Source organism: Peromyscus eremicus, chromosome 6 (assembly GCF_949786415.1).
Source record: "Peromyscus eremicus chromosome 6, PerEre_H2_v1, whole genome shotgun sequence".
Taxonomy (NCBI): domain Eukaryota; kingdom Metazoa; phylum Chordata; class Mammalia; order Rodentia; family Cricetidae; genus Peromyscus; species Peromyscus eremicus.
The window spans coordinates 71,487,897-71,776,254 of record NC_081421.1 but is presented as its reverse complement, the minus strand read 5'-3'; the positions used below and the strand labels follow the sequence as shown (position 1 = coordinate 71,776,254).

The 288,358-nt window shown below is 46.2% G+C and overlaps 5 protein-coding genes across 6 annotated transcripts in view; 1 reads left to right on the top strand and 4 right to left on the bottom strand.

The window, feature by feature from the left end:
• Phgdh (phosphoglycerate dehydrogenase) overlaps window positions 1-13,169 on the top strand; it is a 29,274-nt gene extending 16,105 nt beyond the window's left edge. Inside the window, exons 6-12 of the mRNA XM_059265947.1 lie at window positions 4,835-4,967; window positions 5,410-5,558; window positions 6,401-6,553; window positions 9,691-9,823; window positions 10,761-10,891; window positions 11,819-12,056; window positions 12,871-13,169. Coding sequence (XP_059121930.1) covers window positions 4,835-4,967; window positions 5,410-5,558; window positions 6,401-6,553; window positions 9,691-9,823; window positions 10,761-10,891; window positions 11,819-12,056; window positions 12,871-13,025 — 1,092 coding nt within the window. The 3' untranslated portion in view covers window positions 13,026-13,169. The remainder of the gene's footprint in view (window positions 1-4,834; window positions 4,968-5,409; window positions 5,559-6,400; window positions 6,554-9,690; window positions 9,824-10,760; window positions 10,892-11,818; window positions 12,057-12,870) is intronic.
• Window positions 13,170-20,133: 6,964 nt separating this feature from the next.
• On the bottom strand, window positions 20,134-41,325 carry Hmgcs2 (3-hydroxy-3-methylglutaryl-CoA synthase 2). Its single transcript, XM_059265946.1, has 9 exons — window positions 41,157-41,325; window positions 30,575-31,029; window positions 25,326-25,451; window positions 24,678-24,842; window positions 24,220-24,385; window positions 23,569-23,739; window positions 21,412-21,518; window positions 20,874-20,999; window positions 20,134-20,288 (listed from the first exon to the last, which is right to left on the bottom strand). Exons 1-9 carry the CDS (start codon window positions 41,258-41,260, stop codon window positions 20,182-20,184), a joined length of 1,527 nt encoding a protein of 508 aa, XP_059121929.1. The 5' UTR covers window positions 41,261-41,325; the 3' UTR covers window positions 20,134-20,181.
• A 35,954-nt stretch (window positions 41,326-77,279) lies between these two features.
• On the bottom strand, window positions 77,280-92,413 carry Reg4 (regenerating family member 4). The gene is made up of 5 exons (XM_059264903.1): window positions 92,253-92,413; window positions 85,028-85,122; window positions 83,613-83,750; window positions 81,470-81,575; window positions 77,280-77,647 (listed from the first exon to the last, which is right to left on the bottom strand). Exons 1-5 carry the CDS (start codon window positions 92,317-92,319, stop codon window positions 77,580-77,582), a joined length of 474 nt encoding a protein of 157 aa, XP_059120886.1. The 5' UTR covers window positions 92,320-92,413; the 3' UTR covers window positions 77,280-77,579.
• A 66,612-nt stretch (window positions 92,414-159,025) lies between these two features.
• Window positions 159,026-162,550, bottom strand: Adam30 (ADAM metallopeptidase domain 30). 2 transcript variants are annotated; one of them, XM_059264902.1, is made up of 2 exons: window positions 161,236-162,550; window positions 159,026-161,121 (listed from the first exon to the last, which is right to left on the bottom strand). In XM_059264902.1, the coding sequence occupies exons 1-2, from the start codon at window positions 162,296-162,298 to the stop codon at window positions 160,085-160,087; spliced, it is 2,100 nt and encodes a 699-aa protein (XP_059120885.1). In that variant the 5' UTR covers window positions 162,299-162,550; the 3' UTR covers window positions 159,026-160,084. The 2 variants fall into 2 exon arrangements, with proteins under 2 accessions (XP_059120885.1, XP_059120884.1); XM_059264901.1 differs by having other exon boundaries at window positions 159,026-162,103; window positions 162,294-162,550.
• Window positions 162,551-171,161: 8,611 nt separating this feature from the next.
• Notch2 (notch receptor 2) lies at window positions 171,162-273,672 on the bottom strand. The gene is made up of 34 exons (XM_059266602.1): window positions 273,618-273,672; window positions 272,827-272,908; window positions 250,549-250,808; window positions 248,472-248,807; window positions 238,429-238,551; window positions 223,030-223,263; window positions 221,716-221,871; window positions 220,914-221,102; window positions 219,632-219,745; window positions 218,783-218,896; window positions 216,674-216,907; window positions 213,694-213,804; window positions 209,394-209,586; window positions 207,839-207,984; window positions 205,703-205,816; window positions 204,224-204,343; window positions 203,654-203,806; window positions 200,036-200,264; window positions 199,092-199,293; window positions 197,130-197,283; window positions 196,571-196,755; window positions 195,066-195,198; window positions 189,404-189,640; window positions 186,834-186,946; window positions 185,686-186,191; window positions 183,932-184,279; window positions 182,962-183,104; window positions 182,636-182,846; window positions 181,736-181,832; window positions 179,816-179,981; window positions 178,320-178,621; window positions 177,005-177,152; window positions 176,283-176,380; window positions 171,162-175,505 (listed from the first exon to the last, which is right to left on the bottom strand). Exons 1-34 carry the CDS (start codon window positions 273,670-273,672, stop codon window positions 174,120-174,122), a joined length of 7,392 nt encoding a protein of 2,463 aa, XP_059122585.1. The 3' UTR covers window positions 171,162-174,119.
• Window positions 273,673-288,358: the final 14,686 nt, after the last annotated feature.

The window sequence follows — 288,358 nt, the reverse complement described above, 5'->3', positions numbered from 1 at the left end:
GACAGAGTCTTGATGAATTACACAGAGTAGCCTTGAACTTACAACCCTTTCCCCTTGGCTCTGAAGTGCTGGGGTCACATGTGCCAGGATGCCCAGATTAAAGTACTGTTTTAATTATGTAATAAATGAATGTGCTCATACAGAGAACGGTCTCCTGCATGAACCTCCCCTTAGTAGCACTAGTTTGGCATATGTCACCCCAGATCACATTCTCTGTGTGTTCTGTGTACTATGCCCAGAGAAGGTTGCCGGCCTGTGTAGAACACAACATTGCATATGGTGTTAAGGTGAAAACACAACTAGACCTACTATGTTTTTAAACCTGGGTGTAGAATGCTGTGGTATGGATTATTGGCTGTTCCACCAGTGATGCACACTGAAGTTTCAGCGAAGTCCTCTTCCGTAATCCCCAGGGGGATAAGCCGAATGCCCAACTTGCCCTACTCCCCCCACCCCACCCCACACCCCGCCCACAATATTAGAGCAATTAGTCTAGGGTTGAAGGAGGGACCCTGTCAGGCTGGCAGGAAGTTGTTCATGATGGCCCAGAGCTCTGCCTTATCCACCATTCTCACCGATAGCCCAGACCATGCATCATTTGTGGATGCCAGAAAGCAAGGAGAGGTAGTTAGTTAGAGGAATGGATTCCAGGGCAAAGGGGGTTGACATTACAGGTCAGGCTGCAGCCTGCTGGTGACCTGACTCATCGGGCCTTACACTCTGTTGATACCTTGAGCGTTTCTTCGATGTGTTGCTAGATAAGAGCCTTAGTTATTAACTCAACCTGTGTGGTGGAGCATGATTGTGATTGGAGAGACTGCGGGAAGAGCCAGAGTTCAAGGCCAGCCTGGGCTGCGCACTGTGATCCTGCCTCAGGTATCCAGAAGAAATAAGTCCTAGAAAACAATCAAAGGCTGGAACGGTTGGGCATCCTACCAGGAAGTTAGCTAGAGTGTCTCTCAATGTCTGTAGGAGGGTCTAAACAGTAACTAGACAATTTGGACTTTTGAGACATTTATAAAAAAAAAAAAACTTTGCAAAAAAAAAAAAAAACAGTGGCTGACAGTGTTGTGTCCTGTGGAAAAGGCAATATGACTTTAGTATTAAAGAGGAATGGATTCCAGGGCAAAGGGGGTTGACATTACAGGTCAGGCTGCAGCCTGCTGGTGACCTGACTCATCGGGCCTTACCCTCTGTTGATACCTTGAACGTTTCTGCGATGTGTTGCTAGATAAGAGCCATAGTTATTGACTCAACTTGTTTATGCTGGCGTCTCTTAGGATGTGTAACCAGGCCCAGGCCAGCTCAGAGCTGAGCCCTGTCCTTCCTTACCAGTGTCCCCGAGGGACACCACCAGCCTCTCTTAGCAGTGTCTTTGTGACCAGTGTTGTGATGAATCTGACCTCAGCACCCGAGGCCCCGGCGGCCATTGGTATTTCCTGGCCAGCTTCTGTTTCCTAGGGTCGACTGCGTCAGCTGCCCTGCTCTCAGAAACAGAGGCCCAGCAAGGTCAGCTACAGGCTGTAGACAGTAAGACCAGGAAGTGAGATTCCACTCAGGTGTCCTGGCTTCCAGGGTCCCCACTGTTTCCTCTCGTGGCCCACATTAAGTCCCTAAGCGGCCACTGCTCAGCCACACAAACGGCAGGTGTTTTCTAGGGCAGGCATCTCTTACCACAGGAAAAAAAAAAATCATTGCTACTTTATTCCAGATTTTTATTTTTACTTTTTTTTTTTTATTATTGTGTGTGCCTGTGAGTGTGCGTGTGTCATGGTGTGTGGAAGTTAGAGGACAACCTATGGGAGGAGTTGGTTCTGTCCCTCCACCATGTGGGTGCTAGGCATCAAACTCAGGCGTTCTGCCTTGGTGGCAAGCATCCTTAGCCACCAGACCATCTCACCGCCTCTGGCACCTTGAACCCTTAACTGCCCTAGAACAGTGACCTTCATACCTCCTACAGCCTCAGCAGCCTCATGGGACCAAGGCAGGAGAGAGGAGGTGGTGGAGGAGAGCTGGGGGGGGGGGGGGGGGTGGACTTCGGGTTGTCGCCTAAGCAGCTTTGAGGTAATAGTTTTTGTAAAGTTTGTGTATAAAATCCACTGCAGTGGCAGAAAGATTTCGGATGCCCAGTCAAAACACGCTGTGAGGGAGAGGAGGCTCTGTTCCGGCCAGCTCTGCCTTGGGGCCCCTTTAACTTCCAAGCCTCGGTTCTCCATCCTCTGTTGAAGCAGCAGAGCCCTGGAGCTGGACGATGAGCCCCTCCCGGCTCTGCCTTCTGTAACACCAGCAAGGTGATGCAGGGACCATTGAGGAAACACCATGGCATAACTACTTTCCTACTTCTCTGATGAAACGCCGTGACCAAAGCAACTTGTGGAGGAAAAGAGTGTATTTCATGCACCAGCTTGTAGTCCGTTATCCAGGGAAGTCGGGCCAGGAACCTGGAAGCAGGAGCCTGAGGCAGGAACTGATGTGGAGGCAACAGAGGAGTGCTACCATCTGGCTTGCTCAGCCTACAACGTTCTTATACCACCCAGGACCGTCTGCCCCGGGGTGGCACTGCCCACCGTGAGCTAGCTGCTCCCACATCAGTCATTCATCAAGACAGTATCCCACAGTCTTGCCTAAGAGCAGTCTTAGGGAGGCATTTTCTCAATTAAGATTCCCTCTTTCGCCGGGCGGTGGTGGCGCACGCCTTTCATCCCAGCACTCGGGAGGCAGAGCCAGGCGGATCTCTGTGAGTTCGAGGCCAGCCTGGGCTACCAAGTGAGTTCCAGGAAAGGCGCAAAACTACACAGGGAAACCCTGTCTCGAAAAACCCCCCCCAAAAAAAGGATTCCCTCTTTCCAGATGTGTCTAGGTGTGTATCCAGTTGACAAAAACCAACCGCATGCTCCCCGGCTTCTGTACAGTAGGCTATCTGAGCCTTCTCAGGACGTGTGGGAGCCAGGCAGGCATATGGCGTATGGGCCTGATGTTACTCCGTCCGCTTTGGCCGGCATTATTGTCTCCTAGTGGGAGACCTCTAGCTCAGCTCGGCTCTTTTATGCCCTAGTTATCACCAGTGAGAAAGACAAAGCAGGGCTTCTCCCAGCTAGGTTCATTCCTGGCAGGCGCCTGCAGATAAGTGAGATGCTATCTCTCCATGAGGAAGCAGCTGAGCCCCTGTTCTCTGGCCTCTGAGGACAACACTCGCTCTCTCCTTTCCCAGCCCGCCACCGTCAGACCCAGGCACCTGCTGGCGTAACAGGGATGGTGGGCCTGGCGGTCAGCCCTGAGCCCTGCCTTGGTCCCCAAGAGCAGAACAGACGACCGTAGGGTGCTGTGAGCTCGCTCAGTCATGCGTGGCTTTGCGATCTCTGGTGTTCTTTTTCACTCCTCACTGCACATGAGAAGAAAAATACATCTGGATTAGAGATGAACGGGGCCATTGTTCTAGCCATCTCTGGCGCCAGCAGACAAAGATGAATTGTGAGGATGGAGCCAGGGACTCATCTCTCCCCCCTGAGCATTTCCTTCTCTGTCCAGAAATGAGTGGGCTCCATCAGAGGGTAATAAAAATATTTGAATAGGGCCCTCGAAATCCATAAGCCCTTGGTGCTCTGTGCTGTGGTCCTCATAGGGCCACAAAAGCAGTGTCTTTCCTGTGGCCTTCACTGGTGCCTGCGACGGGGGAGGGGAGCTCCTTGGCTTTGCTCATAAACAAGGGCTAATGATGCAAAATGTGGCCCCGAAGTGTTAACTTATTCAGAACCATTCGGGATTTTTCTTTTTCCTCCCCAGAAGCTCTTAAGTAGGAAAAAGAAGTCTTTGTGTTATCGTACGGCAGGATCTATAGTCTCCTAATTTCAAGTGATTCCCACACCTCGTAGCAGAGGACTTGAAAAGCACAGGAAGGGGAGGAAGGATTCCTCTCCGCAGAGGCAGCAACCACTCAAGGATGAGGCCTCATTTCTTCCCTGTTTTCACTCATGCCTGGGTCTGCCGTGAACATACGCCTGAAGGGTTCAGGGGGGTTCTCTGAAAATATTTTTACCATAGCAGTGTTAGAGCAGTGGGTGGCTGAAGTCATCTCTCCAACGGCTCTTTCTTATACTGGGGTCCTCACCCACCTAGAGGAGCCTGACATACGCTGGCAGCAGAGTTGTGGTAAGAGCTGAGCTCAGGAGAGAAGCCTGGGAAGGCCTCCTGGTAGATCAGGCAGAGAATGCTTAGATCTTGGTTAGTGTAAACACACACACACACACACACACACACACACACACACGCACGCACGCACGCACGCACGCGCGCACACACATATGCGCATGCACATGCACACACCCATACCTGCTTCCTAAATCTACCTGGCTGCTTGGGCACGGCCCTTGCGGGGACTTGGAAGAAGCTGAGCCAGTGCTCTCTGGCCTCTGTGGACAATGCTTGCTCACTCCTTTCCCAGCCCGCCGCCCTCAACCCCAGGCACCTGTTAGCGTAGCGGGGATGGTGGGCCTGGCAGTCAGCCCTGAGCCCTTCCTCACCAGCACTCCTGTCTCAGGGTTTCTGAGTTCCTCTTTGTCCAGACACACATAGGCAGCTCCTGCATCTGCTCAAGGTTGGATCTTGGTGACAGGCAGTGCTCTGGCTGTGCTCCCTCCTAGTTCTGCAAGCCTCCTTCCATTGACGTACAGCAGGCAGGAGAGTGGCCCTGAGCGCACTGTGTTGTCCTGAGAATTACACTACAGGATTCAGTTCGGCTTCGCGTGGTGCCAGCTCCTAGCAAATGCCGCAGTTACGGATAATAACAACACTGAGAGGGTAAAGATACCTCTTCCTTTCTCTCGCTCCTGACCAGACTGTCGGCTATGACCCCATCATTTCTCCGGAAGTCGCGGCCTCTTTCGGGGTTCAGCAGCTGCCCCTGGAGGAGATCTGGCCTCTCTGTGATTTCATCACTGTCCACACTCCACTCCTGCCCTCCACCACAGGTAGGCTCTCAACGTGGGTTTTCTGCAGATACCGTTGAGCAAGTGTAGAAAGGGGCCTGCCCAGGACCTGCTAAGCACAGTGACACTTTGTCACAAGTCCTTGCCTCAGAAGGAGGAGAGCTGAGCTAGCTGAAAAACCATGGGTATGTGAAGGAACTGGACACATAGGCTACTAGCCTCCCATGTGGAGGCTTCACGGGTCAAACAGCAGGGGCTTTTTGATTCTTGGACCCATGCAAAGCACCTTCATCTCCAGAACTTCCTGAGTCTAACCCACATCTGGTACAGGGTGTATGATCTCAGAGCATCTAGGAAGACAGAGGTGAGGTCAAGGTACCTGTCCGGCAGAAGGAGGCTTCTGGGGAGAGGTGGATTGAGGGAACCGGTGCCAAGAGAGGGGATCAGGAACGTCACAGTTGGCAATGTCTCCTCTTTCCTCCAGGCTTGCTGAACGACAGCACCTTTGCCCAGTGCAAGAAGGGTGTGCGAGTAGTGAACTGTGCTCGAGGGGGGATTGTGGATGAAGGCGCCCTGCTCCGTGCCCTGCAGTCCGGTCAGTGTGCCGGTGCCGCCCTGGATGTGTTTACAGAGGTAAGCGCTTGCAGCCTGCGTGTCAGGTCGGAGGGGAAAGGTGAGGAGCCGCGAGGCCGCAGGCAAGAAAATGTAGCATCTTGCAGGACGGTAGCTCACTGTGGCCGGGAGGAAGCTGTGCTGCCAGGAAACACACCTGTGGTTTGGAGGAGGCCTTTCCACTGTGCTGTCTGTCTTCTGCAAAGCCTGGGTCTTAAACAGGACCCATTCCTGGTCAGGCTGTTGCTGTCCTGGTTACTTGGGGGAAGACAGAAGCAAATTGATGAGGCTCGGGTTCTAGACGTGGAAACAGGAAGTTAGTGTGTCATTCCCGATACTTAAGTCAGCCCTGTGGCCAAGGAGATGGCCTGCTCAGTACCCAATAGCATTCCTCTTTGCCTCTTCCCTTCCTAGGGAGGGCCAGAAACCCAGGGATGATGGTAGTCCCCAGTGTGGACTGCTTTCCAAGCGTGTGCAAAGGCTCAGCCTCGGCACAGAGTGCAGAGTGTGCACCAATCCCGTGGGCCCCTCTCCTCACAGATGCTATCACCGCATTGGGGCTCCTCAGTGTGACCCGGGGGGAAAGAGCATGGACTTTGGCATAAATGCAGGTTCTAGCTGTGAGGCCGTGGCGGGTCACCAGCCCTCTCTGAGCCCCATAGGGCTCGTCTGTTTCCAGCCCAGGGTGCGTGGTGTATCACAAGCTTCCCTGTGTATGACCGTCTTCCTAATAATGCACTTCTTTTGCTGTTAGGAGGCTGGGATTCAGAGGGTTGCAATTCTCAAAATTCAGTGTGAACAACAGCAGAGGGTATATATATAGCCAGTCCACGGCCAACTTAAAGCTATCTCTCTCTGGGCAGGAGCCACCACGGGACCGGGCCTTAGTGGACCACGAGAATGTCATCAGCTGTCCCCACCTGGGGGCCAGCACCAAGGAGGCCCAGAGCCGCTGTGGGGAGGAAATCGCAGTCCAGTTTGTAGACATGGTGAAGGGGAAGTCTCTATCAGGGGTCGTAAGTATCTCTCCATGGAACTGGGGCCTGGAGTCCGGGAAGAGAGCACAGATAGCCACAGCAGCTTCGGGGTAGACAGACTCAGCCCTGGGAACCGGGTCCGAGGCTGAGCTTGTGTTGGCTCTCCGAGTGGATGGGCAGGAGCAGCCCTACTTCAGTCTTGAGAGCCAAGGCCTTGGAGCCGGGAGTCGGGTTCTGAGCCGTTATATTGTAGCCTCGCGGCAGAGATTGTGAGCCTTCCCAGGCTCAGCCACCAGTAAAAGGCTCCTTTGTTGTCCACATGCCTTGGGAATGAGGGTGTGTTGCTAGGGTGAGGGAGCAGGGCCCCGTGTGTGTGAGATGGGGGGTATGCTCAACACTCTGCAGCATTTCCTTGGTCAGAGCTCACGCTGCCATAACAACCCAGTCTTCATACTTCCTAAAACGTTCGCTTAGTCTGCTGAACACCAGATCCCCACTACCGCCACCCCCCAAGGAGGTGGGGGTGGGGTGGGGTGTTAAGGGACACTAAACTAGGAAAGCACAGCTCTTCCTGGGCCTTTCTCCCTCCTTCACCAAGGCCTTCTGGGCCTTGCAGCTCTACCACGTTTTTTTTTTTTTTTTTTTTTTTTTGCTAACCACGTTGTTTTAGGGGTTTTGTTTGTTTGAGGGTTTTTTTTTTTTTTTTTTTTTTTTTTTTTTTTACTATGTAGCCCTAACTGGCCTTGAACTCAGAGATCCCTCTACCTCCTGAGTGCCGGGATTAAAGGTATGCCCTGCCACACTCACTTAACCACATTCTTATAAACTCTAATGGGTTTGTTATCTTGTTGATGCTGAATTCTAAGTTCTCTGAGGGCCAAGAAGGCTGACTTAAGTTTCTCTGCAGCTTATGTGAACGCCCCAGGCATTTAATTAATACCCTGCAAAAATCAGTGGGTAAGACTGGGTGTGTGAGAGGGGGCTTATGCCTTCCTGGCTGACTCACAGCCTGGAGATAGTCACTGGTTGGGCAGAACCATGGTAGAAAAGACCGTTTCACTTAGCCCTCCTTTCTGTAGTTAGACAGCTCAGTTCTGTTTCTTGAGATAGTGAGGATGCCATTTGGTCTGTGATGATCAGGGGGGTTTCTTGAGGGCCAGTTGTGGTGTGAGAGCCTTCAGAGCCTGTGGTGACCAGGTGACACTGGCCTGCCTGCCCTCTCTTTCCTCTGCACACCATTATTGGCTCCTTGAGGCCACAGCACATTTTCCTACCCATCAGGCTCCGCAGTGAGTTTCTGAGCAGGTGACTTTGATTAGGGTCCTAGCTGACTAAATGGAAGACTGAACACAACAGACCATCTCTCCCAACTCAGCTGATGCCCTGCTAATGAATTCTCCCCCCTCTCCCCCAATAAAACTCCACTCTCTGAGCTTTTTCAGGGGCAGGCTTCTGTCCTCTCTGTGGGAACCCTTTGAGGTGGTGGTGAGATCCTATGACTTTTTCTAACAAAGACTTCTTCACACAAGCTCACACCAAGACAGCGTTGATGTCTTATGTAAGATAGGAAATCTCTTTGTCTCACACAAATGTTAGCAAACTATCTACCCCAGCTACCGATAGTCTTTGGAAGGAGATGCTTGTATCCCAAGAGGAAATCCCTCCCTGGCTCTTCCTGCGTCTTCTCTAGTTCTCTGTCCATAGCACAGATGAACACTGGGGGCCAGGCTGCTTTCCAGAGGCACCTGACATTACCCTGGCATCTTGCTATTTATTTTTCAAGACGGATCACTGCACACCCTTTTATTTCACAAACCTACAGTCAGCAGGCATATGCCTGGGCTGGACTGTGTGGGCTCCACACAGTGGACAAAAGTGAGGTGCTTTGGGGTTTCTTAGCTGAACATTTCTGCGTCTGCGGCCTCCTCATCCTCTGCTTTTCCTCCCTGTGTCCTGCGGCAACTTCTCAGTGTAACACCAAAATCTCTCCTAGTGATAACTACGAAAACAAGAACCAGAAGTATTACATTTTTTTTTTTCTCATCTCATAGCTGCTTATTTGATTTTTTTTTTTTTCTTCATCAAAGTTTCTGTTTGTTTGCCAGTGGGGTTGGCGGATTTGGCTTGTGTTTAGAGACAGGGTTTTCTTCTGTAGCTACAGCTGGCCTGGAACTCGGGAAGCCGCTTACCTCAGCCTCCCTGGTGCTAGGATTACAGGCATGAGCACCGTGCCCAAATTTAAAATCCAGATTCCTAATTAAATCCTTCTTAGATGGATTCTTTCTAAGTAGCCTCAAAGAAATTGTTGGTGCCTGACTGGGAGCCAGAGCAGCCGGAACCACAAAAAGGAGCAGGAATTTTACCTCAGAACAAGGAAGCTCTGTTATTAGGTCCCTGGGAGGAGAAGGGAGGTCCAAGCCCCGAGACCCTGTACTTGGGCCTTTCCAATTGGGTCTGGCTGCTCAATTTCCCAGCATGCCTCAGCACACTTGGCATAGTTGGATGTTTGAAACATAATATAGGATCATTAGACCTGCCTGAGTCTGGTTTTATAGAAAAGTCATGGGAACTGAGCATAGGTGTTCAGTGACAAATGTGAATGGTCACTTAAAATAATCAAAATAGAGAATAAAATGAGCCAGGTATGCTGGCTCGCTCCTATAATCCTAGTACTCAGGAGTTCTGCCAGGCTGGACCATAGAGCGAAGCCCTGTCTCAAAACAACACACACAAAAAGGGCAAATTAGATCACCGTCCCTGAGAACTACAATTCTGCTTCTGCACCATCTGTGACTCCCGTGTTTTATTGAGCTGTCCGGATCCTTTTCCATCACACAGGAAGCCAGGCTCCCACAGAGGGTACCAGTACCAGTACTGCTCAATGATAGACAGAAGCCAGGCTTCCGGCCCCTGTTCCGGCCATATAGTGCAGTCGAAGCTTTCTGTGGCTCCTCGGGCTCTGTGGCTCGACTCACCTATAGGGATAAGTCACTGTTTCCTGGTCGGTGATTGGTGGACATTGTCACCCATCACCTGAGTCCCCCCCCACCCCACCCCCCACCCCCCACCCCGCCAAGTTGACTCTTGGCCACGTGGCATTGATTCGGTTGCTCATCCGAGCAGGTGTGCCCTCATTGACTTCTTCCCCGCTTCACCCTGCTCCCCTCTTTCTGCAGGTAAATGCCCAGGCCCTTACCAGTGCCTTCTCTCCACACACCAAGCCTTGGATTGGTCTGGCAGAAGCACTGGGCACACTGATGCATGCCTGGGCCGGCTCCCCTAAAGGGACCGTCCAGGTGGTGACACAAGGTGAGTCCGGGTCTGGCTGGGCCCGCAGCGTGAGCTAGGGACACTCGCTGAGAGACAAGGAAAAGGGAGTGTGGACTCCTCTCTGCTGGGTGTGCCCAGTGCTCACTGCAGACCTAGTAGCAGACTCAGGGGACTTGGGCCCTGCTCTGGGGACAGCTCACCTACTGTGGAGGTGGACAGAAGATGTGTGTAAATGGGATATAAGCTCCCTGGGGAAATGTACTTAATTTTCTCAGGTCGTGTTTATGCAGTGTTTTTAGGATAGACATGTTTCCCGTGCAAGAAAGACCAGAGAGTTTCATGTAAAAGAGACGGGAATCCATGGAGAATCTAAACTAGCCAGCAAAACTATGTGGGTCTGGTTTTACCTGTGGCTGTGTGCAGCTCGGAGATGGAGTCGGGTGGCTCCCTTCATCCTGTACAGGGCTCCCCCTTTTTCCTCCCCCCATTGCCTACTTGGCACCTGACACTTGGGGAGAGATAGTAGGTTGGGCAGCACAGGACAGGCAGATCCAGAGGGCGCCGTGCCCACTGCCCTGGGTACCCAAGCCCTGAGAAAGCATGGCGGAGAATTGGTCATGTGGTTCCTTCAGTGGCTCCTCTCTACGTCTGAGCTTGCAAGGGTCTGGAGTTCCAGCCGCTTGAGGGAGCTCACAGTTTGCCAAGTATCTTCTGGGAAGACAATACAGGCCAAGGATAGTTGAGCTGGTCTCAGTTTGGGAGGGCACTTTCTCAAATTGGTTAAAACATCCTAGGTTTTTAGGCTCGGACCCCAGCTGGCTTATCAGCACTCTGAAGGAATTACAACTGCAGCCTGAAGTTGGGGTTCCTAGGGCGACAAGAGCCTTGTAGGCGAGAGCTAAGTGCCAGTGGTCCCCTGCCCCTCCTGTGATACCTCGTGAACAACCATCTTTAGGGTAACTCTCTGCGTCCCCAGGAACATCTCTGAAGAATGCTGGGACCTGCCTGAGCCCCGCAGTCATCGTCGGCCTTCTGAGGGAAGCGTCAAAGCAGGCAGACGTGAACTTGGTGAACGCTCAGCTGCTGGTGAAAGAGGCTGGCCTCAATGTGCGCACCCTCTTTACTCGGGGCTCTGCTCTGCCACCCCTGTTTTTGTTTGTCTGAGGCAGTCTCATATAACCCGGGTTGTCCTTGATCTCCTGATCCTGCCGCTCCCACCTCGCAGATGTGAGGATTACAGGCATGTGCCGCTGTGCCTAGCTCCACCCCACATTTTAGACCTAGCTCCACCCCACATTTTAGAGGCCTGTTCACAGTTTCACCCACTGGGTTTGCTTCTTGCCATCCACCCTGTCTATCCGTGAGAGCTAGCCTTCATTCCTTCATCTGTGAAGGGAAAGACCATACATATGTTGGAGGGTGATGGAGTGAGCTCATACTCACAAAACCACTGTATGGATAGATGCAGAAATGCTCTGAATGGGGGTGTAAGGCACCTCCATTTCACAACTGAGGCAAAAAAGCTGAGCTAGGCTACATCTGAGAGATGAGGAGCTGAGAGAGGCTTGTAAACCCTGAGAACATGTTCCTCCGCCACCCCCGGCTTCCCTCCAGTGGCTTGCTCCCTCATTCCCCTTTTGGATCAGAGAATATGTCTTAGCCAGTTGAAGCTGGCTGAGGCCATAAGAACAGAGTTCTCCCAGCACTACCCCACTTCCCTCTTTTCCTGCATCCTGCCCAGGCCATTGACTAAGAAGCTGGAGCAGAAAGGGTCAGGCTGGTCAGCTACCCAGTGCTTGGACCAGTGATTCCCACTTCCCACCCTTCCTGGCCAGCCAGGCAGACCCCTGGTCCTCCCTTTATGGGGCATATTGACTGTTCTGAGAAGCTAAAGTCTGGAGACATAAGGTTCATGTCATTTGTCCCCAGCCCCAGACTACTGACCTGGTGGTCAGGCTACAGTCCCTGTACATGTGTGATTAGGCTGTGGGAGAGGGTAGAGAGTTCAACTGTACCTCTGTCTCCCCTCTGCAGGTCACCACCTCCCACAGGCCTGTGGTCCCAGGGGAGCAGGGCAGTGGAGAATGCCTCCTGACTGTGGCCCTGGCAGGTGCCCCCTACCAAGCTGTGGGCTTGGTCCAGGGCACCACACCGATGTTACAGGTGCTCAATGGAGCCGTCTTCAGGCCAGAGGTGCCACTACGCCGGGGCCAGCCCCTACTCATGTTCCGGGCTCAGCCCTCCAACCCTGTAATGCTGCCCACTATGATTGGTAAGGAGACTTTTGGAGGGAGGCTGGCCAGGCTGCTGAGGCAGAGATGGGGGTCTTCCCTGGGATTGGGCCTTGGGGAGATGTTTCCTTTGGGCCTTTCTCTGTGCCTCAGGGCATGTCTATATGTACCTCACAGAGGGTCTTGCAGAACCATTTCCACAATCATAGGAAGAAACAGCTCAGACAGGGGGAGTCAGTGGCTTATCCGAGGTCACAGAGCAGTATGGGCAGAGGTGGGCAGAGTGCCAGTTACCCCCGGCCACAGCCCAGGTCCACCATGTTCCCACACACTGTCTATATATTCATGGACTGTTCCTTCTACGGGCCCTGGTGACCAGCTTAGTGTACCACAGCACAGTGTGTCAGAGCATCCCTCCTGTGGTGCAGCCCCGGTCTCCTGGGACCTGGGCTGCTGAGGGTTCTGGGTCTCGTCCAGGTTTGGCAGAGGGTGTGTCCCCAGACCCTGGGAGGCTTTATTTCACCATTTTGCCAGCTGCCCAGAGGGAGGTTCTCTGCTTATCTTGTTATCATCCTCTCTTGCTATTGGCCTAGACACTGTCTGGGTATGAGTGTCCCCCCCCCCCCAACTCCCGCCACCTGATGCTCAGGCTGAGAAGAGGCCGAGGCCAAGGAAAGTCACCTGCCCTGCCATGTCAGCTCCTTACTGTGGAGACCAGCCCCGCCCCTCCTTCCGCCCTGCGGCTTTGGTCACAGGACGCCTGACTTCTCTCTGCTCTGGACTCTTGCTTTCTCGCCCTTCCCCCATGTGCCATGCTAACCCTGTGCTTTTCTCCCCGCCCCGCCCCCTCCCCAGGCCTCCTGGCAGAGGCCGGTGTGCAGTTGCTTTCTTACCAAACCTCCAAGGTGTCTGACGGAGAGACCTGGCACGTCATGGGCCTCTCGTCCCTGCTGCCCAGCCTGGACGCATGGAAGCAGCACGTGTCTGAGGTCTTCCAGTTCTGCTTCTGACCCTGGGGCTCAGCGGCGTCAGCCCCCGGGGCTCTTCTGAAGAAACCCGCTCGCTGTGATCTATAGGGAGAGGAGATCCACATTCCTGGGGCAGAACCTGGGTACCTGCCCGAAATAACATCTTAGTAAAGAGTCTTAACTCTACATGGTGTCTGTGCAGTCATTATCCAGAAGCGTCAGCAGAGGGCGCCCACGGGCTGCCTCTGGAAGTTTCGGTTGCTGACCAGTAGGGTGTGCGGAGGAAGGCTGGCCTGTGCAAACGACCTGAGCTTGAGTGTCCTAAAGACAGCCCCCCTCCCTGCCTTTCAAAGATTATCCAGAGGCATTTTCACAGGACCATAGCTAGGAGTGTTCCAGAACCCTTTCATGTTAGGAGTGCTCAGTAAGGAGTACAGTGCAGCAGAGTGTAGGCCAGGCCCTGGCTGGTGCTTGGCTTTCAGAGACTTCAAAATGGACCGTCCCGTACCAGAAGTCTTCTGGGTGTGGCCACACACACGCAGGTCACACGCCGCAGGAGTGCAGATTCTCCTGGGTCTGAGGAGGAAGCGATTTGAGCAGAGGATGTCTCGGGAGTTACTTTGGACTGATTTTGTGAGCCGAAGGAATGTGTTTACTTAGCAGCTGCGCACAGCAAGCTTGGTGTGAGTTGGACCGTGTTTTACATGATTTTCACGGAAGGTGGCAGAATGAACTCCACTCTAACGACTGTGTCTATTGAGAGCTTCTGGCCCCGTTAGTGGGGAAGGATTTGTTTCCAGGCTGCCTGCTGCCTGGCACAGAGGCTAAGTCCCAGCCTCGGCTTCCTGAAAGTCTAGAACTCCAGGAGCCAAGGCCTGCTCCCCTCTCAGGACAGCAGATCCTGGCCTTCCTGTTGCAGACCTTGAAAGGGATGGGCCCAGACCAGAGCAGAGGGTCTGACCTGGAACACAGTGGTGATGACCTTGAGCTCTGCTGGTTCATCTGTGTGAAGGACATGATGCTTTGTAGCACAGCAGTGAGAGCTCAGTGAATAAATAAAGACAAGGGTGATGTGTGGGCACACGGGCTTCACTCGGCACACTCCAGTGATGTCCAACTTGCTGGGGATCCTGATATCACACCACCCATTTTCTTATTGAAGGAAATAGCTGTGCTGGCCTAAAATGCTGACTCCTGGACTCAGTTTGAACGAAGAGTATCCCAGAGGGGTCACACCCATAGCTGGAAAGCAGGCAGAGGTGGGTGAAATTAAGCATGCAGGAGGAAATGGGTTCCGGTTCCAGACAAAGCGCAGTGCATGCTAGGATGCTTGGGCCCTGACTTGGAAATACCTTCAAGAGGGTCATATGGGAGAGTATGGGAGCATTTCTTTGCAGCATGTGACTCCCCACAAATTGAAAAAGAAGGATTGATTTCCCCACCCCCACCCCCAGGTTGCTGGATATCAAACCTAAGGCATCATTCACTCATTCTAAGCAATGCCTCTCCAGCTAGCTGCACTCTGGATCTAGAATTAACTTTAAGATTGAGTGGTGCCTTGCTTTCAGAGAATTCAAAGTGGACCATCCTGCTCCAGAAGTCTTGGGGGTGTGGCTAAACATATAGGTTATGTGCTACAGGGAGTAGGGATTCTCCTGGGTCTAAGGAGGAAGTAGTTGGAGCAGAGGATGTTGGTGCCTGGAAAGTCCCTTTGGACATGTTTTGTGAGCTTAAGAAGAGCGTTTGCCCAATCAGTGCCACTCTCTGTGATATTCTACCTGTGGCATCCATTCCCTGTAACTTTAGAGTGGAGTTTCACTCGTGAATATATTGACTGGGAGTTAGAGCAAGCGTTGGCCTTAAACGCAAGAGTCTTGGAGTGTCAGTTTGAATGAAGAGTATCCCAGAAGAGTCAAAGGAAGACCTCTTCGGGCCCTATAAAGGCTGATGAGAAAAAGAGCGAGGGACCTGTGTGTGTGTGTGTGGTGGCGGTGGTGGTGGTGTGGTGGTGGTGGTGGTGTGGTGGTAGGCTTTGGGGGTATGGGTGGATAGTGATGACCAGTGTGCTCTGCTTGTAACCTGAAGTTGGGCCTTCAGCCGCTGTGTGGTGACAGCAGTCATTCACTTGGCCAGCACCTTGACACAATTTTAAATTACATTTTATTGGGGGGTAGAGCATGCATGCCACAGTGCCCGTGTGGCTTCTTGAGGACAGGTGTCTAAACTTGGTTTCTTGTGGTATAGGCTGTGACTCCCAGTTTGGTAACAAGAGGACCCTGGTAGGAGCTGGTTCTCGGCTACTGTGAGTCCCAGGATTGTCAGCAGGTGCCTTAAATCTTACTAAGCCATCTTCCCAGCCCTACACTGTCACTTTGAGATCAGTCCTAGTTGTACCCATACGACCCCTGGTAGAGGTAGGCCGGGGGCCAGCGATGGGACAAAGGGAAGAGAGTCCTGGTCGCCAAGACCCTGCGGAGAGCTCTTTATGGGTTCTGTGTCCCTGTCTTGAACCAGGTGACCATTGGCTTCTCTTCCCTGCAGACAGATGTCACTGCAGTGATCTAAAAGGGAGCGTGGTCCTGCAGGAGCTTCTGGCTGAGGGCCCCATGCTGCGTGCTGAGTTGGGGCTGAGCTGGAGTAGGCTGGTGCTGGATTAACTGCCTAGCCTGGGCCTTGCCCAGGTTTACTGGTGGCAGAGTGACATGGTTGTCACCTCGTTTCTTTTGTGTCCCCGAGGCTCCCCAGCCTGCTGGCTCCCCTCTACAGAACCTCTCTTCAAAACTTTTTCTAAAATAAAATGAAGGACTACAACCCCTTGTCCTTCCTACCCCTCCCTTCCCCCACTTTCCTCCCCTCTTGTACTCCGTGCTCACATCCCTAAACCATTGCTGCTTCATGAGGACCCTGGAAAAGCTACATTCTCTTTACCCAAGGCAGAGAGTATCCCATCTCTGCCTCATCCTTTTGTTTTGATAAGATCTCCCCACACAACCCAAGGTGGCCTTGAACTCACCCTTCCTCAGCCTCCCAAGTGCTGAGACTTCAGATGTACATGACCATGCCCGACCAACGTTATGGGTTTTGTTTTTATGTTTGGTCTAGGTAACACTGGCCACATGTGCCAAGGGGGGTTGATTTATCAAGCACCTGCTGGGCCTGCCTGGATATGGTGTCTGTAGGATAGAGAAGTCAGCAGGGGGAACCTCCAGATCACTTTATTTTCCTTGTATTTGCCATAGTACTTGGCAGAATTGGACAGAATTATGGAGAATTAGACTGAATGGAAGGGTTGTGGTAATGAGATGAGTGCCCCGCACTCTGAGTAGGTCTTGACTTCTAGAAAATACACATCATTTCTTCTCTCATTTTAATTGCCATATATTATTTTAGAACAAGATACAAAATTTAGAAATTCTCAGGAAACTTTAAGAAATGAGCATAAAACATAACAGCAGAGAAGTCCGAGAATAAGCTGTAACAAATGGTGGGTCGGTCTGGATGTGGGAGAAGACGTCTGATCTGCTTCCACTGGGGGTCAGCGACCCTCCTTTCTTCCATCTCCCTCTTCACAGGGGAGCCCTGGTCCACAGCAGCATGAGCCTGTGGCAGGGCTACTCACGAAGGACCCACCGAGGGTGGCGGCCCTTCACCTCGGAGCAGATCCTATGGGGCTACTTTGTCTATTCATTATTTACAGCTGTGGCTGGAATTTTAAGCAGACACTGGGCAGCAGCTCTGCTCAGGTTCCTTCCCCAGGAACTGGTGCATGGATCTGTAGAGGAGAAACAGATTCGGTCACTCCTCACCCTGGCTTCCTAGCCCCCAGGTCTTGCCCCTTGCCAGAGACATAGCTATGCATATAAGCCCCTGTTCTCTGAGATCCTGGTACCCTTGCTGCCTTCCCAGCTCTGAGCCACCATGCCTAGTGACTAGTTGAGCCTATTAACTAGTTCTGCAGGAGCCAAGACTGGGGGACAGGCAGGTCCCTGTCACATGCTCTGCTGCTGATAAGAGATCAGGGGGTTTGGCTGGAACAGTGGCCCCAAGGACTGCTATATCAACCTAAACTCTCCATGTCAGCCCAGCCTTGGTGCTCTTGATTTGGTGTGAACAGCTCAGGAGTCCTGTTCCTTTTTTGTGGCTTGACACTGTCCAGGCTCTTAGGAAGGAAAGGGCTGGAGCTGGGAATCGTCTTTCAGAAAATCTACTTCTCTCTTGTCTTTTTTTTTTTTTTTCCTTTTGGTTTTGATTTGTTAAGACAAAGGTCTCACTCTGTACTCCTGGCTTGCCTGGAACTCACTATGTAACCCAGGCTGGCCTCAAATGTGATTCTCCTGCCTCAGCGTCCTAAGCGCTGTGATTACAGGTGTGAGCCATTATGCCCAGCCCATTATTTCTCTGCATCTCGTGACTCAACTGGCTGTATGGATTTAGCAGCCCTGTCTTTGCCAGTTGCCTACCCCTCAGAACCATATTTCAAGCAAGTTTCCTGCTAGGGCTGAAGTCTTGTGTGCTGCAGGCCGCAGGAATATATTATAAAAACTCAGCTGGTTATGGCAAAGTCACTACCTGGAGGAATCAGGGAATTCCTCCAGAGGAAGCCAAATCCCAAGGAGTTTTTGGTGTTACTTGCCTTGTTATATATCAGCTGTATTCTGTTATGAAAGTCATGTGTGCCTTCATAGTTTTCCCAATTGACTTTTCCCCAAGAAGGGCTAACAGTGTGGACTGATTACTCTCTGGACATACACATTCCAGGTATTTGGAGAACAGCCTCAGGAAAGGCTTTCTCTGGAATCAGATATCTCCCTTGGCCGCTTTCAAGGACTAGCAGTAATAACAGTCCACATGCAAGTCTCCTGATTTAAGGTAAATTCCACAAGGAGACACCACCCAGGTCAGGTGGATGTTAAGTAATAGCTTTACACAATTCAGCTCGGACCCTCCTTTCTTACAGCCTTACTAACTTTATAGACTGCTAACTCCTTACCTAACCACTTCTAGGAATATTTAGATAACCTTCTGTGCTGACAGCTATGCTCAGCCCAAACCCCAGTTCAAGCCTCCCTGTAATTATCATCATTGGCAGCATCCGGCCAGGTCCATCCCCAGATGGAGGAAAGTACCTTATCAGAGATACCTTCGTACTTTCTAAGAACAGACATAAGCATCCAGGCTACCCATTTGAGAAGGCCTGGCCGATATGCCAATTAAGCTTTACTTCCTCCTTTTCCAAACCTTACCTCTGGTTCCAGATCTCCCTTTAACTATCACCAAAGGCATCTAGCTGTACACAGGTTGCCTAGCAACCAAGCACACTTCCCCCCACCCTGCAGAAAAACGGCAGATAGCTTGGACAGATAGGAGCCACAGGAAAAAAGAAGACAGTTTTATTTTCTCCCATTGACCTAGCAACTTATAGATTCTTAACATTTTCTACTAATCATGTTTGAGACTATAGTTGAGCACATAAGATTCCCTCTTCTTAGATATTACCCGAATTTAGCCTTTAGTTAATTCATTTCCCCATTGGTCACTTCCCTTTGGGGTTGCAAATGATAATTAACGGTTATTGGCTCCCTATGTGATTCTTATCACCCCTCCGTTTGACCCTGGAAGCCTGGATTTATATACCAGGACTTCCAGGGCATGGAGGGACGGAGAAGAGAAAAGAGAATGGAAGAACTAGACAGGTAAGAACTTGAGAGGAACAAACTGAGATGGGGAAGAATTAGATTGAAGGGCTAGAGGAGAGTACTAGAGGAATGAGATGGAAGATGAGGAAGAGCCAGATGAGGAAGTACTAGATGGGGAAGAACAAGTTGAGGAAGAACGAGATGAGGAGAGAAAAGGAGATGGGAGAAAAGATGATATGGGAAGGAACAAGATGGATGAGAACCTAGAAGGGGCAGAACTAGATGAAGGAATTAAGATAGAACCTAGAGGGGACCGCAGACAAGTGTAGAGAGAAATCAGGCTAAAAATGAGCTAAATATGAGAGCAGAATATAAGCTTGTAACTGACACAGAATAATAAAGTATATGGACTAAGGAGTTTCATGCGCATAGATTCATTTCTTCTCATCAAAGATTAATTACCAGCTGGTTGTAGATTCTTCCCGGACCCTGGGAGGGGACTATCGAGGGACTGGACCCCCATAGTCCCCGATACTTGTGAGCCTGTTTACTGACCTGGAACATCTCACGCCCATCCTGCATCCTTGGCCCATCAACTGCTTTGCCTCACCCCTGACTCCAGCATTTGAGCAGCCTCACAGAGAGGGCCAAGTCGTTGTGACTGTTCCATTGGTTGGGGGCTGTGGTTAGTGCCCTGACCTGTGCTCTGCCTGTGCCTCTCCTGTGTTGGTGGACATCTTTTCCTCTTCCGTTCCTTGCCCTTCCTCGGTTACACCTTTTTCTCCTTCCTCATTCATTTACTAAACTAGCACAGGAAATCCATTGAGATTTGGGGGCCGTAAGAGAAATTGGTCTTGCACTTGCCTACTGCTTGTCTGTTGGGCCGACACCACAGCAGACATCTACACTCGTGAATCACCACCACAAGCTTGCAGTTCCTAACCCTCGATTTTCCTTAAAGAAATGCCATAAGGAATCCTTCCATTTTTCCTCTCCCCCAGTCCTCTTCTCCACTCTCTTCTCTCCCTGCACTCATCCTCGATGATTCCCCAAGCTTCGCTGTTTCTCCCCAGGAGGAATCTTGCAACCTGAGAATTGTCACATTGCCGCTGCCCACCGCCTCCCCCCCCCCCCCCCCGCCCCCGGCCCCGGCTCCCGCCCTGGCAAGCTCCTTCCAGCCAAGGAAGTCAGACCACCCAGCTCCCTTAGGAACTGCCTCCCAGTCCGGCTACTGATCTGTGTCACCCATCTCATTGTGCAGGAACAATGTGCTGCAGAGTTCCTGCTGCTGTCTGCTCCCTCCTGCGGGCTCTGATTTAGTTTCTCTCAAGCTTCTAGGAGACTTAAATACTCAAAGAGGTCTGACTTCCACAGTGCAGATTTCCAAGACGGAGGCCCCTCCCACCCATGTTCTGGAGCTCACAGCTTGTAACCGCCACCCCCCCCCCTCCCCGCCACCGTCCCCAAAGCTATGGCCTTCTCTGATGCGAGTCCAGGCTCAGAACTGCATCTGTTACCCAGAGGCCTTTGCGCGGCCAGCCCTGCACACTCACTGGCCTCCTTTAGACGGGGCGCCGGGCATACTTGCGGCGATGCATCTCATCCACTCGTTCCAGGTACCAAGTACCTGGGAAGAGGTTGCCTGTGTCACCAGGTGGTGAGTAGTTCACTGTGGGTCAAAGAAAAAGACACAGCTCTTGTAAAGAGTGCCATAGGATGGGCTGGAGAGATGGCGCAGAGGTTAAGAGCACTGGCAGTTCTTCCAGAGGTCCTGAGTTCAATTCCCAGTAACCACAAGGTTCAGTCCGACCGTCCGTCCCCCCCCCCCACAACCATCTACAATGAGATCTGGCGCCCTCTTCTGGCAGAACATTGTATACATAAATCAATCTTTAAAAAGAGTGATACAGGTGTGCAGGGAAGAGCACAGTAACAGGAATGCCCACAGACTCCAGTGAAGCACTCCTTTAATACACTACATAGAAGACAGGACCATATAGAAGAAGGACCAGAGAAGCTGCCATCTTGGGTCTGGTACTTGAGGTCTGCATGGCCATGAAAGAGGGTCTGTGAAAATGGCTAGGTTGCTCAAGATCTTGCCTCATAAGCACTACTCTCAATCATATCTCAGAAAAAAAAAAAATGTGACCCTGGCCCATTACATCCTGGATGTCTGATGAACCCCCGGTTCCCAGGTACTGACATGGAATCTGGGGTGAATTGCTTTCTTCTCTCTTCCTGCCCCCTGTCTTACCCTTGTGGTAGAATTGTTCCCTTTGGTTCATTATGTCTGTGAATTCCTCAGGGGACATGCGCCTCCGGGAGTCTAGACGTTTGGGCAGATCTGACACACTAGATACCAGGTTCTCCAGAGCAGAACCTGGGAAGCAAAAGCAAGATTGTTAAAGCTTTCTGTTGTCATTGTCACCAGTGCTAACAGGCAGCCGGGGTCTGTGACATGGAGCGTAGATGTCTGATCTTGACCATAGTAGTCATACCACCCTCAACAGATACTGGATGTCTCGGGTCCATCAACTTCTCTTTAGGCAGCCAAGCCAAATCGCCATTACCTCTTTAATGTCTAACATTACCTGTCTAACAGGTTTGTTTGCATCTACTTTTGCGACAGTCCAGGAAGTGCTCCCGTGTATAACCTTACGCAGGAGTTTTCTTTGCTCTTAATCACAACTTAACTCTGTCAAGACAGCAACCTCAGCCACGGTGAACCACAAGGTGGCTTTGTTCACCAGGTGGCACTGTTTCAGGAGTACCTGCTACAAGATGAGACTCACCTGGAGAAGCATCCTTGGACACTCGAAATGAGAAGAAACTCGCTGCTAAGCCTGAGCCGTAGGAGAAGGCACCAATCCTGGAGCCAGCCAATTCTTGGGCAGAGTGGCTGCAAGTGGAAAAAAAAAAAAATCCACATTCGCATTGTATTTTGCATTTCATATAAAGCTTCTATGTGTCAGTCTAGTCTCACCCCGGCCCACCTTATGCAACTAGAAATGTGCTCCATGCACTCTGCACAAAGAGGGGCCTGTGGTGGAATCCTAGAGATATGGAACCAAAAGAAGCTTTGCCAAAAGGAGAGCAGCCACAGCCTGAAACGTGAAGGAAGAAATGTGAGGGCAGATGCTTCTAGGGGTAGCCTGATTAGACCGGTGGACTCACCCTCAGGGCTCCCAGCTTAACTGCAACGGTCCAGCGTGTGTGTGTGTGTGTGTGTGTGTGTGTGTGTGTGTGTGTGTGTGTGTGTGTTGTACTTATGTACCTACTCTCTGGGCTCACAAGTTAACTGCAATGGTTTGGCTTTATGTGTATGTGTGTGTGTGTGTGTGTGTGTGTGTGTGTGTGTGTGTGTGTGTATGTCGTACCTATATAGCCCAGGCTGGCCTTGAACTCTACAGTCCCTCTACCTAGGTCTCCATAGTTCTGGGATTATAGGCATTTGCCAGCACACATTCCTATGACTCAGCTTTCTGAGCATCCCCCATGAGTAATTTGATCGAGTTCACCTCTAAGTATCTTTTCTATATAATATGCAGCATTTCTTTATAAACACCACAAAACAGAAAAATCAGTAAAAGTAATAGCATTTGAGCACTTTCTGAGCATTGTAAATATTATCCTTAAAATTGTGGAAAACACTCCATAGTCGATTATCCTTTTTACTGTGGCCAGTTGTTAATCTCTGTATTGATCACTGTTCACTGTAAAAAGAAGCCTCTCTGATCGAGGTGAGAGCTGTACTAATCCCTGAGTATAAGCATAGGTATTTAGAAGGCAGTCTGATACTGTGTCTATTTAGCAAAGTAACATTATGTTCTCCTCCAGGGCCTATGACCTACCCAGCTGTGGGTTCCTGCACAGGTTTACAATACCAGGCATTAGTTCCCTCCTATGGAGCTGACCTTAAATCCAATTAGAAAGTTGTTGGTTACTCCAATAACACTGTGTCACTATTGCGCCGATGGGACTACATCTACATCACACACACACACACACACACACACACACACACACCCCTAAGGCATCATTACAGAAGAGGAAGAAGAAAGATTCTAAGATCCAGAAGTCAGGTTGGACTGCTGCAAAATAGTGTCTCCTGGACATGTCAGGCCTTTGCGCTCCTGAACTCCCAGCAACTCTGGTTGCCTACATAAGCTCAAGCCATCAAGACTCCTGTGTGGGTAGAGAAAGGGCTTATGAGGAGCCGTTGGCAGTTGATGGCTGCTAAGGGAAGGGAGTCAGTTTTCTTCAGGGCTGTGGCCTGTGGTAAATTGCTTATGTTCCGGTGGACGTCCCTGTACCCTTGTGATATAGGAGGCACTAGCTGGACTCAGTGGGTTATATAAAAATAAAATAAAAAAAGAGGTAGCTAGATGGTGGTTCAAGAGGACTTGCAGTGGGTGATGGAGGGTGGGTATAATCTAAACGCATTTTATACTATATGAAATTACCGAAGAATAGAAACAGTGTAGAAAGCAGGCATTGTTATATAGATATTTTACAGATGAGGGAAGTAAGGCTCAGACAGATTTGGGGAGTTATTTTTCAAGGAAAGTGGTAAATAGGCTTGAACCCAGTTGTGGGATCTAAAGCAAGGCTCCAATCCACCATCCTATGTTAGTATAGAGATTTTTAAATAGATGAGATAAAAATATGCCCACAAATTCTATTTTCTTACTGCCTGGGTAGTTCTTACACATTCCCCAGTATACATCTTTACACTGGAGAAGCTCAACACAGCTAGCAAACCAACCCCCCACCACCACCACCACCTTCTGGAACAAGGTGTAACCTTTCTACCCATCCTTTCTTTCTCCCTTTATTGCAAAAGTTTACCTCTCAACAAACCGAAAGTTTAAATGAGAAAAGGAGCAAATGTTGGTAGGCCCCTCAGCTCATGAATGGGAAGCAGCAGGTGGGTGAGAGGCAGTACTCACTGGGACAGAAGTGAGGCCAGGCACCCATAGAGGGACGAGGTGTACATGTTCCCATTGTTGGTGGAGAGGTAAAGGGAGGCCTTGGTCTTCTTGTTGAACATGTCCAGAGAGGCCTTCAAAAGAGCCTTATCTAAATCCTTGTTGGTGTAGGTTTCTTCCAGCTTTAGACTCCTGTGAGGCAGAGCAAGATGTTCACATGAGAGGTGTCAAGAGAAGAAGGCGGGAACGTGGCAGGAGAGAAAACTCAGGGTGCATGGCTTCATTGCAATACTTAAACGTCGGAAGAGCTCAAAGGAACATTCCCGTCATCTGAGGGAGGTAGCATTTACACACACTGTGTTATGTCATCTATCCACACTTCCGTAGTCCATTAGAAAACTAGAAATCAAATCATACCACATACCCTGCTTAGCTTTCATTCTTAATCTTTACCTCCCTTTCCTCACCTAATACACGGAAAGCCCATGCAGACCTGCCCCTTACCTCCCCTCTATTGAAAGAAGAGCTTAGCATCCTTTCTGCTGTGCTGGGGGTGGGGCTGGGGGGTTGCCATCTGCTTCCCATAGGAGGGAAATCTACATCTGAGGTGTGAGGGAGCCTCCTCCTCGCTCACCCTCTGCAAGCCCAAGCCTCCACTTAAAGAAGACCCACCTGAAGGCCTCCAGCCCCTTGTATAAATTGTTCTGTGTGTCACTGCTGGATGACAGGAAGTCACTGAGCATCAACCGAGCCAGGGATTTCTGGACCATCTTGCAAAAGGGTGTGTGGAAGATCATATATTGCACATCATCGAGGGTGAAAGGCTGGTTGTTTCCAGCTAGAAAAGAAAGTGTGAAGGTGAGAGGTGGTGTGACAAGGAGCTACTGAGATCCACTCTCCCAGATGGAATGATGCCAAGCGTCTCAGCTGCCCGGAAAGATAAGCTTCCGGGAGAGATAGTTCCTACTCCAGCACACTCACGTAAGGCCCTCTCATTCACTCCACTACACATTCTTTCACTAGTTCCACGGCATTACTAAGTATTCCCTACAGGGGAAAATCAAGGAAGACTCTTGGCCACGTGAGCAGAGCGCCCGCTTTCTGCCCCCATCCCTACTCCAGCCCCATACCTTGCTTCCACTGATTCTGGATTTTCTTGCGGTAGGCTGCGTAGCACCGATCCAAGGCTCGAAAGTAACACTGGATGGAGAGCTTCCCATCCACCAGCGGGTACTCAGAGGCCAAGTTGGGTTTGTAGAAGTCATATGCGTTCTCCATGTGGGTTCCCCTCAGCCCTGGAAAGGCACAGAAGGTGTCAGGGACTGCCTCACGCGGGCCACCTCAAGCACACAGGATGGGAGGGACTGTGTGAAAAGAGACTGGCTTTGTTCTGCCGACATGCCCAAGGCAGCGCCTATTCAACACTCGCATAGTCAAAGGGAGTTTTAGAGAAAGGATTTCTCTCTCCACACCTTTGTGGGCTCCTTGAAAACGAGACTAGAAGGCAGCGTTCTCCAAGCCTCGCTTCGTGTCTGGGTCTCTTCTTTCACCGTGGTTCCCTCATCTGCCAGACTCACTCCATGCACTGTTATCCTAGTGCACAATGAAACCATGATGTCTGGCTTTTCTCTTCCCCCTAAGCAGCTACCCTTGGGGCCGGATTTTCAGAAGTGAGCACCACCGTGCCCCAGCCCTGAGTCGCGTGTATGACAGTTTAAGATTAGGACCTATGATGTGACTCTACCGCATGCAGCCTCTTGGGACCGTCTGTTACAAACCTTGCTCCAGGACTAGAGGGGCCTTGGGCCCAATCAGCATTGCCACAGCCCCAGCGCCACCCGTGGGCCGGGCGTTACCACTTGGGTAGACGGCAATATCACCACAGACCACCAGGGCATAGCGACCTGCAAAGACAGACGGTTATGACATCACTGTCAAACCTAGAGTAGTAGAGATAGGGTCTGCTGTGTGTCGAGCACAAGTTTATGTCCTGGAAATAGATGGAACCGGACCAAAAATAGAACACAAAATAAAATAGCACACATAAACGCTAGTGAAACCCGTGATCCATTTATATTTGAAATATAAATTCAATGCTCAGTGTTCAGCTATGGAATGCTCACTCACTCAGAATCATGTGTATAAATTACATTTAAAATTTTTTTATGTAATTTTTTTCATTGGTTTTTCAAGACAGGGTTTCTCTGTGTAACAGTCCTGGATCTCGCTCTGTAGACCAGGCTGGCTTCGAATTCACAAAGATCTGCCTGCCTCTGCCTCCCAAGTGCTAGGATTAAAGGTGTGCGCCACCACCACCCGGCCTTTTATGTAACTTTTTAAGTGAATATATGTTTGCATGAATCCAAGACAGTGCAACACTTATGAAAGGCAGAGAACAACTTGTGGGAGTCATGTCTCTACTACCCGGGTTCTGATGAAGGACCTCAGGCCATTGGGCTTGGTGGCAAGCACCTTTACCCACTGAGCCATATTGCTGACCCCCAGGATTATTTATTTTTTCAAAATTTTCTTTGTTTCCACTTTTAGGGTTTAAGCATTAATTTTTTAGATTTGTTTATTTCAAGTCTGTGTGTATAAGTGTTTTGCCTGCATGCATGTGTCTGAACCATGTGTGTGCCTGGTCCCCACAGAGGTCAGAAGATGAGGTTGGATACTCTGGAACTGGAATTAGAGGTGGTTGTGAGCCATCGTGTGGGTATCGGGAACTGAACCCAGGTCCTCGGCAGGAACAAGTGCTTGTAATTGCTGAACCAGTCTCCATACCTGTTTTCAGTGTTTTTATGGTCTCATTACATAGCCCAGGTTGGCCTCCAATTCAAGATCCTCCTGCATCAGCTAGTGGCTGATGACAAGCTTGTGCCACCATGGCTGGCCAGAATACCATTTCTAAATTCACCTAAAACTTGGTTAATTGGTACTTGTGGAGACAGTTTAGGCTTGTACCAATCAACTTACAGCACCTACATGTTCATATGCCTGCTAGCCCATAGAAGGACAAGACATTGGGGGTAGGTAGCTATACCAACATTCAAGGCTGAAGATGCTGCCTCCAGAGAAATTTACCTGGAGCATTCAGCTACTGCAGTGGTTTGTAACCTGTGGGTCTTGCCCCCTTTGTGAATGAATGATTCTTTCACAGGGGTTGCCCAAGACCTTTGGAAAACACAGATATTTACATGACTGTTATTTCATAACAGCAAAATTACAGTTGTGAAATAGCAATGAAAATAATTTTAAGGTTGAGGGTCACCACAGCATGAGGAACTGTATTAAAGGGTCGCAGCGTTAGGGAGGTTGAGAACCACCGACCTAGTGGCTATAGATGTTGAAATTCAAACCCCGTTCTGACTGAATCCTAAGCCATGGGTACATAGAGTGGATAGCGGTAAGACCCTTGTGTTCCGGCAGCGCTGCAGATTGAACTGAGTCCTTGGGCATGCTAGGCAAGCACTCTCCCACTGAGTCATACCCTAGTGATCGCCTCCTTACAGAAGGAAGGAATCGAGGCTTAAAGTGCTTAAAACATTAAATGGTAAGATAAAGCTTTGAGGATCAAGACTCTAACTCACATTCACGAAGTCCAAGGCCCTCCTCTTAGTAATTATAAAAACCCCAAGAAAAAAGGAGTGGGGTCCCCCTCAGGCTGTACATGTGTGTGATTGGAGAATAAAATAACATTTTTGTATATATCTATTTTTTCACTCTCAATATGAAAATTTCAGAAACTATAGAAAAGTACTTAGAAGTCACTTAGGAAAAGACCTTTAAATTTAGCTGTAAAAAAACAAACCTCCAGGTAGAGACAAAACCAAAAGATAAACTGAAGAGTATTTACAATACTTATAACCAACAAAAAGCTATTTTCCTTCATTATAAAAGTTTCATTAAAAAAATGACAAGCTGTGTCAGAGAAAAATGACCTAAAATATTCACATAACCTGGAAGAAAATCTTTACCAGCTATGCTTCAGGCAGTAGGTCAATATCAAGAATTGAAGAAATTAAATACCAAGGAAATCAAATCCCCAGTCAACAAACGAGCGAATGAACTCAATAGACACTTTTCAAAAACATAAAAAAGAAGCATGGGTGGCCAATAATTAGTTTAGAAGTGTCCACTATTCCTAGCCATCAGGTAAGTGTGAGATAAAATGACATTGAGATGCCACCTTAGCACCCCAGTCATTATGGCCGTCATCAATAAATCTATCAACAAACACTGGAGAGGTTGTGGAGAGAGAGAGGAATACTTATTCAGTGTTGGTGGGGATTCAAATTAATACAGCTGCCATGGAAATAAGTTTGGAGATTTCTCAAAAAGTGAAGATAGAACTCCCATAGGACCTAGCTATTCCACTCCCCGACATAGACCCAGAGATCTCTGTACCCTCCCACAGAGACATTTGCGCCCATGGTTATTGCTGCTTTATTCACTATAGCAAAGAATTGGAATCAATAGCTGAGTGGACAATGAAATTTTTTATACATAAAATATTATTCAGCTTTGAAGAAAAGCAAAATCACAAAATTTGCAAGAAAATGGATGGACTTAAAATATGTAATATTAAGTGAGGTCACACACTCAGAAAGATAGAAAACAAAACTATGTTTTCCCTCAGATGTGGAATGTAGTCAGTATTTGTCTATATGCAAACAAATGTGCATGTAGGTAATAACAATGTGCAGAAAATAGAAGAAGGAAGGCTAAGTGTGAAGGGACGGGGAAGACTGAACGCAGGTCATGGCCGTGAGTTATAAAGCTAATTCTGCTTTTAGTTCGAACTCTGTCATGGAGTTTCTGGTTTGGGTGGTGGATAAGTGCATAAAATACATTCAACAGTGAAAGCATAAAATCTACAATGTCTGTTCTGAGTGGCTATTCTAACTACAGAAAAGTTCACTGAGTTGAACAGCCTTTGCGTCTGGTTAATTTCAGTGTGTGCCTTTTTAATTCCAACTTTTTTATGATCAAGTTTTTCAAAAATCTATTTTCCTTCATTTATAAAAGTCAAGTGAAAAAGAAACAAGAGGACGACTTGTTAGAGTCCTCTCCTTCCACCTCGTGAGGTCTGGGGACCCAACTCAGATCACCAGGCTTGGCAGCAAGCACCTTTGTCTAATGAGTCGTCTTTCCAGCTCCCCCTTTTTATGTCATTTAGTCTCTTTTCTTTTTGTTCTTCCTTTGTTTGTTTTGGGTTTTTTGTTTGTTTGTTTTTTGTTTTTTGAGACAGTTTCTGTGTGAAGCAGTCCTGGCTGTCCTAGAACTCTCTGTAGACCAGGCTGGCCTTGAACTCACAGATCTGCCTGCCTCTGCCTCCTAAGTGCTGGGATTAAAGGCATGAGCCACCACTGCCCGGCTTCTTTTTGTTTTTGTGCATGTGTGTACCCACCCAGCTTTGACTTGGGATCTGGGATCCGAACTCCAGGCCTCACGCCTGCACTGGAAGCACTTTAACCATTGAGTCCTCTCTGCAGCCCTGGCCTCTTTACTTAAGGGAAAGAATGTTGGATTATATATTCCCAGGATCACGGCAACATTAGAACCTTCAAATAATTTTGTAATTAGCATTCACTACAGTTTTCAATGCTTTTTAGCCTAGTTTCAAACTCAGTAAATGCAGAGACAGCCAAGGTCCCTCACATTCCCATTCATTACTGTATTCAGTCCTTTCATCAGCTCCAAAAGGTAGAAAGGTAAACAAGAACTTGGAAGCTCCAAGAAGTTAATATGTTGGTTTGAATCAAAATGGCCTCCATAGGCTCATGTGCCTGAATGCTTAGTCACCAGGGAGTGGCACTATTTGAAAGGATTAGGAGGTGTGGCCTTTTTGGAGGAGGTGTGTCTTTGGGGTGGGCTTTGAGGTTTCAAAAACTCAAGCCAGGCCCAATGTCTCTTTCTTCCTGCTGCCTACAGATCTGGATGTAGAACTCTCAGCTACTTCTCTAGCACCATGTCTGTCTGCATGCTGCCATGCTTCCTGACATAATGGCAATGAGCCAAAACCTCTGAAACTGTAAGCCAGGATCAGTTAAATGTTTTTTTTTAATAAGAGTTGCTGTGGTCCCTCGGTGCAGTGGGAAGGGGCTTGGACCTGCCTAGGCTCAGTGTGCTGGGCTCTGCTGACTCCCCATGGGAGGCCTCGATTTGGGGGATGTGGGGATGCGGGGTGGCTTGAGAAGGAGGGCTGGGGGAGTGAGTGGAGTGAGTAGAAAATTTCTTAATAAAGAAAAATGAAAGAAAAAAAAGAGTTGCTGTGGTCGTGGTGTCTCTTCACAGCAATAGAACACTAAGTGACTAAGTGACTTTAGATATGTAACTCTCATCTTAGACTCTTTCTCTTGGACTTTTCCTTGCCCTCTTGACAAGCAGTATCCCACCAATGTATCTCTGGGGAAGGATGTAAGTAAGCTACAAAGCAATGTGAATATGTTAAACAAAAGCTCACATTTTGTAAGCAGGCTCCGGAGAAGGAGAAAGATACTCTGTTCACCGTCCCTCCTGTGCATCTCTCAGCCCATTTTGACCAGTGTCCACCCCTTACCATAGAAACTGTGTACAGATATCTTTGTTTCGGAGACTTAGGAGGCAATAAAGAGAACTAAGCATGGAGAAATGTGTTGGATTTTGGTTTGAAGTTTGGCCTCTGCAGTCCATGTGGCATTTAATCTTACTTGTCACCTCGATGAGATTTATAACAACCATGAAAACCTCTGGGCATGTCGTGAAGGATCTTCTTGTTTAGGTTAACTGAAATAGAAGAACCACTCTAAACGCGTTGATATTGCACAGAATAAATGAAAGGCTGTATGAACACATCACGTGATCAGCTGCACAAAGCTGTCCCCATCTACCCGGCTATTTTCACTGCTTTTATTGGGTGAGAGCTGTATGAATAAATTGCCTTTCCCTTCCCAGTGTAAAGCCCTCCAGAGAACTGAGAAGCAGAACGTAGGATTCAGCCTCTACTCTAAGAATCATACTTCTGTAATGTCCTAGAAACACATACCATCCCAGTAGCTGGACTCCATCCAGTTGGCAGCATTGAAGAGGGAGGCAGTGCCACCGTAGCAGGCGTTGGTGGTGTCGATGCCCTCGATATCAGTGTTGCCTGAATCCTGGAAGAGTTCCATGAGCACTGTTTTGACAGCCTTGGACTTGTCAATGATGGTCTCGGTGCCCACTTCCAGGCGGCCCACAGCATCCCATGGCAGCTTTGTGCGCTCCATCAGCCTCTGCACCACGGTCAGACACAGGGAGTTGATGTCTTCCTGGACCGAACAGAAGCCCATGCGGGTCTGGCCCAAGCCCACCGTATACTTCCCTGCTTCCACGTTGTTGAACTTCTCCAGGTCCGTTTGGTCCACATACTGGGCTGGAAAATAGACCTCCAGGGCAAGGATGCCCACATCTTTTGGCCAAGTGTCTGTTTTGGCCAGGGGAGCAGGGGGGATTGTAAAAAACCTGTGGTTAAAAATATCAGTTGTAAGTCCACTAATGGTCTTTAGGAAGTTGCCTCAAAAAACAATAATGTGGTAATCATCTCATTCATGCTTTGGTATGTTTTGAAGCTGTGTTATCAAGTGAGTGAAAATGTAGTAGTTTTATCTGTTGAATTGACCCTCTTATCCTTTTGCTGGTCTTAAAAGACTACTTTTCCTAATAGCATAGCCACACTAATACTGTGATCACTCTTTGAATGGTAGTCTGTCCAGACCCTCAAGTATAACGTTAAGTGTTGATGATCAAGTTGTTAGGATCTGGAATTGCCTAGGAGACAAGCCTCCAGACACATCTGTGAGGGATCTTTGAGATTAGGTTAGCTTTTGGGCATGCCTGTGAGGGATTATCTTGATTGGTTTAATTGAGATGGGAAGGCCCACCCTAGAGGAGTGGGCCACTTTCCCCTGGCCTTGGTCCTTTGTTATATAAAGAGAAGGAAGCCAGCTGGGCATAACTGCTCAGTGTCCTCTGACTCCTGACTGTCTCAAGCTCCTGTCACTGTGACCTCCCCACCATGGTAAACTGAACCCTAGAACTGGGAACCAAAATAAATGCTTCATCCCTTACGTTGCTTGTGTTAGGCTATCTTGTCACAGCAAAAGGGAAAGTAACTAATACCAAAGCCTTTACATCTTTTCCCCATTTATTATTTTAACTTCTGAGAGCTTGTTTTGTTTTGTTTACATGTGTATCTTTTGTTGTTGTTTTGGATTTTGGTTTTGTGAGTCAAGATCTCCCGCTTTACCCCAGGCAGGCTAGCTTTGAATTTTGGATTCTCTTGACTCCACCCCCTAAGTACTAAGATTGCAGGGGTGGTGGTTTGAATTAGAATGGCCTCCATAGGCTTATATATTTGCATGCTTGGTCATTAGGGAATGGCACTACTTGAGAGGGATTGGGAGGTGTGGCCTTGTTGGAGGAAGTGTGTAACTTGGGATAGGCTTTGAGGTTTCAAAAGCCCAAGCCAGTCCCAGAGTTTCTTTCTCTTCCTAATACCTGTGGATTCAGATATAGAATGCCCAGCTACTTCACCAGCACCACGTCTGCCTGTGTGCTGACATGCTCCCTGCCATGATAATTAAATGCTTTCTTTTATAAGAGTTGCTGTGACCATGGTGTCTCTTTACAGCAGTAGAACACTGGCTGAGATAGCAGATGTATACTATCACATCTGGAAACAATTATTTTTTATAAATTCATATAGGAGAGTTTTTGAATTTTTTTTAATAAGCCTGACAATAGTGGTGTTTTAGTTGGAGTATTTAGTCCATTTATATTTATTATAATTACTAATATAGCTGGGATGAAGTCTATCATCTATTTGATTTTATTTGCTTGTATATTCTCTCATCCTCTATTTCCTATTTCTTAAATTATTTTAATCAAGTAAATATTTACCAGTTAAAATGTATTTATTAGGCCCTATCCCTTTTCCCCCTCTGCTTTTTAGTGATGGCCCTAGAGGTTACAGTAGGCACAGCTTAAAACAAGCTAAATAAATTACTATTTCTACTAAGAAGGTGTTGTCAGGAAGATGGCCAATGAGCTGTATCTGATGTCCTTCCCTCTGTATAAGGAAAACTACACTATTTTCATCAGCATGTTTGCATGGGGTGCTGGAATAAAGTGATATGTGGAAAAAATATTGCAGAACCATGGAAATGCACGATGACCTTAGAAAGAAGGGACTAGCATCTACCCTCCTCTCTCTCAAGACCAACTCTTAACTAAGAGGAGCTTTGCTTATTAGAGAAAAGGTAACCAGTAGTCCTCTCTCACACCATGCTTGGTGTTGGAGAGTCCACAGCCTTTGCAGTTCCAGAGCCAGGTGTGGGTGACCTGTTTACTACACCACCAAATTACTCTAAAGAAGAGCCTAACCCAATGTTATACCCTTCCCATTTGACTCCTGCTCCACAGGGCCATCTTGGGATTCTGCCCACCTTAGGGTTTATGATGCAACCAGATAACTGCTTCTATCAGCTTAGCCAGTCCACTTCTATGAAACATACAGGTGTCTCTGCCTACCTTCCTACGCCCCTGGAGAGCTCCTGGGCAGCCTATTTTGAACAACTTGGTCTACAAAGGCCCGTTTTCTACTGCCCAAGAAACACGTGGAAAGCAGATAACAAGCAGTCATGCCTGTATGGCTCACCCACAAAGGCTTCTGTTCCTGAGTAGCTTAGTCCACAGAAGCCATACCCGAGACTCTAAGCGGCCCTGGACATCCTTCTGCAGCCCTCAAGAGTTAGTTGATATACCTACCTCAGAAGGTCACCCCACTGAGTCTCTGAGAGGCAGATTAGCAGCCTGTTCTGAGCCCACAATGTCATCCATGATTTTCTATCACTTGTAGATAGCGCATCTATGCTTGCTCATAGCTCAGCCCCATGAAAGCTTCAGACACTGATATCACCCTGCTCTACTGATGAGAATGCTGTGCCATTCCTACCTAGACCCATGGGGTGACCCTGTTCCCATATCATCTGTAGAAATTGGTAAGCACTCCCCACCCTCACAGTAGTACCCAGAACTACTAGCAATCTTGCCTTACCTAAAAAAGATGCATGAAAATTTGTGTGCAATCCCACAAACCCTGTAGCCTATGTCACTAAGACATACATCACCAACATCGACAATAGCTGGAAAGTCTATAGAAGGTCTACACTAAAGTACCAACCCAACACAGTCTATCCAATCAGTACTGTGTGGCACACCATCAGGAGAAAGACTTTGACTGTGAAAGCCAGTCTATAAACTTGAGAGAGAGAAACTGACCTCTTTGGAATGCACAAATGTCAATGTAGGGTCACTAAACATGTGAAAAACAAGGTAATATGGCACCTCCAAAGGAACATTCTAGCAACAGATAACACACACACACACACACACACACACACACACACACACACACACACGCACACCAAAGGAAAGGGAATCAGTGAATTGCCTGAAACAGAATTCAAGATAATAACTTTTAAGAAAAGTGTTTGAAGTTATAAAAGAATGCAAGCAGACAATTCAGTTAAACTAGGAAATAATAGATGATATGAATGAAACTGAGCAAAGAGGTAGAGATCCTAAAAGAAATAAACAAAATTCTTGGAGCTGAAGAACATAATAACTGTCAGAAAATACAATTCAGTAGGCAGAAGAGATAGCTTCTGAGCATAAAGAAGACGTACTTTTTAAAATAATCCAATGTAAAAAAATAAAGAAGAACTGAAAATGCGTGAAGGAAGCCTATGGGGCTCAAGCAAAGCCCAACTGAGTTATTTGCATTGTGAGTGTTTCAGAAGAACAGAAGAGGAAGGACACAGAAAACACAACAGAACAGCCGCCCAAAACTTTAAAATCCTTGGGAACAATATGGATATCTACGTCCAGGAAGCTCAACAAATTCTAACAGATTCAACCAACAAAGACCCTCTCTGGACACATTACAGCATGTCGAAAGTACAAGACAGGCTGGAAAGATGGCTCAGCAAGGAGGGATACTTGCTGTCAACCCAGTGACCTGAATTCAATATCTAGGATCTACATAGTGGAAGGAGAGAAACAAATTCTTCAGACTGTCCTCTCACCTCCACCTGCAGACTGTAACACAGACACATCCATATACATACACATATACATAGTAAATAAATAAATGGAAAAGTATGAGATAGAAATTCAAAAACAACAAAAGAAATAAGTTAAGTTATATATAAGGAAATGTTCATTAGACAAACAGCAGATTTCTCAGCAGAAACCATGCAGGACAGTAGAGAATGGGGTGATATATTCAAAGTTCTGAAAGAAAAGAATTGTCAACCAAGAATGTTATAACCAGCAAAGCTATCCTTCAGAGATGAAGAAGAAATAAAGTCTTTCCAAGATAAGAAAAAGCAGGGAATTCATCACTAACAAATTACTTCTAAAAGGATGCTTATGGAATTTTACCCTGGGGTGACAGAAGATAACTGCACTCTGAAAACATCTGGAAGCACAGAACTCAATAGGAGAGCATATGCACAAAGAGGAAAAGGAGAAAACGTTCAGAACAGAAAGCCATCAAACCACAGCAGTGAATAAGAAAACAAAGGAGCGCAGTTCACAAAGATGACCAGGAAAACATGTAACAGAAAGACATTCAATCCCCCAGATAAAAGATACCAATTGGCTGAATGGACTACAACCAAGTCCCATTGATACACTCTCTACAATAAACTGAAGACACACATAAACCAATAGTGACAGGATGGAAAAATGTACAGAAGCAGGACTTAAAAACATGCATCTACTAGAAGGAAATGTAGGGGGCATGTTGATGTTGGCAAAGACTCATCTTGTTTTTATATGATTTGTTGGAGACATGATGTCACTATGTAGCTTGGACTGGAACCACTAGGTTGCTTAGGCCAACTTCAAATTCATGATCCTCCACCTCTGCTTCCCTGTGCTTATGTTTACTTATTTATTGATTTACGTGTGTTTGGGCAAGAGTGCGACAGCATACGTGTGGACAACAAAGGGTAACTGTGGTACCAGTCCTCTCCTTCCACAACGCAAATTTTGGGACGTGAACTCAGGTCATCAGACTTACCAGCTTTACCTGCCAAACCATTAGCCCTTCAAATACTTTTTAAGAACTCCTCCCCGCAAGCAAGGCAAATATGATTATTTAAAACAGAAAATGCTTCTGAACAGGAGTGATGTAAGAATAAAGAGACAACCTCCTGTGGGGGAAAATACTTGCAATCTGTTTATTTGAAGGGTGCAGCTCTCAGAATATATCAGGGGCTGAAACAACTCGACAATAAAAATTCGAATATTTCTGTTTTTAAATAGGCCAACGCCTGAATAAACCTTTTTCAAGAGAGGATGTACAAATAGAGAGCAGGTACAAACACACTAAACGTCACACGTCAGCAAGGAGATGCAGAGCAAAGACCCAAGACGGAGCTTCACCACAGTTAGGATGGCTTTGTAAGTAAATAAATGCCAAATGCAGTGAGGCTGCAGAGAAAGGAAACTTCCAAGACGGCTCAGCGGGGAAAGGTGCTTTTCCCCTGAGGACACACCTGTGCTCAACCTCAGTAACCCACGTGGCAGAGGCAAAGACTCTTGTGAGTTGTTCTCTGATCTCCACATGTGCATGGTGGCACCCACACCTTCACACATGTGCTCACACTCACACACCATTTTTTTTTTTTTTTTTTTAAAGAAAAAGCTTTTGGGCTGGAGAGATGGCTCAGAGGTTAAGAGCACTGACTGCTCTTCCAGAGGTCCCGAGTTCAATTCCCAGCAACCACATGGTGGCTCACAACCATCTGTAATGAGATCCGGTGCCCTCTTCTGGCCTGCAGACATACATGCAGACAGAACATTGTATACCTAATAAATAAATAAATCTTTAAAAAAGAAAAACCTTCATACAGAGATGATGGGAGTGTGAATTGATACGACCACATGAAAACCATCCAGTTGTACCACCAAAACCCAGACCAGAACTACCATATGGTCCATGAATCTCAATACTGGGTGCACACCCAAAGGAACTGAACTGAACAGACAGCTTGCATGTTCACACATAATAGACACTTGCACACTTACTCCAGCGCTCCATCCAATAACCACACTAGAGACTCCTTTGTGCTGCCCACTGACAGATGAATGTGTAGACAGCTGTGACATATGTGCATGCTGGAATACTATTTAGCCTTGAAGATTAAATTCTGTCACTGCAACAACATGGATGGGACACACGTTAGGCACAGAAAGTCAAAGATTGTGTGTCCTTGCTCACAGGTGGCAGCTAAGACATTGATCTCAAAGCAGTAGAGACTGGAATAGTGGTACAAGAGCCTTGGACAGGGTAAGGGAAAAGACAGATGGAGAGGGCATGCCTGCTGTGTATAGAGGTACAGCTGCATGGGAGAAATAAGTTTTGATTTTTGTTTTATTTTATTCCGTGGTGCTGGGATGTAAATGCAGGACATTGGAGCAAACACACTGAATCACATTCTCAGCCAGAAGTAACTTTATTTTTTTATATATGATTTATTTATTTTTATTTTATTTCATATGCATTGGTGTTTTGCCTGCATGTATGTCTATATGAGGGTGTCAGATTCTCCAGAACTGAACTGGAGTTACAGACAGTTGTAAGCTGCCATGTGGGTGCTGGGAATTGAACCCAAGTCCTCTGGAGGAACAGCCAATGCTCTTAACCACTGAACCATCATCTCTCCAGCCCCAGAAGTAACTTTCAATGCCATATGATACTGCAGGATCATTATGATTGACAACAATTAATTGAGTATTGTGGTGATATTGTGTTCCCCAATATATTGTATACCCTAATAAACTTATCTGGGGTTAGAGAACAGAACACCCATGAGATATAGAGGCCAGAAAATGGCACACACACCTTTAATCGTAGCATTCCAAAGGCAGAGATCCATCTGGATCTCTGTGAGTTCAAAGCCACACTGGAAACAGCCAGGCGTGGTGACTCATGCCTTTAACCCCAGGAAGTGATGGCAGGAAGCAGAAAGGTATATAAGGCGTGAGGACCAGGAACTAGAGTCTGTTAAGCTTTTAGGCTTTTGAGCAGCACTTCAGCTGAGATCCATTCAGATGAGGACACAGAGGCTTCTAGTTTGAGGAAACAGGCTGAGAAGCTGGCGGGGTGAGCTTAGCTGTGGCCTGTTCTGTTTCTCTGATCTTCTAGCGTTCACCCCAATATCTGGCTCCTGGGTTTGTTTTTATTAATAAGGCCTTTTAAGATTCATGCTCAGAGTATCTCAAAGCAGCAAGTCGGGAAGATTTTTGAATGCTCACAACACAAGGAGATGGTGAAAGTCTGTAAAGATAAATAAGCCAATTGTCCTGATGTGGTCATTGGATGAGTATGAGTGTGTGTGTGTGTGTGTGTGTGTGTGTGTGTGTGTGTGTGTGTGCACTTAAATGTCACACCGATCCCATAAGTATGGCCAGTTATTGTGTGTCTATTAGAAATTGAGTACACCTCACTACCTCCAGAACGGTGCAAACCCTCTCTGTAGGTCAGCTCTCCCACTGTCTGCATCTCTTTGAGCTATTATCATCCTGAGGTTTATCTCCACAGATGCTGTAAGGCCTCCGAGGGAATGATCTAGAACCCTCCACTCCTCTTTACAGTGCGCCTCTGGCTAGCTTCCTCTCTCCTCTCTTTTTACTACACAGGAACAAACAGATCCTTTTCCCACTTGCTGCTGTGTTGGTTTTGTTTTGAGACAAAGTCTATGTGGCCAAAGTTGGCCTTGAATTCATGATCTTCCTGCTTCCGCCTCCGAAGTGCTGAGATTGCCAATGTGTGCCAATCCGCCCAGGTCACTTTCCTACTTCTAAAGGAAGTTTTTCACTATCTTCCATTCTGTCTGGGACTTTTCGATATTTATCAGACACTCCCCATGCAGAGCTGACTCACCACAGAGTAAGACAGACAGACACCCTTTGTGTCCACACAGTGGCAGGCATTTTATGGCTCCTTGTGTAGTGGAGCAGGCCAACCCGTGGGAGCACAGAGGACCAAAAGCGCAATTCTAAATGGAGACCAGAGAGAATGGTGGTCAGGAGAAGGTCTTTCTTTCCTGTGTTCCTCCACTTCCGACTCCCAACTCCTCTGGTGAAAGTGTGCAGTTTCCCCTCCCAGCTGCAAGCCTTCCTCCTACAGGGGCCCAGGATCTAAAGCCAGTGCCCTTTTTTGCTATAAACACTAGTGAAGTAATTCCCCAGCGTTTCTTGCTTTAGAAATACTGTCTACTTGTTGCCTTGGGCTTACAAAGCTTTCTCTGTACCACGGAGGCTCTGGCTCATATTGAGTGCTTCTCCCTACCTGCACCTCTGGGGTCCCCAAATTCTTCCACCAGAAGAGTCACCTTCAAGAAGCCCCGTGAGACAAAAGAGCATCCTATGGTCACAAGACACCAAAGCAGAGGGAGTCTCATCGGCCTCTAACAGGAGAGGGTGGGGGCTAACTTATTTATGTGGTGTCCTCCAAATAACTGGAGTTTGAACTTTCAAATATTTATGGGGAGCGTCCCCAGGACCAAGAGCTAATGGTTAGCTAGTGTTTGGAGCTGCCAGCGTGGCTGTGTTCCTGGCAGGTTCATCTCTCTCTGTTTCATCTGGGCTGACTGCCTCCCTCGTTTCTCATATAGAAAGACAAGATCCAGAGACAAGTTCAGAGAGTCAGGAACTCTCCTTATTTCTTGGTAGAGATTTTTTTGGACGTGGATTTCAGAGCCTTGGAGATAAAAGTAGCCACAAAGGCTTCCAGAAGCACCTAGGCACTTGGTGAAGGGTCCCCTTCTCACCCTGTGCTTCCCCCAAGGGATGATCACTGCATTATATAAAGTAGCTTGTTCTTGCTGCCTAGCTTAAGAATCTGCACCAAGCGCTAATTCACTCCAGCCTGCCTGCTTCCCGGTGGGCACACCGCTAACAATCCCATGCTGGGCACCATGTGGAGAAGGGTACTGTTGTGTGAAGGAGTTGCACAGAGAAGAGGGCAGGGCTTTCAAAATCCCTAATTGGTGTGAGGAAGGAGATGAGCAGGCCTATAGTCCAGCTGCCAAGACTGGAGGGGGATGAGGCTCATGGAAGGCATGTGGGCAAAATCGTGCAGTGCAAGGGAAGCAGGGAGTCTCTGGGTAGGGAAAATAAGGAGAGCTTCATGGGGGAGGCTAAATTTGAGGTCAGCCTTGTTTTCTTGGTTTACATTTTTTTAAATGTTGTGGGGGGCACATGTGCCACGCACATGTGTGACAGCCAGAAGACAGATTCTAGGAGTCTGCTCTCTCCTGCTACCCTGCACATTCTGGGGACTGAACTTAAGGCCTCAGATTTGGCACCAAGAACCTTTACCTGATGAGCCAGCTCACCAGGCCCTAAGGTCAACCTTGACTGACAGACAGTGGTTTTCTGACAGTGAAGGACTGAAGAGGGCGAAGGGGCCGTGGCCACAGTGGGGGTGTGTAAGCAGGCTAGAGAACCTTCACAGACGATGGTGTGCAGGGGAGCAGGAAGATTATAGGTGAGAAACACTGAGAGCCAGGTGTTTTAATATCAGGTCGGGGGAGTGGATGCTGGGGTGCTGGTTATTCTGGGGTGGATTTAAAGCTGATGCAGGTTGGATTAGAGGGGCAGACTCCTATAGCAAAGGTGACTTATAAAGAACATCAGTAGTTCAGGCAGAGAGCACTGGGGTTAACCAGGAGGGCACCAGAAGAGAATTATGAATAAGGATTCTAGAGCATGAACCAAAGAAGCCACAGAATGCTGATAAGGATAGAGGCTTGGGTAGTGGCCCACTGTTGCTTAGGGAAAGTTTGTGCCAGGCTATAATCCCAGCGCTCTGGAGGCACAGGCAAGTGTATCTTTATGAGTTCAAGGCCAGCTTGGTCTACATCATGAATTCTAGGTCAACCAAGGCTACATAGAGAGAACTTGTCTCAATAAAAGGAGTTGGGACAGGGGGACGACCTGGGAATGGTCACCCCTGTCCAGCCCTGAAATTAGTAAACCATGTCCACCACTTCCTCACAAATGCACAAACAAGCTAGAATCTGAGCTGGAATATTCGATTGAAATGCAGCGGTTTTGCCAGGGGTGGGAGAGAGGAGGTGATGGTAGGGTCATGAAGAAAAGAAAGGTTAAGGGCACTGCCCCTTCCCCTCCACACTTCTATATTTCATCTCTTAAGCTGAAGCATGGAGGAACACAGCTTCCTCTTTTTGGTCCATTCTAGGTCTTGCTGCACTGAACCAAAGTGAGCTGTTGAACGAACGTGGCAGCTGCAGGATCCTAAGTTCTGCTGCCTCCTGTAGCTGGGAGGGAAAAGGATGCTGTTTTTCCTAAACAGCATGCATCAGAGACTAAGCTTAGGCATTTCCAGCTCAACAGCTGACAGGCGCTTTCTCAAAAGGAGGCAACAGAGCCCCTTTGAAGCTAACTTGTGTGTTTATGGCTAAGTGCGAGCCTCAGCCTCGCCAGCTTTGGCCTGGGATTCTAGTGAGAGTGACGCCCCCGCCCCCCATAGCCCCTCAGAGCAGGTGACTCACCTCTGCTGGGCTGCTGAGAGCGGGTGAGCAGGTGTGAGCGAAGCTTCCTGGAGCGCTCTCTTTACTTGCAGGACCCTCCTTGCTGGAGCCAAAAGCCGCTGCATCTCTAGGGTATCAGCAGAAAGCCAGCAGCAGTCCACGGGCCCTGGGAGAGATGCCCAGCGGCTGTGGGTCGGGCTTTATAAGTCTCTAGGACTCCAGCCTCAGGAAGCCCCGCCTCAGCTTATCGAGGCCTCTGCCTGCTTCGGAAAAACTGGGCCAAAGGTCTCAGAACTCGAGCAAGCCGAAGAAAAACATCATCTCCGACATGTACATAGCTGCCCTGCTCCTGGCTGCTATCTGGCTGGCTGGCTGACTCCGAGACATCCTTCGTCAGCCTCGTATTTGCCCAGCCATGGAAGTGGGGAAGCTTTTATGCTCCTGACACCTCCAACAGTCACCCCAGCTGGTCTCTCCAGCCCCTGACTCTCCTGCTGAGTGACTCACCGCTGGTTCCTACCCCTCTCTGTGCTGTGGGATGTTGTTATTCTTTTAATACCAGCCCTTCCAGCAGCTGAGAGTAGGTGTTGCCTCACATGTGAGGGGTCTGTGGAGTCAGCTCGTTTCCTCTTATCTTTGTGGCCCACCATTATGCTCAACACAGCTCTACCCGGCTTCCAAGAGAGATGCAGCTGGCACTGCTGGAGAGCTTCCGGGTCCCTGGAGGGGAGACTGTCTTGAAGTTCAGGTTCTCTAAAAAGGAGAGGTGTAAGCAGGAGCCTGGAGACAGCCAGAGAGGAATAACTTCTCCTCAGATATCTGTCTACTGAAATGCAGCGTGGGGTCCCACCGTGACCTTTAACCTGGGTACTCTGCCTGTGCATGCAGAACCACTTCCGTGGGCATGCACCTGTGGCTGCCAGAGGCTGACGTCAATGTCTTCCTCCACCGCTCTCAGCCTTAGTTTTTGTGTGTGTCTTAGAGATGGAGTGTGTCTCTCTCTCTGAGCCTGCAGCTTGCCTATTGGGCTAGACTGGCCGGCCAAAGAGCCCCTGGAATCTGCCTGTCTCTGCCCCTCCAGAACTGGGGTTACACATGTGCTTTTCTGAAGGTGTGGGGTTCCAAACCCGAGTCCCCACCCTTTCACTTTACCCACTGAGCCACCTCCCCAGCTCCGCTGCCACTTCTGAAAACAAAAGTCCCTGCCACCCGATGTTCTAGGTGAGCCTCTGGCTCACCCTTCTCATGGCACCAGGCTCCCAGCTCTCACAGTGATCTTGTGTTCACTCAGCAGCTGATGCACTTAACCCCGACATCTAATGCAACTCTGGGAAGGAGTCACAAGAATTAGGGTGGTTCTTGGTTCGTCTATTTCCCTGAAGCCAGAAGCTCTAGCTAGCTCCCAAACCCGAGCTTCCTAGGTCTCCTATCAGCTTTATGTTCTTGTCTCCATACTGTTGAATCCAAATAGACTGCTGCTCAGGCCACGCCAACCTGCACCAGCCTCTTTGTGGCAAGAGCCCTACCAAGAGCCTGTCTATATGAATCTCTAGGCCCTTAACACGCTCTCCCTGGGGTCTAGATTGTAGGAGAATTTGACAAGGGCTGTTCTTACTTCCACAAAGAAGTTTAGAGAACTCAGGTTGCCAGACTCCAGGACGTCAGTGGCAGCATACCCCGCCCCACCATAATACCTGCACCTCAACTGGACGTGCTCCTCTTCCTTACTTCCTCCGAAGAATCCTCAGAGTCAAACATTCCTCCTCCCTCCCCCACATTCATCTTGGCTTATGTCTATTCTAACTCAGTCTCCACCTAGACTCAAGCTCTTCCATGAGCCTTCTGCAGAGTTCTGTCATCAAGAGACTTCTCTATTGCCAGCTCTTCTCTGAACTGTCCTTGTTTGTTGTCTGCAAACTGGGAATTCCAATGGATGAGTCAGCTGGCATTCCCGTGGCCCTTTCAAATGGTGGTTTTGATCTTTTCCTTCCCCATGCTCCACTCCTCTGGCCACCCACACCCAGGGCTCTTAAGTACTTGGAACAAGGCATGTACCATCTTGGTTCTTCACTGATACCTCGAGTATTGAGTATTTGCATTCTCCATCCTTTCAAAGCCTCCTACTGTCAAGCCACATGTGGTGGTGCATTTCAGTCACCCCAGCCCTCAGGGTGAAGGCAGGAGGATCAGGAGTCCATGATTACCCTGAGGTAAGTACCCAGCCCAGACTACATGAGACCCTGATTCAAAACAAACCCAAACCTGTTGTCTTAAAGTCCAGGCCATCAGTCTGGGCCACCCAATGCCCACCATTTCTTTCAGTCCTGTGAAAGTCTTGCTCCACTTCCCCTCAAATGTATCCAAACACATGGGCCAACGCTTCCTCTCTACACTCAGCACCTTCAACATTTTTAGAAACATCAGTCCTCATCCTGGCTTCCTACGGAAGCTTTATTCGTGTTCTTGCCTTCCTCAGGTTTCAGCCTCCCAGCTCAGTCATAATCTTGACCTTGTTCAGACCCCTGTAACTTGGACACAACAACAGTACCAACCTCAGATACTTGTTAAAATTAACTGAGATAACCCTCGCAAATGCTTGTAATAAGAAGCCGGCAAACAGACTACTTTGGACATGCTTAAAAGAGGGAGGGAAATAAAGCTGATTAACCTGCTGGAATTCTTAGTGCTTGTTGAGGCAGGGCAAAAAGACACGGAGAGTCATGGGAAGGTGGGAAGGGAAGAGCCCCTCACCCTTGAGTCTGGTTAAAGCCTGTCCCAGCTCAGCATCAAGATTCCAACACATCACCGTTTGCTGTGAGGGCTGTCCACATGGAGACACCATCCCCATTCCTTCTAGACATGTTATGTCAAGAGAAGGGCCTCGTTTCTTTTCCAAGACATTGGGTGGGAATCTCCAACAAGACTATTATAAACTCTGTTGTGCAGTGAAGGTGCCTTCCTGCATCCCTTAGTGCTAGAGAGTCGCCTGCTCAATTGAAGTCCTGTCAGCTGTCTCTCGGACCTGCGATCTCATTTTGTTTCCTTAGCAACCTCACCAAACTGAACTACATGGCTATTTTAAAGATGCGATGCTACGCTCTCTTAGAGAAACCCGTACCCATGGGCCCCGCTGTGTTTCATTTTCTCCCCAAACATCTTCTTTCCCTTGACTCTTCTGCTTAAAATCCATGTCAAAAAAAACTTCCTTTTTTTTTCTATCTGTGTATATGTGTGTGTGGTAGGGTCCATGTGGAGGCCACACGTCAAAGTAGGGCCCTTTCTCTCTCCCATCACTCTATCTTATATTTTCTCACTGGAGTTGGAGCTTGCTGATTCAGCTTCACAGAGTAGCTAGCAAGCCTCAGGGATGCTCCTGCCTCCTCATCCTCAGCACTGGGATTACAGGGACATCACCACACCCAGCTATTTATGTGGGTGCCGGGGATGGGAACTCCGGTCTGTACTTTACCGACTGAGTCATCTCCCCAACCACGTACCCCAGCTGTCTTTTAATAAACCCTGTTTCTGTTACATACTTACTTGCCCAGAAAGTCTTTCTTGTGTTGAAGCCAATGTTTGCCTGAGTCTAGGTAGGTCCCCCAAAAAACTAAAAGGACTCTTTAGGTTGCTGAAGGCAATAATCTGTCTTTATTGCAGGAACGCTTATGAGAGTTCCTTATTTATTATATTCACAGGGATGAGAATTCCAGGCTAGAATGTGTCCACATAGGCTGGTTGATGATTGAAACTTCAGTGATGTGGAAGGGTTGAATGTTGCAGTGCCAGAGCCACGTAACAGTTTATCCTGGGTGATCTCTAGCACCCTAATAAGCCATTCTTTGCCCCGCTGTGTCAGATCTAACACCCTGCTACCAGCCAGACCTAATATGTGACAGGTAAGAAGCCTTTGGAATGTACTAACTTACAAAGGGTTGAGTGTTGAAGACAGCATCCAAGGTCAATAGCAGAGCTTCCCCACCTCACTGTAACTTGTCTCTCTGATGTTTCTACCAATGTATTTTAAAAATACCTTGATTTATAACTTTCTTTGTTCTGTTACCGTAAAACTCCATGAAACTGCTTCCATGTTGGACAATATATTTGGGTCTCAATATATGTCTTCAGGTCAGGGTCATTCAAATTTTGTTCCAGAACAAACCATGTCTTTTATTCTTTTGAAAGGAGAGCTGTTTCTTTTGACAACACAAAGTCACATTTCTATTAGATTGGATGTTTATGGTCTCTAGTTTTATCAAATTAGTGCATTACATATTTGTAGTCCTATGTGTTTGTACAAAAGCCCAAGGTTTCTATTCAGCTTCATCCATCTTAGTGACATCTGGGGTATGTGAGTGTGGAGGCCCGCAAAGGTTTCCTAGTGAGATCTGAGCTTGCTTTAGCCAGCAGAGCTGCATTAGAGGATTGCTTAACCATGTGCATGGTTTCTAGGTGATTGGAAGAGTCTACCCTTGGCTGAGCTAGGGGGAGATCTTTTGCTCCACCCCTTGGCATTTCTATAAATAGCCCTTTAGAAGAGACAGAAGGGGCCAGTGGATTAGGATCCAGGCCCTCCCAAGGCTATCCTGTGTTTCTATCTCTTTCTCTCCCCTCTCTCCTTCTATCTAAATCTCTTATCCCTCTCTCCTCAAGAGTACCCTGGGGTAAAATGTGGGAGCCGGTCTTCCAGCTGGGTTCCCACATGTGAGGACTGCCCAGATTCCTCCAAATTTAGAGGTCAGAGTATGAGAAGCAGCCAGAGGATGGACGTGGAACTGTGGAACTGTCTGGTGTGGTAGTGCCATGAGAAGGAGGGAGAATGGCCTTGCCGTTTGTCCCCCAGCAGTCTGGGACACTGAAGGCTCAGGACCTGCCACTGGATTTGATTATAAGGAAGTCACTAGTGACCTTGATAGGAGAGATTTCAATGGCAATGGAGCACTGGGGACAGATGACCAAAGAGATTGTAACACAATGAATTTGCTACAGAGGAGGACATGGATTAGGTGGCAAAGAATAGAACAGAAGTTTGTAAAGAGTTTTAGGAGATGGAGCTGTACAGGAACAGTACGATAAGAACAACCAGTAGGGAAGGAAACTGGGCACGAGGAAGAGGGCAGCGCTGTGGCACGGCCCTTGTGTGTAAAGAGGCAACACAATCACTGCACAAGTGGTGACTGGCCATGAGCCCAAAGCAGGCCCTGTTCCTGTCTAGCGACAAAAGGGTGGGGCAGGGGCGGAGGGGGGAGGGCAGCAGCCCTTTTGGATAGTTACTGTGTTCTCAGGGAAACAAGAGTCCAAGTGTTCAGCTGAGAATGAGGATGTGAGAACTTAAATAAAACTTTGTCAGATCTCAGATCTCTCTTCTCTTCTCTTCTCTCTCTCTCTCTCTCCCTCTCTCTCCCTCTCTCTCAAATCAGGCCACACCTCCTCCGCAGCACAGCTCTACCTCCTGCAAATATAACAGGAATTTGTAAGCAAATGTTCTTCCTTATTCCTCCCCTTCAACAAACAGCTCTAATGCCTACCTGGAACTGGGTTTGAGCTGTGGCCAGGCTCCCCACCTCCTAGGAAAACATGAAAGGACTTTCTGGTGTTCAGAGTGCTCTCTCGCTCTCTCGCTCTCTCGCTCTCTCCCCTTGTCTTTGTCTCTCTCTGTGTCTGTCTTTCTTTGTCTCCCTCCCCCTCCCTCCCTACCTTCCTCCCTCCCTCTCCCTGTTCCTCTCCTCCCCTTTATTCCTTCTTTTCTTGATGCTGGAGAGATGCTCAGTGCTCAAGAGAATGTATTGCTCTTACAGAGGACCCAGGTTTAGTTCCCAGCATCAACATGGTGGCTCACAGCCACCCATAATTCCAGTTCCAGGGGAATCTGATGTCCTCTTCTGACCACTGTGGGCACAAGGAAGTCATCTGGTGTGCATACATACATGCAGGCACAACACTCTAACACAAAATAAATTTTTTTAAATCATAAAAGGAAAAGAAATTGAATAAAACTATTATCACATTGGAACACAACTTTTGCAGCCACCTACATTTGCATTCCTGGACCCTAGTCACTCATATTTAGCTTTAGAATAGAGGTGACAGTGTTTTGTTTGTTTTGCATTGACAAATAAATGAAATTGAGATTTTGGAGGTGATACAGACACTTCCTGTGATGAGCTCTGAATGCAGGAATCCAGCTCTCCACATAACAGAAATGCATGAAGCTATTGCCTCTGAACTAAAACATTTCCTCCTGGAAGGATGTGGGAGGATTGAAGACTCAGGAAGCTGATGAAACTTACAAGGCTCAGAAAGCTCAGAAGTTTACAAGACTCATAAGACTTTAAGAGTGGGAGAAACCTGCTGCAAAGAGGAAGTGCCTTTGCACATTGTAGAGTGAGTGCCAGGTGATGTCAGCGAAATCCGGGTCCACTGTTGGTGTTCTTAGTCTTATCAATAAAACAATTTAAGAACAGACTCAAATGAAAGCTTGAGGACTGTGCTAGGTAGTTTTATGTCAACTTGATACAAGCTAGAATCATTTTGGATGAGGGAACCTCAACTGAGAAAAGGTTCCCACTAGATTGGCCTGTTCTTGCATGATGATTGATATGGAAGGGCCCACCTCACTGTGGACAGTGCCATGCCCAGCCAGGTGGTCCAGACTGCGATAAGAAAACAGACTGGGTAAGCTATAAAGAGCAAGCTAATACACAGCATTTCTCCATGGCTTCTACTCCACTTCCTGCTTCCAGGTTCTTCCTTGAGTTCCTGCCATGACTTCTCAAAACGATGGACTGTAATCTTCAAGATGAAATAAATCCTTTCGTTCACAAGTTGCTTCTGCTCATGGTGTTTCAGCACAGCAGTCAAAACCCTAACACAAGATAAATTAAGGATTTAAATGAAAAGCACACAGGTCAGGCAAGCTGTAAATCTCAGCAGCTACCCATAGAAGGAGAATGGAGAGAGAAGGAGAAGGGGCATGCCACCTGAGCTAAGGCCACATTGAGGTCACCCACATGGTTTCAAGGGATGTTAAAGAAAGAACGACAGCTGAGGTACAAGGGAAAACATGCTTAGAGAAAAGATAGAAAGAAAAGGAGAAGGTTCATTTTCCTGAGTAATTCAGAAAAGCAGGTGATATTACAAAAGAGTATGGCTGTACTCTGTTAGGAACTGCACTACAGGGTAGGAGTTCTGAGAAGGAAGAGTACAGCATCTCATTAAAGGGATAATTATTCCACCTATCTCTTCAACATAGTTTGAGGTGGACCCACTTCTTTCCTAGGGGTGGTCCCCTTCCTGAGAGGTGCTTCCTCAGCCAGGATCAACTCACCCAGGCCAGAGAGGCTCTTCTCTTGACCAAAGGGTTTTCCCTTAATGGGCCTTTATTGCTATTCAAGCATAAGAATGCAGCTTTGGTTATCATCACTCATGCTGGAGTGGGCCTTTCAGTGAGGCAGCTGCCTCTGAGTTACTCCTGTGCCTGCAGATAACGTCAATAAACCTATTGGTTCCCCAAGCTAGACTTGAGTGGAATTTCTTTGATTTGTCAATGGTGTCCTGTCTGGGGTGACCACAATTCCTCACATCAAGTTCTATGAGACATATGCATCAATGTCATGTGATTCCACCTATTAGATGGGTCCTTTGAAATTATTAAAATGTACAGAAGTGTATTAAGAAAAGTAAAAATGGGGGAAAAAACACAGCAAGACTCCACCAAATGGTAATTTTCTACAATGAAAGAAACCTTGTTGAATTTAGTGATTGTATGCAAGTACAATCGAGTAACTGGTTTGTCTATCGATTGCCCCAACTGTTGAAAGGGACTGGATCCCAATCATGACCTAAAAAGACTCCATCTTCTCAATACTAAAGGAACCCACTTTTTCGGTGTGTGGGAATGTGTGGGATGTGCACGTGTGGTATGTGTGTGGTATATATGCGTGTGTGTGTGTGTGTGTGTGTGTGTGTGTGTGTGTGTGCCTGTGGGTACACATGTGGAAGCCAGAGGGAGATGTTGAGTGTCTTACTCTGTCACTCCCCCACAGTATTCCCTTGAGGCAGAGTCTCTCATTGATCCTGGATCTGAGCTGGCAGCCAGTGAGCTCCAGCGACCCTCCTAATCTCTGCTCTCCAACAATGCTGGGGTTATAGGTATACATTTTTTACAAGGGTGCTGGAGATTTGAACTTGGGTCCTCATGCTTGTACAGGAAGAGCTCTTACCCAGAGAGCCATCTCCTCAGTCCTGAGTCCACATTTCATGCTTTTTTTTTTTTATTTACAATAGTAGTAATGCTAACTATTCAAATCAATGATTTCCCTGGGTGTTCCCAGAGGCACACAGTCTTGACCATCCTACACTCTCCCTGTCCCACTCCCTCTCCTCCACTCCCTGTGTGCTCCCTCTTCTACGTTATATCTTTTAAAAGACTCTGTTAATACTTCTTAAAGCAGACCAGGCGTTTTCACTTCTTTGGGATTTGGATCCTTCAGAGTTTGCAAAAAGTAGAACCCATGAAGGAACTCTGTTAAGTGTTAGACAAACATTAAAAGGGAAATTGATTATCGAAGATGAAGTCTTGCACAAACTGTTTGTGTTTCAGGCAATTCTGCCACCTGGGTTGGTTCATGAGCAAGTTGTGAATAAGAACCTCAGGGTTCTCGACGATCCCCTTTAGCCCATGTGAGGCCAGCGTTTCTTCTTCAGCAGAAAGCCACAATCCTTATAAATACCATGAAACACATTTACCCAGAGGCCAGGACTGGGGAGTCAAAGCAATATTTTCCCATGCAGGCGGTGCTTTCCACTGAACCAAAGGGCAAAGGCTTTCGGAATTACAAGAACCAGAAACCAGAAAGTGTGTGTGTGTGTGTGTGTGTGTGTGTGTGTGTGTGTGTGTGTGTGTGTTGGGGGGTATTTCTAAGACAAGTCTAGACCTCAGTAAGTCTTTATACTTTGAGGAATGAACGCTGTTTCATCCTCTTGCTGATACAGTCCATGCAAGTCTGTGCTCCGTCAAGTCAGGTGCCAGCTGTCCATACAACCAACAAATCAGAGGCTGACCCGGATTATTAGCCCCATTTGGAAGATGCAGACATTGAGACTTGACGGATGAAATGGCCTGGTTTGTGGGTGTGTGAATAGGGGCTGTGGCTGGGAGTGGGTAAAACCACGCCTCTGGAGCTTGTGAAGGCTTTTCATCTCCCTGGCGTGGATCCTGCTGTGGGAGGCGAAGGCCGGCAATGTTTCTGATTTTGTTGTTTCCTCCTATCTCCTGGGAGCCAGGCCTTGTCTTTTGTGATCGCCTGCAATGAAAGGCAGACCTTTGATTCCAAAGCCTCCAGAGTGGTGAGGGAAGGCCCTGGGGAGTGTGTTTAGATTCCTATCTTACTAGGTCAGAGTGCCAAAGGAAAGTAGGGGAAAGGGCAGGGAGTCTGAGAAAGTGCTCAGAAGAAAAACAGTCCCCCTCCTGGCGATTGTGGAGGGCATTTCCACTTGAGAACAGAAGGAACAGGGTGCTGGGGAGTCACACGTGGGAAGGGCTCAATATTTGTTTGGGGGACCTGATTAGAAGTGGCACAATTGCCCAGGATTTTCAGGAAACAAACCGGTGCCATGCACAATCCTTTCTCTGGCGTCTACTGTCAAGCCTCCGTCACAAATCTTTAAACGGGTTGAAAGGAAACAATTCTGCCCTCACGGTCATTTTATGTTATTAGCAAACAATATGTCACGACATATTCAACTGCATGAATAATTGGTCTTGCTTCTCTACCTATGAGTTCTTGGGATTTTATTGATAGATAATGATCAGGTATTTGTCCTGCTTGTTATAATGACTTCTATTTGCATTATATTTGATCATGTCGAGACTTTTCTGCGTGGCTATACAGAACACGGCCATGGGCTGTTGAATGCTCCCTCCCACATGGACCTGGAAGGCACCCGAGAAAAGGGGGAAGCGTGAACTTGAAGAGCATGCATTTGAAAAATCCAAGAGAAATCCTTGAGAGGTCTGAAGGCTATGGGAAGGGTGGGGCACATGAGTGGAGGTGGGGCTGGAGTTTGTGGCGGTGGGGGAGGGAGCCCACAGCTGGGGGCAACAAAGGAAGATGTGTCAAAGCTCTGCCATGGTGCCCGGATGGTGAGAAGAATTCCAGATGGACTAACGGTGGCCTGACAGTGCCCCTCGAAGACTTCCATTTCTAGCCCGGCGGTGGTGGCGCACGCCTTTAATCCCAGCACTCTGGAGGCAGAGGCAGGCGGATCTTTGTGAGTTCGAGGCCAGCCTGGGCTACGGAGTGAGTTCCAGGAAAGGCTCCAAAGCTACACAGAGAAACCCTGTTTCAATAAACAACCCCCCCCCCACCAAAAAAAAAAAAAAAGAAAGAAAAGAAAAGAAAAGACTTCCATTTCTACTCCCCAAGGCTGGTCTAGCAGTATTTTCTCCTAGTGCTATGCTTTCCAGGAGCATTGTGGGAACCCTCACTCAGAGGCAGCCTCTGAAGTCAACAAGCAGAGACGGCAGATGGACTTGTACAGGATCTATGGCCCTCCACAGTGTGTTTATCCTTGACTCTCACATTAAAGATGCCCTGAAGGGCACAGACCAAGCTGGAGAGCAATGCTTCCCCCACGGAGCACCAGAGGGAGCAGGCAGGAGCCCTGGAAAACCAAGCTCATCTAATGTAATAGCAACATGCCTATCAGCTGTAAGAGGCAGATGGTGCCGGCAAGCATTTAGAATGATCACAATATGTGCACTTAAGACAAAAAGAGCTTTCACTGAAAAGAAATCCTAAGCACATAGACATAGCCTTGATAAAAATACATTATATGAGGAACATTACAATATAAACACAAAATGATTTGTAGGAATATTTGATTGGGGAATTCCGACAGGCTAATAGGCAAGATGTCATGGCACAAGCCTGTAATCCCAGCCCATGAGAGGTGGAGACAGAGGATCACAAATTAAGGACAGCATTGGCTACACCTTGCCTTAACCTCATCCCTCCCCAACCCCCAAAATCAATAGTAAAAAGGCCAGAAAGGGGGAAATACCTTTCTAAAATGCCTGAAATATGTTTCTAAGATGCTAGAAGAATAAATGTGTAAATATCAATAGTAACTGAATAATGGGTAGCCCCATATGAGGAATGTTGCAAGAATTAATGTCATATTTTTGAGGAAATCAGTCCTTTAATAATAATTCCAGCTACTCCAAGTAGGGGAAGCTGGGAGAGGGGATACCACAGCAACCCAAAGAACGTGGGAAATTCCTTACATTTGTAGTCGTTAGAGGATAGAGGGTCATTGAGCTTAGCGGTTTAGTGAAGGAACTAGATCGGCTACAAAGTATGGCTTAGCCCCTCTGCTGGGACAGCCTCTGTGAGTTAGTTTTCCAGCCTTCTACTTACATACAAAAAGAAATGACTTCACAGAACAGGGGTTAGAGGGCCGTGGGGCCCAAGAGATGTACGGGTATCCACTTCCATTCTGACTACTTCTTCCTGAAACTAGATCATCATGGGTTTTAAGGTCAAGCCTCTCTCCCTCTCCATCCTGTGTCAACTGGTCAGTTGATAATCCTGGAGTCAGGGGCTGGTATCTGTATTCATGCATCAAGAGGATATTATTCATGTGAGTCTGCATGGCATGCTGGACAGGTCTAGGTGAATCAAGCTAACTGTTGAACTAGAAAGAGGCTGTCTTTAAGAAAGAATTTGAGCTTCCTCGGAGGTCACAGGGGTAGGCAGAGTCAGCTGAAGGGTGATTCGCCAAGAGCTGCCCTCTGGAACAGGACCGAGAGTTGAACTAATTAATGTCTGGTGTAAGTGTGGGTGTCTGCTTACAGTCCCACAACTGCGCTCCCAGTTAGCCTGGAAAGATGACCTGAGAACAGATAGGTTAGTGGAAGTGGAGGTTGGTAAGGAGGTCTAAGCGGGGTCTACCACAGAGGTTGAAGGAGTTCAGGGTTTAGGATTTTTAAAGGGACCAACTTCCAGGAGGATGGACACAGGATGAAAGTAAAGAACATTCGGGTGAAACCAGGGATTCTAAAAGATGTCACCTGGATCTCCTTTAACTCTCCTTTGGCTTGAACCATGTCACCTGGATCTCCTTTTGCCATCTTTTAGCTTCCGGGTTTTTGGTTTTCCAAGCTGCTGATGGGGTAGGAGCCTGGGAAGGAGGGGGCAGAACCCCAGGAGCAGCGTAGAGCTCAGTAAAAAAAGAGAGGCCACCAGAATCCCAACAGTGCTGCAGCACTCTGGAGGGGCAGCCAGAACCCAGCAATAGGACAAAGCTAGAGGGATTACCAAAACCCCAGGAATAGGGCACAGTCCAAGGGACCACCAGGGTCCTGGCAGTAGGACAAAACCAAGTCAGGAGCTGGAGGTGCAAATGGCTAGACACGCAGAGCCCCTGAGTTGGTTTAGATGAGAATGACTACCATGGGCTCATATATTTGAATGTTTGGTTCTCAGTACATTCCAGTATGTTTAGGAAGAGAATAATAAACTAGAGAATCCAGTTCTCCAATTCCTAGACTGTTTAGGAAGAATCTGGAAGTGCAGCCTCATTGGAGGAAGCGTGTCAATGGGGGTAGGCTTTGAGGTTTCAAAAGCCCACTCCATACCCAGCCTCATTCTCTGTCTGCCTCCATCTTGCCAATAAGGCATAAGTCCTCAACTACTGCTCCAGCACTATGCCTGCCTACCTGAGGCCTCGCTCCCTACCATGGACTAGCCCTCTGAAACTGTAAGCCAGCCCCCGATTCAATTCTTTCTTCTATAAGCTGCCGTGGTCATGGTGTCTCTTCACAGCAGTAGAACGGTGACTAAGATGGACCTCCACACAAAGATCCATGTCCATTTACCTCCCAAGTTCACACCAAGTGTTTTAAATGATGAAGATTCTTTCCAGGTTCCAGTTGAGAGATATATGGAGGCAGATTTCAGGCCACCAGTCCTTTAATAACACTAGCTGTATATAGTGGGGGAAATCTGGGAAAGTAAATATAAGAGCAACCAAAAATACGCCCCCTTTTGGCTAAAGATGCTATATCTAGGGGCTGGCAAGATGGCCCAGGACGTAAAAGTGTTTAAGGCCAAGCCTGACCACATGAATTCAATTCCAGGAAAGAGAGAACCTTCTCCTTCAAGTGGTCCTCTGACTTTCACCCTAGAGCTGAGGCCTGCAAGTGTACACACACATACACACACACACACACACACACACACACACACACACACACACACACTAAACAAACTAAACAAATAAATATTTAAAAAAATTTAAGCTGCTCATTAGTGTGAAAAAATTCATCAAAGAACAAAAAATGGGAGCTAGGCAGAGCATGAAGCTAGAACACTCACAGACAGACACCTCACGTTTCCAGAGACTAAGACATGAAGGAAGTAGAAATGGGGTGGGATTGTACCACACCTTGGCAACACTAGGCTCAGCCAGACACTGAAGTAACAAGGCTGAGGCAGGAGAGTGGGAAGTTCCAAGCCTTTCTGTGCTACATAGAAAGCTCAAAACCAGCTTGGGCAACTCAGTGAGATCCTGTCTCCAAGAGAAAGGGGCAGAGCTGAGAAAACAGCTCATTGGTTGAACACTTGCTTAGCATGCACAGGGTCCCCAGTTCAGCTCCAGAATACTCCCCCATGCACTCAGACACAAGCAGAGAACAACAAATGCGTTCTCAGGCTCTCAAAGATCTGTAAAGGAGACAGAATTGGAGAAGAAACGAAGTGCGTTCGGGAGCGTGGAGTACACACAAGGCAGAGAAACACACAGGTGATCAAACACTTCAGAAAATGTTTTGTTGACTCAGCGAACTCTCCAGAAACAGCTCAATTTATAAAAGTCAGCAGCATTTCTCTACATAAGCATTACCCGAGGAGAAAATTGGAACAATAGCAACAGAATAATATGTGGACATTAGTTGGATCAAGACAACATAAGACTTCTGTAGAAAAAGTTCTTAAACTTGAATGCAGCTTTCTCTCTTTTTGAAATCAGGCTGTGTTTAGCTACAGTGACACAGATCTAGAGGAAATGTCAACATGCAAGCCTTTGGACAGAGTGTGCAGGCTTTGCTCACATGTACATTCTGGTCAGCGCTGGTCCAGGACTTTGGACTCCCAGTCCTGTGAAAATTCTAGTATCTGCAAACTATTAGTAAATACCTGGCTTAATGAAAACTCCGGCCAGCAAATGCGACTTTGTTCTCAAAGAGAGTTCTCCTTGATTGTGCTTTTCTTAAGGATGAAATTCATCTCAGAAAAATGGAAATAAAGGGCCTATGAGATGAGGCTCAGTCAGTGAAGGTGCCTGCCACGGAGCTTGATGACCTGAGTTCCAGGTCATGACCCACACAGTGGAAGAAGAGAACTTGTCCTCTGACCACCAAACATGTGCAAACACACACACACACACACACACACACACACACAGAGAAAATACAAATTACAAATTTAAAAAGAAAATGCAAGTAAACAGAAAACATCATGATTCAGTCACAATCGTAAGATTAATGCCTTCCTGTGTACCTGTATAGATAGTTTCTTTTCTTTATTTAAATTTTTTTTCATTTTACATACAAACCACTGTTCTCCCTCCCTCCCCCCATCTCACCCCCCCCCCATTCACTCCTCATAGAGGGTAAGGCCTCCCTTGGATAGTCAACACAGGCTGGCATACCAAATTGGGGTTGGACCTAGCCCCTCACCCCTGCATCATGGCTGAGTAAGGCATCCCACCACAGGGAATGGGCTCTAAAAAGCCAGTTCATGTACCCAGGATAAGTCCTGGTCATAGATGTTTTAAAGCTGAAAAGACATAACACCAAAGCATGATGCTAAAAACCTACAGCAGATAGAAAATGTGTGACTTTGCACCAGGCAGGGTTCTCCTATCCCATCTAATAGCAACATTTTCTTCACTTGGTGTACCAAACAACTCACAGTGTCCTTTCTCTTATCTATGCAAGGTCATCCTTGCTCCAGAGCTCTCCTCACCCTTCTGGATCCCTTCCAGAAGATTCATCACAGCCCCTACTTCTCTTTCCCTGGACTTCTAGAACTGACCGACTCAAGGCAGAACCATCTTCCCCATTGACCCCCAGCCACCTCCATCTATTTCCACATTCACACAGTGGCTCTTCAAACAGTGCCAGCTCCACTCACCACCTGTCCCGCTGCACAGCTAGGGTGAGGACGGTTGCAGACACCCCTGCCTCCTTCACTATTGAAAACTTCCATTCATTGCCTGTACAGTCAACAGAAACCGTGGGAATGCCTGTTGTACAGATGTCAGTACGTCGAGCTACTTGATTCTGCAAAAACCATCTGCCAGTTTTCTTCAGGCAGTGACCTTAGATGGGAGAAAGAAAGACGACAGAGAATGGAAGAGAAGAAAAGGAGAAAGGAAGGGAAGAAGGGAAGGGGGGAAGGGGGGAAGGGGGGAAGAAAAGGACAGGAGAAATTATGGATTTTGGATTCCTGCTATTTTCTTTTTATGTCATCTCAGCTAATTTCCTTTAACTCCCTACTCTATAAAATCGGGTTAAATGAGATAAACTTGTTTGCTTGTTTAGGAACAGGGACTCCCTATGTCGCCTCTACTGGTTTCAATCCCCCTATCTCAGCTTTCCAAGATGATGGGTGGGAGACATCATTCTGGACACTTCTGGAGAATTCATCCCCGCCCCCACTCCTCTCTCCCTTGACTTCTAGAACAGATCACTGTAGGCAGAACCATCTTCTCCAGTGGCCCCTAGTACAACTGGCTTAGACAAGATCATTTCAAAGTCATTAGTACTTGAAAAGTATTCAATGATTAGTAGCTATAATGATTAATTTTAGATATAAGTTTGGCCAGGCCACCTGACACCCAGATATTTAATAAGACATTGTTCTGGGTATTTCTGTAAGGGTATTTCCAGCTAAGTTTAACATTTAAATCAATAGACTTAGTGATGTAGTTGACCTTGCTAATGAGGGTAGACCTCATCTAATTAGTTAAAAGCCCAAATAGAACAGAAATAATGAGCTTCCCATGAATAAGCGCAATGGGATGCCTCCTGCTTGACAAACGCTTGGACCACCAGCCTCTTCCTGCCTCATACTGAACCCTCAGCTCTTCCTGGTTGTCCAGCCTGCCAGCCCTGGACAAGAACACCACCATCAGTCTCCTGGTTCTCAGGCCTTTGGGTTTGGACAAGAGCTTTGCTCTGGCTTCCCTGGATCTCCAGCTTCTGGCTTCCCTGGATCTCCAGCTTCCCACCCACAGATTTGGGAACTTATCAGTGTCCACAATCATGGGAGCTAATATCTTATGCAAAATCACAAACATGCACACACATGCCCAATTCTTTGTTTTTCTAGAAAGCCCAAAACTAGTGCAGTTATAATAATTTAATTGTAGTTTGTATTCCTTTTCAAAACGATATTCCAAAAATAATAATATTCAAGATACCTTTACTCTTTTGTTTAATTCAGTTCTGTGGGAAATTATTTTGTTTGCAAAACAAGGAACTGACATGAATTCTGAGACACTTTCTGAGGTCATGACTTCTGGAACTTTCTTTACTGCAGGAGGTAGCTATAGAAAAAGTAGCCTTTTTTTCCTTTAAGGTCAAGGTTTTACACCAGTTTTTAAATTTTTATTATTATTGCTTTCCTATCTGATAAGTTAAACGGTGACCAGAAAGGTAGGGGAACATTGGAGGTGTAGAAAGCAGGCAAAGGTTCAGTAGGTTGTAGGAAGATGCCTGCAGGACCCCAATAGCTAGTGGCTAAGTGAAGGACTCTTTCCATAAAAATCAGCAGAAGACGCTCCTTCTAACAGGAGGCAACCTCCAGCCGTGGCCAAGAGCATCTATCTCTAGTTCTGTTTACTGCTTCACAAAAGTGTTTGTAATGGTTTGCACACAGCAGGAGGTGGAACCAGGTGGAACCTTATACATCACCCAGTCTGCAGCTTCTTGAGACATGGTGGCAACATAGTTTTTTGATCCCTGATCCCCATACAAAAACGGTTAAAGGAAAATCAAAAGCTCATGAACACCAGCAATAAAATGAAGTGATGGCTTATCCCTTTGATCCGCCAAATTCAAGGGCTGAGATAAAACAGAACATTCGTGTTGGACTCTGAGAGTAAGAAGAACAGGATGGTTTGTAGGAAGCTCTGGGCATAGGAGAACCCCTAAATCGTCTGCCAGAACCTGGGGGGAGGAGCTGGCAGGCTGCCACAGGGACAGCCCCTAAACCCGAGAGCCCTGTTGACCACTAGTGCTTGTAAGCTTGTGAGCTCCACGCCCTAGGGCTGGAACGGCACAATCACTCAGGTACTGTTTATACTTTAACAATCTGATTGGTTTCATGGTCTCAACACCATCGTCATAATCAGCTGCAGGTATCAACAGGAACATAAAGTTGGGAGCCAGCTGTGGGAAGAGCCAGGGCCCCTTTCCAGGCCTGGCTGAACACTGAGTACAAACTGCTGAGAGAAAAAGCAAAACTATGCAGAATAAGAACAAAGGAGACAACAGGAGGAGACGGCTGGGAACTCTTCCTTTCTTGGGGAGTGAAACAGAGCTAGGGAATTACGGAGGACACCAGCGTGGTTCTGAACACGGAGGAAACAGAGGAAGGTGTTCTGGAAAGCTAACGCGGCCACTTCAGCCACATCACCTCTGCCACTTCAACCACATCACCTTCTGACAGCCAGGAAAGCCATTTCACTGAAATGAGCAGCAGGGAAGCATTGAGTGAAATCCTGCGGATGCTGTTGTAAGAAGTCATACACCACCACACTGGTCAGAATCACTAAAAACAGAAGCAAAGCCAAGGCGGGCCTGTCCTGGGTCATCTGTTCTGGTTGGAGGCCACACTCCTGACTACCTACAATGAGTTAAACTAGCCAGCTATGACGCTCATGCACGGTGGCTTCTTCCTCCCACTCGCTCAACAACTGTCTGTTCACTCCAAACTTCTTCCCAGTTGCCATAGATTTACAACTAGGGGCATGTGCCAGACCACCCCATCATAACCCTCAATTATCTATTCTCAATCCCTTCACGGCTCAAATGAGAGCCGATAAATCATTCACAGAGGATGTTTCCGTGGTTAATTTCAGCTTCATAGTTTTCTGGTACTTTTCCACAACAGATGTTTTATCCATTTCCATTTCTGGATTCATTTGAACAATAGCTAACATGGGTTTTTAAATCCTTAGGCGGGATATGGGGAGGAGATCGGTGGCCAGAGAAGCTTTAATGGCTTGTTTCCTTGGTAACGGATCAAACTCTGCACTGGCTAGAAAGAAGGGCTGTGTATCACTTAGGACGGGGAGGAAGCGGGGACCCTTTGGGGGCTGTGGTGGTAAGACAGTGGCGGGCTGTTGTTTGGCCGCTCATCCCAGAATGAAGGAGGCAGACAGCAAAGAAGGAGCAAATAGAGAGACTGGATTCACCACTCCGGAAAACAACTCAAACAGGAAAATGGAGGCACCCAGGGGTGACAACTCCAGCAAAAAACAGTGGGCCCAAATTTCTTTAGAAATATATTTTTAAAAATGAAAACACAATGACATCATTCCCTCTCTTACTTTTCTCTGACCCTTCCCACACACACCTCATTTGCTCTCTCAAATTATTTGTCTGCTTGAGGAGGTCAGAAGGGGGAGTCAGATCCCTTGGAACTGGAATTATGGATGGCTGTGAGCTACCATGTGGGTGCTGGGAATCAAACCCAGGTCCTCTGCAAGAGCAACAAGGGCTCGTAACTGCTGAGCCGTCTCTGCAGCCTGACATCGACTTCTGTCCTTGCTGTTAGATATGTATATATCCCTAACTGTGTAAATAGAGCCTGCTCAGTCCGTGTAATGTTACTTGTATGTAGGTGATTTCAGGGCTGAACACTTGGTATTGGATAACCAACTTTCTGCCTTAGGTGGGAGCAGCGTATCTCAGAAGCTGAGGCAGGACCGAGTTCCCCTTCCTATGGCAGGATCTCTTTCAGGTCCTATTGGTAGAGGAAGTCTTCTCTCTCTGAGAAAAGCCTAATAAGTTGGATGATGGAGAAGATGAGCACAGGGTTTATACTATAAAGTTCTTCTCAACCTTTCTAATACTTCCACCCTTGGATACAGTTCCTGATGTTGTGGTGACTCCCAACCATAAAATTATTTTCATTGCCGCTTCATAACTGTAATGTTGCTACAGTTGTGAATTGTAATGTAAATGTCTGTGTTTTCTGATGGTCTTAGGCGACCCCTGTGGAAGGGCCGTTGCACTCCCTGAAAGTGGGTTCACAGCCTACAAGGTTGAGAACCACTGGCTTATAGAGACGGCAGACTCTGGTTGTGTGTATGCAAATAAAGTGAAGAATAAGGACCAATCAGGAGAGAGCCCGGGAAGGGAAAGCAAAAGCCCACCAGACCCAGAGCAAGTTCTCTGGCTGCTCTCTCTCCTCCCTCGATGTTGAGGCACAAGCAAGGAAAAGGGACCAGAAAAAGTAAGACCACCACTCCATCCTTCACCTCGGACCCCACCCTGCAGCTTTTGAGTCTGTTCCTGCTCCAGTTGTCAGAGGTTTTCTCATTCGTTCCTAGCTGGATACTCGGACTGGGCCCTCTTGCTGCTGCTGCTGCTGCTGACCCCATTAGTCTTTGAGGGTGGGGTGCCTCCTGCTTCTACCATCAACACAGTTCAAGAACTTTCATTTTTAGAGCACATACTGGATAACTGAGTTAAGGCTTTTTCAATTCTATTATTATTACTATTAGTGTGTGTGTGTGTGTGTGTGTGTGTGTGTGTGTGTGTAGATTCACTATAAGGAATCAGAATTAGCTTACATGATTGCAGAGGCTGACAAGTTCTCAAGTTTACAAGAAAGAAGCTTTGATTGTCTTTTTGAGTCACACATCCCATTCCCTTGGTAAGTGAATGGGACCTTGGAACCTTTCATAAAAAAGGAAAATGGAAGAGAAAAGCTGTGCAAGACATCGCTGGAGGTCTTTCTCTAGATCCACTGTCATCCTGACCAGGCAACTCAAGCTTCTGCTAAGTGAAATCTAATGAGTAACTGAAACCACTAAAAACAAAAGAGCAGGCCCCCATGGTTGGCTCACACACGGCTTCTGTTCTATCCCGAGCTATCCCTGCACTGGGCTTAGCGTTCACCTTATCGAAACTTCTCATAACTCACCTTGCTACTTAAAGATTCGTGTGGCAACAGAGGGCACTGTACAACACACACCAAACAGAAGTCCTGTTAAGAAACTGCCCGATACCCATCATCAGGGAATTGTACACCATTGCAACACGGGATATTACACAGCATGAGAACGCATAACCCATGAATACGTAACAGTGTGGATGACCTCCCAAACAAGACTGAGCAAAACTGCCATCCAGAAATAAATACCCATGGGCTAAGGAGACGGCTCAGTGGGTAAGTGTCTCCCATGCTAGCATGAGTTCACACCTGTGTTCACACCTGTGTAAAAAGCTAGGCGTGGTGGCAGGTACCTACCAGCACTGGGGTGGGACTGAGGGGTGGGCAGAGGCAGGTGGACTCTGAGGGCTTGGTGGCCAGCCAGTCCAGCTGCAACTGCAACCTCCTGGTTCAGTCAGACCCTCTCTTAAAACAATAGGGTGATGAGAGATAGAGTGGGGTACCAGACGTCAGCCTCTGACCCGACATGCACACTCACAGCTGCACACAGACACTTTATACCACGCACACAAGAAAATTTGTAAGTACATGCGTGATTCCCTTATGTGAAAACAAAATAGACGAAACTAATGCACACAGTTCTACCTCGGGGTACCAGTTACCCTTGAAAGAGGGATCACAACAGGAAGGGGCACAAAGGCAGCTTCTAAAATGCTGCTCCATGGACACATTCTGGTTGTGAGAATTCACCAAGGTGTAGATCTGGGATGTATGTGTGTCTTCGTTTGTATCCTACACAGCTCATTAAAAAGTTAAAGAAACATTATTAGATGGTCCTGCCCTTCCCAAATGTCCTCCATGGGCAATTACCCTCTCATCTCTCATTACATGTGTGTGGGGGTGGGAGTACTTTGCCTGCATGTGTGTTTGTGCATCACATGCTTGCAGCGCCCTCCAAGGCCAGAAAAGAAGGTCAGATCCCTTGGGACTGGAGTTACAGACCTTCATGAACCAGCGTGTGGGTGCTGGGAGTTGAACTTGGGACCTCTGGAAGAGCAGTCAGTGCTCTTAACCACTGAGCCATCTCTCCAGCCCCAGGCCTCCTCATTTTTTTCATGCCTGCTGTTAGTGTATAAACACCTCAGCTCCTTACTCCTCCTGTGGTACTGGAAGGGTCCTGTATTGTGTATATTATGAGAGCCGGGGGCGAGGGGGGAGATTAAATTCAAATTGCCCACAGTTTGCAACTTACTACTACCATTTCATTTCCCAGTTCCTCTCCCTCACTCTGCAGATGTTTCTGAGGAATACTTCTCAAACAGAACTGCCCCATATGAAACTTGGTTTCCTAGTCTGACCTAGAGAAAATGCAAACCATTGTGGTCTTCTGACTTCCTCAGAATCCTGCATTGAAGCCATGTGTACACACATCACACACATGTTTTAGTGTGTGGAGGACACACCTCAATGGCAATCCCCAGTGAGTCATGCCCTTCACAGAGTCCCAGTGTGGATGGAACTTATGGCTTTGTTCTAGCCAGAAGACGCAGCAAGAGAAATGAGTAGTCACTTCTGTGATGGTTTTTGTGATTGCAGACTATAGCGAGTGTCTCCTGTTGGATGGGAAGAAGCAAACTACCCAACTTGAGGTGCCTGTGAAAGTCGCACAGCAGGTGACCTCTAGGAACCAGGTTAGGTCTCTGGAAACAGCCAGGGACCTCCGTCCTGCAACCATAAGGAAATGAATTCTGGCAGCAACTTGGGTGAGCTTGGAAACTGGTGAGAACCTGGCCCTGCTGATACTGCATGGCAGCCTATGAGAGACCCCAGCTGAGCTATGTGCCTCTTGACCCACAGAAAGTTTGAGATCACAAACGTGTGCCACTTGTATCAAGCGGGTTTGTGATCATTGTTTTGTAAATGTAGCAATAGAAAATAAATACACCCTTTGTGGAGTCTTTTTGTGTGGGGCACAGGTATGTGTATGTTCACATGCATGAACCAGAGAACCACCTCAGCTGCCGTTTCTCAGGTGATTTCTACTGTTTTGTTTTCAAGATAGTGTTTCTCTGTGTGTAGCCCTGGCTGTCCTGAAACTCCATCTGTAGACCAGGCTGGCCTCGAACTCACAGAGATTGGACTGCCTCTGTCTCCTGAGGGCTGGGATTAAAGGTGTGCATCACCACCGCCTGGCTCTACTTTTTTTTAAAATCAAGCCACCACCACTACCTCGCTCATGGAACTTGCCAAAGCAGGCTAAGTAAGCCCCAGGGAGCTTTCCATCTCCACTTGCCCAGCACTGGAATTGCAAGCAGGCTACTGTACCCAGCTTTTTAAATGTGGATTCTGAGAATCAAATTTGAGTCCTAGACAAGCACTTTACTGAGCCGTCTCCCCAGCCCCTCTATGGAGTGTCTATGGGGTTTTATCTTTTTTTGTTTGTTTGTTTGTTTTTAATTTTGGGGGATTTATTATTTTATGTGCATGGGAATATTGCCTACATGTCTGTGCACCGTGTGTATGCAGTGCCTGTAAAGGCCAGAAGAGGGCATCAGATCCCCCGGCCCTGGAATTACAGATAATTGTGAGCTGCTGCATGTATGTTGGAAATTGAACCCAGGTTCTCTGAAAGAGCAGCCAGTGCTCTTAACCACTGAGTCATCTCTCCAGCCCCCTGTGAAATGTTTTGACCAGAGGTCTGGACCAGAGGCTGGCAGGGGTCTGACCTCAAGGTGACTCCAGCCTCAGTTTGCTCTCAATTTTTGTCATCTGAGAATGGTAGTATCAGCACCCTTTCTTGTTTATTCAGTTGTTTTCACTAAATGTGACAATTATGATGGATTATCAAGTGTCCAGGGAGCACAGGTTTTCCCATTAACGTTTCTCTACAAATGCTTTCTGGGAAGATTGATCCGGCAGAACCTGGCTTCTCCAGTGTCAGGACTAGGTCAAGGTCCTCTCAGCATGTTGTCCAGGCTCATTCCAAAAGTCTGTTCAGTCCTAACTCAGCATGTAAAGATTTTTCTTTCCGAATCTGTTACTTGGAAATTCTGCCAATCCTTCCAGATGCTGCGAGTAGAAGCTGCCCTCCAGCCCCCACTGTGAGAATATAGCAGCATCATTCAGCTTTTCTGCATGTTCCCAGTGACTGTTTCCCAGGCTTCCTGCAGCTGCAGACGGTCTGGAAGGGAACCCCGCCAGCCTTGTCTTCTGATATTAACCTAGCAGTGCAGCCCACGGGCCAACCAACATTCAAGGGTTTACTTCCTGGAGGGATGGTGGGGCCAGCTCTTCTGGCCACTTGGTGGCTGGCACCTTGGCTGAGTGGAACTTTCCCTGACAACCAGCAGTCAGTTGTTCATAGTTCCCAGCATGCACCACAAGCACACTTTTGGTAAGCCGGGCCAGTACCATGACCACTCAGGTCCCACAATAAGGATTCATGTTTAAAGACACTCAGATGAAAGTTGGGGCCTTAATAACTTACTCTAATTTTTTCTTTCTTTCTTTCTTTTTTGAGACCAGGTGTCAGTGTGTAGGCCTTGACTGGTCTGGCATGCCCTGTGTAGCCCAGGCTGGTCTCAGACTCACAGATCCAATTGCCTTTGCCTCCCGAGTGCTAGGATCAAAGGCATGCACCACCATGGCCAGCCAAACATGTTTCTTAGGTTTTATTATTTAATATTAAGTCATGAGGGTGGACTGAATGCAGATCATGGACACTCAATTTATGAAAAAAGATATAAAGCTGGGTTGTTTTTTGTTTTTTGGGTTTTTTTTTTTTCTAGTTTTAACATTGTTATGAACTTGATAAAATTTTTTTTTTGAGAGTGGTGGGTAAGTACATAAAAATATATTCAGTAGTGAAAGTATAAAATCCAATGCCAAGTTCCACAGCTTCAGAATGGCTATTCTAACAGCATAGAAGTTCACTAGACTTTGGGTCTAGTTAATTTTGATACATGGTGTTTGTTTTTTACTTATAAGTTTCTGATAAAATATGTTTTAATAAATATATATGAAGTTGTCAAAGAATACTACTTCAGAGTGGTCTTCCAGAACACTCCTTTCAGCTCAGTCTATCACAGGGCACAGCTATTCCTCAAGTCAGCAGTGACTCTGAACCTCCTGTGTGTCTCTAATCTCACTGTGGCTCAGCGTTCGGAGCGTGGATGGCATGGACGGCATGGTCAGGACGCCTTTGTCCACCTCCAGGGAAAGGAATGACTGGTCAAGGCTGCCGGGGCGCAGGAGGGTGGGAGGTTGGGGGGAGTGTGAGCTGTTCTTCAATGCTTTGGCTCATCACTCCCACGGGCCCCAACCATGCTCAGCCAGGGTTCCCGGAAGCACAGCGGCTGCCAGCAGAGCTGCTTCCCGGGCTTTGCACAATCAGCCCCAAGCTGGGTTCGCCCACCTTACATTCTCTGGGACGTAGCCCGTGTCACTGCTCTGAAGTTTCGGACACAGATGACCTACCTCTGTCCTGTGACAGCTTTGGTAACTGAGACCCTCAGGAATTTTAATCAAGCTGCAAAGCTTTCTGATAAATCCTGGAGTATTACCCAGTGACAATATAATGACAACAGCCATTGAGATTTGTTCTCTGTTGGCCAGGCATCTAGGGACACGAGCTGCTGTTCTCCCAATTTAAATACCTGTTGACAATTTCATGAAATCTATTCAATGACCTCTCTCTCTCTCTCTCTCTCTCTCTCTCTCTCTCTCTCTCTCTCTCTCCCCCCCTCTCTAATTTGTTTGTTTATTTCTGTTTTGCCCATGAGAAAACAGCCTCAGAGAGATCTGGCAAGCTGTTTGATGCCATACCACATTAGTTAGCAGATCTGGGCTTGGAGACATGTTTGACAACAAAATTCATGTTTGTTTTTTCCTTGTCTACCAGCATTGTTGAGAACAGAAAAGGAGGCTACCTCAGCATTGCACAAACGGTATGCAACACAGTGGAAGCTGTCGGGCAAGGCAATTGCTCTTCACAAAAAGGCTGCACCAGAAGCTAGCAAGCACTCCAGAGCTGGGAGTTCTCTTAGTTTTTATTCTAGGTGACTGACTGTCTTACCCTTCTTTCCCGGCTCTGACCTCACAGTCTTTCAAGACCGGCTAGTTCTGAAAGAACTAGGAAATGAAAGACAGGGGGATGGGGCGGGCCACTCCAGACTAGCAAGTTTTGCAACCAGGCTTTTGTGTAAACAAAAGATTTACCAGATGAGGAAGATTAAAGTCCGGAGGAGATTTATGGAATATTGGCCCTTGCCAGGCTAACTACCTTTGACAGAAAAAAAAAAAAAAAAAATTTTTTTTCTCTAAATGTGAAGAGAACATATAGATTGCTTTATAAACCTAATCACCCTCCACTGCTGTGTTGGACTTTTTGTGACAGTGACCTGAACAGGACAAGTGGATGGTGGAGAAGCCTCCTTCCACTCTGAGTGACTCTGCTCCTACTTTTAAGTTTCTGTTCATCGAGGCAGGGAGGGCGTGGCCGAGAAGAGCAATCAGGCAGCAGTTCAAGGCCCGTGCTGGCCCCCTCTCTCCTTCCTCTGTTTCCATTAGGGGCCTCCAGCCTGTGGGATGGTGCCACCCACATTCACTCAGGGCACGTCTTCCCCTGACTCCTCTCTGGACTCACCCTCACAGACTTACCCAGAGGTGTGCACGGCTAAACCTTCTAGGCATCTCCTCACCCAGCCAGGCTGAGAAACACCTATCACCGTTGGTTCCTGAGTAATGCCTTGACATCCTCAAACTTCGCTTCGCTTTTGTGACAGAATCCAGTGGTTTGCTGGCTTCGATTGTGAGGACCAGGGAGCCAGCGCAGGCCAGCTTCCTAGGCGTCCTGGTGTGGAGCAGAGCTGAGTGTGGCTGCAGGCCTCTCAGAGGATGAAGGCTGCACGGTGGGGTGGATGGAGAAGAGTTAATGGTACTTGAGCCAGAGTCCCCATTTTGAACTCCCGAAGAATCTGGACCACAGCCAGACATCCCAGGATTCCTGCAAGCCAGCCTTAGCTTCATCAAACCCACACTCTCTGTTAGGTCAAATTTCCGTGAGTTTGATTCCTCTTTCTTATTTAAATGAGTTTATTTCTATTTATTACATCATTTTTCGTGGCTTACACATAAAGGATATAGTCCCGATTTGGTGTTTGCACTAACTTCACATAAGGTGAGTTTCTTACACAACTGGGGAACCACAAGAATCTCCCCTATTTAAAAACAGTTTAAATGTAACAATTTAAAGCTAAAATATAAGTTCCATTGGTCTTTTTAGAAGCAAGAAATACATTTTAAAATGTTTAATTATAAGCCAGGTATGGTGGTGCATGTCAGTCATCCTAGTGCTTAGGAATCTGAAGCTGGGGGACAACTGTGAGTTCAAGGCCAAAATAGTATGCTTAGTGATATCCTGTCTCAAAAAAAAGTAAAGTTTAAAAAGCATAGGATTCTGCACATGCGCAGCTGGGGGCCTGGCGACTTGTGTCTTACGTCATCAGCGAACATCGAACGTCGCGTGGTCACGCAATCCCCGCGTTAAAAAGCCGGACCCGGACCCCCACTCCTTTCTTTCTGTTTCCTCTCTGCTCTCTGCTCTACTCCCCACTTCCCTCCCCCACCAGGCCTGGCTCCTCCCTCCTATCCCCTATTTCTTTCTAATAAAGCTCTTTATAACTCTGGTAGTCGTTGCCGTGGTCCGTGACTTTTCCACCAACCAACCAGCGCCGTTTACCATCAGCATAAATGTTAGTTTTAAAAAATACAAAGAAAGCAACTTTTGAAAGATGACCTCAGTCCTAGCACTGCAAAGATAAAATTGTTAATAACGGTGAACATAGGTTTCTTTGTGTTTTTGTGGTTGTTGTTTTGTTTTTGACAAAGTCTCATTATGTTGCCAAGGCTGCCCTTGAATTGTGGTTTCCCTCCTATCTTGAAAACGATGAGATTATAGGGCGCGCATCACCACACCTGGCTTTGAGAACAGGATTGTAACTATCTGTCTTCACACATGCAGATGGTGGGAGACAGAAATAATCTCACAGCCAAGGGATTGGAATAGCTAGAGCATTTCAAAAATAAGAGCTCTAAGTTTGATTTTTTTTTTAATAGAAAATAAGCACAGATAGCTAAAGGAATCCCATCTTTAAGTAAATGTTTTCTGCAACAGAAAATACTCAAATCTAAAGGAGCATTCACAAACAACCTCGGGCCAGCAAGATGGCTCAGCAAGTGAAGGTGTGTGTGGCCAAGATCCAAGTCACACATCTGGGATGCACAAGATGCAAGAAGAGAACTGATTCCACAGTTGTCCTCTGGCCTCCACACATGTGTTGTGACAATATACCCCCCCCCCCACACACACACAAATAAATACATTTAATTTTAAAATTTAAAAATCAAAACTAATCTTAAGAACAGTAGCCAGGAGGAGCTAGGAGATGGCTCGGCGGTTCCCAGCTTGCTGCTCTGCTCCTCCAGAGTTCAGCTCCCACCACTCTTGTTGGGCGGCTCACAATCCAACTGTGCCTCCAGCTCCAGGGCATCTAACACCCTCTGCTGGCCTCTGAGGGCATCTACATGCACATGCTCAAACAACCGCACAGACACCCACAAACAAACAAACAAACAAACAATAAATGTTTCATAAAAAGAACCCCGGCCACCTGCACTATGTGGCAGGTTACATGCTGCGGTAGCAGGGTGTTCTATTACTGCCTTCCTACAAAATGAGGAAATGTGAACAGTCGTGTTTGATTCCACTTCCTCTCTCTTTGTATTTCTAATGTCATTAGAAATTTTTATGCTGTTGAGACTTGAAAGAGTCTCATGTCATTCTCTGATCCCGATGCCCAGTAATTCTGCTCTGGCTTTACAGCCAATGGCCACTAATAGTTTAATTTGAACGACTGCCACTATTAGTATTTTCAGTCATACTGCCTCCCCTAAGCCCTCTATTTTGTCTCCCCACACCCTCATCTGCCATGTGGTGGAGATGCCCGCCCCTCTACCCGCCCCTCAACGCCTGTGGCAGGTGGGAGAGCTTGTCCTGAGGTCACGAGAGCGGGAGAGCTGGCCCTGCCCTCACCAGCTGTAGCACACAGGAAAGTGGGCCCTGAAGCTCGCCTGTAGGGCACACTAGAGCTGACTCTGTTGGTGGGGGCACAGGTGAGCCAGCCCTGAGGGTGTGAGAGCAGGAGAGCTGACCCTGCCCCCCCCATATGCCATGTGGGCATGGATGAGAAAAAGATGCCCCCCTCTCTCTCGTCACCTGCAGCAGGAGGGAGAAGTGGCCTGGGGTGGGGCACGAGAGCAGGACTGCTGGTCCTGCCCCTCACCAACTGCAGCACTCAGGAGAGCGGGCCCTGTACCTTGCCTGGGTAAAACAGTAGAGCTGGCCCTGGTGGCGTGGGTGGAGGTGAGCTAGCCCCGAGGGCCTGAGAGCAGGAGACCTGGCCCTGCTCCTTGCTGTCTGCTGCACTGGGTGAGCTAGCCAGGGCAGTGGTGGAGAGCTCGCTCTGGTGGTGATGATAAGGGACAGCTGGTGGACTGACCAGCGCAACCATCGCCCAAGTTCAGAACAAAGGCTATGAGTTAGCCCACCCCAACACCCACCTCATCTATGAACTGCTGAAGCATGGGAAGGGGCCGGACCTGCCGATCCAAAGCAGCAGGATCTCCATGACACAGGACAACAACGGGATATCTGTCCGAGAGGAGTCCCAGGGAGGGCCCAGTATCGATGGTGCAGTAGAAGCCAGAGGCCTGGATTCGGACCAATGACTCATTGCAGTAAACATTTGCAAGTAAAGATTTATAGACTGAAGGATATACTGTGTGACTCACTGCGACACACTACAGCTTCCACAACGAGATTTTATTGATCGGGTTTTTTATTGTTGTTTTGTTTTTTTGTTTTTAGTTTGTTTGCGTCTGTTTTTGTTTTCCTTTTAAATTTTATTTTATTTTGGAGCGGGGAGGGAAGGGAGGTCGCAAGGGCAGAGGGCGGATACAAAGGGACAGGGAGAAGAATGGGAACAGGATACATGATGTGAAATCCACAAAGAATCAATAAAAAGTAAAAAAAAAAAAAAAAAAAAAAAAAAGGTACCACCACATCCAGCTATTTTTTTTATATTAATACATTTTTTAACTTCTGTGACATCTACTCATTAGTGTTTGAGGATTTCACTTTAATTACTAACGTACATCTTAATGAAAACTTACGCTATGTCTATATCATACCTTTCTGGGTTACCATATTCTAGACCTGTTTATTGTCTAATTCTAAACTCTGGATTTTTTCTCAGCAGGACAGTGTAAGTGAGAGCATAGTAACTATCAAATTAGACCTCTCCATGGATGGGAAGAAGGTTGGGAACTGTAAACATGAAAGTTCTGCAGGGCTAGCTCTCTGGTGGTAAAGAGAGAGACTAGCCAGAGGCATTTGGGGAGTCCAAAGCTGCCATGGCTACCTCTCAGGGACAGAAAAAGGCAGGGGAGAGCCTTGCCAGAGAGCAGGTAGCTCTGGGGAGAGAGATGTGAAAGGTAGAACAGCCTGGGAGCTGGAGTGGTGCTTTGCTATGCTTTGTTACAGGTACGTGCTAATCGGGAGCCAGGTGTCCTTTTTGCCAGAGATAGAGGAAGATAAGGGAAGCTGCTCTTCCTGGCAGGCAGAAACCTGCCTCACAGGTTCCTGAGGAACGCTGAGTGTAAATTTAATCTGTCAGCAATCCTTCTGTTTCAGTGGCACTTAGGTGTTGGAGACTTAACAGATAGGGAGATGGCGTGATTGATAATGCGCTTGCCACTCAAACATTAGGACCTGAGCTCAGATCCCAGGCATGGCGGAGTGTGACAGTAATCCCAGCACTGGGGAGACAGAAGCAGGAGAATGCTAAGGCTCGTTGGCCAGCCTCTCCACAAACTAGCAAGCTGCAGGCTCAGTGGACACCCTGCATTAAAAAATAAGGTGGTGAGTGACTGGAGAATATATCTGACACTGACCTCTGACCTCCACATATGCACACACTTACAAAATAAATAAAAACAAAGTCATAGAATAACTGAAATTGGACACAGACGAGTCCGTCCATAGGATATTTGCTACTTTGCGGTGATTTGTTCTAGAACCTACAGAGGCTCTAACGCCAATCTGCCCACAAGTTTAGGCTTCCACCTGCAGATGCCTTTTTGTCTGAACTTTGTCCCTAAACTGCCTTTCTAGCTGCCTTCATGGGGCCCTCTGGCTACAGGGCAGATATTGATCTTGGTCATAAACTCTACTTTCAAGGCCTGCTTATACACCTATACTGTCCATCCCCGGACTGCAGCAGACTGGATCTGCCCCCCAAGAGGATACCCTGACTGGATCTGCCCCCCCAAGAGGATACCCTGACCCATCGTTACTGTGCATATTCTTTTACTTTTGTGTTCACCGTTACTGTCTGTAGAAGTCAGGGTGACCTCAGAAACTGACCCTGACTTAGGGAACCATGTGTTGGACAAAAGAGTGAGTTGTTCATTCCAGGCTTATCAGCGTTCCCCCACGGGCAAAGGTCAGCAGACCTACTTGGTCTGGCTCGGCCTTAGTTGAAAGGCATGAATTTGAGGCTAAAGTCCTAATTGCCTTTCATAGAAGCACGTTACTTGTCCATGTTAAACTAGACCTTGAAGTATTAGTTCAAGGCTCTCAACACATAGAGAAAATGAAGCCTGGAAGACAAACAGACATTGAGATAACACATATTTAAAATGGTAATGAGGCTTGGGCAGAGGCCACATGCTCTAGAAGCTAGGAAAAAAGGGCTAGTAGGCACAGAACAGGCCTCTGGGGGAAGGGTAGTCACCTCACTGGAACTCGTCTACAACAAGCAAGAGTTCTAGGGGGTGATGGAGAGAATGCTCAGCAGTTTAGAGCACATACTGCTCTTGCAGAGGACCCAAGTCGGCCTCCCAACACCTAAGTCAGGCTGCTTACAACTAACTACCTTCTACACTAGCTCCAGAGGATCTGACGCCCTCTGCTGGATTCTGCCGGAATTTGCAGCTACGTGTGCACAGACACATGCATACACAGCATTAAAAATAAGAAATAAATCTTAAAAATGTTTTCCTAGAAATATATGTTAGAAGCCATGATGAGTTTGAGGACAGGGGAGGTGACTGGTCTACTCACTTTATTTTGTGGAGGTCTGAAACACTGAAAGGGTTAAGTGCTCTCATAATTTATCTAAAAAAAAAAAGATGTGTAATTATAAAAAAAAAGAGTAGACGGTGATGGATAGGGTGGGAATGGGAAAACCTTCTGGCATAGTTAAAGCCGAGGGGTACTGAACACAAATGTAATCAGTTTGACGTTCACATGTTTCCCCGTTCTTCAGCATATCTTTTAGATTTTTCAACAGTCTATTTTAAAAGCAAAGTATTAAATTTAATGGCAACAGCTCAGGCAGTAAAATGCCTACCGTGCAAATGTAAGGAGCTAAATTTGATCCTCAGCATCCACGTGAAGAAAAGGTGGGATGGCATAAACCTGTGAGAGGGCACAGAGAGATGGGTCCCTGGGACATGGTGGCCTGTCAACTGAGCCTAATCAGCGAGCTCCAGGTTTCAGTGAGAGGGCCTGTCATAAAAACTGAGGCCTGGCATAGTGACACATCCTTTCAGTCCTAGAACTTGGGAGACAAAGACAGGTAAATCTCTATGAGCTTAGGTCCAGCCTGGTCTACATAGTGAGTTCCAGGCCAGCCAAGGCTACACAGTGAGACATTGTCTCAAAAAAAACCAAAACAACAAAAACAGTAATAACAACAGTATAAGGTGGACCTCTGGCCCCCACATCTGTGTATGCATATGTATGTATTGTGTGAACCTGCATAAATGTACCCACATACACACGAGCGTACACACCTACACACATACACACAAAAATATTAAAATTCGAAGCCAAATTAATCAATGTTTCTCTTAGATGGGTTATGCTTTCTGAATCCTAAGAAATCTAACCTGAGATCACTGATATTCATTCACTTTTAACATGGATACACATGACTTCTGGGAGAGTCCTCAAGCTTATCTCAGTCTCCTTTGTACATTTGAGCTCAGTGACTACAAACGCCTCTCACACAGGAAGTAGACACTGATGTTTCTGAATGAACATTCAGCGTGCACCTGTTAGGACGTGAATCCCATCCACAAGCAGTCACATAGCTGAAGCCTTAGTCCCTAGTGCAGCTGCGCTCTGAAAGGGGGCCTTTGGGCTGTGGGCCATGAGGGCTCTGACTTCATGAATGAACCAATCCACTTATGGGTTTATAGTGCGTTAGTTTCCTGTTTTGTTTTTAAGTCACTATAACAAATACCCGAAAGAAATCACCTTAAAAGGTTCCCATCTGTTGCCTCACATGTGTGGTTGTCTGGCTCTCTGCTTCTGAGCTGAGATGGGGCAGAGTATCACGGTGGAAAGTGACGGAGGAACAGATTGCTCACTTCATGGTGGTGGGAAGCAGAGGGTGGGGACAAGGGACAAGACACTCCAAAGCATTCCTCCGGGGACTGACTTCCAGCTAATCCTCACTTCCTCATATTGCTGTCAAATATCAAGGGATTACCCTTCAGGATCCAATTACCTCTCAGTTATTAAGTCTGCCAGCTGGGAGCCAGGATTCTAGCACATGAGTCTTTGATGAGACGTTTCATATCAAAACCACAGAACAGAACATCTGGGTCTCAAGCCCTTTCCAGCCAGCATGTGGCAGCTTCACTTTGCCACATGCTCTGGACATGATGTCCTGCCTTGTGACAGGCCCACAGCAATGGGGCCAAGTGACCATAGACCGAAACCATGGTCCAATTAAATCTTTCTGTATTTTAAGTTGATTTTCTTAGGGATTTCCATCACTGCAATGAAACGCTAGTGTACAGTATCTCCTTCATTGTCTTGTGTCTGGATTTTCTCCTACAAGCCAGGCAGGCTCATGCACAGAGCTCTCTACAGATCAAGACTTCTCTGCTTCTCTGTTCCCATGCTCCGTAGAGTCTGTGAGATTACAATTTGCCATGGTATTTGAGCGGCTAATTGTGACAGCTCGTGGGACTTCCATAGATGATGATGGCATTTGTTAAGAATTGGCCAGCCCCCACTCCAAATACTTCACATCCCTTAACTTAATCCTCGAATCCCTGAGAAAAGATGACAGCTCACTTGGAGCAATCAGTCAGCTCCAGGGCCATGTGAGTCCATAGTCATTGTTCTCGCTGTGATAAACTGCCGCAGCTATGGCTGAACTTGTAGACCAAGGGCACATCACACGAAATAATACCGCATTGAATGCTTTCTTTCTTGCATCGAGTGCTTCTCTAGAATCAGCTCAGACTCCTGACTCTAAGGCCTTATAATTGGGGCCTTAGGACAGAATTATTCCAAGGAAGCCTCTTGGCCACCTGGGTTAGGGAGCAATCTGCCCCTCTCGGCGCATGTAAGGCTACAGGGCAGGGCCCTGTAGTTCGTGGACGGCAGAAGAGCACATAGATAAAGGGACAAACTAACATCCAGCCCACTTTGTTTCCAGGAGCCTTGAGGCTGTGTCTCCCACGATACAGGAGCAGCCTTGCTTCAGTTTCGATGAAGGCACCGTATATGGTAGCAAAGGTCCTCTCCGAGCCTCGCTCCCATCTCTAGGAGAATTACACGCAGTATGACTTAGCCAAGCCAATCATCACATTCTGTCCCCTTGGCCCTAGTGGCTGGCTGGAGCCCTGAGTACATAGCTCACACCAGGATATTTTGGGCCAGTCAGGCTTCATTTGGAAGCTTTTGTGTGTGGTCTGTGGACCTTTTTCTGGGTTGGTGAAAGCCGGAGTCGTTACATCTATCTTATTAGATGAAGCTGAATAATGAGGCTAATTCCCAGCAAAACAGCCATAAAATGAAGAGAGAAAACCCCATCCCAGGATTATCTTTAGCCCTTGGTCCAGTTATACGTCAATCTAACTTTTTTTTATGAATTGTTACATGTCATAAATCAATAAATTCTCATTTTTATTTGGGAAAGTCTGGTTATCAGTTGTAATGGATAAGAAATACACGATGCCCTGCACCGGGAGGCATCCCCCTGCCTCTGCTCCTGATCAGTTTTACCCTTCCCCCACAGCCTTTGTTCCCTCTGCTGATTTCATTTGTTTTATTTTTCTGTCTTCTTCCACCCACCCCCCCACCTGCCCCGGGCCTTGCTGAAAGACACAATCCATGATGGCAAAGATGATCATCCACTTTGCTCATCAATGGCCTCCCAGACTCCAAGCATTGGCTCTTGGCACCCAGCATGGACTCCGGGAGATTTGTGAAACGCCACGCCCAGGTGAATTCCTAAGGATTACTGAAACTTTGTAGGCATAAGGGAAGGTCAACACAGCTCTATAGTTAACTGTGGGCCAGCCTCCCTTCTAACAAGACCAAGACGGGGGAGCCATTTGTCTATGTGGAAGGGCGCCCACCATGTGCTCGTGAGGGTGTGCCGGTTCCCAGTGTTGCAGCAGTTTCAGGGAGGGCGCTTTGTCATTCCCAAAGACTGTCCCCAAATGGCAGTGATCCCCACACAGAACTACTTCAAACTCATTTTAGAGCTTTCCGAGTGTTTATGAAATATACTTTTATCAGTTACTGTCTGGATTTTTATTTTCTCTCTCCTTTGCAGTCGTGGGGACGTCAATGAATGAGGAGGGAAGGTGGCCCCGGGTTCTTTTCCTTCTCCTGCATCTTATTCCATAAACAACATGGGCTTCTCTCTCCCGAGGGGATCTTCTCCCTGTGACTTATGTTCCAATCAATTCTCACTGCAGCGCTGCAGGGTCTGGTGCTTGGGTTCTACGTGGCTCCCATCGGCTGCACCCTCAATCTATTGATCGTCTCTACCCAGGAATCTGATGCTTTTACTTTCTGGACAATGATCTGTCCAGATCCCTCTTTAGAGTGGGTGGCTGCCATTTTAGTGAAAAATGACCCTTCTGTACCTGCCTGTCACCTCCTCTGAAATCTCACTGTTACAATTTATTTGGGGGTTGACAGGCCCCTTTAGAGTAATGCTTTCCTCTCCGACATCAAAACAAAGGGTTCCATTCCTTACCCCTTTCCTCGCTAACCATTCCTTCAGTGTTCCTTCAGCCAGCCCTGGGATGGCTCTGGGGGCAAAGGGGCATTCCTAGAACAGGGCGGCACACTGTGTTCACTGCTTGGCCATATCACAAAAATAAAGTATGTGGCCTGGCCGTGCAGTCAGGTTAGGTGGACACTTTCCTTCTAATGGACATGGTCAGGCGCACCACACTTCTCAGCAGCCAGCAAGTCCTATGTTCTTCTCCTACTGCCATGCAGACTCATGACCTAGGGTGTGGGGTGCATCTGTTTGATGGTTCGACTACCTCATTAGTGGAACATACAAGCTCTAAGGAATCTCAAACTCTGAGCACAGAGAAGTGAGCCAGGCCACAGAGCTTCATAGTGGCAGAGAAGAGGTGAGTCCCAGGGCCTCCGGGTCAGTCCACTGCACCATTTGTGACTGTCACCTCCCACCCTAGGTCCAGAAGAACTCAGAATTAAGCACCACTCCGCTCAATCAACTTTGCTCTGAGCCTGGCAGGTAACACCATTTACCTCTCTGCTCAAACCAAGTGCTGCTGGAGACCTAGGGGGCAGGGACGAGGACGCGGGAGATGGACAAACATTCAGGAGTGTTTCTGGGTCTTACTTCACCTTTCCATTGCCACCAGTGCCACCCTGGCCCTCAGCAGGCTCCTACACACACATACCACGATCTAATGAAAGAATGTATGGTCCACAGCAGGGAAGTAGGGGCCGTGTATGGGCAACAGACGGAGGTGGGAGGTTGCAGGGGCTGAGGGGACAGAAGCTCACTCTTGGCTATTTGTTTCTTGGCTCCAAAACTTTACTGGTATGACAAAGACCCAGTGGTCAGGAAGCACATTTCTACTTGTTTGAGACAGCCCAAGGGAAGAGGAATATTAGAAAGGAACACTGAGAGCAGAAGCCACTGTCCCACCATGCTAAGATCTCTGAGACCGGAAGCCACTGTCCCACCGTGCTAAGCCCTCTGAGCCTGACAGTCAGTGCACTGGAGCCTCATCAGTGTTCGCTGCTGCATTTACTCTCAGGGATAATGATTATATCAGCCACCAGGTGAGAGGGAGGAAAAAGGAGCTTCGCCAGGCTGGCAGACGCTTGATTCCTGCTCTATGGCTTGTACTTGCATAGGAAGTGTTGCCACTTGTCACATCGGTTTTTGTCCCAGTTTGAAAATTCTGTAAGAAAATAAACAGACACTTAAACCAAGCTAGTTCAGTGCTGAATTTACCAGAATTATCTGTGTTTTTCTTGGAGTCCCAGACAAGGGCTGGCCATGGTTATTTCAGGAGCCAACGTGGGTGGGATATGGTATTGTTTAGTCCAAACGTCCAGCAATTGCTAGCTGCCCAGCTGTCTGGATGTTGCTCTGTGGGTATTTTGTAGATATTCTTGATACTCAGATCAAAAGGTGTTGAACAAAATGGGCCAGATGAAGGGCTTCCTGGAGCAGAAGATTTTTCCCTTTAATTGCTTTGGACTCAGTCTTCCATATCAACTCTTGCAGTAATTCAGTAATTTCCAGCTTGCCCCCCGACCCAACAAATCTCCACTTCCCATTACTGGTTCTCTGGGGATCTCTGACTATTGCAAACACCCACTTTCTCAAATCACGGCAGATGGTACAAGCTCTGCTTCAGCACTCAGGAGGAAGCAGCATCTGACACAGACCCAGGGGAGGCTCCATTTGTGTGTGGTGCTTGGTTTATTTGTTGTTGTTTATTAAGATTTATTTTTTAGTTTTATTTATACGTGTGTGTGTGTGTGTGCGTGTGCGTGTGTGTGTGTGTGCGCGCACATGTGTGTGGGTGACACAAAAGGGCATCAGGTCCCCTGGAGCTAGAGTTACAAGAGGTTGTGAACTGCCCAACGTGAGTGCTGGAAACCGAACTCCCACTCTCTGTAAGAGCAGCAGTTGCTCATAACTGTTGAACTCACTAGTTTTATGTCAACATGACCCATGCTAGAGTCATCAGAGAAGAGGGAGCCTCAATTGAGAAAATGTCTCCATGAGATCAGGCTGTAGGCAAGCCTACAGGACATTCTCTTAATTAGGGATTCATGGGGAAGGGCCCAGCCCATTGTAGGTGGGGCCCATCCCTGGGCTGGTAGTCCTGGCTTCTGAAGAGGACAGGGTGAGCAAGTTAGGATGAGTAAGCCAGTAAACAGCACCCCTCCATGGCCTCTGCATCAATTTCTACCTCCAGGTTTTTGCCCTGCTTGAGTTCCTGTCCTGACTTCCTTTGATGATGAAGCAGGATATGGAAGCATAAGCTGAATAAACCCTTCCTTCCCCAACTTGCTATTGGTCATGGTGTTTCACCATAGCAGTAGAAACCCTAACTAAGACAACTGCTGAGCCACCCCTTCAGCTCAATCTTTGTGTTTGACATGGTTGCATCAAGGACCTGGGGGTGGCTTTCCTAGCCTCCACAGGCAAGCTCTGAGATGCTCCAAGTTTCTGAGAAGCTCCTTCAAAGACCTGCAAGCCATTTTAACCAACAACGTCATGTCCCAACAATGGGTTACTCACTTAGAAAGGACTGAGCCAGAAACCGGGGAACTTTGGGGGACTGAAATATGTATTTGTAGAAGATGTCCAACTATTTCTGTCCTCAAAATGGAATTCCTCAGTCCTTGTCATCCTGGAGAGGTTGTGGCAGAATGCTGAGTTTCCCCCTAGCTAGTGTCTCCCTGGGTTTTAGCCTGCACGTCTGAGCCTGACACCTGCTCTTATTCCCCATACTCCAGAGACACAAAGGATAGTCGTGAATATGTCCTAATTCAAGGGGCCTATAGTTGGAGCACCAGAACATGATGAAATGGGGACCATAGGCTTGTTGAGTAATTCCTAGCATGGAACCAAGAGCGTGTGCACAAGCCTGCTAGCCTGAAACCTGCCCTGCAGAACTCAGGTTGGCCGCTGGACACGTGCTGTGTAGGGTCCTTTGGTACATCCACTGAGCCCAGAGAAGAGTTGGAAGAACAGCTTCAGGTGACCACGAGTGGCTTACCCATGGGTGGCCACCTAGACTGGTACCCATTCTAATCTCCTCCTGCCTGCCTCCCTCCCACAACATCAAAGGGGGAAGTACTGGGAATGGGGGGGGGGGTGCAGTGTGGGCACACCAAACCCAGGCAGTGAGCTCAGCCTATATATGAAGGCACTGTGTAAACATTAAGGTGACAAGGATTCTGCCTTCTCCCTCCCATAAGGAGACATCTGAGGCACAGAGAAGGAAGAAGTCTGTACCAGGACAGGCAGTTCTGTAAGATGGAGATGCCGTATTTCTACAAGGTCATGCAGAACACAGAGCTCCTGCCCTTGACCCCAAGCTAGACTGAACATAGCTTGTCTTTTTTCCTTCTTTCTTTTTCCTTGCAGCACTGAAGATTGAACCCAGGCCCTCAAAGACACTCGACAATTGCTCTACTGATGAGCTGTAGCCTCCACTCACTTCTTGCTTTTTTTCCCCTAGCATAACGCAGGGTCTCACTACATTGCCTGGGCTAGCCTTGAACTCACTCGGTAGTCCATTCTGGCCTTGAACTTGATGAGGCTCCTGCCTCAACCTTCCAAGGACTGGGATTACAGGCCTGTGCTAGTTTGCAGTCCCCAATGAAATAGTGGGTCACAAAACAGATGATGATACCGAGTGGAGAGCCCCCAAGGAAATGACAAAGGCACACGAGGGACAAAATACCCAGCAGTCCTTCCTAAATAGCAAGGAAACGGGAACCGGTCCTGTCACAGAGAGCAGAGTTCATGCACGACTATGCATAGACAAAAATTCATTCTACGGATACAAGATAGCACTGGGGTACCGGCGGGGGTGTCTCATGAAGATTCTCCCTTTAAGCTCTACCTTTCTTCAGCTTTTCACTAGCCCTGTACCTTCCCCTGGGTTTTTAATTAACTACCTAATTGGATGTTCTCCCCCCCCCCCCCACACACACACACACACACACGTGTGTGGCCGACCTGTGAGCTTCCAGGGAATCTCCGCCTCCCATCTTCCTGTGGAAGTGCCGAGGTCACACACACACACTACCTTGTCCAGCCTTATGTGAGTTCTGGAGATTCAGTCTCAGGGCTTCGCGCCTGCGCAGCAAGCGTACTGCCCCTGAGCCACCTCCCCGACCCCCTGCTTTGGGTTTCCTTGTGTCTGAAGCCTGTGTTCTGATTGCCGGGAGCCGAAGTGGAGCGAAGGGGAAGGGTGGGATAAAAAGACTCAGCCTCCCACTTCTCACAGTTGTGCCACAGGCTCCTTCAGGGTGGGATTCTGCTGACAGGACAGGCCGTGAGGACTTCGTCCAGCGAGAAGCCCAGAACCATGGGGATGCTAGGGGCCTAGGGAAACATCTGGTCAACCGCTTCCCCAAAGCTGGTCTGGCTAAAAGGCAGATATGGAGGGCCTCATGCCATAGGTCCGAGGGTCCCTGGAAGGTGTTCTGTTGGGATGTTCTTCAGTTATCTTTGTGACTTTGAGTCTCTTTTCTAACATAGTTTCTACTACAATGTAAACAAAATGTCCACCTTTTCCCTGGTTGACTCTGGTGGTGGTCTTCTCACTTCCTGAGGCAGCTCACTGTGGGTTTGCACAGTGCTAACTGTTCACAGCCGCCTTGTTTTAGTAGCTCCAACCTATGGCTTTGCCTATACTCTGGCCAACTTGCCTTTCAGAGCAGCAGTGTGGACTCTGCTGGCCTGAGAGATTCCCCTCTCCAGCTGTTTGCCTCTGATGCCTCTGTCACAGTCTGGCGCCTCATGCCCCCTTCCAATGCTGTTAAAAAGTTCCTTCCACTGATGTGGAAAAGACTGCTGAGTGGGTGCAGATGGGTGAAGGTTCACAGACTGTGTGTCAAGGCCACCGTCCTGTAAGCAGTGTTGCTGAGTGAAAGCAGGGTTGGGAAGGAGGACAAGGATGCCCCTTTTGCTCTTAATAGGTTAAAGAACAGATCTGCAGCTTGGAGGGAGGGAAGGGGTACAGGGAACTTACTATTCTTGGGGTTGAGCTCAGCACAGTGCCTGGCTTCACTCTTCGTCGTGGGATTCCAGGCATCGTACAGCTGTGTAGACCCATCAATCCATTGCCATAGCTGATTCTGCAATGACAGAAAACGGAGGGAATGTGCAGCTCAGCCAGACCACCCTCCCACAGCCACACCAGGCCCTCAGTCCAGTGAGATGGGCTTTCATGGGGCAAAGCATATAATGTCTGAAGAATCAAAATTAGGAAAGTCACCCCACTCAGTGACAGAGGGAAACATCACTAATGTTTTAGCATATTTACTTCTGATGGAACCACAATTATCAATGTACTAAAAATACTGTACTCTTTAGAATATATATGTTCAAGTCTTTTGTGTTTATTTCATATTTCCTTATTTATTATTTTATTTTATATTTATTATTTATTATTTTATATTTCATATTTCCTTATTTAACACAAAGATGTACCATAGTCTACCTTAACAATCTCCTATTGACTACTGAGTATATTGTTCCCAGTTTCCAATTACTATGAAAGACACTGCTGTGACTAATTTTGTGAAAATCATTCTGTATTCTCAAAATTATCTCCTTTAATATATTCCAGAATTAGAATTATGGGTCAAACAATGTGACTGTTTTGAGGTTATCAATATCCATTAACAAAGTACTTTCCAAAAACTGCCCACTTGTACAAATTTACATGCTCACTGACTAGGTACAAGGACCATTTTTTCAAGATATTATTCATGATACAAGGAAAAATGTTGATAATCTAAGTCAAATGATATCATTTTAGTTTGCATTTCCTTGATTATTAGCGATAGAGTACAGTTTTAGAACATCCGTTTGTCGTTTTTGTCTCCTAGTCACACATGTAAAAAAAAAAATCAAAGTATAAAAGCATCTCACAGAAATAGATGTAGATATATAGCATGTCTCGGAAAGCAGAGCTTTAACTGGCAACAAAGTAAATACATTAAAAGATATGAAACAGTTGGCCAGATGTGGTTGGCACAGGCCTTTAATCCTAGCACTAGAGAGGCAGAGGCAGGAAGATCTCTGGGAATTCGAGGCCAGCCTGGTTCATGTAGGGAGCTCCAGGTCAGCCAAATCTGTGACACTCTTGTCTCAAAAAGTGGGGGAGCTGGAGAGACGGCTCAGCTGTTCAAAGTATTTGTTGCTTTTGCTGAGGACCAGGCTTGGTTCCCAGCATCCACATGGCAGTTCACAACAGTGTTACCCCAGTTCCAGGGGACCTGATCCCTTCTTGTGACCTCCCAGGTACCAGGCACACACATACATGCGGGTGCATACTCATACATGGACAGTGAAAATATAAAAAATATTTCAAAAGTAAAACTTGTGCAAGTCAAGTAAAGACCACTTAAAGCAGATAACTGAGTATCTGGTATATATTATAGCGAAACAAAAACAAAAACAAAAAGCAATCACTTAGTTTTCTGCAATACTCAAAAGACAAAGCGTGATTTGATTCCTAGGCAAGTGCTGAAGGGTGACTCCACGTTCATGGAATAAGATATCTAAGCATTGGTGTCTCCAGCTACGGCATCGGGATCAGAAAGCAGGCCTTTCCCTCCTGTGTCCCCATTTCCGTTAGGTATAGACACCCCACCCCAAATCCATAAATCCCGACATGCCGTGGTACTTCTCATCGTCCAGTGCTGAGGGAGAGGACAGCAAGGATCCAGAGGAAAGAATCATGAACGATTAAAATAAGTGACAGAATCTCAGAAAAAGGTGAGCTGGAGGTTTTCATCTTCAATCAAGACCTAAAGGCAATGAAATTACTCTGAATCTTCTAGAAGATCGGCTTGCATGCTTTCTCTCTCCCGCTCGGTCTCTCTCTCTCCTTTTTGGGGAGGGTTCTAAAACATTGGTGATTTTTGTGTCTGAAGATCTAGGAGGACATTAACTCAAAGTTCCACAAAACAGAGCTGTTTAAATTATTTCTTCCACTGAGGGAAAGAATGGGGTCCCTGACCTTCAGGCCTTGGTTTTGATCATTGGAGGTGCTTGGCTGAAGGGCTACTACTTTCGTCCTGTTTGTAGGCCAGGAGGCCACTTCTCAGGAAAGGGTTAGCATCTTAGGTTTTCCAAGAGGCTCTATGAGCTAAACATGGGCTTACCTTCTTTGGGTCATGCAGGCCAATCCACACAGGCAGGTTTCTTTGATAGCCAAATATGAACCTTGCTATGACTCGGCCTTCCTTTTTATTCAAGACAGACGCCAGATGGGATCCATGTCCATATGACTGACACTTCAGCTGCAAGGAGAGGTCCCATTATTGATGCCATGAGTATACAGCTCTCTCCTTGAAGCCCTGGTGTGCCAAGCAGGATGGATTGCCCCTGCCCCCTAATCCCCGCCAACAGGGATCTAAACCCCACAGATGATTTGAGCAAAAGCTCAAGGCCAGGGCAGGAGATTTAGGGCCAGAGGAAGTAGACGGAGTCCCAGGGACCTTCACGAGTCACTTCACCTCTCTGAGGCACAAGTTCCTTATAATTACAGAATCTGGGGTTGTCTCGCTCCCTCCTCTCCCCCACCTCTCGCTCACTCCATCTTTCTTCTCGCTCTCTGTCTGCTCCCAGTTATTCAGGTCTCCACTCAATAAGACATTTCATTCTCTGAATCTTCTTTGCTACTTCTCTTGGTCTAATCAAAAGGAAATCACTTTTGCTTACACTGAAATGAAATTTTCTGTTTAGCTGTTACAACCACACAATTCTTCCACATGTCACTTGTTTGTTGAGGGCAAGTATCCCCATGTAGCCAAGGCTGGCCTCAAACTAGTCATGATCTCCTCTCTCAGCTCCCAAGAGATAGGGTTGCAGGAATATTCCACCATGCCCCATTCTCACAGTTTTGGAAGTTGGGAACACAGCCTGATACTCACTAGGTATCACATGGTGAGTACGCCACCCTCGTTCCTTCCCTTTCTTTGTGAGTAACACACAGGACACTTGAGACCACTCTAGGCTTGGATCATGCCACATTGCAGCTCTATGTGCTAATCTGTCACAAGCTGGAGAGACAACATCAATTCTCCACTTACTTGGACTGGCTATTTAGATATTTGGAAATGTCCTACACATAGCTGGAAAGGATAAAATCAAGGCATGTGCATGCTGTGTCAAGCAAGGACACCTCCCATTTCTATTTCTTGGCTTTTTGCCTAGTGTTCCTGAGACCTGTTTCAGGCATTTCCACGTCACGCTCTCTGGTAAGTCTCATAGGGGAATTCAGTTATTCTTTGTACAAGTCCCTCAACTCTTCATGCTCCTTTGATGTGTGTATTTCTGGCTTTCTGAGGGCCATGGCTACTTCCTACTCCATGCAGCCCATTGAGGGTGTGAACACACAGCATCTACATCATCAATGTTCACAAAATTGAAGGAGTCGAGCACATATCCCCCCTCTATTTTAATCACAAGGCTTCTCCTTGGGTCCCAGGAAGAACCCTTGACTTTAATTCAAATGTGATCTGCACCTCTAGCTGAACCCTTTCTCTAAAAGAAACCAACAGCTCCAACTTCTCACCTCAGCCTGAGACCAGCTTCTCAGCTTCCGGAAGTATCCATAGCAGTGGGACTTGTAGAGAAACCATCCTGGAGGACAGCTGGGTCTCAAGACAGCTGTACAGAAACAAAAGGCAGTTATAGATTGTGATGTCAAAAAACTCGGTATGATGATAAGACACATCATACTTGTTTTTAATTTAGAATACCTTAAATCAAGGGAAGAGTCCATTTCAGAAGGACCTTGCTGCACTACTAAAAATATCTATACTGTGTGGGGCTAGGGATCTAGGTAAATTGGTGGAATGTCTGTCTTGCACACACAAATCCCTGAGTTTGGTTCCCAGCACTGTGTACACCAGGTGTGGTGTGCATGTCTGTAATCCTAACACTCAGGTGATGAAGTAGAAGAAGAATCAGGAATGCAAAGCCATCTTTGGCTATACAGTGAGTTTGAAGATAGCCAGGGCTATACGAGACTCATCTCAAAACACACATGCACACACACACACACACACACACACACACACACACACAGAGAGAGAGAGAGAGAGAGAGAGAGAGAGAGAGAGAGAGAGAGAGAGAACAGACAGAGACAGAGAAACAGAAAAACAGAAAGAGAGAACAAACAAAATTAAACCCCAAACTTTTATTATTACTCTTCTCCCAGCCTTCATCAAAGGACCTTTTACCAGGGGACTATTTACTGGGACGGGGAATCAAGCTTTCTGGGAGTACTGAGCACACACTCTGAACCAACAGTAATTCCAAGAAACCCAAATATGACCGTGGCCCAGCTGTCAGAGAAGGAATGAAGGAGCTTGTGGAGCCATTGGAGTTTTGGGTCACAATGTGTGTTCTGGAGGGTCAATGCCACTCAACTGTTACCATTCCCCTAGATCTGGGTGTTTAACTGCAGTAGACAAATTCCAGCAACCGGCAGAATGACACAGCAGGGCTTTGTGGAGTGGACAGACATAGACTGGGAGTTGGGGGCATTGTTAGGAGAAAGAGCCTTTTTGGAAGAGAGTGGGATACACGGCAACCGGGCTGAAATGTGATCACGGGTGGGCTGTGCATAAACAGTGAGGAGAGGAGACTATTAATATTTCAGAGGAATGGGCTGGGCAGAGGCATGAAGGCAGGACTGTGCCTGGTGTGTGCAGAAATAGCAAGCCCCTAACTTTGTCTTGAGTACAGGGGATCTGTAAGACAACATGGCCAACAGGAATTGGAGAGGCCTGCAGCAAAGGAGGCTGTGACTCAGGGAGGCTCCAGCTTTTCCTACTGGCCAGCTGGCAAGTGCCTCTGTACGGGAGCTGGAAACTGAGAAAACAGAGGTGAGTGGAACAGCAGAGGGACTGGTGACCCAGGGGATGCCAGACTAGCGGCCTGAGCCCTGGGACAATGTGGCTGCACACCTGCACTCTAGCCCCGTGCTAAGGTCTTTCCCGGGTCAGATGGCTGGCTGTGTGTCATTTATTTACTTCACTCTTTGTACTGTTTCATCTACTGCCTCTAACTCTCCAGAGCCTCCACACTGATTTCAGATAAGCTCCCTGCTCCTTAGTGGTCCCTCCCCCACTTCCTCTTCCTCTGCCTTCCCACCCCCACCCCCACCCCGCCACCTCATGTATCCCAGACTGGCCTTAAACTCACTATGTAGCAAAGGATGACTGAGCTTCTGATTCTCCTGCCTCTGAGATCACAGGCATGTGTGGCATCATTCTTGGTTTTACAAAGCAGTGGGGGATCAAAACCAGGGTTTCATGCATGTTAGATGCACCCTCTACCAACTGGGCCATGCTGCTAGCCCTTACGCCTTTCTCAGCTCAATCTCCTTGTCCCATCTAGCTGCATCCTCCCAGGCACCAATCCCAGCTAATTTGGAACACAGTGCTTCTTACAGATCTAGACCTATTGCACGTATGATTGAATCTGTGAATGATGGATAATCAGTAACCGAGCTAAGAAATGGAAGGGAAGCATATTAATTATTTTTCTTATTGTTGTGAAAAAAAGCAACTGGAGGAGGAAAGGGTTTGCTCTGGCTTATAGTTTGAGGGGATACAGTCCTTCAAAGCAGGAAAGGCCAGGCATCACGAACACGACGTAGTGGTTATGCTACATCTCCAAGCAGGAACCAGAGTGAGGTGGACACTGGTACTCAGCTCATTTTTTTTTTTTTTTTTTTTTTTTTTTTTTTTTTTTTTTTTTTTTGTATTCAGCCCAGGACCCCAGCTCACAGGATGGTGCTGTCCACGTTTAGGCTAAATCTCTCTTCTGAAGTTAACCCTCTCTGGATAAACCCAAAGGTGTGTCTCCTAGGTGACTCCAAGTTTAGTTGACAATGTAGAATAACTGTCACAAAAAGGCTCTGAGGATGACCTGCAATAGACTGATACCAAGCAGCAAAGATCCTCATTTATTTCTACTGTTAGAAGAAGGAACACACTTCTACATTAAGTAAAAGGAAAACGTTTATTCCACTGCGACCCTGGCTGCAGCCACCATCGCCAGCCTGGCCTGTGCTGGGCATCAAGCTAAGCAGTTTACTCGGGCTTTATTTTTATCAAAATAATTCAGGAAGATGAAACAGGATGAAATGGTTACCTGGCAAAAAGCCTCACACCAGAAAATAGAAAAGCTACACTTTAGATTCAGTTTTACGACCTAAAAAACCCATGTTTCTACCAGGAACCCTTCTGACCTTTGATTTATGAATATGCAAAAATGAGAAATTAGAAACTTAGTAACAAATGATTACAGAGTTAAAAAGCAAAGGAAATCTTAATTTTTGAATCTAACACTAAGTATTTTTCTTTTCCTAAAAAAAAAAAAAAAAAAAAAAAAAAAGCTATTGAAAGAGTGTCTTGCTATGTAGTCCAGGCTGGATTCCAACAGATGTTCCCGATTCAACCTTCTGAGTGCTAAGATTATAGGAAGGCGCTAAAGCCTGAGGAACCAAAGCTTTGTTGTTGTTGTTTTGTTTTAGATCATAGAAATTGAATTGTGAACATGATGGCTTTGGAAACCAAAGCTTTTTAAGGAGCTTTGTGCTTTGTGTTGGCTAGTTTTGTGTCAACTTGACACAAGCTAGAGTCATCAGAGAGGAAGGAGGGAGTCTCAGTTGAGAAACTACCTCCATAAGATTAGGCTGTGGGCAAACATTTTCTTTTTCTTTCTTTCTTTCTTTTCTTTTTTTTTTTTTTTTTTTTTGGTTTTTCGAGACAGGGTTTCTCTGTAGCTTTGGAGTCTGTCCTGGATTAGCTCTGTAGACCAGGCTGGCCTCGAACTCACAGAGCTCCAGCTGGCTCTGTCTCCCAAGTGCTGGGAATAAAGGCGTGCGCCACCACTGCCCGGCTTGCAAACGTTTTCTTAATTAGTGATTGATGTGAGAGGGTCCAACCCATTATGGGTGGTGCCATCCCTGGGCTGATGGTCCTGGGTTCTGTTAGAAAGCAGGCTGAGAAAGTCATGTGGAGCAAGCCAGTAAGCAGCACCCCTCCATGGCCTCTACATCAGCTCCTGCCTCCAGGTGTCTACACTGCTTGAGTTCCTGCCCTGACCTCCTTCAGTGACGGACCACGATGTGAAAGTGTAAGCCAAATAAACCCTTTCCTCCCCATCTTCTCTTTGGTCATGGTGTCTTGTCACAGCAATAGTTAACCCCAGCTAGGGCAACACTGATCATCGGTTACTGTTCTGAAAAAGTTGAGTAGCGAAATGGGCTCACGTCGGGAAGGATCGTCAACACAGCACTGGGAAGGGATATAGTTTCCAAACTAATGAAATCTACCCATCGGCTCCTGCGTCTGAGCGCTTGCTCCCCAGCTGATGGCGCTGTTTTAAAAGGCTGCAGAACTTTTAGGAGGTGGAGCTTCACTGGAGGAAGTGGATCCCTAGGGGCGGGCCTTGGGTGGCCCAGCCTCACTACTTGTCAACTCTCTTCTTCCTGGCCATCTGACCACATCGCCCTCCGGCCACCACACCTTCCCCATGGCAGTGGACGGTATCTCTCAAACTGTACGCCCAAAGAAACGCTTCCTTCCCCCGAGCTGCAATGAGAAAAGTAACTAATACAGGAGGCGTACCTCTTAACCTAATGCTGCTGAGAATGTTCAGGAAGAGAGGCAGCAGAAGCCAAAAATCTCCAACCCTAAATGTGAGGACCTGGGGGCTGGACACACCACTGGATAATCGTGTAAAGGCACCTGCCACTGAGTGTGAGTACCAGAGTCTGGAAGACACTGCTCCCGCACAATTCCCTTGGTTCTCTCCTGTGACCTGTAGCGAATCGGCTTGGTATTCTGTGGGCAAACACACGGGCAAGATTCTCTTCCACCACGGCATTCGCTCCCCCTGACTTGAGGTTACAAGAACAGCCGTCTTGGGGCACAAGCAGAGGATCCAGTGGGGTCAGAGTGTAGAGACCTAAGATCAGGATGCCTCCAGCCAGGCAGTCCACACTGCCTCTCCCACCAGGTTCTCTGCTCCTCCGTGTCGCGTCTGCGTCAATCTCTCTGTCTTTTCGATTCCTCTCTCTCTTTTGCTTTTCTCCCTGTCTTTGTCTGCCACTCTAAGCCCCTCTGCCTCGCATTCTCCCCTCCCCTCTGCCCCTCCTCGTCCGTTCTCACCTTAGCCCAGCCTTCTCGCAGTTACCGACATGCGCCCCCTGGTGGCAACATTTCAGCCGCTGGAAATGCTTCTGAGGTCCTGAGTTGCAATGCTTTCTACCATGCCACACATTTACCACGCACTCCTTGGTACCAGGTCCTGCTCTGGGCAGTTTTACTAATACTCTAGAACCCACCCCACCCCCTATTAAGTAGTTCTTGATATTACCACCACGTCCCAGACGTGGAAAAAAAAAAAAAGGCAGAAAGAAGTTGTTGTGCCTCACACTCCCACAGCAAACAAGAAAGAGCTAAGATGTGACCTAGAGAGTGTGGCTCAGAGCTGAGGCTCCAGCCATCTTAGCCATGCTCAAACTACACTGAAAAAAACAAACAAACAAATAAATAAAAGCACCGCAAGCCACTCACATTTACTCATATTTAACAGCCGGACTTTCCCGGAGAGATGCGTGTGGTCACTGGAGAGAAGAGAATGGTTACTAGCCAGGAGTGTGGTGGGACCTGGGACAAGGCACTGTTGTCTCAGCAGCCCAGAATCTTTCACATCTCTACCCAAAGTGCCAACATTCCTCTTTGCTGTGCATGGGGTGACAAGAAGGGACAGGTCCTAGCATCCAGCCTCCACGGCTCTCTAGTGGTCTCTCCCAATCTCTCATAACTCTGGTTCTGTGTCTGCACAATGAACTAGCAGCACATACTTCCCCACAGGGTTGCTTGGAGGGTTGGTGGGATAATGCATACATAATGCATCCACAGTGGTGAGCATGCTGCCTAGCACATAGCAATTGTTGAATAGACCACAGTTTTCTTGTATGATATGGGGATTGGTATGCGGAGCTACACCCTAACTCATGCCTTTTTTCTTTTTTAAACCCAAGACACGGTCTGTTTAAGCTTCCAAGACTGGCCTTGAACTCTGTGTTGGAGGCAGGTCAGGGCTCTGAGATCATTCTGCACCATTCTCGTGAGTAGCCAGGATTCCAGGCATGCATCATCAGACTCAGGTAGAATTATAACTTTTAAAAACCATCGCCATTATTACGATAACGAGGTGGAATATTACTGAAAACACTAACCAAATGTAGTTCCCATTGTCTCTAAATGTTTCCCTGTTTCTCCTCATTGAGTCACAGGCAGCCACAGCCAGGGCAAGAAACCATTGAGGAGACAACAGAGTTATGATCTTGGCCATCAGCCTCTGTTGTAAGAGAAAATCAATTTCTAAGTTCTCTGAATCTCCTCTAAATGCAGGATTAGATTTTTTCCATAAGCTGTTGTGCAAAGAATATATGGGATCTGTCTTAAGCACAGTTCTCAGGAATGTAACAATCAACAGAAAGTTTTTCTACAGCTGGGAAGAAGATCTGTCTGGAAAAGAGCCATGGAAGGACCCACGGTATATGTTTTGGCTCTGTCCACTCCTGGGGAGAGAACCAAAGAGATTAGTGAAGTCCTGGGAAACAGTTGAAGAGTCTTATCGTATTCTTCAGAACATAGTCAGGGTAAATGCCAAGCCCTTAAGGGACACCAGAGGTCAGGGCAGCCCCAAAGCTGCATACAGACATGGCTGGGAGGCAGCTCAGTGGGGTCTGGGGACAGCTCCTGGCATTCTGTCCATTCTTGCAGGGTGCAGAAATGGTGGTTGAATTCCTGGGTCCCGAGCAGCCATAAATGGTCAAAGAGCTGGTGGCTAGAGGCAGATGAGGGGTTGGGGGCAGTGAGTACCATACAAAGCCATGTCAAGAGTAGGCTATGGCCAGGACCACAGCCGTCAATGGATGACCCCCAAAGCACTATTTCTCCTGACCCCTCACCTTGGCCAAGCCCGCTCAAGAAGTTTTAGGCCTCAATGGATCTTTTAGTGGCCTCTTTTCTCAACAGAGGTGATGCTCAACCAAGCAGTTCTCACACTGCCACCTCCACCTCCCAGCGAGGCTATGAAGGACTGGGGGAGAGATGTCCAAGACTCGGAGTTGGCCAGAGCACCACATAGTCTGGCGGTGTGACGTTTGGCAAATCTGTCTTTCTCTGCGCTCATTTTCCTCATTGATTCAACAGAGCAGTTACGTCAGAGGAGCCCACATTTCATCTCCTTCCAGTCCTAATATTTCATGGTATTTTTTTTCTCAGCATCCTTAAACTTTCCTTGTCCTGTTTCCTCTACTGTAGATCCAATACTGTCCTGGCACGCTCCCTGTCCTTGATGATTATTCTATGAGTGTGCAATGGCCATCTCTGCAACTAGGTTTTCAGGTCCCTGGTAAACTAGACCTTGTAATATGCTCAACTAAGAGAACAGTGCATAACTGTTTGGACATTGTGATTATGGATCTCAGCTCCAGACAGTCTGATGCCTGTCAGGTTCCTTAAACAGTCTCTCCATCACTCACAACAAACTTGCAAAATGTATTCCGCAATCCACAATTTTAAGTATGGCTTACAACCATCTTGGGGTGGCTTTATTTGATCGTAGAGCCTTTGACAAGTCACAAGATTTTTCCTTCTTTGATATTTCCTTCCTGAAACGCCTGAGGGGGTGAGTGGGTGGTGTGATGTGTGCCCTCTGTGTTTGCTGGCTGTGGCTGCCTTCCCATAAGTGACTGAACTCACCACTCAGGACTTCAGGTCCAGTTACACAGCTCATCAGCAGGAACAGCCAAACACATTTGGGAGCCATCTTTGTCTTTCCCTGGAGATGATACTTCGATGCTTTAATTCCAAGGCCCTCAGAGCTCTTTCCAGTTTGCCTTTAAAGTCTCTGGTATCTCTTAGATCTGCAATTTGGACCAGAGAGAAGGATGCTGGAATTTAGATATCACAAATCTAAAGTAGATTTCCAAGTAGATGCAACTTTTACAATGAAGATAATCTCAAGGTTAACATAGGGATGTTGAACATTTAATTTATGAGGTTTTATTCTTACCTTCAAGCCCCCCCCCCCCAACCAATGTCAGAGCCCTAACTTCAGCAGGCAGAAGTGCTTAGCAGTCTGCGTAGATAGATAGTTTGGGAATCTGTTATCTCCAGGAGAGTCAGCAGAGGGCGACCTGGGCACATTTCCTCCCAGGTGATAGATAATAGGCCTTCTGAAGTCCCAGAAATGTAACACAGTGGTTCCAATACTGAGATTTCTTTGAATGTTGAAGGTAAAGTAAACAGATGGCCCAAATACAGTTACAGATAAGAAGACTGGGGTTTTCAAGGACTGGGTCATTTGCTCTGTGTCACCGGCTGCAACCAGATCTGTCTCTTTAACCCTGTTGATATCACTTTAAATAAAAAAGCTTTGCTAGTCTCCCCCTTCATTGTCAAAAAAATCCCACGAATCATTAAAATATCAACATAGACCAAGAACTGGGAAGTGAGCCCATGTCCCAGAGATAAGCAGTTCAGTGAAGAGCGTACAGACACCTTCCTAGGCCCCATGTATAGTTTTATGTCAATTAAAGTCAGTTAAATCACACTGCCTTGTAACCCAGCTACTCCTCAGACACAGACCAGCCACAGAGGACATTCTTGCAGTCACGGTTCTTTGTTCATTTTCTCTTCTCTGTTTGGTACGAACTCACTCATTCTGCTAAGTCTGTCGTCATTTTGAACCCCCGGCTGCTAAAAGGCTCGCCTACCCATCCTATTGGTAGAACACAAGACCGTTGCCCTCTTATCTCATGAAAATAAGTTTGTCAAAAAATATTGTTTACTAAGTTTGGTATTTCTAAAGAAATAGTTGCTCGTCCCTAAAGGCTGCCAATGAAGTGGAGCATCTTTTTATATATGATGTTTAAAATTTCTTATGTGAATTATCAGTTTATAGCTTTGGACATTTTTCTATTTTGTTGTTCTCTTTTAATGACTGATGAGACGGATTTTGTGTATTTATGCCTCCCATTAGGGTACTAAAAGTACTTCTGAGTTCATATTTTTCTCTCATCTCTTTCTCTCTCTCTATTTTTTTTTTTAACCATTCTGAAGGACTTCAACTGTAGAGGCCAAGATGACACCCCCAAACTCCCCTTGTTTTTGCTTCCTCACAGGAACCCCTACCCCTCTGCCTACCACACTCAACAAGCCCTGAGCTATGGGCCTCACGGGATCTTTCAGTGGCCTCTTGACAGGAGTGATGTTCAACTTTTAAAAACGCCTTTGTCGTGTGTACGGTCGTCTCCTTTATAATCTTTGGAATGTCTATGAGAAACAGTGGCCACCGCCGTGGCATGAGGTTAAAACAGGCATCCACATGCCTTTTCATTCTTAACTAAGCTTTATGGCAATTCTAAGCCCTAGTAGCTCTTCCTCGGAAATAACACGGAAATGAAGCCTCTGCCTCCCGAGTGCTGGGATTAAAGGCGTGCGCCACCACCGCCTGGCATCATTGAATTCTTACTTAACCATGCTTTCTGATCAGAACACAAACAATAAAATCTCAAATAATCGATGGCTCAGGATGGCTGATGCAATAGGATATCTACACTGGAGACTTCTGGAAACTCTAATTTGCAGCCCCCATGAGCGCTTGGGTCTGGCAGTAACAGAGGGGGCATCCCTCTCCGGTTCTATTTGCTTTTATATTTTAAAATTATGGCACAAACCCGGCACTTCTTTGCTGAATGTTCCTTTCAAAAGGAATTTCAAAGTCCTGAAACCCTTTGAAATGCAAATGGCTGGCGCTCAACAGTCAGACTGACTGGCTGGAGGAACGGAGGCCAGCATTTCTTTCCTTGATCTAAATGGATTTGAGACGTCTGGTGAGGCCCTATCATCTCATTTGACTCTCCATAACTACACTGCACGGCGAGTGTCAGTAACGTGTTTTGCTGATAAACTGACACTCACTGTATTCTGTAACTTGCCCTAAGTTTCACGGCTACCAGTCCACAGAGCCGCCACGGAACCCAACACGGCTGGCTGCCCAAGCCAACTCTCTTTCAGTAAGAGCAGAGAGCAAACAACTCTCCGGGCTCAGGCCAGGGCTCGCTTGCTGTGCAAGCCTGTCGACCTGAGTTCCATCCCCGAGACCCATGTAGAGATGGAAGAAGAGAACTCCGCAGAGATGTTCCCTAACATCTGCTTGCCACGCACGCATGCGCTCATGCCACGCACGCATGCGCAAACACCCACACAGCCATTCATGTTGGCAATGATGATGTTAAAAATAAACAATTTAAATCGAACGTCACTACAACAAAGACCCCAGCCGAAGCAACAGAGCTGTGACTTGTAATTTCTGACCCACTGGGTAGCTGGCAGAGAATAACAGGGGTTCACAGAAAGCCCTCTGTCCCCGCAGTAGGGAGGATTACCTGGTTGGAACCAACACTCTGAGAACTCTGCCTTCTTCAGCCTGAGTGGTCCCAGGCTCCTGCGGCTTTATACCTGCTTGCCTCGGGATGTAATGACCTGTTGAAGTCATGAGTTGTTTACCAAATAATCACCCTTATCTACAGTCAAAAAATGAGCTGGTCGAGTGATAGCTTTAGAACGGACACAGAGTGAGCTTTGTCTAGCCAAGAGCAGAACCTCTCCCTGTGTGCAAACAAAATCTTTTATGTCCACGTTATTAAAATGAACAGTATCCTGTAGTCTGAGAACAGCCCTTTCCCTCTCCCATTTCTTCACTTAGCTGTGCTCGGTTTTGTAGTTTTCCTTTCCTTTCTGTCTCTTCGTGTTGTAGGTGACCTTTATCTACCTTCCTTTCTTTTCTGGAAAGATGTTTTGCTCTGAAGAGTTAGATTTCTATCCTTGCAGAAAAGATTTGGCTTTAGGTTCTGACTGAAGACCACATAGGCGCTTCTCCCCAAGTGCCTGTTTCCACCTCCCAGCATGCATCACGGTCCCCCAACCCACCTCCCCGCCCCCACCTCCCCATGCCCTCACCTCCCCACCCCCCACCTCCCCCACCCCCGTTTGCCTTTCTCCTGTGGAACAGAAGGCACTGAAATCTTGTTTTAATGCACACAAATTATGGAAAATAGCTTACACTGATAGAATATTTTATAGCAAATTCCTTCTTATATCACCAAATGCCCTTATGGGCAGCTAGGACAGGCTTCTCCCATGCACAGTTAAGAAGCCCAGTTGCAGGGGCCCAGAGAGCTGGCTCAGTGGTTAAGAGCACTCGCTGTTTTCCCAGAGGCCTAGAACAGTTCTTTGCACCCATGTGAGGCAGCCCCGACCATCTGAAACTACAGTGCCGGAGGATCTGAAGCCTCTGGTCTCCGCATGCACTTGCACTCCTGTGCACATACCCACATGCAGACACACATACCTACACATAATTAAAAACAATAAAAATAAACCTTAGGGGGAAAAAAAATAAAAGAAACCTAATACTAAGAGAGCAGTGACCTGCCAGGTTCTCAAGGCTTATCTGTGGTGTGCGGAGAACTCTGGCTTCCTTACTCCAATCTAGATTTCTTTGCTGAATTCACAATTGTTTTAGAAAGAAAAAAAATGAGCTATGTAGAAATGACATCAGGTTTGCTTTTTCTGTGAAGAGGGTAAGGGATCAATATGTGCTGTGGTTGCCAGAGATTACTCATCTCAAATTACAGAGTCAGCTCTGTAAAGGCCCTTGGGTCTGAAAAGGGCCACAGTGATGCTCAACTCTAACTCCAGAGAAGGGCTGTGGCTAGTGTAGTTGACTGGTAGCCGTAGGGAAGTCAGGGCTCTCTGCTCCACGCCTAGGTTACTTTCTAGATGCTGCTCTGCCTCTCCTTTGGTTTTCCCTGCCTGTGTGTAAATCTACCAAGGTTTCCCCAGCTTAGCTCCTCCAGGGACTGGTCCCCTCTGATGGCGCTCAGGGGGAAGGGCATCGGGTCTGGCTGATTTGGGTGTGAGTTCTGGTCCCCTCTCACTATAAAGCACTGGTCATTAGCCGGGCGGTGCTGGCCCACACCTTTAATCCCAGCACTCGGGAGGCAGAGCCAGGTAGAGCTCTGTGAGTTTGAGGCCAGCCTGGTCTACAGATCGAGTTCCAGGACAGCCAGGACTTCACAGAGAAACCTGCCTTGAAAAAAAAAAATTCAAAATAAATAAATAATAAAGTGCTGGTCATGTGTTGAAACTCTGGGAGACATGCTCTCCTAATCCGAATATGAAGGGGTTATTACCGGGTGTGCTTACCTGTTTAATACATAGTGCTTTTCCCCTTTAGAAAGCTGGATAGGAAAGGCGCCACTACACTGTACAATAGGGAGCACAGATGCCAACTCCCAGCCTTTTAAGTCCCAAAGGCCCGATACAGAAGGAACATATTACAAAACAGTGTGTAGGTCTTCTCCACCCCAGACTCTACCTGGACTCCTGCTCTGACGGGTATGCCACTGTTTTAAAGACTTCCGATGACAAAGGGAAGGTCAGAACATGTGAGTTACTCTGTCTGGACTGTGAGAGGCCTCTCTCCGGAACCTCCATTGGTCAGCACCAATCGAAGGCACCAGTAGAACGCACACACAACTGTGAGACATAAGAGCAAAAGGGAACTTCGTCTGACATGGAGGCTAACACACACTCAATCCCGGAACTCGGAGGCTGAGGCAGGACCGTGAATTTGCAGATAGGCTGGGCTCCATAATGAGTCCTAGGTCAACCTGAGCTGCACGGCAGTGGGATGAGGGATGAAGTTCAACGATAGAGTGCTTGTTTAGCATGCACCAAGGCCGGATTTGATCCCCAAAAACACATAAAAAAAGAAGTGGTGTCATGGACTTGTGAGCCCTACACTCAGGAGATTGAGGCAGAAGAGTCAGAAGCTCAGGGCTATCCTTGGCTACATGGCAGAGTTCTAGACCAGTTTGTGCTACATGAGCCTCTGTTCCAAAAACAGAGACTATAAGGGGTCAGAAAGACATCTGAATTAAGAAGTTTCATTGACCACGAAAAAGGAGTGATCTAAAAGAAATTCTGCTTATAAATACACCATACACGAAATTTAGAAAGTGAGAGACCTAAAATGCACAGTTCAGTCACAATTACTTACCAAGAATCAGGAATCAGAATGGAACACTAGAGAGATGGCTCAGCTATTAAAAGCACCGACTGCTCCTGCGGAGGACCTGGGTTCAATTCTCAGCACTCACATAGAGACCCACAGCTGCCTGCAACTTCAATTCAAGTGATCTGACACCTCTTTGTGCACTTCACACATGTAGTACATAGACATCCATGCAGGCAGAACACCCATCTATAAAGTAAAATAATAAAAATTTAACACTGAGAGAGGGAGAAACAGTCCTCCCCAGGGATGAGGCTGCCAAATGGTTACCCAATACCAAATAGTCAGTCGTGATTATCTGTACAAATACATACAATAACACTAGATAGACTGAGAAGGTTGCACACACACACACACACAGACACACGCACACACACACACACACACACACAGACACACGCACACACACACACACACACGTGCGCACAATAGCAACCTCAGCAAAGAAAAGGAGGCCATGATTTCAAGAGGGCATAGAGGAGGCACATGGGAGCGGTTGGTGGATGGAAAGGGAAGGGGGGAAATGATATGATTCTGTTTTATTTTTTAAAAAAGTAAAAGAAAATAACACACAAAAGAAAAGAAGACGAGTCAAAATGGCACCAAGATGGAGAAATAAAGCGAAGACAGCTTTAGGAAGTGATTTTCAAAGTGTGAAGGGAATTGGCTTTCCATTTAGAACTCTGTACTATGCCAGGCAGTCATAAGGCTAAGCACAAAACAGTGAAATTTAAATTATAACAACTTAAAAGTGATCAATAGAATCATCAGAATTACTGTTAAAGTGTGTCTTTGGTGTGTGTGGCGGGGGCGGGGGGAGCTTCCAGAAGCAAAGAATTTGATATGCTGGACGAATAAATGTAAGGAGTGTTGAGTGTGCTGAGTAATTATGATGTTTGGAAAGATTAGCAGCGCTTTCTTTTCAATATGCATAGAAGCCAAAGTATCAGACAATATCCACCAAGGGCAGAGGGAGCTGACAGAGGCTGAAGCTGCCGAGGCCTAGTGTTGATTAAAAGTAGGCTTTATTAGAAAATAGTCACTTCAAACTCGTGGCAACGGGTCAATGGGTAAAGTGTGGGCTGCACAGCATGAGAACCAAGCTCAGTTCACCTTAAAAGCTAGGTGTGGGGCCAAGGGCCTGTAATCCCAGAGGGAGGTGAGGACAGGTGGATCGTAGGGCCTCACTGGCCAGCGAGGGCTCAAAGAGAGAGCCAGCCTCAGGAAAATCAGGTAAGGAATCACTGAGAGCAACAGTTGACATGGATCTCTGGCCGCCACACCAGCATGCGCCCCACCCCGCAATCACCAACACACAAATATCTGAGTGTGTGTATTCTCAGAATTCTTGATTCTGAAAACCTGATGAACATTATGTTGAGGGGGCTGGAGAGGTAGCTCAGCCACTAAGAGCACTGGCTGCTCTTGTCGAGGACCTGAGTTTGATTCCCAGCATCCATATGGAGGTTCACAACTACCTGTGACTCCAGTTCTAGGGGACCTGACACCCCACTGCTGACCTCCACAAGCAGCAGGCACACACGTGGTGCACATACATACATATAAATAGGCAAAACACTCATATGTAAAATTAAAAATTTTTAATTAAAAAAAAACGTTTCAAGAAAAAGGAAATTACCATCAAGCCCCGTATTTACCCAGACTTTGGGCATGAGTGGTCAAGCCCTCCATGTCTTAGCCCCCTGGCACTCATGCTTCCTCACTGGGACACTGCTCCACCAACACCACATGCCCGTGTTGCCCACAAGCCGCCATGCCAGTTTTCAGGTCTTTCTTGTTTGCAACATCCTTCTTCTCTCTCCTTATTTGGTCATGTTTAAACACGAACTACTTAATTAATTCAATAAACATTGAATGTGACCAAGTGCAAGGATCTGGATGTATAGATGTAGGTACCAGGTGAAAGGGGACAGGAAGATACTTCCGTGTGTGTACAAATGCATGTCCAGAGACCAGAGGTCAAACCCCTCCCCAAAACACCTTTTTTTTTTTTTTTTTAAGCTCCACAGAGAAAAGTGTCAATTTCTTTTGGAAACAATTCTTTTGGAGATCTTACCCTTGAAGCCCACTGGAAACCTCTTACCCTTGTCAATGTCATGATTCAATTTGGCTTCCCAAAAGTCTCCTCCAAATAGAAACACACTCATTGCTACATCACTATCATGAAGGGCACACTTCTGAAAAGAGGCAGCTGATTAATTGCACTTATATAGGGCTAACTCAGTGGCAAGAACACCTGCTGAGCTTGTGTGAGAGAGAGCCTGGTTCTGCAACACCAAAAGAAGAAAAGGGAAAGGGATTAGATCAAAGTGCGTTTTTGATGAAACAATATAATCTTTCCCCCTTTGCCCCAAACACTCGGTGAACTCTCACCAGTTCATGATGTATCAGTCTGACTGTCGGACAGACTTTGCTATGCTCATGGGCACACTTCAATCTGTGCTGTCCACAAGGAGCCACTGACCACAGGCGCTTATCAGTCAAACTGGAAAGTGACTAGTGAGAATAAGAAATTGAATATTAAATTTTGAAATAGTGAAGGTTTTTGTTTTGTTTCATTTTTTTGAGCAGGAGCTCATGTATCCCAAGCTGGCCTCAAACTCATTTTGTAGCTGAGGATGACTTTGAACTTCTGGTTCTTCTGACTTCATCTCCCAAGTGCATTCTGGGATTGAACCCAGAGCCTCATGCATGCTAGGCAAGTACTCTACCAACTAAGCTACATGCCCAGCCCATGAAATTTCATTTTTAAAAATCTATGTGTCTCTAGGGGCTACTATGCTAAACAGCGCAGACCAAGAAAGTGGTAGGAAGTTTCCTATAGAACAAAAGGAAGTGTTTCTGTTCATGGCAAGATTGGAGACAGAGACACTATTCAAGTAAAGTCCTGAGGAGTCACAGGAACCATGCAGAGGTTTGGGGCAAAGCTGTTGAACTTGGATTTGAGCTGAATTTACTTCTATCTCCAAGCAGCAGGGTCTCAGCTAACAGCTGCAGTACACTGTGGAAATAAGGCTGTCATCCAGGGGCTCTCTCATCATATCTACAGCATGATTTCCTGACTCCGTTTTTCCTGGCTGATGTGGGAATGGCAGTGACCTCCTCATCTTTCAACTTGCATGACCAACAAACTCCCATTTTGAGACCAGTAGTGGCTCTTGCTTCTTCATTCGAAGTCAGCTTTGGAGTGGCAGGGACTCACTTGGTACCTACTTTAACTGCTGAACCATTTCTACTTTACTGTCTGCTCTACTAGAAGCATTTCAGGAGTGCTTTTGCCATTGTGGTTTATATGTAAATATTACATCAGCAAGAACCTCAGCCAGCCAGAAGCGAAGGTGCAGGCAGTACATAATGGAGCAACAAATGAGAGAAAGGGATCAAAGAATGTTGCATTTTAGGAGAATGAAAAAATGAAACTAGGTGGAAAGATGGCAGGGCTGAAGTGGTCATATGAAGGGGGCGGGTGTGTGTGTGTGTGTGTGTGTGTGTGTGTGTGTGTGTGTGTGGTGTCTTGATTATTTTCCAGTTCTAAATCCTAAGAAAACAGCACGATTTTTTGTTTTGTTTTTCAAGACTGGTTTTCTCTGTGTAGTCCTGGCTGTCCTGGAAGTCACTTTGTAGATCTGCCTGCCCCTGTCTCCCAAGTGCTGGGATTAAGGGCACCCACCCCCACCGCCCGACTTACTCATTACTTTTGAACAGTGATCATACTGGAGATCTAGCTTTGTCTGTAGAATGCTTGCCCAGTGTGCACAAAGTCCTGGGTTTAGTCCTCAGTGTGGTGTGGAGGTGTAAAGTGGTCACAGTGGTGCATGCTGAAAACTCCAGCACTGAGAGGTAGAAGCAGGGAGGTCAGAAGTTCAAGGTTAACTTTGGATACATAGAGAGTTTGAGGCCCACCTGGGCTACATGAGACCTTGTCTCAAAACAAAATAAAACAATCATCCCCCCCCCTACACCCACCTTTATAGGATGCAAACTTTTATGGTCTTAGACTTTGTTCTTTGTATTTGACAGAGATAGTGACCATGAACATTGATGCAAGCAAGATGCACAACATCCATCTATCAGCTGATATTAAAGCAAATCCTACCACCAGGAGAGAGGAAGTGAGTCACCATGAAAGCGTTCATTAACTTTTACAGCCAGCCTGAAGAAGCCTGGGGACCACAGGACTCCTACCCACTCGCTGTGATCCCAGTAAGGGTCAGGGAGCACAGTGACAGCCCTCTTCCCCCTCCACTCCACAGGCAATCTGCTGTCTATAGTCATGGAAATCTCTACCAAGTCAGAAAGCATCAGGTGGCTTGTAGAAAGAGGCTCAGCAGAAAACCTGTCACCATGATGGGAGCTGCAAGCCTTCAGCAGCTCTGGCCTTATCACCCTCGAAACAAACCCCTTCCTCTCCAATAACATTTCTCAGAGGGGAGGTGAATTATTATTTATAGGCCTGTGGCCATGAACAGGCTAGCTCTTCTCAAGTACATCTTTATCTGTAGGTCTGGCTCTTAGGTGGTGGTCCATATGTGTCTGTTGGACCAATCTCAATATATCGAGATGCCTGGGACAGTGCACAACACTTAGAGTGCCCGCCAAATCCATTAGCTTCCAGTTTCTGTGTTTTTATCTAAATGACTTTTGTCTTACTGATGTACATTATTTACGTTTGCATATAAACAGACATAAAAGATTGTCAGAAAAGAAGGAATCATAATGCATTTCAAAGTGGTTTTTAAATGATGAAACTGGGGTAGAAAGGTCCTAAAACTGGAAAATGTAATGCAGTAAGATGTGTGCCTAAATTACTCTTTCTCAGCAGTACACTTGAAACAGGTGGGTAGGGAGGGAAAGGAAATGAGAGAGAGGAGGGGGGGATTTTTGCATTACTTCCCCTCTTTTCCAAACTTCTCTGTGTTTTCAGAAGGGCTTTGTGAGTTCTGTCACAGCCCTAGAAGCCTGGTGAGGATGGGATGGGAGTATGAGTATTGCATTTTTAGATTATAATCTCACAGTATCATGTTGATCAGAAATCATAATGATATACGAAGAGTGCCATTCCTCTGTTATGAGAGAAAGCAATAACATCCAGATCTCTACGTGTGGCTGTTTATGTGCACATTAAACATGTGAATCATATTCTTCCCGTGTGTGGCTGTTCAGGACATATTAAACATGTAGATTATATTCACTATTCCCAGCCAGCTCAAGATGGGAAGAACTCCTACTCTTACGTGTATATAAATCTATGTTCTTAGAAGATAGCCAATACTACATCTTACCTCAGTAATTAGGAAACAGATCATTTCATTTTGTTTATCCGTTTCCTACCCATCTCACCAGGCTGCTTGGAAAATGTGCATGAATTGCAGAATAATGATATGAATACCATCTTCAACTGTAAAATATTTTATAAGTACTACATATATATAATAAATTATGATACTGAGCAAAATACATCTTGACTTTGGCTTTTCATTTCTTTAGTTAAAATGGAGGAGTTTTGTTTTGTTTGGAGGTTCGGCTCCGTCATGATGCGCTTCTGTCTCCAGTCTCTAAGCACTGGCACCAGTTCCGGGAACCTTATTCCTGGCTCTAGGTGTGGCCTCTGCAGCCCACCTGTTTGCTGCATTGGTGCCTGTGAGCAATGGAGGATTATTTAGTCTGGGATCAAGCAGGGCTGTGCTCCAGCACTGCATGTACAGGATGTCTCTCCTGTTTGTTGGCCTCTCTGGGTTGCTATACAGCTGGAGTACATGTCTATAAACATCTTTAATGACCGAATTATATGAGAACCAGCCGGTATTCATATAATCCTTCTCGGAGAAGCCTGTTTGACCAGAGGCCATAACCTGTGACACTTCTTTCTCTCACTTCTCATTTTGTTTTCCTTTGGATCTGATGGCCTTGAAATTCCTCACTGCCCCAAACCTTCACTCTCTCTTCTCAGTTTGCCCTTTAAAGTCATTTTCTTTATATTTCTAATACCCCCTTGTGTCATATCTGTCCCTCAAAATACTTAGATGAAGATGTGTTTTCCCTGACTTATTTTTTCTTTGCATTTAAAATATTTTATTAGGTTTAATTTGCCTAGAAATGTATACCTAGCTATATACTCTTTTCTTTTTTCTTTCTTTCTTTCTTTCTTTTTTTTTTTTTTTTTTTGGTTTTTCGAGACAGGGTTTCTCTGTGTAGCTTTGCGCCTTTCCTGGAACTCACTCTGTAGACCAGGCTGGCCTCGAACTCACAGAGATCCGCCTGCGTCTGCCTCCCCAGTGCTGGGATTAAAGGCATGTGCCACCACTGCCCGCCTGGCATCTATATATTCATTTAATGATGAACTAGATCAGCATTTCTTAACCTGTGGATCGTGACCCCATTGGAGTCACTTAAGACCATCAGAAAACATAGATATTTACACTATGACTTATAACAGTAGCAAAATTACAGTTATGGAGTAGCAATGAAAATAATTGTATGGTTGGGGGTCACCACAACACATGGAACTGTATTAAAGGGTCACAGCATTAGGAAGGTTGAGAACCACTGCTCTAGATCAAGATAGAGAGCATTTCCTTTGCCCTGGAACATATTCCTTCCTGGTTCTTCCCTGTGTTGCCATTATTTTATCCTTACCACTAGAAAGTAGTTTTTCTACTTTTTGTATTTTATATGAATGAAAAAATTTGTTTTATACCTGGATCACTCACTCAGTATGATTCATTTAGCTTGCATTGATACAGCAGTTTATTCTTTTATGTTGTTGAGTAGTATTTCATTACATGAATACAGTACAGGCTATTGGTTGTTATTATTAATTCTTACTTGATGGATGAATGAAGAAAAGAAGTGGAAAGGAGGACATGACTGATCCTAAGTATGGGGGAGGAGGTTTATTGTAGACAACAGGGAGAAAACAGCCAGAGGCGGAGACGGAGACATCTAGGAGAGTCCAGAGTGAGCATGCCCAAACTGAGCCGACCATGTGAGAAAAGAGGTGGAGGGAGCTGGGAGAGCCAGGAGACCAAGAAGCCAGGAGGGAGCCCAAAAGGGGCCAAAAAGAACCAAGAGGGTAAATAGGATCATGTAGCCAAAATGCTGGATTATATAGGGAAGAGCCTCTGGGGGAAGGGCAGCCCAGCCCCTGGCTGGAGAGTTCCATGTAGGAAGTGGGATACGCCAGCCAGAAGGACCCTGTAATGGGTAGGGACTGAGGGATGCTGGGAGAACCTGGTGGCCAGAGTCCCCTTAGATATGTTAATAGGCACCTCAGCAGCTTGTCCTGGGTTTGAGACCTAACAGTGAATACTTCAGCTATGTCCAGTTTCTGACTAAAACTGCTCTGAACTGTCTTTTACAAACTTTTTGGGGAATGCTTTTCATTCATGTATAGTGAGACTTTCTTTCCTATGGAATACAGGTATATTTAGATATTTTAGAAAATGACAAGTTTGTGTTCTAGAAATTTTAATCATTTTCCATACCCACTAGCGATGAAAGAGGGCTGAGAGTGCCCCCCCACACACACACACACTGACTGTGTCTGTCTCTAATCTTCTTGTGGTGATTCAAAAGAAATATATTCATTTCATGAATACAGAGACTGAAAAGTGCCCAAGTTTCAACAGAGGTAACCCCCAAAATGGGATAAAATATTTGAAAACCATGGGTCTGATGAGACATTAATATCTGGTAACACAGCTAGATAAGTCCTAAAACTCAACAATAAAACCCACCCGCCGTGTGGAAGGGATCTCTCCATGTGAAGCGATATCTCCATCTTTGGCCCCATTCACAGTAGATAAGACTCGGAATCAAGCCAAGAGCCCATCAGTGAATGAAAAGATAAAGGAAATGTGGTATTTAATGAATGAACTACAGTGTCCCTCAGGATCCACAGGGATTTCATTCCAGGGCTCCACCCCAAATCTTGTGCACCATTGATGGGACTGCAAAATGGCACAGTCACTATGTAAAACAATATGACAGCTCCTCAGAGTTAAAAGTAGAACTGTGGTATGTGTTGGTCAGCTCCCAAACAATGTGACAAATACTTGAGATAAAGAAGTTTAAAAAAAAAAAAAAAAAAAAAAAAAGGACATTTAGTTAGGCTCCCGTGAATAGGGCTTTCAGCCGATGGTTACTTGGCCCGGACTCTTAGGTCTGTGGCAGCACAGCACAGCATGATGATGGGAACACATGTTAGAGGAGGTCTGTTCACCTCATAAGAGGAAACACAGTCTCAGGATCCCCTCAAGGCCACACTCCCAACAACTTAACATCCTTCTAGTAACTGCTCCTCACGAAGGGGTCTCCCTCCTAATCACATAACAGGCAGGTGAACATGTCTGTAGATACAGGTCTTTGGGGGAAATTAGTATCCAAACCATAACACCATATAATCTAGCAGTTTACTTCTGGGTAGATATACAAATGAGCAGAAGTCAAGCATGGTGAATCATGTCCATCATCCCAGTACTTAGAAGGCTAAGCCGGAGGATTGATTGCCTTGGCGACATATTGAGTTCCAGCCAGAGTTAACTAGGAAGTAAGACCTCACAAATAAGCAAAATTAAAAGCAAGATATTCAAGAGATATTTGTTCATTCATGCTCATAGCATATCATTTCATAATAGCTGAAGTTACCTAGCAACAGATTCAAGTATCTACCAACAGATGAATGGATAAATACACTGAGATACTATTTGGTCTTCAAAAGGAAAAAAACCCTCTGCAATACACAGCGTGGATGAGTCTGGGGGGTGGGGAATAAATGTAAATGAAATAAACGATTCACAGACAAAACTGTGTGGTGTCACTTACTCAAGGCAATTTAGAAAATAAAGTTGATAGTTTGCAGTGGTGGACAGAGGGAGGAAAGGAAGCCTAAAGGATGGTGTTTCTGTTTGACAGGCTGAAGGATGTGTGGAGATTCTGTTTTACAGGCTGAAGGATGTGTGGAGATAGATGGTTGCACATTTTACATGTGTTTAATACCACCAAACTGCATGCTTTCAACAATTAAAGATGGTACATTTTGTGCTTATATCTATTTTTTCAATTTGGGGGAAATTACCCAAATCAAAATTCCCAGGCCTTCTTAGGAAACTGATTCATGTGCAGAGAACCAGCATCCTTTTCTGGGCCTCAGTTTCCTTACCTTTAGAAGAATGGGGCAAGAGTGGGGTGCTGGGGTCATTCCTAACTCAATGGGCTTGGAGGGAAACTGATGAGTGCGGGCATAGGAGATGGGTTCTTACCTGTGCATCTGATGTGGGGGTCTCCAGTATTCACCTAATAAAATCAACACCAATTGTGTATCCCTAGACAGTTTCACCTCTCCTTCCATATACACATGCATGACAACATATATACACGCACGACTTCATGTATCTATAGATAAATGGAGGAGCCACACATGAGAGATGACAGTCGATATTTGTCTTTCTGAGACTGGCTCAATTCACTTAATGTGATTGTCTTTGGTCGTATTCGGTGGCAATGTCCCCACCAGTCGTGTATAAGGGCTCCTTTTGGTCCACATCCTTATCATCATGTGTTAATGCTTTCTTGATGACTGTCTAAATATTAGGTTTTTAAAAAAGTAGATGTTTTCGGGAGTATCAAGTTTCTTTCTGCGCCGACACAAGCTGGGGACAGAGTGGAAGAGCTTCAGCTCCCCAGAGTCTAGTCAAAGCCCTGCTTGGGTGGAACACGAAGGCAATTTCGTGCAGAGGTCCTACATGGAATAACAGAAAGCCTTGGGTAAACTGTAAGTCTTCAGTGCCTCCACCTCCCCTTGATTTATGAGCAAGCCCTCCCCGCAAAGCCCCCACCAAGCATCCAGTTTGTTCTGCTTCCTGACTTCTTCAAGACGAACAGTATAGATAAGAAAGAGATTGTTATCATTTGCCTTCAAGTCTGGGGGATATTTATGTCCTTCGATGCTCCCAGACCTTTTAATTTTGAAGTTCAAAACATGTCTTATCTCTTGAATAAATAGTAAGATAAATTTTCTTTTAAAATGGGAAATGAACATCAGCCATTTATTTTGAGAGATTGATTTATAGGATTTTTTCTTTGCTTTCATGTGTGTATAAATATTAAAAGGAAAGGTCAAGCCATGAGTAGACTTTTTTGGTTTGTCTGAGACAGGGTCTCATGTATCCCAGACTGGCTTGGAACTTATTAAACAGTGAATGATGACCTTGGACTCCTGGTCTTCCCTCCTCATCCCCCTACCCCCTCAGTGCTGGGCCTACAGGCTAGTACCATTCACCTGCTTTATGTGGTGCTGAGGGTGGAACCTGCATAGGGAAGGAGAGGGCCCGGCTGGAAGGAGGGGGTCCTGGGACATGACTTCCCAGCAGCAACAGCTATGGTCCTTGATCAGAGGCTTCAGAAGTGTGGTCTTTGTGAGGAGGGTCCTATGTATCTGCCAGTCATCAGAGCTCTCTTAGACTTACGTTGTCCTAGAAGGTGTGTATATGCAGAGCTCGAATGTCAAACCCGAGGGAAGTCCTACATGAAGATGTGGCAGGAAGGATTAATAATGGGGTGCAGAAATGCTGGCATTGTGAGCCCAGCGACAGGGAGGCTCCTTGCTCAGTTCCAACACCTGCCATGTGGAGAAGGTTTGATCTATGTTTACTGAACACACCAGGGGAAGGTGATGAGGATCAGTGTGTTTACCAATTAGTTTCCCCAGAATCACTCGTGGCACCACACACACACAACCCCCCAACACTCCAAGGCAGTCTTGCTGGGTAGTCCTGATGGCCTCAAACTTTCAATCCTCCTACATTGTCTCCAAAGCACTAAGATTAAAGGTATTGTACCACCATGCCTAGTTCCAGAGATGCCCGGAAACACCCAGAACTATCTTTCAAGTAATGGCCCACGTGGGTTAGAGCAATTTTATGTAAAAATTGGGAACTGTGATTTGGGTAGCACCACTGATGCTTTTGTCCTGCCCCATCCTGATGCCGAGAGAGATGGAGGCCAGAACTGGCTTTGGCAATTTGTTTGCAAATGAATTACAAAGGATGGTTTTATCCTGGCTGAATTGTTCCAGTGAAAAACCCTTGGTGTGGTTGATAGACGATGTAGATGGCAATGATGTAGGTCCTCCAGATGCTGGCAGGGTCTCTTTGTTACCTGCCTTTTCCAACACAGAGCAAAACTGAAGACTTACAGCAGTGGGATGCTTTTACCTGCATCCCCAGACCCTGGATCTATTCTGAAGATTTCATCTCCTCGCTTACCACAGTCTGCAGTGATCCATCTGCCAATCCATCCAGGAATCCAATTTAGTTTCTTGATGTATTTCAAAAGTAAGTCACAGACATACTAAGAACTGATGCAATGTTCCTTCTAAATACTCCAGCATTCCCACTCTCTGCCAAGCCAGTATTTCTAGGCTTTTTGAGGTAAACTTCGCACACAATGAGATGCATAAATCATCCATATTCACTAGTTGATACTTGACAAACGCACAAATGCCTGTGGGGTGTGTGTTATGAAGATATAGCACATCTCTCTGAAAAGTGTCTCGTCTCCGTCTCCTGGCGACCCCTACCCTATGTCCATAGCAACCGCCCTTCTGATTTTTCACTGTAATTTTTCTTCATTTAACTCAGGATTTCTTCTGTCCATGTAAATAAAGAGTATGCTAAGGAGTAAGCACAGCTCATTTCACTTAGGGAATCTTTTTGAGGGTCACCCAAAGCAAACAAAAAAGGTTTGGGGTTTTTAAGAGCCATGTGTGGGGGGGGGGGCGCCTGCGCGCACGTGCGCAGGTGCCCTTAGACATGAAGAGGGCGTTGGGTTCCACTGCAGCTTCCGCTACCGGTGGTGAACTGCCCAACATGGTGGAAATACACTTGAGTCCTTTGCAAGAGCAACAGGTGCTTTGAACTGCTGAGACATCGGTTCACTCCACTGTTAACTGTGGACCAGGAGCTGCGCCATCTCCTTCCCCCAGTGTTACCTTTTGTACCTACCAGGTCTTGCTACTTTCCACCCCACTGAATAAGTATATTATAGATTAGTAGCCCATTCTCCCACTGAGAGATACTTGAATGTTTTCACATTTTGTTCTTATGGATAAAACATTCTTGTACAAATTATTTTGTGGGCCTATGTTTTCATTTCTGTTGGAGCAATACTTTGGAACTAAGGGGTCATACAAAGGATAGTAGTTTGTTTTATAAAAATCAGCCATGTCTTTTCCCAAAGTATTCAAAGCATTGTATACTCCCACCATTATTGTATGAAGGAAGAGGGTGTTTTCACTGTTTCCAAAGGGCCTCTCCGCATGTGTGCATTTTTTTTTTCTAACTGGAGATGTAGGTGAATTTAGAGGCATGGGCATGTGATACAGGGGACCCTCTACCTACCACCACTGCCACAACCTTGGGATTCTGAAAGGCTCTTAACTGTGTAAGGAATGAGTGAGATGCTGTGAGACCACAGGGTACTCAAGGCATAGCAGACCTTAGTGATCACCCATAGGGACAAAGGGGTGTGCTTTGTCGGTGGATCATGACACATTTGCCTTGGGGACAAACAAATCCTTCTGCCTTTATCTTTGAAACTATGCATAGCCAAACCAAATATCATCTCTGAAGAAACACAAGCCCTGGTCAGAGTTAATAGCTAGAAGTGGAGAGATAATGCTATAAAGAAGAAAGTTGGCATCAAATTTGGGGCCAAGGTGTAGAATCAAATGTATTTTTTTAAATGTCCACTTATCTCTTAGAATGATGTTTCTCATTTTCAGAAAGCAACCTTTTTTCCCCTCTGAGTGTGTGTGTGAGTGTGTGTGTGTGTGTGTGTGTGTGAGAGAGAGAGAGAGAGAGAGAGAGAGAGAGAGAGAGAGAGAGAGAGTGTATGTGTGTGTGTGTGTGAATGGATGCATGCATGCAAATCTCATACATGTAAAAGTCAGATACCTTGCAGAAGTCACTTCTCTCTTTCCACCACGTGGACTGTGGGGATTGAACTCAGGCCATCAAATTTGGCAGCAAATGTCCTTACCTGAGAGGATCTCATCAACCTCACTATGTTGCTCAGGCTGGTCTCAAACTCCTGGGCTTAAGGGATACTTCTGCCTTAGTCTTCTGACTAGCTAGGACTCCAGGCAAGTGCCACCATGCCAAGCTTTGAAGCAGCTTTAGATAAGGATTTATTGTCATCCTTTACTGGGTTAGGCTTAAAGCTAATCCATCTTATGGCGCTATTACAAAGTCTTGCGTCCTCTGTGTTCCCTTTATGACAGCCTGGTTTATAAAACACACGCTTGTTGCCTGTGTCCTCCCTTTATGTACATACCACATGGGCAAACATTTGGCCAGGAAACAGATGGTCTTAGAATTGGTCCAGTGTTCATGTGTGTAGCAACCCAAGAGTCTCTTATCTGAAATAGCCCTAGGAATGCAGGCGATGGTAGGCAAAGGTCGGAAAGCTGGCTGCTTTAGGCTTTGTGCTTCCATGAGCACACTAGTTGAAAGGGAACCAGAGTCACAGGATGTCCAAGCCAGAGAACTTGGAGGTAACCCAGTACCTTCTCCCAGGGAGACGGCAGAGCTGAACCCAGGGTGGGTATGACTGCAGTATCCCCAGTTTCTGACAGGTTGTTGCAGTTAGGATTTTAGTTGTGAGGGAGAAATACACTTCAGCCAGCTCAAACTCAAGGGGCTTAACTGAGAAGAGGAAGAGTTGCTTTCTGTTCCCACAGACGCAATCCCTCAGCCTCGTCCCAAGTGCTGCAACAGAACGCCAGCGGCAGCCACCCCCACCCCCGGCTCTCCTGTGGATCCCACAGACCATGCCCTCCTAACCTCCCTCCTTCCACCCATCACAGAACCCCAGGCTCCAAAACCAGCAGGGACTCCCTATGAACACACAAGCTGAGCAGGCCAATAAAAAACAGGCAACACACAACCTTCGCATACATGCTCTGAAAATCCAGAGAGGAAACAGAAACCAAGGAACAAAACACCCATCCAACAAAGACAAACACAGAAATCAGCACCCAGACCCAGATGCCCAGACACCAACTGACAGTGGAGCCCCATTGCCAGGAACAACATCCACACAACTCATTGAACATGGAGAAGTCGAGCTAGTGCCTACATGGAGCCTTTACCCTTATGTTCTAGTCTCTTTGGTTCACGCTACCAAAATAGAAACATGGACACCAACCCAGCCACAAAACCTTTGACCTACAGTCTGTCCTGCCTGCAAAGTATGCTGGGGCAATGGTGGCACAGAATGTGTGGGAGTAACCAACCAGTGTCTGATTTGACTTAAGGTCCACTCCATCAATAACCAGAGACTAGCTATCCCAGAGACCTAAGGGAAAAAAATTCTTAATGATATTCTGTTATACTCATAGATCAGTGCCTTATCCAGTCATCATCAGAGAGGCTTCCTCCCGCAGCAGATGGGAACAGATGAAGAGACCCACAGCCAAACATTATGCAAAGAGAGAATCAAAATGGGAGGTCTCCATCAAATCCCACCCCTCAGAGCTCAGAGAATCCCATGAAAGAGGAGGCAGAAAAAGAGCCAGAGGTGATGGAGGACACCAGGAGAACAAGGCCCTTTGAATCAACTAAGCAAGGCACATATAAGCTCACAGAGAGAGAAGCAGCAAGTATAGGGCCTGCACGGGTCTGCACCAGGTCCTGTACGAATAAATCATAGCTGTTAGCTTAGTATTTTCATGGGCCTCTTGACTGTGAGAACGAGTGGGTCTCTGACTCTTGTGCCTGCTCTTGGGACTCTTTTCCTCCTGTTGGGCTGCTGTGTCCAACTTCAGTATGATGGTTTTTGCTTCGTGTTATTTTATTTTGTCATGTTTGGTTGTTGTCTCTTGGAAGCCTGTTCTTTTTCTAGTGAGAGACAGAAAGGGAGTGGATCTGGAGGGGAGGTGGGAGGAACTGGGAGGAGTGGAGGGAGGGGACACTATACTCAGGATATATTGTATTCTCAAAGAATCTATTTTCAATTAAAAGAAAAGCTTCCTTTATATCAACTTACAATGTTTGTCTTACAAATAAATATTGTTTGGGAGTTAGTGAAAAATGAACAACTTACAAATACCAAACCCATAAGAATCCATATAATAATCTGAAAGGAAAACTTACTATCAGATGATAATTTAAGAAAAAGTCACAGTTCCCAAGGCCTTGTGGCCAGCCTAGGAAAATTAAATAAGGCCAGCAACGCAAGGATCACCATCTGCCACCGGTTTGGTAGGCTTCCTTGTTCAGACACGCAGCTGACCCAGTTCCTCTCGTGGCTGAGAAAGACTGCCTTAGGGTTTCATGTTCAGACTCCCCTCTACCAAAACAGAGACTGAGTGTTTAGAATCTGTTCAAAAGAACTGCTCTGTACAGTTTCCGTCAAAGGCGCATCGTTGTTGTCTAACCACAACAGATTTTTTTCACTATGTTCAGTACAAGCTTCAGCGCTGTCTACTCAGTACTTACATGCCAATCAAACCAGAAAATGTGAAAAGAAAAATCTCACAGAATATCAGAAGTCTAAAAAAGAACCGCCTCATCTATTAAAACAAGGTTTTATTTTATCTATGTAAAATAAAGATATGCTGTCTTAGCTTGTTCAGTGATTCTGTAACAAAATAACAAAATATGAGAGAGTAATAGAGATCGCCTTGCCTTACAACATGTACAGACAACAGAAGTACTGATTTCTCTTAGCCCAATCCTTTTTGCCTTTGCTTAACTTATTTTTTAACTAATATATAAACTAATTTTTAAATGTCCATACTAGTGGGGTATTATATAATATAGTGGTTTGATATATTTGTGCATCATTAAGTGTTTGAGTCAATCAAGTTAAACATCTTTTTAAATAAAGATTTTATTCATTTTAAAAAGAAGAAGAATCACCCTGTGGAAAGACAGCATGGCTGAGACTCATGGTCTCTAGCTGGGGAAATGAGCAGCCATGTGTGGCTAATGCAGCCCATGGTTCTGGGCCTCATGCCTGTGGCTCCATTCAGACATTTCCTGTCTTGATTCTTCCCTTACCTCAGCATTCTCCGGGCATTCAACACACACTTGAGCCTGATTGCTCTCATCTCAATGCTACTTGACACGTCTAATCCATGTAATCCCTTCTGCCCCGGGATCCATCTTGTTACCTCCCCCAGTAGCTGAAACTTTCCATCTCTTCAGCAGCCCCTTTCCCACAGTCCCAGTTCTCATCAAGTCTCCTTATCACCATTTCTGACTTTGTTTCTTTGGATCCAACTTAGGAAGGTCCAGAGACATTCTCTTCACCACAACACTAAGAAATATATTGCTGCTGAGTTGTGGAGCTCAGTCCCAGTGGATACATCTACAAAACATACCACACCTAAGGCTTAGGAAATTGCCGAAGAGGGCTGAGGGAACATCAAGGAAGAGTGGTTGGAAAGACTGTGAGTGCTGGAAGATGTGCTACACAAGGTCTTCTTCTGGACAGGACATGGCCATTGCACGCAGGGAATAATGCAGCTCTGGTCACCCACACAAGATCGTGCCCTATCAATATTTCCTCATAGATGGAGGAGGAACTCTTGAGGTTCCACACTCTCTGGGGCACTACTGGCAATTAACATTTGCTGGGAAAGACGGTGTAATTGTCTTCAATCTGAGAACCACTGAAAAGTTGTTACTTATCCAGTAATTAAATCCCTACTCAGGTTCATGCTCAAAACCCCAACCAGACTCAGTGGGTCACAAACAAAAGTGACAGGGAGGAAGGAGGGCCACTGCTTAGGAAGAAGGATTTCTGTGGGAGCAGGCAGAGATGAGAGAGAGTAACGGGATGAGAGCATTAAGATTTGGTATATGTATGTACAATTGTCAAACGATAAATAGAAGAAAGGAAGGGAAGAAATGGAAGGAGGGAGGGGGGAAGGAAGTGAGAAAAGAGAGAAGGAAGAAATGGAGGGAAGGAGGGAGGGAAGGAGGGAGGGGAAAGCATACTCCAAGGGAACATTAGCACATGAAAGGCCTCTGCTGCTGAGGATGCTGTGAATGTGTTGCTCTGATTGATTGATAAATAAAATGATTGGCCAGTAGCCAGGCAGGAAGTATAGTGTAGGCAGGATAAAGAGAGAGGAGAATTCTGGGAACAAGAAGGCTGAGTCAGGAGACACTGCCAACCGCCACCATGAGGAACAGGATGTTAAGATACTGGTAATCCACAAGCCACGTGGCAAGGTATAGATTTATAGAAATGGGTTAATTTAAGATATAAGAACTAGATAGCAAGAAGCCTGCGCCACACAGCCATACAGTTTATAAATAATAAAAGCATCTGTGTGTTTATTTGAGACCAAGCAGCTGCGGGATTGGTGAATGAGAGAGATTTGTCCTGACTGTGGGCCAGGCAGGACCAGGAGATAACCCCAGCAACACTCTGCTGCGCCTGCCTGGTGTGGCTGGAAGCAATGGAGGGAGGTAATGGAGGGAGATTTGCATTCCCCACGGCAGTGAGAAAGAGGGGGTGCTGTAGGAGAGGACAGACAATTACCCTTCAGAGTAGACAGAGGTGGGGTACTGACCTCGAGAAGGGACCCTGATGGTGGGGATGGAACAGGAGAGAAGTGTAATCATTACAAAGACCCTGGCTTTGTGACATTTCCTTCAGCTCTCTGAGCGGCTCTCTTAGTGGAGACTGGGTTTCTGAGGAAGATCGAGCCCTACAAAACTATCATGTGTGCACCATGAATTTTCTTCCAGGCCTTTCCCAGAGGGACCTGGAGCCATGTACTGAGTGACCAAATATTTGAGAAACACTCAGCCAGCCCTTCTGGGACTTGTGAGATTCTGCCTCTGGGTAATGCTGACTTTCGGTAGCCATGGACACGCACCCCTGGCATCTCCCACCATAGGAAGTCAGACAAGCCAACGACTGCTCTGCTCTGGATCCAGTATTCCCTAATATTTCCTCTAAGGGCTGGTCTCACCAGCACACTGTTTGCTTAGCCTGTGCAGGGCCCTGAATTCCACCCCAGAACTGTTAGGAAAACAAAATGGAATCAAGCAAAACACGAAACTGCTCATCTGTCATTTTCCCAGGTTCTGTTCTGGCCCAGGAGGAAAGCCTCACTAATTCCTCCCCAAGGGACACCACACTGAGTATGTAGGGGCTGTTTTCCTGCCCTGGCTCTTCTTTCCCCAGAGTTTGTTTACTTTTGGAATGCAAATGCATTTATGCAAAAGAAGAGAATGAACCCTCCTGGTTCCAGGCATCTGTCTTTCCCTGAACCCTGTGGTGTATGATACCCAGACCACAAATTCAGTGTAAATCACCTAGTTTTCTGTTGCTGCAGGCCAAAGCACCACACACTGCAGAGGTTTAAAGCAAAACCCACTCACCCTCCTACAATTCCCACAGACCAGAACATCAGGCATGAGTTAGCCAGGTCTTCTGACCAAGGCATTTACAAGCGGAATCAGACATCAGCAAGCTGTGTTTCCTCCTGATGACTCTGGGCAAGAATTCACTCCCAGTGTGTTTAGGTGGTAGAGTGAGTTCAGTCCTCTGTGACTGTGGGACTGAGACTGTTTTTGTCTGTCTGTCTGTCTGTCTTTCTGCCTGTCTACTGGAGGCTTCTCTCCGCTCCTCCTGGTCTCTGACTCTTTGCTACATGCATACCTCCTCCTCTGTCCCACGAAGGTGAATCCTCCTAGCATGGAAACCCTCTGTCTCACATCTTTCTTCAGGAAAAACTCTGTCCCTCTTAAGAGGTACCTTTACTAGGTCCATTGACTTAGGATCCTAATCACCTCCATGAAATCTTAAGTTTTCTACAAAATTTAGAATAATCCCAGCGTGAGATCTCATCATTGACTTTGTCCCCACTCAAGGATATTATATAAGGTTAAGGGTCATTAAAGGTCATCTTAGGGGTCTATGTATCACAATGTCATGAAAACATATAGAGGCTGGAGAGATGTTTCTTTAGTTAGGAGTACTTGCTGTTCTTCTAGAGGACCAAGGTTCGAATCCCAGCACCCACATCTGGTGGCTCACAGCAGTCTATAACTCCAGTTCCAGAGGATCTGATTCCTCTACCCTACATGGGCACCTGCACTCACATGCAGATACACATATCCACATATAATTAAAACTAGTAAAAATCAATCTTTTTGCTAAAACCCTACTTCAAGTTTTTTTTAAAAAGGATGACAGACCTCTGCTCTTTTAGAATAAATAATATCAAATTAATCCTCCTTCCATAAGCAATTATAGCATTATTTTCAGGCAACGGAGGAAAACTCTACAAGGCTTCAGTTTGCTAGGGTATAGAAAGCTGTGAGGGCAGACTCCCAGCTGCCCTAGTTCTTCTTGGGGACAGTATCTTGTCAACTTCACAATGACCTGTAGTTCAGGTTGAATATTGAATATAACCATTACATTTAACCAAGGAAGTAGGAATCTATGCTCAAGATCATGGAAGCAACTGAATTATGCAAGGAAGATCCTCAGCACCAAAGAGCCAGCTCTGTAGATGGGTAGCCCCAGAAGTCCTTGTAAGAGTCTTGTATGCCTAATCAATGACTGGGCTGCACCTGCATAAGAAAAAGGCTAGCAAATGGACAGAGAGTAGATACCGAAGGATTGAGTATGGGCAACAGATGCTTAAGATAGACAAACATTGGAAAATAGATGATGGAGCTATCCAGGTTGGTAAACCTTGGAGATAATGAGCACCCACAGACCCAGCCAAGATACCAGAAGGCTGTCTTAGGGACCAGGGCCAGGTTTTATAATAAGAATGTCTCTAGACCAGCCCTGCTAAATTTTAAAAGCAACATTGGAAAATTCCACAGGGGAGCTGATTGTGATTGAGTCCCAGCCAATCAGAGGGTCCTGAGAAATACTGTGGACTTCTCCATTGATCACCTTATTGAAGCACACATAACTCCAAAGTGATCGGAGAGTAATCCAGTTGCCCACTAAAACAAAATCCATTTATAGCTTGATGACAATGAATTAATCTAACTACAAAAAAACTAAGATGTTTTACTAGGACCTGCAGTCTTCAAATACATATAGAATATCCATCAAGACAGACCACATTTGGTGAGCCATAAAATAAGTCCCAGTAAAATGTTTAATTATTAATTATGTTTGTTGACCATAAAACTATATCAGAATTAATAACGGTAAGACATCTATGAAATAACCAAATATTTGAAATTTAAATAATATCCTGTTAAATAACATGAGTCAAAATAGAAAAGACAAAAGCAAACCAACAAAAAACCTGGAAAATGTTTGAAACATCAGGACAGTCACAATACTGCATAGTGAAGTTGGCTGGCTGTACAGCTGAGCAGGAAATCGGAGGGGAAAACACAAGTTCATGACTGGACTAGAGAAGGGAATCTTAAAAATAACCATCTTAATTTCTTTTTTTAATATTTTAACATAATTTTTTATTGATTCTTTGGGACCACCACATCATGCACCCCAATTCTGATCACCTCTCAGTACCCCCACATCTGCTCCTCATCCTTGCAATATCCCCCCAAAAGAAAATTGTTTTAAAAGCTAAAAGCAAAACAAACAAACAAACAAAAATCCTTGCTCCTCTGTCTTTCCTGCCTCTCCGCCCCTCTCGGATATATTGTGACCATCCTGAGTCATGGAGATCCTGCTGGTGTCATTCCACAGGACCAGTCCCTTTACACACTCCAGCAGGTCGTAGATGGTGTAGATGTTAGAGTGAGCCAAGCCAAGGCCCTGGATGTGGGCCTGGGTGGCAGCTGAGCTGATCTGAGCCACTGGGGCCACCTGCTCAGGCCAGGGGTAGGGCCAGCTCACCTACATTCATGCCATCAAGGCCCGCTCTCCCACACCTGTGGTGAGGGTGGGCGGTCTCTCCCAAGTGTGTGTGGGCGGAGGACTGTAGCACAAATCTTAACAGGTCTTATGAATAAAAACAAACCTAAGCCGGGAGGTGGTGGCACAAGCCTTTAATCCCAGCACTCGGGAGGCAGAGCCAGGTGGATCTCTGTGAGTTTGAGGCCAGCCTGGACTACCAAGTGAGTTCCAGGAAAGGCGTAAAGCTACACAGAGAAACCCTGTCTCAAAAAAACAAAATAAATAAATAAATAAATACATACATACATACATACATACATACATACATACATAAATAAATAAAAACAAACCTGAGCCAGGTATTGAGGTGAACGCTGAATGATCAGAGAAACAGAACAAGCCACAGCCACCTCACCTTGCCAATTCCTCAGCTGATCCTGTTTCCTCAGACTGGAAGCCTCTGAGTCCTCATCCAAATAGATCTCAGCTGAACTGTGCTGCTCAAAAACCTAAAAGCTTAACTAGGCTCTAGTTCCTGGTCCTCACGCCTTATATACCTTTCTGCCTTCTGCCATCACTTCCTGGCATTAAAGGCGTGTGTCACCATACCTGGCTGTTTCCAGTGTGGCTTTGAACTCACAGAGATCCAGATGGATCTCTGCCTCCAGAATGCTAGGATTAAAGGCGTGTGTGCCACCATTTTCTGGCCTCTATGTCTATCTAGCGGCTGTTCTGTTCTCTGACCCCAGATAAGTTTATTAAGGTGCACAATATATTGGAGAATGCAGTATCACCACAGAGGACCTCCCCCCATGAGGGTCTAGGGCCAGTGAAGGTCAGGGCTGGCTCATCATGGCCCTCTGATTTCATCACGAGTGGTTCCTATGGGCCCCTGTGGTAACACGGCAACAGACATCAACACAGACCTCAAATGCAGCAGGACCATGGACCCAGATAAGGCCGTTGGCAGCAGCTCTGGCCTAGATGTCACCATGGCACCAGGTAGCAGTTCAGGCCACTCAGATCTGTATGGCCCCAGATGCAGCATGGCCCTTGGACACCATCATGGTCTCAGATGGTTGACCAGACCCCAGGCATCTACACGGCCCTCGGTGGCAACAGGAGCCACGGCCATCAACTCAGACCCTGGCTGCTGTAGGGCTACAGACCCAGACATGGCCCTCAGCTTCAGCTCTGGCCTGGATATCACCATGGCACCGGGTAGCAGCACAGGTCACTCAGATTGGTATGGCCTCTGCAGCAGCACAGCCCTCAGACACCTACATGGCCACAAGCGGCAGACCAGACACTGGGCATCCTTGTGGCCTTTGGTGTCATGGGTCATGGTTGTCAATACAGACCCTGGCTGTGATAGGACCATGGATCCAGACATGGCCCTTGGCAGCAGCCCAGGGCTCAATGTTACCATAACCCCGGGTGGCAAGCAGGCTGCCAACATCAGCCTACTCCCCACCACATTCACTTCTTCCCTTCCGCCTCTTTCCATAGCATATGAACCACTCTGCTTCTCTTTCTTTCCCATGTCTCCACCACATACTTGCCCATCATCACGGCACCCAAGGCCCTGGGTGGGGCTGTGGATGTCTTCTCACCAGTCCGGGGCCTTAAGGACCCAGGCTGGCCTGTGAGTGGCTAGCACCCATGTGAGCTGAGTGGCATCAGGTGGGTTGTGGATCCCATCTTAATTTCTAACCTAGAAGAGCAGCTTGAATCCAAAGGAACTAGAACAAAAGGAATCCCGAGGAGCAGAAGTCAGTACAATAATGGAAAATCCAAGCAAAAAATCTGTTTTTAAAAAAATTAATAACATTGATAGATATATAGAAAGGCTAATAGAGAAGCGACAGAAAATATAAACATTCTAATTATGATTCATTATATTGAGAGAGAGAGGGATGTGAGTGTGGGTGCACAAATGCCATCATGCACACGTGGTGGTCAGAGGGCCACTTCACAGAGTTGGTTCTCTCCTTTTACTCTTACATGGGTACCTGTAGCCGGAGTTTTCTTGGTCCCGTCTGACCCACGCAGCAGCTTGGTTCCAAGTAAACACACAGAGGCGTATATTCTTTTCAAACTATATGGCCTAATGGCTCAGGCGTCTCGGTAGCTAGCTCTTACATCTTAAATGAACCCATTTCTATAAGTCTATGTTTTGCCACCTGTTCCGTGGCTTTGCCGGTCTGTGGGCATCTTGCTTCTCCTTTGAAGGCATCTGGAGTCTGTTCCGTCTCTGCCTTTCCTCTTCCTGTCTGTCTGCTTGTATTTCCTGCCTGCCTCTAAGCTGCCATGCCGTAGGCCAATACAGCTTTGTTTATTAACCAACCAGAGCAACACACATTCATAGCGTACAGAAAGACACTCCACAGCATTTACTTACTGAGCTATCTTCTTAATCAACATTAAAATATAATATCTGCAGATACTGGAGACATTGAAAATAATACAATGAAAGTCTAACAAGTGACTTCACACCCATCAATGGGATGTTAGGTGAAATGACCAGATCTCTTGGTGAGCTGGGTCCCCAGCAGCCCGGTTTTTATAGCTGGGCAGGGTGGAGCGTGTCTGTAACTCTAGCACTGTACTGCAGCTGTCTGAACAGCAAATCTTGCTGAATCCATGAGCTCCAGGTTAGTGACTCAAAAAACCAAGATGGCAAAAGACAGAAGAAGACATATGAAAATATGCAATGCACACCTGTGCACATACACACATATACCACATGTGTGAACACACACACACACACACACACACACACACACACACACACATGCACCTATGGCTGAGCTCATGGTTAGTAATGAAACACAAAACATTCATACACATAAAATATTAAATTTTTTTTAAAAATGCATGCATTAGAAAATCTCAAGGAATACTTTTAATATGTAATTTTGAGAGAGTCACAGTATTCAAAGTCAATGAACAAACCCAAAGTCTCAACACAGAAAGCCATGACATGCAGAAAAAAAAAAATCACAGTTCTAATGCCATCAAATGCCATTTTTTTTCTTAAATCTCTGCTGTAAGAAAAAGTCCTCTTAACTACAGAGCCATCTTTCCAGCCCTGCAATTATATTTTTATAAAACAAACTAGTAAACCAACATCTATTTATAGACTGGAGAGGCGGCTCAGTGGGTAAAGCACCTGCTGTGCGAATGTGAGGACCAGTGATCTGACCCCCAGCACCCAGCTAAGGCCAGACACGCTACTCCATGTCTGTAATTCCAGAGCTCCTATCGAGAGATGGGTGACTGAGACAAGAGAATCCTTGGAAGCTCACAGGCTAGCTAGCCTGATGGATGCAGCGGCAAAACAATAAAAATCCGTCTCAAACAGGGTAGAAGGAGATACATGATACATGAGCCATGGCACTTGGGTGAATGCGCGTGCACTCGTGTGCATGAGCGTGCATGTACACACACATACACACTTGCAAACTCTACCTGTTCATGCATTATCTCTATTCCACTAATACCATAAAATTGTTCCTAATCAGCCTCACATGACGCACCTTCCAAGTGCATCATTTGATGCTCTTTAACAAACGCCTACACTAACGTAATTATTACTTGGTCAAGAGCCAGACATTTACAACATCCAGAAATTTCCCTCAACCTTGGCAGGCACTTCTTCACCTAAGCTGGCTTCTGCAATTGTAGATTAACTTAACCTGTTCTAAATGTCACCTAAATTGGACCGTTGGTCACACATTTTTGCTGTCTGGCTCCATTTGCCCTACATGGCATTAGAGAACTAGGAGATGCTGCTATGTTATTAGTGACGCCAGATGTTTATTCTTCTTATTGCTGAGTGCTGTGGACAGATCTACCCTGGGCATTGCAGCTCTGAGTTCTTGTGTGTGTGTTCCATTTCAGATCTGTTTTCCTGCCTCTTCAGTATCCCCAACAGGTCACACAACTTCATATGCAACTTCCAGCCTGTTTTCTGAAGCAATTGCAGTACTTAGCCCTCTCTCAACAACGGACGGAGATGTACCTGGTCTGAACTCTCTCCACACTTGGTGCTGTCAGGCACTTAAGCCTGGCCATTAATAGATGTGAACTGAGATTTCACTGTGTTGTTCACCTTCATCTTCCTGATAACTGATGATTTTGAGCATCTGTTATGCATAATGCTGGAAATGCTTTAATGCTGATACACCTTCTTTTGCATAGTATTGAAATATTTGCTGCATCTTGGTGTTATTGTACCCGTATGGTAACCTTCATGTTAGAAGATTCTGCATGGTCATGATTCCTTTTTCATATATCTAGATTGTAAGTACTGTTGGTGGCTTCATTTTCGAGATAGAATATTGTAAACAGCAGAAATTGTTTATTCTGCTGCTGCTGCTTAACTTGTCCTTTTTCAGTTTTCCCTTAATAGTTTATTTTGTGTGTGAAACGTAGGAAATCACCACCCAACTTAGGGTCATAAAGATTTTCTTCATAGTTTCTTTTCTAGAATTTAGAGCTTAGCTTTTTATATGTGTTTGTGTGTGCACATGTGCATGTCAGAGTCAAGGTTGGGTGTCTTTCTCACTCATACTCATCTTTTGTGACAGGGTCTGTCATAGAATCTGGACTGATTTGGCTGGCCAACAAGTACCAGGGATCCATCTGTCCAAACCTCCACCAACCTCAGATCCCCAAGGCAGACTGAACCATCTCCCCACCTGGAATATATTTAATACAGAATAGAGTGGGCCATTTAAAAGTTAGCTCAACTGTAGACAAAAGGTTTCTCTGGTCCCACCAGGCCCCTGCAGTCCTGTGGCCCACTTTTAAAATAATCACTCAGAAGCTTATATTAATTATAACTGCTTGGCCATTAGCTCAGGCTTATTACTGACTAGCTCTTACACTTGAATTAACCCATGATTCTTATTTATGTTTAGCCATGTGGCTTGGTACCTTTTCTCAGTTCTGCCTTGTCATCTTGCTTCCTCTGTGTCTGGTTGGTGACTCCTGAATCCGCCCCTTCCTCTTCCCAGAATTCTCCTCGTCTGCTTTCCCCACCTATACTTCCTGCCTAGCTACTGGCCAATCAGCGTCTTATTCATCAACCAATCAGACAAACACATATTCACAGCATACAGAATGACATCCCACAGCGCTCAATTACTCTGTCCTTCTGGAGACTTAAGAAGTGATGCCACCAATCCAACAAAAGGCTGCTGTGAAAAGAAACAATCAAGGGTAAAACATGGTCGTTAAAATAAAGTTCAGAGGTGTCTGTAAAGTTCAGTGGTTGAGCGCTTCGGTAGCATGCACAAGACCGTTGGTTTAGTCCAGTAAGGGAAGTTAAAAGAGCACCAGGAGTATGGAACAGTCAGGCACTAACATAACATTGGCCGAATACCTACTACCTTCTGTTCCCAATGCTTGACAACTGTTGGCCCGTTTTCGTTTCACAATCATCTTTGAAAAATGTATTGCTATCACCTGTGTTTGCAGATGACAAAACTGAGTCATGAAAGTGCTAAAGAACTTCCCTAGGTCCCCAGATGGTCAGCCATGGTGAGACCTGGCCGGCAGAACAGGCCTGTCTGAACCACAGCCTGGGAGAGCAAGCGGAGCCTTTGTCTAAGCACAGTAGAAAAGACAACAGCTTCCACGATGAGAAGATTAAGGGAAAGCTAGCAGTATGTGATTCCTGCTGTGAGTTCTAGAAGAAAAGACAATGGAAGAATAGAAAATTTAAAAATTAACATAAACATTAGAAAGATGTTCTGGTTTGTCTACAGATATAAAGAATTTATCAAAAACTTCACACACACACACACACACACACACACACACACACACACACACACACACACACCCCTGCTGTGGAATATTAAAGATACATTACATTCTTTTATGTTGCATTTGTTTAATTCTGTGAAATTGTGTTACTTTGTCTAAAACACCTGATTGGTCTAATAAAGAGCTGAACAGCCAATAGTGAGGCAGGAGAAAGGATGGGCGGGGTTGGTATGTAGAGAGAATAAATAGGAGGAGAAAAAGGAGGAGAGGAGGACATCAGGGGCCAGTCACCCAGCTACACATCATGCCACAGAGTATTGGGGAATATTATTTAAAGGTGTGTTACTTTTGTTTATGTTGCATTTGTTTAACTCTGTGAAGCTGTGTTACTTTGCCTGTCTAAAACACCTGACTGGTCTAATAAAGAACTGAACGGCCAATAGCAAGGCAAGAGAGAGAGATAGGCAAGGCCTGCGGTCAGAGAGAATATATAGAAGGAGAAATCTGGAAGGAGGGAGAAGAAAAGAGATGGAGGAGTGAAAGAAAATAGTAGCCAGAGAAGGAGGAGGACTCCAGGGGCCAGCCACCCAGCCACCCAGCCACCCAGCCACCCAGCCACCCAGCCACCCAGCTACCCATCTACACAGCAAGCCATGGAGTTAGAGTAAAATTTACAGAAGTAAGAGAACAAGAAAAGCCCAGAGGTAAAAGGTAGATGAGATCATTTAAGTTAAGAAAAGCTGGCTAGAAACTAAGCCAAGCTAAGGCTGGGCACTCATAATTAAGAATAAGCCTCCATGTATGATTTATTTGGGACCTGGGTGGCGGGCCCCCCAAAGATTGAAAAACAAACAACAATGGAGTGAGAGGCTAAAGAAAGGTAAAAGCTCAGAGGCAAAAGATAGACAGGATAATTTAAGTTAAGAAAAGCTGGCTAGAAATAAGCCAAGGCTGGGCATTCATAAAAAAGAATAAGCCTCTGTGAATTCATTTGGGAGCTGGGTGGCCGGCCCCCCAAAGAGAAAAGAGTAAAAAAAATAGCCAACTACACACCCCTAGGCATATCTTGACGAAAATCTATAATTTTAAATTATGAGGAGGGAGGGGAAGAGGACAGGAAGAAGAAGGGGGATTCTACCAGTGTAAATTGAAACAGGAATGAACAAGGGAAGCGAGATGAGGGCTGAGAGGCAGAGAGCAGGAGCCTGCCCCTCTGAAAAGCTAACTGTGGCTCATCGCAGATTGACCGCGGTGGTTCAGAGTCCAGAAGTAAAAGAAGCACAGGGGCAGAGTGTGTGGTTGGTCATCACTTACAAAAGTCGCATGCAATGCCAAAAAAAAAAAAAAAAAAAAGTTGGAAGACATTGGGGGGAAATGTAAACAAAGAAATGACCGTGAAAGAGAGCTGCTCTGTTCCCAGGCAATTTCCACAGCCCCCAAAGCATTCCAAAACCATGTCGGAGGGGAGGCTGAGAGGGCCAAATTAAAGGTCTTCGCTTTAGCTAGTTTCAATAGCTGAGAAATTATCCGCTGAATTGTCACCATTTATTAACGTCACCGTCTTTAAGATCTGAGATGACATACGTAGATCACACACATACCTCAGGAAGATATGGGAGAACCCAGGGCTTTTCCTCTTCTCTCATAGTCAACACAGAATACTTTACCTTCAGTTTCTGAAATCAGATATGGGGCTTTCCCCCACATTAGCCCATCAGTTCTCCAGGGGACCCAGTGCCTGCCCTCTATTTTGACTCAGTTCTGGCACTACCTGGAGTCAGCATCGAGCTCAGAATTTGAAAATTTGGTGGGTGAAGCCACCCCCACTTCATATACCGAGTGCAAACGCAGCCTGTGAGCTCGGCTTCTGACCTAACCCCCCCCCCCCCCCGGGAGTCCCACTGCCCTCTCCTCCACTTTGATTAAGTTGCTGGAGCAGAACTCAGGAAAACACTCTATCTTTATTAGTTTATTGGCCTATTAATAAAGGATATGACAAAGGAACCAGATACAGAGCCAGATGAAAGTCAGCAGAGGATAAGGCATGGGGAGGGCTGTGGGCTATGGCTTCTACACCTTCTTCTCTAGGTATATCACCCTCCAGATGCTCCATGTGTTCAGCTACCTAAAAGTTCACACAAACTCTGCCCTTCGGGTTTTTTATGGTGGCTTCATTATGTAGTTATGACTGATTAAATAATTGACTATTAGTGACCACCTAACCCTTCTACCTCTTGCATCACAATCATGGCTTTTATCAGGTATCTCTGTTGTAGGTGGGGCATACGTCCTCTACTCATGCTTTGCTCTCTTTGGAGAACAGATCCTACCCTGAGTTTTTTTTTAGGACCTGGTCACCAATCACCTTAGCAGAACACAAAAGATACTCATCATTGTAGAGATCTGAAGGATTTTAGGAGCTGTTTTCTAAGAAAAGAAGCTGGGGCTACAGAGATGGCTCAGAGGTTAAGAGCACTGGCTATTCTTCCTGAGGACCAGGGTGCTGGTACCAGCACCCACACAGCAGCTCACAATTATCTCTAACTCCAGTCCCAGGGGATCTGATGCTCACTTATGGCCTCCCAGACATGCACTACACATGATAAACAGACACACATGCAAAACACTCATGCACATAATCGAAAATAAAAAACAAAAAGGAGTGTACTGTCTGCAGAGGACCTGAGTTCAATTCCAAGCACCCACACCAAGTGTCTCACAACCACTGGATCTTCAGATTTGATGTCTCTATATTTCAGAGACACAAACACTCACATGAGCTTATCTACACAGAGACCTAGAAAACACACAAAATTAAAAATAATAAAATGAATATTTAAAACAAGAGAAGGGGATAAAGACCAAACTAACATCAGCCTAGCCTAACACTGCCTGGCACTGTCTGAAATCACAGATATACTGGCTGCAACACACACACACACACACACACACACACACACACACACACACACGGGTGGTGGTGGTGGTGGTGGAGAACACACATGAGGATCTTGAGGACCTGGACTGGAACAATCTTACACTCAGCATCCCACTTTTTCTCATCACAGACTCAGACCTCCCTCGGGAACAGAAGAGGCAGAGGAAGGCAGTACAGTTGGTGGAAATGCTCCCAGGAAAACACCGGCAAAGAAGGGCCAATGTGCTTGCTCAGAGTGATGTGGTTTGAACTAAGGCCCATATGTCGAAGGTTTGGCTCCCAGCTTGTGGCACTAGCTGTTAGGGAGTTGGGACACTTATAATGGGTGGAGCCTAGCAGATGCTGTTCTGGCCCCTGAAGAGGTTATTGGGGCCTGTGTCTTCCATGTTCTGGCCATGAGTAGAATATTTCCATCATGTGCTCTCGCCATAATGTTCTGCCTCATCACAAGCTCAAAGCAGTATGATCAGTGGATCCTGAGCTGAAACCTCTGAGCTCATGAGCCAAAATAGAACCTTCCCCTTTAAAGTTGATTTTCTCTGTTTGGGGTCTTGGTTTTTATTTGCTTTTGTTTTTTAGAGCAATGGGAAGCTAACAGATAGGCAGAAATACCCCAACTGAACTACAGTGGATGTTTATTTTTAAAAGAGTGATATAACTTGAGGGTCAACTGCAAAAGATAATTACACACTCTCACAGGCCACTGAGTGGTTTATTCAAACAGAGAGCTTCTGGGAAGGGAATGATAAATACAGCATTTACAGGACCCTTAAAAAAATGCATCTGGGACCCCAAATTCTAGATAAAAACCTTAAGCCTTGTTTTCAAAGAAGCAATACCAAAGTAGAACCTGACAGTAGAGCAGACACCTCAGTGTGTTTCTCCACGCTTTCTGCTCCAAGCTCCTGACTCCCCCTTGCTTCTCTCAACAATATACTGTGACCTGGAAGCACAAGGCAAATAAACCCTTTCCTCCCCTGGTTACTTTTGGTCAGAGTGTTGTGTCATAGCAACAGAAAGTAGGTATAGCGTCTGATTGTAAAAGAATTTGGCAATGGATTCATCTGGTCTTGGGAGTACAGAGGACCAGAGACATTGGTTGTTGTCTTAATCAGGGTTAGTCTTGCCATAATGAAACACCATGAACAAAGCAAGTTGGGGAAGAGAGAGCTTGTTTGACTTACTCTTCCACATCACTATTCATCCTTGAAGGGAGTCAGGGCAGGAACTCAAACAGGGCAGGAACCTGGAGGCAGGAGCGGATGCAGACGCCATGGAGGGATGCGGCTTACTGGCTTGCTCCTCATGCTTTGCTCAGCCTGCTTTCTTATAGCACCCAGGACCACCAGCCCAGGGATGGCCCCACCCACAATGGGCTGGGCCCTCCCCCATCAATCACTAATTAAGAAAATGCCCTTCAGACTTGCCTACAACCCAATCTTATGGAGGCATTTTCTCACTTGAGGATCCCTCCTCTCCAATGACCCTAGCTTGTATCAAGTTGACATAAAACTAGCCAGGACAGGTGGAAAACTCTATTATAGCTTCACTCTCACTGCCATTATAAATAGGCTTAATCTGTTCACATTTTCTTGATTTATCTTTTGTAGGTTATATGTATCTAAGAATCTATCCATTTCTTCTCACTCTGCCCCTTAACTCTTTGCAGATCCATGCCTATCTTCCTACCTCTCCCAGTTCTGTGTCTTCTTTTAAAATTTTTAAGATTTATTTTTTAAAAAAATTATAGGGGGCTGGAGAGATGGCTCAGCAGTTAAGAGCACTGGCTGCTCTTCAAGAGGACCTGGGTTCAATTCCCAGCACCTACATGGCAGCTTACAACTGTCTATAACTCCAGTTCCAAAGGATTAGACACCTTCACACCAATGCACATAAAATAAAGTTAAATAAATTATATATATATATATATAATGTATGTATGTACGTGTGTGTGTATGAACATATGTATGCAGGTGCCTGAGGAGACTAAAGAAGGCATCAGGTCCCCCAGAGCTAGAGTTATAGCCAGTTTCAAGCTGCACAACATGGTGCTGGAAGCAAAACTCTAGTCCTCTGCAAGAGCAGAACATGCTCTTAACAACCGAGTCATCTCCCCAGTCCCGCTGAGTCCAATTTGTGCAGATCATATATTCCTGGAGATGGGGCCATCCACTGGAGTATAGTTGATGTACCAAGGACCACAGCCTCAAAGAAACCTGGCTCTCCTTCCTCTGGAAGTCATCACCTCTCAGTTACTCATCAGAGGTGGGAGCTCATGAGTCCCTTCATCCTCATTGCCAGGGTGGTGACTGGCTTGATCTTGTAAGTCTTGCAGAGATAACCACAGCTGCCGCAGCATGACCGTGAGTGCAGCTCTCCTGCCGTGATTAGAAGACACTGCTTCACTCTGGTCCCCCCGACTCTTTATCTTTCTGTCCCTTCTTCTGGGATGGTCCCTGAGCTTTGGGAGAAGGAGGTGATGCAGATGTTTCACTTGTAGCTGAGCACTGACACTTACTCTGTGTACTTTGATCAATTGAGAGTTCCTGCATCAGTCACCATCCACCGCACAACGAAACTTCTCTGATGAGGTCTGAGAGCTACACTAATCTAGAGGTAGAGGAATCTGAATTTAGAGAGCAGTTTGATACTGTATCAGTTTAGCAGAATAACAGTAGCAATTACATCCCTGTGACCTGTGAGCTCCACAGCCATGGATTCTTGGCCATATTTATGGTACCAGACATGAGTTTCCTCCCCAGGGTGAGCCTCAAATCCGACAAGGAAGTGGTGAGCCACACCTGTAACATTCCTGCCACTATTGCACCCATGGGCGTATCTTGCCTTGCCAGTCATTATGGTAATTCACAGAGGTAACAGCTGAGTAAGACTGTGGATTACATGTTTTTCTCCCAGCAGCCACCAAAGTGCTGTCCAGTGCCATGAAAGCTAAACTAGTAAGGAGGAATCTCCCCAGTCAGTAACAACTTGATTTCTCCATATCCTGTGAAAAGGAAGTGGGGACTAATAGGGATGAAGGTTTTTAAGTGTGGAGAGAGATGAGGGTAGGGCAAAAGAGAGCTGTGAGGGAGGAATAATCAATACCAAGAAAAATCCATATAAAAACCTATTATAATATACATGTATGTATAAATACACATATTATATATAATCAGTGATTTGAATGAGCATGTCCCCCATAGGCCCATATGTTTAAATGCTTACTTCCCAGTTGGTGGAACTGTTTGGTAAGGATTAAGAGGTGTGGCTTTACTGGAGGAAGTGTATCACTGGGAGCAGGCTTTGAGGTTTCAACAGACCATGTCATTCCTAGCTCTCTCTCTCTCTCTCTCTCTCTCTCTCTCTCTCTCTCTCTCTTTCTCTCTTTCTCCCCCCCACCTCTCTCTCTCTCCCTCCCTCCCTCCCTCCCTCTCTCCCTCCCTCTTACCTGTAGATCAGATGTAAGCTCTTAGCTACTGCTCCAGTGCCATGCCTACCTGTCTGCTGTCCTGCTTCCTGCCATGATGGTCATGAACTCTAACACTCCGCAACCATAAGTCTCAAATTAATTAAGTGTTTCTTTCATAAGTTACCTTGGTCATGGTGTCTCTTCACAGCAATAGAAAAGTAACACACACACACACACACACACACACACACACACACACACACCTATTCTAAGATCTCTCTCTCTCTCTCTCTCTCTCTCTCTATATATATATATATATATATATATATATATATATATATATATATATATATATATATATATATATATGAGTTGAATTGGTGTTACCCTACACAGGGGATAATATTTTCCCCAGAAGGTATGAAACACTGCTACCTTGAGTAACTGGTCAGAGGTATTTGGAGACTCCTCAAATAGTACAAACCATTTGTACTGCCTTTGTATGCCCCCAGAATTTGATAAGACTATTGCTGAAAACACCACACATTTTGGTCACAGGATTTGAATCTTCGTTTTTGTTTTTTGTTTTTTTCTTTTTCCCTAAGTTTTAAGAATTTGTATTTATTCAAAGTTATGTATGTATTTTCCCTGCATGTATGTATGGGCACCATGTGTGTCCCTGGTGCCTGAAGGAGTCAGAAGAGGGCATTGGTTCCCCCTGGGACTGGAGTTACAGATGGTTGGGAGCTGCCATATGAGTGCTGAGAACCAAACCTGGGTCCTCAGCAAGAACAGCAAACACGCTTAACTGCTGAGCCGTCTCTCTGGCTCCAGATCTTGTTGGTTTTGTTTGTTTGTTTTGCATCTTTTTGTTGTTGTTGTTGTTGTTTGTTTGTTTTTCGAGACTTGGTTTCTTGGCTGTCCTGGAACTCTTAAACTCCCAGAGATCCACCTGCCTCTGCCTCCCTAGTGCTGGGATCAAAGGTGAGCTCTGTGCCTTTTAATTGAAGAGTTAAGGGTATTTCTATCCAGGATTGTTGCTGAGATGCATTACTTTTCCTCACTGGTTTGAGTATTGTTTGCCCTTTGCCTTATTCATTACTCTGAACTGGGTATGTTTGCTTCTTTCCTAAATCTCATTCCCTCATCTCGGTCTTTCGTGAGGTTTATTCTTTCCTAAGTTTTCATTTTTGTGACCTTCTACATGGCCAGTGTATAGGATGCCTTTGACTGTTTCACGCGGTGCAGGCTGGGTAGCCATTCACTGCTCTCCTCCTTCCTACCTCAGAACACATTTGTTTCCCCCGTTCATGTTCAAAGATGACCTTGCCAGGCAGATTCATCTTAGTCACTAGACACGGACTCTCAGAGCGTCAGATGTACCATTCCAGTCTTTGCTGGCTTTTAAGGTCTCTGCTGAGAGAGCTGATATTATCCTGACGAGTTTGCCTTTGTGAGTGGGTGATTTCAATGCTGTTTCTTTTCTTTGGGATGCTAACTTCTTAACTATAATGTTACACAGCAGGCCTCATTTCAGGGCATGTTTCTTCAAAGGTTCTAAATGACTTTCATTCTTGGACATCATGTTTCTCCCCTAGATTTGGGAAAATTTCACCTGTAATTTCATGAAACCTTTAGTTTGTACCAGCTCCTTCCACCCCATGCATTCTTAGGATTTTGTCTCAGTCCTGTTTCAGAGACATTAAAGGCTGTGATGCTGTTGGTTTACTTTCCTTTACTAATGTACAGCATTTCGGCAGCATCCTTTTCAGTCTCCAATAGTCTTTCTGCACCTTGTCTGTTCTTCCAGTGACGATTCCCACTGTGCTTTTTATCTATTGAGCTTTTCATTTCCAGCATTTCTGGGTTTTGTTTGTTTATTGTTTCAAAAGCTCAGCTTCCCTGCTGTATTTCCCATCTATGCTGCCAAGTTTCTTGTCCAGGTCCTGAACGGACTTCTTCACTTCATCCATCTGCTTGTTTGGATTCTCTTTGAAGTCAATGCTCATTTTCAAAGCAAGATTTTTAAATTCTTTGTCTGTCATTTCAATATTTTTGGACCTGCTTGCTAATGAGTTGTGATCTTCTGTAGGACCCACTCGGCCTTGTTTTTCATGTTTCTTATGTTTCTCAGTTGCGATTTGGGCATCTGTCGGGATATCTTATTAATGGGCAGATTTCTTTTAAGGGTTCAATCTAGTACCACTCAGAGAGGAGAAAACAAATGAATGAAATGGTAATAGCACCAAACCAAGCTAAAATAGAAGTACATTTAAAACCAATAAAAGCACCAAGGCCAAGCACCACACAACCAAAGACCACAGAAAGGAAAATGGTATATCATAAGATAGACAGTTAAAATGAGCTTTAGTGAAGAATACTATACGGATGAAATCAAGGAAGGGGTCCTGAAGGGGGAGAAGGAAAGAAGAACCAAGGATAAAGTAGAGGAAGGAAAGAGAAGGAAGGCAAAAGATGTGAGGAGGAGAGAGAGAAAAGAGCAAAAGATTTAAGAAAAACAAATCACAAAGTGAAAAATATACAAACAAAAGCTAGAAGAGAAATAAAAAATAAGGAGCTTTAAAAATGAATAAAGCAAGCCAGTGGTGGTGCACACCTTTAATCCCAACACTCAAGAGGCAGATCTCTGTGAGTTCGAGGCGAGCCTGGTCTACAGAGTGAGTTCCAGGACAGCCAGGGATACACAGTGAAACCCTGTCTCTAAAAACAAAGAAACAAATTAAGTTAAAAATAAAATGAAGCAAAACCGATATGAAAATACAGTTCAAGAAGGGGAAGGAAGGTTTAAAGAATGGTAAAGCTTTGGAGCGGCAGTTTTCTGGGTCCCTAACGCTGGAATCTGTGGCCAGTCATCAGTCAAAGCGGGTCTCCCTGCCTCTCTAAACACTCAGGCTGGTGCTGGGCCCAGGCCAGCTGAGCAGCAGCTGTCCATCAGGGCTGGGCTCAGTTACAAGCTCCCTTCTTTGCATGCCAGGAGCCGCTGCTGGCTGTTTTCAGCCCTGTAAGCTAACCAGGTTCTAGGTCCCTCCAGACACAGCCCAAGTGTGCGGTCCACTGGGCCTGAGCTCTGAGCTCTCAGCTCCCCGGCAGCAAACCACACATGTCAGGGAGGCAGCTGCAGAGGTGAGCCGTCCGTGGCCTATCGTGTTCTGCCATTATCCTTAGGAAATGGAGTTTGTCCTTCACAACCTGAGCTTCCTGCTAACTACACTCTGCATGTCCACGTCCATGCCTCCCCACCATGGCTGCCTGACACCGCCCACACTAATACTGTGGCCGGATGTCCCCAGGCTCCCTGACGTGTGGCTGTTTCTTGTGTTCAGGTCCCCAGAGAAACCCAACCTCAGACAATAGACCCCACCTCAAGGTGCCTGGCAATAGCACTGTGACATGTGTGGGGTGCCCGCAGCACAGGAAGAGTGACTGTCAACTCTGAGTCCCCACACTTGATTTGAGGCCTGTCAGAACTGTGAGCTTGTCCTCACTGTGAGCTTGTCCTTTGTGGTTAGGTCTGTTTTAACCAAGGCCATCTGGTTTAGCACGTGGCCACGGCTTCTCGTCCCTGCACTGGAAGCCATGGGTAGAGATGCAGCTGTGTCCCGCTTCTCACGGCACAGCCTCTCTGCTGTGCTCCTCCGCTCCCTGTCAACTGCTGTGTGACTCCTGCTACTCCTGATTTTCTCTTGGAAATAGAACCATGGAATCTTAAAGCCCCCCTCCCCCCTTCGTGTGTGCGTGTGTGTGTGTGTGTGTGTGTGTGTGTGTGTGTGTGTCTGTGTGTCTGTGTGTCTCTGTGTGTGTGTCTGTGTCTGTGTGTGTGTCTGCGTGTGTGTGTCTGCGTGTGTGTGTGTGTGTGTGTGTGTGTGTATGTGTATGTGTGTGTGTGTGTGTGTGTGTGTGTGTGTATGCACGCACGTGTCGTACTAGGGATCAAACCCACGACCTCACCCATGCTAAGCAAACATTCTTCCGCTGAACCACATCCCACTCCCTTAGAAATAAACTGTGGCCTTTGTTGCCCTCTTTCTGTCACACAGAGGCAACTTCTAATCTCAGAAGCCCCGTTTACCCGATGTGTGTACTGTTATGCTAGCCTTCCTTCGATTGTTATTGGAGAATATGGGGGCTTTATATGCTTTCCTTACGGCTTGTATTTTTCTTTTAGTATATTTTTGGAAAATAACTTTTTGGCTAGCAGATAAATAAATATGGCTTTCTTTGTTCTTTACGTCTTCCTCCCCTTCTCGCTCACCCCGCATCCCCCTTCTTTCATGACATCTAGATTCTGTTACCTTCTCTTACTCCACGCTCCCCTCCCTTTAGACCTCATTCTCCCCCTTCATGGTTGCCTTTCTAGTTTTACTATTTTTCATGTCCTTTATACATATGTACCTCCAGAGACACCTTAGTTATTCACCAGAGCATGATTAATATTCAAGCCAAAGGGTGTCTAGATTCTGCATATAAGAGCAAACAGGCAATACACACTGCCTGTGGCCATGGCAGGGGAGCAGCGGGCGACACTTGAGCTTTGGGAGTTTGGCCTACCAGAATGCAAGGCACTGATGGGTAAATCTCCGGTAGGCAAGGCCCCAAGGGCTTCGGCTCCAGAATGTCTCTTGCTACTGCTGTACCTGTACATGTTTGCCGTTGCCATTTTTCTCTGGCGTGGTGTGAACGGGGGGGGGGGGTGGGGGGGGTGGGGGGGGTGGGGGTGGCGATCTTCACAGCCTTTAATGCAGTGTGATTATATCTCATGGAAATATCCCATTCTTCTGGACATTTTTACCTGTGGATTATTTTGAAGACGATTTCCTCTTAAGCTGTACAGTTTAACTGAGGCAATGATTTTATACAATAGTGTTAGTTTAAATAGAATTTTGATGATGAAGAGTTTTTAACAAACATAGTAAGGGATTATGACAGAGGTTAGTTTTGTGGGAAAACTAATATAGGTAAAGGTAGGATATAGTGTTGCCCTGATAGAGCAGAGGTTGCGGAGGGTAGAAAACAGGAACAAGGAGGTGTCAGGCAGCTAGGACTTACGAGCTTCTCTTGAGGAGGATAGACTATGGTTTAGGTTAATGGTCAGGTGTTAGGCTAGCTCAAGTTCTTCTTGATGTTGGGAAATGTATTCACAGGTTTTAGTGTGTATCGTAGTTAAAGTTTTAAATAATGACTTCATGTAGCTAAAAAAACAAAGAATTGGACAGTTAAGATAATTAGACAGGGCTCTAAAATATCAAAAGTGAAACTGCTAACCTGTTTTTCTGGCAATTATAAAAACTACTGCCTATGTAAATAGCTATGACTGAAAGGCTCCTGATCTATGAGAAGTCTAAAAGTCTGGCTTATCTTTGTTTATTTTCCAATCCTACCCTTTTTACTGTGAATGTTGTAATTTCATTTTTCTTTGCAGGTGAATACAATTTCACGGTGTGTCTGTCACCCTTCCTTTATCCAATCTTGGCTTGATGATCCCCTAGGCTGGTTCCATGTCTTGGCTACCATGACCCGTGCAGCAATAAGCGCAATGTGTAGGTATCTCTGTAGAACACTGGCTTAGGGTCCTTCGGGAGTATTCTCAGGAGTATATAGTGGGGTTCACATGGTGGTTAGCTCTTCAGGTTTTTAAGAACCTCCACACGGACATGCATGGTGGCTGCAACAGCTGAAAGGTCTGGCAGCGAGTAAGGCTCTCTCCCCTCACCCTTGATGGCCTTTGCTGCCACTGAGGGTCTGGATGACAGCCATTTTGACCAGGATGAGATGGCATATTGAAACAGTTTTAGTGTGGTGTTTCCTGGAAGCTAACAACACTGACCACTTTTTTTTTTTTTTGAAATATTTGTTGGCTGTTTGTGTTTTTTCCCATGGAAGGAGTCTTTTCAGTTCATTAGTCCACTTCCTGACTGGATGATCTGGGTTTGGGAATTTAAAGGGGAGGGGGGTTCTAGATGTTAATTTCCTGTCAAGACAGATCTGCCTCAGGCTGCAGACACTACCCACTCAACATGGCTGCAAACCAAGCACAAGCCGGTACAGCACAGAGCAGAAACGTAAAATCATAAAAACGCAATTTTTGAGGATATTTATTTCTTCATCAGACAAAACGCTTCATCGATAAGATTATTTAGTGGATCAATTGATTAGTGGATACATTTGATCTTATCACTAAAACAAAAAAAAAAAATTACTGTTCCGTCTGTCATTTCCCTGTCAGAATTTAATGGGCAGGAGGATTGCCATAGTTCTAAGTCAGCCTGGATTACATAGCAATTACTAGGTCAGCCAGGACGACATAAAACAATATATTAATGAACTCTAATAACCTGTGCGTGTGCGTACTTAAATCAGCTATGTCTTTTGGGCTCTGCCTCACTTCCTACAGCCTCAGGCGAAGGCGCTCACACAGCTGTCGTCTTCCGGCCGCCACTTTCTCCCATTCATGTTGGTGGTTCAGAAATGCTCAGACTAACTGCCAGCTGCCTACACAAGCTTCTTGTTCCAATTCTGTTAAAGCGGTGGTAAGATCTCTGGGTCCAGGGCTAATGTCAGGGCCAAAGGGCTTTTCAGAGCCTGGATGAAGATGATTGGGACCCCGATTCAGGGCGCTGAGTACCATTGCTGTCTGGCAAAAGTGTTTTCATCATGACCCCCTCCCCCCAAATTTATGAAGCTCTGAAGAATTTTATAACAGGCATTGTTGTGACCGGTTGCTTCTCACAGAGATCCTGTGAGAGAAGATGTGTCGGACTGTGGAGATGGCTCAGCAGTTAAGAGAGACTGCTACTCTTCCAGAGGACCTGAGTTCAGTTCCCAGCACCCACCTTAGGCAGCTCACAACTGCTTGTAGCAGTTTCCAGAAGATCCAATGGCCTCTTCAAGCCTCTGAGGGCATTCTTCCAAAATGGGACACATACACATGCGTGTACACACACACACACACACACACACACACACACACACACACACACACTAAATCTTTTTTAAAAGATTTTTTTATAGATAAAGAAAATGAGGCACAATGAAATTGATCAATCTGAATCAATAGATGGTATAGGGAAAATGACTGAACCAGTAGATGTTAGCACCAGAACTGAGATCCATAAGGACTGATTCAGGAGCCCACACTGCCCTGGGTGGGCCCTTTGTCGCTAGATTCCGATGAAATTCCTGACCCAGAACCTAATTCCTACACCAGTGCTCAGGCCATGATCCAGGGTGAACCAACAGTGTTTAATTTCCTTAAACTAGTTCCTTCTCTAGTACCATTGTCTACATCAGAAAAATGTGATTCACTCTACTTAGTCCGAGTTTGAAACTTTGAAGGTAATTTTAACTTTTTTTTCTCATACATTCTCTCCACTCATCGTACACAAACCTTTAAGAAATTATCTATTACTAATGCCTTGACTCTATTTCAAATTATAGGAGATTTCTATATTGTAGTAAAAACTCGAGATCTTTAAAACACAGAAATAAGCTAGAGATAGTAACTTCCTATTGAAAACCATTCCAGAGAATAACATCACCACCCCTAACTCCCACCCCTTCACCCACTTACAGTCCTCCCTACAGAATGAGAAAACATCACGTATCCATGTGGCCCTGGACCTATGTTGACATTAACACCTACTGAGGAGTGGTGTTTTGAGGGCACACGCGTGAGCCGCAGCTGCTGCTCTAGGGAAAGTTCCGTGTAGCAACCTCAGCGTTCGCTGGTACCATCGCGGAATCTGCTCTCGGTGCCCCACACTGAATCATTCCGGAAGTGCCTCCTTCTCCTTGATAATGGAAGCAGCCGAGTAGAAGCTCTGAGGAAAATGAAGATACTTCAAATGCTCTTTTCACAAAGACAGCTTACTCCCAGAAACGTGTTGAAAGGATCATGAGATTTTACACATGGCTAATTAGTCAAGTTCCCAATGACAGCCCAGGCAGATGTTTATACTAGTGTTCAATTTTCAAGAGAAAGACCATGAGGCACGCGAAGAAACAGGAAGAAATGCCCCATTCGAAGGACCCAAATCAAGCTGCAAAAAAATCAACCCTAAAGAGACACAGATTTCCGGTTTACTTGTAAATGTATGTAAGCTAAAAGACCGCGCAAAAAAAAATTAAATGCAATTAGAAAAACGGCATGCTAACAAAATGAGAACGCAGATTCATTGGTTTAAATACAGACAGTGGCCCCTAAAGTCTGTGTGTTGAAAGCTTGATCCCTAGGTTGGCGCTACAGTGAGGGGTGGAACCTCTGAGAGCCGGACCTGGTGCAAGGTGCTTAGGCCTTGGGAAGCCGTGCCTTTGAAGGGACATGCTGCTGAGCTTGCTGGCTCATGGGGTGAGTGGTTTGCTACTGAGTCCCTTTTCTGAGGAGGCATAAAGGCGTCTTCTCGGAACAGCACGGACGCCTAAAAAATGATTGCGGAAAGGAGTTTATTAGGAGTTACTCAGAAAGCAGTGAGCAACAGCGGGGTCGGGGAGGGCTGCTGCATTCACCCAGTAACCACCAACCCTGCTTGCCTACCAAAAGCTAGCTGCAGCAGAATTAATGAGAACTTGGGCTTAGAGCGCCACCTATTGGTAATACACCAGCAGCGACTAGGCTCGCCAAACTGGGTAAGTTGGTTTAGACGCCCATCCATCACCCTTGCTCTTAACTGTGGTCAGCTGGCTCGTCAAACGCTGTCAGGACACGGAGAACGGCATGCCGAAGAGTGAACTGGAAGATCTTTGCCAGATGGATTATTCTGCTAGGATTTGGAGGCGAGGGGGTCTCACTCGCTACCTTTGCTCTGAGACTAGACCCTAGTGGAGCTGTTATGAAGCCTCATTAGGAGACCCAAAGGGGCGTTGCTTCTTCATCCCGGACTGGAACTTACAGAAACATCAAAGTTGTCCATTTCTCTAAGATGTGAGGCATTTCATTGTAAGAGAAAGCTGACTAACATACAAACCCAGGCAAAGATTATGAATAAAGGAATGAAATGTGATTACTGAGCTGAAAATGTTTCCATTACCAGCACAAAAACTAACTGGATGGTTGTATAGATGTAGTTTACGTTACTATAGCAAATAACCAAAGCTGCGTACTTATACTTTTAGAGGCTGAAAGCCGAAACAGCGTGGAAGAGCTCCAGCGAGGGACCCCCTTGACTGTACCACATTACAGCAGATGGCGTCACCGAGGACGTACAAAGAAAAAGAAAGCATCAGACCCCGAAACAGGAAGCCAGTGTACAAAGGAGGGCCTAACATGACCTCCCCTAAGCTCCATCTCTTAAAGGTCTCCATGCCTCTTCCACACCACACCACAGAATCCCAGCACAGTTGCCCTTCGAAGGACAAACCATGCCAAGTACTCACCCTCCGACCCCTCAGGTCCATCTCTCCACACAAATGCATCTATTTCATCCTCCTGAACGCAAACTTTTGCAGAACTGCTCAAAGGTCTCCACCCAAAGTTTCATCTGAGACATGATGCAAACCCAGCTGTAAAATAAAAACCAGAACACCTGCCTCCACGATGAAGGCATGGGACAGAGAGAGGGTGGACACTCATGTTTCAAAAGGCAGAAGCAGGGAGGGAGAGGAGGCGGGGGTGGGGTGGGGGGGTGGGGGGGGATGACCAAGAGCAAGATGGAAACCCAACAGGAAGGAACTGAAATTTAAAGCTGGAAGGCCCATGTTCTGTGTACATGGGAATAGAGGGAACCCTAGGCCTTCAGTGACGCCACCCTGAGGCCTCAATGGTCACACTGTTGCTCTTTTTGGCTGCATTTCTAACATCGGTGGCTTTCCCAAGTACATGCTGCTGGCAAATTCTCCCTTTCTGGGCCATCCAGTGAAGGTCCATTCTTACAGCTTCCTTCAGCCTTGAGAGATCTCTGCAGGGATTCTGACCCCGAAGTACACTTCTGCCTGCCCTTCCTGTCTTTGGGTTGAAGCCCCAGCGGAAGCCACCATGAAGCTATAACTCTCCGCCCGCCTGCCTGGAGGACCATTACTCTCTGGCTGCATGTTGGTTGCCTGCCTGAGCTGTACGGCAGCCTGCTTGAACAATGGTGAGGATGGCCATAGAGCCCTTTCCTGCTGAAGATGGAGAGATGGGTTCCAAGGCAGCTCCGAGTGGAGAGTTCTAGGGCCTTACTGAAACAATTCCAGCCCACCAGAACTCTGGGCCTGTCATGGGAGTGGTAGCCTCAAAGATTCTAAGATACCCTCAGATCGCCTTCCTGCCGTCCTGGTACAAAGCAATGGGTTCCCTTTGTCCATGCCAATCTCTTTAGCAAGCAAGCACTCTGCCACCTTGCTTGGTTTTCTAGCACACGCTCTTTTTCTGTTTTCCTTGGCTAGGCTGAGATTTTTCCAAAGCTTTCCTCTATGCTTCCCTTTGCTCTTAAACTCATGCTAAATTCGTCCAAAACTATCCATACAGCCCATTGCATAACGTTGTTTTGCCATTTCTGCCAGAAGAAACTTTAGTCCATCACTTTAGTTCAGCCGTCTATGGAGGTATAAGGAGACACAGATTCTTCGCCATGATATAACAAGGGAGCCATTTTTCTCCAGTAGAAACCAGTTCCTTATTCTTCACAACTGAGTCCTCACTGGAACTACCTGCAGGGCGGGCTCTGTACTTGTGAGTGTACGTCTTTGCTAGTTTGTCCCACCACACTCCGCCAACATTTCCCAGTGACCAACTCCAAAACCAGCTACAGAGGGAACCAGGGAGCAGCTGGGACCAGAGAATGCTGAATACACAGGTCTCTGACTCCAGGAGCGGAGACATTCCCAGAGAGAGTGGGAATGAGGGACCAATGGCTCCCATTCTCTCGTCTGCTACATACCACCACATGGAGCCCATTAGAGCCAAAGTGATCTGGGGAGAACGTCACCTCTCAACTTAGCCCACCTGTGCTACGATCCAGTCATATGTGATCTTCTCAACTTAGCCCACCTGTGCTACGATCCAGTCCATATGTGATCTTCTCAACTTAGCCCACCTGTGCTATGATCCGGTCCATATGTGATCTTCTCAGCTTAGCCCACCCGTGCTACAATCCAGTCCATATGTGATCTTCTCAACTCTTATTTTCTACATTTTTCCCTTCTGCTCTTACATATGTGTCTCATGATGGTGCTATTTTGTTTGTATATTGCTCAGTTGGGTTTTCTATTTCTCTCCCCAGTGACCTATGAGGCATTCTTCACCATTCTCTTTAGCCACACCTCCCTCATCTATCCTTCTTCCCACATGTCTTTTCCTCTCTCTCTTACCCTTATCCCCCCTCCTGTTATTTCTTAATCACAACATCCCATCACTTTGACATTCTCTAAGATCTGCAGACCCCAACAGTATCCCACCTTTCTGCCTATAGCCACCTTACCTACCTTGATTTTTAAATGTTTTTTCTTTTCTTAAAACTTATCTAGTACTTAATCCTTATCCTTTACCCACTCAACTCCCTACCCCACTGCTAATCTTACTAACTAAAATCCAAGTTTATTCCATACAATCCTTGTTGTTTTTTACTCTCCTGTACACTCCTTAAAAAACTATTAATCCTGCAGCAATGGCATCTAGCAAGAGGGAATGGAATCCTAGTGAACTCAGTGATAGTATGTTCAAAGACACAGACAGCTGAGTGAAGCAAGGAAGGCAATGGATGATATGAAAGAGGAATCCAACACAGAGAAATACTAGAGAAAAATCAATCTGCCAGCCCTGCCTACCCTTTCTCCTGCCTCACTATTGGCCATTCAGCTCTTTAGTAAACCATCAGGTGTTTTAGACAGGTACAGTAACACAGCTTCAGAGAGTTCAACAAACATAACATAAACAAAAGTAACACACCTTAAAATAATATTCCCCAAAAGATATCTTATTGGCTGATTCAAATGTAGGCACTTTAGACCTGTACAAATTAAGACTGACAATGATCCAGCATATGTCTCTAGTAAAATGAAAGTTTTTTTTATTTTACAGTATAAAGCATATTACAGGTATACCACACAATCAAACTGGACAAGCAGTTATAGAAAGATCAAATCACACTTAAAAGAAATGATAAATAAGCAGAAAGGGGTAATAAAGACCCCCAGAGATAGATTGTATAATGCCTTATTAACTCTAAATTTTCTAAATGCTAATGAGAAAGGAACAACAGCTGCAGAGAGACACTGGACAATAGAAAAAACTACTGAATTAAATCAATCTGTGTACTTTAAAGATGTGTTGACTTCAGAATGGAAACCAGAATATGTGTTATGTTGGGAAAGGGATTTTGCTTTTGTTTCCACAGGAGAAGAAAAGCTTTGGATGCCATCAAAATGAATAAAGATTCAATTCGAACAGGAGAGACCTCTTGATTAGAAGTGATTGTTCATCAACTGATGTGGTGATTCATGTCAAAAGGAAAAACTTACCAAATTAGGGTCAGGGCAGGGTTCTGTTTTTGTCTTTTCAGGAGAATAAAAATATCCAGCTATGGATACCATCAAAATTAATAAAGATTCAATTCGAACAGGAGAGACCTCTTGATTAGGAGAAATGATTGTTCATCAACTGATGTGATTCATGTCGAAAGGAAAAACTTACCAAAATGTGGTCAGGGCAGGGTTCTGTTTTTAATCTTTACAGAAGAACAAAAATATCCATTTTAAGGATGACAAGGTCCTTTGGACAGATAGACATCTAAAGAAAGAGGGAGAACTGTCCAGAAAAATTTACCAAGGAAAGAAAAAAACTGGCCTGATGGTATAACTACTACTACAGGGTAAAATCTCTTTACTTCTCAAAATATTTATTGTCCTGACTCAATTAAAAACTAAAGCTGGCTTTGGAGTTGGAGTGTGGCTCTCTCCTCTAAACTCAATCATGTTGTTAAAAGAAAATCCAGAGTCTCTGTCTCATATCAGAAAAGCCACCTGGTATGGGACAGAAAAAAGCCCAAATCTAGGAACTATTGTCACAAATCTCTTTCCCCTCAAATTTAATTTGACTCTTTAAAATTTTTCTTTAGGTATACTACTATCTTAAAATTAAACTTTCCATTTTGATATTAATGATACAGTGAACAATAAATTTTCCTAACAGTGATCTCTGAAGTCTCCAAAAGGATGATGGGGCCCCACAACAATGATCCTTCGTGGATCACTATAAAGCTATTAAGCTGATAAATGCCATCCAAAGATCAGTTTTGTACTAGAAACTGCTCAAGACAATTCTAAGGTGGCCGGCTGAGATGGTCCACCCTCTTGCACCACTCCAGCCAGAGCTTCAGGTAAGCTTTACCCATTACTCAGAGACTGGCTACCAATGTTGCAGCTAGTTCTACTAAGACTTAAGCATTGTTTCAGGGTTCCATAGAGACACCGTTGTCCCCCAGACAGCAGGAAGTAATTCTAAGAACATGATGCCCACTTTCCCTATAGATGGGGTGAGTGGTTTTTGGGTTTTCCTCAGGTTTATGGATAATTGTAATCTGCAGGGGGTTGGTAATAAGTTATTATAAGGTTGGGGGCAGAACAATAGAGATTAAACTCAGGGGTCTTGTTGGAAAAAAGGAGGGGTAGGCATGATAGGATTAAAAGGTAGACTATAAGTTTTAAATAATTTACATTGGTATGGATTCTTGTATATTGGTATAAATTCAAAGTTATTTTTGTTACACTATATGTATGTTTCTATTTCTAAGATACTTTTGTATATTGATGCAATTCAAAATTATTTTTGTTATATTGTACATACGTTCCTTCTTCTGTTCAAGATATTTTTGTATATTGAGACAAATGTAAAATTATGTTTGTCATACTGTTTATATGTTTCTACTTCTGTTTAGGATATTTTTGTATATTGATGCAAATTGAGGTTATTTTGTCATATTGCATTATACATTTCTATCTCTGGTTAAGATATTTTTGTATATTGTCACAATTTCTAGTTATTGTCCTTATACTATACATCTGTTTCTACTTTTACATAAGGTATTACTTCTACAGCTTATTTATTTTTATATTGTGAAACTTTAGTCCTTAAGCTACACAGGTTAATAAGAATTACACTTTAATAGTCACCCATGTTTGTCAAAATTATAGTCATGTTAGTTAGGTTTTCAAGGTCATACAGAGATATTTTTGAGATAGATAGGCCATCTTCAATCACCTCAAAGACCTACAAAATATGCCATTTAAAATGTTTTAATAACCTATAATCCTTTTGAAGTGAGACACATCTGCTCCTGGTAGCACTGCTCTACTCCCAAGAAGATGATGGACATCAAAGAAACTCCTTATGGAGTTTGCTTTCAGTGTGGCAAGGCTAGTCATTTGGGCAAGAAACTGCTCTTGCTTGGATTTCTTGACAGTATGCTGTATAAACTGCACATGCAGGACCCCACAGGAAAGTGACCGCTAACCTTTGCCAAAACAAGGCGGGATGGTCCTTCAGGGTTCCTGATTCACAGAAGAAACTACCAGACATTCTACAGGACACAGAGGAAAGCAAATGATAAACTTTGCCAATATAGGCAGGACAGTCCTTCAAATTTCTTGCTTCACTAAGAAGTTTGCCAGATATCCTAGGCCTATAGGCTGAAGATGGATGCCCCAACGTTACAGAAGAACTTTGGGACTGTCCAGGCAGCCAGATGTCTCTGTCATTTCTAGAGTTTTGGAAGTTGCTTTCAATGAACTTTCTGTTTACTCAGGTAATATGACTTTCCTTCTCAGGTCTTTCATGGGGTTGAAGATTAGACAGTTATAATTACAGTTTTCCTTATTTATGGTAAAAGGTAAATTAGATCTGAAACCTTAGACTCACAAAGATAGGATAGATAATAGAGTATTTTCTTTAATTTTGCCAAATATAAATAGACTGGATATTGTAATTGATTCTTACTTGATAACTGTTTTTGTTATATATTATTTTACTATGTTAAAGTTAAAACCTTCCTTTTTTATTAGACAGAAAGGGGGAAATGCTGTGGGATCCTATTCGCTGTGAATAGGTGTTGTTCTCATTGGTTGACAATAAAGCTGTTTGGCCAATGGCAAGGCAGAATAAGATTAGACAGTACAATCAAACCGAAGACAGAGATGAAGAAGGGCAGAGTCAAGCAGACACCAGCCAGCCACTGAGGAAGCAAGATGTGTAGAAAATGAGGTAAGAAGCCACGAACCACGTGGAAAAGCATAGATAAGAAATATGGGTTAATTTAAACATAAGAGCTAGCTAGGAACAAGCCTGATCCATCAGCCAAGCATTTATAATTAATATAAGCCTTTGAGTGATTATTTGGAAGTGGCTGCAGAATGGGGTGGGACAGAGAAAAGCCTTGGTTTACAGATGCCACAGACTAAACCAGAACAGTAGTAGTGGGTGACTTTAATACCACGTTCTCACCAATTGACAGGTCATTCCCAATAAAAGTAATGTAGAAATATATGAATTAAGTAATATCACAGCTCAAATGAACTTAACAGACATCTACAGAACATTCTATATAAACACTATAAGAATATACATTCTTCTCAGCCCAAGGAACTTTCTCTAAAATAGACATTTAAAGACACAAGGCCAGTTGGTAGATAAAGAAATTAATATCCGTGTAGGAATTGATGAAATAGAAATAAAAATTACAAATAATCAATGAAACTAAGAGTTGTTTTTTTTGAAAAGTAAGAATGACAGACCCTTAATTGAACTACCTAAAAGGAAGAATAACCAAGTTAATAAAATTGGAGATGAAAATGGACCCTTACAACAGATAACAATGAAATCCAAGCCATCATCAGGTCTTGTTTTGCAAATATTTCACTAAATTGAAAAATATAAAAGAAATGGATTAATTTCTAGGTATATATGACCTACCAAAATAAGCCAAGAGGGGATAAATAGCTTAAACAGACTGATAACAAGCAGTAAGATTAAAACAGTGATTTAAAAATCTCCCAACTAAAAATGTCCAGGCCTAGATGGAGTTAGTGTTGAGTTTTACCAGTCCCTCAAAGAAGAACTAATACAAATGCTTCTCAAACTGTCCCAGAAGGATAGGAAAGGAACACTACCCTTCTCTTTCTATGAAACTTGTATCATCATATATAGCTACGTGGGTTTTGACAAAGACGATCAAAAGATGCATGGAGAAAAGAAAACATCTCCAACAAATAGTACCATGAAAATTGGAAATCTACATGCAGAAAAACAAAAATAAATCCTTGTCTTTTGTCCTGTACAAAAATCAACTCCCAATCTATCAAGGACCCAACACAGACCTGAAACTCTGAAACATCTAGAGGGAAAAGTAAAGAGTACACTTTAAGACATTGGCATAGGTAAGGATTTTCTAGATAGGATTCTGATCACCGAGAAAATAAGGTCAATAATCAACAGATGGGATCTCATGAAACTTAAACATCAACAAGATAAAACATCTTATACAGCAAAAGAAAGTGTCAGTCAAATTAAGAAACATACCCTACAAAATGAGAGAAAATCTTTGCCAGCTATAAATCTGACAGAGGATTAGTATCTCAAATACACAAAGAAGTCATGTAAATAAACATCACAAAAACAAACAACTCAGTTTTTAAAAATGGGCCATGGAACTGAACACAGAGCTCTTAAAAGAATAAATACAAATGACTAATGATCATATAGAGAGTTCCAGGCCAGTCAGGACCACATAATTAAGATCCTGTCTCAAAAAAGAAAGAAAGAGAGAGAGAGAGAGAGAGAGAGAGAGAGAGAGAGAGAGAGAGAGAGAGAGAGAGAGAGGAAACCTTAAGGTGTGAGAGATTAGCAGCATACATGATATAAAGGTATAGGGGACGTAGTGTGCAATTAAACAGAATTTGGTACTGGGCCTGACCCGAGGTTACCTGTCCACACTCAGTCAAGTTTTTATATCCTGGAACAAAACTTAGTGTTGTTTTCTGAAGGAGCCCAGGGCCACACAGAAGCATTAGAGCATCTGTTCTCTCCTTACATGGCCCCAGGATTCATCATCAGCTCACACCAGGTTAGGACATTAACTGAGCCAGTGTTAGTTCCAAACATAAAGGTGTTCAGGCTGAGTCTTGACAGGGTCCTCTGTTTTGTACATTTTAAACACTGTATTTGGGTAACTTCCAGTTGCCACCTCTTATGATTTGTGACTTTTATAAGGGTATAGGAGGAAAAATATTACTTACTATATTGCCAAATGCTTTTAAAAAATATTGCACACTGGGCCGGGCGGTGGTGGCGCACGCCTTTAATCCCAGCATTTGGGAGGCAGAGGCAGGCGGATCTCTGTGAATTCGAGGCCAGCCTGGTCTCCAAAGCGAGTTCCAGGAAAGGCGCAAAGCTACACAGAGAAACCCTGTCTCGAAAAAACCAAAAAAAAAAAAAAAAAAAAAAAAAAAAAAAATTTGCACACTCTATAGGCAATAAGGTGGATTCAAGTTTAGAAAGTCATAATACACCTTTTGCTGGTACATCATCCTGTGCCATAACTGCATGTAGATCAAAAAAATACTGCACGGAAAGCCTTGACACAATTAAAACTGTGCTCAGTACAGCCTAAGCACCATGGCCTTTGAAGACTTCATCGTCGTTTATCCATCTTCAACACTGTTATTTAAGTAAAACAGTAGTAAATGAGAAGAAAAACAAACAATGCATAAAGAAGATAAACAATTATAAGCACTTATGTACCAAACAGACAGAATGAGAAGGAGAAATGGATTAGCTTTACAGCAATAACGATAAGTTCCAATGCTGTGCTTTCAACAATGGATGTAATACCCAGATAGGATATCAAAATATAACACAGGACTTCAGCATCACTACAGACTTATTGGCCTCAACAAACGCATACAATATCCCATGCAACAAGATTAGAAAACTAATTGAAGATGAATGTTCTTTAGCACAAATCATACATTCTGCCACAAAACAAGTCTGAACAGATTTTAAATGACTAAAATCACATGACATCTGTTTTAGGGATCTTAGCCCTTCTGACAGGTGTAAAATGAAATCTGAGTCATTTTGATTTGCACTTCCATGGTGGCTAAGGGTGTTGAACATTTCTTTAAGTTTTTCTCAGCCATTTAAGATTCCTCTTTTAAGAATTCTCTGTTTAGATATGTACCCTGTTTTTAATTGGATTATTTGTTTTCTTGATAGCTAGGTTTCTGAGTTCTTTATATATTTTGGATATTAGTCCTCTGTCAAATGTGGAGTTGGTAAAAAATCTTTTCCCATTCTACAGGCTGCCATTTTGTCCAAATGAGTGTTCTTTGCTGCGCAGAAGCTTCTCAGTTTCATGAGGTCCATTTATTAATGGTTGAACTTAGTGCCTGCACTATGGGTGTTCTGTTCAGAAAGCCAGAGGAGATAGAGTCTCAAGTAACTATCTCTTGCTAGCAAATGCAGCTTCCTGCACTGGGGTTGGGTTACATCTAATTGAGTTGTTGGCCAACGGGGTCCCATTGGAATCCCCCAAACAACCCAGGATGCTAATAAAACTATAGGTTGTTCTCCACAAACAGACAGCAAGTCCCCATTGCTGAAGACAACACCCACAAACTCGTTGAACATGGGGAGGCTGAGCTGGTATCTCCATAGAGCCTTCACCCCTACTTGCTAGTATCTTTTGTACTCTGCACACTACCAAAAGAGAAATGTAAACACTAAGCCAGCCACAAACCCTTTCATCCACAAGGGGGTTCTTCCTGCATGATACGCTGGAGCAATGCTGGCACAGAGCTTGTAAGAGTAAACAACCAATACCTGATTTGACTTAAAGCCCACTCCACAAGACGGAACCCATACCCAACAATGCTTGGGTACCAAGTGTTAGTTATTATTATGCAGTGCTGTGCTGTTCATTAAGTGGCACTCTTAACTGTGCAAGAAAAGCCACGAGGCACAACAAAACCCACTATAAGAGTTTATTAAGAGAAGGAACAGAGGGGAATGTGCTCAGATCTATGGAAGATTGTGCAGGGAGAGAGAGGAAGAAGAAGAGGGGGCAGGAGTCTGTGACCCGCTTTTTATGGATTCCCCCACACATGCACATATGGGCTTACATAGCTACACCACACATGCACATAGATTACATGATCACGCTGTGCACAAATTATGTGACCACACAGCGCACAGATTATGTAGGATGTAAGGCCCCCGGGATGACTAAGCCTCTTGCTTGGCTACTGGACAGTTCATGTGTGGTCATGTAACAACATTCCAGACTCTGTGTATATTATAAAAAATGGTGGGTAAACAGGAATGGGGGTGCCGTGTCTCCTGAAACTGCTTTCTGGTGACTTGGTGGGTGTTGGTTAACTCTTGGGGGTAGGGAAAGAGGCTTTTGGGGTAGCCAGACATCCTGAGGTAGTGGGTTGTCCTCAGCTGCTTTGGGAATCATCCAATGCCTTCCACTGCTTAGGGTTCTGTGACTGTTTGAGTCTGACAAGGTGCTGGTGAGACAGAAGTGGAAGTTTAGAAAAACTTTTCCCTTGAGGGGGTTCTCTGAGGAGTCTCAGGGTGAGGGAGGGGGGTCCCAGAACCAGAAAAGTTTGGGGTATACTTATCTGAAGTGGATCTGACCTGTCCAGGTGGATTCAAGTTGGCTCTGGAGCTCGGAAGAATTTTTAAACATATTAAGAAGCAGCCACAGGGAATTTTAAATCTTGAGCTGGTAGCCATGATATGATAATGTTTAGTACTCTGCTATATTGGAGAGAGAGAGAGAGAGAGAGAGAGAGAGAGAGAGAGAGAGAGAGAGAGAGAGAGAAATTTGGAACATGCTGTTAATTTTTACCTGAGACAAGCCTTATCTAAGACAAACCTCAAGGCACCTGTTTTCTGTAGTAGTTTAGCAGAGTCAAGACCCTTTTGAGTCTGGGGGTGTAAATACTTCTGGACTGTTACTGTTTCTTACCACCTGGGTATACTTGATGGTCCTTGGCCTCTGGCTCTATGGTGGTCCTGTAACAATTAGCTGAGTAGTTAATTAGAGATTTGAGTGTGTTATTAGAGACACAGAGGGAAGCTGATGTAGCAGAATATGGTCAGTAGAGACAGGAGGGTGTCTTGAAGCTGACGAGTCTGGAGTAAAGCAAGTGGAAGGAGCAAATGAAATAAAAGCTCCTATCTTAGCTAGAAAATCTCTTCCCATTAGGAACACAGGGCAGGTTGACACAACTAAAAATGTGTGGGTGAGAGGGATACCCCTGAAAATACAACTAGGTGATGGGGTCTGATGAGGTAGGTAAGGCTGTCCCTCTACCCCAACAATAGGGAAACAAGAAGAAGTGGGACCCAAAAACTCCCTCAGGATTGAGTAAGTGGCTTTGGTGTCCAAAAGAAAGGAAATATTTTGCTCCAATACTGCAGTGGCTATCCTGGGTTCCCTGTAAGAGATGGCACCTTCAATCCTTGCCCACAGCCAACCCTAGGAGATCACCCGTCAGCTGACCATTGTCTCTTTTGGTGGCCCTTCAGACCAGGCCCAGTTGGTGGCCTGCATGGGGCAGGGTAGACACAAGCCCAATTGCCTTCTCTACCACATTTAAAGCAGGGACTTGGAGGTTTTGGGCTGCAGTCAGATAGTGTGTGCCAGCATTTGGCAGTTCTGTTTACAGGCTTTTTCATCTCTCCCATAGTACCTTAAATGCCACCACTAAGACCCCCTGTGGAAGGGGCCCCTCTCTCCAGATGCTTAAAGTTAGCCCTGATGAAGGGGAAGCTCTGGGAGATATGAGATGGATTTTATTCCTTATTTCAAATGGTTTGAGGGTAGCCTTATGAAGACCCGCCAGGAGGCAAGTTATAAATCGATCTCTAGCTAGAGAGCCACCTGAGCTATTTTTGTTGTTTTGTTTTGTTTTGTTTTGTTTTTTGAGACAGGTGTTCTCTGTGTAGCTTTGCACCTTTCCTGGATCTCACTCTGTAAACCAGGCTGGCCTCGGACTCATAGAGATCTGCCTGCCTCTGCCTCTGGAGTGCTGGGATTAAAGGCATGCGCCACCACTGCCTGGCCGCCATCCGAGCTATTATAATTCCAATGTGGGTCCTGATTGGGAATCGCCTCAGCCCTGAGTAGGTGGGCAGCATTGGTTTGATGAAACTCATTTGCATGTGTCGTGACCTGCTCCCAGACCTGTCTGTGCTCCTCAGGGCAGCTCGAGAATGAGTGACAGGAGGAATGAACGTGGGAGCCAGCATCGGGTGGTTGGAGCGGCCTACCTGATACCAGAGAGAGGAGGATGCTAAAGGTTTATTGGAGTCAGAGATTCCTCAGGCTCAGGTTGCATGGCTAGGAGCACGTGGGCAAGAGAGAAGGAATCAAGGAGGGAGGGTTTAGAGCTTAGGTAAACAAAGTTTGGGGATAAGGTAACTTTTCATTTACTGTTCGCTGGCAGAAGTTAGATAATTCCCATAAAATATTGGGGTCCAAGGAGCCATTAGGTGGCCATTTTTATTGTTATCTAAAGGATATTTTAAGGCATTTCTCAGAGGAGGAGGAAGACTAATAGGAGGAAGCCTTATTTCCCATGACTGCAGCCGAGAGAAAAAAAAAAAAAAGTGATCCAAGACTCCAATCTCAGGCATCCCGAAGATCAAGTGAGGATCGGCGACTGATGGGCACAAGTCACCCAACACTTCATCAAGATAGAAGGGCGAGGGCCAGGGCATACACAGCACAAGGACCCACTAGGGGTCCAACAGCATTCAATGCTTCATCAAGTGAGAGAATGAGGCTGTGTGTGCACAGCCCAAGGACCCCCGGGAGTCCGACAGTGAGAGATATATCTCAGGCTGCAGTCGTGGGAAATGGCTAGAGACTGGAAAGGGAAAACTCGCCAATAGGAGCAGCTGGTGTTGTGCGAAGTGGTCCGGCAGCTGGGCAAATGAAAAAGCGGGCAGTCATAGATTGAACAAACCTTGGTTACAGGGTCCCAGATGCAGAGTGCTGGGAGGGACTGCTTCATCTCGGCACTAGTGTTAGTTATTACTGTGCAGCGCTGTGTTATTCATTAAGCGGTGCTGTTTACCGTGCGAGAAAAGCCACGAGGCACACAAAACCCACTATAAGAGTTTATTAAGAGAAGGAACAGAGGGGAATGTGCCTAGACCTATGGAAGATTGTGCAGGGAGAGAGAGGAAGAAGAAGAGGGGGCAGGAGTCTGTGACCCGCTTTTTATGGATTCCCCCCCACGTGCGCGTATGGGCTTACATAGCTACAACACGCATGCACAGAGATTATGTGATCACGCTGTGCACAAATTATGTGACCACGCAGCACACAGATTATGTAGGATGTAAGGCCCTGGGATGATTAAGCCTCTTGCTTGGCTATTGGACAGTGTATGTGTGGTCATGTAGCAACCCCAGGAACCAGAGACTAGCTATCCCAGGGACCTGGGGTAAAACCAACTATTACTGGTCAAAAAAAAGTAACAATAAAATGACCCCTAGTGATACTCTGCTATACTCATAGATCAGTGTCTTGCTCAGTCATCATCAGAGAAGCATCCTCCTGCAGGAGATGGAAACTAATACAGAGACCTACAGCCATTATTTTTTTTTAAAGATTTATTTATTTATTATGTATACAGTGTTCTGCCTGCATGTACACCTGCAGGCCAGAAGAGGGCACCAGATCTCATTACAGGTGGTTGTGAGCCACCATGTGGTTGCTGGGAATTGAACTCAGGACCTCTAGAAGAGCAGCCAGTGCTCTTAACCTCTGAGCCATCTCTCCAGCCCCGACCTACAGCCATTATTATGCAGAATGGGAGACCTTGGAATATTCATCCCTAAATGGGATGTCTCCATCAAATATCTCCCCCTCAGAGCTCAGGAAACCCCACAGAAGAGGAGGTAGAAAAAGTCTAAGGGTGACAGGGGACGCAGGACACCAGGAAAACAAGGCCCTCTAAATCAACATGAAGAAAGGTCATATGAACTCACGGGACTAAAGGAGTATGCACAGGGCCTGCATGGGTTTGCACCAGGTCTTCTGCATATATATTATGTCTTCCAGTTTAGTGTTTTTATGGGATTCCTGAGTGAACAATTTTATGAGATTCCTGAGTGGGTCTCTGATTCCTGTCTGTGGCTGCACTCCCACTGGGCTACACCTGGCCTGGGCTCCAGAGAGTAGCATCTAGCCCTAATCCATCTTTTGTTTAGCAGACCCCTTTTGTTTCTCTTGTCTCTATGTGAATCTTGTCTCAGAGTCTCCCAAGGATACAAAGGCCTATGCAAAACTTGGGTCAGGAAACCGGGAAAACCGTGGGACCTGAGAAATCGAGGAATTTGCACTCGGCATTGTAGTTTCGGGAACTTCTTTCAAGTTGTTTCGAACATGTGGAAATCAACAGGCTAAAGTGTATTATATTGAGAAAAATAAAAATGCCCTGGGTGAAGGGTAAGTGTTTCAGTCCTCAGAGACTGGATCCCCCTGCAGCCGAGAAGGCTAGATTCATTCTTAAGGTGCCTCTGAATTTTCTTTCCACAGATCCGCGTGAAACCACACACCTGTGCCTGGACAACTCACAGGACTAAAGCAGCATGCACAGGGAGGGCCTGCATGGGTATGCACCCGGTCTTCTGTATATATATTATGTTTTCCAGTTCAGTGTTTTTATGGGATTCCTGGGTGTACAGTTTTATGGGATTCCTGAGTGGGTCTCTGATTCCTGTCTCTTCTCAGGCTCTTTTCCTTCTGTTGGTTTGTCTTGTCCAACCTTGATGTGGTAGTTTTTGTTTTATCTTATTATATTTTATTTTGTTAGATTTTATCATTATCTCTTAGATGCATGTTCTTTTTTGATGAGACAGAAAGGGAGTGGATCCAGACGGAAGGGGAGGTGGGGAAGAACTGGAAGGAGTAGAGGGAGAGGAAACTGTAATCAGGATATATTATGTAAGAAAAGAATCTATTCTCAATAAAAGGGAAAAAAAAGAAATTCACATGACATGTCTTTTCCAGTCACAATGTAATAAAACTAGAAATTAACAGCCGAATGGAAACTGAAAAATTCACGGGTCAATGGAGGTTAAGCAACCAATGTTCTAAGGAGTGAATTACTAGGACAATTAAAGTATCTTATAATAAACAAAAATGTAAATATCAGATGTCAAATTTATTAAGACAGGTACTAGAGGGCTTAGTGGTTAAAAGTACAAGCTTGTCTTGCAGAAGACCCAGGTTCAATACCCAGCACCCACATAGCAGCTCACAATCATCTGTAATTCCAGTTCCAAGGGATCTGATGCCCTCTTCTGCCCCCCCCCATGGGCACCTGATAAGCATGTGGTTCACAGGCATATATTTAGGCAGAACTCCCATATACATAGCACTTTTTAAAACCCAACTTATTAATATACTATAAACAGTCTTAACAGGGAAATTTTAGTTCTAAACACACTAAATGAAATAAAATCTTAAATAAATCACACCATAAGATAATAGAAACAAGAACTAGATCAATAGTAGATGAAAGGACACAATAAAGATGTGAGCAGAGATATGTGAATAGTAGAAAAACGGAAAAGCAATAGAGAGAAGTCAATGAAACCATTAACTGGTTTTTGGAAAACAGCAATTAAAAACCCAAACAAGCAATAAAAAAAATGAGCAAGAGATTTTTTGTTGTCGTTTTTGTTTTGTTTTGTTTTTTTTGTTTGTTTTTTGTTTTTGTTTTTGTTTTTGTTTTTTTTTGAGACAGGGTTTCTCTGTGTAGCTTTGGAGCCTGTTCTGGCCCTCACTCTGTAGCCCAGGTTGGCCTTGAACTCCAGAGATCCACCTGCCTCTGCCTCCTGAGTGCTGGGATAAAAGGTGTGCGCCACCACTGCCCGGCACAAGAGATTTTAATACATATTCACCAGTGAAAATACACAAAGACCCAATAAATTATGAAAAGATGTTTAACATCTGTAATCCTTAGGAGATATGAAAATCAAAACTGTAAGACAGTATCTCACATGCATAGACAGACCATTGCTGAGGGCCAGAAATTCCCTGTGAAGGGGACGATGGGCAGAAATTGGAATCCTTGGGGGAGATGCCTCAGTAGCTCAAGCATTTGCCATGCAAGCCATCAGGACCTGAATTTAGATCCTCAGATACCACATTAAAGCTGGGCATGGTGGCACACACCTGCAATCCCAGCACTCCTGGGGCAAGACAGGAGACAAAGACAGGAGAACCCTGGAAACTCGTGGGTCAGCTAGCCTGGCACACGCAGCAGTGAAAAAGAGAGACACTGTCTCAAACAAGGTGGTGGAAGGTTAGGATCAACACCTAACATTGTCCTCTGACTTCCACATGTACGCCATGGCTCCACAGTCACGTGTGTGTGTGTGTGTGTGTGTGTGTGTGTGTGTGTGTGTGTGTGTGTGAGAGAGAGAGGTGTGGTGTGCGAATGTGTAATATGGAGAGGGGATTTAAAAAAGAAAGGAACTGGAACCCTTGGGCAACATGAGCCAGGATGTGAAAAGCTACCCACATGTTGTGAGAATAGCAAGCTAGCTAAAAAAAAATATAATTACCAAAATATCTAACAATTTCACTTTCAAACATATGCCCCAAAGAACTGGACACATAGAAAAACATTCCTCTGCCAAGGTTTTTTAGTAGCGTTACTCAGACTAGAATAAAGGCAGAAACAACGTGAGTTGATGGTGGAAGGGAATACAGATCTTAACGATACGATCACGGAAACAAGCTGTACATGATGACACCACCAGCTGACATGCCAAAGTGAAGGGACCAATGTCACACACAGGGCCCCATCCACTAGATGAAGGGCCACAGCAAGCAATGGGTGTGGAGAGGAGGAGAATCAGCCTTCTCTGGGGATGAGCCCCCTGATAGGTTATCCATTCCTAAGGGGTCAGCCCCAACACAAGGACATATGAGCGACACTAACTCATGAACTCAGCATGCTTAACTCAGAGGGTATGGGTTAGAGAGAAAACTGAGAAATGCAGGTGAGTTGGAGGGGCAAGAGGGAGGTGTGGATATGATGTAAGTACAGTACTTGTATAGGTATAAAAATTTCAAAAAGAAATGACTTTAAATTTTTAAAAGAAGCCTGTAAAACATAACTGACAGCCAAATCTTTAAAAAGAAAATATAGTGTAGAGTCACATTGAAATATTATCCAACCTTATGAAGGAAAAAGTGTCTGACACAGAGTTGAATCAAAACTGTTGAGACTGAGCTAGCTCTGAAGGAAAAGGCTTTGTTGAACCACTACTGATGGTAGCCAGAAATGAACCAGGGCCCGGGGAGCATTTCTGTAACGTCCAACAACTGAGCTACATAGCACCTGGAAAAAAAAAAAATCGCCTTTCATGCCCATAAGGCAAGATCATTTTAATAGCAAATGTTGGGAGAAGGAACGCATAAGCTGTTTACATGGGAGCTATGTTGACTATAGACAGGAAGAACAGGATGACAAAAAAAAAAAAAAAAAAAAAAAGCATAGAAGTTTGGGAACGGGTAGTTTTGTTGATTTGGCTTGGTTAAGATTATAACAGGATGCAGGGGCACCTGTCAGTCAGCCATATGGGAGGGTCTGAGTCATAGTTTTAACACAGGTGGGAAAATGTGGAATGATCTGCTGCTGTGGCCTGGAGCTGTTAACTAATCAGCTCTCCTTCCCTTCATCATCCAGCCTTTGTAATTAGATGTTGGACACTTAAGGTCTCTCTCTTAACAACATACTACAATCAGATTAACTCTGAAGACACTGTGCTAAGAGAAGCCAGTCACAAAAAGAAAAGTACCACGTGAACGTGCTTCGGGGAGGGATTTAGCTTACTTATTCACACAGATAGAAAGGGCCCTTTGAGGAGATGGGGAAGAGAGAACAGTGCATGATTAAATGAACCTACAATAGGTAGTTTTGGAAGGTGAAGAGAGTCTTGCTGGGCGTGGCTGGGCACACCTTTAATCCCAACAGCCAGGAGACCAAGGCAGGTGGATTGCTGTGAGTTTGAGGCCAGCCTGGTCTACATAAAGAATATAAAGAGTCCCTGGCCAATGAGGGGTGGAGCAACACAGTGAGACGCTGTCTCAAAAAAAGAAGAGTTCTCTAGAACATCTGCCCAAAGTGAAATGTACTAATTACCATCAAAATGGTTAAGATGGCAAATATATATATGTGTGTGTATGTGTGTGTGTGTGTGTATATATATATATATATATATATATATATATATATATATATATTCACTAAAATGTTAAAAACCCGTTTTCTAAATATGCTAATAACTTTAAGATTTCTCAGTAAGTCATTGTCTCTAAACTTGATCTTTATTAATATATGAAGTTTTTCCCTCAAGTAATGTTGTTTTTATTGGTGTAGAAACCTATGTAGGTGTTCTAACATTTCTGTGACTTGGTTTCTACTGAAAAATAAGCACATTGACTAGAGAAGTGACTCAGCAGTTAAGAACCATTGCTTTTCAGAGGACCTGAGTTCAGTTCTCAGCACCCATATGGTGGTTTGATTCATAACTATGCATAATCCCAGCAACAGGGTATCCACTGTCCTCTTCTGGGTACCAAAGCATGTAGTATACATACATACATATACCTTAAAGCAAACACTCATATACATACATAAAATAAAATTTAAAATTCTAAAAACACCTATAGCAGAATCATTTTTAACAGTATATACAACAATACACATGAAATTCTTTAGACCATGGCTTGGCACATAGTGAGCTCTTCGTAATGTTGTCCATCATTATCAGTACTCAGCTGTGACTCAGTGCCCTTATATTTCAGGACACTGCATGGCTGGCCAGGCTTAATAAATGTTTAGAATTATGATCATCACAAAACTAAAGTTATTTACATTTTTCCCTCTGAGTGAAAACAAACCCAAAGTAGTCTAGACAGGCCAGATGATGAGCTGTGTCTGCCCTGTTTTTGGCTTTAATTAGAACTTCGTGGCTAAGGCACAGCAAACTGGGATATGGTACAGGAGGCTGTCATGCTGTCTCAATGGGAACATCAGGAAGATCCGGTCTTGAACAGGATGCAACAACTTGGGATGGCCTAAGTACGGAGAGGGATGAGCTTCTCACTGGACGTAGAAGTGGCAATGATGCCTTGTGGGAAATCATTCAGCTTTCCTCCCCCCACCATGCCAGCACTGTGCACAGGGAGAGATTTAGAGGCAGAGCATTGAAGGATGTTGGGGATAAAAGGCATTCTTCATGTTCTTCAGTTGTACTTAGGGGTGCAATAAACCTGGAGCCACTCAAAAAGACCTCCCAGTGAATGCAGACACATCACCCTGGTGTGCTTTCTACTGCTGTGATAAACACCATGACCAAAAGCAACTTGGGAAGGAAAGGGTTTATTTCGGCTTACACTTTACAGTCCATCATGAAGGAAAGTCAGGGCAGGAACTCAAACAAGGCAGGAACCTGGAGGCAGGAGCTGAAACAGAGGCCGCGGAGGGTGCTGCTTACTGGCTTCCTCCTCATGACTTGCTCAGTCTGCTTTTTCGTGCCACCCAGGACCACCTGCCCAAGGGTGGCACCACCCACAGTGGGCTGGGTCCTCCCACAACAACTATGAATCAAGAAAATGCTCCACAGACTTGCCTACAGGCCAATCTGATGGAGGCAGTTTCTCAATTGAGGCTCAAGTTAACCAACAAACAAAAACTACCAAAAAACGCAGCAAACATTAAATTTTGTTAATAGCCGTGCTCCCAACACTGCTAAGGACTATCATCTTCTATAGGCTGTACAGAAATGCAGATGCCATGACAATTTAGGATAGCTGTCCCATTGGAGATCACCTCAAACACCAAGTCAGAAACCACACAGCAACAGACAAAGCTGTATCCACCAGAAGAGATATGACAGAAAGTCTTGCTGAAGGGATCAACCCTTGTAACACATGGGTTGTTTTTTTTCATTTATAAAATGCGATATCACCAAGTATCCTGCAGCAGGTGCACAGGTGCATGCAGCGGGTACACAGGTGCATGCAGCGGGTGCACAGGTGCATGCAGCAGGTGCATGTGCACAGGTTGTAGATGCTAGCCCTGAAGAAGCTGAAACACACAGGGGAGAAGTCAGCCTCCTTCACCAGGATGTTAAGACAGGACTATACTCTGAACATGAGTCGTTCCCTGACTGCATTCAGATAGGCCATTAATAGTCTTTTTCAGGTAATCCAACGCTTGATCCCAAACTGAATTGAAAATGAATCCTAGGGGGAAAAAAATGCACTGATTTGTTTCCAAACAAGAATATCATTTATTTTTGCTGATTTTAAAGGCATGGTAAATTTGTGTGAAATCATTCTGGGAAAAAAGAATGAAGAGTCATGTGAATAAATGATAAGCTTGTTAAATAGCCAAATGTGTTAGATGACAGGGCTGCCTGATCACATTTCTGACATGTCATCATCTGTTTCAGATTGAGTCTGCTCTGGTTCTTTTTGCTGGTTTTTATAAAACAAATTTTTAACCAGCTGCTTAAAAACCACAAAGATCACTGAGATGACGAATAAAAAAACACGTATCAACATAATATACTTAACTCGAAATGATGGGAGCACTTCCTCTGCCATAGGTCCAGGAGGTCCACTGTCAACGCTCCCACCAAATCCTACCTCTTCACAGAACGGGGGTTCCCAGCCATACATGCAGTGGCAGTTCCTTCTATTGTTGCAAACACCTCGGCTATTGCACTTGTAGGGCAAACAGTCAAACTTCAGGTTGACAACATCAACGCAAGTTCTGTTAATACACACCTGGTCATGACCACAGGAGGTGCCATCATTAACATCACCTATATCAGGTATCCCATGGGGTATCATGGCTCCATGATAGCCTGTGCCCCAGCATAGGAGATTATCTGTCTTCAGATAGGTGGACAGTATAGTAGTGTGATCTGGCAAATTGGAGATGGCTTTAACGTTCATACACTGTAGCCTGCCACAGATTGCGTTGTCCCTATTACACCTTTGATATCGAGTAGCATTTAAGATGCCACAGTTACCATACTGATCGCCTATCATATTAACTGCATCATAACATTGGTGAGGAGCCTCCTTGGCAGTCGTTCCAAAGATGCCCTGGCACTGCATGTACCTGGACCTGCATCCCTTATTGAAACAAAGTCCTTCGTGTTTGCAAGGAGTCCCATCCTGCTTGTAAACGTCATCTGGACAGACGGCCGAGAACCCGTCACAGTACTCGGCAAGGTCACATTCATTCTCCTCCCGCCTGCACACATGGCCTGCTGGAAGAAAGCCACACTTATGACAACAAAGCCCAGTGGAGCAGTTGACGCCTTCTTTCCATTTACAGTCTGGCCCACAGCACAGGTCTTCTTTGCAGTCTTCTGCAGAACCGCAGTCACACTCCTCTTGGTCTTCAACAATTTTGTTCCCACATCTCTTAACCACATAGCCTCGTCCTGGGATGTCAGACAGACAATACGACATTTTATAACCTACATGTTTAAAATACTGGTGGTAACTACAGTTACTAAACCCTGTACGTCCTGTACCCATGACGCAGCTCTTCCTACCTCTGCATTGACAGTACTCCTCATCATGTCTCATTCCCACACAGTGGCCCACTTCATGAGCAGTCCAAGTAGCAGGTCCTAGGATATTTACATCAAGTAAGCTGCTTGCCGATCCAGCATGGTACTCTTCACATGCTCTTCCCCAGGACCATGCAACAGCATCTGAATAACGTATCCCCAGATACAGATGTGCCCAGTCCGAGGGAAGCCGGAAATGCAATGCCACTCTTTTGTACAGTACGAACTGACCTAACACTTCAGCCAAAGTGGGAAAGTGAGTAAAAATTTTGTCATTATTCGACCAAACTTCAAGTGCTTTTAGCTGGATCCTCAACCCGACATCCTGAAAGTAGGTATCCACAATTGAAGCTAGAAGAATAGCATCATCAACGACTCTAGAAAAATTCTTTTGTAAAAACACAAATCTCTCCCAATTAAAGACCATGACCAGTTCCAAGAACTTTTGGTGATGGTAGGATTGATGAAAGGTATCTATTCTAGCCATTTCTTCTTGCTGGGCGGTTTCCTCCTTGGTTTCTTCATCAACCACACCACAGCTCTGACTGCTAAATTCGTCCTTATTTAGGAGATACACAACGTGTTCAAAACTGGAAGAGGCCCGGAGGGGCTCGATTTGGTAATAACTGGAGTCTATGTTCAAGATGCCTCGCAGACCCCCCATGCATGTACTCAGAGTAGCTCCAGATTGCTGAGAGCCTTCCACGGAGCCCACGTAATTGCACTCGTTTGGTACGTGTGGGTAATCCTCTACCAAACTGCCCTCTTGAGTGAAGGAGAAAACGGGCAAATGTCTGGGCAACAGTAACTTCTTGGGCCACAGGTGAATGACGTGCTTCTTGCCTTGTATCTGTAAGAGGTACGACAAAGAACTGTCCACACCCTGCTCCCCTTTCCTAAAGCTTAGCTCTCTGGGAACGGTGATTTCATACGAGTCAAACCCCCAGTTGGGGTCAAATAGTATGTCATCGCCCACAACCTCAAGAAAGAGCATCGCCAGAAGCAGCCAGCGGTGTTGGGGGAGGGAGGCCCACACTGACCTCATGATCTGTTCTGTATCCCTGCTTGGTTTTCCCGGACTCTGGAGTTGGGGGAGTAACGCCAGCCCTGGCGAGCGCCTCAGACTTCCCTGAGACAGACTCCACTAGAAGCGCAGAAGCCCCGGAGTGCATAGCTCCCCTGGCAGGCTACCCATGGAAAGCCAGCCCTCTCAGGGCCTGGTTGGTCCGATTTCCCCAGGCGCACACCTACCCAACGCTCCAGATCGGTTTCCAGTCCTCCCACCCCGCCCCCAGCGGTGAATTCAGCTCGAGCTTAAGAATGGAGGGGAAGGTGCACGCGCACTATGGAGAAAAGAGTGTATCCCGGGCATGTGGGATGGAGAGGGGTGGGTGTAGAGTCAGAAATGGAGACTAGGGAAGTAAAAGCAGAAGACAACTTACCATGTAGCCTGTCCACAGGAGATCAGAGATGTTTTATCGCGCACCCCTCCCCTCACTGGTGAGTGCTCCCCATTTTCTGCTGGGTCTCTCAGAGAAGCTGAAGGCGGCACACTACAGTCCCAGAAGAGCAGCCCAGATTCGTCATTCCCCCACCTTCTGCACCAGCTGCTGGCTTTTCAGAGAGGCTCTGCACCCAAACCAGAAAGTTTCTGAGCACATTTCTCCTCTTTTCCTGCATGTCAAGAATCCATATGATGGTGTCACCGGATACAATAAGCACTTGCTGGGATTTGGGGGGGGGGGGGAGTTCAGGAATTTCAGGAATATTCTGAGAAAGGTAAATGGTGGGTAATGACTGTAGTATGAATCATAGGTGAGAGGTAATGAAAGGACAGTTTAGAAAAAAAAATTGTCCCCAGCTCAGAGGACAGAGGGGCTTAACATCCACGAACACCGTCAGAGTCACGATGTGAGGACTGGAGACAAGCATTTTCAGTTTTAATCTTAATTCAGTCAGGCGGCTTCTGACAAGGGAAAAACCATGCAGATCCAGTGTGAAGTGGGGGAGCGCAGTTAGGAAGCTCTTGACAGTCCACACATGTTGTCTGTGGGCAGCAGTCATGGCCCTGGGCTGAGCGAGCACTTACAAGGAGATGCCGGCACCAGGGCACATTCCCTGAATAAAAGCAGCGAGAGTTCAAAAGGGTTTTGTACACGTAGGTAGGCGTGGAGGCTTGCCAGCCCCTCCTCCCTCCATGCTGGAATGTTAACCCGCTTGGTCTTGGGCGGGGCAACCACAGCTGCTGGGCGCTCTGAAGTCTGTGGCTGGGTCATGACTACAGAATGCTGGGTCACTTTGGGTCTCCTCCACCTCTGGTCCTTACAGTCCCCACCCTCTCTTCCTGGGATGGCCCTTGAGCCTTGTAGGGTGTAGGGTGGTGGTGTAGGGGCATGACAAATAAGACAGATGCCTCTTCATGAGCACTCCACATACTCACACCCTCATTGACCAGTAGAGAGGGCTTTTTTTTTTTTCCCTGTGCTAGTCAGTGGAAGATGAGATTTCTAAATGTGGTCAAGTACATGGGCATCTTTGAGTAACACAACCTGGGCAAGGCCTGACCCTGAGTTGTCAACATAGCACTCCCCAGCACTGTGTGGGAAAAGTAGACAGAGAGACCAACTCAGAGACCTCAGGAAACCTAGGATGTGTGGTCAGGCTAACAGAAGAGGTTTGTGGTGGTCGGAGGAGTGGGTTTGGTTATGAGGAAGGGCAGGCTAAGGGGGAGCTGAGGAGAGCTTCAGGAATAATGAAATTAGCCCAAGGAAAGTCATGGTAGCCGTGCACACTGGTTCAAGAAATGGCTCACGAGTTAAGCAGATACCAGGATGTAGGTACACAAACTGGTGACTAGATGGGTGAGCTAGCAAAACTAGCCCACATCAAGAAGCTGGACGCGGCAGAGGTGGGAAGGAAGCCGGTGGGGACTCCAGGACAGAAGGGGGCGTTGACAGAGGAGAGGGTCCTGAGAGTTCCCATTTGCTGTTAGGAAGCCATGTAGAGGGCCAGCCAGCCTTCAAGGGTGGGGGTGCCCCAGCAACTCCCCCTCAGGGCCTCCCAACAGGAAGCTGGGGGCTGCTGAGGGAGGTCCAGGTGGCACACACTTCTGTGAGGTGAGAAGACTGAGAGAGGCCCAGGCCAGAACTCTGTAAGCTCAGCCACTGAGATTGAGGAGTGAGGAGGTAGCGAAGAGAACCCCAGAAAGAGGAAGGAACCTGTGTCTTCTCTATTTTGAAAGTCCTGCTGAACATTGTAAGGAATGTAAATAACCCCAACAGATACAGAGGCAGCTGACATAAGCCTACATTATCTCCCAGCCGCTGGTCCCCACACTCCCTCCCCACATGGGGCTGTTAGGTGTCAGCTGCCCTCTGTTTTGAAAAATAAAGAAAGTATACATTTTAAGACATTATGTCTGTCTTTCTCTTTCAGAGACAGGGTCTTGCTATTAACTATGCTCAAGCTGTAGAGAGGCCTCGGATCTATGAGGCCCCTGGGGATTACGAGCATGTTACCACAGCTGACAGGATATTGGAACGCTTGAGAAATGGGCCTCGTTGGAGGAAGTTGAACCACTCAGAGTGTGCCGGTCAAGGGGATATTGAGACCCTGGCTTCTTCCTCTTTTTGCTTCCTGGCCATGAGGTGACAGCTTCCCTGTGGCACACACTCCTTGCTGTGATGTTCTGTCTTAGCACTGGCCTAAAAGATTCAGGCCAAGAGTTCAGAATCCAAAACTGCCAAAGCCGTAAGTCAAAATAACCACTTTTCTTTATGAGTTGATTATCTCGGGCATTTCCCCCATAACAGTGATCACAAAAGGGACAGAAAGAACTCTGGGGAGGTAATGTTATCTACGCTCCGGTCTCAGTGGTGTGACGGCTTTACAGACACACATGTATCTCAAACAGATGTCTATGTATGTATTATAGACATGGATCCATATATAGACATATATTAAATAGACATATATAAATATAGACATATATTAAACTGCAGCAGTTTATATGTGGATCATATCTTAATAAAGTGACTACCATTGATTTTTAAATTTGTAATATCTACTATAATAGAAATGGTCTATAAATACAGTAACGAGGAAATAATGACAAAAATGTACCAGTTCAGTTCAGATGCCATCCCCAACCCCACTGCCCTGTGCTGTTTCTGTGACATATGCTTCTGCTCCGAGTAACTCTTCCTTCCTCCTTCATCTCGGGTGGTGCCACTGCCTCCTTCACCCCCTCTGAAGCCCCTTTTATAAAGTGACTCAAATCTGGAAGACAGTACATGTTGTTCATATTATTGCAACATCAGCTTTTCCCAGCGAGTAACACACATCGCCAGTAATTTCCTGGATGGACTTCGATGCCTGCAGCAGGTGTGTAGCTAGCGTTCGATGGCACGCACTAGTCACTGACTTGACCATTTCCCTCCTGTGCAGTACCACAGGTGTGCTCTTCCAAAACGTTACACTCATCTTCTTTTAAAGTCTTTCTGTAATATGCTAGCAAATGTGAACAAATGCGTAGGTGCTTACAACAATCCGCATGTCCATGTTTATATTTGAATGCACACACATCTTCTTTCCCCTTGAAACCATTTCCATTGTGTTAGATTGCTAGAACATAAACTGGTGGAAATGAGTTAAAGAAAATGAAAGTGTTCCTATCGATTAATGTTATTGGCTCACCCTTAAACATCAGGTTCTTTTTTGAGCTAAGAGCTACATTGCGCAGTTGGACTTTACATACTAAAATTAAGAACATCTAACCAGCAGCATGTGCCAGTAGCTGTCATATGAGAGAGCACAGGTACTTCAGACCCATTTTCCACATTGTATAATATATAAGATTTTCACTAGCAAAAGAATGTAGCTCAGTATTTCATTTTCATTCTTAGACTGCCAGTGAGGCTGAGTATATTTAGTAACTGAAAGCAAATCTGCTTTTAATTTTCAGAAACAGCAACACTTCAGGGGGTGGGAATCATTCAGTGGCTAAGCCTGCGAGGCTGCAAGGCCCTGAGTTTGAATCCCCAGCACCCATGTAGAAAGCCGGGCATAACTGTGTATTCCTGTAACCCCAGAATTGAGAGGTGGGGACAGGCAGATTCCAAGATTTTGCAGGCCAGCCAGCCTATCGGAAATAGTAAGTTTCCCCTTCAGTAAGAGACCCTGCCTCAAGGCAATAAGATGGCAGGGCAAGAGAAAGACACCTGCTATCCTGCCCTACCTGTGTGTGTACTCACACACATCTAACACAAACACAACACATTCACACACACACACACACACACACACACACACGATTAAAAAAATAATAATACTGACAGCCTGGTCCTTAGGAATCCACTTGAAATACTTCAGAAAGTCTGCTTATGGAACTACCAGAACAAAAAAGGGAAATGCCTTACTCCTGAAATTCTCTCCAGGTCAGTCTACTAATAAAGCTTAGTAGAGTGCCAGCAAAAATTATTAACAAATCTTTTAAAAATATTTATTTGTATGTGTGTGATTGTGTATGTGTGTTCATAAATGTGCATGAACGTGAGCATGCCTGTGCACCTGTGCCTCTGTGTGCAAGGTCTAGAAGTTGGCATTGGGTATCCTCTCTCTCTCTCTCTCTCTCTCTCTCTCTCTCTCTCTCTCTCTCTCTCTTTCTCTCCACTTACTTCTTTGAAGCAGGGTCTCTCCCTGACCCCCAGGCTAGTGTTTTCTCAGGCAGACCCAGAAGGCTAGCAAGCCCTGAGCTCCTGTCTCTACCCTTTCAGCCTGAAGTTACAGGCATCTGCTGGCACATAGGTGCTTCGATCCAGATCCGAGCCTCACAAGTGGGCAGCAACTGCTCCTAACCACTGAGCCATCTCTCCAACCGCCCCTCCCCGCTTTTGAAACAGGGTCTTGCTATGTAACCCAGAGTAGTCTCAGACTCATGATTCCTGATCCTCAATGTTCTCTATCAGATTTACAGACAGCTCCAAATTTTTGCTCCTCCACAAGCCAGTTTTTGTGCCCCACAGAGTCCTGCATCCCACAGCTATAATGTATCTTCACATTTGCTTGCAGTGGGGACAAATTTCAATAGTTGGGTGGGGCTTGATGATTATCTCTTACGTATCTAATCAAATTGTCTCCAAGTAACATCTATTCTTTTCGTTTTTGTGGACACAGGTACCACTTTGAAATCATGTTGAGTACAAGATACGACGGAGAGCTGGTGCCTGTGTTTAACTTCACTTTCAGATTTACACTTTCATCACTGAGCATGGTATTTGTTTTAGATGGTAGAGGATATCTTATTAATCTTGTGAAGTTCCCTGGTATACTGTTGTACCTTGTAATTTTTTCATGAAGATAGAGTTTTACTAGCACATTCTTGATTTTACTGCAGAGATTGAGTTTTATGTGGTGGCATCTATTGATACACTAAAAGTATTTATTTTTATGTGTATGGGTGCTTTTGCCTACATGTATGTCTGTGCACAATGTGTGTGCAGGGTCCCCAGAGGCTGGAAGCAGGCAATAGATTTCCTGGAACTGGAGTTTCAGACAGTTGTGAGCCACCCACCATGTGGATGCTGGGATTCAAATCCAGATCCTCTGGAAGAGCAATCTTAATCACTGAACCATCTCTTCAGCCCTATTGATATACTTCTTAGCAGTTGTTCCCTTGGGGGAAAATTCCTGGTCATGATGGAATTCTACATCCATTTGTGCTGGTTGGATTTTGTTACCTGACACAAGCTACAGTCATCTGAGAAGAAACTTCAGATTGTCCTATTGGCAAGTTTAGGGGTCATTTTCTTGGTTACTAATTGATGTAAGAGGACCCAGATCGCTGTGGGTGGTGCCACCCTGGGCAGGTAGTCCTGGAATATTTAAGAAAGCAAACTGAGCAAGCCACCAAGATTAAGCCAGTCAGCAGCATTTGTCCATGTCCCCTGCTTCAGTTCCTGCTTCCGGGTTCCTGTCCTGACTTCCCTTCCCAAACTAAAGCAGAAATAAACCCTTTCCTCGAGTTGCTTTTGGTTAATTTTTTTCCCACAGTGATAGAAAGCAAAACAGAACACCATTGTACTTTTAGTTTGTTAACAGCTGATTTAGATTTTTGTATCTATAAGAGGAACCTCCAATTTTCTTCATGTTTTCCTCCATGGCACACACGTGGAGGTCAGAGGACAACTTGTGGGAGTTGGTTCTCTGCCTCTACCATGTGGGCCCCTGACAACTCAAGTTGTCAGTTGTGGTGGCAAGTACCTTTACCCACTAAGCCATCTCTTTGTAGGACGTGAAGAATTATATTACCCATCCTGCTGCTGGACTGTATGCATGTTGGGTAATCAATGCCAAGGCTATGGTAAGGAAACCCTTGACCCATTGGTGCTTCAGTTGGGCATTATTCAGTGCAGGGGAAGTTGAATAGGACTCTCACTTACACAACTTAAGTAAAACATAGCTCTCTGAACAGATGAAGTTAGGTTTCCTCTGTATCCCAGAATCTAATCAATATTTATATGTGTAATTCAGCTATCATTTGGCTTAAAAGGACTTATTGGGAAATGTTATCATTTTTACTATTTTCTAGAGAGAAAACATTTTCCAGTTTCAAATAACTCTGGACTTTGGAGTTATAACCTGTTTTTATGTTAAAAAAAAAAAAAAGCATTTAAGTGGAAAATGCTGAAGAACTACTGAACTCAAAGTAGTATTTACATATCTATATCTGTATAAAATAATGATTATGTTTGTTTAAAAAGGTGAAGTGCAAATGTGAATTTAACAAGAAGTTGTAGATTTTCAACACTGTACACAAACTCCTTTGTTACAAATAAATATATTTATGCTTCTGGAAAAAAAAAAAGGAAACCCAGTAGCAGGCCAGGTAAGGCAGTTTCGTCAGGATTATCAACACGTAATTCCTTTTACTCTATGTTTCCTGCGCTAACACACCAGCGACAGGCCAGCAGTGGAAGTTTATCAGGAATGTGATCGGAGGACAATGATTGAGGCAGGGCTCACACCTTCAGACCCACTCTCCTCACCTCTCAAGCTTTGGCCGGACTCTGGGCTTGCACTTGGATCAATCTCTCAGGGTGGAGTGGGAAGCGGAGTGAGATCTGGACATTAATTCCTTGGTTTCCTCTGAGAGGTATGTAAGGCTCCTTGTGTGCCTGGACAGGACATCTGTGCTACACAGCTTTCCTTCTAGGTTCCAGTAACTCCTCTTGGCTTACAGTCCTCTGTACTGAAAAGGGTTGATAGACTGGCCAATGCTACCAGGGGTCTCTGTGCTTGACACTGTACTTCTAACACTCATGTACTTCTAACACCTCCTTCCTTATTGAGACAGGGTCTTATGTAAGCCTGGCTGGCCAGTCAAGGATGATCTTAAAACTTGGACCTCCTGCCTTCATTTCCCGAGTGCTGGGAACAGTCATCGTTACTCTGCCTAGTTCACGGCCTTCTTGTAAATAAACTTTAGACTACCCTAATTTGAATGTGCAGACACTTTAAAGTTGTTACCTATTCTATGCCAAAAGAAACACTGTATTCTGTTTCTCTCTATCCCTCCTCCTCCCCATGGCAGAGGCATGTGCTGGAGGCAGGAACCAGCTCACAGATCTTGACATCCCACATCCTGGACAGTGGGCTGATATCACAGAGGCTATTCTGGTTCATTCTTCGTTCTGATGTGAGCCAGTCCCTGGCTCTTGGGCTGCTTGACTGAGGGAGACAATTCCCCTTCCATGGTCACGGGCCAGTATCCAGTCTTATCTAGAGTCCTGCACAACTAAGGGCAAGGCTGCAAGGCTTACAGGTGCAGGAGCAGGATGAGATCAGTGACCTTTGGCCTAGATCCGTGGAAGGAAGTGTCCTCTGAGCAAGATTCAGCAGCACAAAAGTCTGCAAAAGGCAACCCCAGCTGAGATAAACACCCTGTGGGAGTCACGCTTAGGCGCTTGTTAATTTTCTCTGCACACCAATACAAAACCCACATGGAGGCCAATGTGTTTCATGTACGATTATAATGCTTGGGGAGTAACTGTGAAGACTGGACACCTACTTAACCTGAGCACCCCCCAAGATTTTTAACCAAGTCATTTCAGAGAAAGAACTTATTATCATTTATAAATACGCACACATGATTTAGAAGTGTGTGTAAAACAATAGAATATGGAAATAAGCTAGACAGTAGGGCTGCTAGGCTGACATCCCAACTACACCACCATGTACTCGTGTGCATACGCCTCACTGACTGCCTCTAAAAAAAAGCACTTGTTAACACATTTATGCTCAAACATTATGTGATGGTCCTATATATTATATCCTACGCAAAAGTCCATACAAGCCATCAGTGTTCGGATAAATGTGTCAGTACGTTTTTTTCTATCCCAATTCCCTATTCTTTTTTTTTTTTTTTTTTTTTTTGGTTTTTTGAGACAGGGTTTCTCTGTGTAGCCTTGCGCCTTTCCTGGGACTCACTTGGTAGCCCAGGCTGGCCTCGAACTCACAGAGATCCGCCTGGCTCTGCCTCCCGAGTGCTGGGATTAAAGGCGTGCGCCACCACCGCCCGGCTCCAATTCCCTATTCTTGCTTCGGCAAACATTCTCCACTTCACCGGGAGACATTTGGTCGGGAGCAGTTATCTGCTGGTCACTAGTTATGGTCAGGGTGTGGAGGAGTGACTCCATATTATGTTTCTGAATGGATGGAAACTTTCCCCTCAGAAGCATTTATTTGTGATCAAACTAGATGAAAAAAATAAAAGAACTCTAGTACCAGACTTTTTAAGATTTGGGAAGAAGAAATTAAGTTTTTCTCACCGACTATGACATCACGAGGCAATCACTGTAGAATAAGGGGCACCAGAGTCAGAAAAGGGCGGAGTATGACTTCACGGAGCCTTGACAAGGAATCTTTTTTTTTTATTTTGTGATAAAAATGTTTTCATATAAATTTCATCTTAAGCTACTTTTAGAATGAAAAATTTTAAAGTAAAAACTGTGCACTTTCCTTCTGTTTAGTCAGGAACATGCAGTCATCTTCTGGTTACTGAGTTTCTCATACAAACAGATATAATGACACTTTTCAGGGAAATGTACACAAGCAAGTTGCCATAGTACCAAAACAGTTATGGGTGGGGGCCTCAGGACATAGACGCGTGTCCCTCCAAACAGTCCTCATACATTCAAGGCGCTGGTTAAAGTCTAGGTTCTGAAACCACACGCTAACAAGTCGTCACACCTTTGGTTCTTCTCTAGGCAAGGCTCATGAGCAACCACAGTCAACCAAGTGTGCTGAAGCCTTTCGCTGCGATCTTTACTCAGTCTCTCTTTCCTTCAATCCCCCCACCACCACATAAGTCAGAAAACGATGCTTAGAACAAAAAGAACATTAAAAAAAAATCCTCAAAGGCATGTGGAGGTCAAAGAAAGGAAGAATTCATAGAAATAAAAATAAATCCAAAACAGGGATCTATGCACGGACTAAAGGATGTGTCCCATAAGAACTGAGCCTCTGATTAAGATCCCATGAGAAAGGGATTACCCGCTCCCCTCCCTTTCCTATACACTACATAGGCCAAGAGTTCTAACATCTAAGGGATGGACCGGATGCTTGACTGGCAGTGCGGGCCTCATCTCTGCAGCCTGTTGTCTGTAATGGCAGCTTTCACATCCCTCCTCCTAAACCCAAAGGATTCGCTTTGAGAGATCCTTGAAGGAGAAATGGCAAGTTTGTTCTCCATCGTGTCTGGGGAAGGACCAGTGTATCACAGACCCAGTGGCTGCATTAGAGGCTGGGGCTGTTCCCAGGCAGTGGTACTAGAGCTGGGGGGCAGAGAGGTCCACTTACACAGGCTCTCCTGATTTGGGACTGACTGATGGGTCCATGGGGAGACAGTCACCATTTAGGGCAATAAAATGTCTATACACCATGAAAAGGGCTGGTAGGATGATGTTACCACATGAGAATAAAAACCAAATGACCAAACTTAATCTGCCATAGACCAGGACGGAGCAAATTGTTTTTGTTGATTAAATGAACTTGGATGGGACTAAATATTCCCACGTGTTTACAGACTACCATGGTAACAGACACAGAGTTAATACAGGGGGTCACAAACTGACGAATGAGTGGGGAGACAATTATTTCAACTATCGCAGGAATAAAGACTATTATTATTATTAAAACAACAAAAAAAATCCTAAAACAAACAAACACCCCCCCTCCCCCCAGGTGATCCACCTGCTAATGTACACAAAGCTCCAGCAGAGCTCATCTTCCTAGTGTCATGGGCATCATGGCACCAGGGAGAGGCGATGGGGTGGCCACAGGGCCGATTCTGAACTGACTGAGGGGAAGATGGAGAAAACTACTGTCCTGATTTTACAACTGACGAAAATGCTTCTGCTCTCGAGAGTCTGGGAAGCCACTGAGACCACCACACAGGAAGCATGTTTGGATGAGGTACCATCTTAATATGAACACAAGGACAATGCGGAGCGGGTCTCAGCCATCGTCAGCTGAAGGTGACTCTAGGGAAGGAAGGGAACGCAGCGAAGATGAGCAAAGGCTGCTTCATCAGGTGTGCTCAGGAGACCGTCCGTTCTCCGCTTCCGCAACAGGAACACAGACTCCATGTCTTTACTGAGAACCCACTGTGTGCACCAGTCACTCAGACCACACAGTGTGGGGGGAATCCAACACACCAGCCTCGGACCTGAAAGAAAACTGGTCAGAAGGAAGGCGACAGTCACTGGGTCCCCTGAGCCTCAGGCAAGTTCCGTCTAAATGGCAAGGCATCTGTGAGGAGCAAGTGCAGCAGCCAAGGGTACCTTCATCTGCTGGATCAACGAGTCCTAGGACTTGGGGGTAAATGTGCTTCACAGTGGCAGTCAACGGAGGGCCTGTAGGTGGGGAATTGCTTCTCGGGCGAGTTAGCTTATCTCTTGGTCATTCCAACCTTCTCCCACTTTTCCCGGTTTACAACAAGATGGGAATGTCATAGTACCTAGGCCTCCTAGAGTACACTTTTATACTGACAGGCCAACAGACGGAAGAACAACTTAGATCCTTCCCCCGGTGAGTGTACATGAGCCCCCGCACCTACCCACGGGGGAGAGAATTAAGGTGCAGGTTCAGAAGGGGTCCTTCCTTTTAGGAATGAAACATGAAGATTGCAGAGTGTGCGTTTTCCATAGAAGCATACTTCAAAGGCCAAGGCTGAGAACCATGACCAGAGTAAACCCTGTGAGGCTCCTCTGGGGTGCTGGGCATGTGGGAACAGGAGGCAGAAGTTGTTCTCCAGGGCAGGAATGATGAAAAGCACAGAAGTCTTGCCTATTATACGCTGACGGATCAACCACAGACAGGTGCAGAGAGGAGAGCACCAGGAGAAGTCAAGGCCATTTCCGGGGTTGAGAAGACAAGACAGGCTGACCTGGGCAGAATCCCAGGCACAATGCCCAGTCCGACTCTCGGGCAGAATCTTCTCCTGGATACAGAAGACCCCCGGGCTCAAAATGATGTTCAAGCTCCAAGAATGTCTGGGCTATAAAAGGCACCCATTGTATTCTCCAAAAAGGAGAGAGTGAGTCTCAAGGTTTAGCATTCATCTTGCATCTCCATGAACTCACCTGATGGTCAAAGGTTAGTAGGAGCTGAGTCCTCCCCCTAAAACTGCAGATATTCAGTGAAGATGATAATAGTGATTCTCTGGCTGTCGGAAAGTCGGGAGTGTCTTCTCTCCTGCCTCTCAAAGCTGTTACAGAGGGTTCTTCTTTTCTCCTCGGATAACCTGCCTTTGTTCCTCAGCAGCATGTGTGATAGGCACTTCCATCTCTACGCCTGAGGCAGACTCTTCACGCATAAACCTGCATGTTGCTGTGTGGTGGCTCAGACATGTGTGTTCCAGGTCCCCGCTGACCTCCTCCTCCACCTCCGGGTGTAGGGCTGGTGGTCACGTCTGACCAGTCAGAAGCGGAGTGGGGTGAGGAGCTCGACCACTGGTCAGGAGACTCTGGGGATGGTGTCAGGTAGGGATGCTCACCCTGGAGGTGACCTCCGTGACTGGGGGTTCGCTCAGCAGCATTTGAGGAGGCGTAGCTGTGCTGGGAAGGGGGTGTGGGATACTTCCCCACGGAGGCTGGGAATGGATGATAGGTTGGGACAATGGTCTGAGCTACCTGGCCCTCCTGCTGGGGCATCATGGTAGGTGGGAAAGCCACACTGGGCAAGCGGGCCATCTCTGGGATCTGATACATAGCGGGCAGGGGGCCTGCGACAGCTGGAGGGCAGTTGGACTGCGTCTGGGGAGCTCCGGCTGCCTGGGCAATGCTACCTTTTGGGATGAGCTGGAAAGTCACAATGGGGGGCAAGGGCTCCCGCTGGGTGGGGATGTGCTTCCCCTCTGGCGGTCTGCTCTGGGGAGCTATGCCAGGGTGGGCTCCCTCAGCCGGAGCCAGGACCATGCCAAACATTTCGTTGTACTGGGTCTCATTCACCTCCACGCGGTTCATCCAGTCCGCTGGGACAGTAACTGGATGTAACCGGCCCAAGCTCCCTGCACTGCCACTGCCTGGGGGGACGATGTGGTGGGACAGCAGCTGGCTGACGGAGGGAAGCACGGGGCTGGCCCCAGGAGCCAAAGGCTGCATTTCATGAAGGCTGGAGAAAGACAGCGCATGCTGGGCATGCACGGGTGCAGCTGGTGCAGCAGCGGCCAGCAGAGGCGTGGGCGAGGCCTGTAAGATTCCAGGGGATGTAATCATGGGAGAGGATGTGGCGTCAGAAACGTATGTGTGGGGAGACTCGAGAGAATCAACAGGGGATAAAGTCACCGAGCTCTCGGACAGCTGGACCTTCTCGCTCAGAGACTTCTTCCTCCTGCTCCCCTTGCCGTCCTTGGCCTCCTTGGCAAGGTTAGGCAGGCTCGTGGGCATGGCGCTCTTGGTGTTGGGCCGTCTAGCCTTCTTACCCATTGGGGTGTGCTTCAGACTGAGGAAAGACCTGTTGGGCCCACACAGGACAGGTGACAGAGCGGATGTCAGTACAGTCCCTGGAGGGCTTGGAGTCACGTTATACTCGTCCAGGAGGCGAACAATGTCATGGTGCATGCGATCCCGAGCCACATCCCGGGGAAGGCGGTCCATGTGGTCTGTGATGTCCCGATTGGCAAAATGGTCTAACAGGATCTTGGCTGCTTCGTAACTTCCCTCCCGGGCGGCAAGGAACAATGGTGTCTCCTCCTGAAGAAACACCCAAGAACACATTTTAATACTCAGAGAACATAAGAGTGTTCTACCTTTACTCTTTTATCTCTTTATATGTGTTTTCTAAGTGCTTCCCCTAGGAAATGCTAATGCTCTGGTCTTCCAGTACATCTTCCTATGTACTGAATGTATATTTGTGATTTCCACAGAGATCTCATTTCTCCCAAAGGACCCACTGCGCTCTTAGGAGCACCCTCTTCTTACACAGGAGTCCATGAAATAAAGCAGGCCTCCGAGCCAGAGATTCATTTAAGAGAGACAAGCTTACGAAGTGCTGAGAGGGTTAGGGTTACAGATAAGAAAAGAGCAAGAGAAACCAAAGCATGCAAGGAATTCAGAACACGGCGGTGGGCGGGGGAGAGGATGGGAAAGAAAGAACTGAACTAAAGGAAAAGCAGCAAATGAAAGAGGAAAAAGGAGGGACCCTGGCAGGCAGCTCACACAGGAGTGTGCCATGGCACCCAAGGACAGAAAAACTCAGAACTGCACACAGAGAAAGGGAAGAAAGTGAGAAATGGTGGTGAGCGTGAACAAGAGTGTCCCAGAGCAGACACTGTTGAGAAGAAAGGCACGCGGGTCACACCAAGTTATTTTCAGGACAGCGTGATGACTGAGCACTCAACAGGCAGATGCTCCGTCCCAACAAGCCCTTATTCTCCTTCAGGGTCTCTGGACCTGGTTACGCCAAAAAGCTTCCCCATGTGGTCTCCTAAAGAAGACACTGAGAAGAGCATGGCCAGGCTCTGAGCTTACCTTATTGTCCTGCATGTCTCGGTTGGCCCCATTTTTCAACAGCAGAAGAGTCGCCTCCACATTATTGACAGCCGCTGCCCAGTGGAGGGCGGATTTTCCTGCAGGGGGAACAGTTTATAAGGACACAGAAGGGCAGAAGGGCACCAAGCAAAGCACTGTGGTTTCTTTTTAAGCAAAGCTTGAACTCCCTGAGGAGCAGCAGGAAGTCAGTGGCTGAGGGAGCTCACAGGACAGCACAGTTGTATTTTCCTTTCCTTGTGTTCTCAGACTATTCCAGAACAGTCTGGGAGCCTAGACAAAAGGAGCCCTGGTGTGTAAAATGCATGTCTTCCACATGCACAACCTTCACATACTGAAGACAGCAAACATTCTATTTTACACCAAGTGCATATTTAGCATATCTCACAACCACCCCCCTAGTGAATCCACTCCCATATTGAGAGTGGTTATGGCAAGGAACCCATGCAGGCAAACTTTTCATGAACATTCTTTGAGGTTCAAAAACCCTCATACAAAACAAAACAAAACAAGCCCAAACTTCTCAGCTCAATCTAGGGACTCCTACTGCCTCGGCATGCTGAGGGAAGACTCTATGAACAATGGGGAAGAGAATGAGAGACTCTCCAAAGGATTCAGATCTGAGAAGTTCTCTCAGGGGCGTGTGACAATTCTCTTGCTTCGGGATGTGCTTTGCAGACAAGAGCCCAAAGCCCTGTCCCTACCATGATCGTCCACTGCATTCACATCTGCTTGGCAATTGATCAGTTCTGCGACCATTCCTTCCACAGCCAAGCGGGCGGCCAGGATCAGGGGCGTGGTCCCATCGTTCATGCGGGCATCTAGGTCAGTTACGCGGTTGCGGATCAGAATCTGGAAGAGAGGCAGAGACAAGGGTCCCTTAGATGAAGAAAAAGAACAAAACAAAAGCATTCCAACTGCAGCTACCCTGGGTGTTCCTAGAGGGCAGAAAAACTGTGCTATCTTCTTACCCTAGACACTATAATGGCTAATCACTACATGGTTGCTGAATAAATGGATGAACCACTGATAGACGATCAGGACATACTGGCCCATCAGGATGATATTCTGCTTTCTAAGGCAAGGGAAATATGTGTGTTGTGGAGGAGAGGGGGGTATCACAACTTCAATCACGTATACAGCCTGAGGTCATCCAGAACATTTCCAATTTTTTCATCAGGTTAAAATAATGGAGTATCAAGGAATACACTGTCAACTGACGATGTCCACAGACAGGCAGAGCCATACAGAGAGTAAACACTAAAGGATTTGGACCAGTTACTGCCCCCATCTGACCTGTGCATCTGTGAGGCATCTTTGTACATCAAAATATTGCTGAAGAAGATTCAGAACCCTGCTGCTGACTGAATCACTCTCTGGCTATTCAAAGTGGGTCAGCTGGCTTTCCTCCCTCTTCTGTCAAGCAGAACTAATTCCTCAACGACTTCTGGATGAATTCAACGAGGCAGTGTTTTAGTAAAGCTGAAACTTTCCAGGCCCGTGAAAGTTATCGTATTTTGTGTGTGTGCAGGCATGTCTGTGCTATGGTCCCCATGTGGAGGTCGGAGGACAACCTGCAGGAATCAAGGCAGTTCTCTTCTTTTACTCTGTGGACCCTGGGGACTGAACTCAGGCTTTTAGGGCTGTGGCAAAAGCTTTGTGGCGGTGTGAATGTGATGTCCCCAGTAAGTCTTGGGGAGGGGGGCATTTGATTATTTGGACCCCAGTTGGAGTAGGAGGTGTAGCCTTGCTGGAGGAAGTATGTCACGGGGGCAGGCTTTGAAAAAGACTTGTGTCATCCCCAATTACTCTCCACCTCCTGTTTGCAGTTCAAGGTGTGAGCTCTCTGCTGTTCCCGGCACCACGCCTCCACTCCACCATGGTGGACTCTAATCCTCTGGAAGCATAAGCCCCATTGAAGTCTTTCTATTTTGAGTTGCCTTGGACATGGCGTTCTATCACAGCATACGCCCGAGCCGCCTCATCCTTCACATTCAAACCAACTCTTAAGCTCTTCACCTGGAAGACGCCTTGGGCATCCGCTGCAACTGCCGCATGAAGAGGGCAGCGGCCCATGTTGTCCTGGGCATTGGCATCTGCACCAGCATCCAGGAGTCGTTTGGCAGCATCAGCCCTCGAATAACGGGCCGCAAGGTGCAGGGCCATCTCGCCGGTCCGGTCTGTCTGTGCCTGAAGGCTGGCACCCTGGTAGACCAAGTCTGTGATGATGTTGGCAGAAGAGTCCTCTGCGTCTTCATCCTCATCGCTCAGATCTGAGCTGCCTCCTCGGAGAGACGCCAGCATCAAAGGGGTACACCCATCTGCAGGAAGGGAAAGTTCCAAACATGTCCAAAGCAAAGGAAATGAACCCATGACCGGAACCATTCTGCTGAACACCATCACGCTATGGGAAGGGAATTCCCTGTGCTTGTAGTGACTGTGACGGGTTGTACATGGCAATGACGGTCACGTGAAAAGTGTGGGAAAACAGCTGCCTTCAGATCCGGGGGCTCTTCCTTACCCTGAACAAGTTCAAGTGGGGTGATGACGTCTTAAACTAGACAACATTTTAAAAAGATAATATAAACCTCTATGGCTAAGACAGGAACTAAATTAGTTCTCCACGCTCTATGGTGGGATACTGTGGTGGTTTGAATAGGAATGGCCCCCGCAGACTCATGTATTTGAATGCTCAGTTACTGGGGGTGGCACTACTTCAGAAGGACTAGGGGGCGTGCTCTTGTTGGAGGAGGTGTGTCTCTGATCTGTGTCTGTCTCGTTTCCCACCTTCCTGTCAGGATGCAGCTCTTTACTACTTCGCTTTGGTCACAGGGTCTCTTCACAGCAACAGACCAGTGACTAAGATGGATACTATTTTTCTATCCCCCTAAAATCTAACTCATTTAATTAGTCTGCTTGTTCTCAGTATGTTGTACGTAAAGTATTGCAAAATCCTTCCCTTTCTTTGAAATCTACATTTTTAATTAAAAAAAAATTAAGGATCTATTTATTTAACGTGTATGAGTGTCTTGCCTACATGTATTTCTGCACCATGGTGCTGGATCCTCTGGAACTGGAGTTCCAGATGGTTGTGAACTGCCATATGGGTGCTGAGAACTGAATCCAGGTCCTCTGTAAGGCAAAAAGTGCTCTTAACCACTGATCCTGGGTTTCCAGCCCATAAATAAAAAAATACTTAAACATTTATCTTGTTGTATGTGTATGGTGTGCACACATGCACATGTGCCATAGCACATAAATTACTGTATGAGAATGGTGTGTGCATGCGTATGCATATGCCATAACATGCATGTGGAGGCCAGAGAACAACTCTATCCGACTTCTACATGGATTCCGAGTCACACGGATTCATTATCCCCAGGTTCAGAATTTCTCCATGGCTGTACTTCTCTCACACACATTTACTCAAGCTCATTTAGTGCCTGTGCAGTTGGCAGGAGCACCTGGCCAGGTGGAGAAATGCAGAACTAAAGAGGGTAAGGCCCGGTCCTGACCTGGGCCTCGGACATTCACATCCAGCACAGCCACCTCCTGCTCGGCCTGAGGAGGAGTGAGTGCCAGTGATGGAGTCCGGCGGATGTCTGCAGCTTCCAGGTGCTGCTGTGTCCATGGGCGTCGATCAATGGGGTCATCTTCTGCGAGCAAAGCCTCATCTTCAGTCTATAAGGAAGATAGTTCCCCTCGTTAACCTGAGCCCTCCAGAAGCTGCTGATGGGGGCTGAGGAGTGGCAGTCTCCCCCCATCTCTTTTAACCTCCACTCTGTATTTCCATTCTTCCCATTCTAACTGTCCCTGTCACTAACCACTGTGGCTTCCCACTGCTCTCAGCTGTGGTCCCCACTTACGTCTATGTATCTGGACAACTCACCCATACTCCACCCCAATAGGGATGGCTCCTGGCTCCAGCCCTAACATGCTACTTTTAGATGCTCAAAGTATCATATTCTCATTTCAGGGTCTGCCTGCTGCTTCTCTCTGTCTACAATGGTCTCGTCCAACTTTGTTTGACCAACTCGTACTTGCTCTTCAAATGGAATTAGATTTTCACTCTTGTTGGCTCTAAAAAGCTGTTCCTCTTTACTTACTCAGCTGACCATGTGGCATGTGTTATATGGCACCGTAACATCAGCAGACTGTAAGTTACGTTTCTTTAAAAAAATTTAAATTTAGTGTGCAAAACAATAGGTTTTACAAACGTATCTTTATAGCTTGCTGATATATTCACCCCACCCCACTTTCCCCCCTTCCAAACAATCCCCCTTTGTGTATATTTTTCCGGCCCTAACTATCTCTGTATTAGTTAAATATAGATTGCTCATGTGAGAGAAAGCATGCAGTATTTTGCTTTTCTTTCAGCTGGAAGGTTCTTGGGGAGGGAGAATAAACCTTGCTCAAGGTTGCCTGCCTGCACTAACAGTACTCAACCAAGAGCAAGCATTGAGGGAGAACGAGGAGAAACAACCATGTAAGTGTAAAATCATCTATGCTTTCCTGAATTCTTTGTAATAAGAAATAGGCAAGAGGCATTCTAGAAACTGCTGTATTGATTCCTCACAACAACTCAGAAAGGAAAGAGCTATTATTATTATTATTATTATTATTATTATTATTATTATTACTGCTATTTTATAAACAAGGAATATTAAATACAAAGAGGTTTTAAGTAACCACCATAAAGTAGCAGGATTTGGATCTGAATCTGGTTCTGACTGGCTAGAACAATGGCTTTTGTTGTTGTTACTTCTTTCATTTTTTTGAGATTATAATGACATCATTTCTCCCTTCTCCTTCCTCCCTCCAACCCTCCCATATAACCCTCCTTGCTGTCTTTCAAACTCAGGCCTCTTTTTTCATTAACTCTTGTTGAATGCATATATATCTCTAAATGTAACCTTCTCTGTATAATGTTACTTGTACATGTTTTCAGGGTGACTAGAGCATTGTTTTCATTTGTTTATTTTGTTTAGTTTTGGAGGTAGCTCAGGCTGGCCTCAAACTTGAGATTCTGCCTCAACCTCTAGAATGCTGGGACCACAACACCTGGTTTAAGGCAATGTTCTTAACCATTATGCTCAGTCACCTGCCCGGAAATTAATGGCCTTGGCTTTCTTTACTGTATAATCCCATCTCTTCTTATAGAAGTGCCAGAGATGTATCCATAAAGGGAACCGTGAGCACTCACATGCCAGTCCTGACTCAACAAACATGAGCATGACATACGGGCCAGAAAGCAGGCTTGCTTTACTATTTTACAATAGTCTCCCTGAAGAATATACATGGGCAACCAAGACTGTCAATACTCCAAAGGTCCCTGCTGTTCCTGAGGGTCTAGGAAAGCCACTGTCGGGGAAGAAGAAAAACTTGGAATGTGGTTTCATGCTGGCTAGCAGGAGGGCTTTGCTAGGACAGCTTACCTTGGCTTTCTTTGGCTGGGGTCCTTCATCATCAACCCAGTGTTCACTTGTCCCAGAGCCAATCAGGTTAGCCTCTGACACTTGCACTGAGAGATTTCTGATGATTATTCAGAGGGAAAAAAAGAGGACAAGTTACGGCTGAACAAATATAGTTGCTTTCAACATTTTGCCAGCATACTCCCAGACTATCACCTGTCATGGCCCAACATGATAGGATGCACAGTACTTTTTAAAAATCACATTATTATATTTTTTAAAATTATCTATCTATCTATCTATCTATCTATCTATCTATCTATCTATCTATCTATCTATCTATCTATATCTGTGTGTGTATCTGAGCATGTAAGTTCAGGTGTTTGCAGAAGCTAAAGGGGTCAGCTCCCCTGAAGCTGGAGTTACAGGGGTTGTAAGCTACCCAACGTGGGTGCTGGGAACTGAACCCAGGTCAGTTCGTGTTCTTGACCCCTAAGGTATCTCTCCAGCTCCTGTAATCACATTACACACTCGGAGGACAACTTGAAGTCAGTTCTGTCCTCCCACCACGTGGGTACTGGGGACCCAACGCAGGTCCTCAGGCTTGGCGGGGGGCACTGTGGCCTACTGAGCCATCCTAGCAGCCATGATGAGCAATAGTCTGTGTGACATTTCTGAGCATTCATCCTTTCTTGGCTCACCAATAACCAAAGTGTTCTCAAACTCAGACTCTGAGCACCACTGGAACACGCATGCCCAGTAAAGACGCAGCTGTGCTCAGAGACCTGGACAAGCCGTGAGGAGTCGTGGTCGGGGTGACGAAAGGCAGAGTCTAGAGTTTGAAGTTATGACCCAGGAAGATATGCCTATTTGCTCATCTGGGCTCATCCCTGTGAAGAGTGGCTTATTGGAAAACCCTCTTACTTCAGCCCCACAGCATCCTGCCCCACGGGTTCACGGCGCTTGTGATTGCTGGAGTCCCGGCGAAGGGTGAAACCCTCAGGCAGCCAGAGGAAGCCGTGTTTGCGCTTTCGTTTGGCCATGATCACCCCCAGCAGGATGATGAAGAGGATAATGACAACAGCAACCGCAAGGAGGTAGAGAAGCTGGGCGCCCCTCTGAGTCTCGAGTTCACCTGAAAGTTCCAAGACAGGGACAGTGCTGTAGGACACCAACCTCTTAGTGTCGCAAGGGTGAGCCCCAAGGAAGTCCTTTCCCAGTCTGTTCCCTTCAAAACCAATGCTACTCACTGACGACAGACACCAGCGGGTAGGACAAGGTCCCCTGGATGGCATGAGAAGCCAGGAGAGCTGCTGCTGCGTCTGTGTTCTTGAAGCACTGGTCTGAATCCTGGACGCACTGCCGGTTGTCAATTTCCAGAAACACCTTAGAGCTTTGGGGTGACAAGGACAGAGGGGAAGGGGAAGGACAGGAAGGAAGGAAGGGTCAGGTGGGGCAGGCTCAGTTAGAAAGGCTCCTGTGGTCCCCCCTTCCCTCCCTCCGCGTCCACCTTTCCACCCCTGGGAGAACGAACTCGGAAACGAGGACCCTTCAGATGCTGGGCATGGATTCCCACCCAGGCGGGCTCACATCCCAGTCTGGCTGACAGAAGCCTGCAGACGGGGTGACACAGAACAAGCAGCTGGGGAACAGCTGGCCTGCGGAGCTCCTCTCTCATGGGTTCTGGTGATCTCACCCTCCCCCAGCCCCACCTGCGCAGTGGCCCTTAGCCTTCACTAAAAACACGCCTCTGTGTGTCGGGGCCCACATTCTCCTAAGAGTCTGCACTCATCACAAGCAGGAGGGCTAAACGTCACTGAATGTCACAAACAGTGGGACATGAACAGCAGAACAACTGAGGATTACCGCTCGTGTCGAGCACACAAACGGAGGGTCTTGAAGATGAGGCAATAATGAATTCGAATGGTACATCATGAATAAAGGCCCTAAGCAACCCTGGAAAAAGATTTCGAATCCCAGCCCTTAAGAAGTCCTTTCCAACACCTGCCTTCTACTCGCTCTAGCTTATCCTTCAGGACCCCTCAGTCAAGGCAGATCTTTATCTAAGTGGCTAGGATGTTTGTCTGAAATGGAGGAGCATTCGATTTAGACCGTTTTGGTGGGCTGAGTATTTGTGTTATGAATCACAGTGCTCAGCTTTATGAGCCACTTGCAAGCACCATCCTTTGGGTATTTCAAAGTTCAGAAACTCAAACCTACCCTACCATCTCCTGCTCCTGCTCATCAGGAAGAGACCTGCGTGACATCCTCGGCCTCTTCAAGGCAGCTGGTTTGTCCCCATAGTAGGGGTACACCATGAGAGCACCCTGAGAGTCTCGTTTAATGCGTAAGTTGGTGTGGAGCAGGGTGCCCAGTGCCCTCAAGAAGCTGCGAGAATCCTGCAGCAGCTGTTCCGGGGGCAGGAGCACCACGATGACCAGGGTGCCCTCTGCCAGGTTCTCGGGCTGGTCGGCCGCGCAGTCCAGCCCGTCCCAGCCACACTCCTCCGTGTTGCACCCTTGGTCACAGCGGTTGTCTTTGAAGTGGTCTGCACAGTATTTGTCATACCTAGTCAGGGGAGAGAGACCAGGGAAAGGGGCTCAGAACACACGGGGCTGACTGCAGACTTTCCTACCCACCTTTCCCAGCTCCTTTTCAGGACCCCAATACCCAGAGAAACTTTCCATAAATCATATATCCCGACACCGTGGGCTACACAGCTGTGCCGCTCAACATCACCCTGTGCCTCCCGGAGGAGGAGTAATACCACACTCATCCTGTGTGTGTGTAGTGGGTCCTACTCAGCCAGTAATACTAGGAGCAGAATTTTCGCTGAGAGTGGATATCTGAAGCCAAACTCAACTAGGCTCAGGCTTCTCTCTACTTCATGAACTCAGTAAGGCAGGGAAGGGTTCTAGAAGTAAAAGGTGTCCCAGCTTGCTCCAGACCCTGAGCTATCTCAGGGCTATACAGAGGAGTGTGCCAACATGGTCCGCTCGTTCTCATGCAGGAGTGAGAGGATTACAGACGGTAAGAGGCAGGGAGACGTTCATACAGGATGTGAGATCTAGCTCATCTACCCTCCTTCAGTTGTCAAGAGAAATCTGGGTGTGGTGGTGCAGACTGTGATCTCAGCACCCGGAAGGCAGAACTAGGAGGATCAGGAGTTTAATAAGACTCAGGAATTTAAAGCCAGCCTGTGCTGCACGGGATGCTGCCTCAAACACACACACACACACACACACACACACACACACACACATGCATGTGTGCCCACATACACACAACTGCCCCCGAAATACCAGGCAAGGGATGAGAACTCCAACTGGTCCTCCACTCAACTCTCTTCGCCCACCCTAGCCCCTTGCTATTTCTATTTGTACCACTTGGCAGAACTTGGCATCTGCTCGACAGAGTAGACGTCTCCAGCAGCTATGTATGTTCTGGCAAGCTCTTTAACCTTCCAGGGAAGATCTCTAACAATACCTATGCCTCCCAAAGCTGTGGGGGAATCGCTTGGGGTTAAGTGCAATGATTAACACAAAGGTTACCACATAGACCATATCTGCCACACTGACGAACAGGAGACCTAAGAGGCCTTAGCTTATGTCCCCTATTCAGATGGGGACACTAGTCCTAAGGAGAGGAGTGAGCAAAGGAAGAGTGGTACAGACCTGTCCATCCATCCTGCAGCAGGCTAGGCCGGAGGCTGCCTGAGAGGGTATTTCCCCCAGGAGGTCGCAAGAGCAGCAGGTGAGAAGGCAGAGAGAGGCAGAGAGAGGGGATGGTTAGGCAGTGAGCAGTCCCGGCCCTCTGTCAGCAAGGAAAAACAGGGCAGCGTGCGATGGGGCAGGGCTGGCACCATCTGAAATGCAGAGGCGGCTGGGGCCGCAGCTGGAGTGGTTAGGAGCGAGGACAGGAGACTGAGTGTGTTAGTGACAGGCCCCTCCGCGGCTGAAGGTCCAGGCTCTTACTTGCAGGTCTTGCTACTCCTCTGGCATTCGAAGTTGTCGAACAGGCACTCCGCGGTGTTGCACAGTTCGTCACACTGGTTGTTGATGTACTCCCAGCAGCGAAGCGAGGAGGTGCAGTTGGCCCAGGGGTCCTCCATCGTGAGGGAACAGTCTCCTCCATCCCACTGGCAGGCGTGACTGTTGCAGGCCTCATCACAGATGCCGTCCCGAGCCTTGTCAGCGCAGTACTGACTCAGACAGGTGGCAGGAGGGGTGCTGGTGGGGACTGTGTAGAGCTCACAGTGGCTGCCCCAGAACGGTGGAGAGCAGCGGCAAGAATAATAAGGAGGCTGATGCTGAGGATGGCAGGTACCTCCGTGCTGGCAGGGGTTACTGGCACAACCCGGCTCACAGTCCTTGGGGTTAGGGCAGAAGCAGCGGGGTCCCGAGGCTGTGTGCACACACCGCTCCCCTCTCCGACACTTCACCTGCCCACAGCTGCTCTGGCATCTTGCCCCGGAGAACCCCTGTAAGAAGTGGTAAAGGAAGGGGGAGGGCAGAGGGATCTAAGAGCTCACCCCACTCTCCCCTACACTCCTGGGGAGATAAAGACTGGGCACGTGATTAAGATGTTCTAGAAACAACCTCTTCAAATCAGCCAGCGGGTGAGGGCTGATGGCCCCATGGGACCAGGGTGGCATGCTCCCACTCTAAGGTTGTTATGAGAAAGGTGTCCTCTAGGTGTCGTCACACAACACTCTCTGTGCAGGGCAGCTTCCAGCCTTTGGCAGCAGCAAAGGTGTCTACACAGAGGACAGTTAACATTGCGCTTCCTTCTAGTTTGAGAAGGCGCTTACTCTCCAGGGGTCGCTGCTAAAGAACAGGAGCAGCACAGCGCTCCGCCCAGCACGCCTGGGGCGGCTGCAGCAAGCCCAAGGCTGGGCAGCCAGGGCATTGGCCCACTTCAAGGGGTCATCACACCATGGCGGTCTCCCCTCAACGCTCTGAAGGCTGACAGGCATGACGGGAACAACTGAATACAGGGAAGACCCAGACCCGGCACTAACACCCTAGCACCTTCTGGAGGGCTCGGAAATGTGGGCTTCGCCTCAGCTCCAGAGGACATATGGAAGAGGGGGCGTCCCTTACATCCGCGGCAGGCCACTTACTTGGGGGCAATGACAAATGAAGCCATCGGGCATGTTAGTAGCCACCGCACAAGTCCCTCCATTCAGGCAAGGCTTCTGGGGACACACATCCAGGAAGGTTTCACAGTGACGGCCTTAGGACAGAAAATAAGCGGCAGCTTTAAAAGGTACGAATATTAACTTGGAGACACTAAAGGCCGCCCTCCTGGGATGGGGAGCAGCCTCACATGCAGCAAGAGGAGGGGCAGGCCTGTGGGAGCCCGTTCTCAGGTTCCTCATGGCTTTACCCAGCAGGTCCTCATAGAGGATGATTAGACCACGGGCCTGAGTGCAGGTGTCTGGGATAGTCTGCACTTGGCTGTGCTGGGGGAGGAGGTCTTTTGCTCCACCCCTTGGCGTCTCTATAAAAACCCTGGGGCAGAGACAGTCGGGGCCATTGGACTAGGTTCCAGGCCCTCTCGAGGCTATCCTTTATTTTCTGTTTATCTCCGCGATATTCTCCACAATAAATCCTTCTATCTAATATTTCCTGCTGCTCGCACTCAAGAAAACTCTGGGGAGCTGTGGGGTTGGTGGGTAAATGCCCCACACAGGCCCGTTCTAAGCCAACGGGACTTAGAGAGGACACTCAGTGGACTTCATAGCAAAGGGCCCATCACTGCTCAGACCAGTCCCTTGACTGTCTTGCCAAGACAGCAAGCACACAAGGACTATCCACCCCAGATAGACCCCAAAGGGACAGACAGAAAAGTGACACAAATTCCAATAAAAACAAAAACTTAAACCCCCTCAGACAAAGGGCAGGTACACTTCAGCCTCAGCACACACTCACATTTAAGGTGAGGGATGTTGCTAAGGGCATTTTGTTCATGCCCACTTCACAGAAGCAGCGACACCCGGCCAAGGCACACACCTAACAGGGAGGGGGCCTTACAGAGAAGTCTCCTCTCTTCTTGGCTACTTTGCCTTTGTGTGGCCCGACTGAACTGCCTGAAAATACACCCGAATTTGCTGGGAGCTCATTCCCTCTAGAGCCGGCTCTGAGCCACAGGGCACCTGCGGGCTGCTAGCTCCCTGATAGACTGAACGGGGGTGGCTGAAATCGTGGAGGGGATGTGGGGCACAGCTGGGGTCTCTTGGCAAACAGCAGGGAAAGAACCCCATCTGCTCTGTGGTCTTTTGGAAGTTAAAAAAAAAAAACCTCAAAACTTAAATACTTAGTACTTGTGTCTCTCCACATTAGGAAATGGACACTAAGGGAGAACAGCCAGTATGTGGACAGAGATCAGGAGCTCCTTGCTGATCACTAGTGGGGACATCCCACACAGTGCAGCTCAATGGGTCACTTTCATCTATCCCCGTGACATGAGCACATAGACACGGCCGTGGGATACCCACTCAGGTGTCCCCACGCCCCCCTCCCCCATCCCACTGCCTTTTCCTTCTTCTTGAAGTCCTGGTCAGTGTGTGAGATACCAGCATGCTCAGCGGTGACGAAGAACAGGAGCCCACACTGCCCCAAGAGCAATGACAGCCAGAACGATTCTGTATTGTAGAACCCCTCCTACTCTTGGGAAAATTCCAAACTTTTTAAAAGGTAGCATATACTTCAGACTGAGAAGGCCAGAAGAGAGGCAGAACAGACGAAGGGAGGGCCTGCAGGCTGGACACAGGCCGAGTTTGGAGCAGCAGCCACATTGCAAATTATCAATTAGTTATTAGACTTCCAGCACGTGAGGACACGCCCAGCATAAGAGATCCAAGCAGGTTCCAGAAAGGGTAAGGCAGATTTCAAAGCTGATGACCCTGCCACATCTACACATTGGCAACTACTTTCACCTCCAAAAGTCACTACACTACCCTTCTCCAGAAGTGACTAAGGGCCTGAGAGAGTGAGCTCCTTTCTAAGGCAGCACTTGGCCATCATTACGCCTTCTATGAAGAACAGGCTAGGCTTGTAGCTGTCTTAGCTATGTAACAGGACCTGACTACCGTAGATTCCCATTGGTTCTCAACAGCTGCCCTTTGGACCAGTTCCTCTAAGTGTCCTAACAGACCCCAAGCTCCTCTGGGTCCCAGAGTTAGAAAGATGACAGACATAGACCCTGCAAAGCAACTCCTCATCACGTGTCAAAATGTGCAGCGTGGTACACCAGTGTCGGATGAAAGGCTCTAGAAACAAATGTGTCACACTTCCATGTATGAGTCTGAGCATATACAGTGATGTCTGTGGCACCACAGTGTGAGTGTGCTCAATGCTCCTTCACAGTAGGCTTTATATGGTAAAGACAGCAAATTTTGTCTTGTTAATTTTATCTTAATTAAAAATGTTAATTTACCTAACCAACCCAACACACTATTTTTCATATTCTTGCCATAGCATGATATAGTCCATGTACCACCAAAGACTCTCAGGAAAAGCAAAGGTAAAGATGAGCCTGGTCACAATGCCCATAGCGACACACTTAATACAGACTGGGGCCTGGGGCCTTGACCTAAGTTGGTTTTGGCTTTCTGAAGGAGGCACCAGGGAATGGCCTGCTCACCCAAGCCTCCTGAACATCAGACTACGGGGGCTGAGAGGTTCTCACCAGTGAAGGCGCTTCGGCAGACACACAGGTAGTCATTGGTGAGCTGAATGCAGTCCAGGCTGCCCTCTGAGCTGCAGGGATTAGACAGGCATTCATTGATGTCCCCCTCACACCGCTCCCCAGCAAAGCCAGGCAAACAGCGACAAGTGTAGCCCCCGATCCGGTCCACACACTGGCCACCATTAAGGCAGTGGGGACCTCCAGCACAGTCATCAATGTTCTCTTCACAAAGCAGGCCTACGGGAGAGAAGAGAGACACAGAATTATGAAAACCTCTTGAACCCACCTTTAGCAAGGGATAACTGCCCTTGTAGGGCTTTAAAAATAAACTAGATTATATTCCTCAATCCACAGTGGGACCTCTTAAGTTGGGCCAGGTAAAAAATACTCATAGTCCCTGCCAGCTGCCCCTTCCTGTGAGCACTGTGAGACGTGCACACTGAGGCTCCACGAGTTCTCTCTCCACTTGACCCAGAGCAGGAGAATGAATGTCCCATCTCAAGGGCATGGGCACTAAAGCTCAGGAGGCACCCTGTCAGGTTTTTATCATTCATCAACTCCAATTAACATATGAGAACAGTTCGAAACAGAATGCCCCCTAGTTAACACATAGACGATATTGGAATTAGATTTTTGCACAACAGTATTTTATGTTTTATAAATGTTGATTTTTTTCTAAGTGCACTAATGGTTTTATTAAAAAAGAATAGAAATACCTTGCTAAGAATGTAAAGATTACTCTAGCTAAACAATGTACTGAAGATATAAATAAGCCATCTAGTTAAGATATCTGTAAACATTTCTAGAAAGAACAAAATCAATGACTATTTCACAAAATAATTTGAAAAGGTTTAAAAAGGGAGTACTTCTATATCCTGGCCACTTGCATTTTAGTATACTTTAAAAGAAGCAAGATATGCCTCACTGTCATAAACAATTTCAAAAGGCAAAATGGCCATGAGCCTTTAACAAGAGGTGCTTACCCTGCAAGTTGTCTGAAGGACATACAGAGGAGACACAAATAAATGGAAAACATACATTATCTGATTATGTGACTCTCTATGATAGAGATGTATTTACTCTATTAATTCATAAATGTAATGTGACCTCAAAAAATATAAGCAATATTTTTAAATGACAAACTGATTCTTACAATTACATATGTGTGTGTGTACATATACACATACATATATATATATACATATACATATATATACATATACACACACACACACACACACACACACACACACACACACACAGAGCCAGGAAAGCATGAAGAAGATTTCTTCACAATTGAAACAAAGCTTCTCATGAATTAATGAACAGGACAACAACACCCAAATGCACACAGGAACTTAGAATTTGATAAAAAGTTCCATCTCAGCTGGGAATTGATGGCATATGCCTTTAATTCCAATACTTAAGAGGAAGAGGCAGGTGGATCTCTGCGAGTTTGAGGCCAGTCTGGTTTCTAGAGTGAGTTCCAGGATAACCAGAGCTACAGAGAAACTTTGTCTCGAAAAACAAACAAAAAAAATTCCATCTCAAATCATTGTAGAGAACATCGTATGGGAAAGGTACTTCAGGACTCTAACACAGAATGAAAAGACAGCCAGGCAGTGGTGGCGCACGCCTTTAACCCCAGCACTTGGGAGGCAGAGCCAGGCGGATCTCTGTGAGTTCGAGGCCAGCCTGGGCTACAGAGTGAGATCCAGAAAAGGCGCAAAGCTACACAGAGAAACCCTGTCTTGAAAAAACCAAACAAAGCCGGGCGGTGGTGGCGCACGCCTTTAATCCCAGCACTCGGGAGGCAGAGCCAGGAGGATCTCTGTGAGTTCGAGGCCAGCCTGGACTACCAAGTGAGTTCCAGGAAAGGCGCAAAGCTACACAGAGAAACCCTGTCTCAAAAAACCGTAAAAAAAAAGAAAAAAAAAAAAAAAAAAAAAAAGAAAAAACCAAACAAACAAACAAAACAAAACAAAACAAAACAAAAAACCAACAAAAATGAAAAGACAGAAAAATGCCTTTATAAATCTTGGAGCCTCGAGGATAATACCAGCTACCACTCAAATGCAAGCAGTCATAAAAAAATGGATAAATTCAATGTAATCGGAAATAATCTGCATGAAAAAAATCACCACAAAAATATCTGAAAGATTAAGACCTAAATATATTTGGAAAATATCTGTATCATATACCAAAGACAGACAATTTCTGCAAAATTTTAAAAAATATGTAATTCAACAGGGAAAGAGAGTAGGGGCCAATCCTAGAGAGAAAACAAAAACTTCTGAATAAGAGACGTTGTCCCATTGCATGGAGAGGACGGTGGCATGCCGAGAGGCTGCATGCAACACTGCCACTTAAATGACAGCTCTGTGATGACCCAGGCAGCACCGCTGTTCCTGAAAATGTATTCTGTAAAGTGCACCTATATGTATGCAAAAACCCCAATATGTAATGTCATACTGGGAATTCTGATTCTATGAACAACTACTAAAGAAGCTCCCTATTTTGATATGAAAATATGCCAATGAAGTCAAGAGGTCAAGAGAAAAACAATGTCTCTAATACATCTTCAGAGTTAAAAGGAGAGGAAATAAAAACTATCTTTGTATTTGGCTCCTATACACTTAAAACAATTTTGAAGGATAACCTTTTAGAGAAGCATAAACCTCTAGAGACACACAAGAAACTAAAAGTGCTGGTTGCTTTTGTGTGAAGAGGGAGAACAGAGGGCTGGGGAAGACGAATAGGGTGGGAGTGTGCCTTTCACTGCATGCTTTTCTGTGCATGTGTGGATGTATTTATCCACGCCCACATGCCTACACTACCTTATCTATCACAGATTAAGCTGGAAACCCAAAAGTGGAAGAAAACAAAGCCAGCATGTGTTCCCAGTCTCGCTGGGTATTTGATATTTGGTACCATGAGTGAAATGAGCATACAGCCCCCCCTCCCATGTGGACAGAACTATCAATAATAAACAGATTATCAAGTAAGAGTGACCTCATTCTTAGCCTGGTGCAAACAGTTAGGGATGGCATAAGTGTTCCAGTTAGCCCATGCAATGGGGAAATGGAGGTGTACACAGGCCAACATCCGACCCTCGGAGTATAGCGCTTAGAAAAAGCACTGTGGTAACTGTCACTACGGTGTGATAGAACTCCAGGGTCTCCTGGAGCACTCACAGATGGCCAGATAGGTAAAGTCAGAACAAATACACACTGTTCCAGGTACCTACGCAAGTACACAAGGTATAATCCAGCAAACAGTCAAGTAGGACACACTGAAAGAGAACTACACTCTTTAACAGACCATTAAAAGGCAATCTTGGAACACTGCAAAGGAAAGGTATCTTGAGAGACCATCAATAAGATTAACCAGTCAAGTTCTCAGTGAAGACCACAGCAGTAAAAATCAGTGAGATGACACATTGAGGAGCTTGGGTGGAAAGAGTCACGATATACTAAATTATTATTCTAAGCTGCCATTAAGAGGCATTTAGGAGCTAGGTGTGGTGGCACACACCTTTAATCCCAACACTCAGGAGGCAGAGGCAGGTGGACCTCTGAGTTTGAGGCCAGCCTGGTCTACAGAGTGAGTTCCAGGACAGTCAGGGCCACTTAGAAAGATTGTCTCACAAAAAACTGAAGAAGAAGAGGAAGAGGAGGGAGAAGAAGAAAGAAAGAAAGAAAGAGAGAGAGAGAGAGAGAGAGAGAGAGAGAGAGAGAGAGAAAGAAAAAAAAGAGGAAGGAAGGAAGGAAGGAAGGAAGGAAGGAAGGAAGGAAGGAAGGAAGGAAGGATTTTAAAAAGATAAAAATCTTGTTGTCTTAGGAAATGTTCTACCCTGGGACTGGATGTGTCCAACTCACAAAATCCGTGGTACAGTACAGAACCCACATCCTTTCCTAGGTTCCCAGCCTCCATGGACCATGGAAGAACACTAGTGAGTGGTTCTGACACACCCACCTCTAAGAAAAGCAATGTGTGTGTCACTTCCAGACTGAGGGAAAACCTCTGCACAACCCTGTCCATCACTCCTACCTTTCCTGTAGCAGCCTTGGAGGCTACACACCAAAAACACAGAGAAAAGGCATCAACTCAACACCTACCAGAGTCTGAGTGCCAAACAGCAAACAAAAAAATCCCGCAACAAAACCACCATTGTGTTATCCGAGATATGATATATATAATTAGCTACCACCAGAATTGTAGCGTGTCTGAACCAATGCCATTATTTAAAGGCGTTAACTACCCAGGCATGGTAGTGCATGCCTAGAATGAATGATGCTGCGGCTACCTGGGATTCTGGGGACAGAAGGAGAGAGGGAGGGGAAGAGGAAGGGAGAGAGAAGAGGAAGGAGAGAGGAGAGAACGGAGGAGAGTGAGAGGAACAAAAGGGGGGAGAAGGAAAGGTGGGGGGAGGGAGAGATGGGGAGAAGGAGTGGGGCTGGAGAGGGGGAGGGGGATCTTACTGGGAGAGGGACTGTGGCGGGGAGGAAGAATGATAGGGACAGAGGGAGAGGGAAGGAGAGGGAAGGAGAGGGAGAGGGACTGGAGGGGAGAAGAAGAGATGGAAGAAGGAGAGAAGGACAGGGGAAGAGTGGGAGAGAAAGAGACAGAGAGGGGAAAGAGTAGGGAGAGACAGAGAGGGAGAGGCTAAAGGAAGAGAAGGGACGACAAAATGCCCTGTCTCGATGGATGGATGGATGGTTGGATGGATGGATGGATGGATGAATGGACGGACAGACGGATGGACGGACGGATGGATGGGCGAGTGAGTGAATAAGAAGGGATGAACCAGTAGTGAACTGGAACCGACTCTAACTCTATTTCTAGACTGGGGAACAACCCTCCTTTTCACGTAACAAACTTGTACCAGCTACAGGCGGACTCCTGACTCCCTTTAGCCCCACTCTGCACTAACTACCCCTTAGGTGGGTATTCTGTGTTAATTTAGCCAAACTGGATCTCTAGGAAGAACAGTTATCTGAATCCACCGACACACAAGTCTATGCTAACACAGAGCCTCTCTGGAGGTCTGTTGTGTTTGAGGCTGCCTCAACTTCGGGCTGCTGTCGGTGGCCTTTCCCACTTTTTCACACGCCTCTTCAAACAAGCGATCCCCTTTCCAGGAGGAAGTGGCAGAACCCAGAGCAGATGGATGGGTCTAGCGTCCACAGTCTAGGAGTGCACATCAAGGCCTTACTACGACTGCAGGAACACAGCCCTCTGTCATCTGCCTCCTTGGGACAGCAGCCAAACACTTTCATCTCTGGATTCCTTGGCCTTAGGAGACAAGACTTGGCTAGTTTAAAAAAAAACAAAAAGCAGGCCTATGTGGATTGATTTTAAGAGGCTATGAGTTGTTTTCTCTTGAAGCACCAAGAAACCCCGTTAGCCAGGCTAATTTTGTTGCAATGCTATGTCGATTCTGCATTCTGTTTCCTGGAAGACGAGCTAAGCAACAACCACACAGAACGGAAACACCAGAGCTGGCAGGAGCGAGAGGATGAGTGAGGAGGAAGAGTTAGGCTACCATGAGGCTGGTTTGTTGTTCTTTCATTGTCTCAGTCTTTAAACTGCGTCAGTACTAAGACCAGATTTAAAAGGCAGGGAAGGGGCCTTGGTGGGAAGGGCAAGGCTGACTGCATACCCCGAGTGCCTGGTGGGCACGAGCACTTGAAATGGTTCACAAGGTCGATGCAGGTGCCTCCATTCTGGCATGGCTGGTTCTGGCACTCATCCACTTCATACTCGCAGTTGACACCCTGATATCCTGGAACACACTGCCAGGAGAAGAGGACATGAAGAAGGGGGTCAGTGCTGGAAACAGACCACAGGACCAACTGAGGGTCAGTGTTGCTAGGACTTAGCTTCCTACCCCAGAGCACTTGTGTATCACTCTGCAATCAGCACACTCTCTGACACTTCCTTGTGCAGGGTCACATTTACCTATTACTCTTCCAGCCAAGGGGGAGTGGGGGGAGCCATTTTAAAGGAAGGCAAGGACTGTATGTACCGAGGGTTATTTCATGACACTGTCTGGAGCAAGCTTCTGTGTAAGGTTTCCTCGTCCATATACCGTGCATCCCTCCACATGGGACGAGCAGCCTCAGACTCAAACAGTATGTGTGAGAAAAGACACTGGACCCACTGCATGCTTGTGTGATGGGGTAGTGGTGGGCCAGGAAAAGATGAGGCTGTGCATGATGGAGGGGATGGGAGAAACTCAGAACTGGTAAGGAAAAAGACAACCGTGGCAAGTTTCATTTACGCACACATTACCGACTCTGCATGCAGAGGAAGTCCTTTACAGCACAAGACTACCCCAAGCAAGGGGAAAAGAAGCAGATTTTCAAAGGGGCGGGGCACCACAGAGGGAGCATAAGACTCTAGGTGGTGACACTCAGTGGCCCAGCAACACCAGTCTTCGGGTGAGTGAGCTCCCCAGGGCAGGGCTGGCTCCTTGAATTCCAGGGTGGATCTTATCTATGATACACAGTGTGTTATTTTGCAGGCTACGCCAAGCAGGCAGCATTAAATGGCTAGAATTCTGCTCGTTTGGCTTATGTTTAAAAAAACAAGAACAAAACAGATGTGTAGAAGTTTGAGTTCAGCCCTGACAGGCCTGCTGTGAGATAAACACTGAGGTAGCAGCCGAGGGAACTTTTTGTTGTTGCGTGGTGTTCTAACGGGTATCAGGTTTCCGTTTCTGTGTTTAACATCTGACTATCAGCCCAGACACTGGAAAAAGACGCATACTTAAACATTACACACGGTAACACTGAGCGTGGTGTGTGGTGCTCTGGCACCACAGGCGAGGCCGTGCCTTTTTGTTTCAGAGAATTATGAACTGGCTGATGAACTGTACTGCTCTTCAGGAAGTACCAGGGACAACTGTACTGGGCGAGCCTGCAGGATGCCAACCAACACAGAGAGCAAGCCTGTCAAGGAGGGATGACGGTTCCAGGCCTCCCTGAAAACATCTGAAACCAGAGCTATGTGAAAGCGAGGCTGAAAATAAAAACGGCAGCTGGTACACACTACAATAACGACGGGTAAACATGTATCATCTGTAACACACACGGCTGAATTCAGCCGGGTTTTTACCAAGGGCCCGATCTCCTGGGAGCCTCTCCCCTCGCCTCATCCTCTCACCTCACATCTGTACCCTCCTATGAAGTCACTGCAGGTGGCACCATGCTGGCATGGGTTGGATGCACACTCGTCAAGCTGCTCCTCACAGTAGCTCCCCGTGTAGCCCAGGGGGCACTGGCAGTGATGGGTATTGCCGGCATTGATACAGACCCCCGCGTGCTGGCACAAGTGTTCAACGGGTACTCCTGGGTAATGAAAGGGGCATCAAAGAGAGTGTGACACACACCAGGTTCAAACCCTCAAGCGGGTGCGGGTGCGCCCCAGCTAGTGGCTACTAGCTTAGATTTTCTTCACTACTGACTAGTTCTTCCCAACCCTCAAGCAATTGATTTGCACTATAATAATAATAATAATAATAATAATAATAATAATAATAATAATAAACAACTCATTCTCAAAGTGGAATCTGCCTTAATTTCATGTCAGTCACCTTTCTCTTTGGGATCTCTAAATGTTCCTCCAACCTTTCTCCAGAGCCTTGCCTGTTCAGGACTCTCTGTCCTAAGATGCCACTGGCCAGCACGGATGTCAGTATCTGATGCTTAGGCGTGGAGCTCACCTTTCTGCAAGGCTGCCGCCTTACAGGACACGTTGAGCACATCACAGTATGCACCATCCCATCCAGGCGGACACAGGCAGCGGGGCCTTGCCTTTTCCTGAACACAAGTTCCTTTGTTTTTACACGGAGACCGGCTGCAGAGGTTCACCAGCGTCTAAAGCAGAGGCAAGGGGGCACACGCATCAAAATCCGGACACCGGAAGTGAAGTCCCTCAGTTACAGTGTGTTGAGAGATGTCAAAGAAAAGGCCTGGTCTTAAAGACAGAGGGAAGCCCTCACCCAGGCCTTGAACCTGGCCCACTGTCCTGGATGCACCTTGTCGTTTCTACAGTCTCATTTGTCTACAAAAGCCCTGACCCCAGAAACCTGACCACTCTAGAGGCTCAGGAAGTTATCATCCTCAGAGCGTCAGACATTATTACGTGGGCACACATGGTCACCCTGAAAGGCTGGAAAGAGCTCTAGCTGCTGTCTGGGCCCATGCTTCTTACGTTAACTCTGCAGGAAATCCACATGCATCTTGACCAACCCTGCCTATGGGGAAGATGGGTAAAGTGATCTAACTCACAAGCCTAAACTGTCCAAAACCTTATTTTGAAAACCAGGCTTATGAAAACATGAGACGGAGAGGGGGTCCGCATTCCTGACACAGACTGCTGGCTGGAAGAAGGTCAGTGGAGGCTGGGAGCGGCATAAGACCAGCTCTCGCCACCTACACGATTAGAGGAAGCAGCCACCTGCACCTGCCAGAGAATGCTCTCTTGGGCACAGCACCAAGCTGCTTGATGTGGAGGCGGCTGCTTCCATGTCCAATGTAACCAAATGCACTCTATGTATTCAGTCACGTGTTCCCGAGCTCTTTGAGTTCTGTTACCCTTAGTGTTGAAGAGGTAAAACTGCATAAATGCTGAAGAGATAACGCAGAGTCAATTACCATCTGGTATGTGACCTGGGAAAGGTTATATACACTATCCTTTGGGGGTCAGGGAGAGGGCTGTTTCTCCTCCATGAATTCAAAGTCAGTTTCCTGTGAGGACTCCTTCCATCCAAAGATATATGAAAATTTACATTTATATATTTGAATTTTAAAGATTTAATAGTTTGGTTATGGCTATGTTATAACACTGCAAAGCATTACCCTGTTAGTTGTACCTGATATTTACTGGATTTTGTTTTTGTTTTTTTTGATTCTTCCATCCTGTTAAGTATTTGAATATGAACCGAACCTTGGAGGCTCATGTATTGAGGGTTTGGTTCCCAATGGTGATAGTATTTTTGAATGATTCTGAAAACTAGAGGAAGTTCAAAGCTGGAAAACTGGGTCACTGGGTACATGTTTGGGGGGACTACATCTTGTTCTTGGCTTCCCCTGCCCCATCTGCCTCCCTCCCTCCCTCCCTCCCTCCCTCCCTCCCTCCCTCCCTCCCTCCCTCCCTCCTTCCCTCTGTCCTTCCTCCTTCCTTCCCATCCTCCTCTCCTTGTCTCTCTCTGCTTCATGGCTACCATGAGGTGAAAAGACTCCTACACCAGCTCCTGTGACTATGACACTTACCCTTGTCTCAGGCCCATAAGGAAAAGCAGCCAACATGGCCTGAAATCTCTAAACCACGAGCCCAAAGCAAGCTCCTTTAGAGTTGTTTTTCTCAGGAATCTAACAACGAGAAGCTACCACAGCGTTCTCCCTGTCCTTCTACTGTAAAAGGTAGGTGTGTGCTCGCTGTCGGCCACATTTTTCTTTAGCTTTTGGTAAGCCTCTTCAAACAACCACAAGCTTGTTAACCCATATCATATTGCTGGTGTCACCAGTCTGGAATCTTCTAGCTATCAAGGTGGCCCAGATTCATTTCAGGAACCACCTGAGATCTACAGTCCTCTCTTTTTGAATGGTTCTTCCTGCCTAGAGACTAGATAGAGTCCCCAGCCACTGTGGGGAACCGGGCGAGTGGGAGGGAAGCTGATTACCTGACAGTTTTTGCCGGTGTAGCCTAAGGGACAGGTGCAGCGGTAGGTACCCAGGCCGTCAACACACGTTCCCTCATTCAGGCACGGGTTAGAGTTGCACTCGTTGATATCATGGAGGCAGAAGAGACCAGTGAAACCCACAGGGCACAAGCAAGAGAAGGAGTTGATGCCATCAACACACGTGCCCCCATTGAAACAGGAGCTGAGGAGCGAACGGGAGAGGACATTAGCCATGTGATCTGCAGCTCTGACCCGCTACTGGGAAGGATGGCTGCTGAAACCTGGAGTGTTAGGGGACAAACACCTCCGAGACTCCGATACCTAGGCCCTAACTAGACCAAGGGTCAGAGGTTACAGTGAGCACTAACTTCCTTTCCACCAGCCCTCTTAGGAGCATTTCAGTGACAAGCTGTCTAGAATCCTAAAGAGGGTGATGGTTTCCAGGTTTCACTCAGTTCTCCTGCAGTTTTCTACATAGCATATTTTATCATTACATCAATCAGTTTTACATGAAAACTCCTAAGTAGCTCTTCACTTTAGACTTCTTGAAAGAGAAGAAAAGCATTGCTAAAATAATACAAAAAATAAAAAAATAAAAATCAAACAAACCTTCCAAAAACTACTTAAACAGTGGAAACGGATATCCAAAGAAAGAGAAATCTTTAGGTCAACTGTCAACTGGAACAAAGAGACCATGGGAGAACAGAACAGAACTGACAGTTCTTCTGCTCCATGGCAAGAAATAAGTGATGGTCTATCCCACTAAGCTTTTCAACCTCTGACCTTTGACTTTCTGATCATATGTCTTTCAAAAACTGAGCAATGAGAGAGGACTGTGGAGCGGGTGGGTCCTGGCCCTACAATCCTGGCATTGTGCCGTGAAGGTTCCTCCCCATTCTCCCTTTCCCTGGAAACCGCTGGTGACCTAGGTCCATCTGGCTCACCTCTCAGTACACTCATCGATGTTGTTTTCGCAGTGGACTCCATGGAATCCTGCAGGGCACTTGCACGTGTAACTGTTGACGTAGTCAGAGCAGGTGCCCCCATTCTTACAGGGTTCACTCAGACACTCATTCATGTCCGTCTGGCACTTGTCCCCAATGAAGCCGGGAAGGCAGAGGCAGGAGAATGTGTTCACTCCGTCCAGACAGGAGCCTCCATTCTGGCAAGGGTCTGAGCCATGACAAAAAGAGGAACTCAGAACAGCAGCATGGTTTCACTGTCAACTTGTGAAGGCAAATGACCGGGCCACACCATACCCTAAGGAGCACAATTCCAACTTTCATATTTGACCTCTTTGCATTTATTTTGACATGACTCCCTATTTATGAAAAATGAATTCAGTTAACTCTTGCCTAAGATTTTTATCTGTTCGATAATCAAGATCAATTTAATCTACATTAACATTAATTTATAAAATTAATAGTCACAAAACTTGCATTGGTCCTCTATATATATGTAAATCAATTATGTGGCTTAACACATACATTATCGGGAATATTAACTAGTATTTTCAAAACGTGTTTATGGAGGCTGGGGGAGCAGAATTATGTATTCAGTCTGTTCTAAGAACATTGTATGAATCAATCACCTTCCTGTGCTTGTCTCTCTTTCTTCTTTTTTCTTTTTAACTTTTAAGTAGTAGCCCCAGAACACAGAGTCATTTTTAAATTATTTTTAAAATCACATACTTAACCTTACAACACTTCCATTCACAGTAATGTCAATAGATTTTGAGTTATAATCATGCTGGGACCCCGTGCGACCTAATGACACAGAGATTGGAGCAAGAAAGCCATGCTACAGCTGCTAGCACACAGGGGTCACATCACAACTGCAGGAACCATCACAAGTGTGAAATGAAAACTTAAGCAATGAACTGAAAGGTCAGGCTGGCCCTGCTTTACCAGAGGGACACTTAACACACCCCGTCATATGTTCAAGAGGAAAGGAAAGCATGAGGCTTGGTGGCTCCCTCTGTGGTCCCAGCATGGGACTTTAAAGAGGTGAGGCAGGGAAACTGGGGTGAGTTCGAGGCCAGCATGGGCTGCACAGTGAGTTCCGGGTCAGCCTGAGCTACAAGTGAGAAAATACGTTCTACCCAAACAGACACTCTTCCCCAAGAGAGAAGGAGTAAATGATCAGTCCCAGATAAAAGAAGCAAAATTATCACACATCTTACAGCTATGAAGAGTAAAGTAAGGCTTATTATGAATGGATCACTGCCAGAAAACTTAAAAACAGGTAAGTCATATAATGTGCTAGTCAGTTTTGTTTGTTGTTATTGGGGTTTTGCTTGTTTGGTTGGTTTGGTTTGGTTTTGGTTTTGTCAACTCCACACAAACCAGGGTCATCTGTGAAGAAGGCACCTCAATTAAGAAAATGCCTCCATCAGATTGGCCTGTAGCAAGTCTGTGAATGTATTTTCTTTATTAATGATTAATGTGGGAGGGCCTCAGCCCACTGTGGTTCCTGAGTTCTACAAGAAAGCAGGCTGAGAAAGCCATGGGGAACAAGCCAGGAGGCAGTGTTCTTCCACGGCCTCTGCTTCCGCTCCTGTGTCCAGGTTCCGGCCCTGACTTCCCTCAGTGACGGACTGACTGTGAGCGGTAAGACGAAACAAACCCTTCCCTCCCCAAGGCGCTTTTGGTTATAGAGCTTTAGAGCACTAGAAACATAACCAAGACAGATGGAATCTTTGAAAGACATTTTACCAAAGCTCAATCTAAACCAAACTAAAATAATTAAAAAGTTAAAAGTCTCAAAAAGACTAACTTTTGAAAGGTTAAAAACTTGTCAAGAAAAAACAAAAAAGATTCCATGCCTCACTGTTTGGAAGAGGTACACATCAGTTATACATAACACAATGTCTTCAGGAAAGAGCAGAAAGTATATTACTCTGAAGACAGAGGAGGCAACCTTAGGGGCTTTGGATATGTGAACCATAAACTACAAAAATGATCAAACACTGTGTCATCAATAGTAAAACCTTTCCCTTCAAAACAAAAAGAAAAACAATGTGTTTGAAGGAAATAGCTGCAAAGCAAAAGCCTGACAGTGATTTAAACCTAGACTACAATGAACTAAGTAATAAGATAAATAACCCAACAAACGTTTTCCAAATGGGTAAAAGACTTAAATGGAAATTCCTTCGAAGATTGTCTCACAGACAAAGAACATGGGCAAAGGCGGTCAGCACCATCATCAGGAGGGCCATGCCAATGAGATGCTGGTGCACACATGGTGCCAAGGTGGTCAGCAGCATCATCAGGAGGCTGTGCCAATGAGATGCCAGTGCACACAAGGTGCCAAGGCAGTCAGCACCATCATCAGGAGGGCCATGCCAATGAGATGCCAATGCACACACAGTGCCAAGGTGGTCAGCAGCATCATCAGGAGGCCATGCCAATGAGATGCCAGTGCACACATGTTGCAGGAGCTAAAGCAGAAACCACCGACTGCATCAAGTGTCCCAGACATGGAGTCTAACCAGCACTTCCGTACAGAATGAAAATGGGACAAGTCCCTTAGAAGATACTGCTGTGATGTATCGCTAGGTCACTCTACACATAGGAGTTTATTTCAGAGAATGAAACCACACATCTACACTCTCATCATAATATATTTATCTATAATACCTAAAAACTGGAAAAAAAATCAAACAAGTAAACAATAAATAGCACAGGTAAAAATTATCCAAAAGTCTAAAATACAAAGTTCTCCAAAATCTGAAACCCTTTGAGGGTCAACCTCATGCCAAAAGTACAAAGAAAATACAAGTCAGTCAACCTGCAGATGCACTGAAAGAATTCATATATAGCTTACATCCACACCTACAGGCTATGCATGTAAGATATATATGGAAACATGAATGAACTTCATGTGTCCACTTGGGTCACATCCCCAAGATGTGAACATTTCAAAACCAAAAAGGCCTGGGATCTGTGAACTTCTGATGCCCAGCACTGAAGGCTGAAAGCAACAGAGGAGACAATGTAGCAGAAACCAGGGGTGAAAACACGAACCAGTTGAAATACATTCTGACTGACAAGAGCCTCGTCCCCTTGCCTGCCTGACGAGAGCTGCATCTGTATACAGAGGTTAAAGGCACTCCTTCATCTAGAGAGACAGAAGCCGGTCTGTGGCTGACTGGGACAAGGAAGCGGAACGGAAGGTAAAGCAGTGGAGGGGCTTTCGGTGGAACAAATATGTTCACCGTGGTTGATGGTTTGGGTTTTCATTTTGCCCAAAGTGGATGAACTGTACAATTAAAATACTTGTAGGTTTTTTTTCTTATGTTTACTGCCCTTCAAAAGTCTGTGTTCTCCCAAAGCTACACAGCACTGTCCTTACTGTGTCAGAAATTAAAATGTAGAGAAATGCTTACAACAGACTCTATTACTTTAATTCCTAAAGACAGTAGCTTCAAAACGAAGATTCTAAACTACTAACGTCTGGTACATTGATGTCACTGTGAGGGGCACGGTCTACACTGCACGCCTCCCTCCCTCCGAGTTTTCTCTCCCTGGGGGAGCACGCTGCTCAGGGACAGGTGTACTCACTGGCAAGGCAGTCATTGATGTCCTCCTCACAGTCCATACCACTGAAGCCTGGAGGACACTCACACATGTAGCTGCCCTGAGTGTTATGGCAGAGGCCATGGTTCATACACGGCTTGGAGACACACTCGTCAATGTCAACTGCACATCGCTGACCTAGAAACATGGGACAATGAACAGCCAATCTTTGGAACATGATTCCCACAAGAGTCGAGGCAAGGGTGTGAGCTTAGGTAGGAATGAGTTTCAGGGCAGCATGAGCTGAGGGTGGGCTGGATACAACTGATCAACAGGCACCTGACTTACATAGGGGGTCCCTGAAAGGTGTCTATGTCCCTGAGAAATTCCTGCCAGCTGCTATTCCTAACTTTAAACTCTAGGGTTGGAGTGTCTCAGCTAGCGGAGGACTGTGAAGACGAAAACTGGGAAGGTGTTGTGAGCTTTTCCAGCTAGCAACTCCTGTGTAAAGATTACAGACTTCACAGGCTTAGGGCCTCCCACGTCACCCCATGTGTCATCCGAGGACCCGCTCGCCTTATTCAAAGTTCGGAATGTAGTGTTCGGCAACGTTACCTTGCCAGCCAGGCGCACACAAGCAGGTGAAGCTCTCGAAATTGGGTGCCGCTTTACAGACAGCACCGTTCTCACAGGGGTTTGGAGAACAGGGAGCCAACACCGTCTGACAGTTCTTGCCTGGAAAGCAAATGACAGTCGGTGGTAAAGAGTCACCCAAGGAAAAGAGGGTGTCCTGAGACTGTAAACCCAGATGTGCTCAGGATCCCAGTCTACAGCAGAGGGGAAGAGAATCCAGAATCTGAAAGAAGACCCCTGGTCCTTTCGATCTTGGCCCAATGCAGCTAACCTTTGACCTCAGCCAGATCATTTCTCTCTTTGAATCTTCTTCATCAATAAGAAGAAGATTAGGGCAGCATGACTCACAGAGGATTTCTGTGGATTAAGTGCAGTGAAATAAGAAATTCACTGTCAATCCTTACTGGAACAGAGTGACCCCTCAGCCTTTGCTGGGCCACTACCCCTGATGTTACCACTGGGGCTGGCTGTATAGATTTGGACAGCGGCACCAATCCAATAAGATTGGCTCTTCATCCCCCAGAGGACTCAGCTCAGTCTCAGAGGTGCTCTGACAGGAAGCAGCTGGTTGCCAGGCAACCTCTACTATCAATGGGATGCTGACATCTGCCCACCAATGAATGCTTCCTGCCTTGGTGTACTGAGCGCAAACTTAGAGGAAAATTAAAAGAAATAAAAATGATTTCATTAAAAGGGGATCAAGCTATGTCTGTAAATCATATTGGTTTTTAGCAGATGAATTGTAAACTCAATCTTTCAACCCTAATGGCGGGTAGCGAGTGCCTTTACCCACTGAGGCATCTCGCAGGTCCACTCAGTTGTTTCTGAAGTCAAGTTACCACAAAATCAACTTTAACAGTCATCCCAAAATGTTGTACGCAGAAAGAAAAACGTATTACCAGGAATTTTCTCCACAGTATCACGTCAAATGTCAAAAAGATGGACACCACTGAACCAACTTGGTGCCAGGTTCAAGACATATATAACTTAAAAGAACCAAACACTACAACACTGAGGATGTAATAGAGCCCTTGCCTAGCAGGCATAAGGCCCGGGGATCAATCCCCAAGCACTACCACCAAAAAAACACCAAAAAACATAAATAAAACAATCTGTTTCACTGCCACCATGCTTCCGCAAAGCTCAAGATGTGGCTCGTGAGACCACAAGCCACTAGACACTGGGTCCTCAAAGCAGCATCACTGACCTGAGTGACTGAGACTCAGGTGCTTGCACTGCCTAGCACTGGGCCTGCATCCCCCTCTGGCCCTGCTGGTCTGCAGTACCCGCTGTGTAAGGCAATGCACAGGCCTGCTGGTCTGCAGCACCCCCTGTATGAGGCAATGCACAAGCCCTGCTGGTCTGCAGTACCCCTGTGTGAGGCAATGCACAGGCCCTGCTGGTCTGCAGCACCCACCTGTGTAAGGCAATGCACAGGCCCTGCTGATCTGCAGCACCCACCTGTGTAAGGCAATGCACAGTGGCAAGTGTAGCCACTGATGTCATCAAAGCAGGTTCCTTGGTTCAGACAGGGGTTTGAGGCACATTCATTAATATTCACCTGGCAGTTGTAGCCTGTAGGGGGAGAAGGGGGAAATGTGTACACATTAAAACTGTCAGCCTCTTATTACCTCAAGTACCGACCAGTTCTCTTAGTGGTTGGTGACAATCAGATGTCGCAGAAATGACAATGGTAAAAGAAAAACCAGTCAGTGGAAGGTCAGAACTGTGAAGGGAATGCCTGGAGGCCTAATGCCCCTCCAAACACAGTGAGTTCTCCACAACGGACCAAGAACTCATTATGGCTGAAAAGCTTGCTGCTGTGTGTCTACACATGGGCCCTTTCTGGTCAGAGTAGGGGAAAACTCATAAGGAAAGCCTCTGAAAGGTGTCCACTCTTCCACCTGTGGTGTAGTCTCTACTATCAGAAAGCTATGGCTCGGAGCCTTAGAAAGAGTTTTCTCCTAATTCAAGGCAGGACATTTATTCCCACTAAAGATAGGGAGAAAACAGTGTAACAGTAAGAGGGGATGAGGCAGGACCAGATATCGCCCACCTTTGCACCTTCAGCATGGCCCACACAGACCCTTAACAACAGAAATGCCAGAGCACCGTGAGAAGGGGGGGCAGGAAGACAGAGGCCTGGGCAAAATGGTGTCTACAGCTCACTGAACAGGTTTCGATGTTATATTCTCATTTTCCACTGGGTCACTGATAAGTAAGTTCCAATGAGATTTTAAAAAAAATGAAAGTGCTTTTGAATCTACAAGTATCTTGGTAAATATGATACAATATACCAGAACATTAATGTCTGAAGTAGAAGCTCATAAATTTGTTTGGTACTGCCTGAGTATCCTTTTTTGGAAACAGTTAGTATCTGTGCTGGACAGTTTTATGTCAACTTGACCCAAGCTGAAGTCATCTGAGAGATAGGAACCTCGATTGAGAAACGCCTTCATAAGACTGGGTTGTAGGCAAGCATTTTCTTAATTAGTGATTGATGGGGCAGGGCCTGGCCCATGGTGGGTGGGGCCATCCCTGGGCTGCTGGTCCTGCATATTATAAGAAAGCAGGCTGAGCAAGCCAGGGGAAGCAAGCCAGTAAGCAGCACCCCTCCATGGCCTCTGAATTATCTCCTGCATCCCGGTTCCAGCCCTGCTTGAGTTCCTGTCCTGACTTCCTTCAGTGATGAACAGTGATGTAAAGTGTAAGTCAAACAAACCCTTTCCTCCCCAGCTTGCTCTTTGGTCATGGTGTTTCATCACAGCCATAGAAACGCTGAGACAACATTGGAAACGTTTGGGATTTTTCAGGGGTTGGATAGAGAGAAGATTCTTACAAATAGATGATGAGCTACTTAGGGGATGTGATTATATTTCCAATATACCTTTTACACATATTTAATACAATATGTTAGAGTAATATTGTATATGAAATAAAGTTTCCTGAACTTTTATTTCTTGTTGGTGTTCAAAAAGTTCCTAACTTTGAAACACTCCCATTCGGAGTTAGGGATAATCATCTGTAATCAAATCGCGTAGTTCTAGAACAGACTGAAACGTCAAACAGCCCAACACAAAGACAGACAGTAAAGTAATTTTGAGATTATTTTTCTGCTATAATTCCTCTGCTCTGTATTTTTCCAGAAGACCACAGGATACTGGGTATCCAGAATAGCCATGAGTAGGAATTTGCTGGGAAGGTCCAGAGAACCCAGCAACAGTAAGTACCATGTTTTCACTCCACTTCCAAGAAGCTATCTGACTTATGATAGAATCAAGCCTTGGCCAGGGAGCTTCAATCGGACACTCCAACTTAGGCTGTCTGGCAGCGTGTACCTTTCCCCACAGAGCCATCTTGCCGGCCCCTCAGTGGGGTCTTAACTGTTCATCTGAAGTATTATTGTCCCACCAGTCTACCTCTCTGGTAGGCTGAAGGCAGAATGATATCTATTCATGCTTTTACGCCCCCAGTGTCTCAGAAATCCTAATTGCTCGGTGTGTTTACTATATGTGTAAACAGGAGTAATGAAGAGAACTGGAAACAAAGTCGTGGAACCGAGCAAGCGGCGTGCAGCAAGGTGAAGCCTTGGCTCACCTTTGAAGCCTTTCCTGCATGTACACCTGTAGCCGTTCACCAGGTTGTTGCACGTTCCTCCATTCTGGCAGGGGTTGGAAAGACACTCGTTTTTGTCCACTTCGCAGTTGATGCCGACCCAGCCTGCATCGCAGACACACTTATAGCTGCAAGAGGATAAGCGTGCTTACTGTACGGGTACAAAGGTACAACTGAGTCATGAGGGACACATTAGAGATGGGTGAAACTAGGTAGTTTCGTCAATTCTTTTTGTTTTGTCTGATATTCTGGGCACAGGGTCTCACTCTGTTGCCCAGGCTGGTGTGGAACTCACTATGTAACCAAGGCTCACCTCAAACTCATAGTAATCCCCCTGCTTCAGCCTCCCTATTACAGAGATTACAGGAGTTACCTCATTTTCATTTTCCTATGGTCTGTACTCACATCACCGTTCACATGGAGAGAGTCATGAATCTATCTAGCATGTTCAGTAGAGAGACCTACCTGGTGTTTCCCTGGCTCACTAGGACACTGGTGAATTGCAAACCTAAGCAATGGTTTGTCAAATATACCAGGCCAATCTGCAGGAAACACTAACACGAACAAAGCGCAGAATGTGCAATCTAGACATTGGAAATAGACCGGTAGCAGAGCCCACTCAGGCTTGCTGAGGGCTGACTGGAGTCTTACTGGCCAGTCATGCTTCGTTCTGATTAAAACCCTGCCTCAGAAAGCACAGCATTGAGCAAGAAAAGGCAAAAAACTAAAGAGACCTGAAATACATACAATATCTGATTTAAACATCATTAACACTTAAATGTGGTATCAGATCAGTTGGAGGAGGGGAACTGGGGAGGGGTCAGCTGGGAAGAAGGGAGCTGGGGAGGGGGCAACTGGGGAAGGGTGTTTTGAAGGTTGGCATATTCTGGATCAGAAATCCGACTTAAGCCATTAAAAAAACCAAACTTTTCTCTAATACATTCTCCTTTTTTTTAGCCGTTGAAGGTTTGGGAAGTGGCAATACCCATGCTGTTTTATGACAAGCATGTCTTACGACAGAGTTCATGGCATCTCCTGACATCTAAGTCACTCTTATCCTAAACCTATCAACAGGCCACACAACTCTAAGGGCAGGAAGGCTGCAAACACATTATGCCAGCTATGTCTAAAGTCAGCTGAGCTGCTTCTACCTCAGAGTCCACAGGGCTACGCCGCCAGAACGAGGACAGGTTGTGCTGAGGTGGGGGTGTCAATCTAGAACATCCCTCAAATCTCAATCCTGTAATCGAAAACACAATTGCTAGCTTCATGAATGGCCTGGACCTTCCTGTAGGATCCTCACTGAATACTATGTAAAGGAGACAGTCCTCCTTATTTCCCAAGAGAGTTGTCAGTCTGAGAAGACAGGCTAGCTTCTGTGGGCAAAGCAGCAATGTGGAAGACTTCGAAAGACCAACAAAACCTTCACCTCAGTATCAGGTCAAGTTCCCAACGGACAGTTTCCCGCTGCTGTGCTAGTGTTTCCTTCAGGGGGTTTAGAAGCCAACAGGCTCAATACAACACCGGAGCTACTCACCCACTGAGGCCTCCAGTGCAGTTTCCATGGATACAGGGACTGCTCAAGCACTCGTTCACCTGTAAATAGCAGCTGGGATGATGGGGTCCCTCGGGGCATATGCAACGGAAACCATTCACATCATTGATGCACGTTGCACCCTTGCGACAGGGATTGGAGGCACATTCATCAATGTCAATGCTGCATCTCTGCCCTGTGGGGAGGGGGCAGTGTTACTCAGATTTAAACCCTCAAGGAACAGGGTTAGAATGAGGAGACACATATGCGGACACTCTTCACGGAGGCAGGCTGTAAGTGCCATAGGGCACTAGCGTTAAAGTTCAAGGAATAACACTGAAAAGCATTTCATGCCATGCAAGGAAGGCACCAGGAGCACTTGCAATAAGGAGGCAAAGCTGTGAACACCACCAGAACAGCACAGCAGCTGTTTCTCAGGTAGACTGCTTCTGCCTTGGAAATTCAGAACTTCACAAGCACTAAGGAGAACAACAAACGTCACCAAAGACGGCTAACCCTCCTGGCGCTGCCGTGTGCGTCTGCTGACTCGGCCTGACATGTATTCCGTCGTTTTTACTCAGTCAACTTCTTACATTTCTATCTATGGCAAATCACAATTAACTGGAATATGAACGGACTGCTCAGTTTAATGTTACACTGATAGAATAGCTATTTTGGTTTTATTTGGTTTTATTCCTTAGACTAAGGTTAACCCATTTTCTTCCTCTGTAAAGGAGTCTGTAAGCAAGCATTCACTACCCTCCGATGCTTGAGAAAACACGTCAGTGACTCCCAATCTACACCAGTGGTTTTCAAGCTGCAATGTACAAAAATCTCGTTAAAATAGGATTTCCAAGGCTGGAGAAATGGCTGGGTGGTTAAGAAGGCTTACTGCTTGTCCTGAGGACCAGAGTGCTAACGCCCATGTTAGAAGGCTCCCAAGTGCCCGTTACTCAGCTCTAGGGGATCCAATGTCCTCTTCTGGCTTCCATAAGCACCCACAAAAAAAAATACATAAAAAGAGGGAGGGATTTCTAGGCTCCACTGCCACAGACTGTGATGGCACATTTCCCATGGTTTGTGTGGTTCAAACCCTCTAGCCTCTGAGAACACTGGTGCTGAGGTCCAGGAAATCCAAGCGGACACGCTGAACTTAGGAGAACTACCTACTAGAACCTCCATCACCACGGCCTTAGGCATAAAAACTGCGGACCAAGCATACAGTGTCCTGTTACAGTCCCAATAGTTGAGGTTTAGCATTTTAAAATGTTAGCAAAGTAAACTGTCCCCTATAATGCCATGAGTGAAATCTAGTGAAAACTTATGAAGGAATGAAGTATCAACTTCAAAGAACAGTGTTCTGAATCAGGTTGGAAAGGTTTTTTTAAAAATTAATTTAAAAAAGAGTAACACGATATTTATTTAGTTCAGGAAGTTCCAAATGAAAGAGACATATCCTTTAAAGTAAGGCATTAGCAGGCTTCCGGCCTCCCGTGCACTCTGAACCATTGCTGGTGGCTCCTGTGGTAAAGACCCACAGTCTGGGATAGTTGCCATTTCCTCCACATGTCTTGCCTCAGTCTTCCAAGTGTTCAGATAAGCCACCTCACTTTTTAAATCTACTTTGTGTGTGTGTGTATGTGTGTGTGTGTGTGTGTGTGTGTGTGTGTGTGTGTGTGTGTGTGTGTGGTGCTGGGAATAAAACTTGGGATTTGCAAGCACTATACCACTGAGCTATGTCCCCAAACCCTCATGTGCCTTTAAAACAATTTCCAGAATAAAGCTTTAGGTCATCTTGATGTGAGTTAGCACAAGTCCATACTTATGCACTCTATTACTGTGTGTTTCTTATTGTTTACACTAAGTGAACCAGTCTTTAGTGAATAACAGCATGCTGCATTATGGACTCTGGGGTCTAGGCTGGAGAGCAGGAGTGCTCTACTCATTGGCTAATGTGTACTGAGAATTTCTTCTGTCCTAATGACTGCTGAAGGATGAGAAGGAGGGTCCCTGCCTGCTGGGGGGCGGGTGCTTTCTCTGTAGCTCACTGGTTCACCAAACTGAGGGCGGAACAGCTCCTTTAATGGATGATTAGGAGAATTTAGGAAGACAGTAGATTTGGGGGAGGTTGGAGCTTTGTGTTTGTTTTCTGGAGGATAGTTTTGGGGTTTGTGTTTTTCTTTCTTTCCTTCCTTCCTTCCTTCCTTTTTTTTTTTAAACTTGGGACTGAACTCCGAGCCTCACGCACACTAGGCAAGGACTCCACCACTGAACTGTATCTTGAGCCCTGTTTTTTGTTTTGTGTTTGTCTGTTTCTTACTTTTCATTTTGAAACAAGGTCTTACTAAAGTTGCCCGGCTGCCTTGAATTCAGTCTGTGGTCCAGGCAGGCATTGGACTCGTGACAACCAGAACAGCTGGGATTATGGGCATCTGCCACCAGGCCTATAATCCAAACACCATGAGTGGCTTTGGAAAATGAAAAGGAGTTTATAGGATCACATGATGCCTGACCTTCTCCCAGCTAACCAGAGCACCAAGAGCTCCTGGGGGAACAGAGAAGAGGCAAGAATCAGTCCTGGATTCCTTAAAAAGAGAAGAGGCGAAGGCCTCCCTGGATCTTTTAAAGCTTGTATGAAAGCGGTAGGGGAAATTATTAAAATAAAATAGAAGGAAAAAAAAAAACCCCAAATAACCTCAAAGTTATTGCTCATGAATCTTGGACATTTCCAGCAGCAGATTTACAAAACAACCTCTTGGACCAGAAAAGAGTTCCCAAGAAGAGGGCACCACCCAGTAACCAAAACATTCCATCTCTTAGTTATGTAGTTTCATGCTACACCTTATGTTTATTTTAGAATATTTTTAGCCTATGTGCTCCCTCTTTGACCCTGTTGATTTGCTGAATGTTAAAAACAGAGAGAATATGATTCACTGACATTTAAAACACTAAGTCCAGTGAGAAACCTTACATAAATCCCAAAGGAAACCACAACGGCCCCTCCTCGGCAGTGCAGTGGGAATGAGCCTGGGCTCTGGGGTCAGATGCCTGGGGCAAAACCCTGGCTGCAGGGCACTGGGAACACCACTCTGCCTCTCCACTCTGGCCTCTCAATACCAGACCAAGACAGTCAACTTGGTCCCTAGCTCGGAGTAAGTTGTTCATACAAACTGAGCCTTCTCTTCCTGCTACAATTTCAACCACGCTTCATTCCCACTGGCCTGTGTATTTTAGTCAGCTCCCACTGGATCTAGGAGAACAGCTTTCAGGATGCCCAGGTTCACCGGGCTACCTCAGTGGGTGGGAGGCATGGGACCTCCACCACTCTGGCTTCTCAGTGACCAGGAAGAACTGAGGTCTGCTGGAGCCACAAAACGTTCCTGTCAAGTGTCGAGGTCATACCACTGGCATAGAGAAACTAGGTACCCAGCTAGTGAACAGCAGGCATTCTCTTCACCTGGCCCTGGATGTCCTTAGACTCTGCTAAAAGCTCTGAAGTGGGCTGCTCACCTGGAGAGCAGATGCCTATATGGCAATAACTGAAGGATAATATCATATATGCCTCCTTGTGTGTGGTACTGTCTAGAAAGAGTGGACTACAGAGTGTATCCCCATGATGGGACTTTTTACCATACTTAGGTGTCAGTGAGGGCCTAGGCTTCCTCTGGAGCCTCAACAGCAATTTTACCAGAAAAGTAAATGACAAAGTTAACAATAACAAGGAAAAAGAAGTGAGAAATGTGTGGATTGCATTTCACCAATGGGCACAAGCGCAAATTCTCTAGAGGTTCACACTTAAGGAAGAGTTACAATGCAATATTAATGTACTTTCTTTTCATGGGCAAAAAGATCTTTCTTATTCTAGCCAAATTTGGGTGGTCTCCTCAAATTATGCCCTCCCCAAACAGGCTCCCAGAAGAGGCAGGACCCCAGGGTAAGCAGTCAGTGTTCTCATGCACGTTTACCTTGGACGCAGCTTTACAGAAGCACTGGCCACTGCATGGAGGGAGACAAAGGTGGCTTTGGAGGCATTAACTCAAGCACAGTGATGGAAAGTTACAGTCTGCTAGGAATTCTCAAGTAGCAAGAAACATGTGGCCTGAAAACGCTAAAGGAAATCCAGTGTTTGCATTTAGGAAAGGTCTGGAAACAGAAAACTGGTTCAGAAGTACAGAAGCAGATCGCAAACCTTTCAGAGATGCTGAGAAACAGGAGACAGGTGGAAAGGTGATTTTCACTTAGGGGCCCCTTTCCCAACCCGATGGGGCTAAAAGGGGCCCTCTCCAAACGCAAGGAGTATTACCTGTGAATCCTGGGGAGCAGACACAAGTGTAACGATTGATCCCGTCTACACAGGCTCCGTGCATACAAGGGTTGCTGGCACAGTCATCAAAATTAATTTCACAATTAAGACCTGTAAAAGAGCCCCAGAGAAATGATTCTGTATTACCACAGGAATGCCAGCACTTCCGTCCATGGTGCTATGCGGTCAGAAGTCTGAAGGGGATCCAGACAGTCCTAACAGAACGAAGCAATGCTTTGCCAAGTACAGTCCATAGAATCCAGGACTGAGAAGCCAAGAGGGCTGGACTACTCATACTGAGCCATTATTTGTCCCTTCTAGTCTGTTGTCATGGTAACTGTACAAAGGCAACATAGGTAAAATTGAAAGCATCTTAGACAAGATCCAGGCAGCAGGGCCCAACTGTATACTCATATCTACACATCCACAGCCAAACAGATATGTGTCTGGTTCACCTACAAACAGCTTCGGTGAAGAGGTTAAAATTTGTCACTTTATAACTTGTTAACTCTCAGCCCTCAGACAGAGAAAGCATCAGAGCCAGGAGAGGCAGCCACAGCTTTACCTGTGAGCTGACACAGCAGCATTCTTCCCAGAATCCCATCTTCAGTCAAACAAACAAACCTCAACACGTAAATCAAGGCTAAGTGAAGGAAATAAACCTATCATATTTAGTAAAATAGCTGATAGTATTTTGCACCTGAAATAAAATTTGAGCTTTGAATTCAACTTTTAGAACTTGTATCTATCACCTTAAGCTTGGTGATTACTGTGGGTACTGAGACAAAACTCCAGATGCATCTTGTGATGCTTGGCTCCTGGCCTGCTCTGCAGATGAGTGACGGTTTGCCTACATTTACATGAGCTTGGTAGATATCAGTAACTAAACAGCAGGGGTACATCGATCTTTATTGTTGCCATGGTTACATAATGATAATATAAGGCAACACTCCTATTACATTAGTTAACATGCATCTGAGAAAGCTTTGTGGGTACCATAGACTACCTGTGGTATAGAAAGTCTAAAAATAAAAACTCATAGTAAGAATATAAGCAGGTGAAACTTCTAGACCTGATGTCACCATGCTGACTCACTCACAAACTGTATTACCTGTAGGTGGATCAAATATTTATCAATAATGACCACCTCTGTGCTAGTTCCAGAATGCCATGCAGTCTTTCCGTGTTGATGAGGCTAACCTCACTAACCATGAATGAGACACTAGCGTCTATACTCCTGTACACAAGGAGATCCTTCTAGCCTTCAGCCCTCAATCTATGAAGACAGTTCCATGAAGCCCCAGCATGCCAATGCAGCTCTAGCCCTGGGCTCATGGTTCACCTGATGAAGCTGGGCCACGAGCATCCCTACTCACACACCTGCCCTTTGAGACTGCAGGTCTGCAGCTGCCCTGCGCATGCGGTCCCCTCCCGAGCTCTGTGATTCTATTGTTTCTTGCAGCCTGTAAGAGGCTGCTATGCCGCTGCTGGACTGTCTGCTTGGCTGTTCTTAACGATTCTTTATGCTAGAACAAGCCATGCTGGGGTCACTTGAAACCCAAAGGAACTCATCACTTCAGTAGTTTATCATAAAAGCACAGACTTTGAGAAAGGGGCCGACGGTGACTCTGAGCCTCTCTCCCTTTAAGCATCCAGACAGGGACGGTTACCAAGCTGTGATGATCCCTCCCAGACATCAAGCTACCAACAGTGACTGTCTGACACCTGGATCAGAAATTCCTCCTCGACAAGTCTACCAACAATGTCTCCTGAATGGACTCTGCAGCCAGGTTCCCGGCACATGCCAGCTCCTCTCCACTAGCTACAGACCAGCAACTCTGTATGCTGCCTGCAGCTCTTTGCTCTGTTTCTTCGAACAGCTGCAGCAATGGGTCTGGCCTTCCTCTGCATGCTGCCCGCTGCAGACCGTGAATAGCAACTTCTTGCCTCTGGCCCCCGAAGGAAAGTCTACCTGATACACTCTGGCACAAGGATATAAGCCCAGAGGAAAAGAAGTCCCTGCCAACCCACCACTCGCCAGGTTGCCAGTGATGTTTGTCACAATGAGGAAGACGGCAGCCTAAAACAGCCCCTCCATTCTACAGGCATCCATTCAGCTGCTTGTAAATCTCTCACATTTCTTTCGTACTGCAATTTCTCATGTCTGGGGACCAGCCCGGAAGCAAATTGCTTTTGGAAGGTTTCACAAAGCTCTATTCAGCCCTTTGAGGGAGTTATCTAAATGTGGGGAGGGGGCCCACATTCTCAGCTGTGAAGGCATGGGATGTTTTTCGTATGCTTGAGCAATTCAAAAAGGACTTTGTTTTCAAACTTGGCATGTGTGAGGCCCTGGATGTAGACCAGGGCCTTTGACAAGTTTGAAGAAATGGATTAGAAGGAACACAATAAAATCAGGGCAGTTACCCACTCCCCTACCTCTGCCCCCTCCATAGGCCAACTTCCTTAAGTCCAGGATGAGTCCCCAACAAATCACCCTGTGTATTGGCAGGTTCCCTGCTCAAAAAGGCTCACACTGGTTAATCTTCCACTAATACATTTTCCTTTGATCTTGAACACAGTATTTCTCTGTCTAGTAGCTACAGCTGTGTTCATCATTCCCCTAAAAGGTAAAATGGAATCCAGGGAAACCTGCAAAATGCTGCTGCCTGACGAAATGACTGCAGAACTCCTGATTAAGAGAGAGCTGGCCCGCATCTAGCCAGCAGAACCCTTCCAGGTTCAGGCAGCCACCCAGGAGCCCTGGAAAAAGAGCTGGCACCTTGGCGTCCTACTTCGCAACTACCACGGTGTGAGGCAAAGTGTTCCCTTCCCTTAACTTGGCCTGAAGTGTCCAAGGCCCCACCAGACACAGGGCTAGAAGAAAGCTGACACATTAAGACTGATGATGTCAGAGAAAAGACCCCAGAGCTCGGGAGGGAAGGAGGGAGGGAGGGAGGGGAGAAGGGAGGGAGTGTCCTACCTGATGTACCCGGTTGGCAGTTGCACTGGTAGCCATTCACCAGGTCGATGCAGCGTCCTTCATTCAAGCAAGGGCTGCTGTAACACTCATCAATTTGGTCACTGCAGATGGCCCCCATGTACCCAGGGTTGCAGATGCAGGTATAGGAATCAATCCCGTCCTGACACTGGCCATGGTGGCAGGGATCTGGGTCACAGTTGTCGATGTTCTCCTCACACAGCACACCAGTGAAACCTGCAGAAGGGGGTTTACTGAGGGGTCTTCAAAACCAGGAAACACGCTGTGTCGACCCCCAAAGGCAGTGTGTCCATTTTACCCTGTACATCTCACATCTAGAACGATTTCCACAGCTGGCCTTGGGCAGCGGGAACTGCCTGTTTGATTTAGAATTCAAGCTTGGGGACCCACGCTCAAAGATTCTCGGGAGTTTGCAGAACTGGAATGCCCTGTGCCTGAGCCCTGGGTCCACAGCCGTCCTCCCAGCCTCACGGGCCCTGGGCTTCAGGGGAAAGTGCTCCACACATCCTCCTTGTATGTCTGTGTCTGAACATATTTCCTCCCACACACAGGTGCTGACTATGGTTTCATGAATTCTATCTTCCAATTCTGACTCTGGAGCACAGAGATGGAGTCTCACAGCCCCCCTCCCAAGAGTACTATGCTACTAGTATCTAAATAAATACTCATTAAATAAAACGAATTACCCACTTGTGACCATTTGAAAGACAATGAAATAAGAGTTCCCACAATTGAGCTATAACTAGATCCATGTCCTGCCTCTTCCTAAAAGGCTCAGGACATCTCACTTCCCTTTTTTAATTTATTATTTTTAATCGGGTGCTGTGGGTGTGTACCTTATGTGGAGGTAAGGAGACAACTTTTGGGGGTCAGTTTCCTCCTTGCTCCATGGGGTCTGGGAGTCAAGTTCAAGTTTTCAGGCTTGTGGGGAAATGCCTTCACCCATCCCACCATCTCACCAGCCCTCCTGTTCCTTTCAAACATGAGGTCTACAGCTTAACCTCACTTCTGTGAAGTCACACTCCACAGAAGCTGGCTGGTGGAGACAAAGCCTGGCAATGGTTTCTAAGAAGAAAACGCAGCTCAGCGGGGTGTCCTCACTCATGGCAGAAGCATCAGCACTCTGGACACCTGTGGGGCTAAGTCTGCTTTTCTGAGATAGAAATCATGTGCACAATGTTTCTACGCTAACCTGTTTTCTAGCTCCTGTTGTGACTCTACTCATGACTTTGTTTATTTGAGTATTTGCCTGCCTGTATGTATGCATGTGCACCATGTCTGTGTCTGATACCCACAGAGGCCAGAAGAGGGCATCAGATCCCCTGCAACTGGAGTTACAGATGGTTGCGAGCTACTATGTAAGTGCTACGAACCAGACCCAGGTTCTCTGCAGGAGCAGCAAGTGTTCTCAACCACTGAGCCATCTCTCCAGTCCCCAGTCCTGATTTCTGTCTCAAATAATCAAAAAAGTAAGAAGTTTCCTTTTCTAAAAATTTCTAGACCTTCTCTACATTGATGTATACTTTTGTACCAAAAGTGGCCATTTGCCTTAATGAAACCCACTCCCAAGTGAGAAATATGGCCCAAGCCCGGAAATGTACATCTACTTGACCAAATCTTCTTGGAACATAGAATCAAATCATGAGTTGGTTGTTGTCAGTCACAGCCTACTCTCAAGGACACCTGCATCCTGGGCGCAGAAAACCTCTGCACTGCATAAAGGCCTTGCTCAGGAGACAAAAGCCAGGCCCTGCAGAGAGCCTTGGTGAGGGGCAGCTTTCTTCTAGAATTCTCTTCCTAAGGAATCAGTGAAGACAGCTAGAAGCTCACTGCTGCCCAGATCCCCCCCATAAACACACAGACACCAGCTCGACATGTGGGCAGAGCCACTGTGACGTCGAAAAGGAGGCAGGTGCTCCAGGGGGTACTGTAAGGGCAGCAGGAAGTCTGCAGCAAAAGCTCTCTAGCATGAGCTGCCCTGACTGTTAGAGTGAAACTCCTTTATGCTCTAACAATGAGCAGCTAGTGGAAAGACAGTCACTCCCCTGGCAGAGGGAGCTCCCAAGAGACGGAGAGTGGGCTGATGCTTACCTGTGGCACACTGGCATTCATAGCCATTCGGATGATCGATGCACTTGGCCCCATTCAGACATGGAGTACTGGAGCAATCGTCAATGTCAATCTGGCACACTGGTCCCGTGAAACCTTGAAGAGGCACAGAAATGACACAAATCAAGGACTCACCCATCTTCCTTTAATGAAAGAGTGGGTTCAACCACTGGCAGAGCGTATGCCAATGTGTCACCAAACAGACGACTCTCCCTGGCAGGTGACTGAACACCTGGGCAAAGTTTGGAGGTCAGAGGCCCTGGGGTTTCCATAGTTGCTTCTTCAGAGCACAGAGATCATCTCCAGAAGCAAGAGGAACTGAGACATTATGGAAAGATAAGAGTCTCAAGCTAGTAACAATGTCCCCAGACTAAAAGGATCTTAGCTCTGAAGAGGAAGTGGAAAAGCCACTGGCCACAGCAGTCAGCTGGCATGCCTTCAACATCAGCAGAGGCGGAGGACCTTGGAAAAAAATCTGATGTATGTTGCCTGCCTGGACTTAATAGGATAAAATGTCTTGGGATTTAGGAATATGACTCACAAGGAAAAAATAAAATCCTGTGCTTCTGTGAGGTGTGAGCACTCTGAAAATATAGACACAGACAGGGAGGTCAGGGGCCATTCAAGAACAGACTTGGACTTCAGGCCACAAAAGACTTGGAAGATGTACTGGCTGAAACAGTTTCCCACCTCAGCACACACAGTCTCTCCCCAAGCACTCACTTTAATGATTTCCTCATGCACAGCCCACACACATTCCCTCTCTCCCCTCCCTGTGGTCAGCTGGCTTGGTGCTTTGGAAGAACCCAGGGGCAGGTGGCGGGCACTTACCAGGGGGACACAGACACTGGAAGCGATTGACTTTGTCCACACACTGCCCATTGTTTACACACGGGTTGCTCTGGCACTCATTCACCTCCAGTTCACAATGTACACCTTTGAAACCTGCACAAATGGACCACACATGTGGTTCAGACGGAAATAAAGGGGCATTCCAGCCAAGGAAGCACAAATGTGCAGTGATGGCTACAACCCCAGGAGCACCAGCACTTCTTCAAAGACAAAGGGACTTTGCTATGATTTAAAAAAAAAAAAAAAAAAAAAAAAGTCCCCGCAGTCAGCAAAGTATCTTCGCCAACATGAAGAGGGAGCAAGGATGTTTCCCTACAGATGTGAAATATCCTTCACAGGCTCATGTATTTGAACACCTGGTCGCCAGCTGGTGCTGTTTAAGGAGGCTATGAAAGCTTTGTGACATGAGGCCTAGTTGGTAGACTGGCAATGGGAATGGAAGACAACAGCTTAGCTTTGCTTCTGGTCCTGTTATCTATCTCTGCTTCCCGATCCACCAAACTGTGAGGAGCCATCACCACACACCCTCCCCACATCTTCTTCTTCCATGAAGGACTGACTTGCCTGTGAGCCTTTAATGGGTTCTTTTCACCACAGTGAAAAGAAAAGTGACTGATGCATGGGTTACCCCCAGGACACCAGTGAAACAGCATGCAAACAAAGACTCCCCACATTCTCTGACCGATTTCTAATTCCTGGAAACTGCCCCCCACTCTCTTCCTAAAGACCAGCTGAACTGGTGCTCTTGGGGTGCAGGTCAGGATTAGGAAGGCCCCCTTCCCAAGGCTAGAGTGCCGCCATCCCTTATTAGACAGAACAGCTCACCTCTGCTATCACTTCATCCTATCTGCGTCCTCTAAGGAGCCAAGAATGCACCCTGCAGGAGAGCCCCAGGACCCAACTAAGCCAGTGTCCCCGTTCTGGGTAAGTGACAAGTGCCTGCACAACTGTGGCTAAAGTCTAACTCTATGAATGAAATGCAATGGTGCATGTAATTTATCGGAGGATCAGGAAACTTGCTGTTTAGAGGATTCCAGTGGGAAACTGCTTCTGAGGTTTTCCAGTGGGTGACGCTGGGGTTTGACATGGTGGTCTGGTTTGAGTTGGTCTGCTCTGCTCTAACTACCCCAGTAGTCTCTTACTCTGCAGTTAAAGAGCTTGCATGGCAGTCCTGACTCTGCTCAGTCAGCAAAGGGAATCACAAGCTGGCACAGGGCATGGAATCACCGAGTTCTCTGTCAGCACAGCTGGCCCTACTTACCTGGCATGCACAGACAGGTGAACCCTCCAATCTTATCCAGGCAGGTGGCATCATTCTGGCAGGGGTCTGAATGACACTCGTTGATGTCCATCTCACAGCGAGGCCCTGCGTAGCCTTTCAGACACTCACAGTGGAAGGCACCATCTGTATTGACACACTTTCCTGCATGCTCACAAGGATTACTGTTGGCTGTAATACAGAAGAACCAGTTACCAGGACTAAGCTCTTGCCAGAGTCTCCACCAATGTGAAGATTAGAGGACAGTTTGAAAGTTACAACACTTGAAGCAAGATCACTCTGTTTGCAGGTTTATTCATTAATTTATAAAAAAGAAATTACTAGAGTGATCTCTTACCTTGTGATGTTCTTTTTTTTTTTTTTAACCTCTTACCAAGGTAGGACTTTATGTTAATTTTATTTATATATTATTAGTTATGTACACGTATGTGTGTGTGAGGCCCGAAGATAAGGTCATATCCCCCAAAGTTAGAGTTGCAGGCAATTGTGAGCTGCCTCACGTGGGTGCTGGGAATTGAACTTGGATCCTCTGCAAGCACAGTACATGATTAACAGCAGAGCCATCACTGCAGCACAGGAGCCTCTATTAAGAAGCAAGTCTGGATCTGCCCTATTATTTAATTCCCAGAAGGGAACTTATGGTCATGCAGGAAAGGATGGCTGTAAACTGTGTGTGGGGGGAACAGGAAAAAATCAAGGTTTAGGTGTGATACAGTGCACTCCCACTGAAACACTTGCTGAGCAGACACAACCTCCAAACCCAGAAAAGATGCCAGGCACTCACCCATGGCACACTCATCTACGTCTTCTGTGCAGTCGGCCCCCTTGTAGCCCTGTGGGCAGGTGCAAATGTACTGCCCATTCAGGGGGTTGGTATCACACAGCGCCCCCTTGTGGCAAGGGTTGCTAATGCAGGCATCATCCAGATGACACAGGAGACCTATCTCAGGATAGAGCAAAAAGAAGACACACAAACCTCTTTAGAGAAAAGCTTTTTCTTCATCGAAAGCAGAACCAAATTTTTAACATCACAATCTGGAGGCAATGTTCCCTTCATTTGCTCCTACATTAGGGACATGTCACAGCCCTCAGCTGCTGCACACAACCTGGGCTCAGACTGGAGCTCTCTGCTAGAGTGCTCCTCCAAGAGGAGGAACACAGGAAAATGAAGATATCCTGTAGAGAATACCAGAATTAGCCAGCAAAAATAGCAGATGTCCAGTTAAATTTGAACTTCTGATAAACATAAAAAAATGTTCATGTAAGTATGTGTCAAATTTGAATTTCTAATAAACATAAAAAAATGTTCATGTAAGTATGTGTCAAGCATTCCATGCTTCCTGTGTTTTATCCGGCATCCTCCATCTCCAGTGTCACGGTACCTAATGCGCACAGGCTCACTGGCATCTGACTAGCCTCAGAACTGAACCTCATCTGTCTATCCTCCGGCACCCAGCCAATCACCTCAGCATTCCTGGATCAGGTGCAGAGGGGGGAGAAATGACCTGTCAAGAGCCCACACCTGTGGAAGTGGAGGAGGGAGGAGGCCATACTATTAGGCTTCCTGCTCTGCAAGGTTCTGGTGGGAACCGGATTTTCCAGTCTGCAATTGGCCAAGCCTTCTTCCCCAGAGCTGGAGGTGTGGCTCTGGGAAAGGTCGGGCTGCAGGTTTTCTTGGCTGCCCGGTGATTTTTCTTCTCATGAGTCTGCCTCCACAGTGCTCTGCTACTCCTGAAACTATCAGCTGTCTGGAAAACAAGGCAACTCTGCAGTCCGAAGAGTTTTTCCTTAAGAGACTCTTCGGACGCACCAAGGTGGAAACACGCTCGTCTGAGTAAATGGGTATTTCTTCTTAAAATGACTCTGAGCATCCGTGGATTAGTCATCTAATCTGGATTTCTGAGGTGCTTTTCAGGCCACGGTCTTGCGGCACTCAGGTGGAGCTGACTGCCTCAGGAACACAGCTAGCCTCTGACTAGCAGACTGCGTTACGGAACGGTCCCCTCAGACTGCAACACACAGGACACCCAGGTGCCACATGGACGAGACGCCTCCTCCACCCGTCCCTTCTCCAGCTCTGTCGTTCCGCTGGCCTTACCTGCCTTCCCCTCTGGACACAAGCAGGAAAAGGAGGCCACGCGGTCGATGCAGGTGGACCCCGGCGTGCAGGAAGCGAAGGCGCAATCGTCGATGTTCTCGCTGCAGTCGTCTCCACTCCAGCCGTTCACACACACGCAGCCGTAGCCTCCATTGCGGTTGGTGCAGGTGCCGCCATTCTGGCAGGCATTGGGTTGCAGCAGGCACTCGTCCACGTCTTCTGTGCAGAACTGCCCTTTGGGGGGAGGATACTGGGTTAGGACCCTCACGTCATAAATGACTCGTGCCATACCAGCCCCGGTGTGACCTGCCTGAAGCTGACGCAAGTGGCACCCACAACAGTCCGCGTCCTCTTACAAATTTTAAAGTGACCTTGAGTTATCCAAATGACACTTATTAGAAAAGAAATGGCCCTTCTAGAAGCCCCGACAAAGTGAAAATTTGGCCAGCTGTCCAAATAAAGGACAAACTCTGTAGGTCTCTTGATTTAGCTAAATTCTTGGGCCGAGAAATAAAAAAGCTGGGCTGGAGAGATGCTTAGCAGTTAAGAGCGCTGGCTGTTCTTCCAGAGAACTGGGGTCTGATTCCCTGCACCCACAGAGAGACTTCACAACTGCTTTTAACCCCAGTTCCAGGGGATCTGATGCCTTCTTCTGGCCTCTGAGGGCTTGCATGTGGTACACAGACATGCAAGCAAGCAAAAACACCTATACACATAAAAATAACAAACAAACAAATATTTTTTTTATAACTTTTTTTTTTTAAAGATTTATTTATTTACTTTGTATACAGCATGTATGACCAGAAGAGGGCACCAGATCTCATTACAGATGGTTGTGAGCCACCATGTGGTTGCTGGGAATTGAACTCAGGACCTCTGGAAGAGCAGCCAGTGCTCCTAACCTCTGAGCCATCTCTCCAGCCCCCCAAACAAATATTTTAAGAAAGCAATTCAACAGTGAAAAAAGCAAGGAGCGTAAAAGTGTCAACGATGAAGAAGGGACATGATGAGCACCTGAGAAGGAGTTCCCACCAAAGCATAAGGGTTCTTGTTTCCTGTCAAGATGCTGTCCATGTCAACACCCTGGCTGTGACACTGTGCAGCAATCTCACATGATGCTTCTACCATAAGACAGCTGGTAAAGGGTCCTGGCTGTCTCCCATTCATTCTCACAACCATGTGTGAAGCCACAGTTAACTCAAAACAGAGACAAATATATCTCAGTATCTTGATAAAACAAATATATCTCAGTATCAAAATACCTCGCAATAGTAATTTTTTAAAAGTTAGGATGAGCAAGAATACAGGGAAAAGATTTAAAACAGAGGGCCCCAGTAAAGTGTAGATGTGAAAGGAAAAACCAAGAATAGTGAGAACGGAGCTCCTGAGCACAGAAAAAGACAATGTCTTATATTCCTTACAGCAAGGAGTTCATGATCTACCAAAGCAGTTCAGTGCCAGGCAACCTGGATTACAAAACAAATTAATGAATTGGTCTTATTGGAACTCTTTTAAAACCAGTTCTGTGGGCCGGGCAATGGTGGCGCACGCCTTTAATTTGGGAGGCAGAACCAGGCGGATCTCTGTGAGTTCGAGGCCAGCCTGGTCTACAGAGTGAGATCCAGGACAGTCAGGGCTACACAGGGAAACGTTGTCTTGAAAAACCAAAAAGAAGAAAGGAAGAGAAAAAGGGAAGGGGTAGAGGAAGGAGAGAGTGGAGGAGGGAGGAGACAAGTAGTAAAGACGGAAGGTGTGCAGAATGAAGGGAAGGAGGAAGAGAGTGTAGAGGAGAGAATCAAAGAGGAACAGAGCGAAGGAGGAAGAGAGATCAGTGTGGCGAACGTCCACCCCAGGACAGATGATATCATCCATTACAAAGCACTGGTTCCCTTACGCTGCGAGCAAAAAACGCTACTTCAAAGAATGACAGCTGTGTTATGAGGACTCAGGCGGGGCTGAGAAATAAACACACGACTAAGAAGTAGGTAAAGAGCTGCTGTAAACTGGGTAATTGCTGAGTCTAGCCTATTACACTTACACTAACTCAGACAGCTGCGCTGCCCCTGAACCACGCTGACTTGTGGAATGCAAGCATGTTTCATGTCATCGTTCTTTAGTGAGGCCCTGAGATAAATCTGGGTATGAGATACTGTGTGTTTAAAAATATTTCACATATATTTCTTATGTACTGTTGTTGTAAGAGAGACTGGGTAAAAAAAAAAAAAAAAAAAAGACAAAAAGAAAAAGTAGGTAAAATAATATTTCCTTGGAAAAGAAACCTGACACTCCTGGGAAACTATACTAATATCCAGTTTGTCTACAGTGAAGCAGACAGTGTGAGCTGTCACAAAACCCAGGTCGTTTCTAACTGAGCAACAGGCTCAGAGAGGTCACTCGGCAGCGAGTCCAGGAGAGCTGAGGCTGCAATTGGTCCACCTCGCTCTAAACTTCACAGACTTGCGGTGTGAGCCGATTTTACGAATCACTTCTGCGTGCTGCTTCTTCCCAAGTGCCCAGGCACGGGAGGTGGGGAGAGAAGGACTGAGGGGGAGGGTGGAGGAGGGGAAGACCAAGACTATGAGTCACTCCACTGGATCAGGGGGAAACTTACAGCTGCGAAGCACTGCCTGAAATGGAAATGTGCTCGAGGGGTGGGCAGCTCACTGCTTCTTCCATGAGACTCTATCTATTCACCTGATACACTCATTGGACGTGCCATCTGACATCTAAGGGCAGGCACACCTGCTGAGAAATGATCTTCTGCAAAGGAGATCGTTTTTCTCGAAGGTTCTAGAACAAGAGCCTCCCACTCATTTCTGACAGGTTTTCCCCCTCCTTCATACAGTTCTGTCACAAGGCTCTATGATAAAGATGCGGGAAGCAGTAGCTGGGATAGTTACTGCAACCCTTTGCTCTGAAATTTCCAAAGGAATGTCTCTTAGAACGCTGTGCTTTATGTCTACACCTGCTTTGAGCTGGAGAAAACCCAGGCAGAAGCCTACCATGAGGGAAAGTGAGGCTCAGACGGGGTAAGAGCCTTCCCAAGTCCCATGAGTTCTGCCACGAAAACCTCTATCCAGACCTGACACCCCCACTCCCGTCCCTTTTTTTTTGTTTTTGTGGTTTTTTTTTTTTTTTTTTTGGCAGTACTGGGGATTCAACCCCGGGCTTTGCACATGCTAAACAAATGCTCTACCGCTCAGCTACATCCCCAGCCCCTGATGCCCCTTATTGCGGCAGCTCTTAAAGTCTAGTGGGAAGGCCCAGCTGCCCAAGATGAAGAACATCATAGTGAAAGCAGCAAGGCAGAGGTCAGGAGAGATCAGGATGGGAACACTTTCAGCACTCACAGGAGCGCTGGGGTATGATCCCTGGTCATTTGGCTTTTCCCACTTCCCATAGCCTGTGTGGGAGGGAGGCCATGAACTTCAGAAGACGGCAAATGAATGCAGTGTCCTCCTCTCCTGCTGGGGTTCAGAAGGGCTGGAGATGGTTTGAGGCTTTAAATCTGAATGTGAATTCTGGACCTGGTGTCTAGGCAAAGGACAGCTGGGGGAAGACACCAGGGGATACAGTGACAAGTGACTGGAGCAGGAAGAGGAAGAGCATAAGTTATGAGCTACCTAGCACATAAAAGTGTGCGGTGGAAAAAGAGACCTGTGCCCAGCCAAGCTACTAAACCATCAGTGCAGACCAGTCCTGGCAACATCGTCATCTGGGTCAACACAAACCACGCTGTGAACTCCCTGAACACACCGTACAGAGTTCAGGGAGGCAAGTCTTCAGAGGACAATAATCACCTCTTGGTCATCTTCACTTGGAGATGCTGCAGGCCGCTACCATTTAACCTTGGGACCAAAGCAGCAGGCTAGCCAGGCCCTCTCCACCTCCCTCGGGCAAAAGGAAAAGAGAATGGGTTGTCTTCACAAGTCATCTTCTGGAAAGGGGTCAGGATTAGTCCGGTCTGAGTTGTCACACTCACCAGATGGCAGCTGGTAGATACTTTAGACTCTAACACCAGCTGAAGCTACTGAAAAAAAGTGTCTGAAGGAGGGGGGCCACAAGTCGGGACCCCTCCTTCAGACACTTTCTCTAACCAACGGCAGCTTCTAACAGCACTTCAAATGCTGAGTTTTTCCTGTGCCAGGACTCTGCACATCCTATGCCCTCTACACCGTCCGATTCACAGGATTAACTACTCACCATCCCTCAGACCTCCAAACGCTCATCTCCCACAGTGACCCACCACTGCAGCTGCCCTGGCGCCTGGTAAAGCTTAACTTTATCCTACCGACTCTCTCCCCCTCCCTCCCTCCCTCCCTCCCTCCCTCCCTCCCTCCCTCCCTCCCTCCCTCCCTCCCTCCCTCCCTCCCTCTCTCTCTCTCTCTCTCTCTCTCTCTCTCTCTCCCATTAGATTACAGGCTTCGAGAGGACAAGGCTGGCTCTACCATCACTTCAGAATGCATTCCAGATACACTCAGGGGCTGGGGAAAACGGTCATTACACAGCAACACATCCAATTATGCTCATTCTCTAGGTGAGGCGAGTAGGACCAGAGAGGCATGCTAGCCTGTCCAACTGCGCAGAGCTGGTTATAGAAGAACTAGAAACATAAATTCAAAGTGGAAATAGTGCTAAAAAGGTCCGACTGTCCTACAGAAGTCAATTTCCAAAATGAGAAAGAAATCCGAGTTGACTAGAGCGACAGGAAGAAACGAGAAACTCGGAAGAAGAAGAGCGCTAAAGACACCGCCACCAACCTGCCATTAGTGAATAAGATTCTATACTGGTTTTTCAGGAGTTAGGCCATCTTAATGCTCTAGGCAAATGAGCCAGGGCCCATTAAACATAGGCACCACCCAGCAGCTGTATCAGCCCAGGGTTCAAGGAGCTCATTATACTTCTCAAGGGACCACACATACCATCTGACAGGGAGTTACAAGTGACTGGGATGAGGGGAGAGGAGGGCAGCCAACCAACCAGAGAACTGCCTGCCCAGGCCTGCGCTCTGTGAAGACGCTTCCCCACTCACAGACTTCCTGTGAACAGTGAAGTCTGCAGACACTTGGATCACATCAGCCATCCCACTAAGAGTCAACTCTTATTTCAACCACAATCCTCACACAAGAAGCATAACATTTAGCTTGACTGTCCCTCACCCTGTTCCCTTCCCTTCTATGGGTAATTCAAGACAATGTCACCTCGGACATTTCCTTCCAGCCAGCGGTCACTAAGCACCTGCGTTCTGGGGTTTCTATCTTCAGGCCACAGCAAACATTTCCCAAGCTCTATCCTACATACTCATCCTACACAGACTCTAGTTCACTTCTCGTTTAATAGTGAAGAGAAGCCAGGCTGCCGTACAAGCTGGGACCGACGACTAATGCTGGCCAAACTAGTCTGTGTGAGCCCTTGTCTGCAGGACACTGAGTGTGTGCATCCCAGTGAAAGCCAGGCACCTGTCCCCTGGGAGGGTGGGCATGGTTAAGGTAAGAAGGAAGAGGGGGTGTGCACAGAAATAAATACAAAAAATCATGAGGAACTCCCAACTAATTCTACACCATTGTCTTCTTGAGGACTCCCCGTTTCTTGTATCATGACCAATGTTATTTTCTAAAGTGCTTCCAGAATGATCTTAACATATAACTAGATTGTGCTCCCTCCTTCTTTAAACCCTTTATGACTTCTCTGGCAAGATAAAATTCTAGCACTTGCCATACTTCCTGCTCTCACCTCAAAATACCACCAGTCCACCGCTTCTGCCTTTGTCCGTGTCTCAAAGTGGTGGCGTTCCTTCTCTCTAACACTAGGACATGTGGTCCCCTGTGCCTGGAGACATCCTTACCCTGCCCTCCCCACATAACTCTTACTCATAGTTTATATCTGAAATGCCATCTTCCCCCAGAGACCTTGTCTGCCTAAACAAAAATCACTTTCTCCACTAATCCTGCAAGGCATTCACTACAGGTCAGATTTGACACATAATCGGATTATTTGTATGTGTTTCTCACTACGGTTTACTTCAGGGCTATAAACTTCATACAGAACTGATGGCAGCTGTCTCCCTCATCACTAAACCCCCCCCCAGTTTAGCACAATGAGCTAGGAATATCCAGGAATGCTCAATGTTTAATTATTAAATAAGTGCTTGTCTCTTTCTGTCTTCTCTTATTAAATTATCATAATCTCAATAGAACAGGAACCTCACTTTCACAACAGCGACAGAGCGTGTCTCTATTCTGTTCGTTTCCCAGTCTCTTCACTCCCTTATCTACACCCACCAGTTAGCTCAGCAACTCCTCATCCCAGGCCCCACCCTACCTGCTGAACTACATCTCACTGTCACACCAAGTTCGCCTTGCTTCTGTCCTAACCCTTCTTCACTCCATGTTGCGGTGACAATTTCCTTCTGAACTGAAGCCTACCCTATCCCTACTAAAGACATCCTCCAAGACAGCGCCCTCCAGCAGAGCTCCTGCAGTCCTCCTAAGAACATTGCCATGTGCCTCAGAGTCTAAGGAGAGGAGGGCCAATCTCTCAACTTTGACTCTACTACTGACCTCCAACAGGAAAAATGTAGACATTATATTATTTCTAGGTGCCAGACATCTCTGTAAGTTATGTAAAGTTCCCATTTATTGTCAAACATCATCTTTACAAGTGATGAGCTCAATTTTACAAAAGTTTTCAAACCTAGTCCATAGCGGAAAAGGCAACAGAGAGTCTAGGGGAAAATGGCACCAGAAGCAACAAGAAAATCTAATGTCCCCTCTCACTCACTGCCACAAGACATACACTGCCACACACAGGGACACACACAGGGACACACACACACATGCACGCACGCACGCATGAACGCTCCTACACTTGTGTGAGGCCTGGACTATTTGTACTGGGATTATCCATGAATAAAGCAGTCCTGGTTTCTACCCTGTAGCCTTTAAGCAAATAGTGGTTATGCCCAAACAAACAATGATAATACAAGGTGTCGAGTATTTTAATGAGTACCTGTTGCCTCAGGAGAACAGAGAGTTAGTGAACAAAACTGGCAAGTAAAAGCCAGGGCCACACCACATACATAGGCAGAGCAGATTATGTATGAGTATCTGTGTGGGTGGAAGGAAGGGGTGGAGAGCATTTCGGGCAGAAGGACATAATAATGTGTGCAGGTTTGAATGCAGAGGGAACACGGCTCATTGGAGGCCATGAAAGGAATGGGTGCAGCAGAATTACAAGCCGTGTGTGGGTAGCGGAGAGTCACGAGAGCAGGTCCCATGCAGCGCTCTGCAATCCCAACCCAAAACAAGGAGGCTCCACTGAAGCGTTTAAGCAAAGAAACAGCGCATCCGATCTGTGTTTCAGAAAGCCTGCTCTGCTACAGGAAGAATGGTCTGAACTCCACCTCACCCCTCCAGGTCAACAGCAATTTAAAGCCCAGAGGAGTCGCAGGCCACCGTGGCCACTATAGCAACAAGAGAGTCTGCAGTACATCTGGGGCAAACTCCGGATGCAGCGGCACCGGAGCACAGCCGGGCTCGGCCTCTGTGGAGAGCTGGGCCAGAGCTGGCATTCAGGAAGCTGACCCCTGGCACAGAGGCTTCTCCAGAGAGGAAGGTGGTGCCAAGCTTCAACTCCCCTGCTGCAGGCCCACACTTTGGCCTTCTCCCCACTTCTTAGGCTCCTTACTGCTAAGCCAATTGACACAGAGAAGCCCTCACCTCACAGGGAGGTTCAGGGTGAGGGGATCCAAATGGCACAGCCTTTCTCTATTTACAGGCGAGCAGTGACTCGGTGCAGAATGAGTAATATGGAAAAATCCAACATGGGGGCTATTAAAAGGTCCTGCAATATAAAGTATGGATGTATGCCACATACGATTAGATAAAGAGCACACTGTAAAAATATTCACTGCCAAGAACTAGTACACTGAGAAAGAATTGGTTCTTTGCTCTCAAGACACTGACACATTTAGGTTCTGAAAAGAAATGAAAAAACAATAAGAATGCCAGACTCTGTGGAAGGGGCTGAGAGCAGCAGAGACAGACAGGATGAAGATAATTGTGTGTCACATGAAAACAGGAATGCAGAGCAAATAAAGCTCAGGATCACAAGCTGCGAAGGACAGAGCAGAGGACAAGGAACTATAAATCAGGGTTCCAAGGGGAAAGTTTGAGATGTTCCCATAAAATGCAAAACCACCAGAGAGCAGATTGAAGTATCAAGGGAGAAGAGGGGAGTTCTGTGGGAGGAAAGGATGAGGACGGAGGGGCTTACAAACAGCAAGGCCAGCAACGCTGATCATCAAGGGAGAGGAAACACGTGTCTGGTGCTGCACTCCCCACAGGACTCACCACCAGGAGTGAAGGAGAAATGCCTGGAGACTCAACATAAATCGGTGAGCCACGAATCTGATACTAGAAAAATGCCATTGTATCTGCAGACAACCGAACTGAAGGTCTCTAGCTCCCCATGGCTCCCAGGGTGCATTGCAGCATCTCCTGAAAAAGTGCAGCTACTTGACAGACTGAAAACGTCACCAAAAGGAAGACATCACAGGTGGGGTGGCTGTAATATGACAAGTTGTGCCAAAGCTGCACACACACTGCCTGAGATGTTGTTTAAGAAGATCTCAAAATTCTTAACAATACTGTAAAGTGGATTTTTAAAATCCAGATTACATATGTAAAATCCACAGAGGAAAGGTATAGAAGAAAGGTAAATCAGAGCCAGGAGACCCTCTCTCAGCCCTGGAAGAGCTGCTCTTATCAAAAAGAATAGCAAATGCTGACTAGAATGTGGAGAAAAGGGAAAAATTGGAATCCCTGCACCCTGCTGATGGGAATGTCTATTAGTATGGAAACTACTCAGAGTTTGGAAATAGAACTATGGGGGGGAGGGGGGGAAGGGGAGGGGCTGGAGAGAGGGCTCAGCAGTTAAGAGCAGGAGCTGCTCTTCCAGAGGACCTGGGTTCAGTTCCCAACACCCATATGATGACTTATAACCATCTGTAACTCCAGTTTTCAGGGGATCCAATGTCTTCTTCTGGCTTCCAATGGGCACTGCAGACGTATGGTACATATACATACATGCAAGGAAAATACCCATATACATAAAAAATATAACTACCATGTGATTCAGCAATCCCACAAAGGAAAATGAAACTAGTATATCATGGAAACATCTGCATTTCCAAGTTTTCTGAAGTACTGTTCACAACAAAAGAGAGAGACAACAGAAGTCTCTATTAACTGACAATGGGCACGAAAATGTGCTATGTACACATCATGGACTACAATTCAGTCATATAAGGAATATATGTGATCAGGGCTAGAGAGATGTCAGTTGTTAAGCTCACATATTGCTCTTCCAGAGGACCTGAGTTCAATTCCCAGCACCCACATTAGGCAGCTCAAAAGCACCTGTAGCTCCAGCGACCTACACCCTTGGCCTCTGTAGGCACCAACACTCATGTGCACATACACACAAGCTATGACATTCAAATAAAGTTCATTTTTTTAAATTTAAAAACAATGTGATCCTGTCATTCTTGAGTCTCCTGACTGTCACTCATTCAGTAGCTATCACTTATTAAAAATGGTCCTAGGAAGGCTATCTACATACAGTAAGACCAGCAACCTACCAGGTGAGCTGAGCCTCTAAGCCAGGAAGAGCAAGCCGAGTACTACAGATGCTCCCACAGATGCTGCGGCAGAGGCAGGCAGAGTCGAGCAAGGGCAGGCTGGGACTCAGTGGTGCCACTGGCAAAGCTCTCTTCCAATCTCTCCTCTCTCACCCCTTCCTTAGCTTCCTTCTCTGCACCAACTCCCCCCCCCCCATTTTCCTAAAAGTGAAGACTTGTCACAGTTCAGGCCCCAATCTTGCTTTTCTCACTGGACATAGTTTGCCTCATAAACCTAATAGATTCCCATGGGAACGCAGGAAAAAAGAAAGACTTGCAACCTGAGGCTCCAGGTCCTACCACTATTCCTGTATTCTGGAGTCCTGCTAATGTTTGCCGAGAACTTGCTGAAAGTCAACATCATCTCTACGCTGGTCCCCGCTCCCTGCCGTCAGCCCCACACTATCCTATCAGAGTCAAAGCACAGGTCCGCTTTTCTCAACCCTCACTGCCTCTTTCTGAATCTCTCATTCATATCTTCTGCCTCTTCTTATGATTATAGGTAGAATTTCTTCCTTCTTCTTGACATTATACAAGACAGGAATTACCTTTACTTTGTGCCCCTTATAGACTCTCACAGAGTGGTCCTGGACCTGTGAATTGTTCAGCAGGTATCTGCTACTGAGATTTCTCACTGTCGTTCCATAGGAGCCATGGGGCAGGAAGAGCCTTCCTGGGCTAGTCAATGCCTTCACAGCTGTTTCACCCACATGGCCTCCTAGCAGATTTAAAAGAGCCTCTAGGATGGGGATGCTTCAGGTGATCACCCTGATGATCTGTCCAACTGACAGGAAACTGAGGCTGGGGTGGGAAGGCAGCATTACAGATGAAAGGCTAAAGATCAAGTTCTAACAATTGATGGACAGCTGAGAAATGGAAATGTGAGGTGTGTTTTTCCATCTGTTCATAGAGAATACCTCAGCCCAAGACATGATTAGTTCCCACTCCATCCCTATAGTCTTAAACACACACATACACACATGTGCACACTCACACTCATGTGCACACACTTGCAAGGATGGGGAGGCGTGTCTTCTAGGACAACTGGTCACCTATCGGAGGCTGGACCAAAGCACAGCCACCTCATTCACCACCCAAACATCAGCATACCGACTCCACTCCCAAACCCAGGAGCTGTGGCCCACCTCTGGCACAAGCACTCATGAATTCAGGCCAGATGTCCTTTCCGAAGCCAGAGCAAGAGGAATCATAGCCCACTCTCGAGGCTCACAGCATTTAGGAGAGCTAACAGAAGATGTGGTCAGCTTCATTTTACTCAAATCTAACTTTCGTTGTCCGCCTCTACTTCCCGTCCCAGAGCACTATTCCAAGCTGAAATTACATTTCTGGATTAATAACGAGAGCAGGAAAATCAATCACATCTGCCCTGGGAATGAACCCAAAACCCAAGCAGCCACACAGAGGAATTTGTGAGCTGAGCTTAGAGTCAACTTTAATTCTGAAGGAAATGAACCTTTAAGAAGAAAATTCAAATAACAATCTATGTAGACAAAACATTAATCTACACTGCCCTAATAAATTTGGGGGCCTTTTAAAGCTCTTCCCTCCCGTGGATATTTGCCAGAGCAGAGCGGCCCTGGTAAGATGGCATGAGGCCAAAGGCTGTATAATGAAGGCATCTGCACTCAGCTGCACTTTCCCGCCTAAGGAGCAGCAGCATATTCACTCTCTCTACAAGCTTCCTACAAACAAGACAACCCACCTCCAGCACACCTGAGCAGAGCTGGCTAGTCCTGGAGGACTGTAGACTGAAAAATCTAGCTAGTGCCAGGGGTGAAAAAGCTCTGGACTGAGCTACAACAGTCCCACCCACACCCCGAGGAGGAACTACCACAGAACAAGGCCAGAACAAGTCAACATGCTCGCTGTGCATGGCTGCCCAGTGGGCAGAGATGCTCTGCACTACAGCAGCGCAGGTCTGCACACACCTCTGCAGCTCCAGCAGAGCCTCCCACGCAAAGACGACAGAGGATTAGGTGTGATTCGAAAACTCCCAAGAGCCACTTAAAAAAAAAAAAAAAAAGAAATGTGAAACTAACCCTTAGCATGTTTTCTTAAATTCAATATATCTAAAACATTGCCATTTTAATACTTAGTCAATCCCTAAACATTCCCAAATGGGACATTTTAACTTTTTCATACTAACATCGTCAAAACCATGTGTTCTGCAGCAATTACAACACACCTGACTTCAGACTTGTCACATTTCAGATGCTCTCTGGCACATGACTAGCGGTTACCATAACTGCTCCAGAGCGTCTATCACAACTGTTGTTGAAGAAATACAAAGACTACGAAACCTAAGACTGGAATTGATTCTCAAGACCCCCAAAGAGTAAATAACATACATGGATTTTGCAGACCACAAATAATGCCCAAGAAAAAGAAACTGACTTCTTTACTGCAAATCAACCATGAACAGAGCTAGAGATATTTCTGTTCATCTTGAAGTCCAGAGCTGTGAAAGGCAGTGTTTCATGCATGTGCACTTACAGAATAAAACTGTACTGATCAGGCTCGCCTCATTAAGAGTGGCGCAAACTCCCAATTCTCCGTGATATTTAAAAATCCATGCCTAGTTGCTTCTTCCATATAATCTCACTCACTCTCTCGAGGCAGTGAGAAACCTCATTTCCTCTCCCACTAGTCTGGTACAACCTTTCCTTGACTATCAAATGCCCGCCGAGCAGCCCATGCTTCAACTCTACAGCTGGGAGCTCCAGAGGGAATCCAGAACACAGTTGTAGCGAGCTCTTAGGTACAGGCAGAGAAGCAGCACACTGCATGCAAACTATTCACACACCGTGAAGTCTAACCTCAGAGTCACCGGTGAAGTTCCCAAGAAGGGGGGAAAAAACAGCAAGTCACGAAACCCTAGAATAATGAAATTAGAAACTGAACTTTTGACCATTAAAGGGAATTTAATGGTCTTTATCCTGAAAAGATAAAAAAATAAAAGGTACCTCACAGAGCCAACTTGATACAGAAAAAAAGGCCACGGATTTGAAACTCAATAAGCCTAGATTAAAACACTAACTCAATCACTATTAATTTGCTAAGGATGGATGATTTAATTTTTGTAAGTATCATCATCTAGAAAGAAGAATATTTAATGTTATACCTCTAATAGAAAAAGATACAAAACACTGTGATTGGCACAGTAAGATATGAACATATCTAACTCATTTCTGTCATCAAAAACAGGACTCCTGGAGCACAAATCTACCTCTGGGCTCTCAGCATCGGCAGATTCAGAGGGTAAAGAGTACAGCTACCCAAGGCTGTTAGGGCGCTACCCGCTGTCATCACGGCTCAGCCACCTGTAATTCTGTTTCTCCACCATAGCAAGCACCTAACAGTGTCAGGATAGATGCGGAACACATCACAGTGAAACGCAGCCAGAGGGGAACATGGGCTCAGCCTGGAGACAAGGAAGGGGAGGCTTCCCAGGAGGTGAGCACCTGAGTGAGGCAGGGAGAGGAGCAGAGAGGAGGAGGGGGGGTTGGCGGCTGAGGACAGGATGTGAACACACTTGTGCAAACAGGACTGTGAGCAGAACTGCTAGGATGAGAAGAGCTGATGGACACATGTGGAGAAGACCGGAAACCAAACAGACATGAGGCATGGCAACCTCACACAGCTAAGGAAAAGCTAAGGATGGACAAAGCCTTGTCATTGGAAATCAAAGAATCAATGTGAGTGAAGGAGGGGGCAAACCAGAGGCTGGGGGTCACTACGTGACAGTGACCAGAAGAAATAAAAACTGCCTGAGGAAACTTCTCCATCACCTCTGCTGCCCCTTCTGCATGGGCAAGGTAACCCAGAAAACGGCACTCCCAACACAAGACTTCCATTGCAAGAAGGCACTGACTGGACATGCTGGGGTGTAACACTGGTTCACTGAGAACATCTCCCAAACATCACGCTTCTAGAATCCAGGTTAGAGCAGGCAGCCTGGTATGGTATCAGGGGAAGAATCAGTTATGAAGTTAAATACCATTTAACGAGCACTGGCGTCAGGAGCCCAATGCAGCATGAATCACGCTCCCACAGGACAGGGGAGACTAGAGTAGGCCATGTCCTAACACGTATTCACCCCAACCTTGTGCCATGACATCTTCAGAAAGACAAAGATTCCAATCTGAGCAGGAACTATTTTTCGAGTTATTGACTTCCTGATCATTTTTGAATGGCTTCTGAAAACTCTACCCCGGGAATGGTGAAAGCTAGAGAAAGAGAGAATCTGACAGAAAGTGTTCAGAATGAAGTCCCAGGACCAGAGCGTCACGAAGTCCAACTCTAGACCTGTGGGAAAGCACTGGAAAGCACGAGGATTAGAAGCAGAATTATGGGCTCTTCCAGAAAACAATCACACCACCAAGTTTTAAATCCTCTTTAGAGTTTTCTTATCCATGGTCTATAGCACTGGGGTACTCTAAATGATTACATACTTCAGATAAGGGAAAGCAATTCAGAGACCCAAAGAGCTGCTTGCTGCAGGAGACAGCCCTGTAGCTCCTCTGGTCACATTAACTCATTCCTCCCCCTTCCACACTGAGTCACTCTCTCAAAAGGGCTCAGTTCAGACCACTGAGATAGTGTAGAGTGGAAAGGCGCCTGATGCACAGACCTAACAACCAGAGTTCAATCCCCAGGACCCACATGGTGGAGAGAGAGAAAGAAGAAAGAACCTGGAGATGCCCTCTGACCTCCAGATGTGCCATGGCATATGCATCCCCACATATACACACATATACATATACACACATACACACACAAGTTCATGTACACAAACATATTTTAAAAATGTGATTTTTTTTTTTTTGCAGGGGGGGCAGGAGGAGGGGCAGGTCAGAGTTTCACTGTGTAGCTCTGGATGCCCTGGGACATGCTAAGTAGACCAGGCTGGCCTCAGACTCATAGAGATCTACCTGCCTCTGCCTCCTAGGTGCTGGGATTAAGGTGTGCACCACCATGACTGACATAATTAATATTTTAAAGACTCGGTTCTTCACTTCTTAGTCAGTTCCTAATTGTCTCCACATTCAGTCATAGATAAACAGGTCAACACAAACAGAATGTCAAATGTCTGCAGAAGATCACTCGCCTCTCAAAAAACAAGTTAAAACCCTAAGACAACACAAGAAACTTCAAAAAGGCTGCAGATTTAAGCAAAACTCAACTACTGATGTCAGCGGTAGGAAAAAAATTGCTTTAAATCTCTCTGTAGAAAGGAATACAAAGATAGTAGAAATGATATCACCAAGAGTCCCTGCCCATTGCCCCTGGCAATAAGAAGAGGTAGATGTCTGTCCAGGACAAACCATAAGCTTTGGGTTCTAAAGGTATGCACAGTTTATTGTGCATTCAAGTGTAGTTTTTCTTTTTTCCTATTGAGCATGTTCTGTGTCCAGACCACACTCTGCCTGATGCTAAGCTCTGCTCTTCACAGGTACAGCACTTGTCACGGCTCTGAGCTCAGAGCTGTGGCCCAGGGATGCCTGTGTAAACACACTTTAGAGTGGACACAGGAGAGTCAGGTGAGCACCACACCGAAAGGCCCAGCAGTGGGGGCCATGCTCCACTCACACTCCAGTCACTAAGCACCCTGTGGTAACAGGTACATGACACTCACTTTGCTAAGAGTTTAGTCTGCCACATGCCGTACTCTACCCCGGTGGAGTCACCCCCGCACCTACCTGTCCACTGAGGGGGGCAGCGGCAGTTGTAAGTGTTGACTCCATCCACACAAACCCCTCCGTTCTGACACTTGTGGTTGGGGCAGTCGTCGATATTTCGCTCACAGGTGCTCCCTTCAAAACCTGGTGAGAGAAGAAGAAAAGCGCATGGGAACTCTGCTTTCACTCACCGGACAGTGTCAAAGGACAGGCCTGCTTCGTGACTTTAGCAGCAACACCACAAAGACACACTGCACAAGAAACACCCTGGTCCTGAATTCCTTGACCTTAAACATAGCTAGATGATGAAATGATCTATGAAACTCAGTATGCCTCATGCCCTTCACGGTTAACCTCACATGTATTTCTGTGAAATAAAATCAGAGGAGATGAATGTATATTTGGGACAACCATTAACTGGATCCAAAATCCAGGGTATTAGGTTTTTCCCCAGCTCCTGTCTGGATTCCTAGGAAGAACAGATCAATCAATCAATCAATAATTAATTAATTAAGTTTTGGGGGCTGCACATATAGCTTGATGGTAGAGTGCTTGTCCAGAATACAGAGGCCCTAGGTTCAAACCCCAGTACCATAAGCACGGACAGAGAGTGGAGGGGAGGGAAGGAGGTAGCCTGAGACGAGAGGGAAGGCGGAAGGGAGAGAGAGGAGGGAGAGAGAGAAACCAGACATTTATGTGACAGTAGAAAGAGCTGTGCTGGGGCTGAAAGCATGTAAGTGAAGAGAGGAAGGCTGAGGGGGGTGGAGCAAGGAGGAAGAGCAGCCAAAGGAAATATGAAAAGGAACCGGTCATCTCACATGCTCATTTTTTTTTTTTTTTTTTTTTTTTTTTTTTCGAGACAGGGTTTCTCTGTGTAGCTTTGCGCCTTTCCTGGAACTCACTTGGTAGTCCAGGCTGGCCTCGAACTCACAGAGATCCGCCTGCCTCTGCCTCCCGAGTGCTGGGATTAAAGGCGTGCGCCACCACCGCCCGGCTCACATGCTCATTTTTAAAAAGGAATGAAAATATTATTATAAAGACTTCAATGTTACTGACTCAAAAATAAAATCTTTTAATAAATAAACAAATAGGAGAATAAGCTTGATGGTAGAGTGCTTGTCCAGAATATCAAGCTATATGTGCAGCCCCCAAAACTTATCACACAGAGTTGAAACAACAAGAATTTGTCTCTTTTTTTTTTTTTTCTTGGACGACAGCTCAGAGGATTCCAAAACTGGGTGGGTGGGGTGACACAAGAGAGATGCTGAACTCGAGGTACGCAGAGCAGAGTTGAGTCACGGTGTCTCTGCCCGAAGCTGTTCGATGCACAGCATTACAAACTCTGAATCAGTGTTGGTAAATTGGTAAAAGGAGGCAGAAGGCACCTGCCCAGCCTGCCTTTCTGGATCAGTAAGTGCCACATCATGAAGAAGGTCCTCCATGGACAGTACAAGCTTTGGAAGAGATGGCACTGTTACCAAAGAAAATTGACAGCATTTCAAACTTTTCATGTTCTTCTCCACACGAATGCTACGTTGCTTCTGTCTTCCAGATGGCTCCCTGTTCTGAAAAACAAGTCTAGGATTCTAAACCTCACCCCAACTGCCTGTGGGGTGATCTCTGTAATCGTTACCCAGCTTCTGTCCTTCCTTGTGTGACCAAGCCTCCGGACTAAGGAAGAGAAGCCTTGTCAGCTCCAAGAAGGAAGAGTGTCCAGTGAGCATCTATTTGAATCACACTGTGACTGGACGTTTCGATTCCTCAAAATATCTCTCAGAGCTTTCCTCATTCAAAACACTCCCTGTGTTTTACACTAGACACTGGGGGAATTGCAGCGTGAGAGGCAGAATCCCTGTTAGACTTCAGTCACACCTTGCTCTGTTCTTTCCTTACCACAAGCGACAATGGACTCTACACCGTTTTGCTGTGCTGAACCATGGCTGGTCACCTGACCACATGGCAGTCAGATAAATGAGTTTAAACCAAGTAGACAGAAACACTACCCAGAAATCACCTTATAGAAGAAAGAAATACTTAAAAGCAAGTGTGGAAAAGACTGTGGAAACATACACTTAGATTTTTAAAAATTATCAAATTACTCCTATTTCTGGCCATCACATGCAAGTCTTCCAAATGGACTAGTGCACAAGAAAATGTCGAATTGGTTACGTGCACTCTTAACTGTGATGAAGTGGGACTCCTGACTACAGCTCTACCTTGCAGCAGCTGCTGAATGGGAGCTTAGGTCTGTGTTCCTGACTTAGGGCTCTTCATAAAGCCATTCTTTAGAAACGTTCAAGTTAGGATTTTAATGGTAAGCAAGGGTTGGCTTACCACTACCAGAACTCGTGTGGCCTAGTGATGGTCACGGTCCTAGTTGGATTTTTTTTTTTTTTTTTTGTCAATTTGACACAAGCTAGAGATATTTAGGAACAGAACTGTTAACTGAGAACATGTTTCCATAAGATTGGTATGTAAGCAAGTCTGTGGGGCATTTTCTTGATTAATGATTTGATGTGGGAGTGCCACACTTCTGTGGGTGGTCCTGGGCTGTCTAAGAAAGCAGGCAGAGCAAGCCAGTGAGCAGTTTTCCTCCATGGCCTCTGCTCCAGTTCCTGTCTTCAGGTTCCTGCCCTGATTTCCTTTGATGATGAACTACGATGTACAAGTATAAGCCAATAAACCCCTTCCTCCCCAACCTGCTTTTGGTGATGTTTCATCACAGCAACAGAAACCTTAGTAAGTGTATCATCATCTCCCTGACTCAATCTCTCTCTCATGACTAAGACTAAATACTGTTGAATAAGGTAGCAGGCAAGTGGCAATGCCCTTGCAGCTCTGCTGAAAGGAACAGAAACTGGGACCTTGACATTGTACTAGCCAGTGTTACAACTAACTGAATTTACCAATCCTATGCAAATTAAGAAACAGCAACATGTCAACAAAACCAAAAGAGGCAGGAAGGACAATGTTTTCATAGCTGATTATTTTAAGGAACTTCTTCCTTGTCAATAAGTAAGCAGAGGAGAAGGAAATGAGGGGAAGGTCTTGAGGTCAGTTTGTAAAAGCCTAGGCTCCAAGGTCAGAACACCCACACCCAGCTCTCAGCCTAGCTGCACAGTCACCGAGGAGACCCAGCACAGCACCTCCACCTTCACTCCTGCTGGAGGGACTCACAAGACCTAGCGCCAAATGTAAACGAGTGGGATGTAAAGAGCCCTCAATCAACCAATTAAATGTCCACAAAGGTAAGGATGAACTTGGACCCGCATACACACAAAAATTAATTGAAAATACATAAGAGACCTAGATGAAGGTGCTAAAATTATTTTTAAAAAATACTGGGGAAAATAGGGATGGATCTTTCTAAGTTGAGTTAAGCACAGCTCGCTTAGATATGGCCAAAAGCCCAGGCAGCAAAAGGAAAATAGATTTCCTCAGATCATCTGAGCAACAAGAGAAAGGGCAGCCCAGAGAATAGGAAAAAATATCTGCAGGTCATACATACAGCAAGACTTGTATCTAGGATACATTGTCTAGAACTTATACAGCTTAATAAAACACACATACACACACACACACACACACACACACACACACACACACACACACATAACCTGATCACCAAATGGCAAAGACTCTCAGTTGGCATTCTCCAAATACACACATAAACAGTAAGTACAAGGACTACTTCTTGTCACTGCAAGCCATCGGGGAAGTACAAATCAGAACAAGGAGATGCCCAACTTCACATCCACTGGGCTGTTGTCACCAAAACGGCAGACGGTGCCAGGTGCCGACAGGGATGTGGACACTGGAATCCTCATTCGCTGTTGGCAGCAGTGTAGAGCAGTGTAGAGCCTTTGCAATGCAGTCAGTCTGGCCATTCCTAAAAGGTTAGCATTCCCATATGACTCAGCAACTCCACTCCCGGGTAGAGACCCACAGAAAGTGAAAACACAAACCTACACCAAACGTGCTCAAGAGCATTCACAACAAACAAGAGTCAAAATGCCACGTGCCTGAAAAATACATCGTGGCAAGACTGAGCGACGGAGTATTAGAGAGCACGGAAGAAAAGGAGGGTCAGTGCATCTACCATGTGGTGGAACAGCAGAGCCATGCTGAGCAAATGAGGCCAGCTACAACTGCCCGCATAGTGCATGTTTCCATCTACATGAAAAGTCCACCATAGCTGAAGAGAGTCACAAAGTCCACCAGCAGTCGCCAAGCCTGGAGGGAGTCAGGAAGGATGGGTGGGAGATAACAGCTGGTACGTGGTTCTTCTGGAGCATGACAGCAAGACAAAATTAATGGTGGAGATGGTGACGCACATCTGTAAGTCTGCTAAGTGAGAGGCACTGAACTGCTCATCGATAAGAGGAAATCGTATGGTGTGTAGATTATAGCTCAATAAACCTGTTAGTCTAAAGGAAGGCTCTTAAACGTATGAGCTCATACTATTTTGCACCAAGGAGATTCGAGCATCCACTAGAGATCATCTCCTTTAAGCCTCTTACGTTACAGACGCAGAAGCGGAGGCCCACAGGACTGCACGGCAGTCAGTGGCAGCTGGGAGGCGAACCTAGAGCTACCCAGTTTTAGTCGATGTTTTACGAGACTCCAGAGCTCCTCTTCAACACCTGAAAAAACGTTCCAAAGTGCCCAGATCTGAGCAAAACTCAGGCCACGCTCAGTCCTCCCCCAACTACGACACGGTTCATGTTTTTAAACAGAGATGCAGAGACAAATAATCACATTAAAGTAACTACAGATCCAGGACTCTTTCTGGAAAGGGCTAGCAGATTCTGGGAAGAAACTGTCTATCCAAAAGTGGGGGAGGGGCAGTAAGTTACAACCATCCTTTCTTTAAAATGTTTCAAGTTTGTGGGGAAGGAGTAACAGACTGCTCAGATTCAAGAGTGGGTGGATGGGTGTCACAGTCACAGAGGAGCTCACATGGCCAGCCACACTAAAAAGAGTCCACTGCTGAAAGCCAACTCACATCCTTAAAAGGCCAAAAGGATAAAATTAAACTTAGAAGGGCGGTTTTAAGACTGTGCCTTTATGATGCTGTGGCCACTCTGCTGAGTGACACTTGCAGTGAGGAACGGGCGGAAAGCCTTTGAAGTCCTCCCACACACAGACAGCAGCATCTCTCAGGAGAGCCGGTGTCTTCCCATCTTCAGGCCCTTTGTATGAGGGGGGAGAAAGCGAGTGAGATGGCACTCAGGCCAGACTGGGAGTCTTCGGGACTGACGGAAAGCTGGGGACGTGGAGCTGGACAAAAGCAAAAGAGACACCATCTTTTTCCTGGAAAGAAGTCTCACGAGAGCAAAGCTGCCAGGTATGACCAGAACAACACGAAGAGAGCAGCTCGTGTTCCTGAACATGAAAATGCTAGAGAACGGCTTAAGCCCTATAACAACAGAGCAGAGAAGCCACACGATGTGTTTAACCTTTACTTAATGTCAGGGATATGACATAACCAGCCTGCACAGCATACAGGGCCTTGTACCTTTACAAGGGGCTTTCACTGACAGCAGCGGACAGACCAGATGGAGTCCTGAAAAGTCACAGTGTAGGGAGACATAGGAAGGGAGGGAAAAGGGCAATCCTCGGAGTGCTATTCGTTCCAACTGTGAACGCAGGACCGCCGTGTGTACACAGTGGCCCACGAAGTTCTGACTGCTTGTGTCATTTGTAAAAATAGCTACACACACAAAACTGCCTAACTCATTTTCACACTGGTTGGCTTGGACCCAAGTATTGGGAGCCGTGTGTTTCACACTGTATTTTGCTATCATGTCGGAATGACTGCAGCTGGGTGCTCTACTCGGGGCTTCTGCTGAGAAGGTTAGGTGATGGAAGCTCATGAAATGTCTTTTGACATGGTTATTGACAGCTGCTGATTCTGAGCCTATTCTCATAGTTTCCTGTTGATATTCTTTTTCCTCCCCCTGCAGAGGAACACCTCTCTTGACCCTGCACAAGCTGAATCACTTTTGTGGCATAAATTCCTCCCTCATGGGTCCTGCAACACTTCAGTCAACACAGTAACTACAGTGCTCTTTGCAGGGGGGAAAAAAAAAACAAAACCCAACACCTTAACCATACAAACATAATCACTAACTTATGTGCTATCTCCAACTGTCAGAGCTGAAATCACTCCAAAATTATTTTTATCCAGTATTCGTGCCCATGGACAAAAGGAGCCAAACCTGAGACACGGGATTCCAGACAGGAAATGAGATCAGCTACACTCACCATACTGACAGGATATTACACTCAGAGTCAGTCAGTCAAGAAGTGTTTGTGGGCCTGTCTGTGGGCCCTGTTTTCAGGTGTTTGGGACAGTGATCAGTGAACAAAAGCAAGGATCCTAGCCTTCATGGGGCGGAGGAACAGCAGTCGAGCTTGGAAATGACAGACAATAAACAATAGGCATAATGGAGTAAATGATATAGTACAAATTATACAGTATGACTCTAAGTGTCACAGAGAAAGAAAACAAAAATGTAGGCCAGGGCCAGTAATTAAGGGGTTGGAGGGGATGGTTACAATTTTAAATCGAGTGGTCAGGGTACAATCATTAGTGCAAAGACCTGCAGTGTGGCAGGAGATGGTCATTCGGGGGATTCGGGAGAACTTGGCGAAGAGCTTTGGAAACAGCTGACTTGGTCTCCCCATCATGACAACTGAAATAACAATCTATTAAACTGAAGTTGCTAATCACATGGGTGACTTCTGTTTTAGGTGGCGGCATCTCGATCTTTTGCACAGAGTAGGGGCAAGTACGGGAGGGTGAGAAGGGAACTCCATTAAGAGAGAATTTTGAAAATGTCAGTAGACTATCCCCCAGTGGAACTCAAGAGAACACTTTCCAGACCTCACCTGGGGTGGAAGAGCATGAAGTCTTCGACACTCTGGAAATGCCTGCTTACTCACAGTGCTGGTCAGCACCCACCCCTTCTATCCGCATGTCCAAGCTGGTCGTCTGTCTCGGATCATGCAATCCCAAAAGGCAAACACTAGTCTACTGGATACGCTCTCCTCTCTGTGCACCACATACCCGGGCTAAGGCGCAGCAGACAGTAATTGGTTATGATGGGAGTGTCTTCTTTTCCTCACAAAGTCAACTTTTCACTTTAGTCTAAACTGCTCAGAGCATTTAATGAGACACCACACACTCTAAAGCACCCTGGGAAGCAGGTGAGCATTGCAGTGTGATGGCCACCAGGTACACAGGCTTTGGAAATGACCTGCCTGGGTTCGAGGCCCAGCTTCTACAGTATCAGCTGTGCAACCCTTAGTAAATGACTTACCACGCCCAACTTCAGTTAACTTCACCCAAGAAAACCAAAAAATACCTATCTGCAAAGTGTTAGAGGTGTATGTACACACACAAGCGTGCACACGCATGCACACACACACACACACACACTCTCACATATACACATACGCATGCATAAGCACACATACGCACCCATGATAAGCACAGCACGAAACACAGGCAAGCCTCCTTAAGCCACCACTCCAGCCCTGGCAGCCCACTGCTGCGGAATCCCTGGTTATTTCCTTTCTCAAGGAGGAGCCGCTCTTCTCATTTAACGAGAATGAGACACTTTTCCTGGACACTCTCAGAATTCCCTGAGGTTCTTACGGAGCCGAGCGGATAACAGTGCAGAACAATGGGGTGAATAATCACTCTCGCCCAGCTAAAGACTTCCTTTATTGACTTCTCTAACTTCCTGTCAATATCTTGTTGCCAAATCAGTCTCCTGTTCTAGGCAACTATTATAAGCAATTTCTTGAAACTGAAAATGGTGTACAGCTATAAATCACACTAACTTCAATTATGAGCCACTTGGGCCATTGTAACATTAGACCATTAGATGTTTGCATTATTAAAATATTTACAAAGGAAGTTTCTTCCATTTCTATTTCTGTTTTTAGCTCTTAAAATGTAAACAAATGCAAGAGCAAAGAAAGCTATCTTAGTTATTCCTTCTACGATAGTGATGGTGATAGCAAGTCTTAATAAACATTTATTTAGTATCTCGAACGATAGTGTTATCTACTCTTTATTGAAAGAGAAACTAAAGCGGTACAATTAAACGTACTTCCTTGTGTCCTGGTGAAGTGGTTAGTCTGATTTAGGGCTCTGACCGCGTCTCATGCTGCCGTATCGAGGGCATGGAATGGTTTCTGGAACACAGCAGTTAGTCAATGAAGTTTTACCAAATAAAACCAACCAAATCAAAATGGGTCTAGAGCAGTGGTTCTCAACTGTGGGTCGCAACCCTTTTGGGGCCACAGATCAGATATCCTGCACATCAGATATTTATGATTCATAACAGTAGCAAAATTACAGTTATGAAGTAGCAACGAACCAATTTTATGGTTGGGGGGGGTCACCCCATGAGGAACTGTATTAAAGGGTCACAGCATTAGGAAGGTCGAGAACCACTGCTCTAGAGAGATGGTTCAATAGTTAAGAGCACTTGCTGGTCTTGGAGAGGACCCAGGTTCAGTTCTCAGAACCCACATGGTGGCTCATAGCTACCTGTAACTCCAGTTCCAGGGGATACAATGCCCTCTTCTGACCTCCTTCGGTACCAGGCACACATGTGGTACACAGACATGCATGTAGTCAAAATGCTCTTAAATATAATGTAAAATAAATAAGTAAAAAAGTATGTTTTAAATAAATAAGTTACCATGGTTTTATACCAAGGACTGACCTATGACCTTTAACCTCCTAAAGATGAAACACACAAGCCCATTATATGTGAGCCATATTCTCAACACCAGAATCTGAGATTCCCACTCAAAGGGTGGTTGAACAGCTTCTCTTTGAGGCGATCCTGCTTATTTAGCACATTACACACACACACACCCCACACACAGTTTTCCTTCTTTTGTTTTTGTACTAAGGGTATTTGTATAAAAACAGGATCTTTGTTGCTTAGTAATTCATCTGCTCCAGCTGCCTGTGCTCTGTTCCCAATCAAAATTCTTGGTTTTCAGCCTCCTCATCACTTTTATACTTAGTGAAGTGAACTGGCCAGGCTTGCTCCTTTCTCCCCCTCAGGAACACCAGGCTCTGGGCCCCCAGACACGACTCCTCTGGGCTTCAACCTCGGGTTGTGTGTGTGCTTAGGCGCCTTGACTAGCCAGGGGTACGGCAAAGTCCTGTGTCTTGATTAGTCTGTCCCGCGTCGCCAATCAGAGCTCATCAGGAAACACCACTGGTTAACGAAAGAGTTTCTTTCAAGTCTCCAGCTTGAAGGTGGGAAAGGTCACCCCCACGTCAAGTGGGAAGGGTCACCCCCACACACACATCAAGGTGAGAAAGGTCATGCCCCCATGTCAAGGTCTGAAAGGTCAACCCCCATGTCAAGGGGGGAAGGGCCACCCCCATGTCAAGGTGGGGACACAGGAGAGGTAAATACTCAGTTGGGAACAGAAGCATAAAGAAGAGCTGATCCTCTAGTCTTGGTGTTGCTTTGGCTTACTAAACACTCTCTCTCTCTCTCTCTCTCTCTCTCTCTCTCTCTCTCTCTCTCTCTCTCTATCTCTCTCTCTCACACACACACACACACACACACTTTTATATGTACACACCCTCTCACACACAGAGACATACAGACAGCACACCATTCACACATTCTCACACTCACTTACACACACACATACACACACACACTTCCCTGTATGTGGGTGTCACAGTGTTCCCTACTCCAGATCTGCCTGGCCCTTTTCCAGAGCTGTTTCTCCAGTTTCTTCTCACTGTTTCTCCAAAAGGAACAGTAAACAATTTCCTAAGCACTCATCATCATAAACTCTGACATGTTAAATTACCCCCTGCTCTATTTATAGACCACAGTGAGCCCATAAAACCCCTCCCTCACCAGCAACCCACCCCACACAACGTGCTCTCACTTCCCCTTTTCCCTAAAGGCAGATCTAAGCCACTCCACCTCCACCTTCATCCTGAGGTGGGTTTGCCCCCACCTCCCCCCCCCCCCCACCCATTTCCAAAAACCTAGGGAGCTCCTTACCTGGAAGACAGTTGCATTCAAAGGTGAAGTCACCAGTCTGACGGCAGGTGCCTCCGTTGACACACGGAGAGGGTGCACAGGGCACATAGGGGCTGTCACAGTGCTGGCCTGTGAAGCCCTGAGGGCACTGGCATCGGTAGGAACCAGGGATGTTGAGGCAGGTGCCACCATGTTGGCAGCGCCCTGGAACGTCACACTCATTGATATCGGTTTCACACTTCGGGCCCGTGATGCCGGCAGGACATCTGCAGGAGAACTGGTTGGCCATGGAGGTACAGGTGCTCCCGTTGGCACAGGGGTGAGACAGACAGGCATCTGTCCACTGGCACAGCTTCCCTAAAGGAAGGAAAATAGAGCTTGGTACCGCTCGCGCTCAGCAGCCCCCTCTCCCACCCAACCTGACTTAAGCAGGTGCTTCCATGGAGACCCCTAGACTGTAGATCTCACAGAACACACTGGTGTCACCTCGAGATCTTCAGACACACAGTGTTTTCCAGAAGCTCCCTGAGGCCCTAAGGTAAGACTCAAGACTCCGTGGATAGGGCGCCTGAGGGGACTGAGTGTTGGCTACATGACCAGTCCTGAGGCGCAGGGTCTGGGTCCCCCTGCTCTCCTACCTCCCGGTCTTTGCTGATGCTGCCCCTCGCCTGGGAATGCCCACTGACTCTCCATTCACCTGGTGGACTCTTCCTTCTATTGACAACGCTGCTCAGCAGCTGCCCATTGTCAACCCGTCCTTAATGCCCGCCCCCAAGTGTACCGTGTGTGGTGGCCATGCCACCACAGCCCAAGGCTGGGTCCCCCAGCAGGCCCTCAACCTTGTCTGCTGAATGAATAAAACAGAGTTTTCACACTATACGGTTACTAAATTGAGCTCCTAGGTGACAGAAACAAGACAATATTACGTACATTTTTCTTTAAACACAACAGATCCAGTCTAATTTTCCGAGGACATTTTTTTTTTTTTTAATATTTTGGCTTGTAGAGGTATAGACCTGGTGCTTTAGTGTCTCTAGCAGAGGGTCAAAATGACACAATTCTTTTTTCACCAAGTTGAGGGTAGGAAGGAGAGTTTGGAGATTAGAAAAGCCAGTCCCTTAGTGTCGAGGGCGAGATTTTAGGAAGCAAAATACCAAACACTTCTAGGCATCTGACCCTTTTTCTTTCTCTTCCTCTGCCCCTTAAAAATTCTTAAAGGCAGAGGATATATTGACTGCACATCTTACAAATTAAGAAGTGAAATATAAAATGATTCTCAATGCCTCAATATGGAAAAATTTTAGAATGTTATTCTTGAATTATTTTATTTCTATACTTTTTTTTTTTTTGGGGGGGGGGGTTTTCGAGACAGGGTTTCTCTGTGTAGCTTTGCGCCTTTCCTGGGACTCACTTGGTAGCCCAGGCTGGCCTCGAACTCACAGAGATCCGCCTGGCTCTGCCTCCCGAGTGCTGGGATTAAAGGCGTGCGCCACCACCGCCCGGCTTATTTCTATACTTTATAAAGTACCTCACATATTTTATGTTCTCTTAATCACATTTCGTATCTTTTATTTGCTTAAAGTAGCTAACACTTATCTACTAACGGATTTTTAAATGTCCCTGAGCTTTTCTCCATACTCCAACTTGCATCATAATGCTAAAATGTACACTGGAGTTGGGGGACCCTGACAGGGTGGTTTTATGAGAAATGTCCCTCATAGGCTCAAGTACTTGAGTACCTGGTCCTCAGCTGGCAGCGCTATTTGGGGAGGTTACGGTATCTTTAGGAGACGGAGCCCCTGCTGGAGGAAGTACAGATGAGGGGAGGCTGTGACAGTGTGCAGCCTCACCCACTTCCACTCTGCTCTTTTCTATCTGTGGCTGAGAAGTGATCAGCCCTTCCGGGCCTGCTGCTGTGCCTTCCTAGTGACTGTGGATCCCCCTCTGGAACCACAGGCCGACACAAGCTCTCTCTTCCTCGGGCTGCTCTGGGGGCGGTGTCTTATCACCCCTGAGGAGCGAGACACTGAGACGGAAGCACACACAGGACAGGCTGCTGCGGAGAACGGGACGCACAGGCTCAGGCCGGATCCATTACCTGTGAAGCCGACTTGGCAGGTGCACTCGTAGGTGTCCTGGCTGAGCATGTGGCAGGTACCTCCATTCAGACAGGGGCGAGAGACGAAGCAGGGGTGAGAGGTGGAGTACTGGCAGTCCTCTCCTGTGAACCCCGGAGCACACCGGCAGCTGGCTTTCCCCAGTATGGCCTGGGTCACACAAGTGCCGCCATTCTGACAGCGGTTTTTCTCACAGGGGTCTCGATGTTGACAGTATTCTCCCAAGAAGCCCTCTGGACATCTGCATAAAAAATAAGTGAATGAATGAATGAATGAATGAATGAATGAATGAAAATTCTATGGAAAACACCTGACCTCCTGTGAGTCCACGGACCAGAAAATGATGCTATACAAGCAAGACAATATCCAAGTGTGAATAAAGACAGTTGGAAGTACAGCCTGCAAACCCCCCGACTTCAGGAGGAGAGGTGCTCAGAGAACTTATTCTATTCCCAGGCCCTTCTCAATCCTGGCAGGTAACAGAATACGAGGTGCACGACCCTCAGCATGACCCTTCCTTGGAGGTGGGTCCACACAGGCGCAGGCCGCAGTGGTTCCTCTACAGAGCACTGTGCCCACCTGTCTCCTGTGTCATTAACTTTCTCATCCTGATGAGGCAGCTGACTAGATTAAGGCAGCCTCATGACAACAAGTAGACTCAACCCTCTAGACTTTCCAGTTTGACATATGCATGCCATCAAGTGCCCCTTCTCAACGGAGTACTGAGGAACGGGAAGTCATTCTCTCTCGGGTCCACACATGGCTCTCTGGGTTACATTCCAGCAGCTGAGACTGAGAAAAAAGGAAAAGAAGGTTCGGGAAGGGTTCAAAAACACATTTTCAGTGTTGGTATATAAGCAAATGAAAAGACACGCAGTATAATTAAGAATACATAGAATGTCTGAAGTACCACATAAACAACTGTGTATAGCACAGGGAAATAATTCAAGAATAACACTCTAGCTGGGCATGGTGGTACACACCTGCAATCCCAAGACTTGGGGGAAGAACGCAGAGGGCCAGGGGTTCAAGGTCATCCTAGGCTACATACTGAGATCAAGGCCAGCTGGGACTACATGAGATCCTGCCTCGAAATAACTTTTTCCCATATTTTCCATGTTAGAACATGAGAAGTCATTTTATATACCACCAGTTAAGACACAAAACCACCCCAAATTGCGCACATCACTTTATAACAATGTTCTCTAAACAGCACTGGCAAGGACGGGGACTCCCTTTCACTATGGAAAAGCTGTGTAACTGGGACCACTAACAACCATGTAAAGCGAACACAAAGACTTTGCTTCTAACAAGTTTGCTGTTTGGCTGCAGCCCCAGATACCTGACTCGCCCTATCTGTTCATTTTACTTTTTGGAGGACAAGAAAGTGATCTAGAAGCTTGTTCCACTGTGACCTAAAAGACAACACCTTTACACAAACTGAACCTTCACCCTCACATCCAGCGCCTGTCACGTCTGGTGACCTGAAGCACTGACGCCACGCTGAATTCCTTCCTGCTTTTGCCAGCCGTAGCCACTGGTTGGCCAGGTGAGGTCTCAGGGTTCAAGGTTTTTGAGAAAATGAGGAAGGCAAAATGTAAGGGAACTAAGATAACATGCTCAGAAGAATTGCGCAGCAGCTACAATGACTCGTGGAGAAAACGGCTGGTAAACAGGGACAGTGTGGTGATGTAATCAGCCACAGCCTCCTACCCCTTCCCAGAATCGTGCATGGGAGGTGTGACAGAGGGGGGGCAGACAGGATTCTTGAGTGTCTTCATCAGTAGTCGGTCACTCTCCAGACAGGAAGGGAGCAGAGTTCACAGTGACGAAACCAGTGAGCGGCTAAGGACAGTTGAGTATATCTCAACAGGGTAGAGGGCTCGTCAAGAGTCCAGGTGCTGGGGCTGGAGAGACGGCTCAGTGGCTAAGGGTATACTGCCCTTGCAAAGGCCCCAAGTTTGGTTCCCAGGACCCATTTCAGGCAGCTCACAACTGTCTGTAACTACAGCTCTAGGAGGATCTGATGCCTCTGGCTTCCCTGCATTCACATGCATATACCCACACACAGATACACACAGACATATAATGAAAGATAAATCAGTTCATTTCAAAAAGAGTCCAGGTGCTGTAACTTTGGGCTGATTGCTTCTCTTCTCTGACATCTTAAATAGTTAAGAAGGCTACTCACACTGTGGGATTGTGTGAGAACCAGGCAAACTCAAGTATGTGGGGAAAAAAAATATTGGGAGTATTAAAATGCTCAGCAAATGAAAACCATTTTTCTCTCCATGCTGGCTCAGGAAAATATGATGCATTATCCAAATCACAGCTTGATTTGACAATAGAATGTGGAGCTTTGCTGGGTTTCTTTTTTCTTAAATAGAGGCACAGAGAACACCAATGTGGCTCAGCTAAAATTAACCCTGAGAGGGATTATTAAAAGCATTTGCAGCTTATTCAAGAAATGTGTTATGGAAGATGCTAAGAAACTGCCTCCCACCTCCCACTCACAGCAACAGGCCTCTGGGCTTTGGGCCTGGTTGATCCTCCCGGGTGGGAACCAGGCACCCTATTAATAATGGCATGCCCCTAAACCCGGGTGGGCTCTGCCCAGCTCTGCTCCTCAACTGTTTCGCCACCCCAGTGCTACCATGTGGCCTCAGCTAAGAAAGTGCAAACCCATTGAAATGTCAGCATCATAAACATACAATGAAAACAAGGTTCCCAGGAAAACAAAAATGGACCAACACGAAAGTTTGGGGACCTCAAAGATACACTTCTGAATTCTCTGTTTCTAGAGTTTAATCCAAATGGTTGTTCCCTACCAAGGATGGAAAGTAAGTTTCAACTAAGTAGATCATGTTTAAGAAGACAGAAACAGTGAAGAGGAGCAAGGAATGGGTTAGGGGTCTGATGTGGCCCGTTTCTGTATGGCCTATAAACCATGAATGGCTTTTACGTTTCCAGATGCTTGGAAAATTTAAAAACTAATGTTTTGTGGCACTTGGAAGATACATAAATTCAAATTTCCGCATCCATAAATAGGCACGTTGGAGCACAGCCATGCTTGCTCACTTGCAGATGGCCATGGCTGCCACAACAGAGTGGAATAGCTGCAGTACGACCACATGGCCCACAAAAATATTTAGTCCCTGGAACTTTGCAGAAGTTTGCCAACTCTTTAGTGGAGAAGACGTGGAGCCTATTAATAGCATCCAATATGCTTATTAATCATGACATTAATGATGATGAAGAATATTCTACTAGTTTCCACAAAAAATATTAAACTCATTCATTAACTGTGAGAGCACACACTTAGCAAATGCTGAGTATGTGCCAAGCATTGTTCTAGTAGTCATGGAGACACACAGGTTCAGCATTCGAGGGACTCAACCAGCCAGGGGTTGAAAATGTCCGGGTAGGGGCAGGATGGTGTGTACACTGGCCAAGTTCAGCGGCTTTGCCATTCTCTAGATACACATCAGGACAGATATTTACAGTGCACTAACAGTATAGTAAGCATGAAAGGTAATGTGCAGGTGGCTTAGCGCGGGAGAATATGCACAGGTTGCATCAAAATACCATATGACTTTATATAAAGGCTCCGTGGGGTTCCTGGAGTCAATCCCCAACTGATATTAAGGGGCAACTGTGCAAGGAAAACCTGAGCTCCTGAATGTAAATTTCAGCAGACAACAAAAAACAAAGAAAGTAGAAAATACACTAAGCAGAAGAAAACATAAAAGAGGAAGGAACGGAGGGGCTGGAGAGCTGGCTCAGCAGTCAAGAAGAGCACAGGCTGCTCTTGCAGAGCCCTGGGTTCTGTCCAAGTGCCCACATGGTGGTCATAATCGCTGTAACTCCAGGTCCAAGGACACAACACCCTCTTCTGACCTTCATGGGCACCAGGCATGCACATGGTACGCGCATGCACAAACACACACAAACACAGACACACACACACACACACACACACACACACACACGCAGACATTCATACATATAAAATAAAAACAAATAATCCTTTTAAAAAGTTTTTAAAGTCTACCTTTTCCCTCCTCCATTATGGCCACTTTCATTCAATTCTGGGCTGCACTGCTCTTCTCTGCCACCTACATTTGGTGTTTGTCATTGTTACAATGACCTAAACATAACAGACTCCAAAAGGCACCACTCTATGCTACCGGATCAGGTTTCTAAGCCATTTACCCACCTCGATATGTCTTGCTTAAAAAGAAACACTGGGGATCATTTTCCCATAAAACTTTTAACACTTCCAGTTTCTTAAGGATCCTATTCATAATCTGAAGCCACCTTTACTTAATACCTTTAAGTTATACATAATTACCATGTTCTGACAAGTCTTGTTGACTGAATTCCTGCAATGCTTATCATTCAGGTTCCCAGTTTCCTTCTTGATAGTAGTTCTGATCATCTTTAAAGCCTCAGGCCAGACATCTTGTTGTGGCTGTTTCCCAGCTCTGTGCATCCTTGAATAACAGGAGCTTAAAGCACCGTAAGGTAATTTCTACCAAATGGCACAAGCATTTCTAAAATATTCCTAGGACGCAATCGTCAGTCTCTGCTTAACCACAACGCGCAGCAACAGCAGCAGGACTTCAGGAAGTGTTCCTTTGTCACCGCTACCACTGCTAAGCCCACACTCCAGCACCAGCCCACATGCACCGAGCTCTGCTTCATCCTTCGGGCCCCGTGGATTCCTAGGCAGAGCAGTAGCCCTCTCTGTTGTAAGACGGGTTCAATATGAGTGCCTGCCTTCACAGGGTCTTCACATCATCACAGCACTAAGAACACCATGCAGCAAATGGTAAACGCTATCTATATATTTGTTAAGTAAAATTACTGGCTTGCTGCCTCAATCATCTTTCAATTATGAGACACATCTTTCTTTAAAATGCTTCCACACACACATACCCATCCTCATAAATACCACACACTCAATACATATCATACACACACAAATACACACACACACACATATACACACATCCGACACACTCACACATATATACCACACACACACACACACACACACACAAACATACACAATACCACACTCACACACGTACCATAACTGAAAGCATAGGTTCATACCAGCATCATTCATATAAAAATATGTTCATCTGTTCATACCAGCACAATTCAGAAAGCTGAAGGTAGAAACATCCCAAATACCCATCATCTGATGGGCAGAGAAATAAAATGTACTATACCCATACAATGAAATATTATTTGAGCATGTAAAGGAATGGAGTCCTGACGCATGCTACAACTTAGGCAAGCCTTGGAAATATTTTTTTAACTTTCTATTTATCCTTTGTGTCTTTTACATCATGCATCTCCATCCCATTCATTTCCCGTCCCTTCGTATCCTCCCTCTGCCCATGAGCCTTGGAAATACTATGCTAAGTAAAAGAAGCCAGACCCAAACAGCCACAGGTGTGATTCTGTTCCTCTGAGATGCACACAACAGGCAAATCCACAGACACAATGCAGATGATTGCTGCCTGGCCTGGTCTACACAGACTGTTACCTGCTCCTTAAAAGTCCGCTGTTAATGACATGGAAGACTCTTCTAATCACCTCACACACATATGGTAGTATAGGGTGAATGGGGAGGGGGGGAGAAAAGCAGTAGGAAAGATTCCATCCGAAAGACGAATGGACACCTTTACAGCGCCCTGCTGATACAGCCAGGCAGACCCTGCCTCTCACAGGCATAGCAGCCTGGACTCTTAGTATGGAGCAGGGACAGGAATGGCGATTCCCATCTATCTGCAATGGCTGCAGCTCAGGCTGTCTCTCTAGTAATACAGGGCAGGAACATTTCCCCTTTCACATTTCCCAAGTCAACAGCTTCCATGAGCAGCTTTGTCAGCTCCAAAATGACCGAAGCCTGAGGAGGAAATACACCTCTTTTCCAACCGAACACCGGTGTTTGCTCACCCCGTTTTCCCCACCAAATGTTCCAGCAGCGGGGTGAGCCCAAATTACACCCAGGCTTTACTGCAGCTCTTTGTGTTTTTGTTTTGAGGAACTTTATTTTATTTTTTTGGTGAGGATTTGGTCATTAAAAGCTACAACAAAGCAAAACCCGCACCACACACAAGAAAGAGGGGCGTGCTTCACACCACAGCAATTTCAAAATCATGAGTTTTCAAAAACTGCCCAGAATGTGGACTGGGGGGGAATGTCTCCTGTGAGCTGCATCACAGTGCAGCTGCTCCTCATTAAAGCTCCTCTTGACTCCCTCTGGGCTGGTTTCCAGCAGAAAATTCTTTAAACAGAACTCGGCTTTCAACCCACTTTCTTCTTGCTCTGGGCCTCTCAGCCCTCCACTCTGCAGTGGCCGCCTGCCTCTGCTCAGCTCAGAAGGGGGAACTGTCGTTAAGGTAGATGGGGGGCGGGGGAGGGGCTAACAGAACCCACAAACCAAATTAAGCATCTAAGCATCGGCCAGTAACAAAGGTCTATGGTCTGAAGGGCCCCCAATCAGTCTGTTCTTTCCTGTGACCATGGTGCCAGCCAGGTTTCCTGCCACCACCCCCACCCCCAACCCAACCCCCACCCCCGCCCCTACCCTGTTCCCGTTCCCCCTGTTCAAATAGATAAAAAATAATTGCTAACAGCCGAAGCTGGCAGTAGCCAGTGAAAGTTCTATTTAACTTTCAATTCCCAAAGCCAGGATGAAAACATGTAGGTGCCCCCAGAGCATACAGACTCCAGTCTATGGCTCAGCTACATCAAGAGCCCAGGCCACTGGGTAACCTCAGTGTGTCCCTCATTTCAAGAACTTGGGCCTAATGTCTCACTAGATCATCAACCTCTCATTCCGTGACTCTGTGCAAAGGTAACTAACTGGGTTGTGCTCACTGCTGACTTTTTTTTTTTTTTAAACACAGACTTACACTTAACTTCCTGGTTAAAAAAAAAAAAGAAAAGAAAAGAAAGAAAAGGAGAAAATGGAAGTCACCTATCATGTTCATTTCTTCCCACCATCCCCACTCCCACTCATCCCTTGCTGCTACTCCCAAAAGAGAAAGGGAAATAAAGAAAAAAGAAAGGAAACAATATACCTCACTCAGTAGGAAGGGGGAGTACTGGTGAGAGACTAGAACCCCAAACAGACTGTTTGTGGTAAAACATGCTTTCTAGGGCCTTCCTACCTACACACACACACACACACACACACACACACACACACACACACACACAGAGTATCACATCTAATACACAAAGCCGACCAAGCACTGTGGGGCAGGCATTTTTCTACTATGTAAATCTGCTTCCTGGACAGCACATTTCTGCCTTTCTTGTACAAGTATTTCAGAAAATGTTAATCTTGATTCCCACATTAGCTGAATGCTTCCAAATTAAAAAGTTTCCCACAGGAAAAAAACGGCAAGGGGAGCTGGGAGGCTGGGGACTGACTTCTGGAGTCCTACCTCACTCGGTTCACATGTGTTCAGGTTTTTCCACCCCCTCATCTGAATAAAGCAATAAACACGCTGATTCCAATAAATCCACACTGAAGAGGCTGAAGTGGAAGGGCCTCGGAGCTGTTCATTCACAGCACTGCTACCCTTCACCAGACTGAATCGGGAGCCCGGGCAATGGGAAGCCATGCTTTATTTACGCAGGAACTCTGTGAGTGCCCTTCTCGTCCAGCCGACAGTCTAAGCTCATTTAGCAGAGCTCTGAGGCTGAGCTGGGCGGTCGGTCTCTTCAACAGCCTTCTGGAAGATGGGATGGGGACACTGAAACAGGGCTGAGGTTTGTGTCGCTGCTGTAATGAAAGGTGGCTTTTCCTTTGTCTTCCTGCGCACACCAGTCCTTTGCCATACACCCTGGACCCTGAGAAAAGAGCCGTGTGTGATTAAAATCCGGCAGGCACACTCTAGTCACAAGTTTGCAGAAAGCACCCTTCACCATAACAGACAAGTGAGAGCAGAGGGCTGCTCTGAGTTCTGGGCTGCAGAAGCATGTGAGGGTCTGTGATCCTGACACAGCATTCTACACCACTGAGTCGTATCTCATCCACACTTGAATGTATCCAAGTTGCCGTTATGATTAACATAACAGTCTATTTGGGTGACTTTGTATTAGGGCTGATGGGGCCAGACCTTGCTGGGCTATGCAAGCCTCCAAGGCTGTACACGATTCCCAACCTCTAGGAACATTCCAGAACTCCTGGTGCATTGTCTTCAAACAACTGCCTCAAGACAGCCTCTCTTCACATACTGAACTTCCTTCCTGCAGCTCAAAGAGCGTGCTACAGTCCACCGCTCCTCCCAGACCTGTGCACACACCATCCACAGAGCACATTATCTCCACACTCGTAGCAGCCATGCCCTAAAATTGCTTCAAGCCCCTGCTTAAATGTTATTTCCTGCGAGGCAGGGTGGTCTGTGCTGCCTTTAATTGCATTTGGGAGGCTCAGGCAAGAAGACCTTGTCCCTACTCCCCAAAAGAAGAAAAAGAAGAAGAGGAGAAGGGGGAGGAGATGCTACAGGAAGGGGAAGAAAGGCGGAAGGGGAGGGTGGGAAGGGACATCCCCAACTTGATCTTCCCATAAATCTGACATATGGCATTAACCTTTACTATAATTATTTACCTTCCCTAATAGACAAGAAGCATTCTCTGTTATTACCCCATGTGCCAAGCACAGGGACCAGCATATGGAAGTCATTCAGCTGTTCAGTGTTCACATTCTTAACGGATGCCAAAGGGCAAAATGCAAGGGTCCACAGAACCTTTACAGCTTAAAGACTCTAGACTTCAATTACACTCAAAGTTTGGGAGCCACGGGGTTTAGCTAGTTACCGAAAGGATTTTTAAACTAATTAAAATTCTTGATACACAGAGTACCTTAACCCTCATACACCCAAGACTAGTCAAAGCCATCCAACCCCATATGGAGTAGATTTCTTTAAATCATACTTTCCTCAAAAAATACAAAGTTGCCCAGCACTTGTAGGGAGACATGTACATCTGCTGCACACGAACCCCACTTTCACATACAGCAGATACCGGCAGTACCTGTGTGAGAGGCTCACGCTGCATCACTGTGCCGGAAGCAGGCACCAACCGGCACCAGCTCTGCTTCTGGGGCTGGGCCTGGCTTACCTGTAAGCGTCTCAAGACCCTTTTAAGAGCAAATATGATTACTAAACTCATCCCTGTCACAACAGCCATCCCCAAAACGTGTCCACACAAAGGATAACTTTTGTGGTGTTGATATCCACTGACATTCATTACTTTGACGGTAATGGGAACAATTATTTGCCAAAGAAAAGCGTATGGTTTTCATTTCTTTGAATTATGTCCCTTACTATTTTATTAGTGTCTCTGCTTTGACCCTGGCCATAACCCTGCACAGACCATCGAGCTAGGAAACGGGCACCAACCAAAAGCTGGCACCAGAGGGGACAAGTGTGATTCACTGCTGTAATCTCAGCTCATCTGCTCCAAGAACTTCACCTGCATTAGAACAACAGCCAAACATCAGAAACAACGGCACTTCCGGCATCTGCCACTTTTCTTGGGGGAAACGGGAAGCTTAAGAATGGCCCTTATGCCCTAAGGGGGGTTGGCACACACTTGTCCTCAGGGGGAATCTACATCTATGTTTGTATCGTCAGCTCAGGAACTATCGTTGGTGGCATTTTAAATGGCCATATAAAGTGACACAGAAGTGTCAGCTTGACTCTTGGCCTAAAACATGTGCTATCTAGCACTTTAAGGAAGTCTGCTGACCTTTGCTCTCAGGGCAAGACGGCATTGACATCATAAAGGCAAAAAGGCTCACAGTTTAGGTTAACTCTTGGTTTCTAGAAATTAGGCCATTTTTGCTAGAGATAAACTCAGTTGGTAGAGCACTCGATTCCCATGTGTGAGGCCCTGGATTTAACTCCCAAGACCATAGCAAAAGGAGGAGAAGGAGAAAAATAGAACAGGGCTGTAGAAACCAGGCTAGTTTAGAAGCAGTTATTATGAAGTATGTTTAATTTCTGAAAGACAGCCCAATGGTCTGAGGAGTACCACTGTCGGGTGCCACACCCTCTGCATAATAAAACCAAAGATGAAGGCCGGGAGTGTAGCTCACGGGTAGAGCACTTGACAAGGGCAAGACTCCAGATTGGATGCCAACACCAAAAAAAGTAAATACCTAAGAAAATAAAAATAATGAACACCTGCAAAATAATAATAGGATACCTAACCCTAATGTGGCGTCTATCTTCCACTACTCCTCTTAAAAATAGGACTGTGGCCTAATGAGGGGGGGGGGGGGTGGTTCTTGTGAGTAAAAAATACCTGAGATTTTAAGTGGTGTGTGGTCTTTCATACTACAGAAACCAAACACCCACCAGATCTGCTGAAAGCACCACTCAAGTGTACCCAAAGCAAAGGCAAAAGCATGTGAAAAAAACATTTCCAGGGATGGTGGGAACAATCACAGCAGACCTCAAAAGCCAGAGTGCCCAGGCTGAATCTGTGCTTCACGACAGAGCACAAACATAATTCCCCAAGTGTAAACAAGGCCCGTCTACGGCAGAAACCCCAACACGCTACAACTCGTGTTCCACACCATCTCTGGAGAGGTCCTTCAGTGACTAGGCTGAGCCAGAGCAAGGCCACTATACTACAGATCTACCGATATTCTCTTCCATGCTCTACTGAAAACACTGTCCGGTAGCATCAGGATGGTCCTAGGAGAGACACTGAGGGCATGGGTGTGCACAAATTCGTGCATGTATACACACACAATCCAGGTCTTTCATACATACGAATATATGTGTGTAAATGTACATAACTGGGTGTCTAACAATTAGGAGTTTGTCCTCTATCTGAATGAATATTAAAGTGTAAGTAGCACATAGATTTTTAAATGTCCTGCCTTGGGCTTCTAGACGGCCACAGATCTCTCTGGCAAAGTTGCTGCGCACGGCCCTTTCCTCTGGAGCCGCCCTGGCTCTGCTGGTAGACATGTAATCCTGAACAAATCACTTCACACTTTGATCCTCAGCCTTTCCCGTGCTTTAAAATAAGATACTTGGTTCTGGACAGAGGGTCAGCGGTGACAAGCACTAGCTGCTCTTGCAGAGGACCAGAATTCAGTTCCCAGAACCCACATGGCAGCTCACAACATCTGTAACTCTGGCTCCGGAGGGCATGATGCCCTCTTCTGGCCCCCCAGCAGGCCCAGGCATGCATGTGGAGCACATACCCACATGGGGGAATACCGACACATAACAAAAATACAGAGATCTTTTTAGAGAATACGATTCTTGACCCAATCATCTCCAACAGTCATTTTAAAGTTCCACGGTTCCCTAAGTTATCTTCACAGCCCTGGAGCTACAGGACACTCGCCTCAGGAAGAACTACAAATGAGCTCCACACTGTTTGGATTCACCACACTTTAAAAAATTAAAATGTGCTAGAGTTAACATTCTTACTCTTCCAAACTGCTCCACAAAAACCCTAATTTTTGTTTGTTTTTAAGTTCTGCTTTTCATGATAATGCATTGTCTGCCCACATCAGTTCTTAAAGGGGTGCTACCATGAAGAAAAAGAACAGGTTGGAGAAGGAGTTTGCCTAGTGGGGTCAAGAGAAATAGCTCAACCCTGTCTCTGTTCTAGTCAGTCCTGTAATACGGAGTGATTCGCTCAGCTATATTCTGCCTCAGGTCTTCACCTATCAAATACAGTGAGTGGGAAAGTAGGTGTACCCTAAGGTCCCTTTAACCTCCTCCTGAGCATGATGACCTCAGTACTGACATAAACTCCTTCAGTAGTTATATCCCCGGATGTAAGGATGCGGCCGGCTGTGTCAGTATCGGGGGAGTGGTGTGTAGGTCTTGGCTACTGCCCTACTATAACCAGGCTACTACAGTACTCCAAGTCCTACTCCTTGGGCAAGATTTATGGCCATGTCCCTCTTTTTTCACACCCTTCACAGTACTAACTATCCCCCAATGGGCCCATGCATGCTTGTGTAATGAACTGTTGCTCAGGTCTCACTCTGAAGTAAGCCCTCACAGGACACATAAGGAGGCCAAGACCAAGCAAAAGAGAACTAACAATGTATTCAAACTCTATGGGCACCAGGAGGAACTCCAGAGCCCAAAGGACCTCTGTCCCTTTCTAGGCCTTAAGCGTCTTCCCTGAAACCCCAGGCTAGTGCAGCAGACTGCTTTCTTCAGTACAGACGGTGGTAGACATTTCAGGGCTTACAGGTAAGTTACACAGGGCATTTAAGTGACTGAGGTGTGTATAAGAGACAGTGGTATGGGAGGAGAATATTGTGTTTAACCTCACGGGGAATCAACCATTAGGTAAATTTGTGTAGGACCTTTCTCCAGAACTCATTTTCAGGCATCCACATGACTCAGTATAAAGGCCTCTCCTGGCTCACTCCCCCAGTTCATGACACTGTCATTAACTCCTAGAAAATTTAGAAGGAGCCAGGTGTGGTGGCGCATGCCTTCAATCCCAGGGAGGCAGAAGTAGGTGGATCTCTGAGTTCCAGGACAGCTAAGGCTCTGTAGAGAGAGACCCTGCCTCAAAAACAAAACAACAACTTAAATGGAATATGTAAATCTCATCACCGAGCTGTGTGGTGGAGACATCTATAAACTCTGACCACCAGTGCCAGCCTTGGTCTGGAAGGAAATGAGTCACTTTCTCATTAGTAATCAAGTGTTGTCCGTTTTTAAAGAGTGACCGAGACACTCACAGGCATGAGTTTCAGCAATATGAGACTGAGAGCCAGACACCACAAACATGATATACAAATAGGACTATGGCAGAGAATTAAAGTCAAGGGGGCTCCTTGGGTAGTGCTCAGGATGACTAAGGTTTCACAAGGGCAAGCTGCCCAGTGAAGAAATTCCTCAAGGAGATGAGTCTGACTTGCACAAGAACCAGGGTTTCAAAACCTTAAAGGGCCAGGAGGTCACATGACTAACGCATTGCCAAGGTCTAGGCAAGGAAATCATAACCACCGTCAAATGTTTTCCACACGGAGGAGCAGGCAGCCTGGTTTATTCTGGATAATTGAGGGTTTGGATGTGTACTATATAATTAGAGGAAACAGGCAGTAAAGAACATGAGCTAATTTGGGGCAACCAAAGATTTGGCTAACAGATACCCGTTTACTCGGATCCCTAAAATGAACCGAACCTGGCCAGTGGGATGCTGGACAGAAGAGGTATGATCGTGAGATACCTGAATTCTCAGCTAAAAGGATGAACTGTGCAGCTGTGGAACACGCCCACAGTCCCTGTCTCTGGTCTTGTGTCACTCCCTCTATCCAAACCCATTCTTTTTCTTGGCTTGTGAGATTCTTGGACTCAGAGTTTCTTGCATAATGTGGCCACAAGCCTACCTGGCTATTCTGTCTGGCAACGCAATGAGTCGACACACAGCCAGAAAGTCCAAGGGAAGAAAAGTAATGGCTGCCAGCTGCCTTCTCTTCCCGTGCCTGGGCCCTTTCCCCAGCTTCTCAGGCTAGGCATTCATTCCATCTCCACACAATCAAGATAACATGTGCTAAAGGAGTGTTTGTTTGTCCAAACCACTTAGCTGTCGCTAGAAACCAGACCGATCCACACACCCATTTGGTAAAACGTTACATGAACTAGAGTTCAGACAGAAAAACAGCAACCAAGATGGGGACAAATTTGGGGCTTTCTGGTCTATTCACAATACCCAGCACAGAAGGCCTAAGAAGCCTCCACAGGATCTACCCCTGGGGCATGTCTGCTGGCAGTCCTCTAAGTCCTTGTTACCCTACTGGGGAGACAGAGATGCTGAGAAGCATGGACAGTGAGGCAGAGGAACCACCTCTGTGGAACAGGAGATGGAAATTAAGGGATTCTCGTACCACTTAGAGTCCAAGCCAGACTATGCTCTCATGAACTCTCTCTTCACACAGGAGGGGAGATGGGCTGGAAAGTTGTGATGCTGTATTCACTGAGCAATGCCACCCATCACCACTGCCCTGGCCTTCTCTCCCCTTCCCTAAAGTCCTTTTCATAAAAACTGTGTGGTCTGTTTCTGAAAGGAGCATATTAAACAGAAGCACTGCATCAGAAGGGGAAGTCTGATGTTCCCATCCGAGGACCTTGGACCTAGATGGCTGCATCTTCAGGAAGGTCACTAACAGTGAATATGTAAGATCTAGAAAATATAAGGAAACCAAAGAGAAATTTTAATTTACTTTGCATTGAGATGGATGTAAAACAGAACTCAAATTATACAAATATGCAAAAAATACATTCTCCTCGTACATGTGCATATGTGCACACACTCATACATGGAGATGCATGCATGTAACAAGGGGGCAATGAGACACCCAGCTTCATTTCTGGGGATTCCAACTCCTGAGCGCTGAGGAAAAGGCTCCACCGTGCCTGCATATTTATGCTAATTTATCAAAGTAAACTTGGAAATCTCTACATAATTATATTTTCATTGAATTTTGATTAAGGGCACATATAGGCAAAACTAAAATGAAGAAATTAATTAAGCTTCTCTAGAAAGAGAAATATTTCTCATTCTGCTTCCAGGGAAAGGCAAGTGGGGGGGGGGGGCGGGGAAGAATTCCTACACGAAACGATGGTGCTGACAAGCTACAAGTGAACAATGAGCAACTTCACACAGGATTAGGGTTAACCTGGAGACTGTGTTCAGAGAAGCTGAGCTCAACTCCAATCTATTAATGCCAGCTTTGTCAGCCAAAATTAATTGATTTAATTTATTGGCAGCTATCCAAGACAGGCAGAGGGGATTCAGGCGAGCCTACGAATGGCCTTCTACTTCATCAAACAAGACATTTACGGTTCCAGCCTAAAGCATAAAGAGGATTTGGAAAGCGCATGGGGACTCTGTTACTATGCACTGATAAGAAACTGGTGGTCACGACTCCCATATGGAAGACTCTTCAAACACACACACAGAGGAAAGGAGTCTGAAAGGGCCGTGTGACTGAGACTCGATTCGGAATGGCACTAGGAGACAAGGTAAAGCCTCGATGGGCACACGTACGTGGGGAAGTCACTACACGCCAACACCAAGTGATTCTGTGCTGGCGGCAATGGCTCAGAAGCCTAGTGTCACAGCTGCATAAAATTAGGAAATGGGGAGGCTTCAGGTTTTCTAATTTAATTTTCTCTACTGAAAAGCACATTTCCAAACACTCTTTCCCATGCCCCATTTCACTGCCTTCTTACATTCCATCTACACAATGGCAGAAAAGCTTTAGCCAAGGCTGACCCATGTAACCTCGGGTAGCTGTAAGCCAGCAGCACATGGTTGAGATGCCCAAGGCCTACCTAATACCACTGTTTCTACTTTCAAAAGCTAAGGGGCCAGCAAGAAGGCCCAGCAGGTAAAGTTGCTTGCTGCCAAGCCTGACCATCTGAGTTCAAGCCCTAGAATCCACATGATGGGGGAGAACTGACTCCTACAAGCTGTCCTCTGACTGACATGGCACACATGTGCCCACACATAAAACTAAGTAAATAAATAAGTTTTAATTAATTTCTAGTAGTCACATATCTTCAAATGTTTTTCACTTCCTTTCTGGGAGGTCTTGTTTGATCTTTCACTTTAATATGCAACTTGCTCCATTTTATTGATAGGTAAACTGAGTCACAAAGTGGCAGCACATTTTCCAAGAGCTCATCTTGAATCAGTATTAAAAAAAAAAAGTTTTAAGATCTTGGGCAAATTATTTAAACTCTCTGAGTGTCCACATACTGACTGATAAAGCAAATACATTATGTATTTCCCATAAACAGCGTAACTGAGGTCAGAACCTGGTCTAGAACAAGAGTCGGTATCACTGTAGTCACTGCATTGCCAAAGATCTGATTGCTAGCAGGAAGGAGGCTCAAACTTGAGTCTATCTGGCACAGAAATCTATGTTCACAGCATGTTACCAGGGAGGACTCTTCCAAGACTTAATCCACTCACAAGTGCCAGGCTGAGCCACACTGGAGCCTGAGGCAAACGTAATAATCAGCATTGCTAATCTCTTGATTTAGAATTTTGAGATTTTTTTACCATTTTTGCATTCATTTTGATACTCTGAAATAGGACATCAAGGCATCACGGATCTTGATGACTGAGTTTCCAGACAGTGTTCTATATTCCACACCTGAGGCTGTACCTCACTCCTCACCCCAGCTCCAGCTCGGCTGTTCACTGCTGGGCTCTGAACAGACCACACTGCAATTAGTTATTCCCTTGACTTTACAACAGCCTTGTTGGGCTCACTCTCAACTGCTTTAAGTCATCCAGCCCAGTGACTAGTAACAGCTGGAGGACTTTCCAAAGAAGTATGAAGTAATGGAACAGTATCAGTTAATTGCAGCTACTACTGCAGACTTGAGTGGTATATGTGGCGCTACCTATGGTATGCACAAGCAGATTGCAGTGAGCCCCTCTTTCTTAAAGATTTGTTTATTTTCACTTTATGTGTACGGGTGTTTTGCCTCTATGCATGTCTGTGCACCACCTGCATGCCTGGTGGCCTCAGAGGCCAGAAAAGGCTTCAGATCCCCTAGAACTGGGGTTACAGATGGTTGTGAGCCACCATGTGGGTGCTGGGAACCAAACCTGGGTCCTCTGCAAGAGCAGCAAGTGTTCTTAACCACTGAGTCATCTCTGCAGCTCCAACAATAAGTAACTGCTGAGTTAATCATTCCTAAGTACTACACTAAGAAAAAGGAAAAAATAAAAATAAACCTGCCCTGTGAAAGGATTTTCATAAGGCAAGGACACCACTCTTCATTTAAGGTTTAAAAGATGCTAAAGAGGCTGTCGAAGAAATGAAGAGACTATAGAGGTATGGCTGGCTCGGCTACCACCTTCCAGAGAACGCATACATACACGAGGCTCTGCTAACTAGGGCAACCAGCGTGAAGGAACCAGGCTGGCAGGGCCCACTTGGCAGGAAAGCAAGCAAAGGGCTGGCCAGTGGACAGTCCTGTTCCCTGGCTCTGATCTTCAGCTCCCCTTGACAGCAGTGAAGGCATTAAGGAGGGTGATGAAAGGGAGCAATGCTGAGTCAGCTGGCACTTCAGAACACACCCTTCAGAGACCACAGCCACCGCACAGGCGCGAGCTCTGGGGATACAGCCTCCATCACAAGCCGAGGATGACTCTGAGGGAGTCCAGTGCCTCTGATCTCTGCTATGATACCTAAACTTGTTAAGAGGACAATGAAGGCAACCGGCCCAGCTTTCTTGGATGGATTTCAGACGCCTGGACCACCGACATCACTCTAATCCTGGCAAAGAATACACTTAGTTGCTAATGTTTATTACAGCGAGCAGACAAGGTTTGGATAAAATGTGACACAAGCTTGTATTTTATAACATTTTGCATCCATCACAATGAACTTTAAAATGTAATTTTTAGATACAGACTAGAGGTTCCCAGGAGAAAGCACCCATGCAGGAGAACCTCTGAAACTGTGTGGCTTTCTATGTGAGGTTTCCTCCTTTCTCCAACACCGTGCTAGGCACCTTCCTCCAAGACAGGGGATGGTGAAGGGCCCTTTACAACTCCAATTTGCATTCTTAGGAATAACAGCAGTAATCACATCAGAGGAACTATCCGGTCCATGACAATTAGAGATGAACTAGGAAAGGCACTAGAAAAAACTACAAGGGAAGTAGACCTTGAGCGGGGGAGGAAGCAAGCTGCTCACCAGTTCAGGTAGCAGTACAAAAAAAGCAAGCAGGCAGTGAATGTCTTTCCAGTGGAGCGCGGGAGGGGGTGGGGATCAGAGCTACGGAGGTAAAATCCTGGAAGAGATGGAGTCCTGCAAAGGCAAACTCTGGAAAAGATGGAGTCCTGCAAAGGCAAACTCTGGAAGAGATGGAGTCCTGCATTGGTAAACCCTGGGCTCCTGGGAGGTGGAGTTCAAAGTATGAACAAAGCTGTGCAAATCCTTCTTCGATGGTTTCTGACTGTACAGAAGGAAGATGAGAAGACAAGACACAAGAGAGTTGGACAGCTGTTAGAAACTGGACGGGCAGTTCCTCTCAGAATTCAAGCCTCGCCAAAGCAGAGGGGCTGGAGAAACACAGCCCAGGCCTGGTCAGTCCTTGCACTTCCCAGTGGTCCTCTAAAGGGTCACATCTTTGAAATGTGGGCCACATCCCAGCACTAAGGGTGAAACAGAAACAGAGCTACCTAACAAAGCCTGAGACCAAGCCTGAATAGGATCAACATACCCACTACCACAAAACCTATGGGATCAACAACACTCCAAATGCATCATCCATGGTGTCCAGCGAGTCTTTTAAAAGCAAAGTGTGAGGGGAAGCAAAACTGAACCCACAGTCAAGCCATGGAGCAGCGGACAGAAGCATAACCACTGGCAACCCAGACAGTAAAATCAACAGATGAGGACTTTAATTCCGATAAATACGTCCTCACAGTAAACAGCTGTGGACTGGGTAACTCATAACCTCACCTACACCCGGCATCCTAGGAAACATGAGCTGTCCATGATTTTTAATCAAAATAGGATTTGAGGTGGTTTCTACTTGAAAGCCTGGGACAAACAACTGGAAAGTGATTAATTACATCCAAACTTAATTATATATTTACACCTCCCAGTAGGACAGGGAGAGAATAAAATGTCTTAGCGTTCGTCGCGAGAGGACTTTATTAAGAGCTGACAGCAACTACTTAGCAGCAGTAATTGAGTTTTATGCAAGATTGCACAGGTTCCTCTTGCCTGGCCTCACAATCTGACAGGGTCCGTGGGCTCCTAACAGTGAGAAGGGGGCGCAGGGAACAGTTGAGCTGTGCACAAAACCCACCTTTGAAAGTACTTATCCTCATCTGTCAATGTGATCTTATCAAGGGCTTCTGTAATTTCTATAAACAATCATTAGGGTTTAGATGAAGCAGCAGCATAATGCCGCCTTAACAGGTTCTGGGATACCTTCCACTTTAAAACATTCTTCTCCCAATTCCCACCCTACCCCCCACAAAAGGAACTTGGCTTCGACTTTGTTTTCTTAATCCACTAAGCAACCTCAGGAATTAAAGACAATCACATGCCCTGCATGCCTGGTGTAATTTTCATAACCCGTTAAGTGTTCGAATACTCACTATTTGGGGGAATAGTTAGGGAACACACCGGAATGCCGTGTTTTCGGGGCAGAGAGGGGCTGGAGGGAGGCTGAGACGTGTGCAGTACACACCAGTTTTACTCACGATGATGCTTCAGAGTCCAGAGAGCAAAGTGTGCGGCCTCTGCGGTACTGTTCTCACTCTCGTGTGTTCACTCACATCCCCCAGCCCCTCCTGAGGACACTAATGGACACCTTTAGTGAGCCAAGCACTCTTTACCAGTCGGATTGTTCCTGCTGGTCCCCCTAAAAGATGGCTCTGCCAATTTTCTCCCTTACTCCTCCTCACCAGAGCGTATTCCCTTCGCAGCAGGACTGAATGATTATCTGAGGGATACCCCCGGAACAATACCCACAAGTCCATCCTACAAGCTTTCGGGGACAGAAATGAGACTGTTTTTTCAGACAGGGTCTCGCTATGTATCCCTGGCTGGCCTGAAACTCGCTCTGTACACCAAGCTGCTCCTGAACCTACAAAGACCAGCCTGCCTCTGCCTCCCACGTGTTCGGCACACCTAGCTCCAGGCTGCTCCACTTCTGCTGTGCACATCACCATGCGGGGTTTCTTTCTGCAGCTGGGGACAACAAAGCCTCTTTGGTGATGCTTCACATCTGAGGCTAGCCATCATCGAAAGTGTCTCTCCCTACAAGCGAGCCTTTTATTTAGTGTCCTTTCCAGTACTCAGAGTCTGTTCTCCCTGAAGCCTCCTCTCCCATAGGAGACCACATACAGGCCAGCATTTATAACCTATGTGAAATTCCCCTGCATAAGTCACCAAGTCCAATTACATCCAACTAGCTGGCCTCTCTACCAGGCCAGTGTTCCACAAAACAAATAAAATTCCCAGAGGGGAAATCAATCTTGTTAAGATAAACAGATAAGAGACATGGAAATGACGGTATGTACTGAACTCGGTATGTATGGACCTCTTTTAATTCACGGAGCGTGTGTGGCTGTGTCCTTCCAATCGAAACACTTCCTCCCAAAGGCAGGATGGAGCTGGTAAGAAGCAGTTAATGAAACTTACAGGGCAGAAGGAAAAGCATAAAGGCTATGAGATTTGCCAAGCCCCGCTCCAGGGTCACAAAAATAGCAATCAGATGCTGGGGAGAGCACGCTCGCCTCAGTAGAGCTGCCCGGGAGTTGTGTGAACTGTGTGGAAAGGGCCAGGAAGGCAGCTTTCAGGAGTTTGTCACCACCCCCACCCCCCATGTGGGCCTTTCCCTGGGGTGGCCTTTGAGTCACCTGTGCTCCAATAAGGACACCAATGAACTCACTGATGCACTGAGCTGGACTCAGGAGGCATCAGCTCTTGGTTCTACTTGCAGAGCCCCATCTGAGGTAAACAGATGTCTGTTTACACCTCCCTAGAACATCGGTTCTCAACCTAGGGGTTGAATGACCCTTTCACAGAATCATTCATTTCCCCCTAAGACCATCAGAAAACACACATATTTACATTTCGGTTCATAACAGCGGCAAAATTGCAGTTACGAAGTAGCAATGAAAAGTAATTTTACGGTTGGGGTCACCACAGCATGAGGAACTGTATTGAAGGGCCGCGGCGTTAGGAAGGCTGAGAACCACTGCCCTGGAAGAAGGCAGACTACAGAACTCACTGCTTTACAGTCGCTGCATACCAGACACCACACTAGGTATTAGCTATGCAAAACTGCCCAAAGCCAGGGCTTCACGATCTACTGAGAAAGGGCTCAACATGTGACCACACTGCTCCTCCCGTTAACACCATCGGAGAGCCGGTCATTACAACAGTACAAGCCACCACACAGCGGACTGCCATCCGCAAAGAGACAAACAAGGCTGTGGTGGCCAATCCGAGGTGTTGAACTCCCTCCCTTACTATCTTCCCTGTGGAGGAGAATGCACCACAGGAGTTTTGTTTTTCCGGCTGAAAACCAAGTTAGTAGCCATAATCAGTTACATAAAATCTTTCATTTCCAATGTTATCTTAATCCCAATCCAAACAAACTATTGTTAAATTTTACTGTCGTCACGGCTTAAAATATTTTCACTCTGTGGAAGAAAAATTGATTCTGACTCGAGGAAAAAAAAGCCTTATGACATTAAAGAATTTAGATCCCAGGGTCAGATTCAATTCTATTTGGGGTGGAAAATGTCACAATGAAAAAAGAAGAAGTAACAGCAATTTCCTATCACCAGATCTTATTTTCTCTGGTATAAAGAGAATGGATATACCTTACTACCAAAACTTCTGAGGAAAAAATTAAGAAAACGTATTATCAGCAAGAAATGTAGCTTGGTTTGGTGGTACACACCTTTAATCTGAGGACTGTGGGAAGCAGAGGCAGGCATATCTTAGTGAGTTCAAGGCCAGCATGGTCTACATAGGGAGTTCTAGGCCAGCCAAGGCTACATAGTGGGACCTTGTCTCAAAAATAAGAAAACAAATACATAAAAGAAACTATTTAGGAAATTATCTCGTGGCTTTTCTCAAACAAAAATGTCAGGCTAGAACAGATAATTGGAAAAACAGAAAAGAAATGCTCTTGAATCAAGGCTACCAAGTTTCCAGGTCCAATCGGCTCCCCATCCACGTAACCTGCCCCTCCTCCACCCCACAAGCTCCCATACATCTCGCTCCACAGCCTCACCTTCAGAACTGGACCTTTAAACAAGGAAATCAAAGTTTCAAATGACTATTCTACATTCACTTACAGCGGGCAGAATTAAATATCTACTTGGTGTGACTCAAAAAGATGATTATATCTAGTATTTGAGGGAGAAAAGATTCTAAAGCTGTGTCAAAGTGAAAAATAAAAGAGAGAGTACTTGGCAGATGTTAACTAGCCACTCACTGAAACTCTTTCATAATGATGAAGGTAAAGGAAGGCTAGTAAGATGTCCTCACCAACCATTTACCTAACACCCATGTCCTTCCATCCTCACCACCCACAGGAACTACATCAGAAGAGTGAGGACCAGTAACACTTCACAGAAGCATCAGACATATAAAAACAGCCCGAGCGCACCTCACGCACCTCACACAGGGCCTGCTGTCGGAGAGAGGGTGGACACACAGAGGGAGAACTCACCTGCAGTACCCTGTGCCATTGTGGTAGGTAACACAAGTCCCTTCATTCACACAGGGCTCTTGACCACCTCGACACTGCAAAGCTGAAATAAAAGACAGACTGGAATCAGAATCAGGCACCAATCATGACCCTCAGACCCCAAAGTGGGGTCCCCACATCACCTCTGCTCTGCATCTCCCTTTAGGCTTTTAACCGACTTGCCCTTGTTTGCTCCCCAAGTCACAGAAGCACAGACGCTCATCCCATAGCCTCCCTCCTACTTCTCTGTGCTCAGTATGTCTGGCAGTCACATGCCCCAGTGACAGGAAGGTCATTAAAGCCGTACCAACCATAAGGGACCATGATCCTTTCGGACCATGATTTAGACACTTCAGAAGTGTGTAAGAATCCATCGCTGACTACTCAAGGTTTAGTGGATAGTGGCTGACCATGCTAAGGAGCTGCTTGGCTTCAGGTGACATTTGCATAGAACAGGGCACTTCAGTAAGGAGCCACAAGCATCAACCGCCACCATCAAAATCCGAAAAAAAAAAAAAAGAGGAACTATTCTATGGAGCACGGAATACATCACCATCTCTCATTTTAAAGGCAAGGAGAGAGGGACTGAAGTCAACAAAGCAGAAAGTAACTTTACATTCACAGAGAAACTCAAGCTCTCACATTCTTGTTTCCCCTAAGCCGCCTGAGAGACTGCGAAGACTTGACCACCCAGGGCTCCCCAAAGACTCAGTGTAGGAAAGGCACACCCCATAAACCTTCACTGATTTCAGTCGGCAGAGGATGAAGTCTACCTGGCTCCACACTTATAGCACCTGGAGGTTTAGCTTCTAGGGTCGGAATTTTCATCACCGAAATATACATCAAGACTCCTAAGGACAACTAGAAAGGCAAGACAGAACCCACTCTAACAATCAAGAGGTTGATAAGCCTCTTGGGAGTATTTATCAAACACCGTGCATAGATGAACTAATTCAGCCTTGACAACAACCCTGAGAGGTCTGTTTCATCACACCTATTCCACAGCTGAGGAAACAGAGTGGGCAAGCGGCCTGTCCATCATCACACCAGCAAGGCAGAGCCAGACACAAAATCAACTCAGGGTGACCAGACCCAGAGGCTGTGCTCTGAACTACAGACCGGCTACTTCCCCTGACCGTGGCTGGGCGGGTGTTATTATGACCATGTGCTGCAGAGTGAGGGCCAGAGAGGGCAAGTGGCTTCCTCATGAGGTATCAGATGTTATCAGACGTTATCTGGTGCAGCACTGAGCCTGAGATCCAGGCCTCTCGCTAAGCCCAGCCCCTCTCCGAAACAGCTGCTGGCATCGAGGAGGCGATCACCGGGCTGCACACTGAACAGGCCGACTCAGGAAGAGGGATCTTCTCAGCCCGCTGCTTCCCTGTAAGACTCGAGAGCTCCCTCTTCCCACACTGATAAGCTCGATGTGACTACTATAATTAAAACAGTTAATGTCAGGTTATTTCCTCCACGCTGCAGTTCTCAAACTGATTTTTTCATTCTCTTTAGACACTTTTATTATTTTCAGGGAGGACTTTCAGGCTTTTTCCTCTTTCTTTTTAGAGAAAAAGGAAAACGTCTCTGGACAGGAGAACTACCCTGAAGGCATAGAGCAAGTTTCAGCTGTGTACCCTGCAAGAATCCTAACCAGTAAAAGCCACCATGAATCCCGAATCCTTCCCCCTGTGTCTGACTGCACAGCTGCAGAGTCCCGAATCCTCCTGTGTCTGACTGCACAGCTGCAGAGTCCCGAATCCTCCCGTGTCTGACTGTACAACTGCAGGCAAGGCACAGCCTCCTAGGGCTCAGTTCCCTACCTGTGACCCAATCCTGGGCAGACTAAATGCCCCAGGTGTCTCCTGTGATCCGGCAGTAAGTGGCACTACATGCAAGGGACTGGGGAGGCGGCTCAGCTGGTGACAGTGCTTGCTGTGCACACAGCCACAAGGACCCATGCAATAAGCCAGGCATGGCTGTGCATGCCTGGGATCTCACCTTGGAGAGGGGCATAAACAGGCAGAGCCCAAGAGCTTACTGTATGGCCAGGCTAAGCCCCCAAAGAAAGTTTCTAGTCTCAAGACAGTGAGGGAAAAAGAAATAGAGGAAGACACCAGCAGTCCTCTGGCCCTGACATGTACACACAGGGCCACTCACCATCTCACTCATATGCATGTACCACACACAAACCCATAAACATTACACCACGCACACACACGGTAATAATATATAAGAAATACACCAAGTTTTAAGATGTACATGGGAAATATGCGGTATACATGGAGAAATTTATCCAGGAAAGCATTAAGGACCCAGCCACCCATGACTCAGCCACGGTCAGGGAAAAAAAAAAAAAAAAACAGCCCGTTCCTATTAAGTGTCCTGGCAAATCATTACAGTGACAGGTTCATGGAATACAAACAACCCAAAGTCAATATGTGGCAATCAATCTAGCAAATAACTTCACAGCCTTGCCTTCAAGAACCAATCCAACTCACGGACCCAAGAAAGGGTGGGCTCCCCAGGCTAATAATTAATGCCCCTTGGCTGGTTTGTGGGATTCTGCTACCTTGAACCTTTAACGTTTACTAAGCCATGAGTTTCAAGCTGTAGTGTGCATCAGAAGCCCCTAGTTCAGCAGCACTGGGCTGACTCTTCAGCCTTAATGAGTTCCCAGGTGAGGCTACAGGTCTGAGGAACCCCTGCACTTGAGAACAGAACAAATGCACTAAGCCCCGAGTGCCCAACTTAAGAAGTCTCCTGAATTACTTAAGTCAACCACAAAGAACTCAGATAATCTAGGTGGGAGCAGTTTGAGTAAACCAAAGAAAAACTAAAATTTGAGATTCATGACTTTATTCTAGGGCTATTTCTAAGTGAATACTGTAATTATGTGTCATATAAAAAATTAAAACTTCGGTAAACAAGATCAATACAGGAGAGATGGGGAGAGACCACACCTCAAGATCAAACGGTCTTACTTTCCAGGCAAAAGTTTCAGTTTAGCAACTTAAATGCAAATATGAAGGCAGCTCACATGTGTCAGAGAATGAAGTGTTCAATCAAATCGAAGAGCTGATGGAGCCTTGGACTCCAGCCCAGCTTCTCTTCATAAACTGCACATGGTAGCAGAGTATGGTCAGTCTTTCACATTGTTGAATTTCTGTACATGCACCACACACACACACACACACACACACACACACACACACACACACAAGCACTGGGTGGTAGTGGCGCACGCCTTTAATCCCAGCACTTGAGAGGCACAGGCAGGCAGATCTCTGTGAGTTAGAGGCCAACCTGGTCTACAGGGTAAATTCCAGGACAGGCAGAACTGTTACACAGAAAAACTCGTCTCAAAAAACAAATAAAACAAAAAGGTGGACTTCTGTCTCATCACTCAGTCACTTGGCAGTATGACACAAAATTTAGAAGCCAGCTTCCAGTATCACACATTCTCAGTGCAGAGCTTAGAGATCAGCTTTCTTCCCCTCCCACTCTCCCCCTGGTTTTCTCCCCACCCCCTTCCCAGTTTTTTGATACAGGGTCTCATTATAGCCCTAGCTGTCCTGGAACTCACTCTGTAGACCAGGCTGGCCTCGAACTCACAGAGATCCACCTACCTCTGCCTCCTGAGTGCTGGAATTAAAGAGGTGCCTACCACACCCTGGCTGAGGCAGGCTTTCTAATACTCAGAGCACAGCGCATCAACTAGGTGTGCAGATACAGGCCCCGATGTCAGGGCTATTGTGGTCAACGACTAAGAGTTTCTGTCTCACAAACACGGCTTCTTTTAGGGGAAAATGGATAATAAAAGCCACTTTAGACAGTGTACATTCTAGAAGAAACAAAACCCAGAAATGAGGCACAGTCACAAAGTCTTCAGATAGACTAAGAAAGGCCCACCTGAGCAGGCAGGGCACCCGGGCAGAGGGAACTAACAGACATTTTGACCTTGAGATGGGAATTAAAGAATGGCCACAGGAGAAAGGCCACGGAGGCCAGGACGGGCTAGATCGCCAAGGCCTGGTCAGGGTCACAGCTGCTACTTCAAGTGTGTTCAGCCACAGGAACTTCAAAGGAAAATGACACAATTTAATGCAGAGTGTGATATCAATAAATGGGGTAAATTCTTCCCAGGTGCCATCACCAGCACGCTAATAAAACCAACAAGGCACGCAGAGCCGACTGCTCTCCTTGTAAAAAGACAATAAAGAGAAATGATTCACTAAATGTACAACTAGCAGGACACATGAGCGAAAGGGCCACACCACCTATGAGCACAGTCCTCGACCAGCACCCTGTGGAGATCAGCCATGAACCACACAGTCTCTGGCCACACTGTACTCAGCCTACAGGGAAGGGAGGGACAAACAGACAGAAAGTGACCTAGCCAAATGACTTTAGGAAAAATACAAATACAGTAAACGTAGCTTTTTTTTTTTTATTAGATGCCTACAGTCTACCCTCTGATACCCAATGTCAGAATCTCCCTACAAAGAACTAAGAAACAGCACAGACCCGCACTGCCATTCAGTCCAGATGAGGCTCCAAGTTTATTAGCCTCCACTGTATACAAACACTGCAAACAACAAGATAAGTGACGCTGATTTTCACCAGGTCCAATGCACCAGGGATTCCTCTTTTTAAAGACAGACTAAAGGTATCCAGACTTGGTGGATTCCTCATCACAATTTTCTAGGCTTTCCAGCGCTTTTCGGGCCATGCCAGCTATGTATCCCAGGCCTAAAAGCCTCCCTTTGTTTGAAGAATCTCTAACATGAGTAATTAAGTCTGGTACCCCAGACGGTGTAATCTGAGCAGCCTTCAATGTGCTTCACTTGTTGCTCTGACAAGTGATGTTTTAAACTGGCATTACTTGTTGCTTTGTAGCCTCTTCAAATAAGCCTCTGTCTGTTGTCTGCCTCACATGATTCTTCTCCTACCCTGCTCCCTTGGCCTGCAGCATGCACACCCACTGCTCCCTCAGATAACATTCTAAGGCCCTGAATGGCTGCAGATCCTAAAATACATGAAGAACAGTGACACAGGGCGCTTCTCTTCTCCCTTCAACGTTTATGCAAATTTCAAGTAGCAGAATTTGAGAGCCCAAGTCTGGGTTGCTGGCTGGAACTTGGCTGTGTCCCTCTGTTGCTTCTGGCACAAGGCCTCTGAAAGGAGTGTCGTCAAGTGAACTCAGCGATGTTTTCTAAAATGACTGCTTGCATTATTACCCAAAATAGGAGAATGCAGGGCAGACGGGGAGACACCAGGGATTTGCAATGATTTTCACAGCACCCTTCCATTTCAAACAACAAAGCTTCCACTACATTTTTTTTAATCCCATTTTTTATTTTTTGGCGCGGAGAGAAGGGGGTGGGTGGGGGGATCAGCCATGAATAGAAAAAAAAAAAAAAGCCAAACAAACAGAAGCTTCCAGTCCCAAGTGTCACATTTAAACAGAAGCAAAGTGGTTGTATTTGTCTTCCTCCTGGAATCAGTCTTGATTAAAAGGAAAGGGGGAATGCAGCGAGGGAGACATTGATTTTTACTTTCCCAATAATGTGTCAAGGATCTCTGCATTCTTCACTGAGATTACCCAACAGAAAATGTTTCCTACCTAAAATATGCTGACTCTAGAACCACACAAGACAGCTAGAGGGTTCACAGTCCTGGCTGCTTTTCCCAAACTCAAACCTGCTGTGGTTTAGAACAAAGAAGCAACAGTGTTTCAATCTAGCCCAGGCTGGCCCCGAACTGGCTATGTAATCCCGGCTATCCTTGAACTCCTAGACAATCCTCTTGCCTGTCTCTCTCTCCCTCCCTCCCCCTCCCCTTCCCTCCCCCCTCCTCCTCCCCCCCCTCCCCCTCCTCCTCCCTCTCCCTCTCTCTCAGGTGCTGGAATTATAGAGGCTGAGTCACTGTGCCCAGCATCTAGAATTTTCATTTAATTAAAAAAAAAAAAATTTCATCCCTATAAACTAACAAGCCTACATTAATCCTTGATTCTAAGTAAGCACTGAAATTCGGTCCTAACTCATAATAATGAATCCTTTGGTTGGTGTGTGGGGGAGGGGGAATGAAATTCAACAATATGCTGTATCACACTGGAGTTTAACTATGCAATTTGTTTTTTCCTTCTCCCTTTGCTTTTCTCTCATAGGGACTAGAGGAAAAACATTAAACTTCAACTGTCAGCCAAAGCAAATGAGTTCAACTGGCTAATTTCCAGCTCTTGTGTCTTGCAGATTACACTATATAGGACTCATGGTTTGAAAACCCACACGAGAACCAGAACATGGCCAGTCTATTAACAGCATCTCTGCATCGTCCTCCCTCTGGCCAGCACTAACTAACTACATCTTCCTCCTCCAGTTTGCTAATTCCTACTTGCATTCTGAAGCAGGAAGCATAGCCTTCCTTAACAAGGCAGCACATCCTCCAGTTTGCCTTGATGTTGCTTCCACGGCAGCTTGGGCAGGTATATCATACTCTCACCCTCACGTCTTTAAAAGTTATTGAAAGACAGTGGCCTTGACTAGCAAAGAAGATCTGTCTCCATGTGCCTGGACCATGGAAGGTGTGTGGTACTCACTATGACATTATATCTAAGATAAAAACCTATTAAGAGACCCAACAATCAGCTTATGTGTTTAAAATGTTCAAAGTCTTCAGTTTTCCTGAGCATGGGAACACCCGAATGAGACTCTGATACAGATTTTACTTTTGTCGGGATAGGAAGTAAAATAAAAGGAAGGAGATGGCATAAATGTCCTGGCCTTTAACAAGATAAAAGTTGAGAAAGTATAATCATACATTTCTAATCTCAGCAAAACTCAAACACCTTTCAAAGTTCCTGTCTTAAAATACGCATGAGTAGGGGCGAGAGAGATGTCATGGTGTCTGAGAGTACACACTGCTCGCCCTAGCACCCACATCAAAAGGCTCACTACCACCTGTAAAGGGCATAGGGGATCCGATGACGCCCTCTTCTGGCTTTGGTGAGCACATGCACTCATGTGCGCGTGCACACGCACATGCTTATATGCATAACTAAAATAAGCCTTTAAAAAGGTAAAACTTGCACAGGTGACAATTTTCCCTCTGACCAGCCCCTGTACACCGTCAGTCAAGTGTACCAAGGAGACACTGCCTGAAGAGGTCGGATAGAAGCAAAATAATCTACAACTAGCTGGCAAATACAAACAACAAAGAAACAAACACCTCAACAGTGAAAACTGCAGGAAACCCACGTGAAGACGCCTGTTCTCAGTGGTGAGTGCTTTAGCTCCTGACACATCCATTGATCAGGAAGTCCCAGCACGGGCCCCAGAAGCCCTGATGTATTTCCTCAGCCTACATACCCACCTGGGGAAGAAACGCCACCAACCAAAACAGACACTGAGTTCACAAGCCCACAGGCTCAAGACTGCACTAAAGCCTCACCGAGAGGAAGACGCGCCATGCCCAGAGGCTAAACACGTAGTGTTCAAGAGGCCGGTCTGAGCCGGAACTGAGACCTTCCATCTGATCTGCTCTACTATCTCTATCTGTCCTCTGATCAAGACAAATTTTGCCTGCCACCAATTTCCTGCACTTTTAGTAGCCACCTCCCCACCCCCATTATAAAGGTTAAAACAAAACAAAACAAAAATCTAGTTTGTTAAGTACAACTTAATATTTTTAAAAACCCATAATTTTAAACAGAAGTTTTTAAGTATCCTTACTAGGAAAAAAATTTATAAATATATGTAATTTTCTTGCTACCCTCCCCCAAAAAGCAGCAAAGTGTCTTTTTAGCTTAAATTGCTGAGTGCTTTTAAATGGAGAAGACAATGTCTAGTGTTTGTTCATCCAGAGGTAGAAAAGAAAAAGTTAAAAAGAGGCTGAGACACAAAGTTATATTAAAAAGGAAAAAAACCTGTGATTGTTAAATGCTATTGAAAAAAACATCGTGGCAACTTCCCAAAACCAAGCAGGGAAAATCCAGCGATGAGTCTCAGATTTCCTCACCAGCGTCCATCCTCGGTCTTTTTCAAAAATACCCGTGTGTGGTGGGAATGGAGGCTGTTCACAGAACCAGGGCTGGGCAGGAGTCACCAGCATACCATAACGGATGTGCAGATGGTGAGGAGGCGATCAGGGGATGGCATGGAGTCCAACCCTGTGTTCTGAAGTGTACAAGTCCGCAGAGGGTGGCTTCTAGACGATTATCTGGGTCACAGGCGCTCTATACCACAGCCCCAAACCAACCCCACTCACCCGTGCATGGTATTCAACCCCAGCATTCCTGCACACGTCACTGAGAATTGTCTAAATCCAGGAGCCTCAAAAGGTCCTAAATCCCTGGCCTATGTCTGATACTCCAAATCAGCACAGAAACACGCTGTGAGAAAAGTAAATCTGGAGACTGGAGATGGTGGATGTACATCACACCCAGAGTCCAAATCCTGGGACCAGAGGGAGCCAGCAGGATGTACTACATCCCCACTGTAGTACACGTGAGGAGGACACACGGCACACAGTCCCACACTTCTGTTTCTCCCTTCAGTTAATTTATTTCCTCACACAGAAATTTAAGTTCACTCGTATCCACGTGAGGACAACAGAAAAGAGGTAGCCGCTGCAGAATCGGAGCTGACGACAGCCGTGGATCCCCACTGCCAAGGAGCGCCTTTGCCAAACCCCAGTCCCCCAACTAAGACAACTGAGAAACCCTCATGGTTAAAGTTCTCCTCGGGTCTAGAGAGGCCAAGAGACGGCTCCATGCTGCCTTCAGTCCAGTGGTCACGGAAAGGTCATCAGTGACAATGTAAACTCCAAAATATTAAAGTTTGAGGGTAATTTCTGTACAAGGTGCTGCCCCTCCATCCGCCATTCCTCATGCCCAAGTCATAAGCTCCCTGAAGGGTCTGGAAGAGTGAATGGCCTTCACCCCCACCTCATCTTCCTTTCTGTCCTTCCTCCTGTCTGCCTAAGAGAGTTCCAGAAGCAAATGTGGGTGCTGGAACTAAGGCAACGCTAGCCCCTTCTGCTCCACCTAGGTCAACCCAGCTGTGAGGACAGGCCCACGGTCAATGCTTGGGAAATGACTGCCAAGCTGAACTGCCCAAGGGATGGAGAGAGCAGTAATTTTCTATCTCCCACCAAGAGAATGATAAACAAGACCTTAATTTCCCACGAAGCACACAGAAAACCTGCAAAACAACAGTTTATTATAGCCTCCTAGGGACACAGAGACCTGGTGGAGGAGGTACCTCAATCCCTTTTGTTTATCACTCTTAAAATTCTCTCCTCAATAACAATCTCTGCCCTTCGGGGACATGGGAGTGAGACGCCTGCTAAACAAGAGGGATTACAGAGGGAGTTCACCAGTTACACCACTCCATGCCCAGTGGGACCAGCCTTCCCACCATCACCTCATCACATTACCAGGGTTAAATCCTTCCGAAAAACCGGTATTGGTGTAAGCCCGGGTTCAAGCAAAGGGACAAAGGAGTCAGTGACAGGGTTGACGGTGTAGTCCAGAGAGTAAACACCCACCCCCTCCCCAAACCCACGATTACCTCACTGACGATAGTAAAACCAGGACATTGTAATCACTTTGGCTATAGGCCCAAATATGTCTCCATGGAAAGGCTCAAATACTCCAGGTTTTATAGTTTAAATTAAAAAAAAAAAAAAAAATTCAAACAAACCGAGTATCTAGCTCCTGCCTGCCTCTGCAACACAATCTGGCTTTCAAGCTGTTAACTTTATAAGTTAGGCAAGATTATGATTTTGAACACAGTGAGCTTCTGCACAGCTCACATGTCTGCACAGAAAACAACCCCAAACCTGCTAGTGGTGACCTCACGGAGGAACTCTGAGGACAAGAATTTCAGAAATGAGCTAGCCACATCCCAAGCCATAGAGCTAGTGAGTCAAAGGCACCCACTCCAACCACAGATGAAGCTGCTGTTGACTGAGCACCAAAGACCACAGACAGCACTCTACAGGATGTATTTAAGACTGAGAGCCCAGCTCCTAGTGGACAGCAACTCTCACCTGATTTCTGCCTCCATCCCTCCACCCAGGTCTATAAATATTTGGTGACCAAGAAGTAAACCAGAGAGCTGGTTAGCACTTTCCCAACAACTGTACACAGACTAACTGTCCAAAAACAATTCGCGAATAAACTATGCTCACAGGTCAGCCAGGTATTTTCATACAAATGCTCTCTAGTAATCCCATGACCCTACGAGGCATGCAAATGGACATTAGCACCATTTTGCAAAAGAGGAAACCGCATTTCAAAAAGTAAAAAACTTGCCTACAGCCATACAGATGAAAGATCCAAGCCAGAGCTAGAATGCACAGGTTTTTCTGTTTGTTTGTTTGTTTTTGTTTTGTTTTGTTTTTTTGAAACAGGGTTTCTCTCTGTAGTGTAGCCCTGGCTGTCCTGGAACTCACTCTGTAGACCAGGCTGGCCTTCAACTCACAAAGATCCTCATGCCTCTGCCTTCTAAGTGCTGGGATTAAAGGTGTGTGCCACCACCGCCGCCACCAACACCACCACTACCACCACCACCCAGCAAATGCAGTTTGGGTTTTTGTTGTTGTTTATCTACTGATCCTGCATTAGGTACAAAAAAAAAAAAAAAAAAAAAAATCCTGCAAACTTGCATAATTCACATCTGTGACTAAAACAGTCTCATCAAATAGACAGCCAAGTACATATTAGCCATGCATATGAAAAACATTTATGCCAAAGACCAAAGACCACACGCTTGTGGAAGCCAGGGCTGAGTTCCTAGTACAAGAAAGGCTGCCAGTGTTGTATTCCAGACCCACCCTGGACAGCCAAGCCCTAAGGGGTGACATGCATTCATTACTATCACCCATCTCCTCCACAGGAGAATCCCATTTTGGAAAGCAGATCAACCCTGGGAAACAAAACAAAATAAGTTACCTTATGGGGCTAAAAGGGGCAGAGGAGAGGCTGAAACTGTTGAAAGAGTTCTTCCTTTAAAACAAAACAAAACAAAACCCTGCAACTAAACACCATTTCTTCTCAATAACAAAATAGCATTAAGGAAGGAAGAGAACATTCAGGAGTTAAGAGCTAGACCCAGAACCCAGGAACGACTGTACCTCATCCTGACAGGATTTTACTCTTACAAATGATGAGCCTAGCATCAGTAAGCAGTCACCAGCACTGGATCAAATAATCTGGAATTCAAACAGTTAGCTATAAATACCTCCAAAATAAAACACACATCTGCAAACTGAGCTCATGAAAACTGAACCACTGAACAGGAAAAGCGTGGCCTGCTACTGAGAGAAGGCCGGTACTGACTAATGTGGTAAACCAAAAATGCCATAGGAGACTGAGGATTTTCTCATCTGGACAGCTTCTGTCCAATTAAAAAAATCAACAAAGACAGAGAAAAGTCTACCTTCCCAAAACAAGAAATAAACTACCCTGACACACGCCCTTAATGTTGCTGGATCCATGGAAACCTTAGTTCATTCTCTCTACAAGGCCCAGACCCCCAGACTCTTTGTTTTCCAAAGACAAAATATAAATTTCATTACTACAGTTTGGCACACTGTCCCAAAAGTGGCATCTTGCTTCATGTCTGCACTACTTAAACACTGTACAAAATAAGAACTGGGGAGACGTCTCAGTGATTACGAGCACTGGCTGCTCTTCCAGAGGACCCAAGTTTGATTCCCAGCACCCACGTGGTGGCTAACCACCATCTGTAACTCCAGTACAACACCTTTTTTGAGCCTCCTTAAGCATAGCATGCATGTGACGCACAGACATGCATGCAAGCAAAACATCCATACACATAAAAAAAAATAAGTAATTTTAAAAACTATAATGTTGAGGGGCTGGACAGATGGCTCAGAGGTTCAGAGCACTGGTTCGTCTTCCTATGGACACAGGTTCAATTCCCAGCACCCATATGGCAGCTCATAACCATCTGTAACTCTAGTCCTAGGAGACCTTTTGGGTTCTGTGGGCACAGCACTGCATATACACGGGGCATAGATATGCATGCAGGCAAAAGAGCAATACACATAAAGTTTATTTAGTGAAAAAAAAAAGATGTTTAAAAATGGATCACTTTCCTGCTGTCTTAATGGCATTTTTTAAAGATTTTTCACTCCTGTGTATATGTGTTTGAGTGTAGGTTTGGGCGCATGAGTCATGGTGCCCACAGAGGCCAGAAAAGGGCATCAGATCCCCTGGAGCTGGAGTTACAGGTGGTTGTGAGAGTCAGATGTGAGACCTGAAACTGTGGTCTCTATAGGAGGAGTACATGCTCGTGGCCACTGAGTCACCTCTCCTGCCCATCTCTGTGACATTTTTAGGACTATCAGACACCATGTAGCAACCCAGGACTTTGGATTATTAGATAAATTAAAATGTAGTTTTAGACTACATTTTGTTTTTAAAAAACAAACAAAACTACTTTGTTTTTAAAAAAACAAAAACAAAAACAAAACACTATATAATTACTCTACCAAATTCAAGAAATCCAATGACAAAAATCTGAAGGAAATAAAAACAAACAGTTTTGAAAAGTATCAGAGCACAAAAAAGCAAGAGGAGAGGGCTACCATCAAAAGAAAAGCAAACGGGCAACTTCTTATTGTGCATCCAAGCCCCATGTGGAACAACAGCTGTCTTTGCTCAGCTGGAGGAAAACCGCAGGACTGGGAATACCTCACTCAATGTACTGTCCTGGGCTAGAGCGGACGACGCTGCTGACTCACCCTCGGCAGGACACTCGGTGTAACTCGTTTTTCCAGTGACGGTAATGAGCTAAACGGCTCCAGCACTGAAATGATTGGCATGTCCACAGCTGAAGAAATGTCTGGAAATGTCTACACATACAGCACCCATGGGTCCATCTGCTACGTTGCAGCTACCCAGTTCTGTTCCGCTTTTTACATCTCAAATGGCAACCAGTATTCCTCCTGTTTTACCACAAAAATGGAAATTCTTCCCATAAGCAAACTCATCTTTCGCTGCATCTGCTCAGGGTCCCACTGCCTCAACTAATCCACACAGTGCTGGGGTTCTAAACTCTGAAATGCAACTAGATGTCTATTTTTCTCATGTTTGGCTCTATGTCCTGCTCAACTCTGGCCCTGTGAAAGGGTCCACGACAAATTCACAACCCTTACACAATGCTAGTCTCCTTCAGTGGGACCCCCACGCATGACGTATCACCCATGGTATTACTCTGCCACTTCTAGGTTACTCTCAAGTAGGCTGATTTTTTTTTTTTCAGTAAACATTTACCAAGTCCTAACTCTGGATTCTGAACCAGACTAGTCAACATAATGATGAGGAGGGAAGACTTAATCACATCAACTGCCAGCCAGAATGTTCGAGGGACGGTTGTTAGTTCTCCTTTTTCAAAATAAAAAACAGGATTCTCTCAATAACAGATTCAACTTAATTCACATACACATTCCATTGTCATCTTTTCCAGCCCCGAATCACAGCCTTCTAATCTCAACACTAACTCACTAAAGCTACTTTGCAGAGGGGCATTAGAAGTGCTGGGAGTAGAAGATCATCTATTTAATGAAAGAGCCAATAGCTTTGGCCTTAAACTCTTCAATTTACATTCTGGATCAGTGGTCTGCAAAATGAGGTCTGTGTGTCCTAGAGGTGGGGGAGGTGCAAGACCCTCCTCCACCAGGGCGCTGGAGGGAACTTTAGAACAGTCTAAAAACACATGATTAAGCTTTACTAAGAGTGTATATACACAGGAGTAGGGGGCAGGCTACTGGCTGTACATTTGTATAATTTATAAATATTTACGAAAGAAAAGCCTATGCTCAAAACAGCGTTTTTCTTGGGGCATACTATTTTAAGTCTGAAGGTGCTTGCTTGCTTTACCCCCACATTCCACACAATAGGATGCGCATGCCTTCAGAGTACACAGTAGGACAGGGAAACGCAGACTGGGCACACTGGGTTCACCTTACTGGCACCTCATTCTCACAGACATGGGCTGGGGCTTGGAGGTACCTGGAAGACTGGCATTCACTCCTCCCTGTAATCAGATGCTCTGTTAAAATGACTCTGGTCAGAAATGTGAAGGTTAAGAGAGGGATGACTTGGGTTCTGTGCTCGGCTCTGCCGCCAACTACCAAGACCTTCATTCTTACTCTTCTCTTAGTTTTCTTACTCCAGTATCACGTTCCTGTTTCTTCTCCTCCTTCCTCACTTCATACCACAGCACGTTACTCTAACCAACACACTGGCTATATATACCTCAGCACCCGTTACAGCTGCCAGCTCCCCTCCCCGGTGAGGCCATGACTGCATCCCTCAGCATCCCAAGACTGCAGGAAACTAATGAGCACTCGCCAGAAGGGTTTCTAAGTACCCCGAGTAATCGTCAAGGTCCTCGTTACTTCTGGACAGACCGTGAGTGCGTCTGTCTCCAGTGGGGTAGACTCTGTATGGATAACCAATACAGCCGTCACCCAATCGAGACAACGGACCACAGCCCTGCTCCTGATCCAGATCAGCAACAACTAACTTAGGGAGGACAGTAACAGGAACCCAAACTACCTAGCTAATGGAGCGGTATAGAACGCAGCAAAAGAAAAATGAGACTGTGCATGCCAGGAAGCCAGGCTATGAGGAAAATGGCTCTGAACTCAGCAGAAGGAACTGAAGACGACGACGGACAGAAATACGAACTTGCTGGTCGGCCACCCTTCTCACTCAAAACAGCTATGGCCACTCTGCAAAATAATTAGCAATTACATGAGTTAACATAGCAACATTCTGTAAAACCTGCGCTGTTCATTAATGCTATCATGTTCATTCCACTGCACATGCCAGAATTCCCTGGAGAAATGTTCTGTCTTTATCTGCAACAATGGGGCTCCATGGCCGAATTTTCACCTTCTCAGAGCAGGCTGAGGTTCAACTTCCCTTTTCAGGCTCTGTCAACATCTCTAAAGCTTCCACAACACATTTCCCATCACGTGGAAGATAAGACTCCATTCCCAGGCATTCCCAGCACTGTTAAGGGAGCGGCTTGGTGAAGGAAGCGGGCGGCTGGGTGTTGTGTGGCCACTGTTTTCATGCTCTTAAGAGTTAGTTTTTCCAAGGTCTAAATTTCACAATCTGTTAAAACAAATCCTCACAGCCTGTGAGTCCACAGCCGATGAAGCCACAGCTTGCAAACATTTTATAGTTACCTTGGGTAGGAAACACACTTTACTTGGGTACTCAACATCCACATATATGTGTACATGCCCCCAAACACCACCTACTCTTATCGTGATGCTTTCTACTTATTTCACCGTTCCCTACAGTGTGCTGTTGGATACCTACCGAACTGGCTCCACACAGCCCACAGGTCAAAACCACTGGGCTGACCCTGAGAGCAAAGAGTGTGACCCTGCAGTCTAGAGCAGCAGGGCCAGTAACCAGCCATATAATCTTGGGCAAGTTACCCACTTTTCTTTTTCTTTAAAAAAAAAATAT

Bases quoted from the DNA above. Each gene is read 5' to 3' on its own strand.
- Hmgcs2 (XM_059265946.1), bottom strand. From the start codon at position 41,260: ATGCAGCGGCTTTTGGCTCCAGCAAGGAGGGTCCTGCAAGTAAAGAGA. The intron at 24,843-25,325 runs GTTTGTAACAGA...GTGCCTTTCCAG, and splicing joins CCCTCTAGTCCTGGAGCAAG to GGCTGAGGGGAACCCACATG. The intron at 21,000-21,411 runs GTGAGTCTCATC...TTTGCTTCCCAG, and splicing joins GTCCAAGGATGCTTCTCCAG to GTTCTGCTCTGGAGAACCTG.
- Reg4 (XM_059264903.1), bottom strand. From the start codon at position 92,319: ATGGCTCCCAAATGTGTTTGGCTGTTCCTGCTGATGAGCTGTGTAACT. The intron at 83,751-85,027 runs GTGAGAAGTTGG...CTCTCCTTGCAG, and splicing joins GAAGCTGGTCTCAGGCTGAG to CTGAAGTGTCAGTCATATGG. The intron at 81,576-83,612 runs GTAAGCCCATGT...CTGTCATTGCAG, and splicing joins GCCTGCATGACCCAAAGAAG to AATCAGCTATGGCAATGGAT.
- Adam30 (XM_059264901.1), bottom strand. From the start codon at position 162,425: ATGCACTCCGGGGCTTCTGCGCTTCTAGTGGAGTCTGTCTCAGGGAAG. The intron at 162,104-162,293 runs GTCAGTGTGGGC...TACCTCTTACAG, and splicing joins GATACAGAACAGATCATGAG to ATACAAGGCAAGAAGCACGT.
- Notch2 (XM_059266602.1), bottom strand. From the start codon at position 273,672: ATGAAAATTCCGACCCTAGAAGCTAAACCTCCAGGTGCTATAAGTGTG. The intron at 204,344-205,702 runs GTGGGTGCTGCA...TTTGCTTTCCAG, and splicing joins CTGTGCATTGCCTTACACAG to GCAAGAACTGTCAGACGGTG. The intron at 189,641-195,065 runs GTATGCAGTCAG...TCTCTCCCGTAG, and splicing joins GTGCCCACCAGGCACTCGGG to GCCTGCTTTGTGAAGAGAAC.